The sequence below is a fragment of the Hydractinia symbiolongicarpus genome, chromosome 5, assembly GCF_029227915.1.
Source record: "Hydractinia symbiolongicarpus strain clone_291-10 chromosome 5, HSymV2.1, whole genome shotgun sequence".
Classification (NCBI taxonomy): Eukaryota; Metazoa; Cnidaria; class Hydrozoa; order Anthoathecata; family Hydractiniidae; genus Hydractinia; species Hydractinia symbiolongicarpus.
In genome coordinates, this window is record NC_079879.1 from 25,551,409 (window position 1) to 25,816,223 (window position 264,815).

Genomic DNA, 264,815 nt, shown 5'->3' on the forward strand with positions numbered 1-264,815 from the left:
CATGTCGTATTAATATATATAAACTAACAATCAATCATAAATATTCACAGTTCAATTATTCTTTTGTGTCGAGATAGTCATTAAAGAGAAGTGCGCTATTCACCGTATGGATTAGGAATTAACTGTGACTTGGTTTGTGAGGTTATATGTATAGCGCGTTAAAGGAGTTTGTTTTAATTCGATTGTTCATCTGCGTGTTTACACGCATATGTTTGAATTGGGCGTCCTATTCTATGAAAGTTAAGTTTTAAGCTACCATTTTGAAGTTAGCAAAGTCATTCCAAGAACCATGTTTTTGAAAAGCGTAAGCTCTGCACAAGCCGGACATCGGCATCAGGAAAAAATTCTCACATGGGCGAATCCAAGTGTGGAAAATATAAGTAAGTATTTGCAAGTCAGAGCGTAGTTAGACTGGATGACTGTTCCTGCTTGCCACGTTGGTCGTGCTCATGTATCAACTATTATTTGCAACACTAGAAATACCTGTTTTGGTATCAAACAGTGAACCAGTGAACTAGTAAACTTGAAACTTTTGACATTTCATGTTGTTATCTTGTTTTCTTGAAAGGTATTTGTCTTCTTTTTATATAATTTTTTTTTTATAATTTCTCTGTGAGCGTATTCAAACAATCAATGCTTTGCGCACCACTATTTTCTTTGTTTGCATATGACATGTTTTAAATAGCATTGAGAAAAACTATGAAACTGTTGTGAATCAGACTTGTACGACAATGTTGATTTCTTGTGAAACTCCTTTTATATTTTGTAAGCGTTCATTATTAAAATAACTGAAGTGAGTTGTACTGATGAGTCTTGTGACTTATCTTGGTGTCTGTTGATATCTCCAATAGCACGGCATCCCTTTTGAGCCGAAAATAATGGAGCAGTAAAACGGTTTTTGAGAGTTTTTGTAAGGAGCATCCTGTCTATTGCTAGTGTAACAACGTTTGCGGTCCTCATCTGAGATTCACACCTTTGCTTCTTTGATCGATTTTCATACACTTGTGTTTTCGATTTTCTTAAAATAGTATGCATGCGCATTGACAACTTGCCTTCCAGAAGATGCTAAACGATGTTATAGTTCCCTTGAATTTCGATCCGAGGCTTTTTTCTTTTTTTGATATAAAGGGACGGCGTCCCGTTATAAAAAAGAGACAAAGAGCCCGGGGGTCGAGATTGTGTTCCATCTTTTCATCAAAGTTGAACGACTAACGCGAAGCGCACAATCTTTGAGTAGGCTAGAATATGTTATGATATTCGAAAAATTTTCATGGTCATCAAAATAACACTTCTAACCGCATTTCTAAACTCGTTTCTAGGGCTTCTTCTTCTTTTTGAACTGTTGGTGGCGGTTTAGGTTCCGTCCTAATGAAAAAACATAACAAGTGCTGGGAGGGACGATTATTCTCAAAAATTACTCTTTTCTTAGCCAAGAAGATTGATTTGATCCATTGTATCCTACGTACATTCATAAAATAATATGCACCCTAAATGCAAAAGGGTCTTCGTCTCATGAATGCTTTATATGCATTACATAATAAATTTTATATTACATGCCGCGCAAATGTCAAAGACGCATGTCTTCTTGTTTGACTTAATTTCAACTAATTTGTATTGAATTAACAAATATATATTACTCTAAAACTTATTCTCATTTAATTTCTATTAAGGTGTGATATTAACAAGCTTTTTTCTTTTGAAATAATTATCATCTCCCGCATAATTTAAATTAAACAATTATTATGAATTAGAAGACATGATCATATATATTATCTTGCAATAAATTGTTTCGCTTTAAAAATCATTTGGCGAGTATATAAAATTACAATGATTTATGCTCGGTTTATATGATAAACTAGTTATCGCACTTGCTATCAAAAAATATCGTCGTATTTTTTTCGTTTTTTAGTTCTCGTATATTTTACTCGCCTATGGCTCGTGCGTGAAATATTTTAACGAGAACATATAAAAACGATTTCCGATATTTTACTCGGCATTGTCCGATAACTACTACTTATAGATAGTTGGAAAAGTCTTATGATGGTAATACCCGAGTGGAAACCTTATCCCTATAAGCTTTCTTGCCTTCTTGTTAAATAAACTTTCATTACTACAAGAGCGAACATTAGATGGTAAATTATTAAAAATAATACCCTGATCTTGGAAAGTGTTTTTTCCACTATAGTCATATTGGCATACTTCCCAAGCACGTATCCGGTGGTACAATTTTGCACTTTTTGTAGTCTGTTTTGTAGATATTTCGGAATCTGGACGTAAACAACACTATAATGTTAAATGTAGCTATGTCAACGTAAATATTTACCTTGAGAGAATAAGCTAATTATTTACCTGGTGGTTTAAACACTTACCTTGGCTTTCAGTTCATGATAAGCATATTGAATGCACCTAGGTACCTTTCCACATGAAATGTGTGTGCAAGTTCTTTATAGCATTGTCTGGCTTATTTGCACGCATTCTTAAATTGAATATTTTTAGTCCAAAAGTTTAAAATTTAATAATTTGAAGAAGAAAATTCCAGACAAAAAGTCAACTGTTAAGTTAAGTAACAAGTAAGAAATTTATCGTAATTTATATAATAAGATACTTGAAAGAGTTTAGGAAACCTATTAAAAACAGGGTGTACATTATTTTTATCCAAAGATTCCTTCCCACAATCCATTCATTCAGAAAATTTAATGGGAAGTTTATTTAATGCAGTTTTACATATTCACCAGCCTGCAATCGTAGACAAAAATATTGAGACTAAGGCAGTTTTTTACTCATTATCCAAATATGGACAAAACAGTCAAACAGTCAATGCTCTGCAAACGGCAGGCTGCAAAGTCGCTACTTTTGCACACAAGTGGGCCAGGCAGAGAGCGTTGAAAAGTTGCTAGTCACATTCTTTAGCACGCCCGCACACCAAAATAATTCATGTCGGGGAGCACGAAAGCCCCGAAGTTTGTGATTAATGTCCTTGCTGACGTCAGCAACAATTAGCACATTTTAAGAATTTGGTATTTACCAAATAACCTAAGATCCGAAGTATGTCCTAAATTCACTCTGAACATTGACAAGTGAACATTGACAACTTAAAGATGTGTGAATCTAATATAGAATGAGCCTACGCAATTACTTGTGGTGGCGAACTTCGAAATTCGTTGTCTTGTCCCAACATATTGTGACCACGATTGTAGCCTGTACTTTGATTGTGGCTAAAAAATTAAATTTACACAAATTTTTATATATTAAGGTTTCCCCTAATAAATTAGTCACTTAACGAAGTGTACCACGTGAAGGTAAGCCATAGGTCTTCGCAGTTCATCAAAAATAGAAAAGATTTGAATGTCTAACACAACACTTTTATAATATGCATCTTTACACTACTTTTATAGGGTTTAAGGGAATACCAAATACTCAAAATAGTGAAACATTTTTTAAAGGAGAACTAACGATTATCAAAAAGTTGGGTTTAAATTGTTCATTGTTGTGTGAGTAAGAACATTGTAGTTATTTTTTTATATAATTTTGAGCCTTGGTTCTTGAGATATTTAAGGTAAAATGGGTTCTACGGGTCGATGAGGATTTTCCGTTAGCAAAAAATTACTTACGATACACAATTCATTTTGTTGAATTCACTTTACTAAATTTAAAAAAATTGATTGTGTATTGTTTTTTCTTTGTGAAATCCTTAAATCCTCAAAATTGAAATCGACAAAATGGAAAAATTGTCCGCTCTAATTATCTAGATAAATCCGACTGACTTCACCATAGTAGACATTTGATCACGGTTGATTTTCTCATTCTCAAGTGAAATGGTTTCTGTAAATGGGCTTAAAACTTGCTAAGGTGTTTTTAGGCTGGTCTGAGAGTCCATTAGCTATATATTCCATTATTCCATTCCACTTCTTAACCGAGGAAAGGGGAGGGGAGACGGGAGCTAACAACTATTATGCATATGCTGATAAAACGAAAATCATTTGAAAACGGAGAAAACGAAAACAGGACGCCGAGATGGTGTAGTGGTAGCGCATTCATAAGGTAGTCATAAGGTTTCAGGTTCGAGTCCTCCACCGCACTTTAAATGTACTGTTTTCAGCCCTTCCTGATTGAAAGTTAGCAGTATTTTGCGCCCTTCGGATCACCCTCAATTTATATAATAAAGACTGTCTAAAGTATACGAGAAAAAGTTAGTCGACTGACTACTGACGTCTGACCGCAGTGGTTATTTTCGCAAAAAGTATTTCTAATATTCGCAGATAATTAACCCGAAGGAATTCGGTAGCGTCCTGATGAAATCGGCCTTCTGAGAAATTATAACTAGCCTAAATAATTGGCAGTTAAGTAATTTTTCGGTCAATATTTTTGTCGGTGTTGATATTTCACGACAAGGATAGCCGCAAATTTATTACATTTCACCATTTTTGGTGCACCCACCACATGTCGGTGCGGTTGGAGGCCCTAGATTAATCTTAATATCATTTAATAAGACGAGTTTAAGTACAGCCACACTCTTGTTTACTTGCCTGTTTTCAATACCGCGTTGGTGAGTGAAAAAAATCGCCCCGCTTGTGCTTGTTCCAGTTTCTTTTCACTATACCTACTAAATAGTTCTACTTAACCCACATTTAGTCAGTACACATTTCCTTGACACAATCTAAGCCTTGAAAACAACTGCAATGGTATTATACTACGTAAAAGACCAGAAGCACATTTGAAGCATAATTGTTTAAGGTTATGCTAAAAATTTATTAATTTATACATATATTAGTGAGCTTACATAGTCTCTTAGGACACATGACTATTTAGGCGTTCGCGCGTTTTTGTATATCATTTTACATTACATCTTGAGACAGATGAGTTTACTCTCGGATGCGCTAAAAGAGAACCAAATTGAAAGAATTTGCAGAAATGTGGTAATGTTAAGCGTTTTGTATAACATGTTCTGAAGTTAGCGAAACATACTGGTTCGTGTTTAGTGAGTAATTTTTTGTTTAATTTGATTTATTTGCGTGAGTTATTAGTTTGTATACTACTTTTAAGTTTTGTGTATTTGTAGCACTAACACCGAATCTTATATATTAATTCCCTTGCGTGAGTAAAACTGTGAGTCCACGACACGGAAATCACGGGTCACTTTCTTATGACGTGGCTGTACGCTAAAATTTAACTAAAAAGATTAGGGATGTACTTCATAGAAATCGCACATAAGCTGTAAATATATAACCCGCTGTTAATAACGATATAAATATATATACCCTTATGCCAAAAAACTCTATGTTAGCATATATATATAGGTATCGCTACATATGAAACGGTATTAGATATTCACAAAGCATACGCACTGTTAAATGAAGTTCCAAGCATAAAACGGAAATTGTGTTTACGAAAAAGATGGCTGTTCTTTTTGAGTATTCTCTACCCTTTCATTCAAAATAAATCTTTAAAAAAACATTTGAAGAAGAGCATCGTTTTATAAATTAATCATAGCAAGGTTCTGTAAGGTTTTTTCATGTTTTATTTTCAGTTTTTATTATATTATTGTTGCCAGACATGTTTTATAGCTAGCATCATAAAAAGCCAACCACCACCAACAACTAGCTAGCTAGCTAGGAATATATATATATATATATATATGTAGCCATGTTCTTTATACCTAGCTAAGTCTCCAGTTTATATTTAAGTGACTAGCTATTAGCTGCTGTAGCTAGCTAATGCTAGCTTTAAACTAAAGATTCCCAGTATATATATTCCCACAAAACACATCAAACGTTATTAACCCTGAAAATTTTAAACATTTTCCTGGTTTTTTTTGGTTTGCGAAGTTCTTTTTCTCCAAATATTCTGAAAATAAAGTTCAGAAATTACTTATTTTTAAAATGTAAATTTAATTTGCTTCAAATTGTGGTTTTGACATTTTCATGTAAGAATTTGTGGGCAAAAACCTTAATCAGCATCCTAAAAGAACTGACTTTTCTTAATTTAGAATTACTAAACACAACCATTTTCTTACATTTAGTGTAAACTTTTGTGCGTATGGCTTATATTTAATACACCAAAAGAGCTATATACTTTGTTGATTTCAATTTTATACTCTTTGTAAGCTATTTTTTTCTTTTTTTTTGACATTTTGAATTAACTTATTGTTGTAGAAGGCACATAATATACATGCATATAAAAAATGGAATTTTGCAAATTTCTGTTTTACCACTCAATTTTTACATTTTATAAGTTATTAGGAACAGAATGGTATGAAATAGACCAAAATGCCTGATCTTAGTTGTTTTTAATTTACAGGCTGTGTCTGTAAAACTTTAAGGGGAACATTTGGTGGAAGACAATGGCATGACATATACTGATAGAACTGATTTTCGTTGTGTTAGATGTTATATCTGAACCTTTTTGACATTTTATGTTAATTTTGCGAGGAAGGACCATATATATATATATATACAGAAGAAGAATTCAATTTTACACCTTGCAAGCTTTGTTTTTCTATATTTTGTATAAATTCTTACTGGGGAGGACTCCGTGCAATATATCGAAATGACTGATCCTTCTCGATTTAAATTTGATGTGTTCTAAATCGTATATAGTTTTGGAAATTTTGTGTAAGATTTAATGGGTAAGGGCTAGATGCAATATGTCAAAAAAACTTTTTTTGTTGAATCAGAAGCACTCCCTACAACCATTCTTTTTTTTTACAGTTTGTGAAGCTTTTGTGAGGAAAGAGTGTATGCAATATTATCGAAATAACTGATTTTTGTTGCAAACTGTCTTTCTTAGGCATTTTGGATTAAAATATTGTTTTAGAGGGCATATGCAGTAGATATATGTACCGAAATAATTAAATTTTGCAAACTTTGATTTTGTCGTTACCTCTCATTTTTTACATTTTGATTAAACTTTTGTGGGAGACCGTCGGTATGCGAAGGACCAAAATAAGAGATTTTAGTATTATTTAGAATTTGTATTTTGTGTTGCAAAATTGGTGCAAAAATTGACATAAAATAAACTTATATACAGATTGATTGCTGTTGTTAACATGACTCATTATGACTTATATATATATTTTATGAAAATTTGTGACAGAATACTATGTGAGATTTGAAATTTTGTTTACTTTATTGATGGTAAAACAGCATGCAAATTGCTAAAAGGACTTTATTAATTTTAGATTTAAACACCGTTATTTTGTTGGCATTTTGTCTAAAGTTTGGTGAGGAAGGACCGTATGCAATATATCAAATAATTGCATTATAATTTATCCTTGCAAATCCCTTTTTAACACCTTAGATAAAAATTTCTACTTAGGCAAAATTTATTGTTTATTTTTCACATTTTGTGTCAACCTTTGGCAGGGTTTGCAATAAACTAACTGATTTTAACATATACAATGAGAGAGATTTGTGTTTGACATTGATCAGCTTTTTTGTATATATGTGGCGTTTTGAGTGATTTAAATTTTATGGGTGAGATGTATGTTGAAATGCTTTTAAAAACTTTTTTCCGAATAATTTTCGCATTTGTCAGATGGTCAGAGCAGTAATTTTAGTAGATTTAGATTTTAAATGTCACATATACACTGCAGTTGTTGGACACCTTCAATTTTTTTGGTCATTTATGTTGAAATGTAAACTTTATATATTTGCAGAGTTGCTTCGACTGCTCCAATAACTTTATGACTCTATGACTCTAAAATTTACAAGACGTTCTCCTATTTATATATTAAAGATAAGATACTTTAGAATGTTCTAGTATATTCCAGATGTTCTATATTTACTATTAGTAGTTTCTAGTATAGTTATCTTATTTCTGGAATATTCTCCAATGTCCCTTATATTTCTAGATAGTACACAAGGTTCTAGAATGTTCTTGCGGCAAGAGTGCCTATTTTCAACACTCCTCCTCACTCGCAGTCCGTAAGGTTCTTCAATCCGATCATCGTTCGCAACTTATCAAACTGTACTCGTCCGATTCCTTTCGTCATTATATCTGCGATCATATCTCCAATCATCTTGATAAATTCATCAATACGTTTTTGATTGTTTCCGGCCAGTATGATATCATCAACATATACAGCGATTATGAATGTTTCTTCATCTGTTTCAAGCGTGTATATACAAGGATCGTTGTTTGATTGTTTGAAGCCCATACTCTTTAGATGTTTGTCAAGTGCTTCGTTCCAACATCTAGATGATTGCTTCAATCCATAGATACTTTTCTTGAGTTTACAAACCAAGTGTTCCTTTCCTAGAATTTCAAATCCCTCTGGTTGTTTCATATATATGGTTTCGTTAAGTTCACCGTTCAAAAATGCAGTTCCAACGTCGAGTTGATGTAGGAGAAGTTCTTTCTTGACTGCCAATCCAATCAACGTTCGTATTGATTCGAATCTAACTACCGGAGAAGTTGTTTCGTCATAATCTTCTCCATATCTTTGATTGTATCCTTGTGCAACCAATCTTGCTTTGTATCGCTCCACATTCCCATCAGAGTCTTGTTTCTTTTTGTATACCCATTTGCTGCCAACAACTTTTCTGTTTGGAGGTAATTCAGTCAACTCCCATACTTCGTTTTTGTGTAGAGAATCCAATTCGGCTTCCATTGCTTGCATCCACTTGTCTGCATCATGTCCTTTGATTGCTTTAGAAAATGTATTTGGATCTTCTTCTTGAGTGATGTATACCCATTCTCCGTAACGATCAGGAGGCCGTCGTTCTCTTACTTGTCGCTCTTGCTCCTCCTGTATTTGATTATCTGTGTTTTCTTCACGAGGTTGTAATTCGATCTCTACTTTTGGTTCGTCTATGTCACGGTCGTCTTTCAATTCACCACAGATTTCATTGAATGTCACATTTCGGCTGTAAAAGACTCTCTTCTTGTCGTTGTCATATAGACGATATCCCTTGATTCCATCACCGTATCCAAGAAATACACTCTTCTTGGTTTTTGAATCAAGTTTCTTTCTTTCATCTTTTGGTACGTGAGCATACGCATCACATCCGAAAATTCGTAGATTTTCGACATTTGGTTTCTTTCCAGTTAATACTTCAAAGGGTGTCTTCCCTTTAACTGCTGTCGTTGGACATCGGTTACGAAGGTACGTTGCTGTAGCCAAGGCTTCGGCCCAAAATCGTTTTGGTAACTTTGAATCTGCTAACATTGATCTTACAGATTCCATGAGTGTTCTGTTCATCCTCTCTGCAACTCCATTTTGTTGCGGTGTTTTCGGAATTGTCAACTCATGATGAATACCTTCTTTCTTCAAATAGTCTTCGAACTCTTTGGATGTATATTCTCCACCATTGTCAGTTCTAAACGTTTTTATCTGAATTCCAGTCGATTTTTCCACAGTTGCTTTCCATTCTTTAAAATTCTCAAACACTTCACTTTTGTGTTTCATGACATATACCCATACGTATCTTGATTTATCGTCAATGAATGTAACAAAATATTCTGCACCACTAAGTGATTTTGTTTCTATCTTTCCACAAACGTCGCTATGGATTATACCAAGGAGATTTTTCGATCGATCTCCTCCTGTCTTCGGAAACGGTATTTTGCTTTGTTTCCCATCAATGCACGGTTCACAAAATGTCGGTTTCTTTGTTGCATCATAATCAAACCCTTTAACAAGTTTGTCCCTTGCCAATCGTTTAAGATTCTGCACACCGAGATGACCGTATCTTCTATGCCAAATTTCTTCCTTTGTTGTAGCGTTATTATCACATTTCATAACTGTGTGATTCTTCTTATTTCTCAATCCATTACAGTTGAGATGGTAAAGGTTGCCATGCTTTGTTGCTGTACCAATGATTCCGTGTTTCGCATCCACGATGTCACATTTGAAATCTTCAAACTGAAACTTCTTTCCATTTGTTGCAGCTTTTGATACACTAAGTAAATTGTACGAAAGTTGTGGTACAAATAAGACATCAGATAACTTGCATACAACGTTTCTGTTTTCTGAAATGTTCATTTCCAAGGTTACTGTTCCTTTTCCAATTGCTTGTACTGAATATCCATCACCGACAGTGATATCTTGTGGTATTTCAAGTGACGAAATTTCTTCGAACAATTCCTCTTCGTTACACATGTGACATGTTGCGCCTGAATCAACTATCCAGTTACTTTTTCCTTTGACTGCCAAAGTATTTTCAGCAACTAAACTGATGATTTCTTCACTATCATCTTCTTCTTCTTCAGCCGTACACACATTTTGCGGCTTCATTCGATTTTTACCGTACGTCGAAGGAGTCTGTCTCTCGAACTTCTTCGTTAATTCTTTGCAATATCGTTTCACATGACCAATCTTTCCACAGTGATAACATCTGGGTCCCTTTCTTGGCTTTCCATGATTCGATGTCATTGCTTTGACATTCGTTTCCAAAGTGTCCTTATCTTTCCGCTTGCTTTCCTCGTGTAACAATCGTTCAGTTACGACTTCAAGCTTCGGTACTTCAGCACTAGCCTCCAGAGCTGTAACTAGCATATCATACGAGTCTGGTAAGCTTGCTAACAAATGAACAACTTTACTTTCATCATCCAACGGGTCTCCAATAATTGCAAGTTCATCGAAAATTTCTGTCAAAGCTTTAACGTGCTTTTGAACAGATTGCTCATCTTTCAACTTCAAGTCATACAACTTCCTGCGTAGTGTCAATTTATTACTCCATGTCTTCTTTTGGAACTGGTCTGCCAACTTCTTCCAAACCTCAGTAGGATCTTCTGGATCTGGTCCAAGCAGATATAACAGCGTTGGTTCCACCGACAAAACAATCGTTGCTAACGCACGATCTCTACGCAAATTAAATTTCGGAATTTCTCTCTCTTCAGTTGGAGCATTTTCTCTTCCATCAACAATTCCCCAAAGTCCATCTTTGATTAACGCCATTCTACACTGTACCTTCCAGGTAGCATAGTTTGTTCCATTCAATGGTTTTATCAATATTTTGGTGCTTTCCATCGCCATTTGTTCCGTATTCAACTAATCCGGATAATCCGTTTCAGGTTTCCACAATACGATTTTTCGTGCGAACTTTACACCAATCGAAACCAAAATCAAAACAAACTCGTCGGACACACAAGATGGCTTCTTCTTCTTGAATATTATTTCTGTAAATATTCAATCTTCTTGGGCATAGACTGGGCCCATAACCTGTTGAAATGTAAACTTTATATATTTGCAGAGTTGCTTCGACTGCTCCAATAACTTTATGACTCTATGACTCTAAAATTTACAAGACGTTCTCCTATTTATATATTAAAGATAAGATACTTTAGAATGTTCTAGTATATTCCAGATGTTCTATATTTACTATTAGTAGTTTCTAGTATAGTTATCTTATTTCTGGAATATTCTCCAATGTCCCTTATATTTCTAGATAGTACACAAGGTTCTAGAATGTTCTTGCGGCAAGAGTGCCTATTTTCAACAATTTATATAATAATGCAGATGTAAGATGCGCACAGCTGTATTGTTTGTTTTTTGATGGACATATATCTGCTACATGAATTAAATGGAATACAGTGGATTCTTCCACGGGAAACAGCTAGTATACGATTAAAACGCAATCTTGCGTCCTCAAAATCTCAATTCTGCGTCAGTAAGAAAACTACTTAACGATGCGATATTCATTTATCGGTAGTTATAATATGTCATACCTAGACTCGTATTGAAATTAACTTGTTCAACGCATGCTGTATTGCATGACATCAATAAGATCCCTCCATGGCAGATGCTGTGCTCCATAAAGCCCGGAATATTTTTTTGATCATGGCAGCGAAGGTGTTATCCTAAGGAACCTAGGCACAAATATGGCACATCTTTTTATAAAAAGTCATCAATTTAAGGTCTAGATCCGCTACATACAATTCTTGCAATAATAAATTTAGGTTACGTGTTTTTATCGTGTTTTCAATTGGAGCTCAATTTTAATGGTACCCTAATGCATTTGAAAGCAGCAAAATAAGTGTTTCTGATACTTCAAAGAAGTTATTTATACTTCTTAAGAATTTGTCACAAACTGTGGATGCCTGGGTATAAATTTGTCTTTGACCTTCGTTTTAAAAGTAATGCTTATGAAACATCGAGAAATACCCAGTTTTTAAGTATTTAGAATCAAAATTACTTTTATTTTCAAAACATGTTTTTCAGGAACTTTCATGTAATAAGTTGTCAGTTGACCTACAGAAGATTTGTGCAATTTTTTTCATTTCACTGTAACTGTGATGGTTGTGGAAAAAATGTTTATCTGTTCTGTGATCCTATGAAAATAATCATGTTTTTTATTGAGGTCACTTTATGTTTATACATATAGATGTTGTAAAAAGATTATATTATTTTCATTGTATAGTTATTAAGTGGTTTTATAATCACCTGTATCTAATAAGCGTATGTCTCAATTAAAGTTAATTTATACACATCGTATTACATATAAGACGTTAGAAGACGATGTGTATGATATCTTTATAGAATGTCTCAGCAAAGAAGCATAGCAATAATTGGCTGTGGACCATGCGGAATGTCGATGCTATCTGCTTTTCGCCAGGCTGAAATAAACGGTGAAACAATACCTAATATCGTTTGCTTTGAAAAACAAAATGCCATAAGTGGTTTATGGAATTATAACTGGAAGCATGGTTTAGACGAGTTTGGTGAGTATGTCCATAACAGCATGTATCGCACGTTGTGGTCAAACGGGCCAAAAGAGTGCTTGGAAATGGCGGATTATTCATTTAAAGAGCATTTTAAAAAAGAAATACCATCTTATCCTCCAAGAGCTGTGTTGCAAGATTATATACTTGGTAAAGCGAAGAAACACAATATTTCCAAATTTGTCAAATTGAACACTGTCGTCAGATCTGTAAAGGAGAAAGAGGATAAGTTTATGCTGACATACGAGGATTTAGTAAACAAAAATGTTGCAGAGGAAGAATTTGATTACGTCATTGTGGCTACTGGTCATTTCTCAATACCACATATACCAAATTATCCTGGACTTGAGCAATTTCCTTGCAGAATTCTTCATAGTCATGATTTTAGAAATTCAGAAGAGTTTAAAGATCAAACCATTGTTTTTCTTGGCTCCAGTTACTCTGCAGAGGATATTGCTTTGCAGTGTTACAAATATGGAGCCAAAGAATGCATCATATCATATAGAGCCAAACCAATGGGTTTCAAGTGGCCTGAGGGAATAAAAGAAGTTCCACAACTTCAACGAGTTGAGGGGAATACCTTTTACTTCGCCGACGGTAGTTATGCCAGTGCCGATTGTTTGATTATGTGCACAGGATACCAACATTCTTATCCTTTTCTAAGTGAAAATATCAAGTTGTCTGCAACCAATCGCATTTATATTGATAAACTGTACAAGGGAATAATATTTGAGAAAAATCACAAAGTGATATATCTCGGAGCGCAAGATCAGTACTACACTTTCACAATGTTTGATGCTCAAGCTTTGTTTGCACGTGATTATGTACTTGGAAAGATCAAATTACCAAGCAGTCGAGAAATGAGAGCTGACATTGAGAAGTGGATGGACCGTTTCAATGACGTAACTACGCATTTCGAAGAGATAGATTTTCAAGGTGACTATATAAAAGATTTGATGAAGGTCAGTAACATCTTTTTTTTCTTACCTTAATTTTTTTTTTTTTTTTGGTTAGTTACTTTATTTCGATTTCTTTTTTTTTTTCAACTTCATTAAAAAACATGATGTAGTTTTTGGAAAACAGGAGAAGTAAAAAACATGTTTATAGTGTCAGCTACTATGAGTCAGTCTATGAGTCACCACGCGGCGCGTGGCCTAGTGGTTGTGAAGTTCGCCTTACAATCATAAAGTCCGTTGTTCGGTCTACAGTGGAGGCATGTTAAGCAAGTGCCTTTACCACAGCTACGGTTCAAGCCATGCTATGTGAGTGAAATTGGGTAGGCAATGCTTGTGAATACCTAATGTATAATTCAGAACACAGGACTTACATTGATAACAGTGTTTTCAACGTTAAAATGGCTCTATCCTGTATAAATATTCGGAATAATGATAATAAGAAGAACACCACAAGATGAAATTTTATTAATGACTTATTAAAAAATATATGTTTTCTTGTTTAAACCGAAACAGCAAAAAACAGTGCCATGAGTTTTTTTTCTTGGTTTGTGAGTCAGCTAACTTTAACAAAAAATAACACAACAGAACGTGTAAAAGATTCCTTCCAAACATCTTCCGTTGGTTAGAATTGAAGGTTAGAAGCAGAGGAAAAGAGCTAGCTGGATTTAATTGCTACTTTTATTTTTTAGTTCATAGACTATCCCCAACATGATATTGACAAGATGAATGAAATTTTTAAACAATGGAAAAGAGATAAGTACAAGGATATTTTGACATATCGAGATGTCAGTTTCGACTCCGTAATTACTGGCAAGCCCTCGCCTAAAATGAAGATCACTTGGTTAAAAGCAATGGATACTTCTCTTGACTGGTTTGTTAACAAAAGTCACGAATAATTGTCGATGATAAATAAAAGACTTTTAGTAACTGAACGCGTACTTCTCTTTGCGAAAATGTGTCAGACTTTAAATTTAAAAAAATTGCTGGTGATCACGAATTAGATATTAGTTAAATTTTTAGGAGATTTTTTACCAATTCAATTGATAATGTTAGTATATCTTTAGTACATGTACATCACTTGTGAGGAAATACTTTTATTCCAGCGAAAAAACCTACCATTGCGTACTGTGCCCCAAGACCTGCTCGTATTTTTCACGGAAAATATCCAAATTTCGTTGCGATGGTATTTCAGATTGTTTACAATGTTGCACATGAGACAGCAAGGTCAGCCAAAATTATTTTAAAATATGTAAAGGTTAGTTATTGTCTTTTCGCGCGATTCCTGAACAATATTTTGTGTCACTATGTCGGACTTTGTTCTATTTCGAGTAATTCTTATAATTTCTGGGCCAAATTTGCACTTTTTTACAATACTATAATTTCATTAATTAATTGAGAAGCTATTGTAAGCTAACAGCAGACTGACATCTGTGTTTTTATTTCTACCGATGAATTTTTAACTTTTACACAAACTTTAGACGCAAAATAGAAAATTGCGAGTAACAGATTTTGTGTGCTGTTTTTGGTGTTTTTATTTGAACGGATGTTGTGAGAAGGTTCTTTGTTGAACAATCATTCAACAGATGTGTGGTGTAACATATACTGGTACTATAAATCGCTTCACCCGCATGTGCAGACCGGTGTATTTGTACTTAAGCGGTCAAAAGGTCGGTCAAAGCCGTTTCTCTTATTATTAACAATAGTGTTTCGGCTATTCAATATGGCTGCATTCAGTTTTATTCGTACACTCCGAGAGTTAAGTTTTTCCAAAATTTCGCTAAAGCTGTGTATTTTGATATTTATTGAGCCGTAAATCGTCTAAATAACTCGCCAACCAAAATAATTGTCATATTATTCTTGACATCACTGATTTCACTTTGATGTGGTTGGAGGCCCTGTGGGCTATTTGAAATTCATCATTCGGTTGTGTAAATTCACCATTCAGTTGTGATAAGTCGTCATTGAGTCGTCAAAATTCATCATTTGTACATTTCAAATTCGCATATTTTTAAATTCCCAAAATTATCATTCGAGTATTTCAATTTTGCAAATCGAAATTCGCACATTTCGAATCTGAAGTGCAGAGAGCGGAGTATACGAAATGGAGGGTATATTGAGAAGTAGGGACTTACAATGTTGCGTTGATAAATTTAAGGAAGAACAAATGGAAGGTAGAGCACTATGTTAATATTATCGGAAGTGGTAGTAAATCTTGGGGTAAAGGCACTTGGAGTTCGGTATCGTTTAAGAGAGAGTGTCAACGAACTCATGAATTACCGTGTTATAGCGAAGTAATATCGTACTAACTTAAGGTTTGTATCTATAAGCCATAAATGATTCGGCCCTTTGACACTGTATATTCTTCGATGTCTCTTTTTTCGTCCTTTGAGAGCGGTTTTTTTACAATACAGGAATTCAGAAATAAACTTTCACACTTCGCTGTTGAGTTCTTCTGGGAAGTTCGTACTTGTTCATTCGGTGGTAGAGAGTTTTTTCAGAGACATTGGTCAAAACGTCTGAACCGTTCTTCTTCAATATTTTTTCCATTTTTGCCGCCATGTCGTTTTCTAGATGTCTATTTTTCGCGCGGTTTTACTTGTTTAACTCTCTTCTCCGCTCTTTTTTTTTGATGCGCGAATGATAATTTTGAGAATTTAAAATGTGCGAATGATAATCTTGCAAAATTAAAATTTTGCGAGTTTAAAAAGTGCGAATTTAGAATGTGCGAATGATGAATTTTCAAACCTAATGATAAATCTACATAACTGAATAATGAATTTTGACGTCTAAAGTATGACGTTTCATATGAAATGGAGTTAAATAACGAACTGATGGTAAACTAAAAATAAATTTCTTATTGCTTAGCCGGGACAAAAAATTGTCCCGGGACAAAAAATTTTCATAAAAACACAAAGTGATTTTTAGTATAATTATTAATGAGAGCGGGAACCCTCAAATGTCCCGTCCCAGTGTCACCAGAATTTTTAACTCCCCTAAATAACGATAAATAAACTAGTGAATTGTTACCCCCTAGAGTCAACATTTTCTAGGAAATATTTTGAATCCCATATATTTCTTTTTAGATAGAACGGTAGAAAGTCGGTTCAGTTACTAAATTTATATGACAAAATTTTTACCCGACTTTATTACCCGATCAAGAACTTTCCCCGAATTTTTTGCCTTAACTAAAAAAATAGTCAGCAAACGTTTTTTTTTTGCATTTTTGACTTAAATTTGTGCTTTGAACTGAAAATAAAAAATAGAAGGTTTAAAATGATTTGAAAGATCTAGTAGAATTTAACAATCTTCAAAGTTAATCGGCGGGAAGTGACAAAACTTGCTTTAAAAAACATATGACTACAGAATATGAACCAATAGATACCAATTTTTTTCTCGAAATCCTAGCAAAGTTACAAATTAAAAAAATAGGAAAGAATAAAAAGACTGTACCCGTAAGGTAAAGATCAGATGTGTTTTATTTATAAATGCTAAAAAACGTCAAAAATTGATAGAAATAGTAGAAAACGTAACAAAGGCTAAGATCAAAGTGAACAAGAAAACCAGTCGGTTTGAGCACACAATCAATTTTTTATATCAACCAAAATATGGCCATGAAAATCTGTCGATCCAAGAAAAAGAACACGTGCAGAAATATGAAATAGACTTCATAAGATAAACAATTATTAATATACTATAATAAATACAGCATTTTTTCTCATTATAACTCTATGTTATATTAGAAATAAATGAGCAGCAAAAACTTCTGTTCATTCCATGCATTCTTGCATTGGGCATTATGGTTAAATTTTAAAAGGTTTATATTATAAAATAATCAAATAGTTTATAAAACGACAAAAGTTAATTTCTAAATTTATAGCAAAGGTCACACCATCTCAACATCACTGTATAAGAACTACTCAAACCTTATTTTAATGGATTGATAGGTATATATATACCATTTGGGTATGGTACCACAAGAAGGAAATATAAACAACAGATCACCAGATTAGAGAAATCCAGTTAAAGAATTTCAATTTCAGTGCTATAATAAAAAAATAATCTATAAATAAGGAATTTACACTACATGGTCAATTTTTTCCGGTGGGATTGTCACATGGTACATTCTTCGGTTGAGAGAAAACACCCACGTTTCACGGTCAAACTCTCACAAAAGAAGCTTTGATTAAACAAGAACTACAAGTATCTGAATTAAAGTAAAGCTAAACTAGCAAAAACTCACCTAAAACTACACAATATGACAGGTTTGAAGTTAGAAAACAATGAATCTGTGAAAAATTCAGCACCTATGATGAAGAGGTGACTGGGTGAACGGTGTGTTTTCCCTGAAATCATATTGGCTACCGTGAAAAATACGAACTAACTTGGATTAAAAGTATCACGTGACATTTACCGATTAGTGAATGCCTGAGTAAGCGCAAAAAAGAAGATGTAAACCAAAACTTGTTTATAGCTATATACAATTCAAAAATATAGGTATCTATACACATGTATGGTTCCATTACTTCAAAATTTACCTAAATAAATCAGCAGCATTCTCTGGTGTTATTTCAATTTCACATCATACTTCAAATACATCAAGAGACAATCAATACACATCAAGAGACACTTATTACATGTCGCAACATTTTTTTTCTTGTATATAAACGAACGATATGCTGAAGGACTACCTGTTTTTTTGTAAAAATCCTGTGAACTGCACATCACGCCTGGATATCAAAGGGATGCCGAAACAATAGCAATTTGAATAGAATTTTAATGAGCACCAAGATGAGTTCAACCTGTGTCTCTATTTCTACCTCTATGATTAAAACAAGGTTTTGTAAACATTTTTGGTACAGGGAATGTAATACACTTCATTCAACATATAACAGATTTAATTGTGGAAACTGAAAACACAAACATGACTAGAAGCTATAAAGCAGCTAGCTAACTAAATAAACTTTTAGGAAAAAATAGAGTCTAAGAAAATAATATATGGCTATAGAACATACGCAAGAAAGTCAAAAAAAACAAGGCTAGCGAAGTTGTGAAGGTAAAGAAAGCATGATGTTGCTGTCAAACGTGGATCCGTATTTAGCTTTATAACTTGTATAGAGCTTCATGAAAATTCTCTATACTCGAACCATCCAATTTTTGTATCTGTATGTAAATATTCAGATCTGTTTTCCTGTATAGAAAGCACTTTTAAGTTTTCAGTTAGCTAGCTATTCATCCTCTTCTGTAACTCTGTGTAGACAGTAGATCTTGTAGCTATACAGAATAAAGCTATTCTTACAAGCCTTTATAACAGAGAAATATTTTAACTTTTTATCCTGATTGTGGTCAGCTATGATTCTAGACTGTTTTAAATCAGAAGATTTTTCCTCATCTGCCTTCAAATAAAAATTTACAACCAGTATCTATTTTATTTTGCGATAATGACAAACATTCTGGGCAATTTAAACCTAATCCCTTCAGTTTCTTTAAGTTTGAGTAAAGCTACGTTAAAGCGTTCTGCTCAATATTTTAAGCTAGGTTGTCATGCGTTATGATATCAAAGCAAAATAAAAAGAAAAGGAAACGTGTGTATCATCTCGAAGTTGTTCCTTTTGCATTAACCCAAACGTTAGTTAATCAATGTGGTACTTCTAGCACTAATGACGAGACTTCTTCCATTTGTAAAAAGCAAACCTTTAACTTTTAATCTTTTTCGTCAAAGGGATTTCTAAATCAAAACCTATTAAACCTAAACAAGTTTTATCTGCAGAGCATTGGTAGATTCATTCCCTTCAGGTTTTTTTAACGGTATTGGGAAATATAATGTAGGCACTCATATGAGCAACTTATTATAAACTGTACGTACGGTATAATTATTATGCATTTGCTAACTAGCATGTTACAGGCTAGTTATCAGTTCTCCTTGAGTGCCTAATTTTCCCAAAAAACTTTCTTAAACTAACCCAAAGTATTCAGTAATATTATTCTAAGATTTGTTATTATAAACTCTTTTAAACTCCAACCCCTACAAAATATCCTGTAACTTTACAATTTGAAAATTTATACTACATTCTCAACAACTTTCAAGAAAATAACATACAAATTTGTTACTGCTTAACAGGAAATCAAAATTTCCTTCACAAAAAATGATATTTATCAAATCAAATCCGAAAAATTGAATTGTGTTTTACTCTTTTTTGTTTCAACCTTTACATTCAGTTTCTCGTATTTGAAATTTCAAAAGTTGGTATGTTCAAATGTTTGGATTTGTGAAACAAAACATTGACCAATTGGTTTCTATAAAATTGCAACTATATAGACTTTCCATAAAGAAATTAAAATTTAAGAAATCGAACCAAAAAAGCATTATAAACGATTAAATTTGTCGAATTCAATAAGTCGAATTCGACACAGGTTTCGAAGTTGACAAAAATGAATTTGTCATAATGGATCATTAAGCAACCTGGTGTTAATTCAGTTTAATGGTAAAATTGTATTCCTGTTTCTCATTTTCGAAACATTCTTTGTTTTCAGATTAGCTGCTATCATCACATCCACCATCAGTGTTTTCAAAAACCCTTTAACAAGAGAGTAAATTTTGAAGGCCTAAAAACTGAAACATTCGAATGCTAATATGTATTTCTTGCTGAATTATTGAAACAATAAACGACCAGAGATAGCATCAGATTGGTAGCACAGTCGATATGTATTTCTTGCTGAATTAATAAAACATTGAACGACCAGAGATAGCATCGGATTGATAGCACAGTCGGTAGAGTAATCACCTGGCAAGCAAGAGGTCTCACTTGATCCATCATCTTCGCACGACTTGGGGAAATATTACAGGGTTACTTATAACAATTAAACTTGTTTAGAAGTTATTATATTCGAATCGTTTATACACAACAGGGTTTGTATCCTGGTATTTCCAGAATTTTGCAGATCAGTTTTGAAAATATCCAGTTTGATATAACTATTTTTTAGAATACTATGTGTCATTTTTTTCTTTTTTATTTATTTAGTTGTATTGTAACATTACCGGTTAGTTACAAAACAGTGAAACCGCTTTAGTTATCAACGTCTTATTTATCCATATATAGTCAATTTCAAATGTCAAACCGGTCTATTTTAACTACCTTAAGGGAAGAAATTATTTCTGGAAGAAATTTGTGCGGAATTTATCATTGCGGATGAGTGACCCACAAATGGCATATTTTGCGGAATAAATTATTGCGGATGCAAGAAATTTGGTAAATCGAAAGTCGGGTAAAACCTAATTTAGTACCTAAGTGAATGAAAAACATCCGATTTATGGAATATCATCTTTCTATTTTTCATCAAAATATAAAAAAAAGAATACTAAGCTGTAACAAATGTAAGATCAAATATCGTCACTGAAAATATCGAAAATATTTCTACATGGATCGTCAAGCTAAAGGGGCCTTTAGACGTAAAGGAAAGTCATCAGATCGATTCTTTACGCATAAAATATTTCGAAAAATTTGCGCAATTTATTTTTGCGGATTTAAGCAAAACCTGCAGAACTTAATTCCCAAAAAAAGGTTCCGTACAAATTTCTTTCGCAAATAATTTCCATATCCATTTGGTTCCGCGAAATATGCATCCGAAAATGCTGATTTTAAGGGCGTATCTTTTAGAATCTGTTAACTAGCTAAACCTAAAACATAACCACGTTTTTAGAATGATGTGAATACATTTTTATTTTACTGTTTCCAAGAAAATTTGTAACTAAAACTCAATACAGTTTACTAACGCTCAGTGGCACTCCATATTACTCTGATCAGTTCAAAAAGTTAAATTTAGCTTGCTGGTAGTGTGAGATGGCTCACATGAAATTTTAACATACATATGCTTTAGTATATTTAGATATGTGGTATGCAGCTGGGGGCACCATGTTTGTTTACCCTTTTTGAGTTTGGTCAGTGTGGACAGGAAGTCTTGGCCCCAGCTCCTTTTTGTTCTTATCTTCTTTGTTTTGTTTTGTGCTGCCCCTCCCCATTTTAATGTGGTTTAGAAATATGACTAATGTATTGACCTTAAATATAAGAAACTTTGTACAGTATACAAGGTTGGTTTCAATTGTGACACATAGAAGATATACATGTGAGATATACTTATTATCTGTTCGATTTTATTGCACATGTGATAGACCCCACCTAACAGTAGCTAGCTAGCCAAAGTAGCCAGAAACCTGGAGTACAAAAAAAAAGTAACATTGACTTTGGGAGAAAAGGGAATTGGAAATTTCAACATCAAGAGTAATAAAAAGGATGGATTTTTATAGCATTTCCACAAGTATTTTTTTCAGGGTTGTAGGTATAGCTTAGCTGCATGAGTAATCAACAAACCATTTTTCAACATTTGTTGCGTAAAATGATATTTAAAATTTTCAAACTATTGGCTGTTGTGATTATGAAACTGCTGCACTCCCTCTGTCACTACTCTCTCTTAATGACTGTCAATAATTGTACATTTGTATCAAGCATTGTGATGGTTAACCTTAAGGTTACTGTAAAGGAAAAAACTCACTTGATGAGTAGTCTCACAAAAACCCTTATAATTTATCAATACTTTTATATTTTTTCTCATTTTTTTTGTTTCTAAATGCTTGATGAAAGACTTATTTGATGGTGTTATTTTCTTGAGATGTTAATTTTCCAAAGAAAAATATAATGAAATAAACACACACCCTTTTTTTGCACCGTACGTTTTAAAATGGCTTCTTTTTCCGAACGCTGATCGCAGACTTCTTATTTTTGCACCATTACATTCAACAGAAATTAAATTCAAAAAAGTTGCCGGATTTTTTTTTCTAATACCGTCGTTATGAAATTATTTGTAATTATATATAATCACTAGTCGTTAGCCCGTGGAAAATCCACGGGTTCGCCCGTCCTTTTTATACTGCATTGCGTGCTTCTCGCTACTGCGCAGCTAAGCTACCATTTTGCGTGACAGACAGACAGACGTATACGGTTATTATAATACTAGCCGGGAAACCCGGCGTCGAAACGCCGGGTTAAGCCACAAATAAAGGTGTGATCCGGCATTGAACACTCTGTGGAGCGCTTAATAAGAGCCGTAAACTGTCCCACACAATCAGGTGGAGCGCTTTAGTACAGGTATACAGTATGTCGTTAATCTTTTGAAGCGCATACACCATTATAGTGTGCGACTGTAACATATTTTTCAAAAAATAACTTTCCCGCAACGATAACTGATATAAAAACAGAGTTTACAAAGTGTTGTTACTCCATCATAGCAAAAACAATCGTCAATTTTATTTCATTTCGCAGAATAACTTTTGCGCAAGTTAAAAAATTAATCGTGACACTGGGCTGAGCGCTTAGTACAGTTAAACCGTGTTGCACAGCGTATAGGAATAATACCCTTTTGAAAAAAACTTTCTCGCAGACTCTGTTTAAAAAAACACAACAGGGCTGTGCGGTTAGTCCAGGTAAACATTGTTGCACATCCGTACAGGTGTGATTACCGAGAAAGTTTGAAAATGAATTGTCACATTGGGTTGACCCCTTAGTACAGGTAAACCACGTTGTAAATGCGCATGGGCTTAACAGCCTTTACCAAAAACAACAGTCTGTTGTTAACACTGGGCTAACTGCTTAGTATAGTTAAACAGAGTTGAACAGGCGTATAGGCGTAATACCCCTTTCCAAAAATCTTCATTGCAACTTCGGTTTTAATTAAAACACTGGGAACAGCTCATTACCGGTTCAGCTAAAATAATCTGTCAGTCATTTTATTTGCACAAAAAGTTTTCAGGAAAAAATAACTTAGGTAACTGCATTTATAGCATAACACTTATTGTTTAACAATATTGTTGTAGCCAAACTGCATTTTTATACTCTTACTTCTAGCCAAAGATAGGAGCTAGCTAAATGGCTACAGTCTCAACACAAAAATAAATGGTGGAATAAGTAAGGTTCTAGCTAGCTAGCTAGCCTCAATCTTCGTTTCCTAGCCAAAAATCCTAAAACTGGTGCGTTTAAGATCTGTACGTGACTAAAAACATGACAATATATTTATCTTAACATTTTAGAACATACAAAAAACCAATATTACGAAAATAAAAAGCTTATAGAAGACACAAAGGTGAAACAGACTTATAAACAGCACTGAACTGACCTTCTTCTAAAAACTAAAATGGCCATCATGTTTCTTCGTTGGCATGTCTAGGCCGCGAAAGTCTTGATTGGTTTTTCAAAGAATCAGGCGTTTTGATTGGTAAACACGTGCGAGCGGTCAAAACAAAGTCAGTTAAACTGTCAGTAAAACCATCCTATTTGTTTTCGGTGGCTCCTGAGCGGAATCGGCGATAAAGGTCACGGGGGTAAATTATTATTAAAAAAGGCGCTTTTAAATAATGAATTCATTTTAATCACCTAATTTGTTTTTTAAATTAGAAGATTATCAATTAAATTAATTAAATTATGTAGGGAAATAAATTAATTTTTTGGGTTTTAGTTCAATTAATTATAAAGTTTTCTATTAAACAACCCCCTGTTTTCTAAAAATTCGCGGAAAGATCAAAGGAATATCGGTAACCCTTTTGAACAGACAGACAGACGACGGCTATTATTATAGAGATAGACTAGTCGTTAGCCCGTGGAAAAATTCATGGGTTCGCCCGTCCTTTATACTTACCCATTGCAACAAAGTGGATAAAAATATATCGCATTTGATATTCGTGTTTCCGTAACATCATTTTCTAACTCGGCGGCGGGGGCTCCGCGCAGAGACAGACAGACGGAATACGGCTATTATTAAGGAGATTCAAAATTCAAAATAATCCATTTTTTTTTATTTCTGTCGTCGTAATTCGCTAATCAGTAATTTATACACAAAAATGACAAACTTTTTATTAAAATTGCCCTTGATTCCTGCATAGATAAAATGGCTAATAAGACAAAAAAGGAAACATCTAATTTCAGTGCATGGAAAGAAAGCGTGTTAACGGCAGTAAAACAAAAAATTGAACTTCTTAAAAATAAATATCATCCAATGAAAACATATCCTGTCCTTCAAGACCCTGAGGTGTTATCTTACCTTAAAAATCTTCAGCAACACTATGTAATTGTTCCAATAGATAAGGCAGCTAATAACTTTGCATTTATATGCAAAAAATTCTACGTACCACGCCTACTAACTGAAGTAGGGATACATAGGGATACATACAGTGACACATACTCCCACGTTAACGATGCCAAGGAGAGCATCATCAATGAGAATATTAAACAATGCAAAAAAGTCGGTCTTGATGTATGGATGAGCAACGTACACTTCTAGGCTATTTAAATTGATATTTGCTCAATTTGAAAGCTTTCATAAAAAAAGCTATTTTTATTCTCATTTTAATAATTTTTGGGTGGTTCAAAATTCTTTTCCCACTATTGATAAAATTGATAAAATAAATACTCGAGGTCACGCGAAAAACATCCCCACATTTGATTTCAGCACTCTAAATACCAACATACCTCACAAACTTTTAATTCATGTATTATCACAGATAATTGATTTCGTTTTCGACTGTAAAAAGCAAAACAAACTGGGGTTCGCAAATACGTCCGTGTATTGGACAAACAAAGGCGTTAGCAATCAAATTTTTACCAAACAGGGTATAAGGACAATGTTTCATTTTTGATCTCTAAATGTTTCTTTGCCATCGGCAATCTCGTCTTTAAACAAGATATTGGCATCCCCATGGGTATTGACCCCGCCCCCTTTTGGGCCAACCTGTTCTTGTACTTCTATGAAAAACAATTTGTTCAAAAATTAATCTCTGAGAGTTCTCCCAGAGCATATAAATACAACAACACAGTACGATTTATTGATGATCTGCGTACAATAAATAATGTAGAAAATTTCCTAACATGTCACAACACCATTTACCCTCCAGAACTACACCTGAAAGTCGAACATCATTGAACCGAAGCTACATTTCTAGATTTAGATATTGAAATGAAAGACAACATTTTCATATATAAACTCTTCGACAAAAGAGATAAATTTCCATTCCGTATAGTACGCATGCCAGATCGGAAAAGCAATATACCATATCTACCTTTTATGGACCAATCTTTTCTGAATTTTTACGAATTGGCAGATGCTGCTTACTAGTCGAAGACTTAATTTCCCGAGCTTACATACTTTTTAATAGAATGATCAAACAAGGAGGAAATAAAAAAATGATCTCCAAACAAATTATTAAAGTACTGCTACAATAGCGTTTTTAATAAATATAGCAAAAACAGTGAAGAAATAATTGAATTATTATTAACTAAATATAAAGAACATAGTTTTGATACACGAATTTGTGTATATTGTGTTATCACTTTAATATATAAAGTCTTTGGATCCATTCACACACCATAAATATATTAAATATTTCACGGCAGGCCGTGTTTCATAATTCTTCATCTGCTGCTGGCTAGCTCATTTATATAGTTTTTTCAAAATCAAACCCTTTTTACCTGCTGGACAGTTATTCCTCCATCATATTATTTATACTTGCAACATTAATTTATTTTATGTGTTGTCTGTTACAGTTTCTTATTTATTTCAATACGCACTTAATGCTGGACATTCACGCTGCAGGTCAGGCTTGCTATGTCATTTATATTATTATTTATACTTTTATACTATTGTTTATACTAATGACACTATTATGCTGGACATTTTATATTACAAATCGCTTCATAGCTGGTTTTTACAAGTCGAGTTTGAAACTCGACTTGTAAAATTTTAAAAAACTTGTGTTTTTTATGTTTGTTAAATATTACACCATGTTTGTTCATTGTCCCCTATGTCTTCATTCTCGTTCAATGTCTCACTTGTTTTTTTGTTTTCGATTTACATGATTTAACGAGAAAGGTGAATGTGGTTTCTACGAAAATACGACAGCTATTATTGGAAAAGGGTAACGTATCACTTGTAGATGGTTTATTAAGAAAGTATGAAGAGATTGCTAAAGTTATACTAAAAAGTTAGAAGAAAAAGTTCGAAGCAGAGAATTAAAAAAGGAAAGTGTTTTTCAATGAAGTAAGTTAAATATAAAACTTGGTAAGTTCAATGGATATGATCATGGTGTTGATAATTATACATTCAGAGATAATTTTGAAAAGATTTACTCAAGGACAACCCCAAGACGTTTAATGTCAGATTTACTTAAAAATAATTATTTAGAGGATTCCCCATTGTCATTAGTGACTTCAGTCGACGATATCGAAGAGATATGGCAGCGATTACAAAGTGCGTATGGTGACCCCAAGATTATCCTAAATAAAAAGTTGCAGTGTTTGAAAAGTTTTGATTCAATTTGGAAGTACAAAGATTCTGAAAGGATTGTTGACTTACTGAGCAAAGTTATTAATTTAATAAGAGATTTAATGAAATTATGTAAGAAATTTATATAGTAGCAAAGCTGTAAAATGGCGATGCTTTAGATAAGTTATACCGAATTATGGGAGATAAAAAAAGGAAACGTGCGTTATACAGGTGACAGATATACGGATAATTGTGTTTTTTGTGGTGATACTGGCCATGTCGCGACATCTGGACTCAGAGGTATGAAAGTTATCCAGTATTTTACGTGTAAGATATTTGTTGAGATGACGCCAATGCAACGATTTGTGGAATTACGTAAGAAAGGTTTATGTTTCCAATGTTTGTTTCCGGGAGCTTCGATGCACGATGGAAAACACAAAGATGGCAAATGTCAAAGGGATTTTGTATGCCAGCATCCTTACCATTCTAAATATCCAACGAGAAAACACGTGCTAGTCTGTGATGAGCATAAAGATCATACTGAAAATAAGGAATTATTTCAGCAGTATAAAGGACGTTTTATAATAAAGCAGAGAGTCGATTTACCAAGCTTTTCAAAAGATTTAAAGTTATTATTTTATACATCTCACCACTCTAATAAAAAGAATGCTAAAGAAAGTTTAACGCAACAAGAAGAGACTGTAACTGGAAAAGGTTTTTATCAACTTCAAGTTATTAAAATTGATAACAATCAGTATACTGTTTTCTTTGATAGTGGTTGTGGAGATTTTGTTTCGAGAAGATCAGCAATAAACCAACTTGGAACGAAAGCTGTTGTTGAACACTGTGGTCCAATCAATTTAGAAGGAGTTGGCGGAATTGTTACACAGTCAACTCATGGAATTTATACAGTGAAGTTTCCGTTATCTAATGGAAAATCAGCCAATATGATAGGAGTATGTCTAGATCAAATCACTGCTACGTTTCCACACTACCCGTTTGAAGAAGTTGAATCGGAAATAAAACAAGCGCATCGATTGAAATATGGAAGTGACTATCAATCAAGCTACCATAAAGCGTCGGTGGAGAGATCGATTTTATGATAGGTATTAAATATTTACCATCCAAAACCTGTATTTCAATTACCGTCAGGCTTAACCATTTATGAGTCTGTTTTTGAGAGTGCTAATGGCGGATCTGAAGTTATGTGACCCACACAAGGTATTTTCGTCAATTGAAAAACAATTTCGCTCAAGCCAAATTCACCAATCTACATTCCTTTCAAATCAGTTGGATCTGTATCGAAGTGGTTATCAAGTAAACCCGACTTGTCTTTACTTGGATATGAGGTATTCAATTTTGATCTTTATGCGATAATTACACAGTCGAAAATTCCCTCTTTGTATCAAGGCAAGGTAAACTGTTTTTAAAAGCTGAGGAGACTGGAAGTGAGATAACGTATAGGTGTGTTGTGTGGTGTGTATCAAATCTAAATCGAAATTACAATCCTTGGGTCATGTAGAATTCGTGAAGAATTTAACCGATCAGCAACAAAGAATGTTTGAAGAATCAAACGTAAAAAACTACATTCCATGGCGAGCAGTTTGGAAGGGAAGCTCAGTAACAACTCCTTGCAAACTAGTGTTTGATGCATCACAAGTAACTGATTCAGGGTACAGCTTGAACGACTTGCTAGCTAAGGAAACAACATGAATAAGTTACTTCTTAAAAACCAGATCCTTATGTAATTTGTTTTCTTGCTTACATGAAATCTTGAAAATTAATCTTGCAGAATTGTTCAAATTGTTTATTTACAGAAAATAATCTCCATGGAATTCTTCCATGAAGTCGATTTGTGAAAATATAAAACCAAAATTTTGTTTTTGACCTCACAAAAAAAATTATTGTTTTCAATTATTAAAGTTCGACATGACAAGAATTTTGTGGACAAAATTTTACAGAAATTTCTCTTTTTCTAAGCAGTACGCCAGTAACCATTTTGTGATTTTTTCAAGCAACGATTTTTAAATTGTTTTGTGAAGTGTTTCTGTCAAGGAAAAATTTGTTTTTGACCGAGCAAAATCACTGGACAATTCATTTGCCTGAAAAAAATACCAAGATGGGAACCCTCTAAATACAAAACTTAAGAATTACGATATCATCCCTTTTGTCAACCTTATATTTTGGAATTTTAATTAAATTTTTTTACCAAATACAATCTACAATAGAGGCTTAAAATATGACACAAATAAGCAAAAAAATTCGAAAGAAAGTTTAAATATATATATTTACAAATAATTTCAAAACTATGCTCACTTAAAAAAAAATAAACGAGATAAGGCACCCACAAGGTCAACTCAACTACTATTTTAAAACCACTGTTAGTAAGAGCCTGGGTAATGTTATTTTCACAGATGTTATTTAAAAGATAAGGTACACTCAATAACTGGATACACAGGACATATATCAGCAATATCACCAATTTTGGTAAACAGCTTGTTTAGAACAAGTCAACCAGCCAACTAGCTAGCTAATCATATCATTGCTTTTAAAGCTAGCTAATACCTAGCTCATTTAACACCAAGAATAATAAACAAAAGCATTAGAACGGCTCAGTGATGCATGCTATTATCCCATATTATCACCAAATGTTAATAACATTCTGTTTGACAAATTAATTTTGCAAATACTGGAAGTAAACAAACCATATCTGCACTACTTCGCTGCAAACTAAAAGTTTACTCATAACTAATCTCGTTTTCATGATATTTGTTATTTTGGTATGTACATTCCACGGAACGAAAATGGATATGGAAATAGGAAATATGGAAATCCATTGACCGGTTTTATTTTACTTCATGATATGTTTTGTTTTTATCACAAGAAAAAGCTGCAATTTTCCAATGTTATACGATTGGCTATTTTTACAGCGTACTAACTGTCGATTTCATTTTATTGTTTAGAGCCTTGTATTTTATCTTGATTAGCTTATTTTATTTACATAAAATTATTTGTTTTAATACAAGTTGTGTTTTTGATTAATCAGAAGTTGAGTTCTTTAACAAAAAAGCATTTCATCGTGAGTAATTTCTTCCTTTTTTCGCCCAATGGAATATTTTATGTTTGACGATAGGAAATTTAATAAATTTGTAATTTTCATTAAACCAAGCTCATAAAAAATCCTTACATCACTACGTGTTGCCAACATTACAAATGATACTCCAGCTTATTAATCCAAAATAGCCCTTGAAAACATGTTATTACTATACTAATTAAGATTTGGGATACTCGAGTATTTGTTTACCCTATATATAGGTTTTTAAGGTCTACTTCGAATTTTTGAACCTCTTAGGCTAATGACGGAAATCTTAAAGCCGCAGGGCGTCTTGTTGTGTATATCTTCGATTTCTTAGAGTGTATTTTTAGTACATCTAACAAGAGCGCAAGCGTTAAACTGCCATTCATGTACAGTTTTAATGTTTTTAAGTTTTGAATATTAAATGTATGTTTTGCTCTAAGATTTGGAAATAATGACTGTGTGATATAAATCTAGAATGTCTCAGCAAAGGAGCATAGCGATAATTGGCTGTGGACCATGCGGGATGTCGATGCTATCTGCTTTTCGCCAGGCTGAAATAAACGGTGAAACAATACCTCATATCTTTTGCTTTGAAAAACAAAATGCCATAAGTGGTTTATGGAATTATAACTGGAAGCATGGTTTAGACGAGTTTGGTGAGTATGTCCATAACAGCATGTATCGCACGTTGTGGTCAAACGCGCCAAAAGAATGCTTGGGAATGGCGGACTATTCATTTGAAGAGCATTTTAAAAAAGAAATACCATCTTATCCTCCAAGAGCTGTATTGCAAGATTATATACTTGGTAAAGCGAAGAAACACAATATTTCCAAATTTGTCAAATTGAACACTGTCGTCAGATCTGTAAAGGAGAAAGAAGATAAGTTTATGCTGACATACGAGGATTTAGTAAACAGAAATGTTGCAGAGGAAAAATTTGATCACGTCATTGTGGCTACTGGTCATTTCTCAATACCACATATACCAAGTTATCCTGGAGTTGAGCAATTTCCTGGTAGAGTTCTCCATAGTCATGATTTCAGAAATGCAGAAGAGTTTAAAGATCAAACCATTGTTTTGCTTGGGTCCAGTTTCTCTGCAGAGGATATTGCTTTGCAATGTTACAAATATGGAGCTAAAGAATGCATAATATCATACAGAGCAAAACCAATGGGTTTTCAGTGGCCTGAGGGAATAAAAGAAGTTCCACAACTGCAACAAATTAAGGGGAATACCTTTTACTTCGCCGACGGTAGCCATGCCAGTGCCGAATGTTTGATTATGTGCACAGGATACTAACATTCTTATCCTTAAGTGAAAATATCAAGTTGTCTACCACCAATCGCCTTATTTGAGAACAATCACAAAGTGATATATCTCGGAGCGCAAAATCAGTACTACACTTTCCCAATGTTTGATGCTCAAGCTTTGTTTGCACGTGATTATGTGCTTGGAAAGATCAAATTACCAAGCACTCAAGAAATGAGGGCTGACATTCAGGAGTGGATGGCCCGTTTGAATAATTTAACTACGTCTACTGAAGGGATAGATTTTCAGAGTGATTATATTAAAGATTTAGTGAAGGTTAGTAGCGCCAGTTTTTATTCTAAATTTTAAAATATTTTTGTATTGGCTATCTTCACTTCTGTTATATATTTGCTATAAAATTTGGACATCAAAAATGAAATGCTTGCCAATTTTTATTGTTTCTTTGATTGATTTCTTTATTATTTAAGAAAAAATAAAAAACGAGTTTAAAAAATTTAGAATATTTATTAGTTCACCTTTCAACGATCAATAAGATATTAAGTTTTCACGGTTATTAAGAATTAGTATTTTTACTTTTTTATTTTTTATGGGTGTTATTTTTATCTTTATCATTTAGTTCATAGTATATCCCCAGCATGATATTGACAAAGTGAGTGACATTTTCAAAGAATGGGAAAAGGTAAGGGTATTTTGACATATCGAGATGTCAATTTCGACTCCGTAATTACTGGCAAACCCTCGCCTAAAATGAAGATCCCCGGGTTAAAATCAATGGATACTTCTCTTGACTGGTTCGTCAACAAAAGTCACGAATAATTATGGAGGTTAAATAAACAATACGGAAAAGATGAACAGACCTGAATTAAAAAATATGTAATTTACAAATGAGAACTACAGGAAATTAAAAATTAAAGAAAAATTGGTTATTATTTATAGTCAATGTAAATATAGAAACAAGTAACCCTCGCAATTTTAATACTCGGCCCGGGTGGAGTCAGTTATCTTAAAAAGGGAACTGCAAGACAAAATACTACGTCATATTATCTAATCACCCGTTTTTCCAGTATGAAACAACATTCTGTTTGTTGATAAAAATCTGGTCTTGACAAGTTGAGCTTTAGTTAATAGTTAGTTTTTAACAATTAAATAATTGGTTATTTGCTCTTTCCTTAAATATTGAATTTTTCGCCTTAAACACTACATCAATAAATAAGCAAACTGAAACAATTATTTTATGACGGAATTGTATAACAGTGTTTATCTTTCTGTCATCTCTTCTGTTTTCTTTGTTAGTTTTAACATAATTTTTGATGTGCGAAGTAAAAAGAGAATTGTTTTATCTGCAGCAGTCGTTACATCATGATAAACAAATTGTCGTGTAACATTGGAAGCTTTAAATAACGTGGAGAGAGCTTAAGCTGGATTTTCATTCAACAGTAAAACGGAACGGAGCAGACAAGAAAAATACTCAAATTTGATTGGCTATCTGCTAATTATTTTTTTCTTCCGTTTTTGTCCAGAAGAAAAGTTGAAACAATTTTAACTTTTAGTTTAGATCACAACAAAACGGATTGAAACGGACAATTTTACCAACCAATCAGATTTTAGAAATCACAATTGTCCGTTCCGTTCCGATTTGTTTCATTTCGTTTTTGAGTGGAAGACTAAGTTCTTGAAAACGCTTATAACCTTTCATATAATTATAATTGTTTATGCATGTTGTTGTTGTTGTTGTTTTGTTAATAATTCAAAACTTCTGTTAAATCTTTTTATGTATTTCTTATTTCGTTTCCAAAATTTCTTACAATTGTTGTTCCTATTCACTTTCGGCACGTTTTTAAATATAGACCAATGAACGTTTTAGCCTAAAGAACACTTGTGGAAAAATTATTTTATATCCCAAATGGAAATGCTTAAGCACCCATATTGGAAGTTAGAAAAATTTATCGCTCCTCTAGCCTTTACAGTTGTCGCGCAAGATTTAGCTGAACAGGTAAGCTCTTTTTGTCCGAATTTTTTCACTTAGGGGCAAATGTATCGACTGCAGATACCCCTGACTTGCGATGAAATGATTTATAAAATTCTCTCGAGTCTCCAGTAGTGCCCCCCCTCCGCACTGTTAAATTTTTCCAACCAGCACGATTTTATTCCACACCCCCTACCAATAAGAGTCAATTTCTGTGGGACTGTAATAACATTTTAAGGTTCAAAATTTAATAACGGCGCACTTATGGCCAATTTAATAATATTTAAATAAATTAACGGCGGAGTTATGGCCTATTTGATAATATTCAAATATATATATCAGAGAATATTAAGTATATCTGATATTAGATATAAGATGAAAATTTTAAAGTTTCGTTGCAATTTTGTATATAGGTGGATGTACCATGATGGTCACACAAGTTTCTTTTCAATTTTCTGTCAGTATGCAGTGTACTATTGAATGTAAAGGAAAAATATTTGAGTTTTTGCACCATTATGTTTGAACGATTGAAGAAGTTGTTTTCACTGATTGTAAAGGTTTTAATGTTTCGAATAAACCCTAACCCGTGTATTAAAAATGAAACTCCCTTTCACCCTGTTATTCCATATTTCAGAAATTGTCCAACCTCCCCCTTACTATCGGGGATGCGAGAGTACTTAATACACTATTTTTAGGCTTTGAATAGGAGTTTGGCGTCTTCAACAAACGCGGTGGTAGAACTAGCAAGTTTTGGGATAGCATTCAAAATATTACAACTTTTTACTGGCGCTGTTGAAGATTTGAAATATGTTAGTGTTGTCTTGTTGAGATGTCAAAAAGATCGGAAGAAAATCATCTTGTTTTCCATTCTTTTTACTTTCATGTCATTCATTACAATGATTGTTGTCGGTAACTCTTTATGTTAACTAACAGTTTTGTTGCTGTACTACGAATAATTACCAACCTCGATTCTAGAGCTTTTTGTTTCTTTTTACGCTAACAGTTACATTTCTTATATACAAGAACAATTTTTAAAGCCTTCACACTGAAAAATGACTCGCAACCTCGTTCCCGTGGCCTTTTTTGCTTGTTCGATTTAAACGGTCTTTCTCTGTACCGTCTACGATGTTAAATAATGGAGGTGAAGGCCCTGGGAATGAGGTTGACATCACAGTTATCAAGGCAATATTATCTTCTTAAGATGTGATTAGACACCATTCTCGACCCCAGAGCTCTTTGAGATAAACTCGATACTTTCGAGGTTTTAATCTCAAAGAGCTCTGGAGACAAGAATTATTAGACACTAATCAAATCTTTTCGAGATCATATTATCTTCAGAGAGTTGTATCATTCGTATTGACTTCAGTACTTGGTAGAATGTCAAGTTCCCTAAAATTACGTGTACCGATTGTTCTCAACACAGGTCAGCTTGTAAATGAGCTGGCACAGTTTTGATTCGTTTAGGTATTCCGAATTAATATAATCACCCCAAAAAATAATAGGACATTTTTTGAAAATAGATAATCCGAAAAAATTCAGTAGTGACCAAAGTCATGTTATTGTGAGAGGGTCATATCACTTCAGGAAGATAATATTGTCGGAACAAAAGTATTAAACTTAACGCAGATACTCTCTCTTCGAAAAGTGCTGAAAAAACAAAAATAAGTGAGTCAAATTAGTAATGTGAATACGCGTTAGCAAAGCCCTCTGCACTCTCATAATATTAGTAGTTAAAAGTTAATAATTCCTGACTGCAATAAAAAACATGAAGCAGGTTTCTGATTTAGATAACTAGAAGTAACTAAGAATCGTTGTTTTAGGTTTTACGCCTCTCGGTAATGTAATTATAACCGATCTTCATGGTGTTTCTGAAGAAGTGACAAAAACTGCAACTAAAATGATATATATGTTTTCTGTGTACCCTTTCCTTGATGCTCTGGTAAGTTTTGGTATAATTGAAATTTGTCCACACGTTTTTTTCATTCATTAATTCATTCATTCATTCGTCATTCATTCATTCATTCATTCATTCATTCATTCATCCAGCCATCCAGTCATTCATTCATCCATTTATTCATTAATTCATTCAATTATTCATTTATTCTTTTATCCATTCATTCATTCATTCTTTCATTCATCCATTCATTCATTCGTCATTCATTCATTAATCCAGCCATCTAGTTATCCATTCAGCCATTTAACCAGCTCTACCTTTTATTATTTAGGCTTGGATCCACACTGGGATTCTTATTAAACACAAGTACAGTTTTGTATGTGGTATCTCCTCTATCTCTGACGTCACTGTTCAGGTTGAAATTTATCACACGTTTACTCATCCATCTCTGGACTTCCAAATAAACATGTATTTTATTTACTTATTTATTACCAAGGTTGTTACTGTTGTAGCCATTCTCCAAACCAACTTTAATGACGTCATCTATATTCCACTGATAGCTATTTATGCTGGTGTTATTACGAGACTGGCAGTGCTTCTAGTTGCGTATTATAAATATGTTAATCACGTGATACCTGAAGAAGAGCATGATGCTGAGGTTAGTGCAAGTATTTCATGTTGTTCATAGGGATGTCATGCTTGTCTATATCCACTTTGCTTTTATAAGCACAGTTGTGTTTCAAAGCAACGTTTTGTGAGCAACTTGAGTTTGAAGTCATCTAAAAGAACAGTAAGCCAAAACCGAGGCAATGTTTAAAAACAAGAAAAACAGTAGAAGTTTAGAAACACGGATATAAAAAAAAACAATACAGTTCCTAAATCTTGCAGAGTCATACCTTATTATAAGAGTTTCATAAAAAAGTGAATCATTCTGAAGTATGATTTCAATTAGCGCACCAGAATAATTAAGCAAAAAAAATTGTCTTCGCAAGTGAACAGTTAGCATGCAACAAAGAAGCAAATGTTAAGATTACATAAAAGAGAAAATTAAGAAAATTAGGCCACGACTGAAAAGTTTGTGCTGCTTATAAAAAGCGTGTCCTTTGTAGTTGATGAAGTATTTATATTATGTGAATTAAACTAAGAATTTTAGCATTTTTTTATTTGGTTAAAAAGTCCAATTATCCTGTAACAGAAAAAAAATTAGAAAGCTCTTTCTGAATGCAAAGAAAACAAAAATACCTCACCGTTAACGAGTCAACATATAAGTTATGTTATCTTTTACTGTATCAATAGATGTCTCGGTTAACTTTCAAGAATATATTAAACATCTGGACACCACTGATGACATTCCGTTTGTGTCAACGCGTCAGCCGTCCGCTGATTAACCTTTTTGTCGCAAGGGACAGACGTGATGGTTTTACACAACAAAATGGAACACAGGTGATGGATTAAATGTTTTTACCAATAAATGTTCGTGTTCAATTCAGTTGTTTACATGTTGAATATACTTATCCTGAACTTTTATCATAGGCGCTGGCAGTTCTTTCCGTTATCTGGCCACTGTGTCAAATTCCTTATCGTTGGTTGGACGAAGTGAAGGTGTTGGAATCAACTTTTGCTAAGGTGAGTATTAAACATTACCTTAATAAATTCATTCACGTGTTCAATCTTTACAAAAATAGTAACTTTTGTATTACACAGAACATTACAGGCTAAAACTTGCACAAAGCTTTTTGGTTTATTTTTTTCATCCTGATTTTTTAAAATGAAGCAGTTTTTATTTTCGATCAAATCAAGTTAAATTTTATACCGTTATAATATATCCCGCGTCATTCCATCTTTTTAATCGATGAACTGGCAAAATTGCATGAAGTCGGCAGAGTAAAGTACTGACTCTTCAAAATTTTTGAGTACATTTGATTTCTCGTGTTTCGAGAAGTTGCCTTACATGACGCTTTGCACAAATGGTAAAACAAAGAAAAATCTTTTTTCAAGAAATTTTAATGACGTCATATAAACAAAACTGAGGTTACCCGCGCTTTTCGAAAGCTTAATTTGCTCACTATAATATTGACCCGCGTGAAATACGTATAAAGCGCGTATTAGGTGTTTTAATTTCTAGGAAAGGTAAAAAGGAAAAAAGGTGAAGAAGAAATAAATGATTTTTCGACTATGTAAAAATTTAGAATTGTTTTGTTTAGACATCTGAAGAAACCAACGATTCGAAATCAGTAAAAAGAATCAGAAGTTTTGGATTCTTTCAGTTCTTAATATCTTCTTTGGTATGTATCAAACTTTCTTCCTTTTAAGCTTGGTTTCTAGAGTCTTTTTTTTCACTGTCGTCGCACTTATTAATCTGAGAACGAGGTTTACTTAAAAGGGAATGATTCAAAGAAACGATATTGACACACAATGTGGACTTAAAATGCAATATATTTCATGAAGTTAAGATCAAAGATAATAACATAAGACAGTTTATTTTCTACTTTAACTACATTTACAAGAATCTAGTTTAAAAAGAAATAAAAAAATAATCGTGATTAACATCAATATACTAAATAAAAACGCTGACTAATCTAAATCAACTATATAAATCGCGTGTCGTTTTCTATAGTTTCGTGTAAGTGTAGAGAAAGTTCGGGCAACTCGAAGAAGACTTCATGTGAGTCTTGTCACAAAGCTTATTGAAAGATTTGGCTTTATCTTCAGATATTAAAAAACTGAATTCGAGATAAAGGCTGGCAATTATGATTCTTGACTGAATTATTGATCCTGTCAAGTAAAATTTCATCTTCGTCCGTAAAGGACAGAAAGGTGTCGATAAATCGTGGTCTGCGTGTTTAAATTTTTTTTATTAAATTCCTCCACTGACCGTCAAACATTCCAGTACGTAATTTTTCTTACAATTTTTATCTAGATCGCTGTAACAATGTTTTGGATTCCTGGTGCTGCGAATTTTTTTCTTAAAAATATTATAAGTGTCGACGACGAATTTGTTTCTCGTTGTATCGTACCGCTGAAAATACTAGCAATCATCCCCCTACCTGGTAACCTATAGCTGTTTTCAGGTATATCATAAATAATTACCGCTCAAATTTGAATATATATGTTATTTTACACAGTTATCTTTCGCACGTTATCAACTGGTTGGTTACTTCATGTGAAACGCACCTCTGCGTTGTATCCTAGTGTGATTGGTAAACTTGGTTTAACACTTATTATGTTGGTGTTGCTTCCGAGAGCGGGGTAATTACGTAATTTTATTTTATTCCGTACAATACATTATTCATCATTTTGTTTAATGTAAGAGACATTAAAAAAAGCTTCGCATCAAATGTCATGCTCGCTCTCATAGTTCTTTTTAATAAAAAACACGGCCACCTTAAAACAACGCTGTTTACTAAGACCGCATTCCTCCCGTGTTTTTCAGGGAAGAACACTTAAGGACTTCAGTCCAAAAGTTTAAATTTTTTATTGCTCCATGGATTTTTATGTAAAACATTAAAATCGAAAACTGTACCTTATTTTTCATCAGTTTTGTCATCAGTACAGTGTGTTAGTTACAAATTGTTGGTCATTTTCTTTACTTCAGTCTACATGGTGCTGTGATGGGGTCTACTGCACTGGTCACTGCAGCTATGTTGGAAGCAGGGCTGGTTGTTCTAGCTGCAGGCTATGTGAAAATAAAAAGGGTAAGCTATAGAAAATGCTCTCTTTAACTCAAATCCACTCTTTGACGCCTCTACAATAAACGTCCCTTGTATAATAAACACCCTTACACACGACCCGTTGTTATAAACGCGCCCTTAGTATGAAATCAGAAGGGGCGCTACTTGAAAATAGAAATGATATTCCTTCATTTTTGACTTTATTTCCAAAGTAAACGCCAACTAACTAACCTTAACATATGTTGTTTCTTTCTAGCGGAGAAAAGAAAAACAGTGCAAATCAACAGAGTTGACCGAGTAAGCAATAAGTTTTAAAACAATTTCGTTTTTTAATACCCCCGAACAGTAATTAAATTTCTTAATTTTTATCTTAGAGATGAACTTAAAGATGAAAACACGCCCATTATCCAGTACACAAGCGCCTTGTAAAACAAAACGCTTCGACAAGGTCCACGTGATGCTGAAATTGTGACGTATTTTATGTGCACAGCCAGAAAACGCTTCTTCTTTGTTTTCTGCGAGAAGTAAAGAGATTTCTGGAAATCTTTATTTTTTTTTTTTAAACTGGTTATGGAGTAAACAAACCGTAAAAATGAAATAACTGTGCCTTGGAATGGTCAAGATTCAAGACAGTTTGGCCACAGATTTAAAATTTTACAATTTTAGGAGATTTTAAGAGGTTCTGGGGTCAAAATTTAGGAGAAAACACCAAAAACACCATAACTAAGGAGATTTTGAGAAAAGTAAACAGGAACTTTCATTCGAACTGCCCTCACAAACACACTAGTTAAGCTTTTTTAAAAAAAGAGGCAATAAAAACTAACTAATTGAAAAAAGTACATTTTAGGAAATATTAAGAGGAATCAATATTTAAGGTTAAAAATTTAAGAGATTTTATAGGTGGTCCACATTTTTTAGGCTGTTTAGAAGGTTGGCACCCTCCGAAGCTTTTATTTACTATTACAAATGTTTTAAACTAGCTGTACATGGATATACATTATGATTTTTTGGCTGCACGTATTGAAAATGGTATAATTTTTTTCCTGAACAATAAAACATTAAGTCGCTTCAGCGATATTTTTTGGGTCCTCCGATAGATCGTTTTATTTCTTTAAATGCTAAACACATCAAGGTTTGATGTACCATTCAGAATTTTTCACACCAGTTTTAATTTTGTGCATCTTTTCGAGGTGCAATAGGTGGAAGACACGTTAGCCTTAATATGACAATTATTTAGGCAGCAGCTAGAACAATTTAGCAATATAAATTCTTTGTGGAAACTTTAAAAAACTGGTTACAAGTATTATTGTAGTTAGCTTTTTATTATAGTGAATGAAAATAAAATAAAGGAAAAATATTTACATGTCTTTATTAGCTACCAATGAATATAAAGCTATAATAATATTTACACCAAGTAAGCAGCTACCAAAAAATAATATTACTGGTTCTAACAGCGATCTTGTGGTAGGTTTATCAGGAAACAACATTAGCAACAGTACGGACAATGTTTGATGACCATCCAGAAAAAAACATGGCACCATGTTTAAAATAGCTAAAGCGGACGAGATGGAAAGCAAGTACATAGATAAAATTTTTAAATGATCGGGCATGCTAATAAGAGAAAATATATATTTTGGTATGTAGTTTGACATTTTCACGGAAGAGATCAATTCAAATGGGTCACCAACAAACAAGATGTCTTGACCCTTTCCATGTGTTACTCTCACAACGCGAGTTGTGTTTCTTGTTAATGGCTTCAAACATAACATATTCTTTTCATACGCTTTGGTGCAGTCTCGATTTCCCAGACACTTTTGTTTAAGCGACATTGTTGTTCTCGCAGGTAAACAAGCATGTTCAGTAAATTTGGTGATGTAATTACCCGAAGTTCGAATTAAAGAATTTACGTTTTGTAATTTAAATTGTCGTTTTTTTGATATACTCAACAACTTGGAGCGATCATAGTAAAAACAAAATCGATATGAGCTAGTGTGGTTACAACAATCAGGTTCGTTGAAATTTGTAATAAGTGAAGGTAATGAAGTGTTGTGCAATTTGACGTGAAATTCGGAGTTGCAGTATCCGTCCACTGGATTCATTCGAATGGATTGACAACAAGTATACCAATCGTTCAAGTTTTGAATTTTGCAATGGTTTATCGACGTCACGACGTCTCCGACTGGAAGGTTTGCAACGATGGATGAATCCTAAACAAAAATATTGATAAATTATGAGAGACAGCTTTTATGTACATATATCACTCGAGATTTATAATTCTGATCGTGTTGCGGGATACTTTCCTCAGTGACATAAATTTAGGGCCTATTAATAAATTTGGCCAAATTTAAAAAGGTCAAATTTTCTGTTTCCTAGCTTCCACACTGAACTTCATTTTTGGTGAGCTGTCCGAATTTTTTGCTAATTCCAAAATCAAATTGATGAATGGTCCAAATTATATAATGGTCAACAAAAATTGGCTTCAAGTTTAGACCGATAAGGTGTGTCAGGTGTTCTCTATGTACACAAAAGGAGGATTATAGTTTACCTGTGATATCCACGTGACTACAACGCCTTCGTTGAGGGTGTAAAACGGGCGTAACATATACGGAAGGCTGGATGAAAACAACAAAGCAGCAATGGCTAACACGAAGTTGTGCCATACCCCAGCAGTGAAAATACGCAACTTTCGTACAGGAGTAGCAATCTCAAGCTGGTCAGTGTTCAACTCTACAAACGCTCCTGGGTAGACGAAGAGAACAAACAAACCAAAGCTGAGAACTCGCACATTTTCCCTAAATAAAAACATACTGATATGGTACTAATTGTTGTGGGTAGTTAGTCCAGTTTTTGCGGATTATAGCCAGATGCACTAAGTAATCGCGAATTATTCTTAAGGATGTTCCGAAAAAACCAATGATTCGTTTAATTTTTAAATTAAAAAAAATAATTAGTTAAAGTACCTATTTTTACTTAAAAACGAAATAATGAATAACAAGCGCTGAACTCCATGATCGCCTACCTCACAGCAGCGATAGCATGTCCAATCTCATGAAATGCACCAGCCACTATTAACGTGATGACGTAATAAAGGGCTTGGTTCCAGGGTAAATTCATCCCTGGCATCTAAAAACAAGAGATGTGCGAATCAAACACAGTGGGAGTAGCTACCATGATAAGAAGAAAACAGCTACTGAAACGCACCACTGGCTGTAACACTTGCTCTGGTTTTGATTCATTAAGTGACCTAAACAACATCCAACTCAGCAGTATGACGGAAATCACCATGGAAACGCTTCCAAAAATGGCACCGATATTAAACCAGATGAGTAAAAAGTCAGGATTAAGTCGACCAATTTGAACGAACATTCTGTTAAACATTTCTGTTTGCCACCTGATGTGCACTGTGGAAACAGCGAGTCCATTCTCTCTTAAATATTCACCGTAACGTAAGCCATATTTTCTTGATCTCTGATAAACAAAAAAAAACATAGCGCTTAACAATGTGAGCATCACGAAATTAGTAAAGTTGGTGCTGTACCAGTATTTATAGTTTCTGGTGTTAAGGATAGAGTAATCACAGAAAGGCGTACAGAAAACAAAAAAGAATTATGCTTTGTATTTCATATCGCACTGGTCCTAAAAATGATAAAATATGTCCTTAAACTATTTTTAACCTCAAATTTACTTCTGTTAAAATAAATTAGAACATGATTCTGTATTCCTGTTTGCCTCAAGCGACTAACATATTCTTGATTTTGTAACACATTCTATACCTTTAATATAGTATCAACCAAGTAGGCAATTAACCAGAATACAATGATCACAATGAATCCAGATGAGAGAATCTCCATTTTATCAATCCAATGGTTCTAAAAGTGTAATTACACCTTAAATACGTTTGATAACGCATTTTTTTTATTTTTAAAATAAGCTTTATAAGACAACCAGGGTGGGATTTTAGGTTAAAAACAATCAGGAATTAAATTTTGAGGTGATCAATTTTTGCGGGAATTAAATTTTGCAGGAATTAATTATAATTTTCTTACCACTTTCTTGTTTTCGATTTGTTTGATGTGTCGTCATGGTTTTCTTTAATTTCCACAACAAGGAATGCTAAAACAAATCAAAACCATATATCAAAAAATTAATCTTCTTCATCTATATGTTGATTTTTATGTTTGCTTTTAAAAATAAGACATGGGACCGTAAACTGAAAAAACAGTTTGGGTGGCAATAATCTACTGGACATTACAGCGCTTACTTAGAAACCATAATGTTAATTTCATTTTAATGCATATGTCGTTTATTTAAGTAGATTATGGAAAGATGTGTCATACCTTCGTGAGGATAACCATTGGACTTATATTCTTTACATTTTTACTTTCTAAACAAACAGACATTGAGTTTTAGTATAATAGTTTAACAATGGAACAACAAGTCACAAGGTTGTCATTGTTATAAAGTCGAAATTGTAGAAATTGAGATTTTGATGCCTTCTTTAAAGATTTGAAAAGATTGAAGGAATTAGCAAACTTCTGGAAAATACAATGACTAGAAAATACTTTGGGGATCACAAACACCAAGCAAGCATACGTTAAAAATAGTTTTAAATACTCAAAGTTAAGAGGAGATTCCCAGAGAATTAAATTTTCAGAAGATGTGTTAGCTCCCTCTTAAGAATTCTTTTGTGTGGTTTTCTACAATCAGAATACTAAAAGACTTATCTCAAAATAAAGATAGTGTGAATCCAGTTTAAACAATTAGCGTGACATAACTATACAACTGACAATAATTGCAAATAACAAAGTACAATGTGAAGTGATTATTCTATTAATATAAATCTAAACATTTTAGTATACATATTCTACAAAATGTGGTTTCAATTTTTTAAAATATAATAGCTTGTACAAAACGATTATTGTTTTTGTCAAAACAGCAATCAGGAAAGAAGTGTTTGGGAAAAGTGTGAACTTCGTTTTTTTGTTCAAAATTATTTTACAAATATGATTTTTATACTCTCGCTATAACGAACTTAAAAAATAAAGTGTACATCAGGACATCAAATGTTTCTCATATAATTTACTAAGAATTTAAAATACAGATCACATGACCAGCATATCATACAGTTAAAATATACAGCCAAACTTGCCATGGTAAAAATTTCTTTCCAAAAAAAATCACTTGTCTAAAAACGTTGATGCTTTTGTGACGTCAATAAGCACAAACAAAAACGATGTTTCTTTTTCGAAACGTTTTTCCACCCTCAAATTTGACTGTACAGACTGCGAAAATACTGTATATTTTATTTGAAATAATTAGAGAACTCCTACACAGAAAACTTACTCTACTCATTGCAAAGCTATAATAGTTCTTAAATACAAAAATACTTTTAAGAAAGACGGATTAGGTATACATCTACCGTCATCATTTCACATGTTACGATTCTTTTCCTGTCAGAAGTTTGACAAAAACAAGCAGCCCTTTTTTGTTTTTAGAACGAAAAAAACAAAACAAAACAACCTTTCAAAACTATAGCAAAATGCTCGATCATTTTCGAGAGTATTTCTTCCATTACTTTCTTTAAACTGTACAGTTAATACAAAGTCATTTAAATTTCCTCTTAAAACGTGTATATGCTCAGAGTTTCAAAAAATTAATTCTGGCTAATTCTTTTAGCTCCCTACTTTATATGAACAAGTTGAACTAACTCGATTTATAAATATCATGTAACATTTAAATTGCTACAAATTTATATTTCCATTCTTATAAGAACTCATGACGTCGCATCCTCAATCATTCTATTCGACAAGCCATCAGTATTTGAGTTTCCAATTGGTTCAGAATCGACATGCATTGTTTCATCAATATTACTTTCTTGCAAATCGTTTGTAGTTCTTTCATTCTTGCTGTTGTCTGCAAGCGTTTTCTCTGTACTGTTTTCTTGGTTTGATTCTTTTATGTTTTTATGTGTTATATGGTCTGTGATGTTTTCTTGACTCGATTGTTCCATACTTTCTTGTTTCGACTGATCAAAGACATTTTCATGGTTTAATTTTTCTGAGATATAACCTTGGTCCGATTGTTCTGTGATGTTTTCATGGTCACATTGTTCTCTTACATTTTCTTGGTTTGTTTGTTCTCTGACATTTTCATGGTTTAATTGGTCTGGGATGCTCTCTTGTTTTGATTGATTAGTGATGTCTTCATAATTCGACTGTTCTATCATGTTTTCTTGCCTCGATTGTTCTACGATGTTTTTATGATTTAATTGGTCTGTTACATTTTCTTTGTCCAATCGGTCAGTGATGCTTTCTCTGCTTGAGTCTTGCTGAGCTTTACCTGCATTTTCGTTTGTTATAAAATTTACATTATTCTGCAGATGGGCAGCAGTTGGTAGGGTAGTATCACTGGCAGTGTTATCAACCATTGAATGTCCAACACCAGAAAATGCAACAACGTTTGACTTTGTGGACATGGAATGAGATAAAGTACTGAACAAGCTTGATTGTGACTCTGTCTGGACCGTATGCATGGAGACTTTTTTATTTTTAACTTCAGTTTGCTTTTCAGCAAGTATTAACTGTTCTGGAGTTAACTCCTGAACATGCACGTGTGTCTCTCCAAGACACAAAAAGAGTTCATCCGATTGTTCGTGATAAGAAAAAATTTTATTTGGAAAATATGGTAACGATATGTGTTGATTATTCTTGAGAAAACCAAGATCTTTTACAGCTTGCTTATAAAATATGCCATTGGGTTGAAACAAACTGCGCTGAGTACATGCCCAGTCCCATAAATTGACATTTTGTAACAAGCTTGAAAAAAAAGATGAGAACATATCTGGCTCTATGTCTTCATTAGCAGATGTTTCAGTTGAGGTTTCTACAGTTGTTGTTTCGTTCAGAAGGTCCACTTCCATTTTAACACTTTCAGCTGTGTCAACTTTTTGTTCTTTCATCCCATGTACAGTAAGCCTTTCACCTGGTTTCATACTAAATAATGTTGATGACTCAGACGGAATTTGTAACGTTTTAGGTGGGAATCCATATTTAATAATCTGTTCTTGTTTTGGTACATAAAACTTCTCTTCAATAAAACTTTGTAAGTCAGCATACATTGTGTCTTCTCTCAGTGTAAAAACTTCACTTGTTCTTGAATTTGCAAGTGAAATACGAATTTTGGGTACCCTTGGTAAGGCCTTCTTTGTTTCTTGTTGCATACCTGACTTTTCCTCCGGGAGTTTCTTAGTGTGTTCTTCCCCATGCAATAACTGTTTTAAGGGGGATGTACTTGACCTTTTCTGCTTGAGTGACGCACCATGCTCAATTTTTTTCTTCAAAATTTTTTCACTTAAGCTAGTATTTAATTCTTCTTTGTGCAATGTTTTAGATTTTGCTCCGGTCAAAATAATTTTAGTTGGAGTTGGTGGTACTTCTGCTGGTATGGAGGTTTTATTTTTCTCCTCTGACTTTTTTGATAAAGTTACTCTCAATATTTGATCAACAACTTTCTGAACCAAACGTTCACTGCCAAACTCGCCAGGAAAGTGTTTTTGTACAACATTCTGTGCAAGTTCGTATACATTAGAATTAAGAGATTTGTTTGATTCATCTTGGAACCAATACACAAAATCAGACTTTGTTTCGTTATTCCATTCCAGCAAAACAGGTATATTTGTTGGCAAATTATCATATTCTTTGCCATCCCAGTAATGTTTAAATCCACAATTGCATTTACTTTGCTTTGAAGCTGGTGTCAACAGTTGATCACCATTGAAATATACAAGACTGCCATCAGCTTTTAACATGCGCATGCTTCCCTGGCAATGTTTACATCTTAAAGTGTCAACGTTTTGAACAAACATCAGTCTGTCTTTTGCAGCATTATAAGAACAAGTAATATTATTATGATGGGGAAATTTGTACTTGTAGCCATCTTTTAAAGTGCCATGTGTTTTTTTCGCAATTTCATACAATTCTCCGTCTAAAATAACATCAAAATATGGAACTCAATAGTAATGTATAGCAATAATTTAAAGCTGCTCTCAACTCCATAAAACTTGCAAATTGATTTCACCTATTAATTTTTAGACAAATAATTCATCTTTATTACCCTGACCCTTTCTACATTTCAACTTGCATTCTTAATTTGCTATATGCTGAGGTTAGGTGAAGGTTTAAAACATAATTTAGCACACATTTTTATAAACGGGCAAGATCATTTTCTTCAATTCTCAGGTTCATCTCAGAGTGTTACTTCTTTGTTAATGCCAACATTCTGAAAACACTATTTTGCATTTTTTAATGCTGTTTAGGCTTCATCTGCCAAGTAGAGATTCAAGAGCAATGTTAAAAATGGTGTTTAACAATTTTAAAACTAATCTGAAAATTATTTTAGTACTTGTCCGAACATTACTCCTTAATTTTCTATTAGTATGTCAGTTTTTAAAAAAGAAAAAAAAAATGCTCCAGCCCCATAAATATTAAAGAACAGTCTCAATGACAGAAGCTGTGAAAAGTAACCATTGAAGTTATTTTTAAATTTTCTAAACAGGAGCAGCAAGCCCTAAAATTTAACTGGGATTCTACCAATAAACTTTATTAAATCTATTTCATTATTTATATTCTTCGAATTATTTCTCATTATTTCCCTGTTTTTTTTTTCTTTCCTTTTTTTAAAATCAAACAACTTTAAAAGAAAAAAGTTTATATTTTTATATTAGTGTTCTCATTTTTTGATAGGTAACTGCTGAAAATAAGTTAAACAGCATCAAGCAAGGTTTTTAACATACTGCTATATAAAATTGTAATAAAAAGAAATACAGCATAAGTAAAGTTTTAGTAAAATAGCATTTAATGTCCATACTCTTACCCTTTTTTAAAACTTATATTTCACATTTGTAGAAATTCATTAACATTAAAAGTTATTTAAATTACATATATATTTTTTACCTGGTTCAAGCCAAGAAAGTTGACAAGGATTAGCTTCTTCAAAAACAACTTTGCATAACAAACATCTGTACAATCTCTCTTCCTTAACAATACTTCGAGCTGTTTCAGTGACTACCTCTGTAGTGACTTGTATCGCACTATTTGGTTGAATAATATATTGATAGACATCTTGAACTACAATTGGAGCAACACCATTCAATACAGTGAAGTGTTTTTCCATTGCTGTAGCTAGTTTTGTTAAATATTGTTCAGTTAAAGCTTTTCCACCACCAATGATACATGACCCACTATCGAAATCAATATACTGTGTTAAAAGTTCCTGTGGTAAACCCCAAAGTTTTGGTAACATGTAATTCGGTATTTTAGGCAATGGCTTCTCCTTGATCCCAACAAGTGGAACAAAATGATTTCGACCTTTACTACTCCATGCAATTACAATTGGTTTGTGCAGGGTTTTTTCTTTGTTTTGACATTTTTCAACAGGAGTTAATGCTGGGACAAACATGGCAGCATAGTCACCTTTTGATTGCATACCTTCTAAGCTATCAAGAAGAAGAATTGGCCGATGCAATACATTTGCAAGTCCGAATATGTGTATATTTCGTAATCCAAAGACCTCTCCTGTTGCAGGAAGATAATTAGGGTCTGCTTCCCTGATTATACTATCCCAGTCTGAATCTTCAAAGAAATCTGATAGAAGATTTTTGTAATCATCCTTACGCAAAATTAAATGATCCTTTAAATTCTTCATTAACGGATGCCAAAACAGTTCGTGTCCTACTAATGCCCTTGAGACAGCATGTAATAAACAATGTCCATCCCCATCAGCATGAATTGGAACAATCCTTTCCTCATTATCATTCACATTGGAAATTTCTTTTAACGTGTCAGCCAGATACTCAGCAGACACGTCACGTCCGTATCCGGATATAAGCAACTTTTTTTCCTCAATTCGAAATGCATAATCCGCTAAATGTGAACAGTCAAAAGTATCACCTTGCCCCATTGTCTCTAATAACCTAACTTGTTGTGTAGACTTATCTAAACCATACCTAGTTAACAAAGGTGATATTAATTTGCTGCCATAATTAGACAAACCTTTCACTTTAATGGAGTCATTGTTCCTTTTATATGACACAGGTAAAGCCTTAACTAACATGCTTTGAAGCAAATTTTGTATAGCTAATGTTGGATTTGTAACTGGCTTCACATCAATCAGGTTTTTGGGATAGTGATCCTGCGAGCAACCAGTGCATTCAACTAATGACTCCACATCTGATGCAAAATAGAGTTGCTTTCCACAATCTGAATTAGGACAAAAACCAGTTAGAACTTGCATATTTGGTTTTATACCTAAAATATATTTTAAAGTATGGAATTTTATCTTTGAAACATCTCCATACTAGAAAAAATTAAAAGTCAATGTAGTTCTTAAAGTTTTAAAAAGTGTGATATAAAATTTAGGATCACATAGTTATATCAAAACCCTTTACAGACAAAATTTCTCCTATAGAAAATGATTATTTGGAACAATAGACACAGTGAAAAAGGTAAATTCTTGCACATGCTAATCCCAGAAAGAAAAAGAAAGTACTCTATATTATCTTAAGTTATTTAAAACATATAGGTACAAACAAGATTTATAAATGTCACATCATCAAAAATGTTTGCACAATTCATTGGAACTTCTAGTCAGCATTTTTTAACGTAATTGTTAAATATGACATATTGCATTCCAGTTCGTGTTATAAACACCAATTGTTCAGCAGTAGTGACATTGCTAAGTTGTTGGCTAAGTGTTTTAAAATCCTGAAGATGGTGGGGCACTGCCAGGTGGCATTGGTGAGCCACCTTGAAATTGACTGTCAGGTAATGTTGATTGTGACATCCGCTGTTGCATTAACATATTTTGAATCATTTCAGCAGATGGAGCTGCAGACATCCCACCTTGAATCATATTAGACATTAATGCAGATTGCGTTAAACCAGGCATCATGTTTGGAGGTATCATGTTAGAACGTGGCATATTTGCATTTAACATGTTTGGCATAGCCATACCCTGTTGTCCATAAGAGCCCAACATAGCTACCCGAGCATGGTTCATGTTGGTAGTCGTCATCATAGTTGGATTACTGATTTTTTGGCTATTAGTTGCATTGCCTGGACTTTGAATTGAAAGATTTGTGGATGAAATTGCTGCAGGATTTGCATTTGTATTATTACTTTCAGCAGTAGATGATGAGTCGATACTTGATGTAGGAGCACTAGAAGAGGTAGAATTGTTCGTAACAGAGCTACTACTAGTATTGGCTACAGAAGCAGAAAGATTAGCAGTACCATTGCTATTTGAGTTTTGGATGAGATTTTGGAATGCAGTATTTGGAGGTGTTGTGCTATTATTTTTCTGCTGCATCTGTTGCATTTGCTGTTGTTGTTGCAGCATTTGTTGCTGTTGAAGTTTCTGTTGTTGCTGCTGTTGTTGGATTTGCTGTTGCAAGTGCTGAGACTGTGATGTTTGTTGCTGCTGCTGGGAAGGAGTAACTGGTTGTTGTTGTTGTTGTTGCTGCATCACAGTTTGGGGATGTTGCTGAAACTGTTGATTTGTTTGCTGTGGTTGATGAGAGGATTGTGTTGCTGAAGTAACTGCTTGTGAATTCTGAGTTTGGTTTTGTTGTTGAGCTTGCTGCTGATTTAACGTAGAATCAGCAAGTGTGGCTAAAAAGATTAAGTTTCTGTGTAAAAGTTGCTGATACTGAGCACACTCTCTAGCTTTCCCTTGATTTTGATATTCCATAATGGCTTGAATAAGTTGAGTGTTTTCATCCAACATCTTTTGAACAGATGCTTGTGTAATTGGTTCCCTTCTGCCAGCAGCATTTCCAGCAAATGCAGAAGACATATTTACTGTTAATACCTAAAATAAAAAACCTAATAAGATTTTAGAGCAGTTAATGCATACTTAAATATAAAAAAGGACTAAGGTTTGAAAACTAAAATGGGTCTAAGACATTCAACTTTGTTCTCACAATCTTTTCAAATTAAATAAGTTGCATAATTTATGTAATCCAAGTAATCCAATATATTATATATAACACTTGTAATGTTGTAATTTAGCTTAACATGTTTTTGTCATGTTAGCATGGGTCAGACAAAGTATAACAATGACCTTCTTTTAATCGATGTACTAGACTGTTAGATATATAACCTCAAATTCCCTCTTAGCTGATTTGTCTTCATACTATTTTTCTTGGAACTATTAATAAGAGATATATGTATTCAAACTTAATCAATGTAGAGATATGGTTTTATTCAATAATAATTAAAATTTAATAAGCTAACCTGGTGATCTGTGTATTTGTTTGCGATAAAATTTTGTGAGAATCCTAAAAGCTTGTTTCTTAAGATTTGTCTATGTATACATGACAGGATAATTCATGCAGCATGGAAATCTTGTGTAAATCTCATAAATAGTTCGTTTAAACTCTTAAAACAAGCAATTAATTAGGAAAATATAACATAATAGGACATTATTGACAAATAAACACTATTGTTACAAGTTACTCTTGTTTATGATATACAATTATCACGAGATTTAAACATGTTTACCTTCATAGCCTGCCAATGCATTGGCTATTAGGGTGTTGTTGTTCCAAGAAAAATTTAAAGAAATATATGTTGATAGTAGATGACAAACTAAGACATTTAAGAATATTTTTACATTTCATGTACGATGTTTAACTAAACATAATAGTTTAGCTAAACATAAACGTACATGAAATGTAAATATAGTTTTATTCTCTCTTTCGTGCTGTTACCTGAAAGTGTTCCATACTCACCTTTAGTAGTAGCAAATGTTTGCAGTCAAAATGTAACAGTGGGAACTTTAATTATGCCCATTTAGAGCAAAAAATGATAACAACAAACTAAATATAGTAAAGATTTGAAAAATTGGAACCAAATACTTACTTAATAAAAAAAGTCTCTAAATTATAATTGGCTGATTAAAACATTTTCAAGGCATGCTACTAATAATGGCGGCTTAACTTATTCCGTGAAATTAACGAGACAAGAAATTAATGTGAATTAAATTAACAGTCATAATATTAACGCGGTTCAATGAAATTGAATTGGGCAGTTTGGAAATAAAATTTTTCGTTGTTTGGAAAGACAATGTTAAAAATTTAAAAATTTAAAGAAAAGGTGCTTTCAGTTAATTTTCTGTATGATGATTATGCAAAAGCTATTTTAAAAAAGATCGCTAAAAAACACAACACCGTTGAGCTATCGTCCGATGAGAAGGAAATAGGAGAAACTTCGTAAAAAAAATTGTATTATGTTTTTTAGGCTTTTATATATATATATTGTAAAAAAGTTACCAAATTAACAGTATTTTAATTAAAGAGTCATGAAATTAACAGTCTTTAACTTAACACTGCATTTAATTAACAGTCACTAAATTAATGCAAATTTTGAAAAACCGCATTAATTTCATGATTTGTTAATTTCATGGAATAAATTAATTGTATACTAGTTCATAATTTATTGGTTTGAACAGTTTATCACATGAAAACGCTTCTTAACACATGAAAACAACATATATTGTTCACACTGGGTAAAAAGAAATAAAGTTTTGATTATGTAGTTCCCTAAAGCTTAGAAACAGTAATAAAAAACTTTTGTCAGACCCTATACCACTTGTCCCTCAAGATTTATGTGGTTTAAAGTTTGCAGAAATAAAAAAACTGAAACAGTTTCCATACAGTATCAATGATCATAATTCTTAAAGTTTTACTACAATTGTGGACAAAATATAACGAAACAGGGCACTTAATTTTGAATTTAGCTTCCACAAGTGACCACATTAGTTGTTTCATATTAGAGTTATGCATTTCAAACTACCAAAGTTTCACATCTAACTAAGAAGTTAAGACCTCAGGTTATTTGGTTACATACTCTTGAAATATGCTAACTGTTGCTGGCGTCAAATGGACCATTATTCCCAAATTTCGCGAATTTTGTGGGTCACGAATTGCATTATTTTGTTGTACATGCCTGCTAAAGAATGTCACTAGCGAAACTCTCTATAGCTAGCAACCTGACCTAGGAATGCCAAGTTAGCGACTCAAAAAGGTCGCCAATTGACCCTTTTGTCCCTGTTTCAAAAAAGACTAAAAAACTGTTTTTGTTTTATTTGTCCATGATTGTAAATAATATAGCAGCTACAGCTAGAGCCAGCTAAAAGCTAAGTTGGCTACTGATAAGTTTTTCTCCTGCTTTTGCTTTAGAAAAATGCATGATGAAGGATTTAAACAATTAAATGATCTTCACCATCACGACGCTACTTCACTTTCTCTTTTAAGCTACCAAATTTCCAGGGCTAATTTTCCGCTTTGAGTGCGCGATAGACACAAAACCCGAAATGGTTAACCAGAACCCGAAATGAGCTATTGTTACACACGGATTTCACACGAACACGTGTGGGTTGTTGTTTCGTAAAGGTAAGTCGCCCCACACTTTAACACAGGTTTCACCCCGTTAACGTGTGCTCCACATAAAAACAGTTACCCCAAACCTCGCCCCCTCCTTTAAAGTGCGGAGTCATTAAGTAAGCGTGAAGGAGACGAAAGTGTGGAGCGACTGTTTGCGGGTGGAGCAACTGTTTCCTAAAAAACAACAACGATGCTGCGATTCTCTCCCCTCCGCGCATAATCTATCGCTACCATAGGGAAGATATTAAAAAAATCACGAAAACAGGAAAAAATGATGATTATCAAGCAGTTAGTTTGAAATATTATCTTTTGCGTTTTATGATACGGTGTATTTTACTTCTTAGGTCAAAACGACCAGACGCGAGAAGTGTTGGCATGCGAAATCTAGTTCAAAAATGGCTTTCAGTTTTTATGCGTAGGCGCCGCCGATGTGCTTTTGTAATATAATATTTTGCGACAGCCTAGTCGAAACATAAATCTGGAAACGAATTATATCACAATGGTAGCTCAGCCGAGGTAAACAAAGCTAATATTTTTAGCTCTTAGGTGTTAGCCAGGACGCGCATCGGCTAGGTATGAGACAAAGAGTAATTGAAACGAACACTGTATCCTGCATATTGTACTACTTTATAAGGGCGTTTTCTTCTTGTCTGTTACGGCGGAAAAAACACAGATAAAGCAGAGCAAAAGACGTCAATTTTAGGTTGTTTCTTTTGAAAAATTTTTTTTGTTTTTTGAAAATCAGAACATTTTTATCGAGATGTTCGTCACAGTCGTAAAAAAGTTTTACGAGTTCGTTACTTTACCTGTTCCTAAAAACAAAGTGTCCATTGCAAATGCAAGGTGGTGTCCCGTTCGTGAAAGTGAAATAATAAGGAAAAAACAAAAAGCATCTCTTATCTACTTCCAGGAGTTTGATGTTATGTTTACTCAATAGCGTAATTTTGTCATAACGTCGAAGAAAAATGCTAGAAAATTTCGTAGTTAATAGAAGCCGAAGTGTTGACTATTAAGAGAACAAAATAAAATTCACGAAATTAAAGTTTTCTATTTACGTGATAAAATGTAACTATCGACTTAGATATACCAGGAGCCGTTGCCTTTTTTACATTTTTGACCCAGACAAACATTTCGTCCAGCGCCATTATGGAACAATCTTTCAAGGCTGTGTGAAGACACATATAAATAAGTACACGAAACCTTTACCAAAAACTTAGCTAATGTTCTCAAAAATTTGATCTCGCATGGCAAAATTCTTTCTATTTATGGGCATCCGTTAATCTGCAGTAATGTTTAACCTATCAACATTTGGAAACTATTTTTAGACGTGTTTATTCAATTCTCTGTGGAAAAAATATGTGCGAAACTAGATTTCGCGTAATTTATTTTGCAATAAAAAAATAGGAAATGTTTTGGAAAAAAAAGCTTACTGCATAAAAGATTTTATTGAGCTACAGTGTACTTATTAAAAGATCAACTTTTTGGAATTTTGGAATTTCTGGAAATTTGACATGGTTGTACTGAAATCTCAGACCATCCTGGCAAATCCGAAATGGGACCTACAGTTTTGGTTACCATAAGATTACCATAAGCAGTTTTGATAGACGGTAACGTTCTTCCTTATAGGACCATTCTAGTCCTTTGTGTTGTTTTTGTAATTATTTTTTGGGGGGAAATAACCAAAAATATAATTTTTTTTACTAAAACAGATTTTATATCGCAAGATATAACATGTAGCAAAAAGAACTTGAAAAACAGGCGAAAAGTTTTTCTTCTTGATATTACTTTCCACATTAAAGACGAATGGGAAACAAACCAAAATATTGTTAAACATTTAAGTCCTCTTGGAAAACAATGAGCACCAGAAGAATCGAAATTTTTTCACCATTAAAAATCATTTTTCCCTTGCAGTAACCTTGAGGGAAAATTTCGTAAAAAGAAACTTTCAAGGTCGTGCGTCTGATTTTAATGTTTGCCAAGCATCCTGATCAATGTAATGTGTTTAAAAATTTCTTTAGTATTTAAAATGAAAACATTTTGTTTACTTTATTTTTATTCAAAATGACCAACAGTAAGAAAATAAATATAACAAGACTAAAAGTTAAAATGGAGAAAAAATTAAAGCCATTCCATGGGTCTATATTTGAAAAATCGTCGATGGCTACATTTGCGATTTCCTAAGTGATTTCAACACGTTTTACTGGGATAAAATATAAGCCTCAACAATTTCTTCTTTCGTTTCAAAAATTTGATACTAAAAGAATGAGAAAGCGGAGAAAAACAAAGCCATTTAAGAAACTCAAAATTTGAGTAAAATATACAAATACTGCAGCATGATGACCGAACTTGCAAATAAGCTCTTATGTTCATGCATTTCTAGCTGGAAAAAAGTGACTCAATTTGAAAAAAATAGTTTCGCGCCTATTGTGTAAACAAAAATGAAAATATAAACACAAGCAATACCTATATAATGCACGAAAACGACAATTACCTCATAAGTACTAATTTCCGCTCGTATTCATTTTCGCGCAATGACAATATGAAGGTTTTCTGCAAGTGTTAATTTTCGCAAGAGCTTAACTTTCGGAGCAAACAATAAAGAAAAAAATAGGGTTTTATAAAGACAAATGTGTATTTATAACTCCTTTCCGCAATCGGCCGTATAATTACTTTTGCGCATAAATCATGTGCTGAATTCCGTCTATCAACAAACTTCTTTGCCCAAAGGCGCGAAAATTAGTACGCGCTAATAATATAATATGAATAAGGTATAAACATGAAAAAATGTCACATTCTGAAATTTATTTTACATTCTTTGTGTTATCATTTTGTGGCTCATAATTTACCAAGATTTTACCTATTAAATACTTTTCGTTTCTAATCCTCTCGTACAAAGCTTTAAACTGTTTCCCTTGAAAGATAATGATAGCAGCAAGAAGTATAATGCACATCATTACAGGATACACGCGTCGCAAACACAGCAATGAATTGTCTTCAGAGACTCCTAGCCACGGAAGAACGCCCGCAGTGACGACATATGGAATGGTTATCGCCAACATCAACGTGTTAATCACTGGGTAAAATATTGTGCTCATTATAAACGTTAAATCGATGTTTGCAAACCCATTGCGGTAAGCTCTATCTATAGCATTTTGTAACCACCAATTGGGGCCGACCATAATGAGTGCGCACATGATCTTTAAATGGAGCACACCTAACGCCCAATCCTGCCATATGTATATAACCGGGGTTTGGTCGTATGGAACACGTAGAGGAATCACTACAACGAGTTCAAAAATAATACCAAGAAGGAACGGCGTGATACCAAATAAAGCGAGAGTACCTAGTATAACTTTTGAAACTATTGAAAGAAGCCATTTCGCCTTTCTGTATACCGTGCTAAAACCAACTGGATACCATGAAGAGACAGCAACTAATATTCTTAAAGTTAACCAAATCACATAGAAACCAACAGCTGCGGTATATAATTCATGAACGACAGTATCACCAAACACCAATGCAAGAAGGTTTCGTCCAATTATAACTGGCAAGGTGAACGCCATTACTGCAGCCATTATGAATGATACCATGACAATCATAATAAACATGCATACTCTGATTTTAAAGTATTGAGAACGATGGTATGATCGCACTATCGGAGAACCCACCCCTTCAAGTGCATTCTCGAGAGGTAATCCTTTGGGTAAAGGACCTTTTTGCCACCTGCCCATTGCATCCACATACACAATCTGATAAGCATTCACTGTTTTTAAATCAACATCTCCAATAATGTATGAACGCATATCTAGAACCTTTGAAACAACGCGTGTCCAAAGCCGAATAAAATCTTTAAGCCACTTTCGTGCATGGCCTTGTTCAAGAAAAGCAGGCAAAACAACTTGTAATAACAATAACTCAAGCGACATTTCACTGATAGGTGCATCAATATTCAACGAAACGTTGAATGGTATAAATCCTGATGAGAATAACTTTATCAGTTGAACTGGAATCCACACTACCACCAAAACAGTACTTCCAAAGACAATTAAAGACAACGCGAATCTCCTTGCGTGGCGAAACACACTTAACTGAATCATCTCCTTTACAGGATGAAATTGAGGATCGTTAATATTTCTTAAAAACCATAACACACCAGGTCTCAATATTTCTCGCAACAAGATGATAAATGATGCAAAATAAAACACATACAACATCCCAACAAGCCAGTGAAGGAAAGTAGCAGTCACAGGTGCATATTCTAAACTGTCTTTTCTATCCTGAAGAGAAATTGCAAACAGTGGCAGTGAACATATGTCAAGCCACCAGCCACAAACAAGTGGGAAAAAGCCAATTTCTACCACAATTAGTATAGCTACTTTCAGTACGATATAGCACTTTGCAATTGTCTTCCTCAACCTTCTGAATGAGGTAAAACCGAGCAGGTAATGAAGCAAAACCATACTGATAGTAATAACGAAATATCCAATAAGTAACATTACTGCTCCATCTAAAGTATTTCCACTGAGCTTCTTACTTCCAAATAAAATAGTCATAAATAAAAGCCCAATATGATAAGGACAAAATGCAAACACAAGGATGAATGATGTATTTAAGGATATTATCCAGAAAACGTGTTCCAAAAATACGAATGAGCCGTCCAAGCCCAAAAACCTCTCCCACGTTAAATCTTCCATGATGGCATCAGGATTCCATCCACCATCATTGTCGTGATTATTTTCTGCATTGTGTTCAGCAACATCAGGCATATTATCACCAATGTCGTTAGCAACTCCTGCATGATCTTCATCATCAGCTACCAAGTTTTCTTGAGGTGGCCCCTGAGGCTGTTCTGGCCTGTTGCCAAAAAGATTTCGGATTATAGCAATAAAGCGAAATCCTTGTACTTCTGGGTCTTGATCGTTTAGCCAGTTGGGTACACCATGCACCACGACTTGTTCTCTAAGCCATAACAGCATTATAAAACCACCAATAGATACTGAGACCACTAATGCTCCAAACACACAATCCATAAAAATACTTTCAAGTGTCAACATATCATATGGCAATGTCAGTAGTGACTTTACTGAACCAGAAAATAAACATTTGTAAATTCTATAAGCAATCAGAGGTACCACCCCTAACCATAGAATTATGACAAGGGTGTAATGCAACCAATATTGTAATGCTTTCATAATGTTCTTCCAGAAACCATGAAGTATTTCAAGAACTGGAATTGATTTCGGCATGTCAGGTGAGTATACAGCTTTAAAGGTAAATTTATGTGCACATAATTCGCAATATTCTTTTTTACTGTGATCTAACCACTGCATTAAGAGCCATTTTCTGTAAGAATCAGGCAATACTCAATAAGGAAAGGAAGTGAGGTTTCCAAAATTACTAGATTTTTACTTATGTTAAAGATACTATGGTTTTAGGAATTTTTTGAAAATTTTGTTCGATTTCGGTTATCGGTTAAGATTTTATGGCCCCTTAAATATTTGCTATTTTTGGGCCTTTTTGGGCCATTTTTAAGGAATTTCTGGGTTCCATGTTTGAAATTATATAAATTATAAAATTAGTTAGCAGTCACTTTGATTTCATATGGATTCTGTTGTAGTCCATAAGTTCTATGGATCGTGTACCAGTTTTGCAGAATTTTTTACCTAAACTGTTTTTTTCGAAAGTTTGAAGGTCATTGATGGAAACCACATACGATTTCAATGCTTAGTTTAATGTTTTCTCTGTACAAAAGTAAGCACTTTACCCAATGCCATTCAGATTCCCACATTGCTGTATAAGGTGTAACCAAATTTGGGCCTCAAAAGCAGGGAAAATTGGTCAATTTTTAGGAAAAAAGGTCCGAGAGGTGGTTTTGAGCTATAATTTTTAGCTAAATGTGAAAAAAATTCTGCAAAACTGGTACACGATCCATAGAACTTATGGACTACAACAGAATCCATATGAAATCAAAGTGACTGCTAACTAATTTTATAATTTATATAATTTCAAACATAGAACCCAGAAATTCCTTAAAAATGGCCCAAAAAGGCCCAAAAATAGCAAATATTTAATGGGCCATAAAATCTTAACCGATAACCGAAATCGAACAAAATTTTCAAAAAATATCTAAAACCATAGTAACTTTAACATAAGTAAAAATCTAGTAATTTTGGAAACCTTACTTCCTCTGAGTGCCTGACTGTTACAGAAAATGGCTCTTAAGCAGTCCTGATGTATAAACTTTATACTCCCAGTACATATGCAAGGGTAATGCAATGGGTTGTTTGGGGTTGCTTCCATCCTGCAAACTCTGCATACGTCTGATTCATCATGATGTAGATATTCGTGTTCTGTTAAAGAAATATCTTCTTCTGGCGAGTTATCTTGCATTTGTGCATTTTCTTGTGCAAGAACATCCATTATTCTAATAAATCTATTTTAGTTGGGCAACCTAGAAAAAATACAAACATGTACTTATTAAGTTTTGTTAATGTCATTCAAGGTTAACGTTATGTTTGTAAAAAGTAGTTAATTAAATAAACTGTTGGAGCTGGTTATTGAATTTTACTACCAGATTTTATAATGACAAAATTTTAAAAAGGCAAAATTGCTTTATCCCTAAAAAGGACCTGTTAAAAATGTAAAAATCAACAGATTCATTTGAGATTAAACTTTAGGCAGAAGTGACAATTAAACTGATAAAACACTATAATTAGCGAACAGGCATTTGGGCAATCATAAATTGAACTGAAAAAACCTTCTTTTTTCTCTGCCTTTGTATAACATCTGTATTACGCGAACATCTTAATTATGTGATTTCAATTTTATCACCAACATTCTCTTTTTACTGGCAACTCTGGATGACTTGATGTGAAATCCTGAGACTTACATCTAGGGTCTACCATATTACCAATTTCATCAGCAACAAAACTTGTGCACTTTGCAAAACAGACAGCTAGGTGCAGCTCATTGTTGAGAAAATTTACGGGCCGTGGGGAATGACAATTTAATCTGTTGTTATCGTTATCATTAAAATTGGTAATGTCTGCTCTTAAACAAGAAAGATATAGCTAGCTAGCTATATTAACCTTATATTCCTTAAAATCTATAAATTACCACAAAGATTCAATTTGGCTATGTGGTCCTTCTTTTCTTGACTGTCAGAATGCGTGCACATATACGGAACATTGTAAACATTCGTAACTCATCTAATGGCTAACATTTATTTCCTTTTGCTTTATTATATAATGTATAATGTTAATAATAAGGGGAATATTAAAAAAACTAAAAAAATCTGTCCCCTTCTTACCCCCTCCCTAGACTAAAACAGAACCTACAGTCAGGGATAACCGCAAATTTAGGCTATCACGCCAAATTAAGATAGTAGCTTAGTTAGGAGATTTTCCATAGACTAGTTAGGAGATCATCTCCTATTTAGGAGATGTGTTTTCTTCTTTTCTGATTATCTCGAAAACCACGTCTGGTCGCGCCAACTTCTTTCGGAGTTTTGTTGCTCATTACATCATCATGTTGAAAATATGCACGCGGGAAATTTAGCCTTTTTTCAGGAGCAACCGTGGCCGTAACACAAAGAAGCCGTAACACAGCGCATGATGCGTTCTTAATCAAAACAAACTAAACGCTAAATCTTCTGACAGCGCAAATAATAAAGAAAAATATATTTGGACCATCAAAAGGGGGTTCTATAGAATGTTTGTAGCTAATAAAATCATTGTGATTATGCAACAGAACAGCAATAGGCAGCAAAAACCATGTTGATAGCCTAATTAGGAGAGATAAATCGCCTAAATAGGCTATCGCAGACTAATTAGACTAATATAGCCTAATTTGCGGTTATCCCTGACTGACCTGGCTAGCTAGCCAGCTGGGCTAGCTAAAATATTTTAGCTGGAAACAAAGTTGAAAATGCGTGAATGTGACATAGAAATAGCCCATGCAATCATTTGTGGTAACAAACTTTAAGCTGTTTTGTCTTTAATATATACTTCTAACAAAAAGAGAAATTTATTTCCATATTTTTACCTGAAAAAGAGAAACCTGGTCAATTATCCAGCGGACATCTTGATTTGTTTTTAACACCGGGTGTGAATATGACGTAAAATGTAAAATGTATCACCAAGTTAGCCGCTGATCAAAAAACACGAGAAAGACTAACCTCTTTCCCAGGCTTCTTTTCTCCTTCTTTTATCAGACAACTGTTGCGTTTTTATCCTTCCAAAGGGCGGGATTCTGTTGCATTGTGAGGAATTTCCGACCCTCTAGCCGCTCTTCTTTCCAACCAACCCACCTATAAAAAATTTACTTTTTACTGAGAAACAACCAGCAACAACAATGTCAATGTGGTGAAATATCATACACTTTCAAGCATTTCCAATCCTTTTCTACTTGTGTTTCAAAAAAAAACATTTTGCCTTTATTATGAACTTCACCGCTTCAACGGTTTCAAGAGTCAATGTACGAGGACGAGGGGATTTTGAGGATATTTTATGAAAATAATAATTTTCACATTCTATGTTATTTTCATCATTTTAAAACTAAAAGACAGCGTGGCTTATATTGTGTGTTCTTGTATTTGCAAACACGATTTAGCGTATCTGCTTATATATACAATTTGCAGTGATGGTTTTGTTTGTTGAGATTTCTTTGTGGACTAACCAGATTTAAGTCTTTCCTTTTTAACTTCTTTTAACAACTTAGTGTGAAACAGCATAAGATTTTTCGTCTGTTTCTTTTGATTTTGTTTACAAAAAGCAGGTTATCAAAAAGAAGTACTCGACTCAAGAGGGTTCAAGTTCGACTTGATGACACTACTTGTCATTTTATAGCTTGTTCTATCGCATTAGTATTAAGGTTAGATTTCTCATTTAAACTGTCTTACATACAAATCTTTCTGGTTTCAATGTTGTCGAATTGGCGCACACAATGCCCAATCTCAATAGTAAGGAATTTACAATTCTACCAAGATCTTTCGGGTAAAAATGACAGAAAAGGCAACCTGTTCTTAGGGTTTGTTAGGTTATTTTGTTTTGGGACGGAACCTTCTGCTACAATAGAAAAAATTAACAGGCCTTGGGTACGAGGTTGAGAAGGATGCATAAGAAAGTTTACCGATAAATATCCGGTTAACAGAATTGATTTAGCTCATTCTTGACCCCAAAGCTCTTTGAGATAAACTCTCAAAGAGCTCTGGGGACGGGAATAGATTTAGCTCGCAATATATGCTGTGATGTGACTCTCTTGATAAATTCTATCTGTCCCAGACTTAAGGTGGCTCACCAATAAAAAATTTTTCTTCTTTAAATCATACAATTTGTTATATATTTGTGTTTTCTAATGAATATTGAATAAAATAAAAGCAAAAACAGGTGTTTCGTGACGAGAATCTTGCTAAATCTGCCATTTTCTAAAAAAATCTTCAAATCACCATATTTTTAAAACTACACTAAATTAAAGCTTCATTTTTGGCCAAATGACTCATACATACATTATGCAGGTCCTGTACTAAAATGGTTATGTAAGTCAAACCGGATTTTGAAATTTTTATTTTTTTAAGTCCAAAAGTTGAATTTTGGGGGGTAGGCTAAAAAATTTGTAACTAAAATCAGAGTAGCACTGTAAATATAATCCTTTTTTGGTTGTATTTTAGTACAGGACCTAGATCATGGAGTATTGAAAAAGTCCTGAAAATTTGAAGTAAAAAGCTCAAGGCATTCAAAAGTTATCTTCGTTCAAATTTAGTAAAGTATGCAAAAATGTACAAATGCGATAATAAGCAAAATAAATAAAAATGTCCAAAATACATCAAAAGTTGCCAGATTTATAAGATTCCCCTCCTTCAAGTTTTTTCTCTTTGTCCACCCAACCTTTTCCAATAGCTCTCAATTTTCTTCTTCTATTTTTAACCTTTAAAGTGTCTTTTCTAGCCATATTCGACAAGCGGGCTTTATCCTTACGAGATGACGACAAAATGGTTTTAGCGCCAATTTCAAGATTCAAAAAATTCAAGACTCTTTTAACACCAGCTGTTCCCTCATTAAAATGCAATACGGCAGAATTGACTCCCATTTCGAAAGAAGATTTATGTAAGAATATATTTTTGGGACACCTTGACCAAATTACATTATTAAGACTCTCATTAGCGTTCTGTGTCTTTCCATGGGTACACCTTTTTAAAATTTTATCATCGCTTAATTCCTCAAAGTCTTTCCTTACAATATTGTATATCCAAATTGGCAAGTTTACTTTTGGTCTGTAGGAATTGTCAACTGATGCTCTTTCTGACTTTTTCCACTTACACCAGCTATTAGGACCAGTTGGGCAAAGTATGTGACGACGAGTTGTGTCAGGGAAATCAGTACAATGGTACAAAACTGCTCGAATGTTTTTTTTCATTTGGTACACTTTTTCTTTATCATTTAACGACTTTAAAGCTGTTGTTTGACGTATGGCCATACCAAAATAATTTTGCATGGCATTAACTGCAACTTCAGTTAGTTTGCCATGGCCTGTCAGCTTCATCCCATTATGTTTTTCCTTGCGTCGGTTGCGTAGTCTGGTTCCAATACGTTTTTGTATATGACCAACACACTCTAGTTTCTCGGGTTCTATGCCTTATGCTTCATATGGTTTGCTAGCAACAACATTACCATACGACGAAGAGTCACCATCTCCCAAATAATATTTATAAATTAGATCGTTTTTTTTCAACAGAGCGGTTGAAAATCTTTACTGCCCCAGAACCTTCCATTGCACCTGATGATGTTGTATGGTTTAAGGAGCAAATGTGGTTGGCTTTCCATGCCTGATAACCAGGCTTACTTTCATTCTTATGCCACATTTATATCGCCAAACAAATATCGCCTCTGCAATATTTGCTGAAAACTTCAAAATCTAAAAACTTTCCTTCGCTGATTGTAGCAACTACATCTTTTCTTCTGACACTTAGACCGGCGCTGGAAACGACTGACTGGACTAGTTGAATGGAACCTACTAAAGTTAAGTGTTCACTAATCGATTTTCACAACTATTTTTATTACTATCGCCGGAAAATTCACGACGAAAAGTATATTGGAGAGAAACCTCGATGTCATCATGGCCTGTATGTAGCGTTTCTTGATGAGGATGAAACGCATACGCGACGGCGCAAAAAATGATATAGTTATATCTTCGCATAGGCCGTCTTGGATATCAAAAAAGCAAAAAATACCATGGGAACGAAGTTGCCATACAGATGACAGACATTAAAAAAAAGAGCAGGGGGTTGTACAACCCCTCGCCGTTGGCACCTCGCGTAGAGACTTTTATCTACATTGGCTTGGCATGGTAGTTGGAAGCGCTAAATGCTCAAAAAATAAACGAGCAGAAGCGTGTGATGTGATGTGTTGATTTGAAGGAAAACTACCTCTCAAATCCTGCCAGCGCTGGTTTACGTTTAGATTTACGTGATATTTTACCCAGTATGCACAACTCTTCTTTTTTTCATCTGTGTGATTTGTAATAAAAAAGGATTTTTTTTGCTATCAAGCTAGCTAGCTAACCCATTCTTGCGTTTTTTTCTCTTATATTGACGACCAGGCTAGCTAGCTGCTTTGCATGCAAATGTCACTTAGATAAAAAGCTTCTGATCACTGAAAATTGCAGCATAGGACGACTTAGTTATGTAGGCTCTATCTCCTTAAAGTTTGACATAAGAAATAATGAGAGTAGCAAAATAATTCTTTTTACAGCTAAAGAATTTGGATATTTTGCAAAATACCCTACTTATTTTGCTCATACCAGCAGAATAAATGGGGATATTTATTATGCCAGCACTAACTTCTGGCAGACTAAACTAGGGTATTTCTTGTGCCATTGGGTAGCTAGCTAACTACTGGCAGAAATACTTCAGAGAATTATTCTGCTAATAGTATAGGACTTTTTTTGGTGACTGGTAACTTTAGCAGAATATTTGAGGTATTTATACAGCAGTATATTAAGATTTACTCTGCCAGCAGTATAAATAGGGTCATTTATTCTGACTGCAATATAATGAGGGCTATTCATTTTGACAGCAGTATGCCAAAATACTTGGGCCTAAGTATTTTGCCATTGTATGTGGGGGCATAAGTTTATAATTGGAGGCATTTATTCTGCCTACAGTACCACTGCTGGCAATGTATTAGGGTCATTTGTTCTTCTGGTAGTAAGTACTGACAGTATATATAGGAATACCTTTCTCTGACAGTTTCTACCGGCAAAATAAATAGGGATCAACTACCAGCAGAATAAATCAAACTGGTAAAATGAAAATGATATTTCTGGAAAATAAATGAAAGCAGTTAATTTTAAATATGCTTGTTTCAAGTTCCACCACAGTAAATTTTGAGCTATTTCATATGAATTAAATTTAAGCTTTAAATTTGTGATTATGCTAAGAGAGGAAAAAAAAATCAAAATTATTAAAATGGTGCATTTAGGTCACAAATAGGCATAACAGCTGGACAATATTTTGCCTAATATATAACTTGAGTATGAGTCAAAATTGTGCAATATGTGTTTTAGTTTGCCCTGCAAAACTGCATGAACTCAGGATTTCTGGTGCTAGATTTTCCCTAAATATAGCATATAACTGTGATGTTCTAACTCCACGGTCAGCCTTTTCTTATTAATTTTGTTTGTGACAGCGAAAGATTGCCAGCATATAGTAGGTATTGAATGCCAAATTTGATAAGAAGTTGAACATTGCACCACACCTATAGGTGCACAGTTAAAATTTTACTTAAAAATATCTTTTGAAGGTAACAAAACAACAGAAAAAATGCTGACATTTTTTGTATATTTTAATGCAAATAACCAACATGACTTGTACTTGTTTCATTGTAAACAAACATGCAAAAAAAAACCTTAGGCTAAAGACAAATTTTAAAGAAAGTTGCTTTGCTCTTGTTGGCTGCATACATGATAAATTATATAAATATAGTCTTTCTTCCAAAAGAAACATAAAATGGATTACAAAGAAGAGCAAACTGGAGAGTTTGAAGCATTAGAAGCTATTTTCTCAGAGGAACTTACAGGTAATACTATGTATATACTTTTAGTAGTGGATGCTGTATTATAATGTGCAGAAGATAGTGACCTCTCATTTTGTTTTCATTCTACATTCTCATGTTCTGAATGAAATCTTTCCACCCACATTTTACATAATGCCAACTTTCATTAGTACTATTTCCGGAAAATTACAATAATCTGTCTATAAATGTTATTGTCATTTTTGTTGTCAGAATTTATCTATGTTGCAATCACTGTATGGTCTTGTGCATTGAAGGTGCATTAATTTAAGGAGGAGATATTAGTGCACCATTAATATGGCTTCCATTTTTTTCAGTGTTAACCACAGATCCATATTCCTTTAAAGTGGCTATTAGATGTTCAAATGAAGATACGCGAGATGAGCATAAAGTTGTTGGTATAACGGTTTATGCATATAAATAAGTTTTATGTAAAAATTTAGTTCAAGGCGCTTGACATAATTTTTTGTTAAAGATGTTTTATGTACATAAAAATACAATATAGTACAAGATAGTATAGATTTACAAGAATATAATTCTGTTACATGCTCCATAAACTCCTACTTTAATCAGCAAAAACAAGAAAAAGTTTCACCAATTTCCTTGAAGTCTATCCACTAAAATTTCAAATTGGGCAAAATTGGAAATATGCATAAATTTATGTGAAAAAATTATTCTATTCACAACAGTTTCTGGAAATGAAACAATGAATGTAAATTCATTTTCAACATTTTTCTTAGCAAAAAATTTGAGCACTTAACAAATTACAATATCAGCAAATCTTTATCTTGCAAAAACTGTCCAATTTCATAGCGTGAAAATTTTTCTAGTGATAATTTCTTAATATGTGGATATCATTGAAGTTAACTTAACGAGTTTAGGACTCTATTACATTTATGTAAGACATAATCTTTGCATCACTTGTGAAGTTAATGTGTAAGACTAATTCCACTGATATAAAATATATAAATCTTTTTTTTTTAGTATTTGCAGATCTAAAGTTTACATATGTAGATGAGTATCCTGATCAAAAGCCTATCATAGAAATTGAGAACACATCAGAAAACTTGACAGAAGACAGAATTAATGCGTTACAGTCTCTGCTCGAAGAACAGGTAATTCCTTCACATCTTTTACAAACGAATTGAATAGATTTCATTGGAAAAAGTCTGGGATAGACAAGAAATTTCAAGTCTATTTTTAGGAATGCCAAGGGGGGGAAACAAGATTGTCAGATGGTATACAGTTAACCGTGGTAATAAACAATGTTGTATGACACTTGACTGGCATTGGGGTTTAGCAAACTGCTGTAAATTTAGCCAAGATCGGCGGTTGGCACTCCTTGGTTGAGGTGCTTCCCTCCGAGTTTCCCATACTATACAGACCAGATGGAAGCTGCTACGTGTAGACCTGAATGTCAAATCAGACCAAATGTTGAATCGGTGCCATAACACTCGGGAAAATCGTTCAGATTCGGCAAAGCACTCAGAAGGAGAGACTAAAACAAAACTTTAATAGACAAGTGAAAACGGAACCCAATTGCTAAGATTCAAGACAGCGTGGCGCTGAGTGTACAAATTTCCTCTAAGAAAAGCGCCAATTTTTTCAATGTGTAAAACTGCCAGATCAAAAACCTTAGTAAATCCAAAATTCCGAATAAAGTATTTCCCCACATTTTTTTTCTGTTGAAATGAACAAAATCTTACAAAAAATTTTTGTATCTCGAAACATTAAAATTCTTGTTTTTTATTTTGTTGAATTTATTCCATTGTATATTTTCTTGTAGTAATTAAGGGGATTTACTAAAATTTAATGTTCCCCTTACGAAAATTCTTCACATAAGATCAAACTAAAGAAACTTGTATTTATTTAGGCAGAGGAGAATATCGGAATGGTGATGATATTTACACTCGTCTCGACAGCACAAGAACAGTTAAATAATATAATTGAGGATATAAAACAAGAAATACAAGATGAAAAAGATCGCGCAAAACTCGAACAACAACGTCTAGATGAAATTAAAGTAAGTATCTTCTTGTTTTATTTATTTCATGAGCAAGCGAGTTGGTAGAACGTGAGGTAGTGATTTAACTCAAAACTTAAGTAATTTAAAAAAATAAGTTCTATACAATGAAAGATCTTTTTTCTCGTATGAATAGTACATTTAAAGAGTGAAAAGTTCATGTGCAAAGCTAAAATCTTGTAAAATTTAAATATTATGGTTAGCAACTTCGAAGCTGAAATCAAAACTTGCCTTTAGTAACTGAGGCTTAGATAAAAATGAAATCGTTGTGCAACCAAAAAATTGTACCATTGGATATTATTAAACATTTGAGAATAGAGCTGGATTTCCCGTTTAGTTTTATTTGTGGAAAACATCTAATTGATTGATAACTTTCTCTTTCTCTCTTCATGCAGTACTAACATGAACCAAAAAGGTCATGAAGCAACGAATAATTAGCAGAAATTATCAAATTGCATTATTATTGCTCTGTTTAAGGTAGCCTTTTTACATGCATGTTGAAAGCTGTTGCGCATGTGCAATTTATACAATCCTGATATGAAAAACTGTATGTACAACAAAATTTCATTGTGGTTTTAATTCTTATTTCGAGTGAATATCATATCGAGTCCATAAAAAGGCTACCTAAGCGCGAATCTCCACAGGGCGATTTTTACGACGATCGTCATCAATATTCGAATTTGATTAGTCGCGATTTTCGTCATGACGAAAAGTTAAATTTGTTTCTACTTTACGTCACAAAAATCGTCGCGAATATCCTCCAGTGGAGATTCGGCTTAGGAATAGTTATTCTGATATTTTTACGCGTATTTGTTTTGCTCTTTCTTTTTTCATATAGTATAAAGGAACGCCGGTAACGTTAGAAAACTTCTTAGCGTGGAAAATAAAATTTGACCAAGAGATGATTGCATGTGGGAAAAGAAAACAGCAAGACGAAAATAAACTTAAAAAATTGACTGGCAAACAATTATTTGAAAGAGACTCCACGTTAAATGAATCTGATATTCAGTTTATAAGTGAAGCTGGTGTCAAAGTCGACGAATCGTTATTTCAAGACCTAGATGATTTGGACTTAGATGAAGACTTCGATGAATAAAAATAATGTCAGAATGAAATATTGCTGTTCTAATTTTTAAATAAGATTTTATACTTAGTTTAGTGTGAGCTCTCCAACACGTTAATTGTACAGCCTTTTGCGGTCTTAAAAAAAAAGATAGATGCGAACTGCGCAACATATTTTTGCGATTGGAAAATGTCGCGGAAAAAATGCGAAACTGATGTATTTATTTGGAAGGCTTTTTTCCGAAAAAGAGTTAGCTTAATTTTGATTTGATTATTTTGCGAAGAAAAATAATCGCAGAAAGAAGTGTATTCAAGAACGTAAAGTATATCACGATATAATATCAAATCCTGAATAAAATGCATTATTTAAACACTATCGTCTTCTACTTTTTTCGCGTAAAAATGTGCGAATTAAAAGCACAAAAGAAATTCCCGATAAAATTTGTTCAGCAAACTTTTCTTCCTTAGGTATGTCAAGTCTTTTTCGTTGGTATCTCCGGAACGTCTCATTTTCCTACTGTCTGATTTGTCTGACGCAAACGAACGTATTAGAGAAAATCCCAATAAAGGTTAAATTCACACACAATGAGCACAAAGCCAGTGTGGTAACATTCTACCCGCTTAAATAATACAATAATTAAATATATTTGTTCGAGTGATTGCGTCCATTCGCCAAAAACTAAGGATTTTCTGATAATGTTCGCGTGAGCAATAAACAATAGAAGTAACCTAGTAGAATAGAAATAGAGAAGTAACGAGCAGTAACTATTCATAAAGGGCGGCCAGTATTCTGACAGTAGGATATCACAGGCGTGCAAGACTGTTTAGTCCCCAGGGGTAGAGAACAGTTTTCTGAAAGAAGACGAAGTCTTTTTTTTCCGTTCAAAGTCGAAATAGTCTAAACATCTGAACGTGATATTTGGTAAAATTTTGTCCAACTAACTTGTATGCTAAATTTTCAAAAGTCATTTAGAACGGTAAGATAAATCTTCAATTCCAGAATCAGATCATCAAAACTAAATGAAAACATATTTTGGAATAAATTAATTTCTTTCATATATTACACTATTTAACATATTTAAAAAAAATGATTAAAAATGAAAGTAACCAAACTCGTTTTTAGGAAAGTATGCTATGTTTTTAGACTTCAAAAATTTCGGGAAAATTATTTAATTAATCAAAATTATAATGTGCCCTGGGAATAAGGTTGATCCTAAGAAGAAACTATTTATAGAAGATTTTAGCATAGACACGCTTTAAAATAAAATTTTTAAATTTTACTAAACTTGAAGAGGTATTAATTCGAAACATTGCATATTAAGATGCACATGAACAAAACAGACATTATATAGATGCATATGTATAGTATATTAAGCGAGTATCATTTCTTCCAAGTCGTCGTCTCCAAAATGGTCAGGCGTCTTTAACGGCGACCTTCTACTTTGATGGACGTGTTTCGTACGATTGTTAGAGTTTTTCCGGTTAAATGTCGGTTGATAAGCCGACACATTATCATTTTCATCTTCATCAGAACTGAAAACAATGTTGTTTTTATTTTTATTATGATTTTTATTTTGTTTCGAGTCCTCTTTAAAGGGATCGTCAAATAAATCAAACGGCGAATTATTGTTGATTTTATGATTTCTAAGACGTGGACTATCAACTCCAGTCGGTGAATACGTCGCATTTAACCCTTCATCATTATACAAATCCCGACGACGAGTTTTTTTGTCGTCCGCAAATATCGAATCGTTCGTCGAAACTTTTTTAACGCTATTCCGTGCGTGACGACGATTTCTACCGGATGGCGACCCTAACGTTAATTCGTCGCTATCTTTTGTATTACGTCGTTTTATAACGGGCGAATTTTCGTCAGAATGCGCAGGTAGCCCTCGATGAAGATTTTGGTCAGTTCGTTTAAATTCCCAGGAATTTTGGCGGTTAGATTTAGTATTGAATATATCATCATCTGTACTTTTACGTCTCACAGCAGGAGGCGCTTGTTTGGTATCTCCGCTAAAATCAAACGGCTCGTGTGACAAAAAGTCGCCTTCGGTTTTGTATCTTTCTTGTGTGGTACTTTCAAGAAAAATTGGCTTCTTTTTCGGCTTCTTATATTCGTTCGGTTCTTCGTAACTATACCCATTCTCCTCTGTGATATTGTCGGGATTTTCACCTCGATCGATAGCCTGCATCCTCGCTAACAGGATTTCTTTTTTCTTTCGTTTTTCTAACATTTCCTGTTTCTTCCTTTTAAAATCTTCGTCTTGTCCATCGCGTTCTTCCAAGGCTTTCTGACGGTGCTCCTGTTCTTTTTCGTTTTGTTTCCTCATATCATCAAGCAGTTTGCGTTCTTGTTCTTCCCTTCTCAATCGCAACTCTTCTTCCCTCGCGGCTTGCTCCTCCCTTTCTTTTCTTTTGCGCTCTTCTTCAATTTTCGCGATACGCCTCTCAAGTTCCCTCTCTGCTTCTTGTCGTCGACGTTCTTCTTCTGCTTTCTCAGACTCCTCTCGCCTCTTCATCTCAGCTAACTTTTGATCGATTTCTTCCAACCGTCTATCTTCACTGTCTCGCTTTGAGTTAGTATAAAAAAAGTCTTCGTCCTGCATTTCTTCTATCTCGTCTTCCTCGTATTTCTTTTTAAGCTCGCCAACTAGCGTTTCAACGGCCTTTGTTTCCGGCATTGGTGCATTTTTAACTTCATTTTCTTGTGTCGGAGAAGCGGCTGGACTATTTTCTTGTCTTGGAGAAGCAACTGGACTATCTTTTTCAGCATCGAAAGAAACCATTTTAGTTCGTGGGCTAGCACTCCCCCTGTTACGTTTTTCAGTGGAAGCCTTTTTTACAGATTCGGCGTACACGCTACCTTGTTCTTCTTGATGTCTTCTGATGGCTGCAGGGACAGAATCATCGGGACCAAACAAAGTATGTTCACTATCCTTACTGCCGCGCCGTTGAAGCCGCTGCGAATAAATGTTTGTAATTTCTAACGCTTTCTCCTTATCCTTAAAAATAACATTTAAACGGATCAGGAAAATCTAGCCATCGTACTTAACAGGAGTTAAAAAAGGGCTTGTAAAAAATAATTAGAAAATCACCTTTAAGCGGCGTAACAAATCTTTTTGTTCTTGTTCCAGTCTTTTCATTTCATCAACAGCTTTCTTGTATTTTTCATTCTTCTCCTTTAACTCTCTCGCTCGAACCTTTTCATGCAACTGGACAGCGCGAGTGAGTTCCTACAGTAAAACACACGTCAAAACAAGTTCACAGAGCAAGCATGCAAACCTTACTTATTAGAGGAAACAATTTGCAAAACAACTTTTTAAGTAACTCTATTTTTCATTCCGGCTTGAGTTGATAAAAATAAAAGTTAAATTTAACAAATTGTTAGCTTGACACTTTCATGTTAGTTATTAGAACTCACGAAAGGTGTAATACATCATATTAATACCAAAGATACAGGTCTTTTTGAAATTTAATATTTTAGAAATTAGGACACTGAACGTGATGAGATGTCTGAAAACAATAATTTTTGTTCTATGGACAAAAGGAAACAACGAGGGGATAAAATTAAACTGGATTATTATATGATTATACAAACTTTGGATTTAATAACAGGCTCTTTTAAAATAGCAAATACAATAATGATATTGGTTACAGTGATTCACGCCAAATAAAACGACAGGAGAAAGAGGGAGAGATAATGTACTTCATTGCATAGGGTATTAGGAGCAGTATGAAACTGTTTCAGAAAATTTCAGCTAGGGCTCAGAAAAGTGAACTAGGAATGAAAGTATGTGTGTAACTAGACAGGATGAAAATTTGGAAAGTTAAGCATGGGGTCATTAAAAAAATTCACAAAATTATGCGGAGCCCAACTCAGACTTTAACCTGGACATTCTAACAATCAATCAATTTTATAAAACTTTCAGAATGAAAAGTATTTTAAGGAAATTGTTAATAAGGTCTTTAAATCATCCTTCTGATTAATTTCGGAATTCGGGATGATATTCAGATGAGGAGACAGCCTTTATAAAATTCATAATTCATAATTTTTTTTATTGTTTTTACTTTTCTTAATAAAAAGAAAAGTGTCTAATTTCGGAGGCCGTGTTAATACAGAAATTGGGTTGTTTGTAAAAAAACATGTAGTTTTAAACATTACCGCTATTTTCTTGTTCTTTTCTTCCATGGCTGTCTCCATTTCTTCTAATTTCTTGCTAAGTGTATTTCTCTCGGCTAGATTTTTTTCCTTCGCCATTTTTTCATACTTTCTTAATTTCTCTTTTGTTTTGTACAATTCATCTTCTCGCTTTTTTAAATCTTGCTTAGCTTTGTCTCCAACTTCCTTCTGTTTTCTGAACTTTTCTTGCATCATAAACATCTCGCTGCTATGTTTCTTTAAAAGCGATGGCAGCTCAGCTTCAGCGTTATCAAGTTTGCGAATCTCTCGATCTTGAAGTCGTGCGGCTCTTTTTAAGTCTCGATTTTCGATAGTTAAAGTTTCGATTTGGTGCTGCAGATCGTGTATGATGTTATGCAGTGCCTTCGATTTGTTTCGATTTGCAGACAACACTCTGTTGACCACAACGCCGCGATCTTCGTTACTGCGAGTTCTACCAGAATTACCACGACCCCTCCCTTGACCTGTAGTTAAAAAAACTGAATTGATAATCATGCGTTATAGTTTCAGAAACTTTCTTCTTGAAATATTTTCTTCTGATATATTAAAAGACGCTGAGATACTCAGCGAGCTAGAAACAATTTTTTTTTATCTGACACACATATAGCAGCACAGAGATCACCAGTATATAATTGTTTCTCTCATCACTCAAAACCATCAAAATCAGATCTCTCAGCATCTTCTTTCAAATCAGTCTGAATCACAACGCTTGTGTCTAGTTTGATTTGTGAATTTTAGGTCTAATACTGACAGATGAAAGAGAATACATCAGTTTCAAACATCCTAGAGAGTTTAGTTTGTTATGACAACTCCACACCACAATCGTTAAAAGTGACCACATCGGGAAAGGACACATAACGTAGATCAAAAATAGGCCACTATTTTGTAACATTTTCACTTGAAGTTAAATAGAATCTGAAATATCTTACTTGGATGGATTTTATTTTATCATGATTTGGTTGTAACCACAATTTAGACACACTTTTTACATTGTTTTGTGATTGTAACTGCTTGCTATGCCTAATTTTTATTGTACACTTTTTCATAATGGTATATATATGTACACTATAGGGTAAAAACTGCATTTTCATAACAAAAGGACACATCTCCAATCATTTGTATTGATGTTTTGAGCTACATTTTTAAAAAACTATAGACAGAAAAAGTTAAATATATAGAACTTAGAGAATGTGACACGTATCCCTTTGTTACTAATTAAATGTTTAAGCTAATGTTATTAATTGTGATCTTCTATTTTTGGGGTTAAACTATATGTTTAATGACACTACACGACTGAAAAACATTTACAGGCTTAGAAATTTATGCAAACCTATGCTGCTTTCATTTTATAACGTTCATAGAAAGTGGAAAACATTTTCTTTACAAACCTTTTCTTGGAGGCTGTGAGACAGTTCTTCTTTGTGCTTGAATTTGATTCAAGTTATTTGTTTTTTTTACAGGTTTATTACTATTATTCTTTTTTGATGTGTTATTTGTTTTCGGGGGCGGTGGTACAGGGTCCTTATCATCATCTGTATCTTCATACTCATCACAAGAGCTTTCATAAGAATCTTTATTCAAATATCTTGAACTGCTCCTTCCTGAGGGACTGTTATAGCTTGAACTTGAATGATCAAGTTTGTCATCACTAGTTCTTTTCGAGTTTTTGTTTTTATTTTGTTTATTAGGTTTGCTTACGTGGTTGGAATCATCTTTATGTCGTGGTGTTGGTTCATCATCAGAAAATTCACTATCATAATTATATTTATCACGTTCATTTGAAGTTTTCTTTGGATCATCGTCATCATCACTATGAGAACTCTCATACAAGTTGTCATTTTTGCCAGCAAAATCAAACTGCGAATCAGACATCATTGGGTTTGTTTATTTCACTATAAGCAGATTTTATATGGTTAGTTGTGTTTTAGTTGAACTTCTCAAATACATCTTAATATAAAACATGAAACCGTTTCCCACTATCAAACATTGTAAACTGTTTTGTTACTAAATACAAAATTGACTTTTTTGTTACTAAGGTGATGATAAAATTTTGTTGAATAATTTATTATCTTTAAATGATGTTTAATATATATTTGTATTTCGGATATAAATATTTCAATAAAGATTTATACACCAACTTTAAGTAATTTTTGTTGAAAAACACAGTCAGTTTTAATTAATGCACATTATAAGAAAGATGTATAGAAAAAATAATTAATTTATATAGCATATTAAATAATTTGATTACAAAGGAAACATATATCACTTCATTTTTTTCAGCATAAAGGTTCAAACACACTATCATTTTTGAAATCACTGTTATTGCACAGTTATTGAGCATGAATAATGATAAATAAAAATTTACTTAATGTTTTTTAGATAGATAGATGTGCATATTTTACATGGCTAGCCTCACAAATATCGAGGGATATACCCTGTCTATTATTTCCAGGAGGGGCCATGGCGTAGATGGAGAGTCCTAGAGTATTTAATGCTCATTTTGAGCTACGCAGACCCAATTAGAGCCCGCGCTCTATTAGACAACTCCCGGCAACATCCAACGGCCCACACAGTGTGCCATCTTCCCAATTTCCCTCACATGGCTTGGTTAACCCGGGGCTATGGTAACATTCACTCGCCCATGTTGAATCACCGTCAAGAGGAATCGAACCCCGGTCTCCCGCACAGAGTACGAGAGCTATAACCACTAATCTACGGCGCCACGAACCAATGATTTACCAATGATTATTAAAAAGGAGAAGTTAAACTTTTTATAAATTTTCATTTTGATACTTATTGGTAGTACAAGATTTTTTTTGTCACTATTTTGAGCAAGGACTACCATTTTTATTAAACGTTAATTGATAACTAATCAGTAACAATGACTGTTAAACAGACAAGATAGATATTGATGGTATAGTTTTGCCTTAAAATAGCTACCATATTTCAAAATTAAACAACAAACTGTCAAACAACATGATAGCTAACAATGATTGCAAAAAAATAGTGCAATTGAGCCTCAACACCCGTACATAGTGATTTGCCAATTCCCAGATTTCCTTGGCTTTGCTCAAACTTAAGCTATTACATTTAATCTACTGCTGTTTTTAATTGATAGATACAATTTATTTTAAACACAAAATCAATGGCAAACAACCAGAAAAGGTCTGTAGGTAGGTAGGTAGGTAGGTAGGTAGGTAGGTAGGTAGGTAGGTAGGTAGCTAATGCTAATTTTGAGCTACGCAGACCCAGTTAGGGCCCACGCTCTACTTGACAACTCCCGGCAACATCCATTGCCCACACAGTGTGCCATCTCCCCAATTTCCCTTACATGGCTTGGGTTAACCCCGGGGTTATGGTAACATTCACTCGCCTATGTTGAATCGCCATCAAGAGGAATCGAACCCTGGTCTCCCGCACAGAGTATGAGAGCTATAACTACTAATCTACGGCACCACAATAACCACTAATCAACGGCGCCACATGCTAAAAATCAGGCTTCTGTACCAGTAAACTTTTATTTACTTAAAGTTGAAAAGTAACTAGAATACTTTACAGTGACATATACTCCCCCCTCTCCAGGTATTTTTCAAAAAATATACGAATGAAGATTATTAAGTGTTGAAACTGTGTGACTTTTTGTACCTCAGGAATTGTATTGTCAAAAATAAATTTTTAATAATTTTTGTAATGCCCCTGATTGCAACAAAAAAAATTTGGGGTCATATATATTGGTCCAAAGAATTTTTTTTTAATTATTTATTTATCCTCTTATGTGCATGCAAATTATTATGTCTATAGCTCTTTCGGTTTAGAAGAAAGATAATTTATGGACAACTGATACCAAATAAGTTGTTTTAAATTTATTAGAAAACCCTACTCATACCGTATTGCGTGTTCATTTATCAAACTGCCCGACTTTTTCATACTTAGAGACAGTTTCAGGTAAAAAAAGAATATGAACTCAAAATGCCACTGAACCCTTTGGTTTGTCATGACTGTTTAGAAACTAAAATTTTGTTGATTTTGTAGAGGCATTGGTTTATCCTTTATGTTGTCTGTTACATGCAAAATCTAAAAAACAAAAGATATTTCAAAGTAATTGCTTAAATTTCCAATTCTTTTTGTATCTCTTTACAATTTTGGAACTAACATATCAAAATGAAACAACAAAAAATATTTGCTGAAGCTGCTGTAAACGGCATCCGGGTATTTGTATACAACGATGAAGATACAGATGACGACACTGATGATAAAAATGATCTGATTGATCTAAATGCAAATCAAAATGAAGGTACCCCAGTTTTTAATTAATTTGCCTTATTTATGCTTATTGTTTCAGAAAATAAAAATAGAAATAAAAGTAATACTGCATTATCAATATTTGCAATCTGCAGGCATTCTCTAAACCTCTGGCACAGCTTGTATATCTGCTTTACTGCAGCTTTTTTAATTGTACTTTTAAACTTCCAAATCCAGATGAAGTTCACAATGAGTCTTACTTAAAGCAATGTATCATAACAGAGGGCACTGATGGTAAAAACAGTGAAAACTATAGCGATGATGAAGATGAAGAACCCAATCCTTATCTGCGTTATCCAAATTAAATTCTTGTTAATCAAAGAAAATTTTATTTCATAAATTCTGCCTTTGATGAATCAATTTAACAACCAGTGCATCATCATCATCATTCTTGGCTTAACGTCCGTTTTCCATGCTAGCATGGGTTGGACGGGGTATATTAATGACCCTCTTCCAATCTGATCTAGACTGTGCTAGATCTAAACTCACTTTTTAACTCAATTTTCTTTGAACATGATATTTCTAGTAACTGTCCAAGAAATATTGCATAACTTCTTTTTCTAGGACACAAAATTTAAAAAGAAAACACTTTGAGGCTCAAGAAATGTCAGGTGTTATCAAAACAACAGAAAGATAACTACTCCTTGTAATTATTTTAAAGGAAACTACAGTCAGTTAGATATAATCCTAGTAGAGCAAAAATGTGATAATTTCTTAACAAATCTAAAACAGGACATTTCCCTAATTGGAAATGAGTGTGATTATGACATTTCAATAATTTTTGTTTGTTAAGAATTTATCGGTATATATAAATATTTTTTTAATTGTGTCCTAAAAATCTTTTTAGTAAAAATTCCATTCCATGAAAACAAAAACATAACCAAAGAAATGATAATTCTTTTTATCAAAATCATGTACCGCAACAAGTGCCTATTTTTTCTGACAAGTTATATAAAAAAACAATAAAAACCAAGGAAGACGTCTTATAGATAAAAGATGTCTTTCTAAAGATGCATTTAAAGGGTTTTTAGTCACTTCTACATCTGTAAAAGGTCTAAAAGACGTCTTTAAAAAGGCACATCATAAAAGAATTTCTTAAAAACATCTAATAGACTTCTTTGGAAAGACGTCTTTTAAAAGATAGATAGATAGATAGATGTGCATATTTTACATGGCTAGCCTCACAAATATCGAGGGATATACCCTGTCTATTATTTCCAGGAGGGGCCATGGCGTAGATGGAGAGTCCTAGAGTATTTAATGCTCATTTTGAGCTACGCAGACCCAATTAGAGCCCGCGCTCTACTAGACAACTCCCGCAACATCCAACGGCCCACACAGTGTGCCATCTTCCCAATTTCCCTCACATGGCTTGGGTTAACCCGGGGCTATGGTAACATTCACTCGCCCATGTTGAATCGCCGTCAAGAGGAATCGAACCCCGGTCTCCCGCACAGAGTACGAGAGCCATAACCACTAATCTACGGCGCCACAAATGCTAAGAGATGCCTAAGAGATCTTTCGAAATGCATTTTAAAAAAAGGCCTCTGTTAGACGCTTAAACAGATGCATTATAGAACAAATCAGTGCTAAAAAGGACGTCTTTTAGAAATGCGGAAGATGTCTAAAAGAGTCTTTTAGAGCTCTTTGTGTGTTTTTTCCAACAATTAAAATTAGTTCTTTCATACCTATTTGTAAAGTAGTTGTTCAGTAATTTAGTAAAGGTTCAACTACATTTTAAATATCTAACATCTTTTTCCACTTCTTAGACAATGTTCCCTAAATCGAAGCTTAAAAACCAACTCATTATTATTGCAGTAAGTGCGCCTTTTGGGCTATGTTGGTCAATCAAAAAGAAAAAGGTTAAGTGGTGCTAAGTCTTTTTATGGTCCTAAAAATAAATTTAATTTTTCTGCTCGGAAAGACTCATATTTGCAAACAACAAGGAAAGGGGGATGAGAACATGAAATGTTTTGGATGGTGGCCCTATTTTCATATCTATTTATCTCAGAGGTGTTTGTCTAGAAATAAATAGCTAGCTTTATCAGATGTTTATTTGTTACTTAGTGGAAGATAACTCTAAAAAAAATCACGAAAAAGTACAACAACAAAATAAAGCCTGTTGACAGTACAAACTCTTGGCTTGTAAACTTTATCGCAGCTGCAGTCACCATATTGTTTTGAAAATAAACTTAACCGTTGCGAGGTAGTAGCATGGGTTCTAATCTTTTATGCTCTCCGTTGCTACAAAAGTTATATATGTTCAAACACTAGCATCGGCAACAAAACAAAACAAAAAATCGATAAAATATATAATTAATATTGAAGACATGATACGACAAAAATAAGAACATATATGTTGTAATAAAACCAGTAAAAATTTAGATTTATCATTAAGTCGAGGTGGAGACGGCACGCCAGCCGCGGGTTTCCAATATTTTGAAATGGCTACTCAGCGATTTTGAGACATGCCATTTCTATGGGAAAACTCTAATAACAAGTGCCAGGTCGGAGGTTCATAAAAAACAATATTTTGGACGAGTTTGCGCGAGTTGTTCCGAATATCTAACAGACTATGGCCCTACGGCTTGAACACCCACGCGGGAATGGAATAAAACACTTTCTTTTTTTTTTCTTTTTTTTCTTAAGAGATAAGATAAAGTTACAACAAAGACTTAACACTTTTACACTTTTTGCAATACCAATTTTGGTTGGATTTCTTAAAAACGCTGTTTGGTATGTTTTCACACATTTCGTGAAACCATTTTTCGCACTTGTCACACTGCGCCATCCTTTCATTTCCAAAAATACCACGACACACGCAATAAAGTTCCAAAACCAAACATTTAAGTTTGCAACGCAATATTCGTTTTGATGATTTTGGAAAGGGTGACATTGATTGCACGTTAATGCACTCCAAAAAGTGCTTTCTCAGGAGTGCATCGTCGTATGTTACCTCTTCCGGATTTTCTCCAAATGCCAGCGAGGTTGCACAAGCGATGGCAAATAAGCCGCAGTCAACACCATTCCGTTGCTGTTGCATTGGAAGGATGTTAACATACAGCTGAGAATCGTGGTGGAAACAGAAGTCAGTAATTTGTTTCAAAGAATGGTTATTCACTGTGCCATTATTTAAACTGTCGTATAACAGGACATTTTCGTTGTTTGATTTCTGCTTGTCCATGTTAGTAGTACAAATCCAGTGAAGCTGACCAGTATGCAAAATTTGGATAAATCTTTGGTCAGGCTTCACTGATTTAAATTCGCCAGTAGGTCCAACCACTGTGTCCTGAAGTCCACCAATTTCGGGAAACTGTTTTTGAAGCAAACGCTGCGCAGTTTCGATCGATTCATCGGTTAGCATATGGTTGTTGATAATTTTGTCCATTTCACGCGAAGTCAACAATTGTTTTTTACTCGGTAACTGGCCCGAGACAACGTCTGTTTTTCCTGTTTTCTCGGGTGAGATCAAATTAATGACAGGTGGAGATTGAGGCGGAGTTACAGTATTACAATCTATTACATTGTCGATAAACTCCTCTACAATAATCGCGTCCTGTTTCGGCTTGTTTGCTGGCAAATTGATGATATTGCTTACATCAGCTTCTGCTTTTTTAAAATTATCCTTTCCGACACCTACACGTCCAACGTAGCGTTCTTTTTTGCGAGGTAATGGAATTTTATCAAACTTTCGCCCAGAATTTGGCTTGACCACTCTCACTTCCAGACCATAATCCTGGGGAGCTTCATCTTTCATCCCTAGCACGAGATCTTTCAGAGAAATCTCTAAGTCTTCCAGTGCATCAAAATCATTAACTAAGAATGTCAACGATCTTATTTGTGACAATAACTCGCGACATGAGGCTGCTTTGCTTTTCTTAGGGTACACGCGCTTTTCAATTTTGTGGAATTCCATATCCTCACATGTTAGCGTTTCACCACTAGGGTGACGTTGTTCTTCTTCCACTGCACCCACATACAAAGCAGAATCTGTATTGAAGTATGGCGATGACTTGTACTGTTCGGGGAAGTCATTCCAGCCTTTTCCATATACACTCATCACGGCAAACATATGTTTACATGGCAAGAACTTTTTTTTCCACTCAAAACATCCGCAACTTGGCCATTCATCTTCACTTCCAAACGATACTATATACACCTCTCCCTTCTCTGAACTTTTTACAGAATATAGATTCTTAATTTTCTGCAGCCACTCAGTTTTTATGCTTTTGCATAAATCAAGTTTCTCAACGCAATGCTTGACAAATTTAGGCGGCCTGTCGTGAATCCATTTCGGTAGCAGGGTGTTATATTTTCTGTATTTACTGTTGAAGCGTGTGTTTTTTTCAACATATCTAGAAAAAGATCATTATTTTAATCTAATTAAGAGTATTTTTCATCATGGATACTTCATTGAATACAATTACCTCCTGTATTTCTCGGGAAAGAACTGTTCAACCAAAACCGTTACCATCCCACTTAATGAATTGTCTTTGTACTGATTCAAAAATTCATGCTTTAGGTCTTTGTTTTGTCTCTCTACGCCGTTGTTTGTATTGACAACCACTTCCAACAAGTTTTTCCGAAATGCATAAACCCAACGCTGTATAAAAAATTAAAAATTATGAAAAATATAGAAAATATAGAAAAAAAGATAAAAGAAATTATGGTAGTTACGCACTTTGTGACAAGGCAACCAAGTAGTGGAAATCCATCTTCGGAATTTGTTACTGTTCTCAGCAAGCCAGATACTGCTTTCTTTTAACAATTCGACATGATGTTTGTACATTTGTTCGGATTCTGAGCTAGCGATATTTCTCAGCAATGTCAGTGCATCTGATTTCTGTGATCTCAGACCGTTAGCAGTTGCGGATAGCCATCTGTCCCATGCTTGCTCACGATGGAAGTCACACAGCAACACGATAACACCTAAAAATGTTACGTTGTCATTACTACAGTCGATTTAACATGACAAACAGAAATAGAAGAGATATTGAAACCTGAAAAAGTTTGCTCAGCTGAAATGATCTCCTCCTCACAATTGTCAACCATGAATATCTTTGGTTCGACAGATTTATTCCAATTTTTAAACATCATCAGCGCTTCTGTTATAGATTTTGTAGTTTCATCTTGAACTACAAATGAGCCAACCACTTGGTAATCTACGTTTGTCTTGACAGCGATGAAGAAAAGAGGCAACGAGTACTTTGTGGTCTTATACGTAGCATCAAGAAGACAGACACGATCTCCGTACATTTCGTAGAGTCTTCTTTGATTCGAGGTTTGATGGACGAATAATAGTCTGCTAGATGTTGTTGATAAATTGGATGCTTTTACTTCTTCTTTATTGTCTTTGTTATGATTTTGCTGTGTGTTTTCAAGTATTTCACCATAACCTCTAAAAAAGAAGTTGTCGGTAGGTGCTTGCTTTTTCCATTGTTCTATTTTCAATGCTAAGTTTTCTTGATCGATTTTTGATAAACGTAACTTTGTTGTGCTTATGTACATGTGGTTTGTGATGTCACGTCGTGTGGGAAAAAATCTTCTGTTTGTTGGTGAAGGAAGCATTTTATCACAAAACAACTCATTTTGAACATATATCTTTATGTGTCTTTCCATCTCTTTTACTTGCCTTACTCCTTGACCAACGAGTGCGTGAATTTTCGTTGTTATTCTTGAATCGACTTGTTGACTGATACCACCGCGCTAAAACGATTTCAAGTTTAATATTATTGCAATAGCGTCCTTGGTGTATTTTATACGTTACACTATATTATATTGACAATACCTCTCCTTGCAAATGGTCTGCGTGACAATCTAATATTTTTATCCAAATTTTTCTGTTGGTCTTCACTTGGGATTTATTAGCTGCCCAGTCATTTTTCAACTTTTTGGCGCAGTTTTTCTTCTTCCATTCAGTAAACTTGTCTATCTAAATAAACAATAAAATAATATTAGAACGGTGTTATCCTATATCCAATAAAATAATATTAGAACGGTGTTATCCTATAGCATTTACGGGTAATTTTGAATGGAAAAATATTATTTCACCTTGTAATCTGGAAAGGAAATAATATCTCGAAGGATAATTTTCGCTGGACAATCCATTTTTTTGGATACTTGTGCTAAGAAGCGCGAGGCTCCGATTGAATGATCATTCTTATTCTATAAATAAGAATAGTGTACTTGTTAATTCGATTTCTGTCATCGTGATACCAACAGAGAGAATTTTTTTAAATAAATATTCTGGAAATAAATATTTTACAAATTGTGTGTCCAAGAAACAAGTTATAAAAGCTGACCTGTAACTTATTTTCTTTTCTTTTTTTCTTGTGAGAAGCATTCCTATCAGTACCATGGGCGCAATCAAGGCTTTTTGTTCCAACAACTATAAACGGTACCCCTTCGAACATTATTTGAGAGATGGCAGATTTTTTGTCTTCAAACAAAATACACTTTCCTTTTAATTCAATTTCTAAAAATTTATTTGGATAACTTATTTCCACACTTAAATTAAAATTTAATTTAAATCACATTTTATGTAGCTATATTCTATTAAATATTTAGTCAAAACTTACTGTCTTCACCGAAAGCTACATCCTTAAAGTAGTTAGAATACGATGTTCCGGTTTCTATTTCATGTTGCTGAATTATTTCTTTAGCTTCTCGTAAGGAGTCTACACATTCTGTCCAACTTTCTAAAGAAGTAAAGTTTCATTGCTTAGGAGAAATGTCTTACGACGGTATAACATACACGTTTTTGTAAAGACAATGAAATGATGTTAAAACTTCATTAATTTGTGACCAAATCGTAGCTATTGCAAACAAGTAAAAATTGTTAGTAAAATAATACGTTTTCTTTGCACTTTTTCTACAATCTCTGGGGGTTTTTCCACTTCCATATCAGATTTACTTTCATGTTTTTGCTCCACTATTCTTTCTATAAAACAAAAGGATTGTTATTTTAAGCATTATTTTAACAAAAGGATTATTGCAATTAAAACATCATGAATAATTAATTTATTTTATAGATTTACCAAGTTTCCTTTTTCGAGATTGCGCATGATTTTTTTGTATTTTTAAAATTTCATCTCTATAATAAATAAATAAAATGCGCACTATAACTACTGTAGAAGAAATTTAATAATGTATAAATACAAAAATAAAAAATATATTTCTTTACATCGCATCAGATTTAAAGAACGAATCATCTTCTTCGTCACTTGAAAATAGTCCTTTTCCATCATATTCTACAACACGAGTATATCAAAATTGATTTTTTTTCACGATAAACAGAAATAAAAATGAAATAAAAAAACAGTGAATTCACCTATTTTAAAATCGCTTGAATCAATCTTTGCTTGGTCTTTTTCCATGATAATAGATCATAGATTAAAAATTATAACGCAAGTAATTTTGAAGAAACCAATGCGTTCGAGAAAACCAAGAGAAACCGAACCTCGTGCGCAGTTTTTTCGCGCGTCTCATGAATCATCGAGACAAGAATGGCCTCCGTATGTCAGCTACTCGAATTTCTAAAGTTAGTCGCCGAGCAAAATAGGACCTCCGACCTGGCACTTGTTATTAGAGTTTTCCATTTCTATGCGCCAGTGAATCTGTGAATCTGTTGTATTTTTGTGTTGGCAGCAGCTCCATTACCTAGAGATAGATATGTATAATTTACATGGCTATCCTCACAAATATTGTAGGATATACCTTGCCTATTATGTCCCGGAGGGGCCATGGCTTAGATGGAAAGTATTAAATGCTCATTTTCACCTCTGTAGACCCAATTATTAGGGTCGGCAGTCTACCACACCAAACAAAACAATCATCCTGTAGCATCCAGCAGGCTACGCAGTGTGCCATCTCCCCAATTTCCCTCACGTAGCTTGAGTTAACCCAGGGATATGGTAACATTGACTCGCCCATATTGAATCAATAAACTCTAAGTTGTGACACTGTTTCTGACCCAACTACTAACATGGAACTCCGAACCAACTTTTAGATGTCAGACTGGCCTGTCCTAACAAGACAGGTTGGTGCATTTGCAGTTGGGATGGCCCATTTATTCAGCCTAACAAATTTATGTAACTCGTCTTAACTGTGTCATCAGATGGAAGAACAGACCCAACTGTACATAAGAAGTCTTGAATTTTGAAATGGTGTGTCATAATATAGGGCAGGCCCAACTATTGACAAAGGACACTTGTGCTTCTGAAAGATGGGACAGGTCTAACCATTATCAAGCAACTCTCATGCTTTTAAAAAACTGTCATAAGATGGGACAGTCCTACAGACAGGCAAGTCTAGGGACTCCCAGACTAAAGTTAAACCTTGTAAGATGGGCTGGACCCAAGAACTGACACACTGTTTTGAATTTAAAAATATTGAAGACAAGCCAGGCTCAACTGTGGACAAGTTCAGTGTCTATAAGGAGAGAACTAAAGAGGGTAAAATTTCTGGAGGAATAGAATAAATCATGAATTCTCAAAATATAATCTATTACAAATAGAGCTAAATTTGTGATCAATACAAATAATATCCATGTCCTAAATTTTTCTGTCTTAAAAGTTGAAAAATCGCAGACATAAATTGATAAACAGGGATTAGTAGCTCAGTCGATTGAGCGTTTGACTCATATCCATGTGGTTGTTTGTTTTGATCCCCACGTAGGATGTTGTCTAGTTGGGCGGAAAAATTTTAGAAGGTTTTTGTAGCTCAAATGGGAGCTATATACACTCTAGAACTGCCTTCTTGGTTCTTAGAAAAATTTAAATTGCTCGAAATTGGTAAGACTGATTACATAAAATATAAAACTGCATTTTTAACGCTATGTTGCGAGTTGATCCTAGCCCGTCAATTAACAGGGCAGTGTGTCAAAAGATGGACCAAAAAATAGAATGTCTCATCTATATTTATATGATTTAGGTTGGGTCACCAAGCACTACTAAAAGTATGGTGTCACCTATGAATATATTTTACTAGCTCACCATCCTCTAAGGGTAATGTCGGTACTCAAGCTGTCAATCAAGCAGGAGTTTTATATATCCTATATTTGAAGTTATATTACATTGATAATGTGATTTTTTTTTTATTTTGTGTGGCTGCTGAATAATGCTCTGTAATTGACTTTATTCTCAATGTTCTGTCAGGTGTTTGTTTACAGCATACTGTCATGTTTAAACTTTACTAAAGAATCCCTATTTCTGATATCCGCATGCTAGGACCTTTGTTACGAAGATATCATTGATAATATCTTCGATGAAATCAAGATATCATCGAAGATATCAAATTACCTTTAAAAGTTGTCTTTGTATCTATCTTTGTTTGACTTTATTTGTCTAGCTAAATTGTAAGTGTTTTGTATATATAAAAATTCTGTTGCATTTGTACCATGGAACTGAAAAAATATGATGAAAAATTCTCAAAGAATTATGTAGATACATTGTCTAATTAGCCAATGATAATCTATCTAGGCAAATTTTTTTAGTTTCTGCCATTTTAAAAAATCCTTGCTAATTTATTAGACTAATTTACGTCATTAGTTAGCTCTAAACTGTTTTCTTGTGCCAGGGTCCGAATTAGAAAAGTAAAGTCGGTTCACAAAAATTTTGGCGCTCTGTAATGAAGTAAACCACCAGCTAGATGTGGCCTGGGAATGCCTTAGATCAATTACCATTTTTCTATTGCCGTTCTTCGTTCTTAAGTTTTAAAAATGCGATCTAAATAAGCTTTTCTATCTTTGTTCTTAAGTTCTTAAAGTGCAATCTAAAACAGCATTTTTATCGCCGCTTTTCGTTCTTAAGTTTTTAAAATTCGATTTAAAAAGGCTTTTTTATCACCATTCTTCGTTCTTAAACTTTTAAAATGCGATATGAAAAAGCATTTCTATCGCCACTCAAAAATGTTTGATTCGCAATTTTATCATTTTCTTCATAAATTCGCAAAAATGGCATTTTGATATAATGTATACTTATTGTGAACAAAGTTACTTTTTGACAAGTATTCTTTTTAAGGAAAAGACAGGGCAGTGACTTTGTGACTTATTTCAAAATATTCATAACATTAATAAGAAAACTTTAAAATGAATATGAAATTCGAAAAGAAACGGGAAGGTTTGGATTTGGTTTTCATACATAGGTTGTTAAACACACCTGAAAAGAATTTATTTATTCCAAGCATTTTTACTCTTACTATTATGATATTTTTTAGAAATATAAATTATGTTTAACATGCAAATCGATCCTGAAAAGATTGTAGAGTTTTCTATCCAGGTATTACTTTCATTCTAAATTTAGTTTTCTATAAAACATTGAAGTTACAACAGCCATGCACTGTAGGAGTATATTTAATTGAATCTCTTTCTGTGTTATATTCTATAGGGCGGCACGCCTTACTATCGGGTTCGATGGCATGATGCATGGGTAGAGGAAGAATCTCTTTCACACACGTGGCAACATTTGATTGATAACTTTTGGAAGATTCAATCAGAACAACACAGCACTACAAAGTATGCGCAAAACACAAACAAATTATTGCCCAACTTTTCCAGTCTTTTGTCTAATAGTTGCATCACACAAGATGATAACCAACATTCCATGAATAGTAATCTTACTGAGTTAAGAAGTACTACTGTTCATCCAACAACTGCAACCACACTCTCTTTCAATAGCAGTTTCCATTACCCACAGGATAGCAGTCATCACGAGCAAAATAATGGACTTATTCAGTTTAACAATGACAGTCGCAACTTAACTCAGCACATATCTGGGAATGAGCAGTTCACAAAAACACCCCCTGCGATACTTGGTAACAACGATGTTTTTCGTCATCAGTCGAGTATTGAATACACACAACCGTTTCCACTTTCTGTACCAGACTTTACTCTCATGCCTGAGCGAACTGCACAAATGAAAGGTATCTCGTTTTCCTGCATCTTTTAATGTTTTATTCTCACAAATTCAACTAATTTCTTTTACTGGGTTTTGCTATACTTCTGCAAAATCTGCCGTTTGGATTAAATTAATTAAGCATTAAATTGGTTAGTTATTCAACCACTTATAAAAAAAGACAACTGTTTAGATAAAACAATATAACAATCCTGTTCAATCATTGAACAAGAACAAGCACAAAGAGAATCGCAACGAACAAAAAAGTATTTTAATTCTAAAGTTTTACTCGAAACGAAAATCTTCTTGTAGATTTGTCTCCAGAGGGTTACCCGTGGTATGTCTGAATATTTTGAAATTTGTATCTATTTGCAGATTCGTTGAAGGAGAAAGTTACCCAAAAATCACATTGTGTGAAGAAAGTAGCCAGCAAAGCACGTGTTGTTCGTAAAATTAAACCAACTTTACAAGCTGACGTGAGTAGCTGTAGCGATAATGTTATATGTAGCGACTGCGGGAGAGACTTTTCTCGTACTGTGAAGCCAAAGAAGAGATTACGTGAACATGTCCGCCGAATGCATTTAAAGAACGGAAAGTTCAAATGCTTGCAATGCCCAAAAACGTTTGTATGTCAGCAAGGCTTAAGAGATCACGAACCAGTTCATAGTAAGGAGCGGAAACATAGCTGCTCCTATTGCAACGAAACTTTCTTGAGGCTATCTCATTTATATATCCATTTACGAACACACGAAGAAGAGAAGAATTTTCGTTGCGAAGCTTGTTTTGGCACGTTTAACGTACAATCTGAACTTAAAGATCATTGTGACAGCAAACACAGCAGTGTTTCGGCTAACGTGAAGTGCGGAGTTTGTAAACAAAACCTTTACTCAGCGCAGTCCGTTTACTCACATAGCTTAAGACACTCCGGTACTCGCAATTTTAAATGCGACGTTTGCGGCTCGACATTTAAACGTAAACAAATATTAGACCAACATAAAAAACGGCACGAAACTAACGTGACGTCACAATCTTTTCAGTGCGACGTTTGCAAGAAGGAACTCACTACTAAGTCGTCTTTACGGGAGCATATGTTCTTAGTACATAAAAAGTCTTTGGAAGAAACTGATCACAAGTGTGAAGTGTGTGGGAAATGTTTTCGTAACTGGGCCAATTATCGACGTCACGTTCAGCTGCATCCAAAGCTGTTGGATAATTCCACTATCGCGCTGGCACAGGAAAAAGATGTTCTAAACACACTTGGTGCGAACAATTTAAGTTCGCATCGCTTCAAATGCAACATTTGTTCCCAAGAATTCGATACGACGAAGTTGATGCTAGAACATTTGAAAGAACATCAAGCAACTCCTAACACGGAAGTCGCAACTGGCGCAGGGAGTGTTGAAGGCCTGGCTTGTTCTGTTTGTTTAAAAGCTTTCACTAACCGGAAGTATCTCAGGAGCCATATGCAAATTCATAAATCCATTGAACTGAAGTGTGACGTATGTGGTATGTTGTTTAAAAGAAAAGACACGTTACGCATGCACAAGAAGAGACATATAGAGAGAAACGAAACAGCAAGCACTCTTACAAGCAAATCAGGTGAAATGTACAACGTCCGTAGAGAGTTAAGGGATAAAATCGGTAAAGCTGATCAAGATGGGCGTGTCTCTTGTCCATATTGTAAAAAGGTATTCAACACACGCAAGTTGCTGTTGGCGCATATTGTACTGCATGGCGATGTTTTTCATTCGTGTGATATATGCGGTAAAAGTTACAAACAGAAAAGCTGCTTAAATAAACATCGGAAAACCCATGTGAACAAAGCGACGAAAGCTAGTCGAGTAACGAAACAGAGGAACGTAGTAAATCATATAACCAAACTTAACCAATCGCGTTTAACTCGAAAAAAGCGAGACGAAGTTGTCGAGGAATCTTCAAACTTTGTAGGCGAAGCTAGATTAACACAAGTTTCTGACGAACATTTAAAAAATTCAGACCAACAAGGAGTTGTTAAGGAAGACAACGTGTCAAGTGAAATCAACCTTACAACTGACAAAAGTGAGTCTCACGAGGAGGATAACTCCATGTTTTTTTGTATAACGTGTGACAAAGTATTTCCCACGAAAAAACAATTGAAAAGTCATCAACTATCTCATAGCGATACTATACACAATTGCACAGTATGTGGAAAAACTTATCTCCGCCGAAACTTCTTGAGTAAACATATGATAAAAGTTCACGGTAGCCAAAAATTGGACAGCCAAGTAAGTGCAAGTGTGACGGAGGATTGTAATAACGAACTGGTTACAAATGCAGTAAAAATTATCATAGAAACACAATGCTCAAAATCATAAGAAGATCGTAAAGTATGCTTTAAATTTTTGGCTTCCAGAAATTTTTGCGAATTTTGCAAAGTTGTCATTTATGCAAGGAAATTAAGCTTATGCGAAAAAAAGCTTTATCTGTAATCAGTTTTTAATTTTATAATGAAAGCAATAACAATTTTCTTGTTTTTAAAGATTTTTTGATAATTTAATTGTCTTTATATTAAAGTTTAATGATTTGCAAAAATAAATTCTCGTTTAATCTTTTAAATTATTTACCATAATTATTATATGTTATAGCTTTGCTAGACGTCTCTAATAAAAAACGCTTATGTCAGCAAAAATAACTTTAATAACAAGCCGTAGATTCCACCGCCACCTCTTCTTTAATTTGGGGAACAGTCTGGACAGTTGAATTTCTGTGAAACAAAAAATTTGAGTTTCAAAGTTATTTTGGTGAAAACAAAGAAACCGGTAATTTTTCGTTTTTGAGAAACCGTTATATATCATTTCTCTTATCAAGTGACTAAGCACCAAGTCTAAAAAGTAAAGAGAATAATTTGCGTCCAGACGGTTTAATAACTCGCGATATTATTTTGATAAGAACTGAGATTTCTATCACAACCTAAGCAATTGTATTGCAACTGGCCAGTGCAAAAATTCGAAAAAGTTCAGTAATCAAGGCTGCAATTCAGATAGTATAACAAGCAATTTGCAAAGCAGTAGAAACAACTTCAAGGCAAAAATTGTTGGCTGTAGAAATAACTGCGGAATAGGACCTAAAGAATTGGGCAAAATGTGGAGTAAAAAAAATGGGAGTGCAAATTTCCTAATTTCCAAAAAAAATTTGGAACTTAGGGAGATAAAAGAATGCGAAATAGTAACCCCAAATAAATGAATATTTCGTTTATATCAAATTGCAAAAAATTGCGAATTCCCGTCCTTTTTTTAAAAAATAAAATTTACATATTACGAGGCAAATTCGCAAACATTAAGGCTGCATTCTTTTCTTCCGAAATCAGATTTCTTTTTTCTCTTAAAGGTAAAGTATCTGTGATTTTTCCCCAACGTAACATTTAGGTTCGAAAATGTTAAGCATGCGCCGAGACTTTAACCATTACGATTAGCAACTTCTCGGCAACTTCAAGGTGAAAATTAGAATTTTCTTCGTGTAACAAAAAACAATGTAAAGTAAAACTAAAATGTTTAATTCTTTGTTTATTACCCTTTTCTTCCAAAATCTATATTATAATGCCCGTATACGTCTGTCCGCCTGTCTGTCTGTCACGCAAAATGGTAGCTTAGCTGTGACGGGTGAACCCGTGGATTTTTCCACGGGCTAACGACTAGTCTATATTATACCCGTATACGTCTGTCTGTCTGTCACGCAAAATGGTAGCTTAGCTGTGCGATAGCGAGAAGCACGCAATGCGGTAAAAAGGTCGGGCGAACCCGTGGATTTTCTACGGGCTAACGACTAGTTTATATGTATTTATGTATATTTATTTGTAAAAACCATTTGATATATACGTTTGTTAGTCACTTTATTTTGTTCTTTTTGTGTTTAAACTCGTCATTTTTTATCTTCTTACCATAACAGAATATTTTTTCTTGACCAAATTTTGCGAATACTTTGCCAAACTGACAGTCTATAATTATAATAGTTTGCAAAATTTAGCACAAAAAACATAATTAATGCTAGCCACGATAATGACGCCAAGCTGTGTTAATGACAAAATACTTCTTTGCTATACCTTAAGAAAAGATGAAGGATCATAAATAGCACATATTTTGTTGAAATGAACCTTAAGAGTACTTTTAACCCCGCTCCTCTGATTGTTAACGCTTTTCATGCCACAGGCGGCGCAAAAATGCCTCACCTGAAATACTTTCGTCGTTAACATTAGAATCGTTAACCCAATGACTCGGATTCTTTCTACAGCTAGTTTTTTATCATTTTGGAATAAACGGACCAAAAAAATTTGAAAAAGCAGGTTCATGCTACGCCCATTTTTAAAAACTCCATCTAGTATTTTTTAATATATTAGTAATTTTCTACATTAAAGTTTTTATGCAATGTCCATATGTTAGAAATACTGCAAAAAAGCTTACGAAAATGTCTTTTATATCTAAAGTACCTTTTTAACCAAAATATTCAATATATGAACGCTATGTTTTATTGCTGGTGTATCAATATGTTCAGACTTTTTGCAAATTGGCATCCCAATAAGTTAGTGGATTATAATTATGGCTAAAATGTTACTCAAAGTATCAGAATAATACTTAATAAGGCATGATGCTCAATTGTCATGCGAGTCTCTATTTATCACCTATACTTCTATCTACTGACTACCCAACCTTGTCCCCAGGGTTTTTTGCCTTCATAATATAAGAGTAGACGGCGAAAAATTTCGCTGTCCTCTCTCAAATCTAAAAGACAAAAAACCTCGGGACGAGGGTGCTGAATACTAAACCCGGTTATAATGGACATAAAATACCGCGAAAATTAATTTCCCCCAAAATAGAACTCTTTTAATTCACAAAAACCAATTCTGCGAAAATTAGGTAGAGGTTTTTCTCATTTCTTTATTTACACTTCATTAATGTCACTTTTTTGAGGTTACTGGAGATATTGACACGGGTTGTTACGAATTTCTTGTATACCGACCAACTAAAATGTGGAACACTATCACCTTTTTGATTTTCAATAAGAGTTATAATTTTGTGAATATTTTCCTCCAGAAAGTCTTTATTTAAACAAATTTAAAGAAATTTGTATAAAAATCTATTTCTATTTAGTGTATTCTAATCTTTATTAAATGTCACCTCTGTGTTAATCTACACAAAGTGTAGAAAAAAACTTTTGTTTGGACCCCAGGTAAAAGAAAAAGTGTTTGAGATGACCTTTAATTATTCTCTATGTCCTGTCTGCTAACATCAAAAAGAAGAAACCGCGACTGTCTAAGACAAAATAATTCACAATAATAAAGCGAAAGTGAATTTATCATTCAAATGAACGCTCGTTGAAAATGAGTGAAGTTGTTATCAAAATTAAAATAAATGACGCCTTAAAAAATTTGTTTGCATACCATAAGACGAGTGTCACAAATGTCATTCTTTGAATATCTCATTTTGTAAATTAAAATTTGCCGCCTCTAAGTTTAAAAAACAACTGATAATGCATCATTTTATAACCACGCCTATCGTGACTAGACCTCCAACTCTCTGTAACATAACCCTTAATTCATCCTCTTCCTCAGCCTGATGTCAAAGCCCCTAGCGCTTACTTTGACGGCAAACAAGTCGCCAGCATCAATGTCCAAAAGGTGAAAACGCCTGAGGACAAGGTTGCTTTAATTAGCTAACGTTTTTTAATCATGAGTAGGCAAAAAATTTAACTTAATTATTATCATAAAAGTTTGTTTCTACATATAACGGAAAAGTTGCCTATGGGAAAAGTATAACCCCCCGCAGTAATGTCGACCCTCTGATTTTTATAAATAGAATTCGTACTTTGCACAAATCAAACAAACAAATAGTCACAGCACCACATTATTGTTACGTCTGTAGAACGCTTCTTCGCAGGTGTAGATGTATAATTAACATAATTCCGAAAGTTTGTGTACAGAGCATTCTGATGTGAGAATTAAATTTTGACATACTACTTCACCAAGACCTTTGATAAGGTACATGCATGCTGGTGGCTTTTTGGTGATCAAAGTTTTTCTCTCTCTATTGAAGCCTATTGAAAAACATTTCTAACGATGCATATGGAATCTTACTCAAATCTTTACAAGCAGCTTATTCTTTCATCAAATGAAGCCGAATTGCATAAAAACTGCTTTGTTCTGCAATCAGTTTGTCGAAAATAAATGTTTAATCAGAATTCTTTTTATAAACTTTTGTTTATGTACTTAAGCAGATGTATTTTTTTATAACACACGAAAAATGAAATTTTGTTGCTGAGAGATGTCGAGAGTTATTAGCATATCAATCAAACGAAAAGTAAAAAAACCACACACAGTATACTAGACTCGCAGAACCTAACTTCAAACCCCAACCCACAAAATCACTCCAGCAATGGAGGGTGAACATGGGATTAAAGTTGGTTGAAACAAAGATGATATTCACTTTGTTTATATTTGGCAAAGTCCAAATAAGGACGCAAATTGTGTAATACTTATTTATATGCAAGAATCAATGTGCTCTTTCTTACTATATCAACAATTTACTATAGTGTTTATGTCAAAACAAACACATTGGCTTCCTGACGTAATCTCAGTTGTTATTTCAAGAGCCGTTTTAGATCCTTAAGCTCCCAGCAAAACGTCGGCGCTCAATGTACTCAATTTCCATTACATTAAAGATGTCTGCGTTTCCTGAATTTTTATTGGTTGTAAAAAAATGTCCTGCCAAATACAAGCGTTGTGGCATTAAAAACATTTAATGCGCATGTCTGGACGATAAACGTTGGAAGCTTTGCCAAAGCCAGATTATGAGAAGCAGTCAGAAGTCCTTCCTAGAACATTAAATTCTGATAGCTAATAAAAATGTTTATTTTAGCTTATTGGAAGGGTTCTTGTTTGGCTTTGCACTAGAAATGTCGTTTCAGTAACAAGTACAAAAGCTGTAGTACGTCATACTTATTTAGGCAAAAAAAATAAATTCTGTAGGATTTGCTAGGAGAAAAATAATTAAGCCAACTAAATATAAGTTTGTCATCTCTATGGCAACGATGTGTATGGTAGGAAACAGATTGCAAGTTTTAGAGTCATCATTAGCATGTGTAAGCGATGTGGCTGATACATCCGCCTCTTTTTCACAATCCAATCATAAAAACTCATTTTTCTAAAAAACTTTATTCACACATGTTAAAATATATCTTACTAATTATAAATAACAAAAAGAGAAACACAAAAACAATACTTTGAACATCAGATGCAATCAGGATGTGACACCTTTCGCCATGTTTAAAACTGTGAAGCAGAAAACAGTGTTACAATACTTTTTTTCAGTTGAAACACAAAATCGAACCTCCTCTTCAACACTTTTGATATTCATTTAAGCTTCAAGTGGTGGGAAATATGAAGGATGAGCTGAATCACAGTAAGTTTCCAAAAACAGTAAAACTTTTAACTTGCGCATAACGTAACACAAAATTAATTTTTGACGACAAACTTTCAATTGGTTGCGGACAAAAACAAAACAAAATATGTTCATTTTAAGCTCAAGTACGAGTTCTTAGCCAGTTATTAAAAAGAAAATACTTAAGGTGTTCAACAACATGAAAATAGCACTATAGCACTGCTATCTATAGGACGGGATTTTAAAAATCTAATAAAAAATTAACGTATAAAACAGGTTATTTTAGGCTATAGCCTTTGATCATCATTTGAGCGATGCGAACGAGTTGAAATACTTTTTGGAGAACCTGGCTGGTTGCCATGACTACTCCTTGGCAATGTCCCGTTGTTATATTGTGATGAATGCTGCGAAACAGAGCGCTGGTCAGATGAACTCCTTGAATAATTTTTTGAGGGTGGAGGGTTTGAAATTTCATCCCGCGTATTGTAAGCTGGTATATAATTATGATTGGTGGGATCGTATTGGCTGTTCACATCTGAATCAAAGTTCGAGATGGGAGTAACTGTATAACCCCTAGATACACTGTCAATTTTAGCGTGTGAAATAGGTACATTGTGCGCCTGCATGAAGCCGGTTGATGTTTGTTGTGTTGGAAAGAAAAATCTGGTTGGAGGTGGCATATACACATGCTGTTGTTGATTCATGTGGTTACTGCTACCGTGAAGCGTCGTGACTGCTGTTGACGGTACCCCAGACGGTGGATTGATACCATCACTTGACGACCGGCGATTTTGGCGTTGTTGTTGATGCGACTGCTGCTTGTAGAGTTTCTTTCTTTCTTCTGGATCATCGCGTCCCGTTTTTTTCGCGTAAAATCTTCTCCAAGAATTTAGAGTTTTTGAAGTCCATATCCACACTCCGCTAGTCACACCTACGACCAGTAACATAAAGTAACGCAGGAAGAAAAGTTCAGGTTTGGGTAAGATATCATCTGTGCAATTTCGGTTGGTTAAACACACAAATATATTTTCTGTTTTCTCCTCCATTTTTTTTAAGCGGTTATACTCGTGTAGAAAACAGCCAACAACAACCGAAGCTGGCACAGAATACAAGACCGAAAATACTCCAATACGCAACACTAACCGCTCGAATTTATTCGTATTTCTCTCCCTGCGAAGCTCTTTCCGTATTTTCACCAACGCCACAAATCCCATGCACAAAAATAAAGTTCCAATCAATAAATAAATCAGCAGAGGAAGTGCGACAAAAAGTAGTAAGTCTTTACTGTTGGAGTTGCCGATGTAACACAGTCCAGACAGTTTGTCGGCGTCAACTTTTCTGGTTACCAAGGCAACAATGGTTTGAATAGTCGGTACCGTCCAGGATATGGCATGAAAAAGCGACGAATATTTCTCAATAGCTTCATGACCCCACTTTAAAGCCGACGATAAAAACCATGTCAGAGATAAAATTACCCACCAAAGCGCAGACGCCATCCCAAAAAAATAAAGAAAGAAAAACACCAACGTACAGGATGTAACAGACATTCCTTCGATGACCACGTGCTTGCCATTCTCAGAGTTTTCACAGATAATGTTTTTGTACCCGCCAAAAGCACGAATTAAATAACCAATCGAGTAGAGGTTATAACAAAACGATAAAAATATGATCGGTCTCTCGGGATATTTGAATCGTTTGTGATCGATTAAAAACGTAGTGACAGTAAGAGCTGTCGAGAGAAAACAAATAATGCCCCATGTTGAGATCCACACTGTGGCAAATTTTACGTCAGCCGACGTGAATGGCTCGTGGTTTTCACATTTTGGTGCGCAATACTCTTTTTTATCTTTCTTGATGTACACTGACTCTGGATCCATACTACATATCGTTCTAAACTTTAGATTTTTACCGCCAAACACTTTCACGAATACATTCCAATTACTTGTCTTTTTCAACGACGACAGCCAATCGATTCCCTTCGGAAATTTTTCAATTATCTGAACCCATGTCGGTTTTGTTGTTAAACTTAAAGCTTTTGTTGTTTTCCTTGATATTTTTGTTGGCTTGGTTGGTTTTGAGTCGGGTGGGCTTCCGCACAACGCATTGTCGTCCATACTTGATAAAAAATCGCATCTTAACACCTCTGGCCATTCGAAACGATATTTTTTCATTAAAGGTTCGCATCCATCTCGAGCCGCTTCACAAACATGTCGGCAGGGATATACCGGCGTCGGAGTGTTGTCGATAGTATGACAAATTGGTAAAAACATGTTACATATAAAAAACTTGAAGTTTTCATAACATTTCACCGAAAATAACGGCGAAAATTCACTAACACGTCGTGTCGCTTCATCCATTTTGTCGACATTCATTTTGACGTTTGGCATTAACGTCATGTTGTAGTTTATATCACTGCATAACTCAACTTCCAATTTTACGCATTTTCCTTCATCGATAAGTAACGATAACACGCTAATGTCACTATAAATTGATACGATAACAACGACGGTTACAAAGTTGGCCAACATGGCGGCGATAAAAGTTGGTTGTACCTTACAGAAAGCTTTTTTATGCGCTCTTTTCAAATCGGAATTGATGAATAATTCGATGAAGGATAATTTGTTTGCTTACGTTAACTAACAGCAGGATATCAACACAACCATACATAAGATATTTCTAAAAAAAACCGACCAAAGAACATGTTAAATATTTACAAAAACAGTAAATGCACATGTTAAATTAATTATATTTTCAACTTCAAGCAAGAAAAAACTTTTCACCGTAAACACTACTTGAAAGTTGCAAATATTATTTCATTAATAATAAAAAAAAATCTATTCGCTTATGTCTTATAGTCTACATTCAAATTTGTAAATAAAAATAGAGTCAAATTAATTGACAACTTTAATGACAATCAGTGACGTCACAACCGCTAGAGCTGAATGACACAAATTTCGTCATGAAGACTCTAAAATTTATAAAATACACGTTCATTTAATAAAAACTTACTTTGAACTTCGTTTTCTGTTTATCACAGACCTACATACACTACTGCTATCGTCGAACCCCTATGTGGATATTACTTTTTTTTCTTTAATAAAGTTTTTCTTTCTTTTATGAACAGAAAAGCATCTGCAAGCTCGATAACAATCGGAAGGAACAATACGTATTGTTATGTTAATTTTAAGGTTGAAGAAAAGTTGTGAATAAAAGGCGAGCATTTTATCGTTGTGTTGTTAAACGTTCAGGCTAATGATTGTTGTGTTTATGAGGGGGTGTCCCAATGTTGATATTTCGAAGCAAGCCACAATTAGAAGTAATTAAAATATTGCACGCGTAAAAAAAAATGTGGCAGTTGGGAAATCAAAAAAATTGGAGAACAATTTGCACATCAAATATCTTTCACATTTTTTAGGATTATCTGTTTTGTTTGTATTGACGGAAATACTTTGTTTGTAATAAAATCAAGTTTTTTAAAAAAAAATTTCCAGAAAAAAAAACATATTCGTGCTAAAGTAAATTTCTTATTATTTCCTTCGCGCCATTTTCCTTTTTGAGAAAGTCATACAAGAGCAGATATCTTTATTTACAACCTCGATCCCAGGACCTCTTGCTGTCGTTCTAATGTCAGAAAATATACAAGATGCTCGGTGAACGAGCATGGTTTATATGAACATGTAAAATGTGATTTTGAGAAGCGAGTCTAATTATACAGGCCCAGTTCTTTTAAAAGACCTTTAGAACATAGAAGTTTTTAACCTAACCAGTTCTCGCTAAATAAATAAATTCGTAAGAAACAAGGATTTCTTACCTTCGAAATATAGCGAACTACTTTTTTGTACTGTAGACACCGTGTTATGAAGCAATTAGTCAAGAAGAAATAACGTACTCAAAGTTCAGTTACAAGCAATTAGCGGAATCTTCTTAACTGTTTTAAAATCCCTTTAATTTTAATTCTTCTTTATCTGTCTATAATTGGAGATGTAATCCCATTTTTATATGTGTTTTTAGAAACAAACAAGACAAATGGATTACAGTCTTATAAAGTTGAGTTACATGACCAATAGTGTAATTGTGTGCCGAAATATAGTGATTTGTAAATCTTTCAGGATAATGCAATCCTAAAATGTGGAAAAATGTTTAACTTGCCGCGAGCTTGGATTATCGGAAACCAGCCGAATATGGTTTCATTCAAAAGTTACAGCTGGCTACGTGAAGTCTACGGCTGCTGAAAAGCATGGTTCCTGCAGGACCTAAATTCAACTTGTACATCCTTAGCATAAATTAGCAATTTGGCAGTCATTTGGAAAGGACGATATCGTTGTGGAGATTTCATGCTCATGTTACACAGATATAAGGACAAAGTGAGGATGCGGTGTACATAAAAAATCGAGGTTTCTTTCTCGACGACCAAGCTGATTACAATCATTTTATTTTGTTAAAAAACAAGAAACAAAAGTTGTATAAAAAAGTTCTGCCTGGTCGTCGTAGCAACTTCTATAATGTTGTCGCCATGAAAATCAAGAAAAAACACCGCCTGATAAATCTTTAATCACTTTCTTATATAGCGAATCAAAATCAAAAAATAACCACCCTAGTTCCCCTGTCCCTAAAAAAAGCTCTACTCGCGTTTTCAAAGCCGGTGACTAATCATTAAAGCCAACTAAAGAGGGGGATGACCAGTTGCAACGAATAAATACAAATCACAATTTCGCTTTATTGTTTTTCAAAAAAATCTAAAAATTTTTTTTTGTTTGTTATGGGTCCACAACCATTTCTCAACATCCTCCACGTATGCACGTACGCCTTTAGCCTTGCACTGATGTAGCAATATCCTATCCTAGTAATCTTGTGGGGCCCCATCAGTATATTAGATTAAAACGATTAAAATTCTTACGAAAATAACATTATTGAAATTAGAAAAAACTATGTAAAGTACATTAATGGCATGTGTGTATCTGACGTTATATTGTTGTTTTTCGTTGCCACAGATTATCTGGTCGGCGCGTTGAATAATTAAACCTCCGACAAACCAAAAGTATGTAAACAAACAGTATAACACGTTAGTTATTACAGGAAATTAACGGATTATAAAATTGACGCGTAATAGAAAATCACTATTAACCCTATTATACCTGAGCTTTTTTGGCCCTTGCAACCCTGGGGGGGGGGGGGGGGCACAAAGTGTCCGCGGGCCATAAATCCTGAACCACTTGTGCTTAAGTGATGAAACTTGGCTCAATTGGAGAATGTCTTAGTACAAACTCAATCCAGGTAAAAAAATAATTTGATGACGTCATAGGGATTAGAAATGACGTCACACATGTGAAAAATGATCATTTTCCCAATTTTTCAGTACGTTTTAATTTCTCGCGTGTTACTAATGATGTCCTTGATTCTTGGTAGATTTGTGGAATGAATACCAGACCAAAATATGTGATTCACATGAAAAAAGTAATTATAATGACGCCATTGGGGTAAAAAATGACGTCATTTCGGCAAAAAAATTTTATTTTAACGATAAAGATAAAAAGACCCGTTCTACCAGAAATATTGATACTCATGTCATTAAACTTGGCATATATGTAGAACAGGACATTTAAAGATAATCGAGGTAAGGAAAACAATATAATGACGTCATGGGGATCCGAAATGACGTCAATTTGCTGGATCGATATTTCCTTCAAATTTGGTCTGCTTTTGTCCCTAGTAACCATATATCACCTTAGCAACACCTTGGTTACCACGTAGTAACCAACATACATGTAATAAATAATTATATACCCAATACAACATCTTATAACATTCTTACATGAATGTCAACGGTTTTCAAAATTCCAAAAAAATTAACCCCGTCCAAAAAAGCAATACCCCCAGCAAAGCACAAATTTTTTTTTTTCATTAGAAGCAATAATAAAATTTTAGCACTTAATCACAAATGTATCTAAAGTTATGCCTAGTCATAAAGAGCAACGTGAAGAAATATCGATAGATGCTTTTGATAGGAAGTTCAGCAAAAATTTCTGCCTAAGATTCGTTGTTAACTAGTAAGCATATTGGAGAGAGAAAAATACTAATCAGGAAATTTTAAATCTTTTATATGTTTAAGAGTTTGCACAGAAGTCTTAGCCTGTGACTTCGTACATGTTCCAAGTTGGACATAACAGACTTTACAGTTTTGCAGATCTTGTTACGAAAAATTAAAAAATAAGACTTCAAATTTTTCTGTCTAAAAGGAAAAGATTTTTTATCTTGCTATTTTTGTGTAAAAAAGAAAACAAAGTTCATCCAAGATTATAGTGGAAATTTTCCTAATGTTGCATGAAAATACAATACATCAAACACAAGACAACGATAAAATTCGAGAAATAACAATTTTTAGGGAGTTTTGAAGTGTGGGAACTCTGTCACGTAGAAGACGAACAACTTGAAAAACTTAAACGTAGTATGAAAAATACAGAACAAAAAGCTCCAAAGTGCAGGTATATAACAAAAATATATTCACTAAAATTATAAAATTACATTTCTATTTTCTCAACACCATATTATGTGCTTTTCGCACAATAGCGCTGTGTCGCTTTGATGTCGTAGCAAATTCAGCAACGCCAGCCTAAACAACAGTACATAATCGAAACTTATTTTCAATATTTATCAGTAAACATTTTAATTGTTAAAGTTAGTATAAAAATCTAAAAAATCCACGAAAAGATAAATTTGGGAAAAATATTGTGCTGATTGCAAAGTAGAAATTATTTAAATCATTGTAAAATTTTCAAAATCGCTTATAAGCCGTTTAGCCCAGCAGTACGGGAAAATAGCGACCGTGGTTGTGACGTCATGGACCGAACGCTGTGAGGTCCATGCAAACAACCGAGGTCACGATCAAAGTTGTGTACGAAAAAAAATTAAATATTTTTTAAACCAAATTTTAAAATCCTGAAATCTGAAATCACAGAAATTTTCATGTAAACATCGCTTGTATTTTAAGGTTGCACTAAAATAAAATTTATTAAAAACACATCAAAATTAACCCTGTTCTTCAACGAGAAAACACTTACAAGAGGCGAATCCACAAACAATTTGTTTTCTTTGGCTAGCAGTTTCTTTCTTCCTTTCTTCTTCGTAACATTTAACGATGAAACATCTTAAACAAAAACAGTTACGAAACATATTCTTTTTTTATTTCTCCACGCAAATGAAAACAAAGAAATAAAAATAATTTTTTAAATTATATTTCTGAAACATAAGTCTGTCTGTAAATCAAAACTGATAAAAATTTATACAAGAATATTTCGCAGGGTGGCCACAGAAATTTTAAAACAGATTCTACGACGAATAAAGCTAAGTCCAAAATTGCTTGACAATATCAAATACCACGTCTTCTAGAATTTGCTATATTTGTGACTACCCTATATTGACGTGACGTCACACTTTTTGCACGGATATTTTTTCACACTTCACGCATAAATATTGAAACATTTATCGCAAAATTCGCATAGTGACGAGTTTAAGCATATTTATTGGATGTTTATGTTTAAATATAAAAAATTACAAATTAAAAAACTACAACTACAAAATAAAAGTAAAATTATGGATGTTCATTATCTTTCTTCGTTATATAAGGTTTGTAACTTTCGTTTAGCATCCACAGTCAATCTTTTAAAGTTGGTCAAGCGCACATTATCATGCAGAATCTGTTTTAGAAGTATTCGATCATGCACGGGATGACCATCTTTTTTGTAAACCTTCCATACTTTGGAATATCCACCTTGCCAACGTTCAAAAGTAAAATGGCTACCGTCAACATCCACAACTTTGCCAATAATTGGCGTCTCGTCCGACTCTTCGCTTCTCAATGCAACAAAGTTACCAACAACGATATTAATCTAAAGAAATTGAATATTATAATAACAATGTGAAATTATTTGCTTATTGAAAGGCGAGTTTCATCTATCAATTCATCGTGTGCGATTTATATCTCTATAACCATATCGGATTTCCGAAACTGCGGCCAGGAATGTTTTAATTAAAAACGAGCCTTACACACTCAAACAACTTATTCGAAATCTAAAACAAACATAACATACACACTTGCTAGGTGCTATTCAAAGCAACTGATCTTAAACAGCCCCTAGCATTGCATTTTTACAAAGACCACAAAACAATAATAAATAACAAGTATAAATCACTAACCTTGTTGTCACAAAATACTTCCTCGTTTTCTTCAACTATCGAATGGAAAGGAGATAACGCCACACTAACAGAACAGACGAATGATTCTTCTTCCGCACTTGGTAACTCGATATCTTGCGGCGCACCTTAAAATAAAGGAAAAGTTTAAATCTATATAATCTTTGATCAAAATCCCAAACTATTCAATCCTTTTTTAAGAACTCGATATATTATAAGGATCTAAACTTTTCCTTTCTTTAAGAAAAGCCGTACGCCCGGCAAAAAAAAAATAATTTACGCGCACTTTACGCGAACATAATATACATTGCGTCCTATTGTCATATTCATGTAGGTAATTGGATTAACAAGGTCTAACTCACCAGAATCACTATGCGTTAAATCAGTGACATTTTTTACACTTTTTACCTAAAAAAAAATAAGTTTCCTATTACCGTATCAGTCAAACAGTTGCAAACCGCAAATCTTTTAAAAGATAATGCAAGGTTTTCACAAACAAAATCTCAAAAACGAAATTCATGGCAATACTCTGACAAGTTCCAATAATTTTTTGATACCATGATTTAATTCATCAACTCGTTTATTTTTTCATTCAACTATTTCTTGGACAGACGATTTGTGTGTATTTTAAAACTACATAGTACGTGTGAACCGAAAAAAAAAAACATTTTTAAAATTTTCTGATTTGCAGGTCAGCTGTAACCCTGTACTGAAAATAAACTCTCATTGTACGTACGTTTAATGTGTCGTCAACCTTTGTCGCCCTAAAAATATACAAATAAAAATAAAATGTGCCATAAGAAAATTATTCACAGGGTTGCCAGTGACTTTGTTGAATGAAATTTTCTGTCCATCTGTTAAATTTGATAACCCTGGCACTGTGAGAAACGCTATGTACAGTTAAAAGAAGCATCAACATCATCACTAAACAATTTATAGTATCAATAACAAAATCAGACATATACCTTCGTGTTGATTTTCTGTATGGAGTTGCCTGCAACAACAACAACAAAACAATAATAAAAATATTCAATACATAAAAAAAATAAACACAAATTTTTTTACAAGATTACAACATTCCTACCGGTATTTTCCTTAACTTTGCTGGCGTAAAGTCCTAAACCAGAAAAACAGTTAATCAATAAAGTACAAAGACAATTTAAAAGAGAAGCTCAGGTTTCAGAACGTATTGGTTAATGACGCCATCTGAAAAACTTACACTCTCTGGTTAATGACGCCATCTGAAAACCTCACACATCTTCTTAATTATTTTTTAAAAGCACACGATCGTATGTTTTTGATCGGCGTTTTAAGCTCTACACAACACAAGCAAAAAGTTTTTTTGTTTGTACATAGAGGGGTCATTGTTTAAACTGAAATATGTTTCCTACTGTTCATTCGCTGAATTCAATTCTTCCATAGACTTGCAGTTGGTTACAAAAAAACGCAGCAACTTCATTTAAAATTAGCTGGGCTTAAAAAATATCTTACTGGATCATCTTGGTCAGAGGGCGTGTTGGGAGAATCTGTAATATTATGTATTTCCAGCAATGGCCTTTTTGCAGGTTTCACTGCTTGTCTTCGCAGTTCATCCAGCGCCGCCCTCTTCTCATCTAACGCCGCCCTCTTCTCGAGTGTTACTTTCTCTAATTCCTTTTCTTTTACAGCCAGCATCTCTTTTAAATTTTTACTTTCTTCAGTGCACAAAACAATTTGTTCATCTTGCAGCGCATGCTCACTTTTATATTTATTCATCTCTTTATCTTTTTGAGTGATTTGATTCTGCAAACATTCTACCTCGCTCTTCAACGTGCTTACTTCTGCAGTTTCACTGGAATCCGCTTTTAAAGAATCAATGATAGCTTGTGATTCTGTTCGTTCTTGTTCCAAGCGATGTATTGTTTTGAAGTGATCTGCGAAAGATACCAATGCAGTTAAAAAACACCCTTATGTCTATTGCAAATAAAATAGGTTTAATCCTCAATAAGGGAGAACGTTTTTCACGAGGTACAACTAGAAAATCGATTTTTATCTGTTACAGAAGTATCTGGAACGTTTTCAAACAAGACAAAAAGCAACTTCTTTTTTTAAGAAATGGGACCAGCGTGAACCAGTTTTCTACCCTGCTCACAAAAATGCCAGATTATAGTGCAATAAAATATTAGAACCACAAACCGGCTTTTTCCTTTTCCGACAACTCCAATTCTCGTTCTAATTTATGCACTTGATTTCGACAGTCTTCTTTTTCTTTTTTTAACTCGTTCAATTCATTTAATTTGTCAATTAATTTGTTGTTTGTGTCTTTTTCTTTTTTCTCTTCTTCTTTCAGTTGTGTCTCTAATTTCTGTACTCGATCATCTAATTTCTGAGTTTGCTCGGCCAACACTGCTTTCAAGCTTTCCTCTAAATCACATTTCTCTTTAAAAAGTTCTTGAAGTTCAGATTTGTCTTTTCTCTCTAAAATAACATGAATTACAAATTGCAAGTATTTGGGAGTTTACGTTGTCTGGTCCGCATACAGTCCACACTCGAACTCTCAGGGGACCGGGAAGAAAGTCCGAGTTATTAAAAGTTGAGTTTCTGAGAGTTGGGTGAAAATTACACTATTCTTAAACATTTATTCAAACATTCAAATCTTTGAAATCGTTCAGTAAGTCGGCACATTTTTCTTACCTGATTCATACTTCATAGTTAACTTGTCGATCTTAGATTGTGCATCGCGCAAGGACTTCTTTAACTCCCAATTCTAAAATTTCAAATAATCAACGCGTTTTAGTAATTTCGACACACGGTAAAAAATGTTAAACGTTTCTATAGTAAAGACATTGATTTTTACGCGAATATTTAAAAAAATACTAAAATAAAAATTTCTAAAAATTCTATCAGAAAATAAGATAAAACAAAATGAAATTTAGTATTGATACAAGTTTATGGTAAGGATTTTGAAAATTACATTTAGTTTCTTTGCAAAAGTTAAGAAAAAGCTATGGCACATTGAAGAAAACATTTTTGAGGAAGGTGTAAAACAGATTTTGTGTTGTTTACTTGGCATTCCAGGTTCTCCAATAATATTTCCTTTTTTTTGGGACTTTTTAAAACTAAAAATAATTTAATAAAATAAATAATTAAATAAAATCACCTCTTCCTGCAAATCATCACTCGTGCTAGTGAGGCGTTCAATTGAAGCTTTATACGAATCGGATATGTCTTCTGTTGCTTTCAATCGTGACTGACGGCGAGCTTCCAGTTCTTTCGTCAGTCTTACAGTTTTTTCCTCTGCGTTCTTTTGCTGATATGACAATTTCTATTAAATAAAGTGGTTGTGCAAAAAAAAAACCAAAAAAAAACCAAATAAATAAATAAAAGAAGATACATCTTACACAAAAAAGTTATTTAGTAATACAGTCTTCCTCACTTTCTGTTTAAAAACAAACTTGAAGTAAACTTGAAGGTAATTGGACAGTTTTCGGGGAGATTTTAATACTAAATCTGAGGTGCAATAAGATTGTAAATTTTTCTAAGATTTTTATTTGTATTTACCCAGGTATTAAAGAGTAAGATACTTTTATAACGTAAGAACACAACAAAGATGTGTTCCACCAGTTTATAGACACGTATGTACTGGAGGTTAGGGTAAAAAAAATAATTTACGACAAAGATGAATATAAATTGGAGATATTCCAAATCAAGTTTTTAAAAAGAAAAACACAAATTGCTTTCATTTTTTAAACTTGTAAAGAGGCGTAGTAACCCTGTAATAGAAAGGCTAACAGAAAAATTCTACCTCAATTATGCTTTCTTTATCGTCACATTTCATTTTTAATTCATTTACTTTATCTTTATAATTCTCCAAGTCAGTATTTTTAATTTGCAAGCTTTCGGTAAGTTCTTTGTTGTTTTGCTGTAGAGTATCTAGCTTGTTTTTTACGCTGTTTAAATCGTTCTCCATACTCGACAATTTCTCTTCATAACTACGCACTTCACCGCGTACGTCACTCTTTTCTCTTTTCAGCTCCGTCAATTGATTTTGCTTTTCTTTAAGCAGAGATTGCTGCTGTTCCATTTTGCTACCGAACACTTCAGTTTGTATTTTCAATTCATTTTTGAGCTCATTCAAAGTCGCCTGAGTTTGCTCCTCCTTCTTCATCCATGTAGTGAGTTCATCCTCTAATGCAAAGCCGTTTTCTTTCTGATTTTCCAACTGAAATTCCAGCTCACTTATAACTGTTTTATATTTAGAACATTCATCTTGTACGTCATTCACTTTTTGTTTCAACAAATCCCTTTCAGCAATCAGCTCATTCATTCCTGTTTTTTTCTCATACGCACATAATTTAGTCTCTAGCTGTTGTATACGATTAACTTTTGTTACAACCAAATTAGTTTTCTTCTCTAAAGCCTTGCTTGTCTCGTCTAAAAGTTTTTCCAGCTTTTTAATTGTGTTTGTTTGATTCAGTTTTGTTGCCGGTGAGAATGGACTCCTCGCAGGCGAGTTGTGTTTCTTAATAGGCGTGGTAAACTGCTTCAAAGCATCCACACTTTTATTTTCAACAGGATGTTTCAATTCCGCAGCAGCTTCGTAACATTGTAGCTGCTTCTCCAGCCTAATGACTTTCTCGCTGTACTCTTTAACTTTCCCCTCAGCAGTTTCAACGTTTTCTTTTAATTGCACAACCTCATTAACTGGTTCTTCCTTGCAAACAACATCTGTTTCTTCTTTGTAAATATTTGGTAATGAAAGCTGCTCTTTCAGCGATTTGACTTGCCCATTCAACTGTTCAATGATGCTTTCGTTTTCATTTAAGACAACTTGATGCTCTTTATATAATGCTTCGTATTTTTCGAGTTTGATCGACAACTCATCATTTTCAAATTGAATCGTTTTGCAGTTATCTTCACTGATTTTTAACTTAGCACATAATTCTTCGCTTTCAGATTTAAGTTTAGTTAATAAAGCATCACCTTCTTTCAGTTTTGTTGCATTATCTACGTTTTCTTTTGACAATGTTTCGTTCTTTTCTTTTGCTAAGTTGTACCACTCTTCGCTTCTTGATGCCAATTTAACCAATTCGGCATTTTCAGCTAAAAAAAATAAAGCATTCTGTCTAACTCACAACTCTTTGCAGGCTGTTTAATCACGATAAAATATATTAGGGTAATAGATTGGTGAAAACATTTTAGCAGGGAGAAACCAGCTGGTTTTACAGTGATAGTTGTTTGTTGTGAATTTCAATTCAGACAGGGGTCATTCAAAACCATCAAATAATCCAACAGAATTGTATTTCATTATAACAAATGTTTTACACACGCGAAAAAAAATTATTAAAAAAATTTACATTAAATATTTCATAATATGCAGGTTGTTTACCAAAATTTGATTAAGGTGCTATTTATATTATAATACACACAAAATACAGACAAAGATATAAACAACTGGAAGGTATAAAACTTTTTTGAATTGTTAAGAAGTCATTATTGTTTTCACTATGTACGCTATTGTTAAGTATCACGTGGTTTTTCTTGAATAGCAGCCAAAACACGAGGCTATTGCAAATGAGAGAAGCAAGCAAGCTGGGAAGTGACAGATTACATCCCCATAAAAAATAAAAATACGAACAAGGTAATATAACCACAGTAAAACACCAAACACAGTGTGCTTCTCAAAACTCAATTAAAAGAAAAATATCGGTTGCAGGATTGGGTTTGTAACAAAAACGCAAATTTACACCGCCGTTGTTTTAGGTGTTTTAATGCGTAAGCTATATTTACCTTTCTGAACTTCTGTTATTTTTTCTAATTCCTTTATTCTTTTGTCTCTGTTGTCTAGCTTTATTCTTGCTACTTCCAATTCCTTTATCGTCGACTCAAGAAGTTGCTGGAGTTCCTCAATCGATTTCTCCTGAACAAAAAAAATATTGTACGATATAGCAATATTATGGGCACTGCAGTAATTTTTCGCACTCAACTAATAAACTTAACTCAAAAGACTTTTTTGTTAAGATATTCGTTCTGCGAAAATAATCACCTGTTCATTGGATTGTTCATCCTCTTCTAAAGCTTCTCGCAACTTATCAATCTCATCATCTTTATCTTGCAGTTTCTGCTGCATATTCCTCATGTTATCATTTTGCAAATTTAAAGTCTCCTTTGCTTCGTCCAGATCACTTTTCAAATCTTCAATTAATTTAGAGTGGTTTTCTGGAGTATTTGACTTCTTTAGGAAATTACGTTCCGATTCCAACTCAGCCACTCTTGCTTGAAGGGTTAAGATCGCTTCGTCCCTTTCCTGCAATTTAAATCAATACTACCGTTTTAAATTACTTCAAGCAACAGACGTATAGAAGAAAAAGGTTTTAGTAGGACATTCTAAAAGTTGCATCCATATAACAAACACCAAAAATTGTATCTAAAACCTATACATTTTCACATCGCTTTATTGGTTATTAAGTCAACTAGCAAATACTGCGTTAAATCATAAACTTTCGTGGTCACAAATTTTCGCAAATTTTTATTAATTTTTGGAAAAATTGATCACGAATTCCGAAACGACTTATTCGCAAAAGATTTTTCTGGAAAACGTAAATAATAATAAAAATAGGGCCCTATCTGGTTTAAAGTTGACGCTTGAGTTTTTTATATTCCTTCATTTGCGAAAGATAATGCCTAGTCCACGAAACTAAAATTTAAAGATTTCGTGATAGTTTATGGTCTTCTAAAGTACCTTCACTTTGCTTTTCTCTGCATGCAGTAAAACGCTAGACACATATGATTCATCATAACTTTCTTCAGTTTTCTTTCTTTTCCTCTGTCTGTTTACAGTTTTAGTAAGCAAATCAAGACGTTTTTCCATAGTTTCTTCCAAGTTTTGCTTTTGTTCCATCATCTGAGCGCTGAAAAATATGCAAGACTTTTAATAAATTCGTGTAACAAACAGATTAAGTCAACTTTAAGCATTAGGAACGTAGTTTAATAACGTACTTATGTGAACTTTCAATTTCAACAATAAGTTCATTCATTTCCATACTGACTTCCTTACGAATAGTTTTCTCTAACTGGGCTTTATCTCGTCGTTCGGCTTTTACTTTTTCACGAAGCTCTGCAACAATCGTCGTTAGTTCCTAAATATTTTTATAAGTACAGAAGAATTACATGTGTGGATATAAATTTAAGTACCAATCTACCAAATGTTTGCACCCAACTCTCCAATGTCGACGCACCCTTAAAACGTATCATTTGTCCACTTTACTTTTGCATTATGGCATGAAAACCTTCCAAGCACTTTTAATTTTTGCGAATTTAAATGGGAACTAATTAGAGACACACAAAAATGAACAAAAGTTTTAAAATATACCTCATAGGAGAACGCTGTTGGATCTTCCAAGGTTCGTTTTTTACTAGCAGTTGCTGGAGTAATGATACACAACGGTGGTCTTTTATAACTGGGTGTTGCAGGAACTTTTGGTAAAGGAGGTGCTTTCCATAATTCTGTGGCACGTTCTGCTTTCATTTTGATCTGATAAACAATGTACAATAAAAAAAATAATTCCTAGCCCGTCTAACTTTGTGCACATATTTTTTGCACACTATTTGTGCAATGTTAACTTTTGCCCAACAAAACAAAATTTTATAGATACAATTTTATTAAGAATTATTAAGCTTATTTAAAAAAATGTTTGTGTTTTTTTAAAAAAATGCGAAATTAGACAATATTTTCATACATTCCCAAAAAAATTTAAACTAGATTTCTAACTTTCACTAACCCTACAAATAAGCTAACTCTTCAGTAACAAAAATGGGACTGGGTGCCAAAAAGCAATATTTTCATGGCAATACTTATTGAATAATTTCTAAATGATTTGCACTCTCTTAACACTAGATGTTTTACAAAGATATTAACAATATTGTTGCTTAGCCTCAGTAAATCCTTCTGTTTTTTTTGTGTTGTGTAACCTAATTAACACCACTATATACTGCCTAAGCTTGTCTTTTGTTGCATTCCTAGGTAAACATGAGGACATCTCATCTGATCCATATGGCTCACAATGCAGCGTTAAATTCTTTAATTTGCTTCTCAAATAAGCGTGACATAAGCCTGATTTCATTGACTTATAAAAAAACCATGTATTTTGTCAATGAGCTTCTTTTTTAAAAATATAGTGGTGCTTTCTTATAGTAAATATGGTATTTTAATTCATTTTGAAGCAAACCTTTACGAATTTGCACACACTATCATTTTTTGGCATATCCACGTTTTATTTTTGTTAAAATCAATATTTACCTGTTTTGCAATAGCAGAGAATTTCATCACATGATATGTCTCATCAAATAACGAAGCACATTGGCTTACATTCACAATCATTGAGGCTTTCCCTTTCCCAAGAAAAAAACTTTGAAACAGTCGAGTCAATTTGCTTTCCCGAAAAGGGACAATAGTTGGATGATTGCTAAAGAAAAACGCTTGCAAAATAAAAAGAAACAATACAAGAGGTTATATATACATACAGGCTGTGTAACAGTTGTCTTATACTACATTGTTAACAATCAAACACTTACGGATGAAGTTGGTTATAACGCAAGGTGCTGATACATTTTCCAAGTGTCATAATAGAGGTGTTGATATTACTGGCTTCTTTGAGCTGCTCTCCATCAGCCTTGGTTTTACAATATCTCTCTGAACCGGCAAGATCCACAATTGAGAGTCTGCATTAAACAGATTTAAATAATGGAATAGTAAAAAATAGATACAGAAAAGTTATTTCTGAAGAGTTTTTCCCCCTTTTTGCAACTTTTCAGGAGTAAATTTCCATTTCTAGATCTTTCATGTTTCCTAAAATAGTGACGTCTCCTTTATTTTTTTTAAAATAATACCTGCTTATTCTGGCTACGTGAGGCTCATCAACATCCACAATCTTTAACAATTTAATTGTAAAAATGCAGTGACTAAAAACAAAAAAATGATAAAAACATTAGGATAACCAGGAAACTATAGAAGGAAAATATTTCGGTAGATTCACGACGGTTTCGAAGTAGAATTATAAAGTCAGTTCACTAGACACTCTTTGTAGCTGGGCGCATTGTAAGTCACTTATCATCGATGCCTTATCAATAGTTATTTTGTTATTTTCGCTGTAAAATGATTCGCTAAGACGACATTTCTATTAATTCTAGGGTATATTTTAGGAAAATAAGCATGAACTGAACAGTAGATTTTTTAGACCAATGTAAATAGGACTTATTGACTAATTTTTTTCACTTACCTTCTACTTGACATCTGGTTCAATTTTGTGGCAGCCATGTGCCTGTTTCTCTGTCCCAGACGTAATACCTGAAAGCAAAATGAAAGGGTTGTCTGGAATTTTTTCTTTTATGCCATAATGTTTTTTATAGAAAATGATAATTCCAAAAAGTAACAAGTAAACATTTTATGTTAATCAACTTGCAAATTTTTAGAATAAAATCTAACTAATGCGTTTCTTTGATAGAAATGAAAACAAGAAGCAATTCGTTCAAGGCACTTTGAAGGAAGAATGAGTGTCAAATGTTTGAATTGCTAAGTGTTGAGTTTCTGTTACCTTGTATGCTTCATCTGATGAAGTAACAAAAACTTCAGTTAAACCTAAAAAAAATGACAAAGATTGGTTGTCACTCTTGTGGCATAGTTAATTGTTTATTAATTAGCACACTAAATTGATAACAAACCTTTTACATATGGTTTTCCCATTTTATCATCGCCCAGCTTTAACGTTGCACGTTTCTTTCCTTTGCCAATCGGAGTAAGATCAAGTAAGTCGTACATTAGTTCATTATAAATCTCCATGAAAGAAACCCACATCCCAAATTTAACATTTCCTTGCTGTTCAACATTAATAGTAGTTGAATCTGCTATGCGTTGTTTAATTTCTTCTACTATATCTGCAGCTAAGAAAAGAAAGCAAAAACGTTGCTAATTAATTCCAATTAATAGACATTAAAGATTCCCAGTACTTGATATTCATAATAAAGGGAAAAATTGATATTATATAACTTAAAACCATTCAACTTATATAATAATTATTAGCCAGTTCCATTTAAGGATACAGTAAACCCTGTTGATACACTCATATCTCCAAGTCATAAAAAATTTACTTTTTTGAAAGTGTATTAATATAAGGAATTTCCAAGAAGAAAAAAAATCTGAACTGCATTATTTTTTTCCACCGAATAATCTATATTATAATACCCGTATACGCCTGTCTGTCATACAAAACCACTAGTAGCAAGACACACACAATGTGGTATAAAAAGAAGGGGAGAACCGGTTGATTTTTCAACAGGCCACTGAGTATAAAGGGGATTTATAAAAGATTTATAAAGGTGTGAACAAAAATCCTAAATGTGCAAGATCCTTGTTTCATTGATTTATTAATTGTAATTGTAATTTTTATCTTAGAACAAAACATTTTACAGAAAAAAGATTTCTCAATAACATTTTTGAAAAAATGTATATGAAAGAGTTACGTAGGGTAATGAGTAAAGGGTGCAGTGCCCTCATATTTTTCCATGGATTTCGTAATTTTCAGTAACCTAACGGGTATTGGCCTGAATTTGTATTGTAAACTTTTAAAATATAAGAGTAGCAAAATTTGTCACATTAAATGTCATTTGACATGGCTCAGAAAGACTTAGAGGATAAATATTTTTTTCCGGAAATTAGGACAAAACACAAAAAAGAAGTTATGAAATTTAAAGTAGAACACATGGGAACCTAGTCCTCATACATTGTTAAAGTTAACACTGAAGCATTACATAATTTATAAAGATTAAGCACATCTCCATTCAAATTGAAACAAATTATAAGCATTTACAAAATTGTTTGAACTCCATGATCCTCATATTTTAAACAAAATTTACATCACTTTTAATATCATTTACAGGCTTTTTCATAAAACAAAGGTGAAAAGAAGGTTTGAAATGATTGTTTTTAATTTTAACCTGTAAACATAAAAATGATATGAAGTCAGTGGACTAAAAATTTGAAACAATTATTTTTAAAAAAAACTTTTATATTCATAGAGATTGTTTCAAAAACAATTTAATGAATTGAAACAAGACAATCCATAAGTGTATTAATCACAATAAGTCTTTGATTATATTCTAAAGATATAATACCCACCATCTATATGATTTAGACTTGCAGACTTTTGAATTATGGATATATCTTGCAATGTGCAATTACTGGAAGCATTAGATACATTTGTTTTTGTTGTGCTGTTCAAAAGTTTGAAAACAGACAGGTCAATGTTCTAAAATAATAAAAGAATGTCAAAAAAAATTGTAAACAAAACAATTTTTAAACCAATCCAATGAAAAATAAAGCACATATTTCCTTTATAAAACTGACATTAAATTTTATCTGTTGTATAAAAGTTAACATTTTTAGGGTAATAAATACAAACTTAGGGGCTGTACTTATCAGGTAAGTTGGCTCAGTTAACCAGGCTGATAGTATTTTGTTCATCTAAGGCCTGGGCAAAGCAGGCTAGTTCGCTTTTCATACACGGGCTTTTTTATAAGGTTTTCTGAACCAGGATAAAAGCTAAACAAGGAAGCAGCAGGGCCAGCTTGTCTCCCTCTGAACAGACACTCAAAATAACCAGAACAAGAAAGAAAATGTCTGGAATTTGAGTCGAAAATGTCAGAAATTTAAGTCAAAAATGCTAGAAATGCGAGGTAAATAACTAGTGGAGAGAGAAGATGCATTTGGGATATTTCAAAACTTCCTGAGGTTCCTGGTGGAGTAGACAGCAGTAAAAATGAAAAACATACCTCCTTGTCATTAGCATGAAATATGGCATTGCGGATGTTATCTTCTCTGTTTTCCTCCTGTTCACTTAAACGTATAATATCATGGCAGTGTTTAGGTTTTAAATTTGCACGAGTGTAAAGCTTCTTAGATACACTATTAAATATTACATCCAATGCCCTTGGCAAAATGCCACCATCTTTTGGTGACCCTTGTATAGTGTATGTCTAAAATAAAGTGAATGAAGTGAATGAAAATTTACGCATTATTTCTTTTATCAACGAGGTCCTGCGAAGGGGGTCCTAGCATATTTAAAGTTTCTGTTTAAGCTACGAAAGCTGTGCAAGCACAACAATCACACAACTAATTGATTCATACTTTTAATAGTCTCTAAATAACTTGACAAAGGTTTGCACCCTTGGCCTTCTGAACAGGAAGCTAATGAAAAATATTTTAGAAGTGAAATACGATTCAGTTCCTTGGTGGTGCATAAAATATAGTTAAACTTTCTTTCTCTTATAACAAAGTACCAAATTGAATTTTAATAATGCCAAAAAGGATAAAAAAATGCTTTTTTCTAGGCTTTTGGCTTGGTCACTCTCCCAAATTAGTAATGACCTGCTATGATGATTGCATGCCAATATTATGTTAAGGTGTGCAAAAAAGCATAATAGGCCACAATTATCTAATCTTTTCTCCCTCTCCGTTTATGTATAGAATTTTCAGAGTGGAAATTCTGTTGAATATTGACGTGAGCTTCTTCCGAAATTTCAGTTTGAATTAAAAGCATGACCTTGCAGTGTCATTGTTATTTTGATTGGCTTTACTTTCTGAAAATGTCAGTAATTCCCGTCAACCCTAAGTACTTACCAACATAATTGCTGAAGTATTTCTAAATTAGATAAGCTTGCGTTGTCAATTATTTGCTAACGGTAAAATTGTACAAAACATAATAACAACGAAATAACAACGGAAAATAAATTATATTTCATAGAGCAAAGCTGCATTGTCTTCTACTGCAATGAATGAAACATTGTAACTATTAAAAGCTCAAAGCCAAAATTCATTTGACAAATACTTGCTTTAACATAATTAATACAGTTTATAACCATTGGGTTAAATTAAATAATTAGAAAATTAAAATTTATTCAAATAAACGTTGTTTATTTTGTTATTGAAAGTTAATAATATTTATTTTTGCATTTGAACTATGTTTTATTTATTACGAATGAAATTAGCAAGTTTGCCGACATGTTTTTTGTAAGTTCAGAAAAATTTTGTGGGCTTGAGTATCAAAATTGCCACTGTGTCCTAATGAAAACCGAAATTGCACTTTTTCTAGCACACCACACAAGATAGCACCTTAAATAATTCAGCCGTTTTTAAGGAGGTGTGTGCATGTGGCTGCACTTCATTCCTGACCAGGCCTGGGGCTTTTAGTTCTCTTTTAGAAATTCAGGCACTAATATTATTTTACCTTTCCAGAGTTAGTTACTCCATATGTAAACACTAAGCCATTCTGACCATCTAAAATGTCTTTGACAAATGGTAACATAGTTTCGTCAAAAAATTCCTTTTGTTGTGTATTGTCTTGAAAAACGTGTGTAAATGAAAACTCATAGCTTTGGTTAGACAAGCCACGAGTACTTGATTTGAAAGAGAATGAGTCTGTTGGAGCATGAAGCTCGACTGATTCATAGTTTTTCGACTTGATGCAACCTATAAATCACAAAACAATTATATAATTAACAAGAAACCTTGATGGTTTGAAACACTCGTCGTTTCTGTATATGTGCATGTTAATGAGTATTCTATTACTTATATTTTGCGAAATAGTGACAAAATTTGCTAAATGGACATATAGCTTTACGGCCGTAGTTCAGCGGGCGCGGGTTCAACTACCAAGTGAAAAGTTTTGTTCATCGGACGGACGATCATATATATTGCGCAATATCCTCAGATTGCTCAGAGCGCGCGTTCAAATACCCATGAACCGGCTTCGCAGCTGTGCGGTTCGTTAAGCACGGTCTCACATCTCCGTAACACGTGACTATCCACACATAACTGTCTCACACTACGTTTCCCCGAGGCGACTATCCATACATCACCGCTGTCTTCGTGCTACACTTTCCTAAGGCTGAGAACGTTTCAATGCGTTGTTTTCACGACACATCGTGATCGAGATTTTCGAAAGAAAAATGATTTCAGAAATTTCAAAACAAAATGCGCATACCCGAAACTTTCTCACACCAATGTGTCATGGATTAGGCAATAGAAATAATTAAGCGAGTAACTTATTGCATCAACCAATCACAAGACTTGAAAACTTATCCGCGTAGAAAGATTTACCCATGGTTTCACAAATCGATTATAAATTTCATGATTAGTACGCAAATAATTTTGAGTCATAAATATTGTTTCGAATAATGCATTAATACATAAAAAATTAATACAAACATTGTTCCGCTGACGTTTTCACGAAGTAGCAACCTGCTCCACAAGATTGTTCTATAACATTCTGCATGTCAATCGTATATGTCCCAGCATAGAACGTAATGCGTTTTCTTTCTATTATAAGATTAGGCAAGTCTGCATGTGAGTCGTATATGTCCCAGCATAAACATGATCAAGGATAGCACCAGCTAGATGAGTAGGTCCTGGTACAATTTGTGTATAATCATTCATGATATCTGCTAATTCTGGCTGGTCAGCTTGGGCATTTATATTGAAATCTTCAAGTATAACATGTATGTCAGAACTTGCAATTTTCCTTGACAGCATGTTGTAAAATGTCTGCAGATGACTGTTAACTTTTCTGTAAATAACCATGACATTAAGAACATCAAATGAAAAGGACGGTTTGCGAAGTGAAACAGAACTGACCCCAGGATTATCATGAACATTATGAACCAATATATGCTTTCGAAAACACAATGAACTGTTTCTGAATTCATTTGTCCATGAGCTAAGAAGTAATGTTCATCACCCAAAAGAGCTGACGTAATACTCAGGAAACTTATAGCAATTTGAAAACGATCAATATTGATGTTGGTAACTCATAACATGCCAAGGGTCTGTTGAAATTTGACTGCTTAAAATTAGCATCACCATGTTCTAAGATGTTATCTAAATCAAATGACTAAATCAAATGATATTCAAAAAGAAATTCTTTTGAGTTGGGACCAACATATAGCTAGAAGAGCATTGCACATACACTGAATACCAGCAGTTTCACCAAACTTTTTGTCGCCTTGATTAAATGACCCATTAACTGATTTAATATGGTAAGCCGGACCTGGATTAGATTCAATATCCCCGCACAAAAATAATAGAAGTTTGTGCAAGAAAGAAGATATCGTAAAAACATGGCAGAAAAACATAATTAGCTAGTTACATGAAATAAAATAATACACTAAGGCAATGGATTGATGAATAATATTCAGCACGACGTACCTTGGTACTTAAAGCAGCTTCCCCAGGTATTGAAAGTCTTCTCGATCTAGCAGTTTTAAATTTCAGTGATTGAAGGTAGACTTTGCAGAACAACAACACACTAGGCACACTTTGTACAACAACAGTAGGTCTAGCAAGATAGCAGATTGCAATAAAGCAAGATAAATATTCCAGCGATACTTTATTTATATTCCGCTACTATTTTTTAAAAGAACTTAGTAGAAATGTGAAAACACAGCTAAGAGTGCCTTGATTCTCAGCGGGCAGTGCGCATGCTTTACTTCAGCGGTAGCAATGCATAAACGACTGGTCTGTTGTTTGCAAAATACGGGTTAAGACACGCACAACGTGATAAGAAGTGGGAAATAGGGTCGCGGAAAAAAAGAAAAATTATGGTGCGGGGGAGCAGGTAAGTTACGATATTCGGTCAGATCGCATGTCACTTTTGGTCGCACAAGCCGAAACCAATACACTCCTGTCCTCCAGGACGAGTGTAATAAAGGATAAAATAACAAAGAAAAAAATTAAACAAAATTATTAAAAATTACCTTGATTTTCTTTAGCACTTATCTCTTTGGCAGTAAAAGGCCTAATTCTTAAAAATACTTTCATAGGCTCCTTTCTTTGACGTATGTTAGGTATTTCTTTTTCGCCATTTGTGCTTTCACCTTCATCATCAGAAGCTAATAAATATACAAAAATAAATAAAACAAATTATATAACAAAAAAACAAAAACAATGTTCTTATTATTGACCTCAATCAATATGGAATCAAAAGTTTTATTTGTAGTACAAAGAATTGTTTTCAAAAACTAGTTGCGCAAATGAGGAATTTAAAGAAGATTTCAACGGTTAAAAAATTGCCTTAAGAGAATTAATTTTTTCGAGAATTAATTTTCGTGAGGTTGACATGTCCTAATACTTTGCAAGTATTAAATTTGGTGATGATGACATGTTTCCAATTTATTCGGGGTTTGAGACATAAATTTAAGGTTTAGATTTACATATAAATTATATGTATATATTAGGTAAATAAAACAAAAAATATATATATAAAGTTTTAAAAAAAGAAAAAAGAAATTAAATTCTACAGGAAATTTTTTTTCAAAGAATCCATTCTTAAATGCTATTAAATTTTACGTTTTTTAAAAAGCAATTCAAAATTCAAAATCAGGCCCACTAGTGGCATAAGCCTAATTTTCACGCCTGCTGTTTCGTTGTGCCTACTTTTGTCACAAACTAATATGGTGAAAAACAACTGTTTAAGCCTGGTTCCTACTGGTCACATAAACATAAATATTGGCACAAGCATGAGAAAATACCTGTGTTAACATTGGCTACATAAGCATAAAAACTATTAATGTAAATGACACAAGATATCAAACTTCTTGATATTCTGATGTCAGGATTTCAGCATATTTTTTTGCAGGGGGAACCAAAAAAACATAAACATAATCATTTTTTTCACAAAACCTTTAAGAACTTTAGCTAATGGTTAAATGATTGGAACTGTATATTCGTACGCACTTTAATATGACACAAAGTGCGTATTAATAGTGCGTAGCGCTATTCATACGTAGAAAAAAGGAAAAAGAATCCTAACCCTAACCCTAAAGCACTTTACGTACGAATAGCAGATGAACATATACATACGCAAAAATGGGCAAAAGTGCGTACGAATATACACTACGTAAATGATTTTACATGCATCCGTGTGTGTATATCTATGAAAATTGCCATGAAATATTTAACTTAAAATAAAAAAATATTTAACCAATTTTTAAAAAATGTTCTGACTAATGCATTTCTTTTCTTAATACTATATGTTTTTTACTTTTTTCATGCCATAACAATGCTTAAAAAAAAAAAAATGTCCTCTCTCTCGTCTTCTGCTAAATGTTATGTTTATGTTAGATGGGACAGTATTATGCTTATGCTTATTTTTTAAGGCATATATAGCTATATTTATGTATTCATGTACTACTCATGCATGTCTTTTATGCTTATGCTTAGGTCACAGTCTGAAACAGGCTTTAGAATTTACATAATTCTTATATATCAGGAAAACAAATGAAAAATTATGGGTTAGATAAACACTTTAAACCAGAAAATTAAGGGTATAATTTCACACGTATGGGATAAGAGGCTAGGGTAAGGTGTTAGGTAACTTACTAAAGTCGGAAATGTGCTAATAAGCGTTATGCGTATGATAAAAAAACATTTAAAATATTCTTGGCTTGTCCTACGCTACGAGAAATCATTCACGTTATTAAAAGATAGGGGATTGAAGGAGTAATGGAACGATTGTGACCCCCAAATTTCGTGGCCAGATGTTTTAAACTTCTCTACTGGCCATTAGGTGAGCTTAAAAAAGAAAGGGAATGAAGAAAGGGAGAAAGAGAGAGGGATCATTAGGCTGTTGGCCAGTGATGGTTGTGAGGGTTTTTAAAGGTAAAACAGACTAAAAAATGTTGAAACGAGACAAATACTATGGGTTGGCAACGTACCGGAAAATAACTTTTTCGCCAAAGTATCCATGACTGCGACCTACCATTGATTTAGATGTTAGAGCAGTAAACTTTTCCCACCAAAATATTGCTGTTTTTAAACTAAATTTAAACGGACGCAATATTGAAGATTTTGGCGCTTTTGTGCTGGCCGCATTTGCGTATAATAAAGAAAATTTATACAACATCTAATTTGTTTAGGTAAGTGCGGCAGACCTTCGCGGTCGTTGCGAAGTTCACATTGACATGCGGTCCAGTTTATATATTTTACATCGACCGTGTTGTCGATGTTATCGTCTGCATTATCAAAATAGAGAGGAATGCCTCGCTTTGTTGATATTCGACTCTGCTGCTCGTCGGCGAATATCACAAGCTCGACTGAATTATTACGGATATTCAATTTTACCTTATTTGCTTAATTTGTTCAGTGATCACTGCTGCTGTCTTTTTTTTCCTAATCTGCTTGGAGGTGCCGAAGGATATGCGCCCGGAGTTCGTCTAAAGGACGGGAAAATAAAACACAAATTGCGAAAAATAATTTGTTAGCCAAAATATTTTTACAGATGCACCTTTCGAAACAGACGCGTTGGTTAAAAAAAACAACAATTATCTTCATCCCCAAGGTTTCTTGCCTAGAGCCATTGTCAAGAGGCGGCTGCCAAGTGTATTATAAAGGCTTGATGCCCTGGGAATGAAGGTGGACAATATTACCAATACCGTTTGCGTAAATATTACGTCAAAATAAATCGGTACTAGAAATACAAGAAATCAAAAAACAATTTGGGAACAAGAGAATATCAAGTTTGCACACGAGTATTTTTCGATAAAAATCGTCACTTTTGTTTTCTTCAGTACTTTTCTATGTACACGGTAAAAAAAACACTTAAAAAACACCAGAGTTTGTTTTTACGTGAGTATTCTAATACACAGGTAAAATCTTCGTCATTCTACATGCATTCTGCAACCTGTCAAGAATTACGTAGAAATTGATAATAGGTTTGTATAAAAATTAAAGAAAAATAACCGTAAGCAAGAGGAAAATGTACCAAAACATTGACGTTTTTGTCGTCTCATTAAAAAGGTAAACAAGTCTCATAAAAAGCAAAAAATAAATACAAATATATATAACCTATAATCTATAAAATATGGTTTAAAAATCACTTGATAAGCGGCTCATTTAAAAAGTTTTTAAAGTTGCTGACAACAAATTTTGACGCTTCCAAACTAATACTTTTATCAAAGAAAATTGGACCACGGCCTTCCATCGTAGCCAGAAAAGATTTGTGTAGCTTCTTCGCGATCGGCACAAAATGCTAGAAGAGTAAACAGAAATTATAGAAACAATACATTAGTGAGATTGTGGTACTGGTAAGATAGCACATTAGCTTTCTAAGTGTTGCAGTCGTGTGGGACTTTAACCTACGATCTCTCGCTTGCTGGGCGACTAACATGTTGTACAAGAGGCGAGGATACTACCTCCTTGCCACATACTACAAAAATGTGCAAATACCAACAAAATATTAGGATAGAAATTCAGTAAGGTAGTCAAGAGAGAACTCGTGGACTTCCACTGTCTTTGTAACACTTTTGACTATTATCAACTATATGATTTTATGGCTGTGCAGAACGAACAACCAGTTTTCCAAATCAAAAATCAGCTATTGGACCACACTTCTCTATAGTATGTGGCAATGCTTAGAATAAAGACCTTTGTGTTTTATATCGTGTAAATCCAAAAAAGAAATTTCAAAGCAAATCAGATAAATTCATCGCACAAAGATTCATTGTACATCGAAAATCAAGGGTTGTGTAGTCGCCATGCCCAGCATCACGGGTATGTAGAAACGCTAATGAAGGGGAAGAAAAAGCAACCGTTAGCATGGAATCCCTAAGTACATTAAAACTTCCTGTTACTTATTTGCTGTTTTTAGTTCTTCAATTTTGTTTTCTATGTCTTTTGTGTTCTAAAGTTTTTAAAATCTGTGCGTAAATTTTCATGCCAGTTCTTTAGCTGTGACTTTTTTTACTTTCTGTTTATCTACAATTTTTTATTGTTGAACTGAGTTTTGAATAGATGTTTAATTAAACGTTCACTTTGGAAAAAGAAACAGACCGGAACAGACAATTTTAGTAGCCAGCCAGATCAAAAAATCACAATTTCGTGACCCCGCCACCTTTCGTTCTTGAACTCGGCTTTCCTAACTTTAATGTCTTACCTCTTTTTGAATAATCCCTTTCTTCATAAAAGCTGTCAGTTCGGCACATATCGTCTTTCTGATGTATTTTTCTGCTTCCACTTCATTTTCAGTGTCTGGATAATCCTTAATTAGAACGTTTCTTTTTGTAGGAACATTAACAATAACAGGTAAATCAGTTACACTTGCGCTTTCTTCTGTCATATCAAATGGTTTCGGTGTCGGACATATCGTCATTGTCATGTTACTGAAGCATGCCACGTCATACAAGGGAGCATCTGGTACAGCAATTGTTCGCTTCTTTTTAACCGGCGGTGCCAGCGAAGGGGGGTGATCGTTGCTAGGTAGGGATTGATGCGATGTCCATCGATAAACACTGGCGTGAGAAACAACGATTCGCTAAAAAAACAATAAATGCATGCAAGATGTGAATCTATATTATGCTCAACACCCAATTCCCTCTTCACTGGATTATTCTTATTTTACAGAAAAAATTAAAAAATTAGTTTGAAAAACAATGATTTGAGCAAGAGGCTCTTCCTATTTTTTGTCAAAATTTGAGGTTCGTGCTCTATCAAATTGCTTTTATAAAACAAAACGGTTAAAGGACCAACCAACGAACCTGTTCACTTTTTTCAATAATTTCCAACGGTGGAGTTAATTCAGCAGCAAAAGCAATCAGGTCCTGATAAGTTCTCTCTTTACTTGCTTTAAACTCGACTAAATCCTGATCATGCGAAGGTACCACGGTAAATTCAAACGGGCTGAATGAATCCATCATGTCGATGCTCTTAGCGAGTAGCTCTTCGTAGGCGGGATCCATGCGAAGGTCTTTAAAATGTTGCTCGACAAGCAACCGGATTTCTACACGGCTCAAGTCAGTTGACAATAAAATTTGGTACGGCCGATCTTTGTCGTAGGTGTGTCCATAAGCCTTAATAGCTATGCCTTTGTGAAACATTTCGAGTGCTTCAGGATTATGATCGTTTAACGCTAAACAATTCACGTAAGCTTTCACTGTCCGTCTGTGGACATCGAGTTTTAACTTGTTTATCTCGCTAGACACTTTGAGTGCTTCTTCTGGTAAGTTTAATTCGCAGAAGCTAGTACACACCTCGTTTATGAGCTTTGTCTTTACAGGAATCGACATGGTTGCATGCACATTTAAAAATGTATCCCAAGCTTCGACTGCCATTCGAATTTGCAGCAAACCTTCGATTAAACGGCCCGCGCGGTTATTTCGCTCAGAAAGTTCGTTTTCGTCAAGTTCCCCACTCTCTGGAACTCCGTACTGACAATGTTTTAAAACATGATATCCACTGTCAATTTTGTTGTTACGGATACAAACATCAGAGCATAAATTCGCGATCGAACATACACTCATGTCTTCGTTAGTTTCCATCATGGTTCCAAACTGCCCACCGCTGTGCGAATATGATATCAAATGTTCATGACAGGTATGCAGTATTGTGTATGCTTCGGAAAAACTCTCTCGATTGTGTAAGTACCTAATTACACGAACTGCAAGACGGCCTGATGCCAAAGATACATCTTCGGGTAGCTCAATATCATTTCCTGCGTTGGTATATGTTTGCATAAGCAATCTAATAAATATATTAAACTTATATCCAGGTCGTTCATTGTTAGTTAGACCGAGAAATAAACCATTTAAAACGATGTTGTTATTTGCTGCATCCATTGACACCGCTTCCATATATAACTCCTTGAACTTGGAGCTATCTTCGCCATTTTCCTGGAATGAAAAAGAAAAAATGATAACTACAATGATCCCCGAAAATAATTTCTGTAATACTAAAGAAATGTAATAAGCAATTAAAATATTTTCAATGAAAATACAGAGTATTTAAGAATTAAGGATAAGAATTAAAAAAATTTTTAGCGTTATGAAAGTGTAGGAACAAAAGAAATCTGTTTTAATTAAAGATAACGTCCCCCTCACATTAAGTTCAGCGGATATTCTCAATAGTTCGCGATGCGCTGTTGCTAGAACTTGCTCTTGATTGAACACACTACTATTAGAATCTAAAAAGAAAAATTAGAAAAAAATCACTGGATTGAGAAATACACAATCAGTTTAAATGTAAGAAATCAAGATTTGATTAGCTAAATGTACTGTTCTTGTGGAACTCAATTAACTTCGTATTAATTCAACAGGATACCTGCGCTAGATCTGTCGTCATCACAAGATTTTTGAAACGTCTCAGAAAATTGAAACTTGCTAAATAATAGAAAATAGCATTGTAAACAAACTGATGATAATACACATTACTGACGTTTCATAGGACGTATGCAAGATGAGAACAGGCTAGCACCTTCGCAAGTAAGAAGTGTTCACTTTTTTTCCACAAACACATTGGTGTTCAGGTCGCGGATATATCTCGCGCATTTTGGTGTACACAAATATAGAAGCCTCCGTGTTTGCGGTCCATTCTTCTAGTATAAGTACAACCCGTCGCAATTCCTTCTGAGACAACATATAACTTCGATCTAAACACTAAAAGAAGGAAAGCGTCCATATAGAACCCAGGGGTAAGAAAATGACCATGTACAGAGTTAATTTTTGTGACGAGTGTCGATACAAACCTTTTTTACTAAATCTAAAATGTCGGGAAATCTTCTTTTTGCAATTAAAAGATTTAAAACTTGACTGATTCTTCTTTCTTCAGGCTGAAATAAGTACATAAATAAATTCTAGTTAGTTATGTACGAAAGCATCTACAGATTTTAATAACAATAAGCAAAACAATATAAACCGGTACCGGGATCTTCGTTGAAAGAAGACATAACACCATTTTGTGATGAACTTTGTCTGGTCCAGTTTCAAGGGCGTCTGCAAGAGTTGAAGCAAACCAGTCTGGTATGGTTAAATCAGCCGGTACAATACCCTGTTCTGTTATCTCATTATAACGAGTCACAAATAGATCGTATTTCTTGTTAGCACATACCATGTTCAATACACGAAGTATGCTCTGGAATAAAAAGCATTCTTTCAACGTTGCTTGATTTTTTTAAAAAATGAATATTCTCATTTTTAATAGAAAAAGCATTTGTTACCTCCTCCGTTAGTTGAATCGAAGCCTTGCGCATCAAAAGATAAATCTTCTCTACTACATCAAAACATTGTCCACCATTTTTGCAGAGACTGACCACTGCTTCATTAAATGACTAAACACAAATAATTTTGTAGAAATAGATAAATTCCCCTTGAAGATATTCAACAATTTGATCAAGATTGAGTAACACTTTAGTATGTGATTATACAGTGTAATCATCTATTCGCACATGGTTTCAAGCTCCTGCAAAAACTCGAAAAATAACAAAACGTTCTCCTTAAAATTGTAGAAATACAATCAAGGTGTGTTCAGAATTCAAACTTTTAAAGAAAATTCATACTTGATAAGACAAATAGGCTCAAAACAGACAAGGGATATTAGCCATTTTAATAATCACAGAATATTTAAAAGTTTCGTTTGCCTGGATACCTTGGGATTAGCACGTCTAAACTTAACTCTAACCTGAGTTCAGCCTCACATTTTTTACGAGTGTCTTGCGTACTAAATTGTGCACAAAACTCCCCATTGATATACTTCAGGGAAAGTTAAAAAAAATCTTACTTGAGAGGAAGATGAGCAAAGAGATAATGGCATTCTTTCCAGAAGTGAAATCGCTGCAACAACATTTGTATTCGTTTGTATGGAAAGCAAAAGTTTCTCTAAAGTGATCACTGGCACAACATTGAAGTCAACCCATGCATTCAGCAGTTCAGTCAGTTGGCCAATGTTACAACATGGTGTGAACAATCTAAAGAAGAAAGGTCGAGTTATCCACAATTAAATTGTAAGAGGGGTTGTTCACAATTAAGTTGTATGAAGGTGAGTTGTTCACAAAGAAGTTCTTGCTTACTTCAAAAACGTTTTTCTTGCATCGTTGGATAGCACCAAACTTCCATCAATTAATTTCTAGTAGAGAAAGTAACAAGCTACTGCGAGAAAGACAAGTTATGCAAATATAGAAAAGCCAAAAATTTGTGCAAAAAATTTCCTAATTCTATGAGATTTTGGGGGGCTAGGACTTAGGTTGTTAAGGTTAGAGAGTTGTTGGTGCTCAAGCTGCTTACTGTGTGCTAATATGTTACTTCTTGTCAGAGGAATGGGAATGGATGTGAGGCCTGAAGGTTCTTAAAATTTTCTAACATCGAAGTAGTTAGTTATAAAGATCTTTCTCACCTTACATATACATGTTAATGTTTCAGCTTTTATTTTTGGACTTAACACAGATATCTCGATTTCAACGAAAAATTTATCCAACAATCTATTAAAAATATTTTAGAATTAATTTTTTATAGGTTCGGCTGGAACTTTAAATACAGCATCAACTTAATAACACTACCTTTCCGAATTAACAAAATAGTTTTTGACATAATCCCATATCTTCAAAACACTAAAAGACAATATAATTTTATTATTAGCAGGAAAGATTCGCATTTTATTACAAATATCTTTAAGAGAATTTCTATGCTTAATTCATTCTATTTTTCTTTACAGAAAAGTTTGTAATCTTTGAGATCAAATTAGACATCACTGAAATAAAATTTAAGCATAGAAACTTCTTTTACTCACAATCCTCTCTTGTCTGTACATAAGAATAATAATTTTTCCATATCGTTGCTATCAATTCTGTTACGATCAAAAGTTGTTAGCAGTTCTTGCAACACATCAACAGCACTACAAACAAATTAAAGAAATCTCAAACTCCATTTCTATTTACTATTACATCTACAAAAATTATTCTTTGACTACAAAATTTATTCATTACGATTGTTACCTTGGATAGTCTCCTAGTTCATAATGGGACTGTTATCAATAAGTGTCCTCCATAGGTAGTTTTAGTAAATTTAAAGCTCCCATTTGAGCTGCAGGAGCCATGCAAGCACAGTACTTAGTTAACTAGACAACAGCCTAAATCATCAACCCCCTTCTTATGTTGAACAATGCACAAAAAGAACCAATTCACACTTAAATATTATCTAGCTTGACTCAGCGGGAAGTTAAGACTGGCACTGATGATCTGTATATAATTTCTTTTACTTGTAATCTTAATTCCCACCTCATAAAATAGATGTAAGACTTCTTACTTATTTATACGTCCAACATTTGCCAGTACTTGTGCGTGAACAAACAAATCTTCCCATTTTAGTTTTAGCATTGCACGTTTCATCTCCACCAGTTGTGTTGCAATCTGAAAAAAGGAGCAACTTCAAGGTTGTATGGTGAAATCCATTACATATTGTGCAATAATATGAAACAAAACAAAAAAGTTAATATTGTTTTTGAGGTTTCTTACCATGTAAGCATGTAAAAGAAGCTATTACTAATAGTGTCAATTTTTATAGGCAACTAAAAAAAACGTTTCCAAACTTACCTCAGCATTATCATGATTGGTGTTTTCTTTTATGCACAATAAGGTATGTTCGATTCCATGCCGAAATTTACTTTCATCTATCTTTTGGTAAGACGGTGAATTGCCTGACGTACGGTCCCTGATCTGTTGAATAATCAACCATGCTCGATCTAACAATAAAAAAATATAGATATAACTAGGTAAACATAAACAAACAAACAAATAGAAATAACAGGGAGCGTTAATAATCTCACCGATGTTCGTAAGGTACTGCAGCTCTTCAAGCAGTTCTAAATAGTAAGTATAGAGGTAACCGGTAGGATTAAAGATTTCTGATTCAGCAGTCAGAGTTTAACTGAGAGTGAAAAAATATTGTGACCCTATTATCCTAAAATGTATTGTCCTGTTTGACCTACCAAATTTGAATGGATTTTAGAATTAATTTTATCTTTGTTTAATTTTAAAAAATTGAAAAATTTAATGAAATCATGTTTAAAACTAGCACTTAAAAAGGAAAAACGACAAATACAATTCAAAGAAGATTTAATGAACTGGAAATTTTAAAGACTAAGCTAAGCTGATTCATACCATTTGCATTTCTGTTATTAAACTGGTGAAGAGGTGTAACTGAAGGCCTAAAAATACAAAGAGGGCAAAACAACATGTTAAATGCAACACATTTATTTTAGATCAAGTAGACATAGCTATCTTAGTTTCACCGCACTAACAGAGGGTTCATGCAGGGAAGCAAAGAATAAAAAAGTAAAAACTGGGAGAAAAAATGAATGTTCATAAAAATTGCTTGGAAAGTCTTAAAATTTGAATAAAACACTTCACAACTGATATAAACACCCACCCACAGAATAATGACATTATTTTATGCTAAAATGCTGGTAAAAATGCACAAAAAATCGCTGCATATAATCTGGACAACAGGTGAAAATATGAGGAGCAGTGGACCCATGGATTCCTTCACAGGTTTAGGATATACCAATGCAAGAGATATATACATACTACAGGAAAATTTCAGTGAATTTTCTGCAGGCTAACAACTATATATTTAATAACATAGGTCATTAATGCACCACAATAACTGTGTATCTTTTAAAAAATTGTAACTTATACCTCAATCCACCATTGCTTTCCGACACCTTTCTTCCTTTATTCTGTTCTGCTGCATGAGTCTGATGTGAATTGTTCTACAAATAATTAGTACAGTTGACTTAATTGTTTAATTTTTAGTCATTTTTCGACTAAAAATTATAGACATTTTTTATGTAACACACCAATATACTAAATTAATAATTTATATAATATATAATTATATACCACTACTGAGAAAGGTTTGACTCCAGCATTAACACCTCGTTTCATGTGATTATAACTGCACTTCTTTTTACTACAACGACCAAGCTGCCAATACTCAAAGCAATAACCTTTAGGACAATCAAATGGTGCAGAGATGTGTTTAGTTGGACTTCCTGCTCCCTTATTTTTGGCTTCATGGTCACTATGTCTGTATTGGTCATTTTGCTTATACGCAAGCTTCTAAAGGGGTAATAAATTATTAAGTCAATACATTAACAAAACACAAAACAATTTATTTAGTTAGTGACCTAATACCTTTATTCCCTTGGGGGAACTGAACAGAAATAATTGTGTGTTTATTAGTTAAGAAACTTTTTAAAAGCCTTATTATAACTTTGAACAACTACAATCATCAATGGTTTCTGTTATTAACATCTAAACTCATGAATCCAAAAAATTACAGGTCCACGATAATCACAATTTCAGGTCAATTCAGGTGGGACACCACTATGTCAGGTTAGGAAAGGATGAACAAAAATATGTATTCCTTCTGTACTTTTGTAACTGATACTGGAGTTTATCTCCACAACTGCTAAAACAGTGACTTCTTGAAAATGCCCACATTTGTCCCATGGCCAGTCATAACATAAAATAGGCAGATTAAGGTTACTGTAAAGGAAAAAACTCACTTGATGAGTAGTCTCAGAAAAACCCTTATAATTTATCAATACTTTTACATTTTTTTAAATTTTTTTTTGTTTCTGAATGCTTGATGAAAAACTTTTTTGATGGTGTTATTTTCGTGAGATGTTAATTTTCCAAAAAGAAAATATAATGAATTAAACACACACCATTTTTTTTTTCACCGTACGTTTTAAAATCTCTTCTTTTTCCAAAAGCGTGGTCGCAGACGTCTCGTTTTTGCACTATTACATCCAGCATAAATTAAATTTAAAAAGGTTCCCTGTTTTTTTTTTGTAACAAAAAAATGCTTATTTTTTTCTTTCTGTCGTCATAATTCGCTAATCAGTAATTTATACAAAAAAATCCAGGAACCTTTTGTGCATAAATTTTTCAGCTTTCCATTACCGAAAATTTCAATGAGCCAATTGGAAGCTTTCGGAAAAAGACGAGATATTTGTTTTTAAAGATTTTTGTAGGTGTTTTGAAAATGTGTGAACTGAGTATGCAGAAAGATGATGAAAGTGTGAACTTTTTCTTTATGCTGAATATTCGTGCACGCATTCAGAATTATTAACAGACAGAAGTCAGGGTTACAAGAGAAAGCTTATATGCATACTCCTTAACTTTGATTTTTTTTAATGATTTTTTATATGACAACATTTATATATATATATATATATATATATCGATGGTGAAAGTAAACTATGTAAAAATATTATTATGCATATATTTATACGGTAGTTTCATATCATGTATAATGTTTACAAAAAATATGCGTGACTCATTTTGCACATATTTTCTCGAAGGTGTGAAGGATATAACACCTCTGAAAAGGCTCTTTCCAGAAAAAAGGGATGTTCCAAATATTTTCATGGAATATTAAATATGTCATTCGACATATGGAATATTAAATATGTCATGAATTTTTTGCAAAAAACCTAAAAAAAAAAATTGTTTCCTTTACAGTAACCTTAATCTAGAATACTTTTACTATAATTCCCGTACCAGTCTGTCTGTCACGCAAAATGATACCGCAAGTAGCAAGATGCATGCAATGTGATACAAAAAAGAGAGGTGAACCCGTGGATCTTTCCATAGACCAATGACTAGTAATATTTATATTATCCACAATAGCAGAAAGAACCTTGATAAAAGCTGTGAAAGATTTTTCATAATAATTTATCTTATTTAGAACCGTAATAAAAATTATTTCCGAGGTTGCTAAGTAATATAGCTTAATTAATGAATAGACCTGAATGCTAAAAACATTTAAACACATTGACAAACTTCCCGTCTTCATTCAACAAATTTAATTACCCAGGCACACTGAACATAGGTATTTGTAAAGGAAACTATAAAGAACTATAAAGGAAACTATACTATGAATGACTGGTTACACTTTTTAAATAGGATATATTTTACTTGATTTGAACATGGGTATAGAACAGTTCCTTCAGTTACACAACTTTTTTTCACACAGAAACAAGGTTTGATAAGCAAAAACAAACTTACATTAGCATTTGAGTTTTTGCGTTCGTGTTTCATCTGACATGGCTTAGGATTATTGCAAACTCCCAAATACCAAAACGATTGACAAATTCCAGCAGGGACGGTATTATCACGCTTCCGATTATAATCATTTCTAACATTTAACTTAGGAATTTTATCTATGCACATCGGTTTAACAAAAGCTTGTCGCTGCCCAATATGTGTGTTATTTTTATAATTTCTTTGTCTCGTTTGATTAAGCAAGGGGATTGATGCGATGATGGGATTCACTGGAGGGGTTGGCAATATAAAAGATTGATTTATTATTTTAAGCAACTCTAAATTAGCGATGGGTTGGGTTAACAGACTTGGTATTTTATCTCTGGGAAGAGGCGCTTTAAATTGATCAGAATATCTATCCTTCCAGTTATTAACTTTACTGTATGGCTCGGTAAGATCTTCATTTTTTCTAAAATTAAAATAATATAAATTGTTTATAGACACTATCATTCACAACTTCTAACTATTCTTGTAGTTCATACAAGCATGTTTACCTTTTTAAGCCAGTTGACAGATTTTCTGGAGGTTTTGTGGAACTAAATGTAATTATATGGAATAAAAAAATGATTTGCTGTTAAATAATGTGATAGTAAAGTCTTCATCATTTAAAACATGCAGTCATTTTACCTAGTATTGACTTGGGTGTTTGTAGTTTTAGCATCAGTAGACTGAATATCGTCTTCATTAAACTCGTCATCAAATGCTGCAAGTGACACCAAATCAAAGTTACAACTAGTATCTATATCCCCATTAAACATGCTGTTATTATTTTGGTCGTTTTTATCAATTGGTTCAAAATCATTGCTTGTAGTTATAGGTTCAAAAGTGTTGTTTATATTTATTGGTTGAAAACTATCGTTCCTTTCTATTGGATCGTAACTATTGTTTGAATTTATTGGCTCAAAATCATTATTTGTATTTATTGGGTGAAAATCACTTGTTTGTTTAAAATCATCATTCACTCCCTGGTTGCTCTTATCACCATATAATAATGCATCTTCATTGATGTTATGGCTGGTTACAGAAATGTCATCTGTCTCACCAAGTAGTTGCGCTTCTGTGGAAAGGTCACAAGAAAAAGTATCAAATTCATTTGTAGCAATTTCATTTGGTGCGTTTGGAGTATCAGTTTCTTTGATATCACTGACAATGTCTGGGACAAAAGAGCTTTCAATCTCAGCCGTTGGAGTAGTATTTCCAAAAACATTATTGTTTTCAAGTGTAGTGTTTTTTCGTTTATTTAAGAAACATCGTAGATCTAAATTTGGAAGTGGTTCGATGGCAACCTTGCATGATGGACTAAAACCAAAATTAAAAGTTAAAGAGCATTTTTATTGTAGAAATACAAATATATTTCAGTAGAACTACAATGCGAAAAGAGTAATTTATTAAACAAAACATAGTCTTTACTAAAGATAATAATAACATATTATCAGCCTAACTTTATCAAGAAAAAAATAGCAAAAAAACAATTTTAAGGATGTTGTATAAAATCTGGCTAAAATTTTGGCTTCATACAATCAGTCCTTATTTGCTTCTTCATAAATAACATGTAACTAAAATACTTTTAGTGTTTTTTTAATTATGAATTAAAAAATAATTGATCCTTTAAAAAATTACTGAAATTAGGTAAGTTTAACCTTGTGATTTAACAGGGGTGCACATGGTGAAATGCAGAAATATAATTAGCCGCAGTAAATTTATCCTTGTGATTTAACAGGGGTGCACTTTGTGAAATGCAGAAATACAATTAGCTGCAGTATGACTTTATTGCACAATGAACAAGAGTTCATAACTATACTTACAGTTCTTTCTTCACTTTAACAGACATTTTTGCTAAAATCAAAGAAGTATAATACAATGCTAAAAAATATAGCTATACTAAAGTAGAATTTGACATACATAACAAGATGGGGCAAATGCTTGCTTTTACATACATGCACATGATAATACAAATTCATAACATTTCAGAAACTAGGTGTTAATACTAACATTATTTTGAAATTCCTTTGAGATGCTTGTATTGTGATGTAAGGATGAAATTGATTGTGCAATATTGACAAATTTTAATGATTTCTATAAACTGTCATTAAAGGAAATAGAATAAGTTGCATGAATATTTGAACATGTTCTGATCTTTAGTTTTCAATAGAACGTTCAGGATAATGTTTTCTATATCTTCCAGTTTTAACAATAAAATAGGTACCTCAAAAAAAATTGCCCATCAATAAGAAAATCACACCCAAGCAATAATTTAAACTGGGCGAGCAATCTGAATAAATAGAATAAGTTTATAAACGCATATTTGGGGGAGAAATTAATGGTTCAGCTAGTTTCTCATTTGTCGAAGAGAGTCTTTGCGTGAGCAAGAGCAATTGCTCTCCCCTTATTGATAGGCCTGAATAATGCGTCTTTTAAGAGCATCAACAACAAATTTCTCATAGCAAGGGCGAGTGTTTAAAATCAACAGATTTTCCTGTTATTTGTCATAACAAAGCAGGTCTTTCCTGTTTACTATCAGAAAACTTAGAGCAGAACCTATGGAAAGTCTTGTTTTGACGAACCGCTCATTAGAAGTTAAGAAGTCTCTGTAATTTTTCATCTAAACTTTTCACTGATTTTAATCGTTAAGGTTAGAATTTGCAGAAACCACACAAGCGCTGCAAAAGCACTGAAACTTAACCCAAACTGAGTAAGGGGGCAGTAACCCTTTTTTAGCTTTCCAAATAAATAGCTGAATTATTTACTCAGTGTATAAAACATACGATTTTTTTACTATTTCCTAAAAATATAGGTCTTTAATATATATCATAATAAAATGATTTTAACTAACAACAAAATTGCTGAGTCAGCAGAAATTTCTATTTAAAATGTATCATAAACAAGAAAAAATCGGCTTCTACGAGCTCCAACTTTTTACAATCTGGTTATTTTTCATCAGCTTCAAATGAAACTTTGGTAACCCTATTGAAAGGGTGTGCAGAGTTTTTTTGTTCATTTATATTTGTTTAACAATAGCCTTTTGTTGTTTCCAAAAGATTCTTTTTTAGCATCCCCTGCTGCATTGAATGCTGGTAAAAGAAAAATATTGCGAATAAAAAGATTTCCGCACACCATATCATGGCTGCATGGTTCACCAAGCATGTCTGAAAATCTTAAAGAAAATGAAAACACTATCGAAAGTTTAAGCTAGTGCAGTATAGCATAATGAAGATTGTCTTAAATATCTACATAGCCACCTTTGTTGTTATTTACGTTTCTCTTTGATAATTACGTCATTTCTTTCTGTACATTTTAGCAAGCGCGTAGACAGTAAACTATATTCGGCAGAACTAATTAATTATACATGATTTTAATTTAAAGAGAAATTGTTAAAGCTGGATATTTTTGGTGAAAGACAATAGTATTTTAGCTATAAAAACGTGACAAGTGTGTTATACCAGAAAAAATATGTATAATAGTCTGAAAATAACCTTTCGTAACTAATTATGTAAAAAAGGGTTACTGCCACCTTGAAATACACCCATAACTTCAGGTGTTTAGGATGTGTATATGCAGGGTGCAGGATGTTTATATATACACAAGCTCAGTTTATATCCAACAAAAACTTGTATGTTGTAGCATTGTGGAAATATATCTTACTTTCTTACTGTTTATTTTTGCCTCTTCCACTTTGCACACGTGGGAAGGAAAACATTTTTTGTATAAACAATTATCCTTTTGAAAAGCGATCATTAAAAAAATAGTGTGTTTCAGCATAAAAATAAAATTTACCAGTAATATTTAGTTAAAACGGTTCCATCATAATAAAATTAATATCAACACCAATTTCTTTGATTGCGATTGAAACAACGTGCGCAAACCTAGCCTGCCATTTTTACACGGCCGTCGTAACTTTGGTTTGCAGCTTTTTACAGCCTGGTTTTTACACACACATGCAATTCTTGCTGCAATAACGTCAATATATATATTAGAAGGTAATAGTACTCTTATGCTCATAGTTTATCTTTGTATCTGTATTAATTGGTTAATTTCACCATTATATTTATTTCTGGAAATAACAGTGATTATTGGGTCGTAAATTGAAACCAGTTTATTTTTGGGAGAGACTCATACCGTAATGATCCAAACAAGCGCCCAGGGCTTTTTTGCATTAGCGCTTAATCGAGGGGGCGCTTAATCGCGGGAGGATCATTTCGGCATTTGAGTTGGTCCTATACCTGAAATGTAAAAAAATGGGATTTACTGCATTGTGTGCTTTTATTTTTTGACTGAATGTACTATTACATGTATAAAATACAATAAAAAGTTAAAAAATAATTTTTTAAGGGTGAATATATATAGTCAATATATACTAAGTTTTATGCCAAATAACAAGAGGAAAAGACGTTGCTAAGGCTGTATCCAAGGAGAATTTTTGATTTTTGAAAACTACTACTAATTTTTGATAACGAAATTGAGCAATTTCCGGGTTTTTTCATAAAAACGAACTATGCCACTGTTTTCTACGCATACCAAAATGTATAAAAACGATAAAATTAAAAAAAATGATTCTTTTGTGATTTTCAGGTATAGGACCACCTTGAGCAACCGAAACACGGAGTCTAAAAAAAATGAACGACTTACATATTTTTGACTATGAAAACCCCGTTGTGTTTAAATATGGTTTAAAGGCTAAATTTAGGCCTCTGTCAAAAATCCAAATTATTTTCCTATTTGTTTCACTTTAAAAATTTTCCGTGAAACGGAACAGACAGAAGGATCAGATAAGCTTCTGAGATAAATTGATTACATCACGTGAGTGGAAACTTTTCGGTTTTTTTTCGGAAAGTAGAACTTTTTCTTTGCAATCTTTGCGGAAACAACAGGTAGAAAATTAGAGCTTGATTATATGAGGCGAGTTGGCTCAGTGTTGGCTCGCATGATAAAATTAAACAGCTCAGCATAATGGCAGATGAGATCACTACCAAAAAATATTTGACATTATATGAAGATCTGAACATCATAAGCTCTCTGGTGAATCTTGAGGTTCCTTGTGTGCTGCACGTTCGGAAAACTTCTAGCCCCTTTGATGGTAGTGGGGCACACGCTTAACCACGCAGGGTTGTCCAAGAAGAAGAAGGAAATACCGAGGCAGAGAAAAATGGGGAATTGCCAATCAAAAATACCTAACTGATTTCGCAAAATGTTGGTTGTCAAGGAGCAGATGTGAAAAGGTAAGCATTTTAGGGAACCTTTTCTTCTTGAAATAAAGAGCGATGGTACACAACAGGGAGTAGATTCGCCACAAGTTAGCGAAACTGATGAAGAAGGAGGAACTGCAACAGAACTGAGGCTCTACAGAGTCATCGCGTGATACCTCTACTGTGCACATCAACAGTCTAACAATATGACTCCGGCGTATCTCATTGCTGGAAATGCTTCCGTTGTAGTCGCGAAAGGTGTTTGTTGATATATCCGCTGGGGCTAGTTTAGCGCCTGTCAAACCGATTGAGGGCAGTCAGCAGGCTGCACGCTCCGAGCCAGGAGTGAGTTTATCATGACATAGAAGGGAAAAACGTTTCTATATTTATTTTATAATAAACATGAGTTCTAAAGAGTATCAGCAGCTTTACTATAGTCACCCCTCTGGGAATGACAAAAGTACTAGGCGTCAGCAAATCTAGTGTTAAAATGGGCTTTAAAGATGGGATAATGCCTGCTGGTTGGGCAATATTCTTTAGCGACTATGCAATCAAACAAGATTGGTATAATTGTACGCTGATGCCTAAATAAATATGGCATTTTTAACAACCGCTATATTACAGAATAAAGTTTACTAGCAATGGCGAGAGGTACCTTAATATCGGGACAGGCATTTCCTATCGGGAATAACCTGATTGACATGACCATGTCAAGTGATCACGGCGAGGTTGAAAGAGAAATACATGATATTACTGTCAAACAACCACAAGCAGCTTAGGCACAATGAGTGCAAGATCGACAGGGTAAAATTGACTGGTATAATCATTAAAGAGAACTAAAAAAAACAGGTAGGATCCTCAATAAATTCGATGATGGCGTGCGACAATACTATATAGCTACAGAGAACAAGACTCCAAGTTCACAGAGAACAAGGCTCCTCTAAAGATCACCCTAGTGAAGATCAGAAGAACGATGAACTCACGTTTATCTTAGGATTTTTGGTTCTTTTAGGATACGCTGCGTACAAGTATATTTTGAGTATGCATAAGACACTGTTTTCTCATATTATAAAGACATGCAAAAATCCAAGTCGCACACTGCGCTATACCATATCTGAGCAAGAACCAAAGCAACTGAGTGGCACATACTACCAGTATGAACATCTATAGACTGGGTGAAAAATCATCAAATTACTAGCTGCAGGCAGTAAAATGCCACGAAAGAATATCTCCTTAGTTGGCCTATTTTCGCATACTTGATGCCCAAAAATGATTGAGTGCTCTTATTCAAGATAACCAAGCCTAAGGAAATGCACTAATTTGACTTGTATATGCCGCACAATACGCTGTAAGGAAACACCCATAAGTATATACTAACAGGTATCGACCCTTGAAAAAGACGAAGGCTGCAGACGTCGCAGAAATGATCACAAGATTTCTTTTTACATTCCTGGCAAACACAAAAAACAACTGCTTTTTTGGTAAACATTGGTATTTCGCACTGCCTGAGATCTGTTTCGCACTGGCTGAAATCTTCAAGATCCGTCGTGAATAATGTACAAGTTTGAGTAATACAAGTAAAGTTTACAACGAGAACGTCGACGTGAGATCATTGCACAAAAAACGATTACTTTTATTGTAATCGCCTCCTACTTCAGGATAAAAACCACCGTACTCTGTAATAGCCAAACTAGAGGTTCTTATGTTTTTCTCGGTTGGGGAAACCTTTGAGATTGCTGCTCAATGACGACGTAAGCAATTACTAACATAGTTCCCTATTTAACAATGTTTAGACAGAATAATAGATATTGAATTATTGTTGATTGTTGCTTCATTCTTTATCTGCAAGGTTTATTTTGGGAGATGTTTTATGCTTTTGAATTGATTAGCTGGCTTCTTGCTTTGAGGTCAACATAATATATAAAAGAGAGAAAACAATTGTTAAGTGCGTCTTATTATTAAAGTTAACGATAACAGCTTGTCGCGAGAGAGAAAGAACTGTATTGAACTGTTGAAAATATATTAAACGCGCTTCTAACAGCGCATACGCGTAATTTACACACTGATTGCAGTGAAGAATCTCAAAAGAAACTTTGTTTCCCTAAATCCTTGAAATCAGGAAACATCGCATCTACAAAGCAGTACCCTAAGGGTCCAATGTGATAACCGATCTGAGTTCAAGTCAGATGACATAAAACTTCCAGAAGGTAAAAGTTGGCAGATAAACCGAGCAACAACCAAGTACCACGATACAGCGTTCGTACAGTCGTCCTTGCAGAGAGATTCCTCAATCTAAAGGACTCAGAGGGGTTACTCGCCGACAAGGATAGTACAACATGGGTGAATTACTTATACTCTGCTGTGAACAACACCAAGATGATCAAGTTCGACAAAGTTCCGCTTGCGAAGAGTGAAGAGTAACAGTACAGGTTCTGAGCGTAGCTTTGTTTGAAACGAGTCCCCTAAGATCACGTCAAAGCGTGGTTTTCATGTCTTTGTGTATCGTTGCAATATGAGAAATTCCCACTTATCTTTCTAGATTAGCCCGTTTCATCGTACAAAATATTAATGGTTTCAGCAGAGAAGCAGACTGCGCTAGTAGGGATATCGCTTCTTCCTGGCTGACGATGTATGGGTGGGCACACGGCTTTGCCCAATCACAATCACGATCACCATCACTACCGCTACTACGCCTAAAATTAGTCACATTGTCAGCCTGGTAACGTTAGTCTTTGGCACATCTTCTCACAGACGGCGTATTACTCTTCTGTTATGCAGGTTTAATTGGTAGAGTCGAACATGACTATCACCACTTCGCTTAAACAACTTGACGTGAAGAACATAACTTGTCCGGCGCACTCCACAGGAGTACAGTCTTGTAGATTCCTTGTGCTTTTAGGATCAACGAACGGAAGTAGGAAGCCTTTCAAACTCATGCACGGTGTCAATGTATCTTCTTTCGTCATGGCGAACCTACTATACCTCGATATCATGGTTCACCCTATTAAATTCCAATGCAATGTTGTTGACCCTATAGGTAACGTCAGCGGTGTACTACAAACTGCCAGTTTATCGAGTAGCCCTAGTTCCCTCTAGGGATGCAGAAGGTATTCCCATAGGACGCGACCACCTTTTTCTTCTCGTCTGAACCAGTCAGATCACTAGCTTTAAATTGCAGGCCTCGGATCGTTCAGTCGTTAGGGTTAATCCTCTTAAGTATCAGATTGTTCTCAAGCTTAAACTTGGGGAGTCAGAGGTTCCTGTATGTGGCTTAGGATGTTATAAATGCTCGGCGCCTTGTTACCGTTAAGTGTAATCCGCAGATTCTTTACAAGAGCCAATATTGATCACAATGGTACGCTTGGTGTTAGTGCCTGTTAGCTCAATGTTGAAAAGCGCGTGGATGTGGCAGAAAAGATGACGTAATTCTGATCCATGTTGGGGACGACTACGTATAAATCTTCACTCTTGTTAATGGTAGACGGGATGTGAATCACTCTAACCTTTTGTCTCATACCTTTAAGCATCATCACAGTCTTGAACTCCTCATACCGAGATAGGATTTTTCCAAATATGTTGTTGTTTATGTTTGTTATAGGGGGGAATCCAGTTAATCCTCGCTCAGCAACAATTCATTTTTAAAATCCTTATACTGACAGTCCAAAACATGTACCTGAGGGTAGTAGTTTTTACCTTGCACATACACGATGAAATAGCCAGGATGGCACTGGCTTGCCAGGGCTCGTCGTAGGGTACTGGCATACCATGGAATTTGGTTGTGATTCTGTTCTTGTAGCATTTGAGTTTAGCGTTCACGTAACGGTCCTTTTTCAATTTCTCAGATATCAAGCCTACTATCAAACCACCTCCTAAGCATACTACACCTCCTACACCACATACACATCCTAATCATAGTATACAGGCTATACCATATACACCCCCCAGTCATGCCATACCACCCACGCCTCCTGATTACACTACATCGCCTGAACAACCCCCACAAAACCAACATGAAGATACCAAGACTGATTGATCACGACGGGGGTAAGCGTCATCATAGCCTACATCTGGCTCAAGTAACCTATTTTCTCTTTCCAACATATAGCACGACAAACCATGGCCATGTGCTTGGCTGCATATTCGACAACTGTTGCCGCTACCCTGAGATAGAAGGATACAACCGTACCGATGATACCAGGCAATGCAGCACCAGCCTCACCCGCCAGATACTTGAGAAACTTTCCAATCCTTTCAAGCTGCTTTTCTACAAACCCTTTTCCACCACCCGCCGCGGCATTTCCTCATGCAGCAGATGCTGCAGTATAACCTCCTGTGACGAATAGCACGATAGTGGAAACCAATAGGCCAATTGCCGACACGATACTAGCTATAGTTATACCCTGTTCCCTGAACAAAACCTTAAGCTTCTCCAGCAAAGGCATGTCATCTCCGGCAATTTTCATCAACTCAGCCTTGATATTCTTCAGATGCTTAAAAATTTCAGAGGAAAGTAGACCATGTCTACCCATTGCGACCTTCCTATCCGTCTTCAATTTATCAATATCCTTCTCAAGATTGGTGATTTCTCTATCCCTTTGCCCCCCCCAGCCTTCTGCTTCTTGAGTTGTTTCAACTTGGCTTCCTTTGTTCTGATATCACTATCATATAAAATAATCTTACCCTTCAATTCTTTAATGTTATTTTGTAAGGTTTTAATTTCGAGCTTTATCTTTCTCATATCAACATCCTCGATGGCAGCGTCGTCGATAAACAAAGTATCGACAAGACCCTGCACATCATATGCAAAATTTTGAATACTGTCTATTGTTTTCATCTGGATTGTTTCACTCTCCTCCTTCTCTTTACCCTCCTCATCTTCACCCTTATTCAACACAAGGACATCAACTTCATTCGCGAGGTTCTGGGCCCTTGCTTTACCCCCTTTGTTGGGCGTGGTGATATACTCTTTAAAGCCCATATCCCGCACGAAATCTGTTCCAAATTTCTTAAAATGGTACTGGCAGCTAGTAAACCCACACCCCTACTCTTTAATATAAAACCACTAATATCTACACTCATATAGAAAAGACGTTTCCCTTCCAAATGAAAATCATTATAGGGGATCACATGGACGGTCCCCACACTCGTACAGATCGTCGACCCTCATTTGTACCAGCGTCCTGCCCGTATCAATACCCGTAGTCGTGGTGTCTCCATGCTGTTGTTGTCCCAACGTTGATGGGAGTTGCTGCGTTGATGGAAGTTTCTGTGCAGTATCTTTATGTTCATCCCCACCACCCTTATCATCCCTATCAAGATTATCAGCCATTTATTTAGAAGAATTCTTATATATATATAATAAACATGAGTGCATTCGGAGACAAAATCAACCCCTATGCGGAGACGAAGCAGCTCTTTGGTATTAAAGGACGGCAACAGAGGATTCAGATAAGCCATATTCCCTCAACCATCAATCAAAACGAATACCTCTATGTTGATATCCCAAACATGTCCCAGAATGATGTTATCTTTCCCGGTAGTCTCAAGCTTTTATTTGATCTTACACTGACGGGGACTTATACAAAGCGTGCGATCGTGTCGAATATAGGCAAAAGTCTGGTGAAGAATCTACGCATTACTTTGAACGGCAACGAGGTACAGAATATTGGCGACTACAATACCCTGGCAGTGGATATCGAAATTTGATCGTGACAATACCCTCTTTTAGAGGGTATTAATCCTAATGAAGGAACTATCAGGGCCTTACAGGTCAATGCTAGTGACCACGTTGGGACCGATGAGGAAAAGGCCATTGTTGCGGCGTATGGCAACACTTTCTGCGTCCCCTTGGGCAAGATGTTTGAACTGACGAGGGACATACCCTTTTATCCAGCGGGCTTATATGACAGATTGCAGTTTGTTCTATATTTCGTACCTCATAGCGACGTCATCAAAGATGCAGGGACAGCAGCCTAAGGAAGCACGGCAGCTAAGGGAGCTGATGCTATGTACAAGATCACCAACATCAAGCTGGAGTTTGACAAGATTACCCATGAAGGTCTCGTGAGTGCCATGATGTCAGGATATGCAAGATTGGCCCTGCCCTACGAACGCATACTCCGTAGCAAGGTTGTCACCATGAAAAAGGTAGATACCTCATACAATCTCCAAATCGACACCCCCGCGAAAATTCTCAAGGGTGTTTTGCTACTCTTTGTAGATCCCGAAGGGAAGTGAAGCCATATGCTGGTGTAAACGGGGTCTTTTACAGATCTTTGAAGACCAGCGCGTCACCGTTAAGGGCGAGCCTAATGAACTGTATAGCCATGTCATGCTTCCCAAAAACCACCTCGAGCAAGTCGCGAATCTTTTCGGTAGCCATGACTAGAATGTGACCATTGGCCAATTCTTCAACGAAAGGTACGCCCTTTCGTTCGACTTCCGAGCAAGCCCGGACAATACCCTATATGGCTATGGCAACGTCTAAGTGTTGGCATCACGTTGTACATTACTGAAAAGGCCGACAGAACTGGGGATTTTAGGTGCTACGTGTACCTTATGCAGGACGCGCAGTTGAATATACTTGATGGTAGGTTTCACTCAGTGGAGTATTAGTGACCACCAAAAATCGAGGCCCAGTTTTCTGAGGGGATGACATGGGGCAACCATGGAGAGTGGCACATTGATCACAAGGTACCGCTCAGTTATCGAAAACATACTCCACTGATTGCCGAGGTGGAGAAAAGGCTGTATTACACCAATTCCCAACCTATGTGGGCAGGTGAGAACATTGCAAAAGGCAACCGTTTCGTCTCAGAATAAAATGGCTACTCTTATGATCATAGTGAGAGGGGCGCTAATCAACGCCCTAGCATTTTCCAGCACCAACTTTCTATTTAGAAAGCTCTCGGGACACGGCGAGGCGGAGAGGAAAAGACACGACGAAGCTATGGAAAAGCTCAATGCAGCTCAGGCCCAGTGGATACGTGATAGGCGAGACAAGTTGGACTGTTTTAACGAACAGCGGGAAATGCAACTAAAGGCTGGTAACAGCCTTCGTTAATTGGATGACGATATGTACCAATACTACATTGCTTCAGACAAAAAGGCCCTGCAATTGAAAGATTTTTACGTACTCTCCAAAAAACAAGAAGATGGTGAACTCACGTTCATCCTTGGCTCCCTATCCCTGCTAGGCTTTGTTGCTTACAAGTATCTGTAAGAACGTTTTCTGACATATAATAAACATGTCAGAAAAATCACCACATGTTGTTACAGAAGAGGAGGCGGAAAATCTAAGCCAAATTTACTATACTAGTCGTTAGCCCATGGGAAATCCACGGGTTCGCCCGTTTTATACCGCATTGCGTGCTTCTCGCTATTGCGAAGCTAAGCTACCTTTTTGCGTGACAGACAGACGTATACGGGTATTACAATATAGATGCCAGAACATCTCTGGACTGGGCGAAAAGCTATTAGATTACTCGCTGCAGGACCCGGTATATTCAAAAAGAAGGCCAGTCACTGGCTGAGTAGGCAACTCTTGTGGCTACAACACATCAAGGGCCCTAAAAAGATCGATTATCCTCATTTTACCGTTACGAGGCCTAACGAGATGCATCAGTTTGATCTACTGTACATGTCTCATCATCGTTTGTGTGGTAATACATATAAGTATATTCTCACGGGGATTGACGTTGCCTCGAGATACAAGGTGGCCAGACCCCTGAGAACGAAAAAAGCCAGCGAGGTCGCGGAGATTATCAAGGATATCTACAAAGCGGGACCTTTACTATACCCTAAAATCATCTAATGTGACAATGGTTTTGAGTTCAAGTCAGATGTAACGAAGCTGCTAGAAGGCAAAGGTGTGGATATTGAACGGGCCACTACCAAGTATCATCATACGTTCACGACCTTCGTAGAGTAGTACAACAAGGTACTTGCTGAAAGACTCTTCAAGCCTCAGAATGCGCAAGAGCTTGTCTCTAGGGAGCCTAGTACCATTTGGTTCAAGCACCTGTACACTATCCTGAAAAATCTCAATAATACCAAGACTGCCATGATTTAGATGAAACCTAACAAGGCGGTCAAGCTCGAGGATGTACCGCTTGTGAAACGTCAGCAATATCCCGAGGAAAGACCCCTACCTGAGGATGGGTTGTATTTGTATTTGCTACAACCCGGGGAAGAACATTGGGACTCGAAAAGACGCGCCACTGACGCTTTCTGGAGTAGGAAAATGTATAGGTTGGATCGTATCGTAGCAGGTAGCAGCGTTTTATGCTACCCAAAGGACGGTCCCGAAAGGAGCTTCGTTTTGGAGGAACTCATGCAGATACCAGAGGATGTTCAGGTGACTCCGGAACATGTGAAGGATTGGTAAAGAGTAATTTCAGAAGCACCCCTAAAGGTCTATCTTCCAACTCCTTACTCGGATCTCTTACATACAGCAAAGGAGGCTCGGTATAGAACGGGTACCCATAAACAATGCCTTTGATGACATCAGGTTCATTTTGAAGATCAATATCAACCAATCGTCTATCCGGTATAGGAAAATTGAGGATATTGCCTATTGTTTCTATGTCAGCCAAATCCGATAGCTTCAAGTCCCTATCCTTGATAACCTCGTAACAAAGTGTGCCATAGTTGTTCTTTTTAGCCGCAACGATGTAGAGCCCTAGGGTTTGAATATCGGCCTCGAGATCCTCGTCGATTGCGCTCCTTGCGAGTGTTGCCAATGCCTTCCTACTTGACCATACCCTGTTTAAAAGCTCTAGGTTGCTAGGATATTCAAAGCCTTCATAGTATTCTCCATTTCGATACCTAAAATTTTCTAGGCAGGTAGGGCAATAGCCAGTCACCCACCCTGCCTTTATGCAGCATCGCAGGACAGGTACGCGGAAATCGTAATCCTTTGTAAATCGCTGTTTTTGCGCATATGGTTCCATCTTTTGATATTTCGATAGCTTTTAACATACTGGTCAAAATTGATATCACATAGGGTGGGGTTGGAAACCTTACCAAGGGGGCCATGGGTAGTGAAAATTGTGTTTGGTTGGGTGTACGCAGATCTAGGTACACCCTCAGGACCGGTTCCGCAAGCTCTAGGAGACGTTCATGCGTGTAATGTTCACCAAGCCTAAAATGTCTCACACGCTCCGGGTTTACCTCGATATATCCACGTTCTCGAAGCCAGTTGTAGTGTACAATAGCATTTGGGGTCTCTGCTAGTACGACAATCTCCCCCCTGGGGTAGTCAACAAGCTTATTCCGAATCTTTTGCGCTACATACCCCTGTTGACCAGAAATGGCAAGGTATTGGAATGAATAGTCGTTGTTCTTCTGGGTAATTACCATACTGCTATCCTTTCCAGGATCTTCGAGGTGGGGCACGGCACGTTCCTGTAGATCCTCCATTTCATCCCTCAACACCACGAGCTGTTTGTCTCTATCGTCTAAGTCATCCTCAAGGAGCGCCATGTCAATATCCTTATCCTCAAGAGCTTGACGTTGCTCCTGGAGTTCATCCTGTAATTTCTCAACACCTTTTTGAGCTAACCATTTGATTGGTTTTACTGCCTTGGGTTTCCTAGAACGGTGTGTAATTTCAAGGACCCCGTCCAACGTGACAAATACACCATGTCGTTTTTCCTCCTCCTGGCATACCTGAACAAGTGTAGTCGCCGACTACACTTGGCATACCCGCTATTTCTCCTCTTGATATTGTCATATGGCGATCAAGACCATTTGGAATACACAGGAATCTCTCGAGATCAGCACATTTGAACAGGGGCTGATTTTGTTTATCAAACAAGATCTCAATCGATCCTGCCGGTATTGCCTTGAATAAGGCAAACTGTGAAGACATTTTCTATATACCAATGCTTGGCCAGAAGTTTTCACCGTGGTCACTCAGAATTTTTCAAGTCCTAGGGTGCTCCAATCTCTAGGCATGCAGGCATGCATGCTTGGATTTGTTTAGATCATCCTTGATCCTTCGTCTCTTCGTCTATCATTTCAATATCCGAGCGTTCATTAGGGTACCACAAATACAGGGCCTTCTTCTGCCTCCTCAGATTCTTGGGGAGAGATGTATATGACTGCGTTAAGAGCCATAAACTATGTTTTCTGTGCCTACCACTGACGGCAAGCTCAAGTAGGGGTCTGTCTCCGTTTGTCGAGGTGTTCGTTAGCAATGCAGTCGTCAACTATGAAGAGACTCTCCTCACCGGCCAACAATGGGGACAACTTTGTTATCCATTCAAAAAGAAGATCTACCTCGTGTTCGATAACATGGTCCTTGCATTTGGTGTGCCGCTTCCCCTTCGCCTTAGCCAGGCAACTTATACAACTCTTCGTTCAACTATAACCCCTAATCTTAAACTTGTCAAGTGTTAGGACGCATTTGCATCCCTTACAACGTTTGGCTTCCATTTACTATCCAGATAGTCGCCTTGTGCATTGCCTTAGCAACATCGGCAAGCGTCGGCTGCCTGCCAGTTTCTATATATTTAAACGGTACCTTGTGGTGTATGTGAATGAATTCGTAGTCTTCCCATGTTATACCCTCATGTAGGGGCTGATTGCCGGGGCTTACGTGCCGCCCTTTTGACATTTTCTTCTTATCGAGGCACCAGATGCATGTCCTTGTTAATTGACCATTTCGTTTGATCTTGAAATTGTTCAAAGAAAGATAGTGTTTGCATCTCTAACACTCGGTTCCCTCCATATTGATTTCTATTTGCCTCTACGACAAATAGTAACTTTAACATGCGCTCATTTTGGGGGTATCAGTGATTTTTTGTACCAGTCCTGTTTGATCGCGTATTCGTCGAATAGAATCGCTGCCGTCATATAGCCGGCGAGCTTCAGGCTGTCCTCCAGACTGTCCCAAAGCCTTCTTTGCACCCATAGCTATCAGGATTGTATAGGATACCAGCCTGACTGATTCCCATAAGGAGTCAATAACCATGGTTTCCTTCGGGCTAATGTTGCTGTCCATGTGAGCCTTGCTTGTTGCCATTTATTAAGTATCATTTTTTTGAAAATTCAATGCATCTTTAATATTTCGATATTTGGTTGAGTTTTACCATGTTTGCCCTGCTGAGGCTCTGGCGTGAGGTTTTAAGATTCATTTTTACCTCCGCCAAACCTGTACCATATGCCAACTCCTATTGCCAATATGGCCAGCGTACCGACTCCATAGATCTGAACCGGCTGTACGGAACTGGTCCCAGAAGAGGTTTTGACTGCAGGCTTTACAGTATCCTCTTTTTGCTTCATTTCTTCCTTTCTTCTCTTCATCAGTGCTGCCTATTTGTGTCCTTGGGCCACACGCCCCGGGTGTTTTGCTGGTTTCGTGATGACTCTCTCTTCTTGTTTTTGTTCTTCTTCGCTCATGTATATTATAGCACCGTCAGAGGCTCTTCTTCGCTAGTCCCCGCATCCTCCTTTTTCTTAGACATATATTGGGCGGTATGCCGTCCCACCAGGAGTTGGGGAAGGCATCTGCCGATGGTGCAGTACACCAGAATACCGAGATCTGTCATGAAATCCTTAATGATGGGGTCCTCTTCGATATCCTTGCACAATTCGTCAACACTGTCAATATCTACAATATTCCCAATCAGGTTCGCATAGAGGCTGATCACATGGGTAGTCAACGCCTCGGCAGTCTTCTCACCTTTCTCTTGAAGCTCACGTTGTACGTACTCAGTGTGCACATTGTCGATAGCCTCATCTGGAGCCTTGTCGACAAACCCTTGTGTGCATTTTTGGGGTAGGAGATGACCCTTGCCTTTCCTCGGGGCTTCCTTAAGGACCTGGCGTTTATCGATGGGTTTCTCTATCTGCTCATATTCCGCAGAGGCATTGTCGAACACTCTTGTGATATCAGACATCTTTATTAGAAGTCGTTTATAACGAAAAAGAACATAAGCGGTCATAGCATATGGTAGAAATATAGCAATATACAAACACACCTCTATTTTATTCCCCTGCATGCAGCAGGCGGTAATGGCCCCTGGCAAGCGTTGTAATTTGTTCAGGCTGTACAAGCCTTTTCTCGTCCGCCCTGTTAAGAGCTAACTTCGATACCTCTTGGGTATATACCTGGTGGTTCTTGCTTTGAATCAAGACCTGACTCTTGTAGATACCGACGCCCTCTTCCCGACACCGTCGATAGTCGTCGAATGTGATGGACTTTTTGGTCACGCATATCTTTACGCCCTTGGCTTTGCGATCACCACCTCTTTCGTGAGGCTCTTGTAGGCATAGAGCTTGGCCATAAGTGTGATAAACTCGGTCATGATCTTGCTATCCAATTCGTCTTTTATCAAGGCAACGACCTTTTTGTTCCTACCCACTGGGAGAGGCCTATCATCGTCCTTACTATATTCCGATGTATCGAAACGTGTCTCGACATCCTGCGCGATATCGCACTTAAAGTCCTCTGTTCGAATATGGTAAGCTGTCCGTGTCCATGTAACAGAGCCGCAGTTTGGAACCATATTTGGGCCGCATATAGTCGTGGTGAAACTCGTACATGACCACCTTTGACAGGTCCAGGATGGCCTGGCCTATATACACCGGCTTGTTCATTTTGACCTCCGTTTTACCCATTTCAACGCCTAGGACGTGCTTACTGAGCCGGCTTCCACCCTTGAAATTTGGCTTCATCACGAGTTTCGTGGACCATCGTGGACCGTCGTGCGTTCTGGTAGGAATGGCAGCTCAATATATTTGTCGTGCAGCCTCTCCGGATATTTTTTAATTTGCCTTTATGATGACTCAACCTCTGAATAGTACTGATCTCCCATGTACTTGTTATTAGCCTTGACATACCGGTGTACGGCCTGGGTTATACCTCTTTGGATACCCATCTCGAACATCAGGAGCATATCGGGGTCTGTGAGGAGCTCTAACCTGATTCCGGTATACTTGAGTGCTGCCTTCCAGGTCAGGCCGGGTGCACTGTAAAAGTGCGCAGGTTCAAGCGTATAATTTGTCAACTATACCTCCCGAAACGTTTCAAATACGTCGGCCAATAGCAGGACGTCTGTAGCGAGGCATCGTGGTAGTCGCCCATGGTGACTACATCACCCTCTGGGTAATAACATTCCATATCTTTTTGCGTATGCACATTCATTGTTGCTGATCCCCTTCATATTCAGCTTGCTGTAGAATCCCTCCTTAGGTGGTAGCTCCGGCTCTTCGAATTTTTGCCAATCATCCATATATTCGTATGGATAAAAACCTTTTCTGCGCATGAGTTGAAACTTGTCATCATTGTTGAATAACCAGCCGAGATGTTTGCACTGTTCATCGGCAAGATTACCGGCCAATTTGTCTAATGATGATGGCATTAATCGGCAAGAGTCGATGAACCTGATTTCTATGGTCTTATACGTCTCGCCATGGCCATATCCGAGACCTGCAAGCGGTACCTTGATTTTAACATTAAAACTGATGTATTTCTCAGTATTTTCAGCGATGCACCAAATGTCCTGGGTGTCATACTTTTCACCAAATTCTCCAATGAAGAGATGTGCGTCGTACCCGAAGAGATTATGGAAGATGACGGGAATATGACCAGGTATTTTGTATTTAAGGTTGCACCGGTTTGCGCTGCACCTCTATACAGCCCCGTATAATGGCAATGGTTTTGAACCTTGTGGCTATTCTCGCAGTCGTCAAAGGGTTTCATGCAGATTTGGCATTTCGATGTGCACCACCACGATGGTACGTGCTTACTCAGCTTTTTGGTTTTTGTACCCCTTGTATCTTCCACCGGGATTACCAGACTCTCACAATCTGCATATATGGCAAAGAGTACCTTGAATTGTTAATGACCATCTCTTTAGTATAGCCATTTCTCGGCCTCTGTTGGCATTGTGATTTCAACAGCCTCGTGGTCTTTGCAATAGTCATGGTGTTTGTCCCTCGATTCAACTGTGGGAAAGGCCTGTAGGAAGTTCAGCCAGAAGTGCATCGCATTCCTATTTTTCGATGTCTCTTTCCCCAATAGTCGCAATAGGCTTTTGACGGCCGTATAGTGGGCCTTTTTATCATCCGTGATAAGCAGCTGGTTCACCTGTTTCATACGTCCGCTGTGCTCTGATCACCTCAGAATATTGATCTTCTTTCCCGTTATGTATATTCACCGCAATGTTCTTATTATTCCTCTCTAACTTGTATACGCTCTTGATGCTTGTCGGAAACTCTATACCCTTCCAATTATAGAGGTCTACGTATGGTCTCAGCTTAGTAATTCTTTGTGGATCTTTTTCAATCTCTTCATGGTGTAGGGATGCGATGACGCCCCATTTAAAACACTCCTCATCTTCATTTTTTGGGTTAATGATGGCCTTTTCTGAGGCTATCCATTTGGGTAGCTCCATATACGATTAACTCCTTGTTAACCGCAACTTATGGAAGTCTACATCAAGGTATAGGATTCGACTAATCGTAAAGCCACTTTGGGGTAGCGCTGGTTGCTCCACGTGGGTCTTGATTTGTGCAAACATCATGTCCAGCACGTCGTCTACATCGCTACCCTGGAAGACTGAGGCCATATTACTATTGAAGGCCTTCTTTACCTCAATTTACTTGTCGTTGGCCTCCTCCGGGTTTGTTTTCTTCTTCCACATGATCCATAGGGACAACTGTATCTCTGCTGAGCCCATATTCTCTACCTGGTCCTCAATCAATGTTTTTACGTTAGTTTGCACCATCCCCATATACCCGTCTACGTTGGTTCTCCCTATACCTGGAATGCGGAAACTTCGAAATGTCTCGTGGAGGGCACGCTTATGTTCCTGGGGGGTATAGTCTTGCCCCGGCCAATCATATAGATTTTTGATATCCTCTAGATAGTCTTTTTCAGCTTCTTTTTCTACCTCGTCATGAAGCGTAGGTTTCGTGTTGGCCGTCCTATTATAGAGGCCTATCACATTACGCTTGAAAGCTGCATGGTTCTCTTGACCCCCTCCTTTATAGGCTTGGGAACGGCGTCCACAAGCCAGCTGTACCACCCTTTCATCTTATCCCCGACAATCGAACGATGTTTAGACAGTTCCTGTTGTTCAAAGAGATCCATCTCGGATGGGGGCAATACCCAATTATGCTATTCCCTGATTTTGCCCCCGATAGTTGGACGGGCCTTTGCCATCTCCTGTCTCTCAAAAATGACCATATCCTCTGGAGCCTGTAATACCCGGTTAAACCACGACCTTTTGCAATATCTTGTAATTGTTTTACGGTGTATGTATTCATTTCTTTATTGTAAGAGTTTTCCTTTGTCAGATGATTTTATTTTTTCTCAACTAACGCGTCTTGACTGCGCATGCGTTGATTATTAGCATCCTATAGAGGGAATCCCCCCTACTATGTGCGCTAGAATTTTTGACTCATTTGCAGTATTGATGACGTCAGCACTCTCTAGGGACTCAACACTACCTATTAGGGATTTACCCTTGAATTCCATAGCTAAGCACCGCATGGTACTGGATTTGTTGTGGTTGGCTGTGACGTGTGTGCGTGAAGGAACATTTCTCTATCTCTTGGTTTTACCAGGATGATGTTCAACAGACAACATGAACCCGAGCATGTCTGTCGAACCTATAGGTACGTCAAAATTCCAGGTTGCTGCCAAGGTTGCTTTCTTTGTAATGCCATTATCTTCGACTTCTTATCATTCAAAGGCAGTGGTGCAGTTGGGGGCAGACAAGTCGTAGTCGACGGTAGACGTCTGTGTTGTACCTACCGTCGTAGTTTCCCTTGGTGAAATGCTTTTAGTAGGTTTAGAGAGCCTCATAAGCTCCATTAACTCGGTGTAGATGACTACTGTTTGATTTTTTGCAACACGGAGTCTGCAGAACCCGTGTTTAGGTACAAAGCTCGTGACCTTTCCGTTGACTTCCTTATTGGTATACGCCGCTATATCCTCGGTCCCGTACAACCCGTTTAAGAATCTTGGCGGTTAGCATATTTGTCCGAATGAGGATTAATCCTCTACTGCTTTATTGTTTACCTTTTAACAAAATTTTAACCCAACTTGCACGAATGTGTGTTTTTCCATGCTTTTGTTTTGTCCTCCGGAAAAAAACGATCCCATTTGTGAAATGTTTACACGAAGCAAGTTGCGATGTGTTCATACATGAAGTTCTAAGTATAGTTTTATTTCCTCGGACTAACCTTCTTAAAACATTTTTTATTTGTATTGCCTTACGGTGTACTGTTTGCTGTGAGGCCGGGCTTGAAAAAGGTTAAAAAAAGAGAAAATTCTGAAATAGTTAATAGTTATGGTTCAAACCGTCTGTGACCCGAGAGGTGAGGTTAAAATTCCAAATGCTCGATTTTTTATATTTCATAGCAGCATTCATTATCTACTAGCTAGCTAGTTAATGAATGTTGCGACTTACCAGCTCGCTAGCTAGCTATAACTAGCTGAGTTGTTGACTTTTTGAGTTTAAAAGCTGCTCTTAAGCTGCTAGCTAGAAGTTACTTTTGCTAGCTAGCTATCTATGACTAGCTAGATATCTTAACTAGAAAAGGTCACTAGTGTCTGATTTAACAAAGACAGAGGAAGACATAGCTGCATCAGGTTAATTATTTTTATTAAATTAAGATTCCTCTAGTCAATCAAATTTAAATGCATTTTGATTGCCTTGGCTTCTCCTCAGTAAAAACACACATATTATATAATGGAGAATATTGTATTATGAAATAACTTGTAACATACATTATTTGCATGGAATGCAATTTGTAAATTTATGGAATGGATTAGGATGCCAAGTAGGAAAGGTCACTAATGCAAGACCCAGAGAACTGCCAGTCAATAGAGCACTTTTCCCCGATTTGGAGACTCTCTCCTGATCTGGAGAAATCTCCTGACCAGGAGACTGCACAAAAAGATTTTGTGCAGTTTCTCCTGATCGGGAGACTACAGACTTTGCAGAAGTCTCCCGATTAAGAGACTGATACACTGATCAGGAGATTATTTTTCATGAGGCTCTTCTTTTTAGTTTTGTGCGCGCACTCCGGATTTTGTGCAGTTTAAAAGTTGGTTACATGAAATCATAATAAAATTTTGCACTGATTCACCACAGTTTATACTAAAAACTTTCACGCAGTATCTTTTAATAGAGAAGACTGCAAAACAAATATGGCCAACATTGAGTGAAATTTTTTTTATGCATTCGCTTTCACTTTTACAAGCTCTGCGATGCTAGCTAGGGAGTTTTCTAATGTTGTTGTCACTGTATCTAAAAAAAACAAAGAAGATATCATATCGAAAATGTATGGTTCTACAACTTCTCAACCTTGCCCTCAGCGTTTCTGGAACTTCAATTTAAATCAGCGTCGTAAACGAGGTTGACAACTTCCAGATCGATCCATCCCGATCGAGATTACCAGTATCAGCGCAGTCTCCCGATCAGGAGATTTCTCCCAATCAGGAGAGAGTCTCCCGATCAGGAGAGAGTCTCCAAATCAGGAAAAAGTGCCCTATAATCTTAACATAGAAGTTCCAGTAATCTTAACATAAAAATCACAGAAAAATGCTTGCCCAACGCTGGTAATTACCTATTATTTATTTATTTACCTTACGCATGAAGGATGTTTTATTTCTCTTTACATTTTCATTCATTAAGGTACACTTTCACTATAAACAGATAATCACATGGAGCATATTTGTACACAATAAACACGTGTAATCAAATCTCATAACCTAAAGGTGCACATGTTGGTCCATGTATTGGCTCAGTGTGTGTTGATAGTAACTCATAATAATATTAAGTATTATGCACAGGCATCTTTCCAAATCTTTGTCTAACGGCCTGACATGCCTATCTGTTCAAAGGCAAATGTGGAAATAGAAATGAACTACTGCACCCACCACTGGTCAAAAACCTTACAACTCCTGTAGCAAAAATGGTTTTTAAGGAAACCATGTTGCTAAAGCCAGTGCAGCCACATTTTTCGCTCGGGCGAAATTATCAATGGACGAATGGGAGCTTGATCATCTGCCTGCAGTGCTCGGCCTTTTGAATGCTGCTCTCCCTCACAACTTTTATATCCAGTGAGAAATTTGAGTAATTGAAGATACTGCTCATTAGCAGAATATTTAAGGCCACAACTACTGTCAGTCAACAATTTTTTTGTTATGCAGCTAAATGAATATTTAGCTCATGTTCATTGTGGTGACTATATAAATTTCATTAGTTTTAGTGATTGCTAGCACTTTTAAACAATAGCTTGTATGTTACATTACAGACTATTGTTATGGTCTGTGCACGATGATAACAATAGATAGAAATTAAATTTATATGTGAAGAAAAGATATGCAAGAGATGTGCATATTTTACACAGCTCGCCTCACAAATATTGAGGATTTGTGTCGAGGGATATACCCTATCTATTATTTCCAGAAGGGGCCATGGCTTAGATGGGGAGTACTAGAGTATTCAATGCTCATTTTGAGCAGACAACTTGTGCAGCATGCAGCGGCCCACACAGTGTGCAATCTCATGGCTTAGGTTAACTCAGGACTATGGTAATATTGACCCTACCATATAGAATTGCCACCAAGGGGAATCAAACTCCTGGTCTTACACACAAAGTGCAAGAGTTATAACCACTAAGCTACATCACCACAAGAAACATGTAAACAAGTTGTTAACCCAAAGTCTCAAAGTCTGGGTTGAACACATTAATACAGGGTAAAATGTGTCACACATCCAGGTATCCAGTCAACAGTAAATCGATTGGAGCTGGAAAAGTTTGTGTGTCAGAGATACTGTATTGTTTAGTACCAGAATTTATACCATCTTTAATTATAGGGGTAAATTTATGGACATAATCTGTCTTGTTAATAATAGAGTCTTTCAAGTCACCAAAATATTGGCATTAGGATGAAAAACAGAACATATATATATATATAACATGTATATGTAGATACCATGTCTTCTAACAGTAGTAAACATTCAATCAACTAAAAATAAAAATTTCAATTATATGAAAATTTTCGAACCAATCAAAACATTTGTTCTTCTCTAAAGGATCTAAACATTGTTGTTTGTCTGATGGAGTGGTTGTGCTTGTTGTAAGATTAAACAAGGAATTGTTAAAATTACCATCAGAAATAATTAAAGAAGTTGTAGCAGCATCAAATGAAATTGTTTTTTTAAAAGATTTTTTAAGAGAGTTGATGGATGATTCATTTTATTTTATTCTTGTTTTAAAGATGTAAGACATTTAGAAATGTTGAGTTTTCTCAGCTGTTTGTAGCTTTTGAGGGAGTCTATATTTTTGTGGCCACTATGTCACGCAACACAACCTCTCGAAGGTAATAATTCCATATTTTGTATTTATAGCTTTCAAATTTCATAAAAGTTTGATTAATGTTTTTGTTCATATTTTAGCTTCCCACTCAAAAAATAGTGCCTGGTCAAGTGATTTATATAGGTCAATGAAAACATTGTTTTATAAAGAAAACATATAAAGAAGGTACTTAAGTCTGTAGTATAACAATCTTTCCGTTCTTTCTATTTGTCTTTAATTTTCTAAATTTTTTTAGTGGTTAAGTCAATTTGTTGGCAAAAAATAATTATTTGCACATGCTGATGTTACTAAACTGCTCAATTAACACAAATTAAATGAAATTAAATATTTATTATTATTATTATTATTATTATTATTATTATTATTATTATTATTATTATTATTATTATTATTATTATTATTATTATTATTATTATTATTATTATTATTATTATTATTATTATTATTATTATTATTATTATTATCTTATATATTAATTCCCTTGCGTGACTAAAACTGTGAGTCCACGACACGGAAATCACGGGTTACTTTCTTATGACGTGGTTGTACGCTAAAATTTAACTAAAAAAATTAGGGATGTACTTCATAGAAATCGCACATAAGGTGTAAATATATAACCCGCTGCTAATAACGATATAAATATATATACCCTTATGCCAAAAAATCTATATGAGCATATATATATATATAGGTATCGCTACATATCAAACGGTATTAGATATTCACAAAGCATACGGACTGTTAAATGAAGTTCCTAGCATAAAACGGAAATTGTGTTTACGAAAAAGATGGCTGTTCTTTTTACTATTCTCTACTCTTTCATTCAAAATAAATCTTTAAAAAAACATTTGAAGAAGAGCATGGTTTTATAAATTAATCATAGCAAGGTTCTGTAAGGTTTTTTCATGTTTTATTTTCAGTTTTGATTATATTATTGTTGCCAGACAAGTTTTATAGCTAGCATCATAAAAAGCCAACCACCACCAACAACTAGCTAGCTAGCTAGGAATATATATATATATATGTAGCCATGTTCTTTATACCTAGCTAAGTCTCCAGTTTATATTTAAGTGACTAGCTATTAGCTGCTGTAGCTAGCTAATGCTAGCTTTAAACTAAAGATTCCCAGTATATATATTCCCACAAAACACATCAAACGTTATTAACCCTGAAAATTTTAAACATTTTCCTGGGTTTTTTTTGGTTTGCGAAGTTCTTTTCCTCCAAAATAAAGTTCAGAAATTACTTATTTTTAAAATGTAAATTTAATTTGTTTCAAATTGTGGGCAAAAACCTTAATCAGCATGCTAAAAGAACTGACTTTTCTTAATTTAGAATTACTAAACACAACCATTTTCTTACAATTAGTGTAAACTTTTGTGCGTATGGCTTATATTTAATACACCAAAAGAGCTACTTTGTTGATTTCAATTTTATACTCTTTGTAAGCTATTTTTTTCTTCTTTTTGACATTTCTGTTTTACCACTCAATTTTTACATTTTATAAGTTATTTGGAACAGAATGGTATGAAATAGACCAAAATACCTGATCTTAGTTGTTTTTAATTTACAGGCTGTGTCTGTGAAACTTTAAGGGGAACATTTGGTGGAAGACAATGGCATGACATATACTGATAGAACTGATTTTTGTTGTGTTAGATGTTATATTGAACCTTTTTGACATTTTATGTTAATTTTGCGAGGAAGGACCATATATATATACACAGAAGAGAATTCAATTTTACACCTTGCAAGCTTTGTTTTTCTATATTTTGTATAAATTCTTACTGGGGAGGACTCCGTGCAATATATCGAAATGACTGATCCTTCTCGATTTAAATTTGATGTGTTCTAAATCGTATATATATAGTTTTGGAAATTTTGTGTAAGATTTAATGGGTAAGGGCTAGATGCAATATGTCAAAAAAACTTTTTTTGTTGAATCAGAAGCACTCCCTACAACCATTCTTTTTTTTACAGTTTGTGAAGCTTTTGTGAGGAAAGAGTGTATGCAATATTATCGAAATAACTGATTTTTGTTGCAAACTGTTTTTCTTTGGCATTTTGGATTAAAATATTGTTTTAGAGGGCATATGCAGTAGATATATGTACTGAAATAGTTAAATTTTGCAAACTTTGATTTTGTCGTTACCTCTCATTTTTTACATTTTGATTAAACTTTTGTGGGAGACCGTCGGTATGCGAAGGACCAAAATAAGAGATTTTAGTATTATTTAGAATTTGTATTTTGTGTTGCAAAATTGGTGCAAAAATTGACATAAAATGAACTTATATACAGATTGATTGCTGTTGTTTAACATGACTCATTATGACTTATATATATATTTTATGAAAATTTGTGACAGAATACTATGTGAGATTTGAAATTTTGTTTACTTTATTGATGGTAAAACAGCATGCAAATTGCTAAAAGGACTTTATTAATTTTAGGTTTAAACACCGTTATTTTGTTGGCATTTTGTCTAAAGTTTGGTGAGGAGGGACTGTATGCAATATATCAAATGTTTTATTGCATTATAATTTGTCCTTGCAAATCCCTTTTTTTACACCTTAGATAAAAAATTCTGTCAGAGGCACAATTTATTGTTTATTTTTCACATTGTGTGTCAACCTTTGGCAGGGTTTGCAATAAACTAACTGATTTTACCATATACAATGAGAGAGATTTGTGTTTGACATAGATCAGCTTTTTTGTATATATGTGGCGTTTTAAGTGATTTAAATTTTATGGGTGAGATGTATGTTGAAATGCTTTTGGAAACTTCTTTCCGAATAATTTTCGCATTTGTCAGATGGTCAGAGCAAGTAATTTTAGTAGATTTAGATTTTAAATGTCACATAAATACTGCAGTTGTTGAAAACCTTTAATTTTTTTGGTCATTTATATAATAATGCAGATGTAAGATGCGCACTGCTGTATTGTTTGTTTTTTGATGGACATATATCTGCTACATAAATTAAATGGAATACAGTGGATTCTTCCACGGGAAACAGCTAGTTATTATTATTATTATTATTATTATTATTATTATTATTATTATTAGGATGTTCCTATTTGAAAACAGGATAGCCTGACATCCTATGTATAACGACAACCGGCAGGCGTTGGATCAATTATATTATTGTTGTTGCGCGAAATTTATATTATTGAGATTAGATCCAATAAAAAAAATTATTATTTTATTCCAAACAATATTGATTTCCTCTAACTTAAAAATAGTGATAATAATTGATTCAATAATTATTATTGGTAATACGTTGATCCAATTATTATTTCCAACCGCGGAAACAAATTGCCGTTTGACGATATCGGATAGCCTGCCATCTCTAATTTTTTTCACATATGGCAAGAGAAAATGTTTACTGTATTGGGTATCAGCAGTTTTGCGCCGGAATCGTGGAAAAGTCTTTTGCAAGTCAATAGACAGGGAAAGTCTTTGTTAGCCCCTTGATTATTGTTTTCTTGCGCTTTAGGTCTATGAAACCTATGTTTTTATAAAATTACCGATCAATTATATCTTGTGTATTTTTTAATGCAACGATGCGTTTCCTTTTTATTAGGACGCTGACCCACCCCTGTGTAAAAACCCGCATGAATTTGCCCTTCACATATATATCCCTGCATTTTATGCTTGCTTGTCCGCCTGTCATCATGAACAAAGAAATTACTGATCGGATAGTCTAAAATAACGCAGTGGTGCAACCGTTTCTAACACAGATAGACAACGTATATTATTGTTATAGAGAGGATTTCGGTTTGGCGATTAATGATTTTCCATTTTACTAAGGCCCAGTATAAACGACTTATTTTCAAGTTAAGGAGAGAAAATGTTCCCAAGTACTACAGGAACGAGAAACCGTTCGAAATATTCTGTTCAATTATGAAGACTTCAATTGACAAGATACTTATCCTATTTGGTATGGAAAGTCGCCGCGCCGGAATTATTTACATCAGTAACTGCTGCCTGAGGAGGAGAGGATGAAATTACTTTTTGGAGTAGAAAAAACCTGTACGAACATACTTTGGAGAACAAAAAAAAATCATTTTGCTGGCCACAGCACTGACATAATTATTAGTGTACAATGACGAAATTTACATTTTCACCGGAGGAGATTAATATAAAAGAGTAAATCATTGGGAATTTTTAACCATGGGCTTCTTAGCTTTGCTGGATGTGAGCAAGCTGTTACTGTTTGTAGTTGCTAGCATTACATTTTCTTATCGATAATCGACATTCGTTGTTGGAATTTTATTTCACAGTTTTCATCAAAAAGGTGAAGAGCTAAATTATATTAAAAGTGAAGAAGTTTTAAAACGATGTTAAAATAGCGGAAGGTATAACTAAACATTGAAATTTTAGGGAAATTCCTTTGAATCAATAAGATTGACGCAGTATCAAGTATCAAATAGCATTATCAAAAACAAACTATAAGCATAAATAAACTATAAAGCTATATGTATTATGAAATTCACCCTTTTTTTCTTTGTAGATTTTTCTCTCGTAATTTATTCGAGTGCGCAACTGAACGAAGGTGTACTTCTCGAACAACCCACATGATTCTAGATGAGTCCTCACTCTGTTTTCATCTAAGCTTCCACCTTTAATTAGTTCTTTTCCATGCATTAAAATTAATTTTAAATCATGTTTCGGAAACAGTGATTTTCGCTTCATGGCACACGGTGGTGTTTTTCGGTACGCAACTTGTCATAAACCTGTCTAGGTGACGCAGTTAGAGTTGGTACAGCTGCGCATTTTTGTTTTACCTCCGACGAACTCACATCATTATTGACAGGAAACACCTCTTTCAGCTCTTTAATCTCTTGTTCTGACCACACTTTTCTTTTGCTTTCTTGTCTAGCTGCTTCGTTTGACTTGTCAGCTTGGAAAAGTTCTTTAACTGCTGTTGACCCAACCAAGGAAGACTTCTCCATATTTCTTAGGAAATAGTGTTCCTCTGCTGTCCTCATGCTGTGTGTCATCAACGTGGCGGCATCTTTTAAATTACAGCTTTCCGATTCTCTTAATGCTGTGCTAACAGACTTCCGAATTATATTTGCTGAAAGATTTTTTGGAGGACATTTATCATTAAAATTACCAACTCTGTCCCACTGAGGATGAAGACGTTTACTAATGTCCTCAGGTGACACTTTCTTTCCTGACCAACTCAAAAATACATACTCGCATTTTGGTGAAGTTTGTGGTCTGGCAAATTTCACGTATGTTGTCAAGAAATCAAATTCTTCTTCATTAAGGATAATTTTAGCTGGGCCATAGGTGTCAAGTGTTTTATGGTCCCAAACATTTATTACACATTTTCCATCAAGCTTCGCTGCCCTATAATATTCATTCATTGTGAGGTTGGCCGTCACACCAGATCAATCACAGCATATAAATAATCTCTTCGGCGCAATACTCCGTCTGAGTTAGATTATATCCTATGTCTTCCTTTAAAAGTTTTAGTATGGCTTCACCCTTTTTTGCTCCCTTGTTACTGTTAAGGTATCTTCCTACTTGCTCCTGATCAATGAGCATTTCTCGGTCGTCTGTCATCTGCTCAAATTTTACCAATTTCTCTTGCACTTTAAAAATTTTTCTCCACTACCGCAATTTTGAAATAAACGTTGTAATGTCTTGATGACTGCTGTTCATTACTTCTTTTTCCTCAGCGATAAAAATTTGCAAAAGTCTATTAGACTATATAAATACTTTTTGATACTGGTTGTTTTTTTCCGTTTCTTGACAGTGCTTTGTAATGTATTTATCCCGAAAATCATTACCTCCATTTCTAAAAACGACGCTTAGGTCATCCTTTACTTCCATAACACGAAATATACGTCGTATTTCAATCGCAGTCAGGTAAACTGCCCTACGTTTTCTCTGTCTATCAGGGCCGATCCTATAACATATGAAGTCTGTAACCAAAGTTTTCACGTTACTAGCAAGGTTATATATTACAGATTCGTTCTTTTCATCAACAGGCTCAAATTCACTTTCCTCACTTTCACTTTCCTTACCAAAAGAACTAGATTCGTTTGTGGTGTTGCATGCAGTGTTTTCAACAACGATCATTATTCACTGGAATCTGAACAGATTGCACGAAACATTCCTCTACGTCATTTTCGTTCGCCTTTTGTTGTAACTGTTTAATAGGTGCAGTTGAAGTTGATACAGTGCTTTCCAATGTTCTATTTAAAAATACTTTGCCTTGTATAAAAGGGGCGTCTACCTTGGGTGCCTGTTTCAGCAAATGATAATATAAAGGACCTTTTGGGATATTGTGTTGTTTCATGACGTGATCAGGTAGGTTTGTCCTCACCATCATGCAATTTTTAACAAAACACATTCTCTTGCGATGATAGTTCGGAGTTTTTTTATCAATTTTACTTAATTTTTCGTTGCCTGTTATTGGTGTGCTACTAAAAAACTGACTAGAGGCTGGTGCAGCACTTTCCCAGCTCCACTTATGCTTTTGCCTTAAATGTCTTGTGATGTAAGTCTGTTCAACATCACACACAGGGCATTTAAACTTTCGATTGGTCCTTCTTCACTACCTGTTTTATTCTGTTCTCTCTTTTTTCTTCTTTTGACCCAAGCAGCAGCTCAATATTGTTATGAGTATAAGATTTACTTGAATCGTCATAAACCTTGGTATTACAAAAAACGATTTGAGAATTCTTCTTAGTGGTATCTTCGTTAGAGTTTCTAGCCTGCAATTTTCCTTTCTTTGAATCAGTAACTGCAAAGTCGACCTAGATATTGATGACATTATTATTTTAAGACTTGTCAAGCACCCATACCAACGTCTTTAATAAGCGACTATAGGAAAGGCGCAATCTTCAATAAGCGTCATAATTTTCTGAGTACACATTTTTTTCGCTCCTGACCATTATGATTCGATTGGATTGACTTACAAGTGAATTTTTGGTTACCGTAATGCTTCGAATATATTGTCCTCTTCCCTCGAATAGACGCTCTCCTTTTCAGTCATTTTTCAAATAAACGCCCCCTCTACTAGACACCCCCTCTAACATAAGCCCCTCCCTCATAAGGGGGCGTTTACTCGAGACGATAGTAAAAGTATATGAAAAAATCAATAACTGTTATCGTTTTGGTATTTTATTTGAAATGAAATTTTATTGGTTCTATTCTAATATAAAAATTTCATAAATACAACTAAATACAATCTCTCATATTTGATACATCGGTAAAATAAGGAAATTTTCTATAAATAACAGCTGCTGCATCCCGTTTCAATATGGAACCAAAGCGTGTGAGAGAATGGAAAAATGATATTAAGCAAATTAACTTAACAAAATTGAACAAGCTAGGTCTTGAAGGTGGAGGGAGAAAATGCGTAGATGAAAATTGGACGCAGTAGCCGCTTTTTGTTTTTTTTAATTTTTCTTGAACTTCTAAACTGAGCTTCAAAGGCTTTAAATAATTAGAACTTTTCCGCCATGGTAAATACTTTCCTTTATCACCGTAATCGTATCGAAGCTCTTCGTTTACGTCGACATCTTTACTTGCGACTAAGCATATCTGTGGCATTTCACCATCATGCTTTATTACCATTCGACAGTTCGAAAAACATTGCGGTGAGTCGTTGACGTATCTTGCCATGCAGTTAGAATTTGTCGCATTGACGCAAAGTTTATTATTTTTGTCAGAGAAATAAAAAAGGTATCTGGATGAAATATTTTCTCCGTACTCTTTTGCGAGATCATCTGCTTCCGTCGCACTAACTAAACTTCCTTTGTAGCTGAGCAAAGCATCTCCGTTTTTGAACCACTTTGTTGCAAAGACACCATAGCCTGATAAAAAGAATTAAAAAATTAGTAAACAGCTTCTATACCAGATCAATAGATATAATCTTGCGTATCATAATTCCTCAATTTTGTAGATATTTGCTAAAAATAATAAACTTAATCGACTGCCTGAGGTTGATCCGTCACCAGTCGGTTAGGGCGCAATATTTTCCTCGATATCATTCCGATTTTTTCGTATGGTGTGAAATTTTCGTGCCATTTTATCTATTGTTTTCGCGGTCAAAACAACGGTACTCTTTGGATTAGAGAAGTCATTTTCACTCACTCAGCATGAATGTTTGAGATAAATATTTCCATCAGTTGCTACCTAGGGACGATTTCTCGTCGATGATGATTAGTTGTTATCGGCGAAAGTAACACAGTTGGGCAAGTTCACGCGTGTCGGTTGCTATTGATTGACATATTAACTCATTCTATTTAAACAAAGGCGGTCGCATATAGTTACTAGTACCGTGACACCGTATTAGTAACTATATTGATACTTTTGATATTTATATTTAGCGCCATAATTGAGCCTTTTATTAGAGCGCGATTTTGTTAAAAAAATTAAAAATTTATGCGCCTTTTTAATAAGATATAGCGTTTATTTGGTGCATTGTTTGCTTGGCTGAAAATTAAAAAAAATCCACAAAATCCTTAACGTCCTTGGCGTGAATAAGAGATAAAAAAATAAGGCTTAATTATAGAACTCCAACGACGAAAATCATTGTTATATCAAAACATTCGAAACAGATACACGGGTCTTTTAAAGAATGGGCGTGGCATACCACCGACTGGAAAGTTTTTAAACTTTTTTGGGTCGGCTACTAATTGTTACTAAGTTAAAGTATGTCCGAAGGTCATTTCCCCCTCCTTTCCCTCTTCCCATCTCCTGTCTGACCTGAATAATGTTAAAGAAAAAATCAAATATTAAATACTCACCGATTACTGTGTCGATTTGATGCAAAGTAAATCCGTGGCCATCTTCAAGGGCTTCCTCCCAATCGCGTACCAAAAATCGATTATCCTGCATGAACATGAATTATTATGTTTTTTACTTTTCCATATAAAGCCTAGAACATTTTCAACATACCTTCGGTATTTTATATTCCTTTTATTTTCAAGGTTACCTCTGTGTAATTTTACAGACTTTAAAAACTGGATGATGACACAATGGTTACTTAGATGTATATAATTTTATTACCTTTTTCCACTTAGGAGGTTTTGAGGTAAACAACCAAAGATCATATTAAAATACCTTGTGTATCAATGTAATGTGCAGTAAAAGTATATAATAGTAACTCTTGGAGCAACATATATTGCGGGAGTAAATTCCTACACACGGGTGAGAACGCAGTGACTTTGGGTTGGTAATTATTTGCATAATTAGAATGTAAGATATTATAACTTACACGGTTTCTGAGTGTATATGCTTTCTTTTCAGTATCCATTGTGTTCGTTTACAAAGTCAAGGTGATAAAAGAAGAAGATGCAGAGTAATTATTTGGGTTGACAGGCTAATCCGTTGAACTTTCCAGAGCCTGAGATTTTTTCGCGGATTGTTGTTATATCTCGGCAAACTCGTACCCAGACTGATAAACTTTAATCTTAATAATAAAATCGGATAGTCTGACATCTTCACGCACATTGCTCTTTTGACTCGACAAACTCGTACCCAGACTGATAAACTTTAATCTTATTAATAAAATCGGATAGCTTGGCATCTTCACGCAAATTGCTCTTTTGACTCGACAAATTCGTACCCAGACTGATAAACTTTTAATCTTAATAATAAAATCGGATAGCCTGGCATCTTCACGCAAATTGCTCTTTTGACTCGACAAACTCGTACCCAAACTGATAAACTTTTAATCTTAATAATAAAATCGGATAGTCTGACATCTTCACGCACATTGCTCTTTTGACTCGACAAACTCGTACCCAGACTGATAAACTTTTAATCTTAATAATAAAATCGGATAGTCTGACATCTTCACGCACATTGCTCTTTTGACTCGACAAACTCGTACCCAGACTGATAAACTTTAATCTTATTAATAAAATCGGATAGCTTGGCATCTTCACGCAAATTGCTCTTTTGACTCGACAAATTCGTACCCAGACTGATAAACTTTTAATCTTATTAATAAAATCGGATAGCCTTGGCATCTTCACGCAAATTGCTCTTTTGACTCGATAAACTCGTACCCAAACTGATAAACTTTTAATCTTAATAATAAAATCGGATAGTCTGACATCTTCACGCACATTCCTCATTTGACTCGACAAACTCGTACCCAGACTGATAAACTTTAATCTTATTAATAAAATCGGATAGCTTGGCATCTTCACGCAAATTGCTCTTTTGACTCGACAAATTCGTACCCAGACTGATAAACTTTTAATCTTAATAATAAAATCGGATAGCCTTGGCATCTTCACGCAAATTGCTCTTTTGACTCGACAAACTCGTACCCAAACTGATAAACTTTAATCTTATTAATAAAATCGGATAGCTTGGCATCTTCACGCAAATTGCTCTTTTGACTCGACAAATTCGTACCCAGACTGATAAACTTTTAATCTTAATAATAAAATCGGATAGCCTGGCATCTTCACGCAAATTGCTCTTTTGACTCCACAAACTCGTACCCAGACTGATAAACTTTTAATCTTAATAATAAAATCGGATAGCCTGGCATCTTCACGCAAATTGCTCTTTTGACTCGACAAACTCGTACCCAGACTGATAAACTTTAATCTTATTAATAAAATCGGATAGCTTGGCATCTTCACGCAAATTGCTCTTTTGACTCGACAAATTCGTACCCAGACTGATAAACTTTTAATCTTAATAATAAAATCGGATAGCCTTGGCATCTTCACGCAAATTGCTCTTTTGACTCGACAAACTCGTACCCAAACTGATAAACTTTTAATCTTAATAATAAAATCGGATAGTCTGACATCTTCACGCACATTGCTCATTTGACTCGACAAACTCGTACCCAGACTGATAAACTTTTAATCTTAATAATAAAATCGGATAGTCTGACATCTTCACGCACATTGCTCTTTTGACTCGACAAACTCGTACCCAGACTGATAAACTTTAATCTTATTAATAAAATCGGATAGCCTGGCATCTTCACGCAAATTGCTCTTTTGACTCGACAAATTCGTACCCAGACTGATAAACTATTAATCTTAATAATAAAATCGGATAGCCTGGCATCTTCACGCAAATTGCTCTTTTGACTCGACAAACACGTACCCAGACTGATAAAGTTTTAATCTTAATAATAAAATCGGATAGTCTGACATCTTCACGCACATTGCTCTTTTGACTCGACAAACTCGTACCCAGACTGATGAACTTTTAATCTTAATAATAAAATCGGATAGTCTGACATCTTCACGCACATTGCTCTTTTGACTCGACAAACTCGTACCCAGACTGATAAACTTTTAATCTTAATAATAAAATCGGATAGCCTGGCATCTTCACGCAAATTGCTCTTTTGACTCCACAAACTCGTACCCAGACTGATAAACTTTTAATCTTAATAATAAAATCGGATAGTCTGACATCTTCACGCACATTGCTCTTTTGACTCGACAAACTCGTACCCAGACTGATAAACTTTTAATCTTAATAATAAAATCGGATAGTCTGACATCTTCCCGCACATTGCTCTTTTGACTCGACAAACTCGTACCCAGACTGATAAACTTTTAATTTTAATAATAAAATCGGATAGTCTGACATCTTCACGCACATTGTTCTTTTGACTCGACAAACTCGTACCCAGACTGATAAACTTTTAATCTTAATAATAAAATCGGATAGCCTGGCATCTACACGCACATTGTTCTTTTGACTCGACAAATTCGTACCCAGACTGATAAACTTTTAATCTTAATAATAAAATCGAATAGCTTGACATCTTTTGCCACATTAATCTTATATCTCCACATCAGATTCACTAAGATTAAAATTCGGGCAATGGCTTTAATGTCCCACTATAAAGTATAATTTATAATTCCCCCGGTACAGGTTAAAAGCCTCACAGACTTTCTGTGCTCTCAGGCTATGCATCTTACAAATAAATGCACACGTAGACACACAAAGACACAAAATACTTCTTACTCAAAAATACTGTGCTTTCACTTTACTTCTAAAACGTTGATGATGGTAATGTACTTTCAAAATATCAATAATATTTAATTTTACGCCAATATCGTGATCACTGTTTGCCTTTTATAAACATCCCCCAATATCAATTACAATTTTTCACTACGCTGTCGTTGGGTCATCTAAAGTATCTGGTCAAGTTTTATTGTTTTTCATCATATAGTAGTTTTAACATTTAATCCTTTTATTGTATATATCGATCGTTATTTATGAGTATATAAAGTTTGTAATTATAAATTTGTAACTTGGTTTGGTGGTCATTTTTACCTATTAGATATTATCCTATCGAAATGGTCTCCAGTCTATTAGGACAAATAAATAAATGAATATTTACTTACTTACTTAATTCAGGATAGTCTGGTATTTACACTAAATTCCCTTTTAATCTTAATACTAAAATCGGATAGCCTGACATATTTTTTAATATTTCTCTCATAACTCAACAAACTCGGTACACAGACCTACAATGTTTTATTATTTCTAACAGATTTGTGTTTCCATTATCAAAAAGTGAAGAAGAGCCCTGGGGAGGAGGTTGACATTTTGTGTTGTGATTAGCAGTATGATTTTACTAATTTTGCGTTAACGCGGCGAGTTGCCGTAATTGATCACCGCGGTTAAAATAGAAAATAAAATATGATAATGCTATGGCCGCGAATTTTGCAAACTAGAGACTTTTGATTTCGATGATTGAATTTGTTTCATCTACAAATATTGAGAAAATATTATAGTTGTTTATATCTAGGTCTCAATATTTTGTATAGCTACATTATATGTTATTTAACTATTATATGTTTCGCTACTGCGGTTATCATTTTGCGTGACAAACAGACGTATACAGCTATTATAAAGAAGCAGGGGAGCTTTAAACGCCGGGATCAGCCACAAGTAGCTGTGTGACACTTCGTGGAACGCCCAGTAAAGTACTTAATAAGACCCGCAGAGTTGAGCGCTTCAGTATAGGAATGAAGTAAAGCACACACAAAATTATGGTGTTTTATTCTCCCACAATTTTAGCTGAAATAAAAACACAGTTTACAACCCGTTGGTACACCGTCATGGAAAAAACAGTTGACCAACCTTTTATATTTTTCAGAATATACTCAAAGCTGAGCAGTTAGGTAAAAAAAGAGGTAAAAAATGCCGCGCATAAAATTTATCGCAACTTCGGTTAAATAGAAACACAGGAAATAGCCTGTCGTTAACAATGGGATGAGCGCTTGGTACAGGTATACTGTCTCGAACATGCTATATGCAAAATATATACCATTTTCCAAAAAATTATATCCTAACAGCCCGTCGTTGCTCCGTCTAGCTAAAAAATCACTCAGCAATTTTTCTTTGTGGAATATATTTTCATGACTGTTATAAAAGTTGTAGTTACTTAACGTGGCTACGTGCCTCAGCTTTTCACATGCCTACATGCCTTAATTTTTGTGTGATAATTCTTTTTGTTGGATACTCCTCGTTGTTGCTAAAGAATCCAGTAGTAGGCGTTGTTAGTCTACTCTGAGTCAATGGAAAATCACGTGTTTTTTGTTGTTGTTGATACTTCAATGGGACCTTCACAATCTTTTTAAAAGCCTTGAACAGCAAAATTTCAACGCCTTAATTTTAAAAGGATTCATCTTTCGCAAAAATTATTTCCCTTAATTTCCCAATTATTTCGAATCGTGAAGGTTTATTAATGAAATCCCAATTACCGCAGAAGCACTAGGGCACGTAAGTACATAAAGTACGTTGCGAAAATAAGGCGCGTAGACACATAAAGCACGTAACCACGAGGGCACGTAAGGCACGTAATTTAGCAGACCCTGTACATGGCTAGAGAACGAGATGATATACAATCCCGATCGATATTAATACTTTTTTTCCGGTCCTTTTAGTCATCGCAATCTCTTGTAGGCAAAATTATGTTATACATCTGGAACTCCGTTATCTCAAATTTTCGTTTTGTGGAACTATTTTTCCGGTCCTTTCAGCTCACAGGACGTATATTTATAACAGTATTTTTTACTGATATACTCATCCTGTATATAAATTCAGAAATAAAAATAATAATAATAATAATCATTTTATTACGAACTGGATATAGCCTAGAGAAAGCAGAGTAATACTTTAAGCTTTTTTGGAAAGAAGTAAGTTTAGTAACAATCACATACTACTATCAATATATATATATATATATATTTCTTTTTTCTGTTCCTCGTTTTCGGCTAAACGAGTATTTTATCTCGAACTTCAGAAGGTCTTCGACGCTCGATAACTCGACTATCCTTTATCTCAAACTTTCGACGTCCTAAACTTTTTTATCAGTTCCCTGAGAGTTTGGGTCGACCGTATTTATTTTAACACGTGGTATTAAGAAGAAAAAAAGTACAAAAGGAGATCGACAAACCTGACACCACCACTTTCAAACCAAAATGGCCTTCGTTACATGTTTTCGTTTTTTTCTTTTTCTTTTGATTCTACCTTAATTCTGTAAACAAAATCCGCAAAAATCGCGTTCTGCGGAAATTTTCCGAAATAAAGCTGCGGCGCATCTTTTTCGAACAAAATACGACTATTATTAAAGAGACTAGTCGTTAGCCCGTGGAAAAATCCACATGTCCGTCCGTCCTTTAAATTTACCAATCCCGACACATTGGATAAAATTTATCGCATTTGATATTCGTGTTTCCGTAGCACGATTTTCTAACTCAGCGGAGCGTTTGAGCAGAGACAGACAAATTACGGCTAGACTAGTCAGTCCTCAACACAATGTTTTCGTGTGGACAGACAGACCCTTATTAAGATAGGGAGCATAGACTTACAGCCTTTGATCTGAAAAGTAATAGTCACCATGAATTGAATTGTAGTCTGTAATAAAAGGCATTAAACATATTCGTAACATGTCGGGATCACCATTTAACCTAAAAATATGCTGACAAGCTTAACTGATCTGAAAGTTTTTTAGAAATTATGCACTGGCACTAAACAAATAATTTTGTTACATTAGTTGTATATATTCTGTTTGTACTCAAATTATTCATTTTTGATTTTTACGAATTAGAGCCCCGGAATCTCAATCATTACGATATGATCACCACGCTTTAACTGATGGAATTTTTTGTCCGTATTTTATATACATGTTGACCATTTCAGTTAAGTGCAAAGAAGTTATTTCATATTAAAAGAAATTCCGTAATGCTACATCTGGTGTGCGTCACCGAGTAACATAGTTTCATTTTTGTCAGGCAACCCAAAATTCTCTGTTTACACGTCCTTGCCACGCCAAAAAATTGCATTACATTGCGTTGTAAAAACATAAATAAAAGTGCCAATTTTCCGAAATTTTAAAGACGTACAAACTGTCTAACAAACTAAAGTTTTACACAAAAATCTTCAAATATAGCTACTGAAATTCACAAAACTAAAAAGCATTAAAGAAATCAAAAATCTACTGTTTCTTAGACTGTTTTGGTTTCGCCATCATTATTTTTCACTCGCTAGAAGTCGTAGTTTTTTCTTGACGTCACGTGGTTTATGCTTACCGAACACGGCGTCCTTTTAAGAAAAATTTAGGTTAGGCAGAGAAATCTTATAATTTTTACAACCCTGGGTTTTGGGTTGTGAAACGGTCCCGACTCTGGTACAGACCTGTTCAACTGGTCTGTACCAGAGTGATGCTCGTATCACCGTCTGAATGTTAGAAAAAATACAGATGCCCTGCTTGATTTTTTCACAAACTCGTAGCCAGACCGATAACATGTTAATCTTAGTAATAAAGGTGGATAGCGTAACATCTTTTCACGCATTGATTCTATATCTCTGCAGAAGAGTCGTGCCCAGACATTATGAATTCTATTTTAAATAACTCCTTTGGTGCATTACTCTTATAACTTGACAAACTCGTACCCAGACCGACGACATTTTAATCCTAGTAATAAATTCGGATAGCCTGACATTTTTTCGCACATTGCTTATATATCTCAGTAAACTCGTACCCCAACCGACATAATTCAATTTTAAGTAATAAATTCGGATAGCCTGACATCTTTTCGCATATTACTCTTATAACTCGACAAACTCGTACCCAGACCGACGATATTTTAATCCTAGTAATAAATTCGGATAGCCTGACATTTTTTCGCACATTGCTTATATATCTCAGTAAACTCGTACCCCAACCGACATAATTCAATTTTAAGTAATAAATTCGGATAGCCTGACATCTTTTCGCATATTAATCTTACAACTCGACACACTCGTACCCAGACCGATAACATTTTCAACTCACCAATAAATTCGGATAGCCCGCTATGTTTTTGCACATTGCTTTTATAACTCAGCAAACTCGTACCCTGACTGTTTTGCTAATATAATTGAAAACTAGTACCCAGGCTGACATTGTTTCAATCTCTGTAATAAAACGCCAGTTCCGTGTGTCTGTCTGTCATTTTTGCAAAGTGGATTATTATATTCACTACTTTCTTTGATAAAGTCTATAAAACATCACCTATAAATTTGTTCTGTAAAGTACTAAACTTTGATGTTAACATAATGTTGACGTCAAAGGAAAGTATATTAATTAATGAAGCAATTACATTCCACCTAAAACTTTAAGGCCAAATAACTTGGAAATTTTTCACCGCGTGGGTAACTAAGGACCACCTTGGAGCAATTTGGGTAAGTTTCCCAAGCCTGGGTCCCCAATCCGTTTCGGAAGAGACGGGTCGATGACGTCATCAGAAAATATACAAATTTCTTAAAATAATTTTTTGCATATTTGTTCGTTTTTGCTGAGGTCAGCAAAATGTTTAAACCCTCATATCTCCTTAAGTGTTTGTCCAAAACAAATGATCCTATACATTATTTAAATCAGCTATTCAAGCTCTACACCATAAAGGCAACAAGTAAACAAATTTCCAAGAAAAAACATTTTGTCTCTTGACAGATCCTAGCTGACGTCATCAAAATTTAAATAACGGTCCCATTTTCGTTATCCTGTCTAAGTGGATTTTTCCACAGGCTTTATCGACTAGTTCAAATACTAATTTTAGACCTTCTTGTTTTTTAATGATGTTGGAAGACCTGCAAAATTTTGTATATAGTCTGTATATTATATTACAGAGGCCTGTATATTATTATACAGACCACTGCTTTTAACAAACAATAAAAAGTTCTATCGGGAGTGTGATATAAAGATAAATAATCATTCCGTTACAGTGATAAAAGTTCAATAAACTATAAAAATATTGTAAGAGTTTTTTCTTTATTCTCTTCTTCTTTTGCAGATATGACTTTCTCGTAAAACAGCATTAAGTTTTTCTAAAATATAAAATCATCTATCAAAATCTGGACAAAACTAAACACTATGCAGTGACGCACTTTGTATGTTTCATGGTGTCATATAAAAGAGTTTTGATAAATTAGCGTGTTGTAATATATTTATACGTTATACATACCTTGAACCTATAAATTAGATCCATTTCTTTAAATTTATAAATTACATCGGTATACTTGTGCTGTCATTAGAGAGCTTCAATTTACACTAAGGTGCCACCATTTACCTGGATACATAAACATGTGCTAAAAAATCACATTGAAATGTGATTAAACATTGTTTTTAACTACTCCACAAAGCAGTTTGTGTACACTCTTACACAGGTGCAGTAGGTGAAAAAAAAGTTACTCCATACCTGAAATATCGATAATCCCCAGATTGCACATATTCTTGCCTTTTTCATTTCAGTGCTTCCCATCAGGTAATATTATGAACTCTAAAGTGAAATTGTTTAGAAATATGAGAGGTTTAAAAAAATTTTTAACCATGCTTTCACAGAAAATTGCCCACAATTAAGGACACTATCAATCCAATTTAACAATTTAATTTTCAAATTGTCAGTTTTCTTAATCATTGCTTAGTGTGATATATACAACTACCTTTTTGCTCATTAAAAGAAAACATGCATCCAATTTTTAGATAAACAGTGTTGATGAGAAAATTTGAAAAATTAGATTGATCGTGTAATACTCCGAAGTTTTGTGAAGAAACACTGCTACACATACAATAATAGGAAAGATACGCATAAAGAATTTCAGAAATTACTTATACACACTTTTTTGTAATAAATCATTTTTTAAGAATATATATATATATATATATATATATAAGCAATTTATAAGTATTTGTAAGTTCTTGTTAGATTATCTAGGTAGAATTTTCCAGACACTTTTCAAATATTTGCAATAATTTTTTTACAATGCACTACAAGAATATGTTAAAAAAATAATTCGAAATAAGAAAATTCTAGCAGTTTTCCAAGTGAAAGGACAAAAAAATTTCAAACTTAAACAATTACTAATAAAACCTTAACAAAACACCCTGCTTTTCTACCAGTAGAAGAAATAGTACTAGCAGATCCTATATTATGCGTAATCAAAGCTTATCAAGGTCTATAATTACTGGACAAACTTTCCATAATTTATAAACAGACACAAAATGATAATATTTTAACAATATCTACAAAGTTTCTGTTACTGTTTTACTGTCACAGTATATACAAATTGTTTTGACAAAGTAAAACATTTTATCACTTAAATTACAACTGAGTTAAAACTTTTATCCCAAAGTAAAAGAAATTAAGAATGTAGTAAAAAAATTGACAAGAAGAATTCTCAAAAAAATTAAGAATATTTTGCCTATGCTTAGTTTAAATATATCTGGAACTTCATCGCAAACTGCGTTTTGACAAGCTTTAGAATAATCTCTTTTTCACAATTAAACGATATAGGTCATATATGTGATTGAGCATCCTGAGACTCATTTCCTAAACATGAATATATATCAAAAATATAACTTCAGCAAACAGACAAATAGTGAACTATTTTTCTTATGTGGTGCTTTAGGAGCATTGTAACAGAATTAGTGTAACAGAATTAGTTTAGAAATTTAGGCATATTTAAAGAGGCAGACAAGATAACTGGCACATGATAGTCAAAGCCCTGAATAACATATTATCGTAATTATATTTATTGTGAATCATATAGCTATAGTTTCAAAAGTATGAAATGATTTAAGATAATGCTTAGCTAGCTATCTAGATTCGTGGATGTGCAGGTTAGAATTTTCTAATTTTTCCAGATCAGTCATGAAAAAGAACAGCTAGCTAAAGCTACAGAGCACACCTTTCGACTTGCTAACCTTGTTTAATAAAGTTAAATTTCTCTAAAGCACAGGGCTGTGCTATCTAGCTACAGACAAGAGGGTCATTATTAGCTATATATTTATTTTTTAAACAATTGTCAAGTTATCACAACACCAGGCACCTATAAAGTTACACACTCAAACTAACATAGCAATAAGTCTTGTATTTTTAACTTCAATGTAGCTAGCTATATATATTTAATAGTACCATAACAACAACTCAATATGTATGTTTAGATAATCACGTAATTAGGACTAATACAGCTATTAGTTTAGAAAAACTTTAGTCTCCGTATAACCTATATGATTAGCTAGCTAATCATATAGGTTATACTTAGCTTATTAAACAAGCATCCTCTTACAGAGATGGTCCGCCAGACTGTCAACCATTATTAAACACAAGTGGAAATGTTAACGGCGGCCGACAAGGATGGCAGGCTATCCTATGAAGATGGCAGGCTATCCTATGAAGATGGCAGGCTATCCTATGAGATGGCAGGCTATCCTACGAGATGGCAGGCTATCCTATGAAGATGGCAGGCTATCCGAAAAAGATGTCAGGCTATCCTAAATCCAATTAGGAACATCCTTATTATTATTATTATTATTATTATTATTATTATTATTATTATTATTATTATTATTATTATTATTATTATTATTATTATTATTATTATTATTATTATTATTATTATTATTATTATTATTATTATTATTATTATTATTATTATATTATTATTATTATTATTATTATTATTATTATTATTATTATTATTATTATTATTATTATTATTATTAGATATGGCTCACAATCCAATTAAGTCTTCCGAGCTTCACCACAAATTGTCAGCATGAGTACAAGTATTTCCTTTCAAACTCACTGTTGCAGTACTATTTAAAGATTGCTGGATTGTTTCTACATTACCGACCCTTTTAATGTTTCAGAAACATTAAGATATCATTGTCAAGAAGTATCAACTACTCGCAATTTATAGATGTTTAGATGTTTTGTATTTTTTCAGGAAGGTTACGGCTGTGGTTTACTTAATGCTACATTTGCCCAACTTTGACAGTAGGTACACCGACCTTGGGACAACACCTGCAAAAATATTTTAAGTGATAATGGATGATTAATTGCCAGATTTTATTTTATCCTGCTATTGAATTTGTCAGCGTCCTAATATCACTGGAAGATTTGAAGGATTAATTTTTAAACAGTTTAGTCTAAACAGGTATAATGAAGAAATACATGTAAAATTTACATAAATGAAGTTCTGAAATCCCCACTAAACCCCAGAATAGGTTTTTGAAGATAAGCCACCAGATTTTTACTTAGGATTTTTAAAAAGGTACAAAATATTATCTCTGCTTGCAAAACTGCTTTATACCTTGAAATCTGGCATTGGTTTAACCCTTAACATCTATATGTACCTTGTCTAGGTCACTAGAGTTGGTGGTTAACCACTTCTCTCCCTTACAATCAGGTAATCGGTATTTTATAACCTGGAAGAATTTCCACCATAAATAAATATATAAAAAATATATAAATAAAGTCATAAAGGGAACCTGAGGTATAAAATGGATATTGGACTTATATTATAGAGCTTAAAAAGTTGGTTAACAAGTCCTTTTAACTTTTTTTTGATTGGCAATTTATCAATGTATTTATTCCAAACTTTAATTAAATTTTAAGAAATAGTAGTGTTATCTTGTTTGACATGAGATTATCTTTTTGACAGATTTACTGATGAATAGATTCATTAAATATTAAAGTCATTTGATACTGTTCTTTCATGATACAAAATGTGTACAAATGTTGAAATCTGAGTTGATACTCTGTGTGTTAAATGTGAGAATGTTTTCAATTATTCATCCCTGTAGTAATGGTTGCAAGTAAATCTTTCGTTATCAATTTGCAGCATAAAAATTTTAAAGCAGTGAAATAGTTTTTTTTTTGCTCCAAACATAACCTGAAAAGTAATTTAGTTATATGTATGTTTACTTGATTTATTTATTTGCTGTAGTTTTTTCTTATTATGACTATGTAAAAATTCTTCGCAGTATGCTTTATTGTGTGTATTTGCTTCTGTTAGTTGTGTGGATTACTACTTATGGGAAAGTATGTTTTCAATGAACGAACAATGTGATCAACTTTAAAGTTATGGTCTTCTTTTAAGAGTCCTTGAACTGATGAATGATTAAAAACAAGTTAAAACATAACTGTATGTCCAGTATTAGTAATTTAAAAATGATCAAGAAAAGTACAGAAAGAGAACAGGCTTTCAAAAAACAATATGGTAATTTATTGATTTTAAAACAGAAACGCTGTATAAATGTGACACATGGTAGTAACAGACTTGTAACTTAAGTCGAATTAATTTTTTTCCCTTGTTTTATGATTAGCCTCATTCTTGTGTTTAGTAAGATCAGCATATCTTTAATATTGTGGACACTTTGGACAAATGACAACATGTTTTTGAGTAGAACAATACGCCTTAATTAGATTCCACCCTCAACAATTAGTTTCCATGTGAAATAAGAGAAATTATTTTCTGTGAAGGATTCATTACTACAAGCTAAAAAAGTTGAAGCATGTTAGTCTATTCTATTGAGAGTTGTATTGTATTGTAATAAGAGATCTTTTTGCTACATTCCATCAATTTTTTTGGTAAAGACATAATACTTACTTCAAAAAAATTAAATATACACTTTTTTGTGTTTGTGTGGACAATGATGAATAGATTATGTAAATGCTGACATTCTGTTTTTCCCTTCTGACCGTCATTTTATTTTTACCTTTGTTCTTGATGCAGTTTTGGAATATATTGGCATCAATCATATTTATTGTTTTTTTGTATTATGAATGATGTCATCAGAAATTATTTAGACAAAGGACCACAATATAAGTTTTTTTGTTTGACAGCAGAAATATATATTTTTTAAAGATTTAAACTTATCTACTGTTTTTATTTTCATTGTTTTTTTTGCATTTTCCATTGTTTGATTTCAAAGTCTTTCGTTATTAATTTTTTTTAAATTTTTTTCCACGTGATTAAACATTGTGATTATTATAGTGATGTGTTAAAATAACAAGATGATACAACATCACTTCATAAGGTTTGTCACTAGTTGAGGACATGAAGACAAAAGAAGAGGTAGCAAGAACTTACGATAAAGATGGCTACAAACTTCGAGCTGGTTGCCTCTGTTATAAAGATGAAAGTGAGAAAGAGGTTTGTGTGCGCGTTTGTTATGTGCTTATATGTTTGTACATATCATTGTATGTCAGAAGAGATTGATACAATGTTGTTTTTTGTTAGATTTTATTAGTCACGAGTTCTCGTTATCATGACCGTTGGGTGGTTCCAGCAGGTGGAATTGATCCAGGTGAAACCCCGTGTGATGCAGCTGTTAGGGAGGTATTTGAAGAGGTAGGTTTTTAGTGAAGTATTTCTTGTCGTTGTTGTTGTTTGTTGCTGTGTGTTGTGATTGTTTGTTGTTGTTGTCTTTGTGTAAAAGCAATAAGAATGTTCATTTATTTTGTTTTGTTAATTTAACTAAAATCAATACACATTTTTAGGCTGGTGTGAAGGGCAGTGTGGGTGCCTTTCTGGGCATCTTTCAGGTTTGTTGATTTTTTTTGTTTGCTTGATACTTAAAATCGTTCAATATTTTCTTTAAAGTTTTTTTAAATATTTCAGAACGATAAAAGAAAAAGTCGGACATATGTGTATTCAATGGTTGTGAAGGATATGTTGAAACCAATTGGTAAAATATTTTTATTACACACTTGATAAATTTGTTTACAAACTGGATTTTCAGGTTAACAAAAAATTGACAAAAATGTCGCGTGCTTTGTGTGGCAAGAAGGGTTTTGCAATACATTTTTTGATATCATTTATCACGTGTAATACAATCCTATCACGTGTTATATAAATGTAAACTTCAAACTGTTTCCACCAATCACAAGGTTGTATTAAGAATATTCACGTCGCTAGAACATGAAATTGAATGTTTATTTTTCGTGCTTGTTATTTATATTTCTCTATTATGTCATGTCTTCAGTTAGCCGATAAGAATGGTTGTTAAACTTCACCTAGAAAACCTGAACTATTTGTATTCCTTTAACTTCTACTTAGTTTTGTCCACATTTAGAGTGCAAAGAAAGAAAGTGGTTTATCGTGAAAGATGCATTATTTATGTTAAATCACCGCCCCGTTCAACAGACCTACATAACAACCGCTATTGACAAGAAAGTATCCAACACTGTCTTGACATCCTCACAGAAGAAAGTTCTTGGAAATCTTCTGGGGTAAAAAATATTCGCAATCAAAACTTTTCTATTCAACAGGGTAAAAATCGCCATTTAAAGGTGGTTTACGTTAAACAGTCTGTCGTCGTTAAAGTTTTATTCAAAATAACTGACTTAAAGATATATGTCGACTTATTGTTTATCAAAATATACCATGCGGTGTACTTATGACAAAATAATTATTACCCATTAAGTTATTATATAATAAAATCGGGAAATAACCCTGTTTAATTATGCCATAGCGCATTTGTTTAGCTGAATGTTTCTAAGGTTAGGTCTTGGTGGTGTGTTTTTATTTTTACTTAGTAATTAAGAACGCCATCTTGAGTTTTGATTTGGTTAACTTTTCATTGCGTGGCCGAGACAAACGCGAGTCGTGCTTTCTGAGTTGCGTTGTTTCTCGTTTTCTTAAAACAATTGTTAATGTGATAAAAACGATAATGTATATAGATTTACTTAAATTTACTTTTGTATTTATTTATAGTAAACGAAATTGCAGCAAATAGTCTGTTGCTTCTTTCATATTTTGAAGTACTTTTTTTTTGTAGTTTGCATTACAAGAATTTCTTGTCTAGAAACTCTTAACAATGGCTAAACTTTGTAAAAAACCCGTCTTGTTTAAAATAGTTATGGTGGAACTTTCCTTTAGCTGACATTCCCTAAAGACGATCACACTTTACTGGCGTAACCATTACAGCTAAGATTTATGCTTTGCATTTTTTGTTTCTAATTTTACTTATTTCTATTTTTTTATAATCTTTCAAAATAGTTCTCTTTTTTTCATCCAATGGATTTTGCCTTGATACTCAAGCAATAAGTAATTTCCATCCGTATCAGCCAAGCTTGTAAAGCATAGAAGAATTTTAGGTCGAACCTCTTCGAGGCGAACATGACTATTGTGATCATATCTCGTAATATGGTTTCGGCTGCGGCAGAAAATAAAATTATAAAATCATGTACTACTTTTAACTTTGCGTACGAAATATTAGCTCGTTTGATAAATCTTTCAGGGAGTTATTTAAATCTGGTCCGATATTTTTGATTACTGCCAGCAAAGGCGGAATACATCAAACGAAACTTGATGTATTCTCCATCTGTGAAACCAAAATTGATGACACCATCACTGACAATGACGTTAAAATTGATGGCTATGTTTGTTATAGGAATGATCGGAATAGACGAGGTGGAGGTGTTCTAATTTTTGTTAATGAAAACTTGGATAGCCACCTTTTGAAACACCTTTACTTCGAAAATGTTGAATCACTATGGGTGAAAGTGTGCCTGAAAAAAACTAAACCTATTTACGTGTGTGGGGTTTACAGGCCACCTGGAGGTAGTGATTAGCAGAGTACCGAAAACCTGTGTACTTATTTTAAACAGTGTTTTAACAAGTTTTTATCTTGGGAGATTTTAACTGTAACATGCTTTCAAAATATGCTCTTTCCTCCAAAATAAAGGAATTATGCTCCACTCTTTTCCTAAAACAACATATAACGGAGCCAACTCGTGTTACTGAAAATAGTAGCACTCTTATAGACTTATAGACTAACAGTTCTTGTATTTCTAAAACTGGTGTCATGGATTTAGGCATCAGTGATCACAATTTAGTTTATGTGATCAGAAAATTCAAAAGGCCAAAATTTGAACCTAAAACATGCAAGGTTCGTAGCTACAAGAACTTCAGTGAAGAAGCTTTTCTGAAGGACCTCAGGAATTTAGACTGGTCATATTTTAATAATTATGATGACCTTGATGAAGCATGTGAGAAACTGAATAAAAATGTTAAAACAGTGGCTGACAAACATGCCCCTTTCAAAACACATAGATTTTCTGGCCGTGTTGAGGCATGGGTCACTGATGAATTAATAATAGCCATCAAAGAAAGAGACTTCTTGAAACGGAAAGCATCAAAAACAAAATCCATCATAGACTGGGAAGCTTTCAAACAAAAAAGGAACCAGGTAATAGGTCTCAAAAATCGACTTAAAAACGAGTACTATAATGACGTTTTGCAGGACTTTCAAAAACGGCCAAAACAACTTTGGAAAACCCTAAAATAACTGGTTCCTGATAAGTCAGGCAATACTACCTCGATAAAACGAGTAGTCCAAAACGATGGTACAGAAACTTCTCACCCAAAAGAAATTTCCAACACATTCAATTCATTTTTTGTCAGTGTTGGTGCCAAACTAGCCTCTAAATTTTCTTCTGACACTACTAATGTTAATCCACCTGTTAGCGGACACGATTTTCGGTGGGCTCGTATTGAGACCAAAAGTGTCAAAAAAATAATTAGTTCACTAAAACTTAATAAAGCTACAGGCTTGGACGGAATTGGTTCACGACTGCTAAAAGCAGGTTCGTCAGTTTTAAGTATTTATTTATCAAGTCTTTTCAACAAATCTTTATTTACTGGTTATGTACCTAAATGTTGGAGACTAAAAGGGTCTCGCCTATTTTTTAAAGTGGCAATAAAACAGATCCTACTAATTATCGGCCTATCTCCATTTTGCCAATTCCTATGAAAATTTTTGAAAAGTTAGTGCATGAGCAAATGTCTCATTTTATTTCTCTTTTCCACAGAAACTGCAGTAGTCAATGTCTCTGATTTTATTCTTACTGAGCTCGACCAACATAACTTTGTTTGTGCTGTGCTCATTGACCTTAAAAAAGCTTTTGACACTGTTGATCATAAAATTTTGTTAAAAAAACTATGGTGTTTTGGCATCAGAGATGCTGCCTTTGACTGGTTCGAGTCCTACTTAACGGGCCGAATGCAGCTGACTCTTGTAAACGACACAGGATCAGATCTGCTTCATGAAGACGCTTTTGGGGTGCCGCAGGGATCTGTGTTGAGGCCCCTGCTCTTTCTTTTGTATATTGATGACTTAAAATCTGTCATCAATTCAAACTACCACCATCTATATGCAGATGATACAATAATTATTTCGTCTCATAAAAACTTGGATACCCTTGTCTCCCAGGTTGAGTTAGAACTTTCGCAAGTCGACCTCTGGCTGAATAATAACAAAATGACTATTAATACGGACAAAACTGAAACAATCTTTTTCGGCAACCACAGCCAGTTAAAAAAAGTTGAGAACAAAACTATCAACTATATGGGTATTCCTTTGAAGAGGAGCGAAAAAGTTAAATATCTTGGGGTAACATTTGATCAAAAAATGCAATGGGAAAAGCACATTAATGACATAAATAGAAAAATACTAATTAAATATTCTAAACTTAGAACCATTGCATCCTGTTGAACACCTCACACAAAAAACCTTCTAATTAATGCACTTGTCATGTCATATTTCAACTACTGCTCCTCGGCATGGGCTTGTGCCACCCAAGGTAGATTGGGAAAACTAGAAAAACGATTAAAATGTGTCCGTACCTTTCTTGGGAAAGAGAGGGAATATTCAATGAATAATTTACTCATCAAAAACGATGCCATATTAGTTTTCAAAGCCATGAATCACATTGCTCCTGATTACATGCGCTCAAAATTCCTTTTGACAAAAAACTGTCATAATCATCAAACAAGAGGAGCTTCAAAAAACAGGTTCACACTTCCCTTGGTCAACACGGAATTTGGCAAAAAAGCCTTCCCATTTAGAGCTGCAAAAGTGTGGAATAATCTTCCAGACCAAGTGACCTGTGATGGAAGTCTGCTTTCGTTTAAGACTTCCATCTCTAATGTATTTGGCAAATTCTAATGGAGATCACTTTTTAACTTTTTAATTTTTGTTTTTTATTCTTTTTCTTTTCAATTTTCACAGATTATAAATGTTACTATGTTTGATTGAGCTGAGGCAGTCTAAGGTTTATCATTTTTTGTTTCTTTTTTGTTCTAGTGGCCCCCAGTGGAAACAATCCACTAACTATAGGTTTTTGTGATTTTCTGGGCTAGCCACTTTAAATATTTATTATTATTATTATTATTTATCTTTAAAAATCGCCTGAGGAGATAGATAGATTGATAGATAGATAGATAGATAGAGACAGGGCAGCTAGGCTGGACGCCGCTACATTATTGTGTCCTTGCTAAAGCCTCAAAAAATTTCTATTTTCCTGCAAGCCAATGAAGATGCTTCATTTTAATCTTTGCCAATTTGATAACCAATCTGAACAGTTTGTGTACTCTTCATGGCCAGAACATTTTGTGTACGGCCATGAAGAATTGGGTCTTTTTAACACCTGTTAATTTTGTTAAATTTAGTAAGGCTGTTTGTCTTGATGCAGAAATCAAGACATTTGGTCTAGAAATCTGTTTGCTGTCTTAGGTGTCAAAAGTGACGAAGAGACCTGGGGACAGGTGATGTTCAAATTTTAAGCTATAAGCTTAAATAACATACGCATGTAGCGCTGTTTGGCTTGGGAGTTTCTTTCTCGAAAATTATTTTAAAATCTCTAATCAAGGCTAAAGCGATTGTTTCAAGCAAAGAAATGTCGACAGCTTGGGTCGAAAACGGAAATCACTTCTTCCAATCTGCTTGTGCCACACACTACACATTGCCATCATGTCAATAATAATGTTTCATGTTGTGTTACTTCCTTACCGTATTTATTGAGCATACCATATTTTGTATCAAATGTAGTTTGCTAATCTCTCCACAAGGATATTAAACAAACCCCTCGCACACGAAAGCTTAGACACAAACGAATGTGTCAAGCAAATCCTACCTAGTTTGAATCCGTCAGAGTAAACACAAAATAATTTCCCAAAGCAAATTTCCGGAATATGGAATCACAGTCCCGATATTTACTTGTACACGCATCTAAGTAAGTGATTACGTAGTGAATCAAAGTTATTTTCAGTCTATTTCAACGCACAAAGGCATTGTTAAGACTTAGAGACAATTTTAAAGAAACAATTAAATCTCACAGCCCAGGGATTCTATTTCTATTGCCGGCAATTCAATATGGGTAAGTGAATGTTACCATAGCCTCGGATTAACTTACGCCGTGTGCAGGAAATTGGGGAGTTATCACACCTTGTGGGTTGTTAGATGTTGCAGGAAATTGGCTGGTAGAGCGCAGATCCTAATCGGGTTTGTGCAGCCCTCGAGACCCTCCTGGAAAAAAATCCAGTGTATATTCCTTGAGGCTTGACCATGTAAATTATGCACATCTGTAGTAAACAAATAACATCACACAGGAATTCATCTATACAGAAGTAACTAATCAAAAAGTGCTGACTGCAGAAGATTTGTTTCTGACCCAGCATAGTTTTTCTTACAACTATTCCATTGGTCTCCCGGCTAAATCAAATGCAGCTATTTAAAAAAACTCTATACAACAAACTTTTTACAGAGCTCCAAGATACAAAACTGGTGCTATGCCATAACCAAAAATTATATGTATTTTTAAAGATATATATAAACTACCTGCAACATAGATGCAGGCTTTTTATGAAAAATACTTACAAGACCACATTTTTTTAGCATATCTGGCTAATGCAAGACTTATAAAATTATGTACAAAGCTTATTTTATGATTAAAGTGGTTGCAATACTTCCTACTGCCTTAGATGTAGCTAATGGCTGCTTCAATCATCGCAATGTATCTTTTTTACTGCTCAAAAAGCAGAAACATGGTGAAACATTACCAAAGAGCAATGAAAGTTTGTTCTTAGAAACATTTTCTAGCTTTTGTAGTTTTGAGGGTTTTTTTGTATTTAATGAATGATCACAAGTAACTACACAAGTTTTGGTTCTTGTGAACTACACAAGTATGTAGATACTAAAAGTAGCAGCAGTAACCAACAGTAACCAGCAGTATTTCGAAGTAACCACCAGAGAACCACCAGCATTATTAAGTAACCACCAGAGAACCAGCTGTTTTTTTAAGTAACCACAAGAGAACCAGCAGTTATTATTAATTTACTCCAGATAAGGCAGCAACATCGGCGCAAAGGTGTTGTGATTTTTATGCACAACACTTTATGACCTTAAAACTACAAAATGTGATAAATAAAAGGGCACCTAGTTACCAAGGCTTTTTTCTGATACTTTATGCTCTTGGTAACCAGCTACTTTTAAGTTGTTTTTGCTAGGTTCAGTAAATGAATTTCGCGAAGATTAATTTTCGAAAATATGAATAAAATTCACAGAATTTGCGATAATTAACCAACTAAGTTATTTATTTCGCCTAAAGGCAATAATGGAAACAAGAAGAACAGAACGAAAATAGTGTTTTCGGGATTAAAGTTCATTCTTTAAAATAAAATGTAACACGTTTCAAGGAAAAAACGTTCATATAGAAAGCTTATTTTTTTTACTTAAACAGAAACCATGTGAAAAAAACCCGTATATTTTCTGCTGGAAGCCACGATGTTTCTCCACAACATTTATTAATTTATTCGAACTTTACTTTGTCTACCAAAAGAAAAAATGTCTCGTTTTGGACTCTCCTCCGTAAAGTGTTTTATTAGGTTTACAACACACAAATTGCAAATGAAAATCCTTTGGTTAAATACATAATCTGATTAGGCAGAATAATTTTTTAGGGAGCATTGAAAAATAAACTTAATGTGTGTGATGTGTGTAATCGCTGCGAAAAATAAACTTAAATTTGATATGGATTCCTCAACAGTGGAAAAATGGCAGTAGAGGCATCTCTCACACTCGATGACTTCAAATTGTGCAGTTTATTAATTCATTCAATTCATTTGAACTTTAACGTCTACCACAAGAAAACAATGTCTCCTTTTGGACTCTCATCCGTATAGTGTTTTTCCTTATATTTGGTTTACAATTAAGATATTAGTTTGTTATTTATAATATATATTTTTTTTGTTAATTCCTGCGTGTGGTTTTAAAAGACTTGTGTCTCAACTGTTTCATAAAGCCCGAGTCACACCAGACATAAACATTTCAGAAAAATAAGTCATGAACTGTTGTGTACATTATAAAATGTTTCAGTTTTCTTGTGGCCACTTAAAAAATTGCTGGTTCTCCGTTGGTTAATTCAAAATACAGGTGGTTCTCTGATGGTTACTTCAAAATACTGCTGGTTAATGCTGGCTCCCACTTTTATTAAAAGTGACACAAGTAATCTTTGTCTTCACATGCTGTTTGGATAAACTATCTTTATTATAATTGACACATATACAGTACTGTGAAAAGGTTTGTTAACATCATGTTCGTGTAACAAGCGTGGTGCACACGAACCACGATAAAATCGTGGTCTTTATGTATAACAAACATTCAAACATTCTATCGTGGCCACCACGCTAATATTATTATCCCACGATTATTTTCGCGAGCTCCACGATTTTTATATCTAGTATAATTTAATTTTTTTTCTTTTCAAAAAAGTCTATCATTAAAGTTAATTTGTTTGTTTCAGGTTTTATCAAGCTAAAAAAGCATATTCGTAGTTTTTGCTTGGTGTATAATTTTTTGTCATGTACGCAATTGCATTTTTACGAAATGTCATTTGTCTAGAAAAGTTAAATTTGTCTGCGCCGATAGAAATGCTTTTTTAGATTGCATTTTAAAAGTTTAAAAACGAAAAACGGGATAGAAATGTTTTTTTAGATTGCATTTTAAAAGTTTAGAAACGAAAAACAGCGATAGAAATGTTTTTTTAGATCGAATTTTAAAAGTTTATAAAGGAAAAGCGGGCGATAGAAATGTTTTTTAAGATCGCATTTTAAAAGTTTAAAAACAAAAAGCGGCAATAGAAATGTTTTTTAAGATCGCATTTTAAAAGTTTAAAAACGAAAAGCGACGATAGAAATGTTTTTTAAGATCGCATTTTAAAAGTTTAAAAACGAATAGTGGCGATAGAAATGTTTTTTAAGATCGCATTTTGATTCACGAACGATTAAAATCTATTATATGACAAGCTTTATGACAACGAATTAAAACAACAAGTGTTAATTTATTTTTTTGCTCTTGGGTTTTGATTTAATTGATAAACTAATACGGTCTTTGTTGTTTTACAATAGAAGTTATCTATCGTGGACACCACAGTGTAATGTTTAATTTTTGTTCGTGTAGTCCACAAAACATGATCGTGAGGTCCACGATTGTTAAAAAAATACACATCATGGGCTATCGCGGTTCGTGCGTAACATGAAATAAACACGAACCACGATGTTAACAAACCTTTTCACAGTACTATAGTGTAGTGTAGGTTTTATCAGCAGCTTAATTATTTGGGACAAGATCACATCAAACTTACTGCCACAATCAAATCCTACTTACTGCCGCCAGTATTTAGGAAGAAGTCATTATCTACAGACAACCGATCGTTTGCTGAAATTAACCAGCTTGTTATTACATGATTTGTATGATGTAAACAACAAGTAAAAAAGAAGGAAAGGAAAAAGTGAACATACGCAAAACAAAAAGTCCCACTCATCTTGTTTTTTTATTATTACTTGACCTCCCTGTTAGGGTGAAGATAATATTGGGAGGAGATATTTATCTTCAGATGTACAACCTTTTTTAATTTTGTAGGAAAACATTCTACTTGAGATAATGAAGCAAAAGGTAAAGCAAAGAAATTCCTTCAAAAAAGGTGACCAATGTGTTCAAAATCCAGATACAAGAAAATTCCGAAATCAAGTAAAGAAGAACGTTTTTACTCACAAAAAATCACAAACTGGTAAGTTCAAATTGTTTTTCTTTTATTGAGATAAATGTTAACAATGTATTTATTGATACACACTAAATTTAAATATTAGCATCTGACTTTTTCCATCGACGGTGGATTTCAATCTAAAATATATAAAGAGAAGTAGTGACAGCTGATACTAACAAAGAACAACAATCAGATTACACTTGATACCTACTGTAACAAACTGACATATCCCTTACACCTTAGTTTGTTTTAGCTAAGTTGAGTACATTTTCATTAAACTTGTGAAACACTATTCAAGTCACATCCTATGTTAAAGTTGTGTATTACTACACAACAACGGCAAATTTTTAGATTCCCATGGCTGGGGTCCATTTGTTATATACTCTTTCTTTAACAAGTGCAGTAACTGCAATTGTTGCACCTGTTTTCCCATTTTGTGTAGTTTCAGTGCAAAAAAGAATGTTAACTCTAGCTAAACTGTTTTAGAGCAGAGTGAATAGTGCACTTGTTTCATCAGAAAGATTTGTAACTTACATTTGACAGTCAAAACTCTATTCCATCAATTGCACGTGATTTTCTATTTCTTTAGTTCAAACCAAGCACCATTATGAAAAAATAATTAATTATCGAGGTTTCTCAACAACAAACACTAATTATTCATAAAATGTAAACAAAAAGGATAGCCTGCAAAAGTAAACAAAAAAACAAAAGTAAAGTTGCATATATGTCGCATAATTAAAATCAACAGCACGTTTGAGTTTTTCATTTCTTTGGTAAAACGAGTGCAACTGGTGCAACAAATGAAAAGATATGCTTTTCTGTCACCAAGCGAATAGACCTAAGCTTTTTATTTTGCTGAGAAAAAATATTGATATATATATAATTTCAGTCAATGGTAACGGGTACAAAGGCTCCAAAGTTTGCGGTTCACTGGTTAAATTGTTAAATAGTCCCTGGTTTTTGTAAGCCTCAAATTTTACGTAATTGAGACAATTTTGAATTGAGCATGTGGACATATAAGTTGCATTATTTAAGATGCACTTTTCTTTAAGCTAGAACTTTTTTTTCTTTGTAAACCTGTTTTAAGTTATGCTGCTGCTCAAATAAAGGCTATGGATGTTATTTATAAATTTATGATAATTACACTTGCTGTTTCTGTTGTAGGTTTAACCTTGGCTGCGTTGGAAAAGCATAATGAAAAAGTAGAGGATGAGTTAGATATTGGTGATTTGGCAATTAGTGAAAAAACTGGAACATCAGTACAGTCTAAAGCTTTTTCTATCAGTGGATTAACAGATTGTTCCAACATGACTTTTAGCAAAGTAATGGATCATTGGAATTCAGGAAATATTATTGATCAAGAGGTTAGTAAATTGTATAACAATTATCTAAACTTCACACAGGTTTGCAAAAATATATTAAATAATTAATTGTCTTCATTAGTAGTCAGTAAAACATGCATATTATAAGAGAATATTGTATTATAAATTATAAAAAAAGTGTAAAAGTTTGCACTACTTGTTATTACTATTACAAAGCATATTCCACCTTGTAGTAGTTCAAGGTTGTTTTGTCAGAAAATTTAAGATGTTAGGGATTAAATTATGTGCACCGATAAATGTCTATACAATGAACATCATTATTTTGTTTTAACATGTCTTTTAGAAATGTGCAATTCTTGCTGCTGTTACAGAGGTAAGTTTTAATGTATTTGTTGCCTTGTGTGTAAATGCATTCTTTTTATTAGAATACTCATTCCTAATTGATAGAGGGCTACCCTGACTGTTAGCTCTTATTTTATTGGAGAGTATTAAATGAGTGCCTTTCTCAAACATGTCTTTTTCATATTTTCAATAAAGAGTGCTGATTCTATAAAAAGGTGGTCACTCTGTGTGGAGACAACAGTTTTCAGACAAATTAAAATTTCTTAATTTGAAGTTTTCTTATTTTGTTTTCTTTCTTTAGAAAAAAGCTTTTAGTAATCTTATTTATTGTAATGAAGCAAATGGAATAAATTAATAGTGTGGAGATGTATATATATATATATCATTATGTAGTGTGTATAGGTTGAACTTTTAGGATTTAAACTTTCTTTATAGGTTATCCGTTCAAAGGGTGGTTCAGAAACTGAATCAGAGTATTTTGCTGCTCTAGTAAGGACTAACTTTTTCTGCCTTTAGCTTACAACAAATGTCATTTAAGGAAATGAATTTGCTTTGGAGAAAATAACCATCTAAATATAATTAAAACAGTTGAAATTTAGAGAAATAATCTCATATTGAAGAAGAACTACTTTGTTCATCACTAACATACTGCCTGGCAGGATTTGATCTGCGGTCCCCAGAACTTAGAGCCACAGACAAACCCACTACACTATGTGCAGCAAAATGTTAGTGATACACTCAGATAGTTTATCCAGATGGTGTGTTCATAGGTGAATTCAAAAAATCTTGATTAATTGTTTTATTTATATTATATTTTTGTTTCAAATTTTGTGTTTCTGTAATGCAGAAAAAATTACCAGCTGTTATATTCAAATAAAAAACACAAATGTAAAGTCCAAAAATGAAATTTACCATTATTTTCAGTTATCAGAAAAATATTAAAACACTTTGTAAATTTTACTGTCTATTTGTGCTATATTATATGTAAAGCCATTGAGTAGATCAACACCAACAGGTAAGTATATATAAAACTTCTTAATAAACCTTTCCAATGTTTAAATGATCAGATTGCCTTCTAAAAATTTTCGTTACTTAATTGATGTAACATTATCACTATTCTAGACAAACATTGTTGTTTTTTAAAAAAATTTGCAAACTGTTTTTAATAGATGACTGTTCTTGAAGCAAGTAAAGACAATGAAAATTCCATCGTAGCCATTTTGTATCTCCTGAATCTAGTTATCAAAAGGTAGTTGCTTATTATCTTGCAAACTCCTACTTAACGTAGAAGTTGATGTCAGTTATTTCCATCCTTGTTTGACTTCGTTTTTTCTACTCCCATGATAATTGGCTTTTTGTCATAGTTTTTTAAGTTTTTTTTACTTATAGCTTCTTCTATTTTAGAATTCCAACTACTTTACTGAAAGCTAGATTCTCTGAAGTGTCAAAGTTGTTGTTGCAAGTGTTAGAAAAGTATTCTGTTGATGGGAAAACATCACTTGTGGCTTGTGTATGTATAACAAATAATTTGTTGTGCTTCTTACATTAACTTATTTATCTCATCATTGAAATAAGAATAAGATAATATGGTACTGAATATTTTTGTTGTTGTTGTTATTGCTTCTTTGTAACTTTGTTGGAAAACTTGTTTCTCTGTTTTTCCAGGCCACTTTTAATGTCCACTTATTTTAGGCCCCAATATCCATTTATTTTAGGCCCTGGACTGTTTAACAACTACTTTGTCAGCACAAGAGTCAGCTGTGTGGATGGAATCTTCAACTCAGCATTGTTTTCAAATCATGTTAAGGTTCACAACTCATTCTAAACCTAAGGTAGGCTTTGTCATATTTCCAGCAATCCCTGTTTTTTAGGCATCAAGATTGAAGCTATAAAAATCTTGATTTAGATTCGCAAGCTGGCTCACAATTCAGTGAAGAACATAACAAAGATCAATCTGATAAACCATCAAAATCATCCAATTGGAACAGCTATCACAAAATTTTGTGTTCATATATTAGCACAACATACATCAGGTTTTCAAAATGTTTTTTCTCTTCTCTGTAAATTGACTTCGGTCATCAACTTTACTCATGTGCAATTCTAAAAACCTTAGTTGCTACTATTCTGTTTTGATTTTTAGAAAATGCAGCAATTTCTCACCACGTTTTAAATTTGTTGAAACTGTGCATTCAGTACTTGGGAGCAGAGGTATTTGATTCATTTATTTTTAAATTTTAATTAAGGGTAAGTTAACCCTGTTTTTGTTGTCTTGCTTAACCCTAATCCCTTAATTAAAACTGCATGTAAACAAATACTTTGTTCCTTGTGCTTATCATTCATATTTCATACAGTTTAAAATTCTTTTTAGAGTTTAAAAGAAATTTGTGAAGCCATATTACGTATGCTAACAATTAATAACCCAGTAAGTATTTTCAGACTATAACATATATAATTAGCACTGTACACCAATCCTTTGTGAAACATATAACATGCAAGAAGTTGTGCGCTCCAAATTGCGAGTTCTGTGTTACTGCCAATAAGGATTAATACAATGAATGGAATGAAACTATATATGCTTTTGAATATTTTATATTTTATTTTTGTATGAAGCTTGTCAACTATGAGCAAACAGCAGTAATTGTCAAAATCATTCCATGTGTATAGAAGCTTACTAATGTCTACTGGTAAATAAGAAAATCATTAGTACAATATTATTTAAATAATAAGATCGCATAATATTTTCTGTTAGCATGCCCAGTTTTTTTCTACACAATTGTGTAATACAAGCTTTACCAAGCTTGACTTCTTTTTTTTTTGTAACCTGTTTTCTCGAAACTTTATTCACAGAGCGTATTAACACAATGGTTAGTTTCTGTTTAAAACCACACAAAAATTTTTAAGTCACAGTGAGCATGATAGTCTTAAATATTATTTGTTTTCATGGTTTAAATGAAGTTCCATTTTTAAAAAATAAAAAATTAATTTTCTTTTAGATTATAAAAACAAATTCCATGCAAACACTGCATGCTTTGTGCACTGCTAACCCGCCTGAAGAAAACTTTTCTGCGGAGTTAAATGCTAAGCTAATATCTGTAAGTGTGAGAAGATCTTCCTTGATTTATAAATGTATTTTTATTCTATGCTAGACAAGACTGATGGTGCAGTTCTTTTTAAGGGAGAGGTTTAAGATAGCACGTAGTACACCCCCATACACATACAAAACGATAGATACCACATGCAAAACGTTTAGGGAGTTAACCAATGTAGCAGGCCTAAAACACTTGATATGGCTGTACTTGTGTTAAAATCTTAATAAAAGAATCCGGTGTTATATTAGTTTAGTTTTTTGTAGGTAACTGCATATGCAATATATATGTATATACATATTTTTTTTGTTAGGCTTTGTATGATTTCCAACCCAGCATCAATGATCCACACGTTACTAATGCTTGGCTTGCACTCATGTTGGCTGCACATTCAAATCTGTCATTGTAAGAAAATAAATTATTTTACTGCATGTTATACTTTGATAATCTTGTATTAATACTGATTTTTATTTGACTAGAATAAATGAGAAATCATGCTTGAAGCTTTTACCAAGATTTTATGGCACTGCAATGACCTACTTTACGTCTGATCACCGTGAAGTAACAAAAGCAGCCGCTGACATCATGAAGGTATGCAATAACAAAGTTATACAAGAACAGACGTAGGATGTGTTTTTTTGTTAATTTTTAATTTTTCTTTACTCAGGAAACAAGTGAAAAATGCTTAGAACCAATAATGGACACTATTGAAGAAGACATCAAAATAAAAGATTCGTCATTCTGCAAAATATTCAAATTAATAGAATCTGGTCTGCGTTATAAGTACCAACCAGTGTGGGATATAGTGCTGCAGTCGTTACAGTATTTATATTCAAAATTTGGAAAACAGTGTGCCTCTGTTATGATTAACAGTGTAACCAGTCTAATAGACCTGCATGCTAGCCCTGCATTTCCTTTCATGTCTAGTTTAAATAGAGCTATAGGAGCTGCTTTCAAGACTTTTGGACCTCAGATGATTTTAAACGAGAGACCATTAAAACTTGTGAGACAAGAGTAAGTAGATTATTTGTGTATTTTTCGTGTATCAAACATGAATGAAACTTTTTATCTATTCTGAGCATATTTCAGCGACCAATGCGACTTCCCACTTGCTTGGCTGCTTCCTGTTATGAAGGATTGTATCCAAAACACACAGCTGGCTTTCTTTATCTCCTACTTTCTTCCTATGGCGGCTACATTGAGAGGCAAAGGTCTGTTTTGTTTTTGTCGTAGTTTCTGTGCTATCATGAAACCTAGATGATTGTAGTATGACTTTTGGTTTCAGCATTAAAGTGTAGAGAGTCGAAGCAAGACTTAGAAGCTAAAGTGTATGAAACGCTAGTTACTCAGGTAGGTACCAAGACGCGGTTTATACCAATCAAATACGAACTTATCACTCACCTTCACATGGATTTGACATTTATTTTGCTGGTGTAAACAAGTAAAAATTGGCAAGATAATAGGAAACACGGTTAGAGAAATATTACAGGCATATTGATGAAAAAGCTTATTTTTATTATTATTAAAGATTCAAATTCCTTTTTACATAAAAACGACAGACAAAAGTGAAATATATGGATGATATAAGAATTTCACATGATTACTATGTCTCACCAAAATAACATGCCTGAAGATTTTTCTGTGAAGACATATGAGTTAGAAATTTCATAAACTTTCTTTTATGGGTTAATAAGGATGAAAAAAATGGTGTGCTCTGTTAAGACACACATTTTTTATACACAACGATCAAACACAGTTAAAATAGTTGTGCTTTTTTATGTTTTGAATGTTCTGCTTTTTTAGATTTGGGCTTTATTACCTGGATTTTGCACCAATCCCACCGATTTGAAAGAGGTAAATGGATGATTGAACAAACGATTTGTTGTTGTTGTTATTGTTAAGTTTCTTGTCTCTGGTCATGATATGTTTGTACTATAATGAATATGAATATATATATATTTTTTTAGTCTTTTAAAAGTATTGCGAAAATCTTGGGAACGGCATTGATGGAAAGAAATGATCTGCGACCTCTGGTATTGCAAGCCTTAAGAACATTAATTAACAGGACGCTTGATGGTGAGTTATGCTCGCACGAACTTACGTATCTAATGTAATAAACGATTTGCTTTTAAAAGTAAATTTTTTTAATTGCGAGTTCTAAATTTGAAATGCGAAACTTACACTTGTGTTTTGTTTTTCAGAAGAGGAGTTAACAGTTATTGGAAAGTTTGCAAAGAATTACATGCCTATTCTATTTAATTTGTACACCTCCAACGATGAGAACTGTAAAGCCATATCACTGTCCATTCTTGAAACAATCAAAGCATTTCTTGTTGTTGCAGAATCCACAGTAAGTGTGCAAATAATTTTTATTGATTAAAACATCACAACTAAATAAAGATAAATTACATTATTCACATTAGTTTTTTTGCGTATTAATTTATGCGCAGTAAGAAAAATGATTTTGCGAAAAATAATTTTTGCGCAGTACATACGTACGTAATTCGCGCGCGTGATAATTTTTCGCATAAGTTCGAACTTTTGCACTAATAGAAGATACTAAAATTTAGGACTAAAAAATAATATGGATGCGTTTCTCTTATGTAAACTATAGAATCGTGATATATCATAAGGAATTTTTGCGCACTAACTAACTTTCTTGCGTGAACTTACAAAAGTTGATACACGTTAAAATAAGTACAAGATACCTCGTGCTGCTCACCTTCTCGATGTTTTTAGGTCTGCAGCTTCTTTTCACTTGTACTGTAGCTTTTTTACCTCCTGTAATAGGATTTTATATAGCCGATCTCAAAGTGAGATTATTCAGTACTTGTGTTAAGTCAACTTTGCTACGCAAAATGGTGCCTGCTGTTGATGGTTAGTACTTGGTGTCTGTTTACACATTACAAAAATGTAGTCCACTTATATGAATTGTATCTTTCGGTTTAGCTTGTACAAACATTCGTAAAGAAGATATTTGAAAAACTTAAAGAAGAAGACTCTGCAGAGAAAAGGTTTCATTTTATTTGCAGGTTGTAAACACACCTGAGGCATTGTTAGGTGATTTCCAACACCAACCTTTTCTTTGTTGTGCGTGTATAGGCATCTTTTGATGGATTTAGCAGTATGTATGGTGAAGTACTCAACAGAGGAACAAGTACGAGGTTTATACCAGCTTGTCACTGGTCACGTGCAGGTAAGCTTGAAGTTTATTGGTTGAGAAAAGGTCTTAATACTATATAAAATAATTTTTATTTTTTTGTTCGAAAAGGACAAGGATAAAAGCATGCAAAAGAAGGCTTATCGTATACTGGAAGAAATCTGCTCCAGTAATTCTGAAAGTTGTAAAAATTTGGTGGAAGAAAAATTTGACGAGTTAAAGTCAGTGTTGGTGGATTCGTTATCAAGTGCAGTTCCGTCTTCAAAAGCTGTGAGTTTTTAAAAAATGACGAGGAATATTCTCTGTATGTGTTTCAGCTATAACTGAAGTGTTATTTGACTTTTTAGCCACGTCTTGGTTGCATTTCTTCTCTTGTGAAGAAGTTATCAAATGAGAATAAAGATTTCTTACAAGTAATTATACCTGAGGTAAAACCATTGTATATTTTTTGAGCTGTTTGTTTATTTGTTATTCTGTTGATTTCAAACGAACCCGGATGGGTGCCTGTCGTAACTGATAAAACTTTTATTTCTATTTACAGGTCATTTTATGCACCAAAGAAATTGGTGTTAAAGCCAAAACAGCTGCTTTTGATTTGTTGGTTGATATTGGATCATCATATGTTTTTTTGAGTACTCTACCCAAAGAAGGTAGGTAAAGACAGCTTTTATCACCTCACTCTGCTCCTGCTCAAATTGGTGTACCAACAATTTAAGCAGAGCGCATAATATATTTTCTTCGAATAACTGATTTTTTTTTCAATGTTTAGAGTGTATTGAGCAGTATTTCCATTTCGTTATGGCTGGCTTGGCTGGCTCCCCTCACATGATCAGTGCAACGCTACTGGCTTTCACGAAACTTGTTTTTGAATACAGATGTAAGTATTTCCGCTACGTTTTGTCATGTAACGAATGTAAAGAATGGCGGTTTAATGTTAGTATTCGATATATGATGCAAGGATGGGGATGTGTTGTTACTTTGAAGCTTGTGTGTACTAGCTACTTTTCTTATATATTTTAGATTGCATATCAGCGAAGCTAGTCGCTACATTGCTCGATGCTGCTATAACATTATTGAAATCAAAAACAAGAGAGGTCATCAAATCCTGTTTACTTTTCATCAGGGTGAGTATGATGATTAATTTTGTCGGAACAGACTTGATGCTGTTTTGTAATTTAGTAATGTAGTTTATCTTGTTTGTTTGTTTTTTAGGCCGTTGTCAAAATCCTAGATGCAAATGAACTATCTGGACACTTAGAGAGCTTGGTAAATCCTTATTTTGTTTAGACAGCTTGGATATATTTTTACTAACTACAGAATACTTTGATAATGTGTTTTTAGATCAAGAACTTGTTTGTGTGGAACACGCAGAATAGCAGTGCTTACAGACAACAAATCAGACGAATCCTCGAAAAACTCGACAAAAAATGCGGGTAAATAAATTTATTATTGTGTGGCCGTTGTTGGTTTTGTTGTTGTTGTTGTCGTCTTTTTTGTTGTTGTCGTCTTCCTTGTTGTTATTGTTGTCGTTGTCGTTGTTGTTGTTGTCGTTAGAATATTGTTGTTAAAATCGTTGTCGTTGTTGACGGTGTCACGTTGTTGTAGTTCTAGTTGTCGTTGTTGACGTTGTCACGTTGTTATTTCGTTGTCGTTGTTATTGTTTTCGTTGTTGTTGTCGTTGTCGTTATTGTGGTTGTTATTTCGTTGTCGTTGTTATTATTTTCGTTGTTGTTGTCGTTATCGTTATTGTGGTTAGCATCGTTGTCGTTGTTGTTGTTGTTGTTATTGGTATTAGCATCGTTGTCGTTGTTTTCGTTGTTACGTCGTCTTCGTTATTGTTGATTTTGTGGTTGATGTTGTTGTCGTTTGTATTCTGGGTTTGTTGCGTTCTTCTGTCACGCATATATGTATTTTATCTGTCAAGTTATCATCTGGTGAAGTCTCTTGTTCCAAACGAGCACAAACGATTTATCGTTCAAATTCACAAAACAATTGAAAGAACAAAAAGACAAAGAGAGGCATATCGGAACTCTGTAAGTTCATCATTTCATCTTTTTTTTTGAAAATTGTAATCCTTCTCGCCACCATTTTATATTACGTTCATGTTTTGTTTGTATTGTTTGTTTGTTTTTCTTGCTTCCTTCCAATCTAAGTAGTTTTTCTAAATTTTTAGCAAGTAGAATTGTAGAGATACAGTTTAGGGATACTGTAAGATCTTTGAGTATGATTGTATAGTCGCGAAATTCCCTGAGAGGTCTGTATTAACATTAGAAAAATAACTCTGAAGAGTCTGAGGACGAAACTACAAAAGAAACCACGTGGGATGATGTACTTGCAGATTCAGACGAAGAAGAAAACGAAGACAAGAAGAAAATAAAACAACAAGAAAAAAAACAGAAGAAATCTAAGGTAAGAAAAGTTCACAAAAGATTCTCTCAAAATTTTCACAAAGATTCTCTTACGATATAAACCTTATTTTTTATCAGCATGCTAAAACATGGATTGTGGAGAACGAAGAAGGGGTTGACTTACTTGATCCGACAGTTGCTAAAAATATTGTTGGTAAGTACACTGAAAGAGACGTCATATTTCTCAGCGCAGCACGATTTCGAAGTTTGATTATCATGCTATTCTCTTTTATAATCATTATCTCCGTAAATAAATGTAAATCTGGCGTCTTCTCCGTTAAAATTGATTTGCAACTTTGTATGACTGACAATTTACATGAACCATTCTTTTTTTCAGCAACAAAACCAAAGCATAAAAAGATGATCAAACATGATTTTTCATTCTCTTCGGATGGTAAAATCGTCGTCAAAGATGAAGAAGAGGAAATCGAGAACAATGGTGAAGCAGCATTAGATGTTGGAGAAAAAGATATTTTAGGAGGTTTGTGGGATTTGATATATCCTCCACGCGGTTTATTTGTACTGCGCAGATAAGGACTCACAAACATGTAGTTACAGACCATTGAACTTTTTTGCTTCTTAACGAGGTTAATTTACGCAGTGAAATCTTTCTTGGTTTTTTTGTTAAGATTATTTTTGTGAGAAAGATATTAAGTAAATTACAGAAAACACAATTGTGTATGATATCCAAAACTATATGTCAAAGAAAAGTTATTTTATTCCTCATTTTCTCGAATTTCGCAAATACAGTATTATAAAATTTTTCGGGAGATTAATTTTTGCTTTCCTATTGTCATTATTTTCCGCTAGTTGTTGTACGTGACTTTCCCCTAGTTGTTGTACGCGACTTTCCGCTAGTTGTTGTGCAAATTTATAACAACCTTTTTTTAGGATATGACAAGACACCAAAGCAGATGAAACTGGGTAAAAGAAAGCGTATGGAAGATATGCCAGAAGACGAGAACGTGTTTCAAAAGTACGAACATGGTGGAGTTGGTATTCATCGACATCGAGATACAGATGATTCTGGTAAAAAGAAGTTAGGAGCAGATTACAAAGCTAAGGTTTGTTTCTTCAGCACGGTTTATAAACGGTCGGATAATTCATTTTATCGTTCTATGAATTTATTTTGAGATATAACTTTTTGTTCACGACGTAAATATTAAAGAAATTGGGTAAAACAAAAATTTATATTATTATTAAAATTGAACCATATGTTCATCTTATTGTCAGAAGAATATTTAATGTGAAAGTAACATCTCGTCGTTCATTACTATTGTTGAACAACTTGAAGTACCCAAATTTGATCATCCACACATAGTCGCCATCATGGATTGATAAACAGACTCTATGTCTTTGCGAGAGAAAAAAATGAAGATGATTTCTGAGATTGACAAGCAGAATTTTATATTTTTCTTTAATCTATTTTAATTGTAGAAAGCTGGAGGTGATATGAAGCTGAAAGGGAAGCCTGACCCGTACGCTTATATTCCACTCGATCGACAAAAGTTAAATAAAAGGTAATTAATGAAGTTTTGAATTTTTTTTTCTAATGAAAACAAAGTAATTTTATAATGACTGGTTAAATACTCCAACTTTTCTTTAAAGAGGCCGCGTTTACATGAAACTCGAAGTGAAGTAGCTAGAACCGGTTTAAGTTTACATTTCTTCAGCTGAAGTAATACTCACTTCAAATGAATTTCGGTCATAATAAAATTTCCACTAGGTGCGAGATCTTTACCTGGACAAATTACACCCTTTACGCCGAAATTAGACATGAGTAAAACATGTAAACAGTCGCACTTTTAACTGCAGTGTGGGAATTTTATTTTCGCCCTAATTTCACTCCCGTCATATAAACAGCCTCAAGATTGATATTTTTTTATTTACAGAAAAAAGGCGAAACTTTCTGGTCAATTTCATGGAATGGTTAAGGCGACCAGGAAAGGAGCTGCAGCTGCTAATAAATACAAAAAGAAAAGAAAGTGAAAGTATTTTGTAAACGTTGTTTTTACTTGAAATATTTTTTACATACAAGAGTTGTCATTTAATACATAACTAGAATTATAATTTAGAATGCTAGCTGTAACTACGTGTTTCAGTGTACAGTGTACATTTGCCTGGAATTTGCGATATTAATTTTATTACATCAAGTAAAAAAAAAAAATTTCAAAAAAATTAAATTTCAGGACAGTTACTTCGCGAGAATTAAAAATTACTTCGCGAGAATTAAAAAGCAAAATAGGAATTTAGTTACATTTTTTCTGTATTAAAAGTGTCCGCTATTTTTTTTTTCTTTTTTTCTTTTTTTTTTTTTTTAAGAAAAAAGGTTTCGCAACAAAAAATTTAAAAATGGCAGTCATTTGCAAAATTTTCCATATTTTCGGCGAAAATTAGCTTCCTCGAAATTTTGCGAAAATTCACAAAACCGATTTTTCTTTCGATTATATATAAACGATATAAAAATTTGACAAGTGTGTTTTATCGTATAAGAAGTAACAAATGAAGCAGAAACCCGACCTACGCTTTTTACAAACATTGTGTTAGAACAAAAGTAGACTTTCTGCCTCATCACACTTACTAATAATCTAGAATTGTCATACACTATCTTTTTCCATAATTGTATCACTGTGAGACGAGAGCTCTTGTAAAATTTTTGCATCTGAACATTTTAATTGTAGCCGGAAATTTTTGCAGTTTAAGCCTTCTTTAGATTTTTCACAGGGATAATTTCGCGGATTAGCCTATATTTATGATTATCTAACACTCAAATTTATGACTGTTGTGTGAGAATTCTAGATTTAATAATCCTACGTGCCTTACCCCTTTTAAATTTTTAAAATACATAGTATTTTTAACTAAGAACCCCACCTCTAAACTAAGCAGGCTGTGGTTGGCAGTCAACTATAATTGCATTTGTCATTGTGATCCTCGAGCTTGTTAGTTGGTTGCGCTGTACCTAATTTTTTACCGGCAGTTTTGGCATCTTAAACTCTACCCTGCTCCTCGGATCGTGTTTCTCAGCAATGAACATAATTTTTTTCTTTCGAAAGCCACTTTGGTGCTGATACATGTTGCTTTTGAGAAGTTCAACTGGGAGGGATAGATGTGAGCCCTAAAAGCTGCTAAATTGGCTTGTTTATTAAAAATTAAACTTCTAAACTTTCATGTCTCATTTTATTTACAAAGTTCGTATATTCGGTTGCTTAACCATAATCTAACAAAGTTAAAAATTCTACAAAACCATCCTTCTTTAAAATATATTATTTGTCATCATTAAAAATAATAAAAAATTATTTCCAACCATACCACGATTTTACAAAGTCTCTTCGCTTCTACTAGTTTTAAGGTCAAATCCTGCTTTCTAGACTCTGTACGACTTCTGTTATATGTAGGTAAATTTTTAAATGTTTTAATTCTATCCCCTGCCATAACACTTAGGCGGCGTTTAAATGAATTTCAGTTCGCGCTAATTAAATCACCTTGGTCTCTGTTGAGAAGCGTTGTATTGTCTACATGATGCGAGTAAAAACCTAACGTAAACACACCGAAATAAGTGCTACTGCACATACGCAGTTATTACTTGGTTGGTGTAAGAGACGTCTACGGTCTAAAATTTTACTTCAATTAAGACGAAGGAAACTTTCAACTCCACCTTAAAATTAAAAAAATATATACCATAATATTGATCTTTGATGTATAAATATATCTGAAAATAAATAGATGACACAATAAAGGCACTCTAAAATTTATACATAAAAATATTACAAAAATATACACATAATATATTACTATATAGTGAAATCTCATAAGGAAAATTTGTTCAATAAGAAAAGTTAGAGATAAATGAAAAAATAACAAATGACAAAAGAAACAAAGGCGATGTTCTATGAAGACATTAAGATAGAGACAGCCCACTGCATATTTCTTTAACTTTATTTACATAAAAAAACAACATAACTTTCATCCAAATCTTTTATTTATCAGCACACAACAACATCCGCCATTATTTTTGGAGGTGGGCTTTCAACCCTAGGTCTTTCTTTCTCCATTTTTTTCAAAATGGTAGCAGTGCCAGCATTTCGTGGTAACCGTGGGTTTACAACATTTTTTACCGTTCTCTTAATAACATCCGATTTCGGATCACAGGCATACTCAATCTTGGGAAACATCATTACATGTGTGGTTGTCGGAAGTGGAGCTGTAATACGGTTCAAAACTGAAGCATCTTTTAATGGTTTGCCTAAAAAAAATTAAAATCGTTATTTACTGGTAAAATAATAATGAAAAGGATAGAGAGATTTCCTGAAGCTAGCAATCTGCGCAATTCTGGGCCAAAAGATATATTCGCGAAACTCAACACCTGTGCCAGTTTGCTTTGCTAAATAATAATTTTGGGCCTTTTTGATAGAAATTGGAATGATAAACAAAAAAGTATATAATGACTGACATCAAAATTTTATATTTTGTAATCTTGATACAATTTTAGGCCAAAATCACTCCAAAAATTAATAATGCATTGTTTTCTACATGATTTGGCACACATTACAAAAATAAACCTGCTAAATATATTGGTGCATTAAAAATATCGTTTTAAGGCGAAAAATTGTCTTCGTGTTAACAAAAATTTGGCATAGTATGGAAAAAAATAGTAAGGATAATAATCAAGATGTTGATTTTGTGTCGCGTATACCATTAATACCATTTTAGACCAAATAGGAAAAAATTTCATGTTTTCACTCAACTAGTGGAATGATTTGCGACCAACAATCCGAGTTAATATTCTCTAATTTTCAAATTTTGCTATTTTTCTCTAAAGATACAGCAACGCATTAATTCTCTTGAAATTTTGTTTTCATAGAAGTTAACGGTTTCTGGTTTTCATTTTTACAGTATTCAGATTGAAGAAGAATAAACAAGAGGTATTTAGAAAATGAACCTCTTAACTATTTACCTTTTTCAGATTGTTCAAACTCTTTCAACGATTTTGCTGTCAATCGATTACCAGATTTCTTACCCTCTTCTAAGACCTCTAACTGACCACGTTTAAATTGATCTAAGTTCTTTTTCTCAGACATACGAGCGCTTTTATCAAACCGAGATGTCGACTTTCCACAAGTACTGCTTTTTTGTAAATTTTGACTTTTGCGAGCAATGTTAAAATGCACGCTTGTTACTTTTGAAAGGCTTGGTTTAGATTCTCTGTTTGTGTTCTGCTCTAAACCTAAGAAAAATATAATAAATACGTACAAAATATTGAATAAGAATTTCTTGCGTTCGTTTTCCTCTAAAGCTAACAAACAGATTATAAACAGGAAAAAAAGAAATGACGAATTTCAATTTGCAGACAAAAATATTCTACATAAACAGACTTACTGCATTCAAATAACTGACTTGTTTTGCGGTTGTTGTTGTTGTTGTTGTTGGATGAAGGCACCGCTATATGTAAGAATGCATATCTTATTAGCAATACATCCTGCGTAAAATTTGGTCTTTCAAATTATTCACAATAAGGAGATATTAACAAAATAACGTATACTTTTTGCGAGCAAAAAAAAAAAACAAAAAAAAAACGCTGAATTTAGTCCTACTAAATCAAGTAATAATGGTTAGCTCGCTTTTATTCAATTATATATGTAAAAAGTAATTTCTCTAGTTTCCTTTGTGACAAATATGTTTAAAAGTTATCTACCTGCGAAAGTAATATTCGGAACATAAAAACAAACTTTTTTCCTCCTCTTTACTTACCATCCAAAGTAAATATCGACTTGAAGGATTTTCTTGCCACTGAAATGTCCGAAGTATTGTCACCAAGAGGTTTGTCTTTTAATAAATCTAACTTGTTTGATTCTGGAACGTCTTGTAGAGATATTCCTTCCTTCTTCATTCTTGCTTCCAACGACTTCAATTCAGTTTGAGCAATATATTTCGAGTAAGCGAACGAAGTGGTCAAGTGATCATTCTCTGCGTCGGCGTTCGATTCAATCGTCTTCGTCATGTAACTGAAATAGATATAGTATTTCAATCTGTTTTATTGGTCGAGATCTGACGTAATTCTAAACATTTCTATTGATTTCGCTGTACCTTCAAATGAGTTTATTCGGTGTCCAAATCACACTAACTACACATTAAAAGAAGCTACAATCTTTTAATTTTAAAAAAAATAAGCACAACTCTTTGACTGATAGCCTTGTGGTAGAGCGCTTGCTTACGGCGATAAAGCCCCTGGGTTCAATCTCCGGCTGAGTCATACTAGAGACTATAAAAGTGTGAATCGATCCTTTCTCCTTAGCGTTAGGAATGAGAACAAGATTGACATCTCAGGAAGTTGTCTAGTAGAGCTATTGCTGTGTTTGCACGCCGTCCGTAGCAGAAATTAGAGTTTAAAATGCACACGAACCCCTTTCGTTGATCGCAATACCAAAAGGAGCTAAGGACGCTACAATGAGTAGACAATTGTATTGAGGAATGTGTCTCTAAGGAAAAGCATAGAATATTTAATAATAATTATAATAATAATAACCCACCTAATCAAATCAGCAGGTTTTGATCTTTCTTTCGGTATATATTCTCGCTTCTTCTTCTTTTCATTTATCAACTTCGACAATCTTCTTCGCTCGATTAGCATTTTCTTTCTTGTGATGTCATCAGCATGCTGTTTTTGTAAATGTTGTAATGATTGAGCTGGACTTACTCCATCGTCTAATTGCGAGCGAAAGATGCTATACTCCTTCCAAAAATTATACAACAGCCTAAACACAGTCGCCTAAAAACATAATTAAAGTTTGATTGTATATACTTGCAAAAATATGAAAAAAGCATCCTGAAAAAAAAATATATATGTAATAATAATAACTTTATTACCTGGGCTTCGCGAAACAAGTAGGGGCCACGCTGGGGCGGTCTTCCGCAAGCCTTGTCGTACAACCTCTCCGCTATTTCAATTGGTATGTCAACTTGTAACTCAGGTGGGAGGGATGATTTTATAAAAACATCAATGATAGTTTGTATTTTTCGTTTGATAAGCTTCCCTTCCACATGGTTGTGGCACAGCTCCTGAAAAAATCATAACTATTAAGTATCAGTGCTTGCAACTACAACTGTCGCGACACGACAAAAAAATGCCTTTGCTTTCCTTTTCATCCCTTCCCTTTCTTGCTTGCCATTTTTTTTTCATTTCCCATCTAGCGCTACATCCAATTTAAAAAAAAATCGTCTAACTTACCTTATATTTTTGCACTTCCAACCAAAAGTTTAAATTGTTTTCCATCATGTCACCATGGATACTGATAAATCTTCGAAAAACTTCACGTTCACCAGGATCAGATAAAGCTTTGCGAAGCGCTGCTACATCACGACCTCCTGCGTTCCAACGGCTATTCAACAACTGAAAAAATAACAAATTTTTATTAAGAAGTACAAATTATGAAAAAAGGGATTTTTAGACAAATGGCCCAACACTCATCAATGGTGAAAGAAAAAAATGCTTTGATAAACCCCCAAGCCCCTAAACTACCGCCCAGGAGTTTAATTGATGCATTAAATTGTACACAGTTAATTAAGGAGAACTACACTCACTCTCCATGCTTGTTCACTGCGTTGTAATTTTTTCTTCATAACTAAATCTTCAACAAGTTCAGCGACACAACTTTTCTTTTTCTTTCTTTCTTTATACTCCTTCGTTTCTTTGTACAACTTCATCCATCTTCGTTCAACACGACCGCGCGCGTATTTTTGAGTTTCAAGAATAACTGGACTACTTGGACGGGAAGGGAGAACCTTTACACCACCTGCGAGCTCTAAAATCTAAAATAAAATAAAAAGTTCATATCACCCCCTAACAGTATCTGCTATAGTACCTGCAAGGTAGAAGGTACAAGAACTGTCACAGTTTCACAGTTTCATACAGATTTTACACCCCACTCATCATTCTCTTTTGCACTTTTTATTAATCAGAACCAGGAAAAGTATTATTCAGGGAGAAAAGATCATGCTTAATTTCATTCAAAATATTCAGCGATAGCTTGTTTCGTCTCGAGCGAGCGTATTCTTGCTAAAGGTTATGGCATACTGAATTTTTAGTGATCTTCAAAACTGTATTTTTTAAGTACTCGAGTCGATTTCAAGATAAATAATTTTTAAAAGGATAATTTTACCTGTTTAATAGCTTCTTTTGAAGCTGGTGAATTGCTACCGAAAAAATAACTTTTGTTCAACCACTTCTCGCGAATTTCGATACATAATCTATCTCGTTCTTCTTGTTCTTTGGCGGTAGTCGGTTGTGGTAAGCGTCTGAACAACTCCATGTCCGTCCACGCTGTTAAATCAACGATACCTTAAAAACAGAAAAATAAAAAAATCCATTATTTCAATAAATAAGTAATTACTTTAGCAAACAACAAAATGTCGGACAAAAGTGACAAAATGATGTATTAGAAGACTCATTTAAAGTCATTAAAAAAACGTAAACAGGAATTTTCAAAAATGAACGAAAGTGACAAATTTTTCTCTAGGTGGCGAATAAAATGTTAACACGTCACCTTGTCTGTGCCTGGATTCCAAAAAAGATTGAAAATATTCGAGCTCGGTTTTATTTTTTAGCAGGCTTTCAAAGTCAACACCATCTTGAGAGGTAGGAAATGGAGTGTCGACTTCATCAGGGGATATTTTGTCCTCCTCCTCATCACAACTTGTGACACTGGCATCAACAAGTTCGTCTGACGTCGAGTTATCCTCGTAACGCCATTTTTTATTTACTTCGATGTACTTTAACTCCTCTTCTGGTTTCAACTTAAATATTAAAAAATATAACTTAATTATCCACATAACATATAGGCTAGTCTCTATATTCATACCCGTATTTTGTCTGTGCCTATATTGATACCCGTATTTTGGCTGTCTGTTCAAAATATAGCTTTTATTCCCGTGATTTTTCCGTAAACTTTTAGAAACCAGGGGGCTATCAAATCGAGAATTTACAAATTTGAATTACAATCCACCCTATAACATAGTAATGACACCCATCCAAGCAAATTTCATTACTTCTTGGTAACAGGAGGGCAGGGATGTGCGAAATAGCGATGCAGGAAATACGTACGACGGGCGAAAATTTGAGGACCAGCGAACCTCTGGATTTTTTCACGGGCTAACGATAAGTTGGTTTTCACGCTTTAGGACACTCTTTCTTTTACTAGTTAGACCTGATAATGACTTAAACTAACAATCATCCATTTACAACCTTCCTTTTATGCTCATTAATAATATTTACCTGCCTATAGTTTAGCCTCTCTTTGATGCTTAACTGTAAGCACGGTTGAATAAGGATATCTAGCGCTCGTTGCTCAACACAATCAAACAAATCTTCGTATGGCGGATCCAACTGTTGAAATATCTTTGTTTGAACATCCACAGAACACTGCAAATCATGTTCGCTTTTTGATGTCACATACACCGTGTAAATATACTGAACAGAAAAATTAATTTACTTTGCAACGAAGGGGGCAGTTAAAAGGGTCTTGGGAAACTTTCATTGTCAATGAGATTTTTTTAGATAATGCTCTAAAGAAATATTTTCAATGAATCAATCGCTTTTATTATTAAATCTGGAAGTTATTCCGTTGTTTATTAAAAACATTACTAAAGAAGGGCTTTTGTTACAAATTTAAACTGACAAATTGAAATTTGAAAGAAATATCGTCGCAAATAACCCTGAAAATCTGAAAAAGGGAGTTGCAAGTTAATCAGAAATTGAAAAGAAGAATCAGTGTGGAAAAATTCACTTACATTAGCTTTTCTTTTCACACAGAGAGGAGTAAAAACATCTGCAAAAAAGTGCTCAGTATACTCCTGCAACGCATGCCAAAACATATAACAGTCAAGCCAAAGCTAAAACAAACATAAACATTTTTTAAGAAATATTATTTCACATTCTCATAAAACCTTCTTAAACATGCGCATACTTTCACATTTTGCTGTTCCAGATATTTCAGGAAATAATTGCCAGTGTGTTTCTCATGTAACAAAACATCTACAAGAAAATCCATTTTTTTATCGTATTCTGTACTTCCGTTTAGATCTTCGTCCTCTTTAAAATTTGGTGTGCTAAACAAAGCATATATATAGTTAAGTCAAAGCGGTTTTACATTGTGAAATTTATTTTAACGTTTGCCGTTATACGGATCAAATGGGACAGCATTACAGCGATAAAAATACGGCGTCATTAAACATTGGTACAATGCAACAAGCTATTAAAGAAATATGACATTAATTAAGCTTTGTAGATCAGTATTTTGACTATCTTATACCAGCTGCAGAAGTAAGAATGTTAGTCACGTTATTTCCTTGCCGCAAAAAAAACAACAAATGATGGCACTTGCAACGGCATTGCTAAACGTCGTTAACTTTCATGGCTGAATTATTGACATAAAGGTTGTCATTGCTACAACTGCAGAATGTTTTTTAAAGACAAAAAAAACAAGCAGAAATTAATTGATTGAGTAAAAGATACATACCTTTTTATATTCGATGCAGTCGAACTAAATGTTGGAATAGGTTGTATATAAAGACGAAAATTACTCTTGTGGTCATAATTTGAAGCATCATTATGAAAATACTTCGGCACGGGTGGTTTGAATCCGAAACCTCCGTCATGAAAACTTGATACAAGCTATGAAACATAAAAACAATTTCTCATCTGTTTTAACAACGTACCAAACAAAAAAGAATTACACTATTTACTTGTAACTGCTCGCTACCAGCGTTTGTTTGATTGGTTGATTTTGCTGACATCAGACGAGGGTAAGCAGATTTTACGCGCAGCATCTTTCTTGTGATACCGCTATCCAATCTTTCCACTTGATCTGTACAGAATATTCCAGAATCCGAATCAGTAAAGGAACCATTTAAACTGATCTAAATGTGAATCAAGATTCTGATGAAACCGTGTTTATAGACACACCTCATATTCACCGTGTTTTCAGAATAAAGAAAATAGTGTCCAGTGATAGCAAGCACGAAATTTCCATGAATTACAACCACAACACAAGCCTAAAATGTATTTTTAACTGTACCTTGCTTTCAGTTTTCAAGTGATTTACGCATGACATCGGTCTTTGAGCAAGCCTGTCACGTGACTCACGTCGCATTCGTTCATGATAACACAACTCATTATAATATTTCTTCTTTTCTTGATATTGATGATATGTGAAGCGTGGACACCTGTAACAAGATTTGGCCGAATGTTACACATCGTATGTGTACTGTACGTATGCACACTATACCTATACTATATGTATGCATACTGTACCTATACTATATGCATGCATACTGTACCTTACTATATGTATGCACACTGGACCTATACTATATGTATGCAATGTACCTATACTATATGTATGCATACTGTACCTATACTATATGTATGCACACTGTACCTATACTATATGTATGCATATGTACCTATACTATATGTATGCATACTGAACCTGTACTATATGTATGCATATGTACCTATACTATATGCATGCATACTGTACCTTACTATATGTATGCACACTAAACCTATACTATATGTATGCAATGTACCTATACTATATGTATGCATACTGTACCTATACTATATGTATGCACACTGTACCTATACTATATGTATGCATATGTACCTATACTATATGTATGCATACTGAACCTGTACTATATGTATGCATACTGTACCTATACTATATGTATGCATACTGTACCTATACTATATGTATGCATATGTACCTATACTATATGTATGCATACTGTACCTATACTATATGTATGCATACTGTACCTACTATATGTATGCATACTGTACCTGTACTATATGTATGCATATGTACCTATACTATATGTATGCATACTGAACCTGTACTATATGTATGCATACTGTACCTATACTATATGTATGCATACTGTACCTATACTATATGTATGCATATGTACCTATACTATATGTATGCATACTGTACCTATACTATATGTATGCATACTGTACCTGTACTATATGTATGCACACTATACCTATACTATATGTATGCATATGTACCTATACTATATGTATGCATATAGTACCTGTACTATATGTATGCATACTGTAGCTATACTATATTAGCGACTTTTCTTAGTTACTTTTGCACACTACATAAAGAAAATCTGAAAGATGAATATTGAAATTTTGCAGCATACATTTACTTTCCATGCTTAGGTTAGATTATTGTGCGTAGTTGCTCACGCTATTCAAAAGATTACATTGTATTTTAGTGGCACGTGACCTTGTGGTTACGGAGTTCGTTTCGTAATCACAAGGTCCGTGGTTCGGTTCACTAGGCATGTTTAGGAAGTGTCTTACCACAGCTAAGGGTTAACCCATGCCATGTGAAGGAAATTGGGTAGGTTATAGCGGTATGTATTTAATGTATACATTTAGAACACATGACCCATATCAATAACAGTGTTTCCAACACTGAAGTGGCTATACCTTGCATAAATATTCGGGATAATAATATTTGTATTTCACTTAATCCTAGGGCATTAATTTTCATAAAATTATTTCAAAATTATCACATTACTCAAAACATTATTCTCATATGATGATAGCAACTACATAATCAAGAATAAGATGGTAACAGTACTTACCAGTATTTCAAAAGTGGATCAACAATTTTTTTTCTTATGAAAATCAACCTCTCCATACTAATCTCTGTAACATCAGTAAGTCCCCAACTTTTTCGAATCGCAGTAGGGACTTCATAAGGTGCTCCAGAACGTATAAATCGATCTTTCAAATTTCTCAACATTCTTTAACATGCAAAATATTGTTATCAGTTCGTATAAATTTTATAAGGCAGGTCACAAGGTCATGAACATGGTCTTTTGACAGGGTCTGACAATCCTGAATTTTTTTTGACCAGCAACAGTAACGATACATTAAAACTGTGAAAATACTTAAACAAAACACCAAAAGCATTTAAGTGTATACAAAGCCTACCCTAGACATTTTTACAAAAATACTTTCTTTTTCTTTTCATACCTTGCGATTTTTTCCTTTTTGTCATATTACATATTTTTCGGAATCCTAAACCTTTGAACAGGTTGCCTGCTACAATATTTTTCATTCTTCAAGCTCTTTCATACATAATTAGCTGGGTTTTTTCAAATTTAGCTGTAATTTTTTGTCACATTTCAGAATTCTTAAGCACACTAGCTAAGGAAAACCTTAAGCACAATCAGGACGAAAGTTAAAAAGCTAAAAAAGTGGAATTGCCAAACATTTATTGCATGGGAAAGGGAGTATTAACAAGATTCAATTTTCAGGTTCAGGACACAATCTGTCAATTTATACAAGACAAATAGCAGATACCTTTCTCTCTCTACTTGATCTAAATGTCTTGCTCTTTCAACATCTAACCAAAGCAACAAATTCTTTTCGCCAGGTGTTCCAAATAAAAATTCTTTAAACGCATCCAAGCCTTGCTTACATGATAAATTCAGAGGAAAACACAAGGGATATTTAAAAATACTTGCAGATAATTCATCAGATATCTTTTTTTCTAAGAAGAATGAGCAAATGTAAAATGTCGGTACTGTCAGAAATCAAATTATTAGAATCTTCATAGTAAATCACAAACAATGTTAAGAAGACAAGTGACTAACCATATTGAGTGTTGTGACGCTGATCTACAGCCAGCAATATTTCAGTGATATGTGCATCATCACAATCACTCAACACTTCACCCTGTTGTTCTGTCATACAAGATTTTACATCTTCCACTGATCTCCTATAAGTTAATTTATTCATAAAGTACTCAATCTTTTCTGCACTAAAGCCTCGGTTAGTTTCATATATCAAAGGATTTAGATTGTCGTCAGGAAAAAAAAAGCAGTTGTCATTAATTTGAACGGAAATGTCACAGCTGGCAATGTTGGATGGTGTTGCTTCAACTACTATTTCATTATTGTCAAGTCTAATGCCACTAGAAGATTCAAGCGGCTTATTGTCTTCATCGAATTGTCCACCATAATGTTCATTATACACTCCATTATACTCTCCATCCTCTTCTTCATCATATTCGGAATCTTTTTCTTCATCTACTTCTTCGACAAAACCTAAATCTGAATGTTGCCTGGCGAAATGTGGTTTAATACAGTATTTCTTTTTCCAGCTATCTATTGTCTCATCTACATACTTCCTCACGTCAGGTTTTATTTGTCTAACATTTTCGATTTTACTATTACCATCTTGGTTGCATTCTTCAACTTTCTTACCATCAAATACTTCGGATTCATTTTGTGTTATCCCTTCACTTAGTGAGTTTACATACAACTTCTGTTGCCACTTGGGTAAATTACTGATATCTTTACCATCTACATATGATGGTATTGTTAGTGACGCAGTCTCATCAGTAGTAGAGTTTGTATCAGCACACGATATAGCTGATCTCTCTGATGGGCTTGAACAATAGCTAAGTCCATCTTCACAAGCTGTGTATCCATCGCTTAGCAGCTTGTTTAAAAAAGCAACCTAAACGAAAAGGTAGAACAAATAATGACTACAAATTGTAGCTTTAAAACTGTAAAATAAAAATTTAAATAAAATAAAAAGAAATTGAAGTTAAAATAAACTGCTTACTTGTGACTCTGATAATAACTTTGAAAGCTTAAAATCAGCATATATTTCACTTTTTAAAAACAATGGGAAACGATTTTTTTTAACCCAATCCAAACCTTGCTGTTTGTCAAGAAACTAAAAAAAGGAACGTTAGAAGGGTTATTATGTCAGTACATGTAAAGATTTGGTAGTTTCTAGAGCATAGCCTGTAAGTATTGTATTTTGGCATGTTTTTGTATGGTGTAGCAGTGTAGCAATCAGAATCTCATTGCTATTACTTGCAAACATCGAAATCATTGATGTAGAGGGCAATCCTTTGTTGCTTGTGTAGAAACACGTTGTAAATGTAAAGCAATAATTTGTCTTATAACTTATTTCATTATCAGGATTGTTGCAGCAAGTTTGAGGTTAAAAAAGATTTGTAAACAATTATCAATGTAACTTGTGGGTAATGTAATGTGGGTAATGGGTAATATCAATGTAAATTATGCTAGTCTGTCAAATAAACTGCTGATATTTAAAACAACAAGCTGTTCACCATTTAACACAATGGGAAAATTCTACCTTCACATAGTAGCTTATTCTACTTCTGTTTTCATCTGTGTCACTCTTCGAAATGCTTTTTAACGAAGCTACCTGTTTTCCATCATTATCATTGACAAGAATATTTTTGAATTCTTCAAAACAACTACTAAATACGTTGTAAGTGAGACGTTGTGAAAAAGCCTGAAATAAAACGAGGTAAAATATATTTTCACATGTAGAGGGAATAAAGTCATTCACAAATCGAGGTTACGGTTTCACTTACTGGGAGAGATAGGAAATTGTTGAAATATTGTACGAAAACCAGATCCTCTGACAAAAAATACTCCTAAATTATATTAGAAAAATGTTAGTAATAAATTATATAATAAGTAATCAAGTATCTGGAGTACTCATTTAAAATATTTGTTTTCTATTTTCCTTCTTAATTTCTAGAATTCTTTAATATCAACATTATTAAGAAATGGTAAAAAAAAATAGAAAACAAGAAATTTTAGATAGAAACTCTCCACTAACTAGTCATCACTATTTTAAAAGACAAATATAAACCTTTTCTATGGAATTTCAGAGAGTGAATTAAAAAAACCTGCTTTTGAATTACTGGTGTCCTTTTTTTAAACTACAAAATGTTAAAAAATTGGCGTTCAACTAAGCCACAGGGAGTTTAAGAGCAGTGTAATATTAAATCTTATTGGGGAAGGCATACAAGACAAGGTGTTAAATCAGCTATCTATGATAATACTCGCTGTCTGTCTGTATGTCAAAGTATACCAAGATTCTTCTCAAAGAAAACAGAAGGTTTTGCTATTGACAACACTATTATAATCAAATGTATTCTCATAGCAATAACCTCAGTCCAAATAAGTTTTAATACTTTATGCTAACAGGTGGGCAAGAAAAACAGAATTTTGTGACAAATACTCTGCAACCAGGGCTGTGAGTTGTCTGCTATGGCAGATGTGTAGGAAAGATGCATTAAAAATGTGCTAAGTCACAGTTTCTGCAATGTCTGCATTGTGGAACAATTAATGCGATAGCCCACAAAAGATCCAGGAATAGACAAAATAAGACATGCCGATTGCAGCAAGAATTATTACAGTTTGAAGTTTCAGACCTAACCAAGTAATCTAAGATCCTAAGTCCTAAGTTTGTTGTAAATATTGACAAGTGAACTTTGACAAGTTCAAAGTGTGCAAGTATTATATTGACACGCCCTAAATCATTCCTTGTGGGTAAGATCTTTGAAATTAAGCCTTTATTCCAATAATATTTGAAATAAGATTGTAGTTAATGGTACTGACACAGGTCGAAAATAAAGAAAAATCATTGTACAAAAAACATACCAAACTATCTTCTGTTACTTCCACATCTAAAGTAAAAGGGTTAAAAAGATTATAAAATAAAGATAAGATAAATTAAAAATATACAATTATTGCAAAATTTCTCACCCAATGCTAAATTTTTGGTTTCATTTTGCTTCATATTTTGATCTAGTTCTGAACATTTTCCAATATGACACACTTTTCTCGCAATTTGATAATAAATTACATAGTCTAAATTATATAGTCACAATTACATCTTCCATCAATACTTTCTTGTATGCAAGTTCTCCTTTAACATGTTACAGTACTTGTAACTCGTGTTGGCGAAATTTTGCTGACATGGTTTTTGAATTGAACAAAACACGTTGGTAAACTTACTACTTCAGTCAGTAATTTATGTTTCCACACATTATATAGCATTAAAAGCGCTCTCATTTCACATATCATTTTGCTCTCAATGTAGTTTTAATTTTAGGGAAATGTTTCCTCTTGCTCGTGAAATGTGAATTTTTATCTTTAGCTACCGAAGTTACAATTTTTTTATTGGAAAGAAGCATTATTTATCTTAATAAACTATAAAATAATATCCAATTTAAAAACATTAGTTTAAAAGTATAATTAAATATTACAAGTTCAGTGCAGAAAAAACAGCATTTAATTAAATAAATTTCAGTGTTTTCCTTGATGAATTAATTTAACCACAAATGGTTACAAATTGTTTTCAATGTTTTTTTTATTTTTTTGTTTTCATGTGTGATCGCAAAAGCCATAAGAACTTCTTATGTGCGATTTTACTGCATCAAATAATTGCTGACATGAGCTCGTAAACTTTAAAAGTATGCCGAGTGTCAATAAGAATTGCGAAGGCTGCAGTACATGTTATGGAATCTTACACACCTACTAATCCTTCATGTAATTGTATGGCTGTCAAAAAAGCTAAAAACTTCTGAAAAGAAAAACTAAAAAACTTCTGAAAAGAAAAACGGAACAAGAGATTTATGGTTTGTGATAGAGCTGTTGATGTATTTGATGAACAGACTTGAAATCATTTAAAACTTTAACGGAGCAATTATGATGGAGTAGATAAAAAACCTTGATGAAACAAGGAGGAATATTCTATAAAACCAACATGTTACGTCCTTTTTTATTTTAAAATAAGATGGCATATAATTTTTACCTGCGTCCTATACTACTTTAAATAACAGTTCTTAAAAAAGTAAAAAAAAAATAAAAATAACTATGGATATCAATGATCGAATTAAGGGATCACTAACGGTGATGTGTAAGTACATGTTAAAATTCTTTCAAAATACAATCCCATGATGATTGTTTTCTCAGTTAACATGAATAAGCCAACAATCATCTTCTAAGATAAAGATATTAATTTATTCCCTGGATATGTTATCCATTGTCTATACAAAGGATAGAAACTTCCCAATGTCACAAAGATTGACCTTCGGCCATTCAGACAAGATAAACAAGAGTTTGAATAAAAAAAAATAATTGATCAAATTTAAATACCAAATTTAAAATAAAAAAGTTCAAATATTAAGTATAAAAATAGAAAGCAATCCTTAATAACTAAACAGTAACGTGCATATAAAACTTGCATCGTAAACATGATAATTTCTTTAAAAAATATGTATATACAAACATAATCAAGAATAAAATATGATGTCAAAGAGTTACCTGTTAAATCAGCTAACCATCAGCTGAATTAGACTGGGAGTAAAATTTAATAAAAAATTAACTTTTGCTGGAATACGATTAAATCATGAAAGTTTAAGAAGTCATTTTTAACTTTGGTTACAGTGATTTCTATGTGAATTCTTTCATATTCATTTAGAATTATTTAAAACAACGTTATCAGTTCCTCTCCCCTCAATTTTAAGTAAAATATTCTAACGATTAGTGTCAGGGAGCTTGGTTTATAATTATTTTTGTGTTCATATTAATTTAAAATAAAACACACACAAAAATTCTTGCTTTTATATCAATGTTGGCCTAACAAAATATCAGTGATGTTAACACTAAGGTAAATTAAACTGCCAAAATTATCATCACAACTTAAATAAATTAATAACAAAATTCTCCATTACTTCCTGAAAGAATGATTCGATGTAAAAACAGTGCTTATAACACAGTAACAATGTCATAACAGTACCAATATTGCCAATTTAATTCTAATAATATTTTTTTTTGTTTTTTTTGAACTTCACATATTATTTTAAACTTTTAAATATTGTTTATAAAGTCTACAGCTCTTTATTATTTATCCAAGATTGACATGGCTGCAAGCACAATACAACAAAGTGTTGTTCAGCCACAACATTGTCATCAGGAGATTAAATTTATTGTGGTATCACCAAAAAAGTGTGATACCAATAAATAAATAGAAATCTGCTCTGCCTAATTCCAATTCTAATTTATAAATTCTTGCTTGCATTGTAAGAGGGTTAAAAACGTTTTTTAGCTGAAGCAAAAAAAGACAAAAAAATAACAAATCAAATCTATAGCATTTTTTAAGCTTATTGTTAGGTTATCTCATCACCTTATCTACAAGTAAATCAGAAAATTTAGCTTTATGAAAAAAAACCCTGCAATATATACATATTTACCTCTTAAAGAAATTAACTATAAAACATATAGTACAACAGCTTAAGTAACCCGTACAATTTAACTGTGTAAATATAATAAACTAAATGTGTCAATATTTCGTAAGGCAGATTGATACTATAAAAATATTGGTTGTAAAAATAAAAAAGATTTAAAGAATATTATTTCATGCTATCTATATTTTCCCCCAAATAAAATATTGTTAACAATTGCATTTCTTTTTACTATTTTTTTATGAAGCATTATCAACTATGGTTATCATTAAGTTCTTCTGTGGCCATACATAAAAACGTGGTAACGCCACCTAAAAAAATTAACTCTATTCTCTATAAACAATTACTTAAATTGTAGGATCAAAGAAAGATGAAAATTTAACCCTATTATACCTGGGGGGCACAAAGTGCCCGCAGCCTTTTTGACTAGGCATAACTTTGAATACACATGTGATTAAGTGCTAAAATTTTGTGACTATTCGAAAAACCGTTGACATTCATGTAAGAATGTTTTAAAATGTCGTATTGGGTATATAAATATTTATTACATGTATGTTTGTTACTAAGTAGTAACCAAGGTGTTGCTAAGGTGATATATGGTTACTAGGGACAAAAGGCAGACCAGATTTGAATTAAATATCGATCCAGCAAATTGACATCATTTCAGATCCCAATGTTGTCATTATATTGTCTTACTTCCCTTGATTATCTTAAAATGCCCTGTTCTACATATCTGCAAAGTTTAATGACATGAGCATTCATATTTCTGGTAGAATGGGTCTTTTTATCTTTATCGTTAAAATAAGATAGTTTCTTGACAAAATGATGTCATTTTTTATTTCAATTACGTAATTAAAAATACTGTTTTCATGTGAAACACATATTTTGGTATTCATTCCACAAATCTATCAAGAATTAAGGCCGTATCATTAGTAACAAGCGAGAAATCATAACGTACTGAAACATTGGGAAAATGACCATTTATCATATGTGTGACGTCATTTCTAATCCCTATGACGTCATCAAATTATTTTTTTAACCTGGATTGAGTTTGTACTGAGACATTTTCCAAGGCATGTTTCATCACTTAAGTACAAGTGGTTCAGCAGGGTTACAAGCACCAAAAAAGCTCAGGTATAATAGGGTTAAAGAGAATAAAAATAAAAATGCTTTCATAAAATTACGCACCTCATCAGGTTGTTGAAGATCATCAAAATCATGTGCTAAAGTTTCCAAAAAATCATCTGGTATTAAAACCTATAAAAGAACAGAAACAATCTTCAAAAACAAGCTTTAACTGATATATCCAATGTGAACAGCACCAAAGTAAAAAATTTGGGGGACAATGGGGACAATGCTGGTAAAATTGCGATATGCGACAGACATTTTAATATACAACATATCTGGTAGGTAACAAAAATATTTCGTTTTCACAATGATCTGAATTTAAAATTTCATTGATTTACCTTTAGTTGTTAAAAAAAGATTATTTTTCCATAAGCTGTGGTACAAAGTCTTAAAAATTAAAAACATAAAACAAATGACATGCTTACTTGTAACCATGACCGGAGAGCAGCGTAAGGATATTTCTCATCCACACTTGTACCAGTGATATCGGTAGAGACAAAAGTTATAGCACTGTCTGAAGACGCGCTTTTAAATGTGAAGTGTCTTCCATGAGCTAACCTCCCTCTGCAAAAGAAATCATAATATTTTCCAACATCTGTGAGTGGCTAAAATATCAACAAATTTAGTTAGCTTACCTGATAGCCAAAGGAAGCATTGCAGCCGCTTCAAGATTGAATCTCAACTGTAGGCCTTCAACGATGGGTCTGGCTCGAAGAAGGTCACTGACGGAGCTGTAATTTGACATGCGACTTGCAGAGTTCATGTCCTCATGCTCTGCTACTTCACTACGATAACTGTAAAAAAGGAAAAAATAGTTTAAAAGATAAAAGATAATATATAACATTAGACTTCCCAGTTGACCACACCACAAACATCACCGACTTCTTAAAAAATTAACAGGTTAGAATAGAAATGCTTACTTGGCTAAAGAACTTCGAATTCTCACAGACAAGCTTGAACTTGAGGGGTCGCTGTGACAGTTAATAGCTTTTGATGCAGAGCTTCGGATAGTTTCTTTACTGCATTCACCCCACCAACATTTCGCACTTACCCCACTAAGATTGGACCCATCTTGATCTATACCAATCTCAACTAACTCCTAACATTAAAAGCAAAGAAAGTATTGTAATGGAGGAGCATATGGTTATGTGTTTATCTTACATATTACATACCCTGAAATTTGTATTCATTTGAAATATGCTCTTGCTTCGCTTTACATCTGTTACCAGCCATTGCCCACCAGCACTAAGGAAAATTTTAAATTCTTTACCTACATCATTTAATTTATTTATTTTGAGGAAATATTAGCCTAAACATTTGTTTTACTAAAAATAATAAAGAATGTGTATTTAGAAGCAAAGAAGAATTACTAACACTGGTATTTGTCTTAACAAATTCAAAACAGCAGGACCATTCCACTGTTGAGCAGCTTGGAGTTCTTCTGTGCAAACACCAACAATCTTATTAGAAAAAATGTGTTATTTAATCTGTATGATAGCAGAAAACATTCAACCCATGGAAAAAAATTTCAAGTTCACCTGTACAAAGTTTACGAAACCAAATGGGGTGATAGTCTGTGATAACTGAGGGTCTTCTGTGATTAACATTTGTTGGATGAAACTGTTTTGTAAATCAAGTGGTACATGCCAAGATACATGATCACCACCACATAACACAGCATCTAAAAAAATCATTAACAAATAGCCCACTGTATCTAATATTTCCTTACACACATTCTTCAAAAAGGTTAGCAATGTTTTCATGAGAAACTAATGTAGAGTAATAGCTAAAGAATAATAGATTTTCTACAACACAATGATGTTTTTAAACTGTATTTAGAAATTTATATACTGTTTGTTTGAGGCTAAAAATAACTTGGTAAAAGGTGGAAAAAACTAATGTCATCTTCCATGTGGGTAACTAGAAAGCACATGGAAGCAAAATGGGTTCAAAATCGAACCAATTTTCTAAAGCTGGGTCAACATGCCTATTTTAAAGCAGACATGTTAATGGAAAACGATGAAATGAAATGAAATTATTCGCAAAGACGTGACTGAGAATACCATAGAAAAGCATACATACACAAAACGAAAGTTTTTTTTTTCAGATGGTCATTTCTTTTCGTAAAGGAAATATAATTTATTTTTAAAAGTTATAATCAAGAGGATGATAAAAACATTCACTCTTAACTCTTATTCAATTTAAGGTGTGAAAAACCGATCAGAAAAAAAGTTAGTTATTTGGATAAAGTCAATATTTCCCTTTGAAAAATAAATAAATAGTTTCACCACTGGAAAGATCGTCGTTTCTTTACTATAAATGGCTAATAAAAAAAATCCATTTTTTGATGCAGTAAAGGTATACCGTGACCTTAATTGTTAAAAAAACATAATATTTACCCTTGTTTTCTTAAAGAGTTAGTTGAAATCTAACCTGTTGTGAAATTATTATAAAAATCATTTACATTCGCAGTTCCCTTTTTAATCAAATATACACACCTGACTGAAAAACATATTTAGCAAGGTTTTGCATGAGTTCTGCTGGCCACGTTGGAGGTACATGTTCGTCTGGTGCTCTCCTCAAACGAAAAGTCAATTCAAACCCATATCCACTGGGCCCATCATCTCGTGTCACACTGTACATTATAAAGATAATAAATTAAGTATGTTAGTATTAACTGAGAATTTTTAATTAGGTTTTAAATTTAGATGACAAACTTTTAATGTTAGTTCAATGTAATGTGTGTGTACATTACATTAATTTATCACCTGTGAACACGCCCATCTCCATGTAAATCTGAAAGTCCACAGCTGATGTAGTGCCAGTGTGGTGGAATGCCTTTTCTTGGATCACCATCATTAGCAAACATGCTAACATAATCTAAAGGATCTGGACCATTTAACCTGATAGAAGATGTGAAGAATATTAACTGCTGATACTAGCTTAAAGTTATTAATAAGAAGATAAAAACTAACAACACATGGTTAAGTATATAAACACATACAAAATCCTGCAAGTCAAGTGAAATCCACTAGATATTAGTTAGGAATATACTGAATCTCACTAAAGGATTTAAAAAAACATAACAATCGCATACCAATATTTCACCAAAGCTGTAACTTGCAATGGATTATGTTGATTGGGGTAAATTCTTCTAAGTTCTGAATATATGCAGTGTAAGCCAGGTGGTGTCACAGACGCAGGATGACTCATACTTATAAATTGAGATTTTTATCACTATATATACAAAAAGGGCATTTTTTAACTGGATTGTGTTGTGCAGAATAATTAAACATGAAATTTATGATTTCGAGATAGTAAGAATAGATAAATTTTGAGTCATGGAGTTGGGTAGTTAGGCAGTTGCCGAGGAAAGAGCTGAAGAGTTGCTAAATTTCAGGCTATTGAAGTTGCAAGTTAAATTTGCTCTCTTCTGTAGAGCCTATTACTTTTTCATACCTTTTTAACTTAGGTGAGATTGTGTCAGAAAGGGATTGATAATAATTACAGGTTTAATGATGGCACTTTTAACCAAGATTTTTGTTTTTTTAAAAAAAAAAGTTTAAAAGTTTAAAAGTTTAAAAAAGAATAAGCAGCGTTATGAATTGTACAACCTGCATGCTTTGATTGTTCGACAACGTTCTATGTTTTTTAAAAAACAAGAATTGTCAATCAAACTATGGCAATAATTATATTAGAGTTATTGTGTAATTGTGACCATATGGCAAATTAAAATATGACTGCAAATAGAAATAAAAAAAAGTAAAAATGATGTCATAAATTATATAAACAACGGCAATAAGTTATGTTAGCCATTGTGGAGGAAAACCATATATTTATTTTCCATAATAACTAACATCAAAATAGTTTATTTAAGTAAGTAAGAGTTTATTTGCTGAGAACATAACTAATTACAAAAACAAAATGTTCTATAGGAAAAGGAACTTAAACTAGACAAATTGCTAAAACTTTAAACAAGCTGGACCATCACACTAGTTAAATAACTAAATCTAAGGAGATGGCCACCATTATATGTTTAGAATTTTCCATTATAAATAAATAAATATAAATTTTTTGTTTGTTTTCTTTAAGAAAATTAACTACACACTGTAACTAGGATTTTTTTATCTGTTTAGAGTATTATCATAAGTTAGTTAGGAATATTAATGAGGAGGGAATTTTTGCAGAGTGATTTTATTTTAGATCTTGATAGTGAAGAAATGTCTTGTCTAAGGAAAAGAGATTGAAAGAAGTTCCAGGCTAGTATATATTGATATAAAGTAGAATTGGTACCAAAGAAAAAGTTCTAACAAGGGGTTTGTCTAAAAGTTTAATAGAAGATCCTCTGGTATTGTAAGTATCTGGGCGAAACGCTAGACTGAAAAGACTATTTATGTCAAGTGGAGAGGTTTTGTTCAAGATTTGGTGAACTAGAGTTACATTAAAGATTTTGGTGGTATCAAAAATATCAAGAAGGTTAAGTTGCTTTAGTAGAGGTTTGGAGGGTTGATTAAGGTCGGCAAAGGTCATGAGCCTGACCGCTATTTTTTAAAGTTTAAAGATTCGATCAGTATGGATGTTATGGGTTAGACATCAAACTTGGGAGGAATAAGAAGCGTGAGAAAAAAATAAAGAGGAGTAGATAGATAGAGAGGAGTATCTTTAAGGGAACATAATGACGGAGTTTAGAAATTGCTTCATTACTTCTGGAAAGTTTGGTAGATAAGATTTTTATATGAAATGACCAATTAAAGTGAGAGTCGATAATAACCCCAAGACACTTAACACAAGTGGAAAAGGATATTTTTTTGCCATTTAGTTTAAGTCTAACATCATAGCTGATTGATTTATTGGGATGCCTGAAAAGAATAACATCGGTTTTGGCAATGTTAAGTGCAATTTTATTTACATTTAACCAATGCCATAGAAATGTTAGATCAATATTTACCCTTTTCTTAATGGTTTTCATACTGGGACTAGAGCATAATAGACTGGTGTCATCTGCAAAGTGAAAAACATCACCATAGTAAATTCCGTTTAGGAGGTCATTAATATAAATCATATAATATAAATGATATAAATCATTATGTACTAAGAACAAGCTAGTATAAAGTAACAAAATAACGTTAGAAAAGAATTAAAAGCGAAAAAAAATACTCATATGCATAAGAACACGCCAATATTGTCACTAAAGGTCTTCCCATGTGCATTTTCACAACATGCCTACAATTATTAATTTATAGATCTATGATACAAAAAAAATACAACACAACTATACAATTTTAAAAAATGTGCTCACTTAAAATTTTGATGCTAGGCTTTTAGACTTGGTGGACTTGAATAAGTGGGCCGAAATAGGTTCGGATTTCAAGCCATGGCACTAATTATTATAAATAATGATGATTAAGAAATAGGATATTTAGGATATTTATATGTTCTATTCAGTAGCGTTTTAGTGGTTTTTTAATTCAAAATTTATATATAAAAACTTACTACAATATTTTTAAAGGGAAGCCAAGGTATAAAATAATGCTGAACTAAGATTATAGAGCTTAAAAAGTTGGTTAACAAGCCTTTGTAAATTTTTTAAAAAGCTCTTTTTGTTCTGAAGATATTCGCAATTAAAAAATTTTAGATTTAATTATGTTGCATAAATTATGATGTCATATTTAAGCAATAGCAATTTTTGACATTTTCTGTCATCAGTAATTTTAGACGGAGAGTTACTTCTTTTCTTGACTAGCAGTCTTGTCAATTGAGGTAAAAACTTGAGCTTAGATCTAACTGTGGAGATCATTTTGGAAGAGAGTTATTAATATGTCCTGTCCAACACATGGTAGCATAGAAAACGGGCATTAACCCAAGAATGATGATGACAATAATGCTTATTAGTTTAGCTATTTTTGTATATCAATATTATACTTCTGTAAAACAACACATTGTCAATATTGTCATTACATTATGACATTTTTACAAAGTGGATAGTAGTTAGGCTTAACTCATCTTATGACAAAGTTTTGGAAATTGTGATAGTCCCTTATTAGTTGTGCCTGTTCCATCTTATGACCTTTGCCTATAATAGTTAAGATAAGATCTTGACCGTTTAGAAAGGAATAATATGAGAATGGTTAGGTGGATGTGTAATGCCAGTCTGAGAGACAGAAAGAGTTCAGATGAGCTAAGAAGCAGGCTAAGTCTCTGTAGAATTAAAGATGTTATCCAGATAAGAAGATTGAATTGGCTGGGGCACTTGGAAAGAATGGAGGAGGATAATTGGGTAAGAAAGTGTAGAGACTTGATAGTTCCTGGGGCAAAGCCCAGAGGCAGACCGAGAAAGACTTGGCAGGAGGTTATATGGACAGACTTGATAGAGAGGAAGTTGAGTTTAGATCTAACACAGTCTAGATCAGATTGGAAGAGGGTCATTAATATACCCCGTCCAACCCATGCTAGCATGGAAAACGGACGTTAAGCCGAGAATGATGATGATGATGATGTCCAATCTTATGACAAGTTTTTGATAGTGCAAGAGTCATTTTCAGAAACTTTGCCTATCTTATCTTGAGGCAATTATGTACAATTGTCCGAGGTTGGATGAAGGCTGTAAAGCACTGACCTGTCTTTTGACAGGCTGTCCTGTCTAGACGATCAATCCCTCTCACACACTGAAGGTCATGTTACCTAGCTAGAACTAAGCTAGTTATTTTGTTATTTTATTTTTTGATGTGATCAAACAATCAAAAAAGATTTTTTAATAAAAATCACACAAAATAAATTTCTGTGAGCATTTTATTCTCCCCTAAATTCATAATTTTATCAGAGTATTTGAATTTTAAAAAATTAGCTAGCTAGCTCGTCGTAGCTTATCTAGCTAAATTCTAACAAAAATTTACCAGCTATAATTTTTAATGTTTTAAGAAACTAACACCAAAAGATGAACACGTTTTAAGAACGTGAAAAACAAGAGAAAACATAGCTAGATCATCCATCCATAATGTAGCATTTTATCCTGGCACCTATGGAAAACTTTGTTTGTTGATTTGATAATATTGCATGTTTACAGAAATAGGGACCACAAAAACCTGCATATTGCAGCAATAAATTGACAATCCTCTTTTGTTTTTGTCGTTTGTTCTGTATTTTAAATACGGTCTGCAATTTAAATGATACGGGAAATAAATATTAAACATGGCGGAGATAGTAGCGCAGTCGTCAGGAGATCCACAAAAGACAATCGATGATGTTGTTAACAATGTTAAATCCGAAGGCCTTTTTGACCAGTTTAGAAAAGAGTGCTTGGAGGAGTTTGAAAATATGGTACTGCTGTTTCACTGAATATTATTGCCAGCTACAGTAAGGCATGCACCCAGAGGGGGAGGAGTGATGGTGGCTGCTTACTACTAAAGCTTTCCGTTTACCTGTTTTTAGGAAACATATCACCAGTTGAAGCAGAGAGTAGAAAATCATGTTACCTCCTTCTTATCCAAACATAAGTACCATGATGGCCTACAAAAGAACTTGTTAAGAAATAACCTCAGAACTCACATTAGCAAGTATAAACTTTCTTTGTGTTACTGTTTGTGTTTGTGTTTATAACTAAGTGAACAATATCTAGCTAGCTAGCCAGCTACCCGGTAACTGGTAAAAAAAACAGGAATAAACATTCCTCACCACTATTTTAAAGTAATCAACTAGAGAACTGACCAAATCTTTTACTAGCACCAGAAGTAAACATGGTAGCTAGAGAGTAACCAGCCAGGAGGTATCCGTTAAGATGAACCACTTGTAATTTCCCAAAGTTTTAATTGTAATAATTCAATGACCAAAAAAAAACTGTATCAGTCTGAAATGCTTCAAACTTGTATGCTTTAATTATTATTGTTATTATTATTACATGTTGAAGTGTTATACCTAATGTTGTGATTTTATGTACATACAGGCAAAAAATATAAACAACAAACCGCAGTGATCAGTAAAGTCAAGTTAAAAAAACAACTTACACTGAAATACACAAAAAAATGAAAAGGCATTTTCATTTTATCTAGTAAATTGGTATCTAATTACTGCATATTTAAAGATGATGCTTGCTGTCTGGTGGTTTTCTGTTGATCACATCAGAATAGTCATGGTTACTGCTATTTCCAGTTACTATCTTTAACTACAGTAGCTAAAATCTATAAGAAACAATAACATTTAGTTCTGTGTATTTTGAGCAGTTATTTTATTTGTTTTAATTTATGCTTTGTTTATAGGTCCGATATTCTTCTCAATAGTATCCAGCAACTGGTTGATGAAGTGTTGAGTTTGAAAGGCCACAGTTTTTGCCTAAAAATTGATAAGGAAGTTGATAAATATTTGAATAAAGATGAATCTATTGTTAAAACTAGTCAAGATTGTTCATCTAAAACTGAAGAAAAGGAAGAATGTACAGAAGAGGTTCCCATCCAAGACGTGGGAGCCAGTAAAGAAAAAGGAAATAGAGATATCATGACGGAAGTCACTGAAATTGAAGAAGTTGAAATGGAAATAAATGATAACCCAAGTAATATTGAGTCTGAAGAGCATAATCCTTCAAATAGTAATCCAGAAATATTTGAAGTATCACTAGAATCAAAAAAAGATTCAATGGCCGCTGAAAGTCAGAAGTTAGATAATCCTGATAAAAATATCGAAAATAAAGACGAAAATAAAAAGACCCTTGATGAATTAAACGCAACTACAAAAAATACTGAAGAAAATTCCGACATTACCCATGTGATTTCAGAGGAAGAACCAAGTCATGACATACAAGACGTTGAACAAAAAATTGTTTGTGGTATAACTAAGAGCAACAAAAGTACAGATATTGATGAAAATGTTGACGCGAAGAATGGTGACGGTAGTGCCGTCGGCAAAGTTATGGATTGCGAAGAAAACGAAAAAGATGAACTTGCTGATATGAACTTAACCAAACAATTTAAAGAAAATAAAGTTATTGAAACAACAAATGAAATTAATGAATTTACAGGCCATATACCGCCTCTTATAACTGAACCGATATCTGATGACTCAGCAAGTAACCATAGTTCATTCACTGAAGAAACAAAAGCATTAGGCGAAGTAGAGCAGAGAAGAAAGTCGAATCGAGTACGCAGCCTACCCCTAAAACTTCGACAAAATGAAAGTAAGACTGCGTCAGATGATAATGATTCAATTTCTAGTAATGACACGGAAGTAAAAACTACTAATGAAAGCTCGTCAACACAACGCCATGGAAGACATAAACGCAAGCGTTCCCAACACCCAGATGACAGCCGCGATTCGTACGATGCGCTTGAGAAACGATCATCTAGGGGGAAGCCACTTCCTGATTCAGATAAGCACAAGAAAGCAAAAAAGCGAGATCGTTCTGTGGGAGAGATTGAAGAGGCTTCGCGTAGTGGGGGCAGAAAAACTAAAAAAAAGGATTTGTCATCTGATCATCCAGATTCCGTAAGCCAAAGGGAAGACATAGTCGCGTCACCGGTTAATACTCCTGATGACAATGCGAACAAAAGGACGAGAAGGCCAATTAAACAACGGCGATGTTACTCGCCTTCTTGAGTTTTACATTCATATAAAGTTTGAAGAAACCGTCAAAGATTAAGAACGTCTTGTTACACTTCTAGCTGAATTGGAGCAGATATTTCGGCGGGATTGATTGATTTAGTATCGAAAGTTTTTGCGGTTTTATAAATATAAATCATTTCCTGGAATTTATTTTCGGCTCGATAACAAGTCATTTTTAAAAGAAAGTAAAAAACAAGTTAAGCTTTTTTGTTCAGTCAACAAAAATTTATCGATGCTTACCCGCAATTAGTGAGGAGATGAAGTAATGGAATAAATTGTCACGAGAATTAAATTTCACTAATTTTTGTGCTTTTCAAGAAAGCTTTAATTACCACTCCCGTTAACGAAAATGTGTCTTTGTTAATTCTGTCATTCCTCATTCGTATAAATTATTCGGAAATTCAATTTCTCAAGGCTTACTAAGATAATAAGTCCTTGTGTTTACGTAAAATCACAAAGTTCACCTCCAACACTTTATTTCTATATCTTAATTACAGAAATAATTTTGATAAAATTAAGCCTTATTTTCATGTTATAATTTCTTAACTGTCCCCCCTCCCCGCCAAAGTCAATGTTACTGAAGAACTTTTTGGGGGGAGGGGGCTTAAAATGAAATTCCCAATATAGTTTTTTTCAGGGTTTGTGTGAATTTTATTTATTTTTTTAAATTCCCCTTCGTTAACAATGTATTTTTTAAGAAAAAACAGACACCGTTTTAGAGCTTAGGATGCCCAGAACACTAATGTTTTAGTTTTGTCTCAACATTCAAAAATGCTTGTAAGGTACAAGCCTAAAACGTAGAGGTGTGAGCGAAATTTATCTTTTTTGTCAAGTTAACAGTTTCAATTTTTTATTTAAAATAAATACTCTATGAATTTTAAGCTTTCCAATGATAGAAATATGAAAAATGTGACAAAAATACGGATTTGGTATTTAATGGTACACAATGTTGGGTATCGTTGACTAGCTCAATTCACTCTTTCTAATACATACGAATTAATTTTATTGACACCCTAGTCCTCAGTAGTTACTCTCGACTTTTCAAATCATATAAAACGTTGCACTGTTTTTTCGCATGTATTTAAGTTTGGCGCAAGCAAAATTATAACCTTTAAATTCTCTTTCTTATGAATATGTAAAGGATTTAATTTTCTCAAATTTCAGGACTTTTTGTCAATTAAGCGAAAGTTAGTTCCCGCGAAATTTTATTGGAAAACTCGATTATTTGTGAACATTAATTAAAACGAACTTTAGATTTTTCTTTCTTTTTGAAAAACGATTTACACTAATTTCATCTTCAACAGTCTAAATTTTAATGTATCCTATCGTAATTCTGCAATTTAATGCGGCCAAAAAATAATAATTTTAGGCAAAAATTTTATCGCAATTAGAGGGAAAAAATAACTATTTATTTATTTATTAATTTATTTTTATTATTTATGCAATTTTTTGTCTTGTTTTTGCCACTCAAACTTCTCAATCTCTTTATGATGCATTTAAAAAAATAGTTTTTCATTGCAAATTTTAGAAGGTAAACTAGGCTGGTAACTATGAATTACCTTGCTTAACGTCCACTAAGTATCTTCTCGGTCCATTTACTTTGATATTTTAAAATAGAGGATGTTAGTTTAAATAAGAACTTACGTGTCCAACCGTTTTTTTATCATTTTTAACTGCAATGGTGTATTCGTCTTAACGAGCGCTGCAGGTCTTGTCCGGGACAAAATTAACTTTGCTCCAACTTCAGCATTCCATTGAGCTTAATTTTTTTTAACAAAGACCTGTTGAGATTCTTTTCCACCCACGCACTAAATAAGAGAAAAACCAAAAAATTAACAATATTAACTGTAAAAAATTCCTATTAAGCAAAAGTAATTCTCGCGAAATATTATGACTTCCCAGCTTTGCAAAAATTAAAATTTATTCTTAAACAAATTCTCGTGGAAATTAATTCCCTAAATGTAATTGTTTTGAAACCGAATTCCCGATCTGATATTCTTATAAAAAGTATTCTTGTAAAAGAAAAATCGTATACTTTAAAGGAGAATTGAGGTCAAGAAACAACATAAGTTTAAAATGAGAGTTTTATCTTCCCCGAATGTATTGGTGCACATAAAAATTCTTAGATATCTACTTATAGCCCTACATAAGCAGTTTTTCAAAGTCACGTGATTAAAAATGTGACGTCACTAGTGCAAGACTAGACTAGTTTCAAAGCCGCATGTTTAAACATTCATTTAGTGGTGGCGACTCCTTTGATGATACTTGCGAAGATAGCTCTGGTAGTTCCGTTGGTAGTAATAAAGATTATTTGTGTGGATATGTTGCAAATCCCGAATATAGCATAGAAGAACTGAAGAAAAGAAATTTTTCTTCTAGCAGTGACAATAGCGACGATAAAGACGTGTTTAACTCAAGTAGGACAGAAAATTGGAATTTGTGCCAATTTACGTTCTGTGCGATTATGCCGACATTTATAGAATGAAAAAAATACTGCATAGAACATAAAACTTTACTTGGTGATAAACTTGATTCTGGATGCATAATAAAACATCGCAACTTTGACACATTATGCCTCAATATATCCGTTCTGGAAACTTCTTTCATCAGAAACCGTCGACATAAAAATAAATTCCCCGTAGTAAAAAAAATGAATTCAAGCTTAATTGAAATGGTCGGATTTTTTTTTCGAAATTAGGAGTACTCTTGTACTCTTTCAATACAGCTAAGTCTCTCTAATTCGAATCTCTATATTTCGAATATTTCTATATTTCGAACGAGTGATCAGTCACCGCGAATTTTTCTTAAGAGTATAAAAATTTGAACAATTTCAAAATCTCAATTCTAAACTTTTTATAATTGGAACAGTTTTTAGTCTCTTCAGCACGATTCTCTCCCTAATTCGAATTTAAAAAAAAGCACTTAGTGATGCTACTTGTATTGCCGAAAGAGATCGTCTCTCCAATGTAAAGCAATCAAATATTTAACAATTTTTCAATTAAAGTTTCTTTTTTGTGTAAACTATAAAAATAAAGATTGAATGTAACTTGAATTATGTTTTCTTGATTTTAACAGAAATTTATCTCTGATATTCAAATTTTCACTATCTGAAGCTAAAAGTTCGAATTAGAGACTTTCTGTAATTCGAATCTCTCTATAATTCGAACAAAAATTTTTCCCCGTGGCAATTCGAATTAGAAAACACAGTCAACTGTAAACACATTTGACTTTGTGTTTTGTGCGCTTTAACCTCTCTCGCACTTGTGATATTATCACTAAATGACTTTGTAACCTCTATCTCTCAAAAATTGATATTGTATAACTTTTAGGGAACTTTTTTATTTTAATGGTATGAATAAAATTATAAAAAAAAATCAAAAAAGTCAATTTTGACCTCAATTCTCCTAAGTGAATAAACTTTCATGAATAAAAATAATTAGCGATAAATAACTTTCGCAAATGATCATTTCAATGATAGGCATAGGTGTTGTTGTTATATGTTCAGAGGTGTAAAAACATGTAAAGTTACCATAAAATGAAACAAAAAAAAACAACAGGATTTTGAATCGATTCAGTTTTTACCCATTATTACACGAAACCTAGGATGAAAGTGATGTATAATGATTTATTTTTTTACTTAACAGAAGGAATTTCAGAATATAAATAAAAGTTCATGAGTATTAGCTTTCGCGATTAGCCTATTTCAATACATTTTCAAAGAAAAAAATTCGTGATTTAGCCTTTTTTAAAAGATATTTCGCGCGGCCTATATTTCGCAAATTCGGCTAAAATTCGCGAAATTTCTCATGCGTAACTGTCTTAATTTAAATTAGTCTATTTCAACAATGCTACAGGAAATAACCTTTGCAATTGGGCCTTTTTAAAATTATTTACGGTGTCAAACTCGCTGAGTTTCTTTCGTAAACGTTTTGTGTTTTGTGTCCGTGGTAATCTTCATAAATCAAGAAAAAATTTCGCATTATATACGAATTGAAAAAATATCTAAAAAAATTAAACTGAAGTTCTTAATAATTTTTTTGTGATTATATCCATAAAAATTTAAACAAAGAATTTGCAATTCACGTTTAATCTTTAATCTTTTTCCCATCCTCTTTGTTGTTGCCAACAAGCACCAGGCTTCTTTATTTCAAGGAATTTGGTGCAAGACTTGTTTTCCTTTTTTCTTTTAACGGTGTATTTTCTTTAATTTTTGGAATTGCGCAAAATCATAAAAAACGTAAACCTCATACAAACAATAATTTACTAAAATTTTTAGGTCTGAGATATAGGAAAAAAGGAGAAATTATAAAATTTATGCTTCTATAAATTTTATAAAAATATGGAATAAAATAGAGTAGATCATACAGAATAAAGAATAAAGTACAACTATTGTATTCAGGATATAAAACGGTAAAAAAACAAGTTACAATTTGTTTATTTTTCACAGTAAACTAATGAATTTATATAACAAAGGGAATGATTGCTTTTCTTTTACGCGGGTACTCTTTGAATTCTCTTCTGTAATTTTTATGCTTTTTAATTGCCCAAAGAACCATCTGAAAACAACCAGCAAATGTAAATACACCAGACATTACTGTCTGGGTAAGAACAGTAAACCAAAACCATGAACCAATTTCATATGTGTAGTTCGGGCATGAAACTAGATTCAACAACCATGTAAAGGGGTTTGACGTTGGCATGGGAATTTTTCTTTCCTTTGTTCCTTCAGGTCTTAAATTTCGCAGGGCAACATGAATGGAATAATTACCAAGTTGGCAAAAAATAAAACCAGCTAGGCTGGCATAAACTTGCAAATCACCAAAAGATGCTGGGGTGTATAAGGGATGGTTGATAAAATAGGCAATGAAACATGTAAAACCCCAATAGTAAATAGAATTCTTGAAAAGATTCATTATGGGCATTGTACCATTGGAAAATCGGTGAATAAAATGTGTTTCTGCAAGCCTTTTACCATAATGAAAAACATAGCATGCACACGCAATATGAACATATGGGTGGATTGCCTTCGCATTAGCTCCAGAGCCATAAATAAAGCTTGGCCGTGCATAAAACAGAGGATACAGGAAAAAAGGTCCAGCATATTCTGTGAGAAATACTGTTTTCCAACCAATTTGTGGACCCAAGTCTTTAAAGTAAAGCCTTGCAGTGTTGTCAAACTCCAATGACCGCAGTGTTGCATCATTGCTTAGAATTTTTCCACGGGGCTCTTTTCTGTATGCTTGTCTTGAGGGATAAAGCTTTGGCTTAACTTTTTCATAGGCTATCTTAATTTCTTCAATTGTGGTATAAATCGAGGCATCTTCTAAGGTGTGTAATACTTCTTTTGTGCGAGCACTTATGATTTCCACCTAAACAAAAAATGGCAAACCATAATCCTAACATTACGGTTACTGCAACGCATCGTCTTACAGTATTTAATTTCAATCTTACCTTCATCTTTCGATTTTCTGCGCTGTGCACCTTGTTGGTTCGAGCCTGCAGGCAACACAGAAAGGGCCTGTAATTTGCTGACATCAACAAAATATATAAATCCGTTTCTCACTCTCTAAATTTTGAGCATCGTTAAATTCTCACTTTATTGCTTAGTAAAAGCGCTCATTATTTTAGTTTGCGGACGAAACTAATATGGCATCGTCAAAGTGTAGATCGTAATAAGCTTCTTTATGATTATGTTACACTTTCATGTAATCACTCCTTTTTCCCTCAATACTATTTAGAATTTCCATAATTTACCACGCCATGCATTCTTTGCTTTTCAATTAAAAAGCATATCTAGCTACCTTTTGACTGATTTGCTGGCAACTAAAGAAGCAGTTGGCAGCAGAGAACAGATTATTCAAACCTAAAAGATTTAAAAATAGAGACATCACTTTTCAGAATCTGACATTTTTTCTTATTCGTCTAGCTAATATGGGCATTAAGTATTACCTGGAACTTACTTAGATTAATACAATTTATCTAGAGCAGCTTACCTATGCTAGCTAAATATATTTCATATCCTTAGGTAAAGATAGATGTGCATATTTTACATGGCTAGCCCCACAAATATCGAGGGATATAACCTGTCTATTATTTCCAGGAGGGGCCATGGCATAGATGGAGAGTCCTAGAGTATTTAATGCTCATTTTGAGCTACACAGGACCAATTAGGGCCCGCACTCTACTATACAACTCCTGGCAACATACAACGGCCCACACAGTGTGCCATCTCTCCAATTTCTCTCACATGGCTTGGGTTAACCCGGGGCTATGGTAACATTCACTCACCATGTCAAATCGCCGTCAAGAGGAATCGTACGCACCGTACGAGAGCTATAACCACTAATCTACGGCGCCACAAACTGCAGTGAAGAGGCTTTTCTGAAGGACCTCAGGAATTTAGACTGTTCATATTTTAATATGGTACGATGACCTTGATGAAGCATGTGGGAAACTAAATAAAAATGTAAAAACAGTGGCTGATAAAAATGCCCCTTTTAAAACACATAGATTTTCTGGTCTGTTGAGGCATGGGTCACTGATGAATTAATAATAGCCATCAAAGAAAGGGACTTCTTAAAACGAAAAGCATCAAAAACAAAATCCATCATAGACTGGGATGCTTTCAAACAAGAAAGGAACCAGGTAATAGGTCTCAAAAATTTGACTTAAAAACGAGTACTATAATATATGAGTAATATATGAGTACTATAATATATATACGAGTACTATAATATATATCATAGTATATGATATGTTGGGCAGTGAAGGGGGTGTTGGTAGAAGTGTTACTTGCAGGATAGGTTCTGCTTGGAAAAAGTTCAGAGAGTTACTTCCTTTGTTGACTAGCAGAGTCCTGTCAATTGAGGTAAAAGGTAGGTTGTATGAGGCCTGTGTAAGAAGTGTTATGTTGTACGGTAGTTAGACATGGGCAGTGAAGCAGGAAGATCTTGACCGTTTAGATAGGAATGATACAAGAATGGTTAGGTGGATGTGTAACGCCAGTCTGAGAGACAGAAAGAGTTCAGATGAGCTAAGAAGCAGGCTAAGTCTCCGTAGAATTAAAGATGTTATCCAGATAAGAAGATTGAATTGGCTGGGGCACTTGGAAAAAATGGAGGATGATAATTGGGTAAGAAAGTGTAGAGACTTGATAGTTCCTGGGGCAAAGCCCAGAGGCAGACCGATAAAGACTTGGCAGGAGGTTATAAGGACAGACTTGATACAGAGGAAGTTGAGTTTAGATCTAACACAGTCTAGATCAGATTGGAAGAGGGTCATTAATAAACCCTGTCCAACCCATGCTAGCATGGAAAACGGACGTTAAGCCGAGAATGATGATGATGATGATAATGACGTTTTGCAGCACTTTCAAAAACGGCCAAAACAGTCTTGAAAAACCCTTAAAAAAACTGGTTCCTGATAAGTCAGGCAATACTACCTCGATAAAACAAGTAGTCCAAAATGATGGTACAGAAACTTCTCACCTAAATGAAATTTCCAACACATTCAATTCATTTTTTGTCAGTGTTGGTGAACTAGCCTCAAAATTTTCTTCTGACACTACTACTAATAATTTTTGGTAGGCTCCTATTGAGAACAAAAGTGTGCCGAAAAAACAATAGTTCACTAAAACTTAATAAAGCTATAGGCTTGGACGGAATTGGTCAGTTTTTAGTATTTTTTATCAAGTCTTCAACAAATCTTTATTTACTGGTTATGTACCTAAATGTTGGAAGACTAAAAGGGTCTCGCTGAATTGAACCCTGGTCTCCCGCACAAAGTATGAGAGTGATAACCACTAAACTACGGTGCAGTTTTGAAGAAACTGCAGTAGTCAATGTCTCTGATTTTATTCTTACTGAGCTCCACCAAAAAAACTTTGTTTGTGCTGTGCTTATTGACTTACTACTACTAATAATTTTTGGTAGGCTCCTATTGAGAACAAAAGTGTGCCGAAAAAACAATAGTTCACTAAAACTTAATAAAGCTATAGGCTTGGACGGAATTGGTCAGTTTTTAGTATTTTTTATCAAGTCTTCAACAAATCTTTATTTACTGGTTATGTACCTAAATGTTGGAAGACTAAAAGGGTCTCGCTGAATTGAACCCTGGTCTCCCGCACAAAGTATGAGAGTGATAACCACTAAACTACGGTGCAGTTTTGAAGAAACTGCAGTAGTCAATGTCTCTGATTTTATTCTTACTGAGCTCCACCAAAAAAACTTTGTTTGTGCTGTGCTTATTGACCTTATAAAAGCTTTTGACACTGTTGATCATAATTTTTTTTAAAAAAAACTATATGGTGTTTTGGCATCAGAGATGCTGCCTTTGACTGGTTCGAGTCCTACTTAACAGGCTGAATGCAGCTGACTCTTGTAAACAACACAGGATCAGATCTGCTTCATGAAGACGCTTTGGGGTGCCGCAGGGATCTGTGTTGGGGCCCCTGCTCTTTCTTTTGTATATTGATGACTTAAAATCTGTCATCAATTCAAACTACCACCATCTATATGCAGATGATAAAATAATTACTTCATCCCATGAAAACTTGGATACCCTTCTTGAAACTGAAACAATCTTTTCGGCAACCACAGCCAGTTAAAAAAAGTTGAGAACAAAACTATCAACTATATGGGCATTCCTTTGAAAAGGAACGAAAAAATTAAATATTTTGGAGTAACATTTGATCAAAAATTGCAATGGGAAGAGCACATTGATAGCATCAATAGAAAAGTACTAATTAAATATTCTAATATTAGAACCATTGCATCCTGTTTAACCCCTCACACAAAAAACCTTTTAGTTAATGCACTTGTCATGCCATATTTCAACTACTGCTCCTCTGCATGGGTTTGTGCCACCCAAGGTAGATTGGGGAAACTAGAAAAACAATTAAAATGTATCCATACCTTTCTTAGGAAAGAGAGGGTATATTCACTGAATAATTTACTCATTAAAAACAATGCTATATTTTTTTTCCAAGTCATGAATAACATTGCTCCTGATTACATGCACTCAAAATTCCTTTTGGCAAAAAAATGTCATAATCATCAAACAAGAGGAGCTTCGAAAAACAGGTTCACACTTCCCTTAGTCAACACGGAATTTGGCAAAAAAGCCTTCCCATTTAGAGCTGCAGAAGTGTGAAATAATCTTTCAGACCAAGTGACCTGTAATGGAAGTCTGCTTTCGTTTAAGACTTCCATCTCTAATGTATTTAGCAAATTCTATTGGAGATCACTTTTTAACTTTTTAATTACTGTTTTTTATTCTTCTTTTTTTTTTAATTTTCACAGATTATAAATTTTCAGGAACGAGATTTTTAAACGTAAAACGATTCTCAATAAAATGTGTTTTTTTAACCTTTTATAAAATTTTATTTCCAAGGCTGAATAACCGACCTACTAACTGAACTACTAGACTAATAAGAAAGACTAGAAAGAACAAAATAAGAACAAACTAAAGAGGGCTTAAAAACTAAATGGCCAGGACCTGTTAAGATTCGACTGGCTTCTAAAAAAAGCTCCTATAAAAATTCAAATTTTAACTCTGTTGTCCAAACCATAGTGCACAGACTTTGGTAGTATTATATACCCATCCCATATTTGGTATTGTAGTCTTCTGGAGTTTATAACTTCAGAATCAGACAGTATAGGATAAGAGCTTGACATCTCAAGAATGTAGAAAAGCAGAAGTATTATGCAAAAAGTCATTTAAATTACTCGATTTCAAGATTTTTTGATTTGCTAAGGTTTCTTCTGCCAAGGTTTTTTTCTTTGACCGAATTTAGTGTAACTTTTAAGCCCTTTATTTAGATTTATTATTTAAAAACAGATTTTAGAAAGTAAAAATGGCTGCAAATGAATTGGATGACTGGTCTACAAAGGAAAAGTTTGTACTGGCATGCTGTGTGACAAGAAGCGGAGATCAAAACTGGTAATTAAGTTAATTGATTAACATAGTATATTTTTTATTCGAGCAAGCGACTCTCTCAGTCTTAACTTCCTTATCTCTAATAGCTGAAATAATGTTGCAAAAATGAGATATATAAGTTTATTTTGATCTTGTGTTGTAAAAATATTTCTTATATATCGTCAAAACAAAGTTTAAATTTTAAATTTAAATTTTAAATTAAAACATAATATTTTTTTGTTACTGATTATCTTCCTTTTATTGTGATGAAACAAAGTCACTTTTCTGCTTTAAAAAATATAAGCCATAAAAAAAGTTACGATTGCTACAACACAAGCTAGTCGTTGACGTCATTTAAAAGATAATGCTGAAAGACTCTTCGCAAAACTACACAAAGAAATAACACAAACTGTGCCAAGGTCGAATTTCTCAAATTTTTTTTTGTGCACACTCTACTTTACTTATAAGAAATTAATAATTATTATTATTATTTAAACAGTTGTATATTTTAATTTGCCATTGTAAATATTTTATACTAAACCCACTTTTGTATTCTAGGGTATCTGTAAGTCGTACAATGCGATTGATTCTTGAGGCATGTGAAGAAGAAAAGAAAAGACCTGCTGATTGGTTTTCCCAAAAGGTAATTTAGTCCTAGATGATGTATAATCCCTTAGCTGCAGATATTTAGGTGAAATATTCATGCATGTTCTTAAAGTAAATAAGATGCTCCAATCTTGGACAAACACATATGGACAATTTTATTGTATTTTATAGTAATTTTCGAAAGTATCTAATAGTATAACACATTATGTTATTCTGCTTATTATAATTATAATTATAATTAATGCAATTCTTTCATATTAATTTTCACATTAAAATATCTCTGATAGGAAGAGTAAAATTCATGATTTAAGTTTACTGCTCTCTTTATTTTGTGTATAAAGTAGAAATCCAGATTAATATGAAGACATATGCTATCATTTACTTTTTAATTTAATACAACTAAAATTCATATTACATTTTTCTCTTTAGAATTTTGCAATCAAGTATAATGAATTGTTAAACACTGCCTCAGTAGCCAAGTAAGGGCTTTTTCTTCTTTCGGTGAAAATCACTCACCAGTCACCTTGTGTAGTGCGTTTCCTCCAGTTCTGGAGCTTGTTGGTTCAATTCATGGCTGATTTTTGCCAGAGACTAAAAGTGTGAATTGTCCTTTCTGCTTAACATTCAGCATGAGAATGGGATTGATATTTGAGGTGGTTGTGTAGCTGAGCAGCAGTTGTGTTTGTATGCCTTATGTATAGCTCAAATGGAAGCATTAAATGCGCTAGGACCCCTTTACATTTCCTTTGATAACAATATCATTAGGAATTAAAGAGGCTACCCTGAGTAAATAATATTAATAATAATTATAATAATGGGAATGAAATGGGAGTGAAATAAAGGTTTAAACCATTTTGTTTTTGTTAAGACGAAAAGTTAGAGGTGCATCGTCAGAATCGGGAAATGTTGGTGAGTTCATATTAACTATTTTCTTTATGTGCCAAAGTTATGTTCAGCATGTTTACTTGTTATTTAATATTTTATTTAATGAGCGTATCATAATGGTGGCTGTCCGTACAGACGTGTTTTCTGTGTTAAATTTTTTGTTGCTGTTGTTTTTGGCATTAGTCAACAATGTTTCCTGTAATAGTTGTGGGAAAACTATCAGAGGAAATCAAACATCAGAGAAATGTTATACGTGTAAAAATTTATCTCACTTGAAATGTTTAAATGATAAATTTGTTTGTGATGAAGAGAGATTTTTCTGTGTTGACTGTACTCCTGCTGATCCTAAATATATCATAAATTCACTTGATCCTGAAATTTCTGGATTTATTGGTAAGAAAGGATTTAAAATCATGCACCAAAATATTAATTGGATCGAAGAAAAGTTACATCACATAAAATCATTCTTGTTAGATACCAAAAACTCTGTTCATATTATCAGTTTCTCCGAAACTCACACAAACAACACTGTTACAGATGCACAATTAAAGATTCCGGGGTACACACTCGAACGAAAAGACCGTGTAATTGTTGAAGGCCATGGAGGAGTTTCACTCTATATTCGGGACGATCTGAACTACAACAGGAGAGATGATTTAGAAATTGAAGGAATTGAATTTCTATGGATTGAATTCTTCCCCAAAAAATCGAAACCGTTGCTCATTTCTTCATGCTACCGACCCCCTGATAACTCAAAATACCTCGACAGAAACTTTGTTGAAAAATTTAACAATATTTTGGATGCGATTACAGCAGAGAACAAAGAAACGATTATGTGCGGGGACTTTAACTGCAATTATAAGGTCCCCGGAGACCATTGCGACTTGAGAGATCTTGTAAAACTGCACGGTTTCAGTCAGTTAATAAAGTCATACACGCGAATAACAAAGAACAGTAAAACACTTATCGATTTGTTCTATACGACAAACAAAATAGTAATTACCAATACATTGGTGCACACAAATTCTGTAAGTGATCATGGTTTAATTGGCATCAATAGAAAAATGAACTGTAAACGCTATCAACCAAAAAGAATAACGGCGCGTGATTACTCTCGATACAACAAAGAAGACTTACAGAACGAACTTCGTAACATACCTTGGGAAAACTGTTTAGCTGTCAATTTCAACAAAGGCTGGGATTTATTCAAAAATTACGTCACATCTACCATCAACAAACATTCACCACTGAAGGAGAAAAATGTTCGGGGGAAAGCCTAGTCCCTGGTTGACACGAGAAATACGTCAGTTGATGCACATAAGAGATTATCAACTACGCCGCTTTAAACAAACTAGCCTTGATGCTCATTGGGACAATTATAAGAAACTCAGAAATACTGTAACAAAAAAGATACGTGCTGCAAAAGCAAACCACATCAGAAATGTATTTAAGCAATCCACTGACAAACCTAGCGACTTCTGGAAGCAAATCAAAAACTGCTATCCTACTAAGGGTACATGTGCTCCAAGTAAATTTTTCAAAATCAATGGGGAAAATGTATCGAATCCCAAATGTATATCAAATTTTTACGAAAGTCGGATCCAAATTAATGAACTGTAAAACCATTAATTACACATAGAAAATGTTTGACCATCGGGACCCCCTGAAGGATATAAACCGAACTAATGCAACATTTAAGTTTAAAGAATTAACAGTCCGAGAAACATTAAAAATCTTAGAATCGACAAATGCATCGAAAGCGGCAGGTCTGGACACATCACCTGCAAGAATTGTAAAGGATATTGCTCCCGTAATTGCAGCACCACTTACGTTCTTAATAAATGCAAGCTTGTTATCTGGCACCTTTCCAACATCAGAGAAAACTGCAAAAATTAACCCTGTGTTTAAAAATGGAGATCGCAGTAATATTGATAATTACCGTCCAATCTCTGTGCTCAACATCCTGTCGAAGACCATCGAAAGAGTTGTTTATAACCAACTAGCTGACTACCTGGAGGAAAACTTCTTCCTGAGCAAACACCAGTATGGCTTCCGCCGGAAAAGATCGACTAGTGATGCAGTTACCAAACTTACAAATAACATCCGCTAAAACATGGACAAAGGCAAAGTAACAGGTGCCCTGTTTATGGACCTGAGAAAAGCATTTGACACTGTTAACCACAGTTGTTTACTTTACAAACTTCCTTACTATGGCATACTTGGTAAAGAGGTTGATTGGATATCTAGCTACTTGTTTCACCGAAGCCAAATCGTTAACGTTGATGGAGTACTTTCTGAGAAGGAGTTTGTTACCCATGGTGTACCCCAAGGTTCGATATTGGGACCTCTGCTATTTGTCCTTCTTATAAACGACCTTCCGATCCAGCTAAATTACTGCAACGTATTAATGTATGCTGATGACACAGTGATTTATTTTTCACACAAATCGCTAACTGAGATCGAAAAATGTATAAACTCAGATGCTGAAAAAGTGTTCAGATGGATGCAAGATAACTGTCTTATCCTAAACCCAAAAAAAGGAAAAACAGAATTTGTAACATTTACTTCTCGATCACGTAACACCCAGATCAATATGACAATCAATAACAATGAAATCCACCAGCCTGCGTTCTACGAATATCTTGGTGTAATCATGGATAGCCATCTAAACTTGAGCTCTCACCTTCAACGAATGTACAGGCGGGTTAGTTCAAGGCTCAAAATGCTCAAGAAAGTAAGACATAACATTTCACCAATTGTTGCTGAGAAGATATTCACGTCAATGATTCAACCTCTAATTTTCTACTGCTACCCTGTTTATGGTGGCATGAACGATACATGGCGATTGAAATTCGAATCGTTATTTCTGAAAGCAAAATTCATTGTCAAAAATCGTAAAAAATGGCCAACTTTCACAATACGACTGAAAAGAAAAATTGTTATTGACGTCTTCAAATCATTACATTTCGAAACTGATGGGAAATATGTTATGATCAACCACTCGATAAACACTCGAGGAAAGAACTGTTCACTTCGGCTCCCATCAATTAAATCTGAAACTGGGAGGAAATTATCATATTATCAGGGAGCAGCTATTTTTAACTTCCTACCTGTTAGTATTAGGAAAGAAACTAATTTTAATTTATTTAAAAAACTAATAAACAATTATGATTTTTAAACTTTTCTGGTTCATCCACGATGTGGGAGGGAACGGTTGACGCCATCGACACAAACAATACAATTTCCACGTCCTCTCACTGCCAAATGTATGGATTGTGTGATGACGTCATCCGTCGTTTCTTACATCGTGTTTCTTGATATACCTGAAAATTTTTCGCACAAAGTCTTTCACAATATTTTTAATTTTCTCATATATGGTTCTCAATGTTTATTCTCTTAAATTTTTCAATATCCGCGAATTTTTATTTCTCTCCGTTTAATCTTACTTCGAAAATTTTATATTTTGTTATTTTTGTTTTACACAGGTCTCTCATTGATAACAGTAACATTTACATATATCTTGTATATATTATACTGACGTAGATAAACCTGTATAAAGATGAATAATAATAATAATAATAATAATAATTGCAAACTAGAAACTCCTGCTGAACAAATCCTACGGAAATTAACCTTTGAAAGAATTGAGGAATTGGATCGTGTTATAAAAGCTGAAAGAGAAAGATATAAGTAAGTGATCTGTAATTTGTAGGGAGGGTGTGGAATTAAAATTAGCAGAATGGGCAAATTTTATGGAATTTTTAACATTGGAGAGTGGGGTAATGAAAACAGCAATTTTCTATAGTAGCCTTGTTTGTCCATCATTTTCACACATAGCCTTTATTTTTGTTAAAAATATAGAGCAAATTGGAAAGGTTTTGTTTACATTTTAGAAAATTGAAAAGTGATATTCATAAAATTCAAAGTGGAAAGCTTGATGATGAACTTCCTAGGATATTGCAAGCAATGCAAAGGTATGAAATTTTTAAATTTTGTTTCATTAACTAATTTTAGTACATAATTTTTAACAGGTTATAATACTGCTTTTTATGTAAGTCCGTCCAGAGTTCCTTTTTTACTAGAAATTATTTTATTATTTTTGATCAAGAATTCATAGAGCACAGAACAATTTTCAGGACAATGTTTAATTATAGTTAAGGTATGCTAAGTGTGTTCTTCTAAAAAACGATACAATGCTATTCTGGGATGGATAATTGATCATTTTTATATGAAAAAGCTTACCAGATATGACTTTTCTGAATTGAGCTTCAATATTATGCTTAATGTTTGGCTTTTTAGTAAATCTGAACCTGGATATGCTTAAAATCGTTCACCTTTAAAAAAAAATATACTTTAAAAATTTGGTATAACTATCTTACTTTTTTTCAATAGTGATGAAAATGTGCAGTTAGAACAACTAATTAAGGAAGATCCTCCACTTGAAGAACTAAGTGTAAAAACTACATTACAAGCAGCGAGTGGTAATTTATGTTTATTTTTGTTTGTCTGATGTTGCTACATTATTTGTTGCTGTCCTTACCCTGCTTCAAATTTTCTTTATTTTAGCTGTTTCTTCATCTCCAGCATCACAGAACACACCGTCTAGACCTCAAAGAGCAGCAAAAGAAACTGAAAAGTAGGTTGCTTTGATGTTGTATTTTATTTTTTAGTGGTATTATACGTATTTCAGGAGTATTTTTAAACTAAGTGGCATTATTTTTGGCATGATATTTAGGTGATATTTAGGTTTTCGTGGTCACATTTTGATGGTTCTGTAAATTCCTAAATTTTTGCATTTTACTAATCTAATAAGATATATCTATGAATGTGTGTATTAACGTATGTACGAAACATCATGGGGGTGAAATCTTAATTCATAAAGCTCTGCTTTTTTCATATGCTTTGTTATATTTTGGCTTTAGTATGTCAATAATACAGGTTGCTGTTGATCTATTAACACTTTGAACAATGTGTATTAAAAAAACTAAACTTCTTATTTTCAGATTTAAAAGTTACATTGAGCAACGACAAAAACACAATGCTAAATACCACCATAATCCTACCACTACTTCAACATCAACTGCTGTAACATCAACTGTAGTATCATCGTCAGTTTCCTCAAATATTACGACTTCTGCTGATGTTTCCTTATATGCAACCACTGTTGGCCCTAGTCCTGCACAAGTTCAAAATATGACAGTAAAACATGATTCCATGGGAAGTATTGTTCAACCTCGTGGGTTGTTAATTACTAAACCTGAGCAACAACAACAAAATGTGAATGTATCTGTTCCTTCAACACCAGTACGGACAGCTGCTGCAGAAGCTAAAGAGAAGTCATTTCTTTCCAACCTTCTATCATCACCAGCCTCGGAAATTAAAGCTCAGGCACAACATATAAATAACACTTTAAAGGTAGGTTTTTTGTTGTCCAAATATATTCATTGGTAAGCTTTTTGGTACAAATATATGATTAACAGGGAATTTGTTTATGTTACATTTTCTTTACACGTTATTTCTTGAGGCAATATTGGTTTTTGTTCTTGACTCGATACATTTGAGCATTCGATTTAATGTCTTGTGGTTGAATCTGATTTCACCATTTATCAAATATAAAAAAATTATTTCTATTTTTTTTAGGAACCTATTAAAAGTAAGTAAATAATATTAATATTTTTTGTTACTGGTTTAACTCTTTGGAATATTAAATATCCACTTAGCTCACTTGGTAAATCTATGTATTATATACCTGCTGTTAATTTGTGGTCTGTTTAGACCCTCACCATGTCACAAAAGAGTCATATGAAGCGTATAAAAAAGCACAACCTGCGGATACAAAGGGACCTGGAACTGCACCTATGCTCTCAAAGTTGTTGGAAGCAAATAATGCACCTCCATCTGTAACGGTACCTAGCAATAATGTTAAGCTGCCAACGCCTCAGGTAAATTTTTATCGCTAAAATTTTACCTAGTAAAAATAAAACTTACTTTCTGGTTGTTAATATTTTTTGTTGACCTAATTTTTTGTTGATGTTATTTACTAAACACCATAGCTTTAAATTAGGTGTGGTATCACTTATATTTTGTGTACTTTATTTTTTTCCATGCAGGCTGCAGCAAAATCAGTTTCGGCAAAAGGTACATTAAACGAACCTATAAAAACAGCTCCATCCAAATCTGAACAAATAACACCAGTCACGTTGCAAACGTCAGTACCACCATTAAAAACAAACACACCAAGGTCGGTAACGAAAAAAAATGAATCTGAGGTTAAGCAAACAGACTCTAAGGTCTCTCCTAGTTTGGCTGCAGATGTTAAAAGTGAAGTAAAGCCTTCACCAGAAACCAAAGTTACCCCCACGCCTAAAATTGCCCCTCTAAACGAACCCATAAACAGCAAATCATCAAAAAGAAAATTGTCTGAAACAAAATCCGAAGAGAAAAAAGAACTTGCTAAAACAGAATTAGTTGAAAAAGAACTGATTAAAAAGGAGCCAATTAAAAAAGAGCCGGTTAAAAAAGAGCCAGTTAAAAAGGAATCAGTTAAAAAAGAACCGATAAAAGAGGAACCTCAGGAAGAAGCTCCACCAATCTCCAAAACAGAAGAGGTAAAACCGGATGCAGGAGCAGAAACCAATGTTAAAACACAAGAAGTGGTTAAAAAGGGTCGAACTCCAAGTAAAACTGGTAAATCTTTAATAATTCTTGGGTTTGTTTTTGATTTGTTTCACTATTGTTTGACGTAAACGTTCTCTTGTCTTTGTAGAACCTTTGACAATCGAAGTGAATGAATCAGCAAAAAAAAAGGTCAGTACAACTGCGCTATCATGTTTTCATTCACACAACATTATACTTAAAGCAACCCTGAAAATTTTAAAATAGAACTGTTATTTTTATGCTTTATCTTAAAAAGTAGTGATTTTTTAGAATTGATTTAATTTTCTTTGTTTTTTTAAAAAATAATAAGTCGTGTCTATTCCCCCTGTAAGGACAAAAAAATTCCATGTTATTAGTGACAACAAAAATTCAATTTGCAAATACATCAAATACATGCATCCTCGGAATCTATTATTACAATATAGAATAATACTGATACCTAAAATTCTTCCAAATCAAATATGCGTTTAAATGCTGATCCAAAACCAGTATAAAAATTACAGTCATTGAGTAACAGTATCATATATTGTAAAACTTTCAGAACGATACCGTATCAGTGGATAGCACTCCAGAAGAACCACCTCCAAAAAAGAGAGTAGTTGAACAAATAGCTGTATCTGATCACTTAGAGTTACCCCTAGCAACCTCGCCCAAAAACAAAAAGAAAAAAGGTGATTTGTTTTAATTTTGTAGTATTTAACACTAACTACACTTTTTGGAAAGCAGTGGAACTGCTCTTGCTAAAAATCCATTTAAGTATGTGAAACATTTGACTGTACTAAATAGTTAAAAAATTCTTAGTGTGCCAACATTTTTTATGTTTTAGGTCGAGCTGGACGTGGAAGAAAAAAAACTTTATCAGGTTCACTGAAGGTTGACATTGTGGTAGGTGCCATAAAGTGATAGCGCACTTAAATATGACCTAGCCATGCTTTGTCTATTTTTAAATCATTTTTAATTTACATAAGGTGTGTGAAATATCTTTTCAGTGTATATTTTCTTTCCTTGTAACGATATAAATCTTTTTAAAATTTTGTTAGAGTGAAGAAGATTTAGAGCGAAGCGAAGAAGCGGAGCCTGATGTATCAGCTGACTTGAAGGACAGTGAACTAGACACTACGGATGATTCAATTGATCGGAAAGTTAAAACACCATTAACACCCTCCATTCCATCACCAGCAAGTCCAGCTCTTAGCACGGGAAGGTATAGCAAACTGTATTGTTTAGTCCTTGAGATGTCTATAATATCTCTTATCCATGCGATGATGAGAAAATTGTGTTAATTTTATCACAAGTAACATTTTTTTTAGTTGCAACTACAAATTTTTTGATTTAGCAACTGTGATCCAGAAACAGCACAACAACAAAGAGCATGGCGGAAGAGTATCATGCTAGTATGGAAGGCTGCGGCTAGCCATAAGTACGTATGTTTTTCTGGATGAATGGTATTATGCATCTGTAGGTTCTGCAAATAAGTTTGGGAGGTTTTTCTTAACAAAAACTTCTGAGAAAACTGTAACAATCAAGAAACCATTTGATAGCTAAATATTGTATTTTGTCAGTTCATAAAGTTATTTGAAGAAATATTTTATTTGATCGTTTACTTGATGCAATCTGTCTAATTCGGAACTCCTTAATTCGAAAACCTTCATAATTCGATCGTTTACCAGATACAAATTCTCTAATTCGAATTTGCGTAATTCGAAAACATCTTTAATTTATTTAATTACAAAATCACTGTGAAATTTAAGAAACTCTCTTCTTAATCTCTGCAATTGGATTACATTTATAATTTATACTTTTATTTTCTTTTTGTAAAATTCAAATCAAAAAGATTGTACTGTATGTTTTATATTTTCTGCGGAATTTTTAAAAAGAATGCTTATGTCTTTATGTCGCGTCTCAAAGGTTTGAGACATTAGCTTGATGGCACTAATATAAAGAAATTGTAGACCTGAACAGCTTTTCTCCAACCTGTTTAGTAAAACTGTCGAATGCTACTCTGTTTTGTTTTCCACCTGAAACACAGTTGCGTTTTATATACCGTGCTGATTTTAGATACGCTAATGTTTTTCTGCATCCAGTCACAGATGAAGAGGCTCCTGGTTATTCGTCCATTATTTTCAGGTATATGCCACGTGATCATGTCACTTGATTATTTTAATCGAAGGTCGTGTCTCTAATTTGTCTTTATTATGTTTTTAAAAAATTATTTTTTAGACCGATGGATTTGTCGTTGATCAAGAAAAATATTGAAACTGGCGTAAGTATTGCGTTCCTTTTTGTTCTCTAAATAAAGAAAAGAGAAAGGAAACTGAATCAGGACGATTTAAACATCTTAGAAAGTTTTAGATGTCAAATATACAGGAATGATGTAGGGTAAAAGGGTGAAAAGGCGTTTAAAATAGTGAATATACTGGGAAAGTGTTCTGGAAGTCGCCAAAATAAAGAAAACCGTAAGCCAGCTTGTTTTTCATCGTAATCGAATAATACACTGTTTTCGCCGTTAATACATGATTTTGAAGTTGAAAAAACTAAAAAAGAAATAAATGTTAAATGGGGTGATGATCAGAATTAGCCGAAGGGTGGAGAGGAAAAATTATTTATTAACTCTTGTTACTATGGTGATTTTGGTCCTGTTTAGGTCATCCATACGACGACAGAATTTCAGCGTGATATTATGTTGATGTTTCAAAACGCTCTCATGTATAACCGAAAAGAACACGACGTGTAAGTATGCAATTACTTCAGTTCTCCTCCCTATATGATAAAGTGAAAAAAATCTCAAAGTTAACCCTGGGGGTGGGGAGCGCAAAGTGCCCGCGGGTCATAAATCCTGACCACTTATGCTTAAGTGATGCAAGTTGGCACAGTTGTAGAACGTCTTAGTACAAACTCATTCCAGACTCTTTATTCAAAAAAGGCAGGAAATTCCAGGAAATTGAATTTTTTCACCCACATTTTTTTTCTTAAATCTGTAATAAAATTACGGAAAAGTCACCAAATTTCAACAATGCTATCCAAAACAAATTACATTTGCTGCGAGCACTTTGTGCCCTTCCCACCAAAGTATCATAGGGTTAATAACTTTTTTTGTAAGAGAACGAAAAGTCTGTCATCTGTCTCTATTGCCTAACCTCTATGTAATTCGACCTTGTCCGAAGGTTTATTTCGAAATAGATTTTATGCGTGCTCTGGATGTCTTAAATTCCTGTTTGTTTTGAAAAGTGTTCTGTTAAGTGATTTAGCTTTTGGCGATGGAACAGTTTTTCAAGGAGCTCTTTATGAACACATTCAACTCAAGTATGTTTGTGAGGCTAAGCACTCTCAAACTTTCTCTTCATGACTTATTACTAAATTGATTTCTTGGCTAAGTGGGAGCCATAAATATTTTTTCCGCTCTTCCTGTTTACACTTCCCTTTTCTACATTCCACGTCCTGGCCACACCTTCCATTAAATAAATTAATTTTTTGTTTTAGGTACCGTATGGCACAGGAAATGCGTGATGACGTCATGGAACAAATCCAGGTCAGAAAATTTCAAATTTTAGTGTTGTTTAGCAATCTGCCCCCACCCAACCACCCACCCACCCTCCTTTTGTTATAAAAATGATTCTGCTCTCACATTCAGAAAATTTTAACCTTTGCGAGCACATATAATCTAAGCCTCGTGTTGGTTATAAACTTGTTTCTTATAAGAAAAAAAACGTATCTCGTAAACAAACAAATAATTGAATGAGTGACAGATACTTAGTACTATCATGATGAATAATTTGATTTCAAAATGACGATATAAACAACAGCAAATCTAGCAATTAGTAGGATTGACGATGACGTAAATGCTGGTTGTAGATTTCATCTGTTGACAACAACACGGCATTAAATTTGTTAGTTTTTTGCATGAGCACGCCTTGCTACGGGATGTGATCACTGGTTCAAACACTTCATTGAAGCACTTTGTTTGTTTGTAAATGCTATTAGTCATACGGTGTAATCGCATTCACGCGATTGCTTTTGATAAACAACCGAGTAAATGGCGCCATACAAAAGTTTTAATTCAGTATTTTTTCCTTTTTTTCATTGTTTGTCAGATTATCACATTTTTCGGATTAATTAATACTTTTATATTTCAAAAAGGTGTTTTTTACAACAGTTCTACAATTAAAAACACTTCGAATAATCCAAACTGCAGGTTACACCGTTGCTGTTGTGCGGTAACGCTAGAGAATGCCACTAGCAAATTTTAAATATATACTGTTCTCCTGGAGTACGTGCGCGCGCCATTTGACCATTTTGACATGTTAAATAAAAATATTAAAGCGCAAGCCAGGTACAGCTGTAACTTCTGTATCTAAGAATTGTATAGACTTTAAGAACCTATCATGTTTTATCCTCTAATAAATGTCACCACGAGGGCGTAATGAAAGTGCAATAATTATTTCAGCTTTTAACCAAACCTGAATCGAGAGATGCAAAACAAAAATAGAATGTCACTGAAGTATTACTGTTAGTTTGGCGGCAATCAGCAGAACAAAGCTGTCAGACCAAAATAATTTAAGTGATAAGGGGTTATTTTTTTAAAAATAAATATGTACATAACTGTGTTGTTGTTTTTTTTGTTTTTTTGTTTGTTTTTTTGTTTGTTTTTTCTGGTGTGCCGTGTAACTCAAATACATCTGATATAACTGTTAGACTGAATACTTGATTGCGTCGAGGGCGTCGAGTACCACTTTATGTACTTTCGAGTTATGCTAGACTCCCTGCTGCAATATATTTCATCTGCTTTACAATATTTATTTATTTTTTTAATTGTTGTTGTTATTTGTTTTAGTCCTTCATCTCAACGCAGTTGATGGTGCAAACCACTGAACGCGATTCAAAATTTTTACGTGGGAAAATCGACGGTAATTGTTTCGCTTCTACCCTTTTTTTTCACGAACTTAAGAGCGTTTTAACTGCAATACTTGCACTTTTGTGGTATTGTAAGATGATACAAACGCAGGTAAACAAATAAACACTTCCATTGAGTAGTATAAGCACCAACCACTACACTCTGCACAAACCACCGCACAGAACGCAAACCGTTTTTTTTCTTTTAGTTTTCCTGTTCTCTTTGTCTGTTTATTATAATCCGTTCAAGCTGCAAATATCCATAGGAAAGTAGAGAATGTCCTTTTTTTTCATAATCACAAAATCGTGATAACGTGCGGGCAAATATCGGGTGCTTAATACGGTTCTCCTTTGTGGATGCTTTTCTATGCTTATCCAAGTAAATGCCGTTTGGAAATCAGAGAGTGTCGTAGCATGTTATTTGTCCTGACTTTATAGGCATAGTGATTAGCTTATAAGAAAAATTTTTCTTTCGCACTGATTGAGTTCCACATGTAAATAATTTGCTTTTAATTATTTATAGCCCCTGGCCACACGCGGCAATCATCGAAATCTGGCTTTACGTTTCTTTCATTGTAAGATCTACTGCACATTGTGTGTCCGCTGATTGTCACAAAATGACGAGGGTTCTTCCTTATATAAACAAATGATCTGTGCATGGCGCATCCAACCAAAGAGAAAGACAATGCAACAATACATAGTAATTTAAGACTGATTAATTAAGAAAGAAAAAAATATGATAATGAAATTTTGTGTTTTTTTTACAGTGATATTTGAAGTACCCGTCGAAAAGGTTTGACTTGCGTTGCTGTCTGTCCTTTCATCTAAATGTTTTTAATATCTCGCATTTTGCGTGTTTTATTCGGTGAAAGAAAATTGTTTAATTCATTTTTCACTTTAAACCTTAGAATACGAACCTGTATTTGAAATACCTTTTTTTGGCCAAAAAAATATTAACTGGCAAAGGGAAACACCTAAATGGTTCATCTTTAGATAGGCTAACTCAATCTCTTTGTAGAGCACTTGTCATAACCTAGTCCTCAAAAGTTATTGGTTTTAAACTGTGAGGCTCATCTTCGTGATTCGTCGTCTAATTTTTAATGGTGGTTAGAAAGCTGTAAGGGGAAATCAGAAATCATTTCCTAACCACAAGCTACCCAATTCATCAACTCACTCTCCAGTCTGTCAAATCAGTGAAATCTAAACAAAGCTAATTACTGCACTTTGCTCTCTTACGTTTTTTTTTGTTCCGACAACGAGCTGAAGGTTAATTTTAAATGGTGTGGTTGTGCTCCGATCACTGTCTTGTATGTGGAATTGATTGTTGATTACTGTTGTTGTGATTGTCCACTTGTCAATCTATTTACAAACTGTTGAAAGTTTTGACAGTAATGCGGAAACATTACCTCAACTTCTCTTCTTCTGTTTCTATAAGGTTACACAGGATGTACCGAAACGTGTTCTTTTTCAACGCATGACGTTCCTTATTAATTAGATATAGTCTTTATCTCGCTTATAATAATGTGTGACCATTTCCTTAAGATCGTGAATGTGTCAGCTTGACTACAAGAATCAAAGGTGCTTGGTAGGTTCATGTTTTGTTTTAGCTCCTGCGCACGCGTATGAGACAGCTGTTTGGTAACTAATTGCTTCATTGCACTAAGATTGAAGTTAAAAACGAACGTGTCGTTTTATGAGATATTACAGCTTGTTACTCTAGTCTCGATTTCTTCATGCTGATTTACATATATCTAGACTTGCTTACACCAACACAAAAACTCGCTTGCACAAGCGCAAAGAACAGGTTCTCTCGATGCTTGTAATTTAGCATGCGAACTGCCTTCACAAACAAATTACGATACAACAACAGCCAAGAAATGATTAAAATCACTGACCGTTAAATTGTTTTTTCTTTTGTTGGAAATATAACGCGCCGGAAATTATTCATTTTAAAGGCGAGGGAGATGCCCGAAATAGAAGTGGTGCTTCGCGAGTTGTTTTTATGTGTGTTAATGTGAGTAAATAAGAGGTTTAAAATGTTTGCGAGAAATATCTTGAATATCTAGCATTGGTGGCGGGGAATATCCTTCCGACTAATAACATGCTAAAATTTGCTAACAACTTGCACAATATGGCTTCTTCTTTCAGATTCAAACATCACAACAGGAAATGCCCAAATCTTAGTGAGTCTAATGAATGGACATGTTTTTCTTTAATCGCGCAACTGCAGTAAATTACACGTACATACAAGCTATTCTAATTGTGCAAACAATTTTTGAAAATTAAAATTAACATCGAAATTATTCTGGAAAATAGCCCTAATGTTTTTTACAAAAACGTGACAGCTTACGTGGAAAAAAACGTGACACCTTACGTGGAAAAAAACGTGACACCTTACGTGGAAAAAAACGTGACACCTTACGTGGAAAAAAACGTGACACCTTACGTGACCAACTGCATCTTGATTCAGATTGTCAGGCGCCTGTAATTAAAGTGGAACACTAAGAAGTTATTATCAGTACCATTGTTAACACAAACCAATTGCAACAAACCTATGAAAGGGCGTGCATGTTTACCTTCAGGTACGTGATGTGTTCGTTAATTATATCTAAATATAGAGGAACTGGATTCTTGTTAAGGAATTGAGGAACTGACGGCAACATGGAATAATAGATGTTCTTTCATTTCTCTTCTTATCTTAACTATTTTTAGCTTTTCTGCTTAATTTAAAATCGCTTTTCCGCATTGACATGTTGACATTACAAGAATTTACGAGCGTACCTACAAAAGTAAAGGTAATAATTGTAGACAAGTCGTGCGGTTACTGAAAATATGCTGACGAAATGTAAATTTTGTTTTCTGATTTCTTAAATGTGATTAGTTCACATAGTGACACAGGGAGCTCATTGCGCCACTCCAAGGTTCGTAATTCACAGAAAAATTGTTTGAAACCCATAAAAAATATTTCAGGGAAGGTAGCGGGTTCTTGTTCTGACAGGTCGAATTTGTGTTTTATTGATAGGCTCACCTTTCATTAATTAAGCTGTTTAAATGAGGAAAAATATTCTTAGAAATGTAATCTCGGATCATGGGAATGTGAACAAACATCTATTTGTGGGAATAACTTTTAGAGGAAGAACACGTTTTTTTATGAGAACACTTGAATTTTAACTAGATGTGCTTATTTTCAAAAGTAAAAATATGTAGTCTCGGATGATAATAAATCTTTAGAATCAAAAGAAGTATCTTGGATGATGTTGAAGTATGTTATTGTAGAAACATACATATATTCTAGACTCATGTCTTATCCTATTTGACTAATTTATAGGCTGAGAAAAATACGCATGGACAAATACGGAATATCCAAAAATCAAAATTTCTGGGGGTCATTTTATACGCAGGGGTGAAAAGCATAAGATCCGATCATTTTTCTACGCAAGACATCATCCAAATTTTAAATTTTGCTATTCAATGGTTATACTAGCTGGTTACTTTGAAAAATTTTCGTGATTTTGAGTTCAGTGATTTCAAAAATTTTAATTTTCCGCCCAAATTATGTTACCCCTTTTTTAAAAAAAACGATAAATTATCCGACTTTTACACTTAAATTCGAAGAAAATAAATTGAAAAAGGAATGTAAAAAAACTGAAGCAAGTACAAGGGCTTTCGTCACCAATTTGTTTGATCATCCATACTAAAGAAATAGTCATCTTTATTATAATGTCTGTTATTTGTTTCAGAGCCAAAGCTGTGAGAGGGATAAGGACTAGTCTTATGTAACCCAAATACATCAATACACAGGGCGTCATGTATCTTTGTGTAAACGAGGTTTGGTCAGAACCGTTAATCTCTGTTTGGGGAACATTCTATATATTTGTCATTTTATAGAGAGGAAAAAGTTACAGTTATAAATATTTGTCCAAGAGGTTGTTCGTTCAAGTTTGAACCGATAAATAGTTTAGGCGATTTTGTTTTATTAATATTATTATTTATAAGCCAGTGCAAAATTTTGCATATTATTTTATAGGCTTAGTAATTTTAGTTTTTTACAAGAAAATAAATAATCATGAAAATGCAAAATTGTGTTGTAACGTCGCTAATTCGCTTCGCTATGTCGCTAAAACAACACTCGACCCATATTTTCGCACGGCTCCAACTTTTTATAAGCGCTAAAATTCGTCGCCACTTCAAAAGCTACTGTTCCACTTCACCTGGAATTGTTTCATGTGTTACGATAAAGAAAGTGTTGAACGATTGATTTGTTTCGTCAACACATTTTACTTGTTGATATTGGCCCGACTTCAAAACGAGATGTTGTGGAAATATCGAGCGTGGGTTAAAGAAATAATAAAAGCGAGTAGTTTATTTTTAAACAGAGCATATAAATTGCCCTTGGACATTCGAAGTAGCTATAGTTAATGTAAAATGATACAGTTTCTTTCTCCCAAGACGTTCCTGAGAGCTCTTTGTATTGAAATGTATCTGTGCCAGAGTGGTGAGTTATAATTGCTCTTCATCTCAAAGCACGCATTAAGAGCGTTGAAGTTTTGGGATGATTTTCAACCACTGAACACGTGTCATTGTTGGTTTAATGTCAATATCACTTATTGACGATGGGCCAAAAAGTTGACAATAGTGTTCTTTGTCTTATTTTCATATAAGAAGGGTTTGTCACGGAACATCTAACAGATGAGAGGCATTAGCAAGGTATGAAGTACTTATTTCTTAGTCTATATCTTTGTTGGATGTATCAATTGAGAAGAGTTAAGGGAACAAAATTAATCCGGAATATACTTTTCGTTAATTGAAGCAAGTTTAGGCAGACAAATTAAAAATTCGTGTTGAGGAAATGTAGCAGCTTAAAGTGACGGGGAAATGATTTATATCCAACCATTTCGCTTTTTATAATGTTACGAGAAATTTTTAATAGAAAAAACATTTTTCCCTATCGGCGTCTAACAGGATTGATGAGTTACATATACTATATGATACTAGTTCGGTAAGTTCTATTTTATTTTGAAAATCTGCTTTTTATATAACTATTAGATTTTTTTTTCTTTTTTATCTTTTTGTACCTTTAGGGAAGAAATAAAAAAGAAAAAATGCAGGATTAATTTTTGCAAGTTTGTCTCGTATTCGCAAACTTGAGTTTCGCATTCTTAAAATAGTACGAACCTTCGTACGAACTAACCTTTATAATTATCCTATAAATTTAGCATTAGATTTTTTTAAGAATATTGTCAATGCAATTTTTAATTCTGCGTTCTACGCATTTCTTGATCTCCTATTTGCAAATTTAAATTCCGCAATTGTTTTTTTTACGTCAACATAATTATTTTTTAGCTTTATTTTACTTCTACCTTACAACTCAATATAATAAACCGGATAATGTCGAATCAAAATTCTACTGAAGGACATAGGATTTAGGATGGACCCAAAAATGTTCAGGATTGAAATATAAGGTAAAAAAACTGTGTCACTTCGTTCCAGCAATGTGGTTGGTGCAGTGACCAGCAGTGACCAGCAATCAACGGTAGTTAACAGGCATTATATCAGGTTAAACGGATGCCTAAAAGTCGTTAGGAAGGAAGAGGGAAACTCCAGGAAAAGTTTTATTTTTAATAACCATACCTGGATGTTATCCTTCCTGAGTACCATAAAATTAAAAACTTTTAAAATTAATCATTTGAAGATATGACAGCTTTATGTGCCCACTTAAACTTTCATTTTACTCTCCCGCTCACATGATGATACTACACCATTGAAATGTTTTTCATTTTTTTAAGGCGTACAATCAGGTTTTCGTCATCCATGTATTTAAGTCGTGATATGATTTTAACGTCAAATCTTTCTCGTCATTCAATATCATTGCATCATTGGTTTAAATAATTTTAATTAGTATTGCACAGTCTTTAACAAGCACTGCTTCAAATATAATTTTGCATCATAACGGCTTGATAAAAACGGTTTATTGGAACGCACCACAAAAGAAGCCGACCTGTTACAATCATTCTTTTTTTAGGAATAATAAAATCTAACATACTTCCTCCCTTGCCATTTTTTAATAAATCCATTTTGCTAAGAGTGTACTTTTTTATTAAACTTGATGTTGAAAAATTTGTAGACCTTAGACCTCTCAGAACTTCAGATATTGTAACTAAAAAAAAATTGGATTTTGTTGCAATTGCGGTCTCTATTTAAATTATGCAAAAGCTAGTATGTGTGTACTCGTTGTTAAAAATAAAGTAGAAAAATTTTAAAAACATATTGTTATCGCGTTTTGTCTACAACACAACACTGTTAAGTTTGATATTTAATCTACGCCAGAATTTAGAATGGTTACAAGAAAAGAAGGAGAAGGGGGTCATGTTTCTACAAACGGTAAACCGAAAACCAATTTTCCTCCAAAAAAATCATACCAGGATTAAAATCGTTATCAAAAGACAAAAACAGGCAGGGTTAAATCTCTGATCTTCTATATAAAAAGAATTCTAAATTTAGCCCTACTTATGCTAAATTAACTTAACTGTAAAGTCTTATCAGTCACGCTTGACGTCATATCAGATTAAATTCATTAACACATAATATATATCCCATTCGCTTATCTATTCACTAAAAAAAACAACCACGATAGTGCTTTTAAAGTATTACATTTATTTATACTTAAGCATGGCTTACTAATCTCTTCATTGTTACGTTCAAGTGTTTCTGAATTGATTTCATTGACGTCTCTTAATCTAGATCAAATTTTCTGTATATATTTGAACCGAAGTAAGTTTTTCCGCTGTTGGAATGATGCTTGTGATGTTAAGTACAGGATACAACGTGTACATTTACTTCTTTTTTTTCCAAATTGTCATTCATCATAACGTCTGCTTGAAACCCTTAATGTAAGTACCTCCATTTTGTTTGTTTAGAGCTTTTTATTTTTTTTAGATTTATTTTTTGAATGACGTTTCTAATTTGTTTGTTTTTGCTCTTGCGTGTTTGTTTTTGTACACACTCAAAAACACAATGAAAGCCATACATATGACTCGTTACCAATGAAACCGTTCGGCCGGTCACGTGGTTGTGGAAAGTGGAAGCCACCACGTGTTTCTTCTTGGGTAAAAGGTGTCGTTCCGCACCACAACTAAAAGGGCAATAGAAAAAGCTTCTTAACCCTCATTTAGTAGCTTTAGGCAACGCTTGTTAATTTTTTTGTTATATTTGAAAACAAACTACAAAAATGAGCAGCAAAAGTCATCAGGAAAGGTTAATAAATCCGATGTATACCTGTTTCTGTAGGCTTAATGGGTATTAACATATTGATTCTCAAATTCATCAGAAAATTAAGCATATACTTTAAATTTAAAACACAATAATTATTAGGTGTGAATAACCCTATTTATACTTGATGTGTAGGGTGGATGCGTTGTAACCCACTATCCATAATCTTATTTTGAGAGTTGGATCTAGATGGATAGGTAATATTACAAAAGGTATTATCATCGGAAGTATTTAGCAAACAAAATTCACGCACCATCCAATTCAATCGACTCACAATAGTGAGCGGTAAAAATAATACCTCCCCGCCCTCTCCCCTCACAAGAATATTTGATACTAAAAAAGACCATTATAAAAAGGGGTTAATAGCTGAAGGAAAAGGATTCAGCTCAAGAGATAAATATACTAATGCTTCAAAATGTTTCATAGCACAACATATTGTAGGTTAATTTTCTGCTCCAGGTACCACCCAAAAAATTGTGATATATCGCTACGCAAGACCTCCCCTCTACAATAACACAAGTGGTTAAAATAGACATCTAAAAGAGAAATCTTTTTTGGATGCATAATTTAGAATCACTACAGAAGCAGACAGAAATAAAACAGATGCAACTGAAATTCTTTGTTTCGCACCAGAGCCACTATTTCACAGATTGGACTTAGGTTGGAAAAATCAGCAGCGAAATTCAAACAGTTCTCTAAATATTCTCTGCTAAGTTAGTTGCACAAAAACAAATGATTGACTTCATTTGATTTCTCTCCTTGCAACTTAGTAAGCGAGGTGCTTGTCTTAACTGTTCAAAATTAATTCTTTTTCTGGCAGCGACACTCAAACTGGGAAGTTGTCACTTGCAATTCAATTCTACAAGCGGTGTTGTAAACGACACACAAAAACTGACAAGGGTCATTAAAGATTTCGAAAAGTTGCATTGCCAATAAAAACATTAGGTATTTTTTTCCTGAACGGATTTCTTCGTAATAAGATATCAACATTCTTTAACTTTAAATCATTTCTCTTATATCCCCTCCATCTCACACCAGATGTGAAATGTATTTGATTGTAGTGTAAGTAAATGGCGGTGTTTTTTAAAAGATGAAAATCGAAAGGTAATTTTATCATTTTTTTTTATATATATGATGTTTGCGAGTTTGACTTCCCACTCTGGGAGTCATTTACTAATCTGGGATATAATATGGAACATAGCTTCATGCATCTTTAGTGGGTATTATTTAAGAATCTCGTCATTTATTTATCACAGTAGACTTTTTTTATCTCGAATGTGCAAGAAAACAGAAAATTTCTTTAAGAAAGCAAGATAGAAAGTGTAAAGTACACACGGAAAAAGAGTCATTTAAGAAAATAGTTTTGCCGAAAAAAACATTCGGTATTTAAGGAAGCGAAAACATTGGTTGTAAATACTTCTTAAAATGTTCTAGAATTTTCAGGATAAAGAGAGTGTACTGTATTTTTGATACTTTAGCAATATTGGTCGTGATGAATTGTGTATATTTTGAGCAAAGTGACGCCCAAGTTGGAATCAATACCGCACATGTTCTTTATAACGCCGCTACATTAAAATTGCCGCCAATAAGGCGGGCGTTGTAAGATCAAAGGTTATATGCGACGGTGCATTGTTTCTTGAAATATAAACCTCTTGAAATATTGTAAAATATAAAGTGTGTAAGCCTGAAAGAGAAAGTGAACGAAACATAAGCAGAGAATCTTAAATTATTGTTAAAAAGCCAGTCTCCTACCCAATCTTTCAGAAAATTTGGTAGAATTGTGTTTTGTTGTGTGATGACATTTAACTTAAAAAAACTATAAAGAGTATTTCCGCAATAACCAAACACCGTGAATGAAAGAAACACCGGAAAACGAGATCATAATAGCCATTGTTATTATGACATCACACTGTCAAAGGAATAAGCCCAATACTTTATTCGTTTTCCATACAAAAAAGCAGTTCGTTCTCTACGTATACACATATTTCATACTTTCTACATCTCCCTAAAAATACATGAAATAACGGTTTCTCATTGTTCATTTATTTTTATTGTGGTATACAACTTCAATTCTTCCCGATGGTTGACATTTTTCCATAACTGTCAACAGAAACAAAAGCAAAAAGTTTGTTATTTTTTTATAAAAGGAGTTGTTATTTTTTATAACATTATGTGGCAAGGCCTTTCCTTATCTTGTAACTCTCTTCATGGGTGTTAGCAAACATCACAGAGTACTAGATTGCGCTAAAGCAAAAAATGCGGCCGAATGAAAACGAGATATTGGTATGAGAAATGTGAGTTTGACAGTTTGGACTTCCTTTTTTCTTTTTAAGTTTTTAAAAAATAATATCCAGGCTCAATTTTTTTGAAATATTGCTTGGAACTAACTATTCACTAAAAATTATGTAATTAACGAATTAATAGAAAATCTTTTGTTGGAACTGAGCTGATGTTACCCTGGCAACTATGTTGCATATGTGAGAATGTTTATGGTGCTGTTTATAAAGCATTTTGATTGGCTAAAACGCACGCCGATTACTTCTGATATGATCCTACATGACTCAGCCCTGGGTACGTGCATATTTTAAATATCCTGCTACGACCACTCATTCTTCACTTCCCAATCGTTAAACAAATTTACGTATATACAAGCCAGAGTAAATATAATGAAAAAAATACACGTGAGATAGGATTGACATATAATAGCATTAGAGGGCTTGAAACATGAATTGTTGATTTTCTTACGGATTAATTTGAATTGTTACCACATTTTCTATTTCTTGCTTTCATTAAAGTTTCAACAACTTTTTTCTCACGCTGTTCTGTGTACAGGTGGATTAGTAATGTACTCTAAATGCTTCTCTTGCTCATTCCAAACCTCTCAATGTTGTCACGCAAAAATAAAGATTGTTCAATAGGTATTTGAGTCATATTCTTTGGTGAGTATTTAAATAAGAGAACTTAAGGAGAGGTATATGGTTAGATCTCAAAAGACGTGGACTTTTGTTTTGATGTAAGTGACAATGATATTGTTGTTGTAAATATGTTCTGGCATTTTATGCAATGCATAAATAAATTTTACAGTACATTACAATTTTTTTACAACTTAAAACCTAAGTATGTTACGGAATGATAATTTAGGAATTATGCACATCGACTGCGGTTATTCCACATATTAGCCCTAAACTTTTATACATAAAACAAGGGGAATATGCATGATTTTCAATTGATCATGGTCATATATTTCGAAACAATGGATTCTGCGAAAATCTCAATTCTTTTTCTTCTGCGTTTGTTGTTTTTTTGCGGGGAAAGGAGTAAAATAAAAGCATTGCTATTTCTTCTATTTGTATTCATTTTCTTGGCCTTGTTCCTATAAAAATTTTGTTATAAAAAAATATGTATATAAAAGAAATAATATGCTTAAAATTGTATAAAATAGGGAGACTCCCATTTCATTGGCCTGATTTTTCCTGTGACTCACCTCAACCAAAAATAATTTTTTCACCATTGCGCAACATTTGGTCGAGCGTTATAATTTTTTGTTGGAAATGTGCCTTCCTCCGATTGACAGAACATTAACCATGCCCCTCCGGTTTGGCGAAAATAATAAACAAAAAAATTCACATATGTCAAAACTTAATCCCATCCGGAATATTTGGCTATTGTTCCCAGGGTCCACTTCATCACAGGGTTTTAGTGATTTATTTAGTTAAAAATGGGTAAAAAAGGTTTTAGTTAAAAGATCCTTTAAACAACCAGATTCAGAAAAATTGATAAGTCAACAAAATTGTAAAGAACGAGGTTGTCGCTCGCTATATTTTTGAATATCATTTTTCCGATTTTGTCTAAAGATTTAGATGGTTTTCAAAATAACGAATATATATTTATATTTATCTTCTCATATTTTTTATGTCAACATGTAAGAGCCCAATATATATCCTTTGACATTACAAAAAATGTCAAAATGTCTGATTGCATGCGAAAAAACACATAATAAAAAAATAAAACTATTAAATATGCTTTCTAAGTTGTTTGATTGTATGAACCTGGATTTGTGAATCACGAAGAAAAAACGTATTTCTGTTTCCATTTTGTTTATAAAAAAATCGAGAGAAGTTAAGACGCAGGAGAAGACTTCAACGTGCGGCTTTAATGTTGTTTTAGCGAGTTATATTTAGTTTGTAGTACAAAGAGTCGAACCCTGTGGCAAGCAAGCAAGCATTTTTCATTGGTTACACAAACAAACAGAACAAACAATAGGCGAATTAAAAGGGGGGAATGTTTTGCATCGGAAGCTCTCTTTAATGGACCATTTTTCGCTTTTTTCTGCATTTTTTGAACTGTGCTTGACATATTAAGTGGTGAAGGAAAAGAGTTGAACATTTAAAAGTGAGTGTTGTAAAGGAATATGTAGTAGTATCTTTATTATTGTTGTTACTTCTTTGATTCTGTTGGTTAAATCTAAATTCACGTGTAAAATTTATATGGTCTGTATATGTCTTTTATTAATCTTAAGGAGAATAAAAAAGAAACAACTTTA

At 34.0% G+C, this 264,815-nt stretch overlaps 21 protein-coding genes and 2 long non-coding RNA genes across 29 annotated transcripts; 10 read left to right on the top strand and 13 right to left on the bottom strand.

Annotated features, from left to right (window-relative positions):
* Window positions 1-4,852: 4,852 nt before the first annotated feature.
* Window positions 4,853-15,050, top strand: LOC130645645 (flavin-containing monooxygenase 3-like). 2 transcript variants are annotated; one of them, XM_057451698.1, is made up of 3 exons: window positions 4,853-4,978; window positions 12,479-13,622; window positions 14,306-15,050. In XM_057451698.1, exons 2-3 carry the CDS (start codon window positions 12,480-12,482, stop codon window positions 14,510-14,512), a joined length of 1,350 nt encoding a protein of 449 aa, XP_057307681.1. In that variant the 5' UTR covers window positions 4,853-4,978; window position 12,479; the 3' UTR covers window positions 14,513-15,050. The 2 variants fall into 2 exon arrangements, with proteins under 2 accessions (XP_057307681.1, XP_057307680.1); XM_057451697.1 differs by lacking the exon at window positions 4,853-4,978 and having other exon boundaries at window positions 11,549-13,622.
* Window positions 15,051-17,072: 2,022 nt separating this feature from the next.
* Window positions 17,073-18,437, bottom strand: LOC130646304 (uncharacterized). The gene is made up of 3 exons (XR_008982776.1): window positions 18,305-18,437; window positions 17,857-17,920; window positions 17,073-17,658 (listed from the first exon to the last, which is right to left on the bottom strand). It is a non-coding gene; the product is annotated as an uncharacterized LOC130646304 (long non-coding RNA).
* Window positions 18,438-30,168: 11,731 nt separating this feature from the next.
* On the top strand, window positions 30,169-31,433 carry LOC130646302 (uncharacterized). Its single transcript, XM_057452476.1, has one exon. It carries the CDS (start codon window positions 30,473-30,475, stop codon window positions 31,295-31,297), a length of 825 nt encoding a protein of 274 aa, XP_057308459.1. The 5' UTR covers window positions 30,169-30,472; the 3' UTR covers window positions 31,298-31,433.
* Window positions 31,434-32,918: 1,485 nt separating this feature from the next.
* Window positions 32,919-39,355, top strand: LOC130645648 (progressive ankylosis protein homolog). The gene is made up of 13 exons (XM_057451703.1): window positions 32,919-33,260; window positions 33,929-34,142; window positions 35,054-35,172; window positions 35,459-35,542; window positions 35,624-35,785; window positions 36,424-36,570; window positions 36,661-36,753; window positions 37,332-37,412; window positions 38,048-38,177; window positions 38,253-38,376; window positions 38,723-38,822; window positions 39,055-39,095; window positions 39,173-39,355. Exons 1-13 carry the CDS (start codon window positions 33,171-33,173, stop codon window positions 39,225-39,227), a joined length of 1,440 nt encoding a protein of 479 aa, XP_057307686.1. The 5' UTR covers window positions 32,919-33,170; the 3' UTR covers window positions 39,228-39,355.
* Window positions 39,356-40,099: 744 nt separating this feature from the next.
* On the bottom strand, window positions 40,100-43,506 carry LOC130645647 (membrane-bound transcription factor site-2 protease-like). 2 transcript variants are annotated; one of them, XM_057451701.1, is made up of 7 exons: window positions 43,136-43,506; window positions 42,845-42,911; window positions 42,572-42,667; window positions 42,000-42,266; window positions 41,818-41,921; window positions 41,344-41,590; window positions 40,100-41,005 (listed from the first exon to the last, which is right to left on the bottom strand). In XM_057451701.1, exons 3-7 carry the CDS (start codon window positions 42,647-42,649, stop codon window positions 40,157-40,159), a joined length of 1,545 nt encoding a protein of 514 aa, XP_057307684.1. In that variant the 5' UTR covers window positions 42,650-42,667; window positions 42,845-42,911; window positions 43,136-43,506; the 3' UTR covers window positions 40,100-40,156. The 2 variants fall into 2 exon arrangements, with proteins under 2 accessions (XP_057307684.1, XP_057307685.1); XM_057451702.1 differs by lacking the exon at window positions 43,136-43,506 and adding an exon at window positions 43,060-43,083.
* A 251-nt stretch (window positions 43,507-43,757) lies between these two features.
* LOC130645646 (deubiquitinating protein VCPIP1-like) lies at window positions 43,758-49,233 on the bottom strand. The gene is made up of 2 exons (XM_057451699.1): window positions 47,750-49,233; window positions 43,758-46,781 (listed from the first exon to the last, which is right to left on the bottom strand). Exons 1-2 carry the CDS (start codon window positions 49,086-49,088, stop codon window positions 44,572-44,574), a joined length of 3,549 nt encoding a protein of 1,182 aa, XP_057307682.1. The 5' UTR covers window positions 49,089-49,233; the 3' UTR covers window positions 43,758-44,571.
* A 110-nt stretch (window positions 49,234-49,343) lies between these two features.
* LOC130645649 (nuclear transcription factor Y subunit beta-like) lies at window positions 49,344-51,704 on the bottom strand. 2 transcript variants are annotated; one of them, XM_057451704.1, is made up of 2 exons: window positions 51,089-51,704; window positions 49,344-50,663 (listed from the first exon to the last, which is right to left on the bottom strand). In XM_057451704.1, the coding sequence occupies exon 2, from the start codon at window positions 50,646-50,648 to the stop codon at window positions 49,551-49,553; it is 1,098 nt and encodes a 365-aa protein (XP_057307687.1). In that variant the 5' UTR covers window positions 50,649-50,663; window positions 51,089-51,704; the 3' UTR covers window positions 49,344-49,550. The 2 variants fall into 2 exon arrangements, with proteins under 2 accessions (XP_057307687.1, XP_057307688.1); XM_057451705.1 differs by having other exon boundaries at window positions 49,344-50,677.
* Window positions 51,705-55,273: 3,569 nt separating this feature from the next.
* Window positions 55,274-61,382, bottom strand: LOC130645650 (E3 ubiquitin-protein ligase MARCHF6-like). The gene is made up of 2 exons (XM_057451706.1): window positions 61,282-61,382; window positions 55,274-59,689 (listed from the first exon to the last, which is right to left on the bottom strand). Exon 2 carries the CDS (start codon window positions 58,566-58,568, stop codon window positions 56,040-56,042), a length of 2,529 nt encoding a protein of 842 aa, XP_057307689.1. The 5' UTR covers window positions 58,569-59,689; window positions 61,282-61,382; the 3' UTR covers window positions 55,274-56,039.
* A 4,743-nt stretch (window positions 61,383-66,125) lies between these two features.
* On the top strand, window positions 66,126-69,757 carry LOC130645654 (RWD domain-containing protein 1-like). Its single transcript, XM_057451709.1, has 5 exons — window positions 66,126-66,311; window positions 66,623-66,703; window positions 67,290-67,420; window positions 68,179-68,328; window positions 69,167-69,757. The coding sequence occupies exons 1-5, from the start codon at window positions 66,242-66,244 to the stop codon at window positions 69,422-69,424; spliced, it is 690 nt and encodes a 229-aa protein (XP_057307692.1). The 5' UTR covers window positions 66,126-66,241; the 3' UTR covers window positions 69,425-69,757.
* Window positions 69,758-70,569: 812 nt separating this feature from the next.
* LOC130645651 (trichohyalin-like) lies at window positions 70,570-75,726 on the bottom strand. The gene is made up of 4 exons (XM_057451707.1): window positions 74,962-75,726; window positions 73,556-74,037; window positions 72,489-72,626; window positions 70,570-72,395 (listed from the first exon to the last, which is right to left on the bottom strand). The coding sequence occupies exons 1-4, from the start codon at window positions 75,446-75,448 to the stop codon at window positions 70,761-70,763; spliced, it is 2,742 nt and encodes a 913-aa protein (XP_057307690.1). The 5' UTR covers window positions 75,449-75,726; the 3' UTR covers window positions 70,570-70,760.
* Window positions 75,727-87,746: 12,020 nt separating this feature from the next.
* Window positions 87,747-91,362, top strand: LOC130645652 (zinc finger protein 616-like). Its single transcript, XM_057451708.1, has 3 exons — window positions 87,747-88,152; window positions 88,261-88,795; window positions 89,143-91,362. The coding sequence occupies exons 1-3, from the start codon at window positions 88,102-88,104 to the stop codon at window positions 91,119-91,121; spliced, it is 2,565 nt and encodes an 854-aa protein (XP_057307691.1). The 5' UTR covers window positions 87,747-88,101; the 3' UTR covers window positions 91,122-91,362.
* A 4,572-nt stretch (window positions 91,363-95,934) lies between these two features.
* On the bottom strand, window positions 95,935-100,057 carry LOC130645657 (frizzled-10-B-like). Of its 2 annotated transcripts, none has more exons than XM_057451716.1 (2): window positions 99,988-100,057; window positions 95,935-98,852 (listed from the first exon to the last, which is right to left on the bottom strand). In XM_057451716.1, exon 2 carries the CDS (start codon window positions 98,702-98,704, stop codon window positions 96,464-96,466), a length of 2,241 nt encoding a protein of 746 aa, XP_057307699.1. In that variant the 5' UTR covers window positions 98,705-98,852; window positions 99,988-100,057; the 3' UTR covers window positions 95,935-96,463. The 2 variants fall into 2 exon arrangements, with proteins under 2 accessions (XP_057307699.1, XP_057307698.1); XM_057451715.1 differs by lacking the exon at window positions 99,988-100,057 and adding an exon at window positions 99,186-99,338.
* Window positions 100,058-102,653: 2,596 nt separating this feature from the next.
* LOC130645655 (kinesin-like protein KIF20B) lies at window positions 102,654-122,262 on the bottom strand. 2 transcript variants are annotated; one of them, XM_057451711.1, is made up of 27 exons: window positions 122,109-122,262; window positions 120,150-120,284; window positions 117,626-117,867; window positions 116,172-116,375; window positions 115,519-115,648; window positions 114,066-114,284; window positions 113,939-113,982; window positions 113,624-113,691; window positions 113,235-113,306; window positions 112,920-113,066; window positions 112,645-112,810; window positions 111,718-111,879; window positions 111,345-111,484; window positions 111,088-111,256; window positions 110,392-110,652; window positions 110,136-110,265; window positions 108,151-109,448; window positions 107,506-107,670; window positions 107,040-107,112; window positions 106,542-106,823; window positions 105,858-106,279; window positions 105,451-105,483; window positions 105,332-105,360; window positions 105,103-105,130; window positions 104,729-104,774; window positions 103,235-103,320; window positions 102,654-102,786 (listed from the first exon to the last, which is right to left on the bottom strand). In XM_057451711.1, exons 1-27 carry the CDS (start codon window positions 122,137-122,139, stop codon window positions 102,703-102,705), a joined length of 4,866 nt encoding a protein of 1,621 aa, XP_057307694.1. In that variant the 5' UTR covers window positions 122,140-122,262; the 3' UTR covers window positions 102,654-102,702. The 2 variants fall into 2 exon arrangements, with proteins under 2 accessions (XP_057307694.1, XP_057307693.1); XM_057451710.1 differs by lacking the exons at window positions 102,654-102,786; window positions 103,235-103,320 and adding exons at window positions 103,387-104,062; window positions 104,370-104,494.
* Window positions 122,263-122,633: 371 nt separating this feature from the next.
* Window positions 122,634-137,180, bottom strand: LOC130645656 (uncharacterized). Of its 2 annotated transcripts, none has more exons than XM_057451713.1 (25): window positions 137,039-137,180; window positions 135,070-135,100; window positions 133,892-134,563; window positions 133,759-133,800; window positions 133,229-133,673; window positions 131,054-131,272; window positions 130,850-130,923; window positions 130,313-130,359; window positions 129,979-130,014; window positions 129,746-129,894; window positions 129,459-129,562; window positions 128,944-129,048; window positions 128,714-128,764; window positions 128,551-128,635; window positions 128,228-128,283; window positions 127,939-128,125; window positions 127,379-127,489; window positions 127,084-127,293; window positions 126,908-126,991; window positions 126,637-126,818; window positions 126,484-126,542; window positions 126,264-126,346; window positions 124,926-126,056; window positions 124,325-124,702; window positions 122,634-123,421 (listed from the first exon to the last, which is right to left on the bottom strand). In XM_057451713.1, exons 2-25 carry the CDS (start codon window positions 135,093-135,095, stop codon window positions 123,266-123,268), a joined length of 4,692 nt encoding a protein of 1,563 aa, XP_057307696.1. In that variant the 5' UTR covers window positions 135,096-135,100; window positions 137,039-137,180; the 3' UTR covers window positions 122,634-123,265. The 2 variants fall into 2 exon arrangements, with proteins under 2 accessions (XP_057307696.1, XP_057307697.1); XM_057451714.1 differs by lacking the exon at window positions 137,039-137,180 and adding an exon at window positions 135,257-135,517.
* Window positions 137,181-174,984: 37,804 nt separating this feature from the next.
* On the bottom strand, window positions 174,985-177,687 carry LOC130645664 (uncharacterized). The gene is made up of 3 exons (XR_008982720.1): window positions 175,496-177,687; window positions 175,262-175,385; window positions 174,985-175,124 (listed from the first exon to the last, which is right to left on the bottom strand). It is a non-coding gene; the product is annotated as an uncharacterized LOC130645664 (long non-coding RNA).
* Window positions 177,688-180,057: 2,370 nt separating this feature from the next.
* On the top strand, window positions 180,058-181,837 carry LOC130645663 (diphosphoinositol polyphosphate phosphohydrolase 1-like). The gene is made up of 5 exons (XM_057451721.1): window positions 180,058-180,236; window positions 180,324-180,434; window positions 180,584-180,628; window positions 180,705-180,771; window positions 181,159-181,837. The coding sequence occupies exons 1-5, from the start codon at window positions 180,141-180,143 to the stop codon at window positions 181,317-181,319; spliced, it is 480 nt and encodes a 159-aa protein (XP_057307704.1). The 5' UTR covers window positions 180,058-180,140; the 3' UTR covers window positions 181,320-181,837.
* A 7,483-nt stretch (window positions 181,838-189,320) lies between these two features.
* LOC130645659 (RRP12-like protein) lies at window positions 189,321-202,265 on the top strand. Its single transcript, XM_057451718.1, has 35 exons — window positions 189,321-189,934; window positions 191,075-191,274; window positions 191,576-191,605; window positions 192,010-192,063; window positions 192,744-192,823; window positions 192,979-193,084; window positions 193,290-193,406; window positions 193,481-193,607; window positions 193,715-193,782; window positions 193,943-193,996; window positions 194,568-194,666; window positions 194,974-195,065; window positions 195,140-195,251; window positions 195,328-195,674; window positions 195,750-195,871; window positions 195,946-196,010; window positions 196,464-196,514; window positions 196,628-196,736; window positions 196,862-197,010; window positions 197,610-197,674; window positions 197,763-197,856; window positions 197,932-198,090; window positions 198,168-198,248; window positions 198,362-198,470; window positions 198,590-198,697; window positions 198,841-198,944; window positions 199,033-199,086; window positions 199,162-199,253; window positions 199,745-199,853; window positions 200,092-200,229; window positions 200,307-200,382; window positions 200,566-200,709; window positions 201,120-201,292; window positions 201,666-201,748; window positions 202,121-202,265. Exons 1-35 carry the CDS (start codon window positions 189,808-189,810, stop codon window positions 202,215-202,217), a joined length of 3,795 nt encoding a protein of 1,264 aa, XP_057307701.1. The 5' UTR covers window positions 189,321-189,807; the 3' UTR covers window positions 202,218-202,265.
* Window positions 202,266-203,387: 1,122 nt separating this feature from the next.
* On the bottom strand, window positions 203,388-217,688 carry LOC130645658 (regulator of G-protein signaling 22-like). Its single transcript, XM_057451717.1, has 24 exons — window positions 216,852-217,688; window positions 216,747-216,772; window positions 215,669-215,731; window positions 215,425-215,586; window positions 214,882-214,995; window positions 213,906-214,773; window positions 213,613-213,802; window positions 212,889-213,050; window positions 211,298-211,445; window positions 210,966-211,139; window positions 210,740-210,894; window positions 210,188-210,329; window positions 210,012-210,113; window positions 209,497-209,691; window positions 208,769-209,018; window positions 208,385-208,563; window positions 207,807-208,034; window positions 207,454-207,615; window positions 207,093-207,284; window positions 206,756-206,994; window positions 205,977-206,230; window positions 205,605-205,667; window positions 205,183-205,452; window positions 203,388-204,471 (listed from the first exon to the last, which is right to left on the bottom strand). Exons 1-24 carry the CDS (start codon window positions 216,883-216,885, stop codon window positions 204,212-204,214), a joined length of 4,632 nt encoding a protein of 1,543 aa, XP_057307700.1. The 5' UTR covers window positions 216,886-217,688; the 3' UTR covers window positions 203,388-204,211.
* Window positions 217,689-219,500: 1,812 nt separating this feature from the next.
* Window positions 219,501-223,727, bottom strand: LOC130645662 (suppressor of fused homolog). Its single transcript, XM_057451720.1, has 11 exons — window positions 223,560-223,727; window positions 223,231-223,365; window positions 222,961-223,097; window positions 222,001-222,143; window positions 221,837-221,922; window positions 221,635-221,707; window positions 221,383-221,561; window positions 221,098-221,256; window positions 220,888-221,026; window positions 220,523-220,591; window positions 219,501-219,645 (listed from the first exon to the last, which is right to left on the bottom strand). Exons 1-11 carry the CDS (start codon window positions 223,673-223,675, stop codon window positions 219,574-219,576), a joined length of 1,308 nt encoding a protein of 435 aa, XP_057307703.1. The 5' UTR covers window positions 223,676-223,727; the 3' UTR covers window positions 219,501-219,573.
* A 3,892-nt stretch (window positions 223,728-227,619) lies between these two features.
* On the top strand, window positions 227,620-230,691 carry LOC130645660 (biorientation of chromosomes in cell division protein 1-like 1). Its single transcript, XM_057451719.1, has 3 exons — window positions 227,620-227,779; window positions 227,891-228,015; window positions 228,715-230,691. Exons 1-3 carry the CDS (start codon window positions 227,651-227,653, stop codon window positions 230,042-230,044), a joined length of 1,584 nt encoding a protein of 527 aa, XP_057307702.1. The 5' UTR covers window positions 227,620-227,650; the 3' UTR covers window positions 230,045-230,691.
* A 3,728-nt stretch (window positions 230,692-234,419) lies between these two features.
* Window positions 234,420-235,631, bottom strand: LOC130645667 (probable very-long-chain enoyl-CoA reductase art-1). The gene is made up of 2 exons (XM_057451725.1): window positions 235,502-235,631; window positions 234,420-235,419 (listed from the first exon to the last, which is right to left on the bottom strand). The coding sequence occupies exons 1-2, from the start codon at window positions 235,583-235,585 to the stop codon at window positions 234,511-234,513; spliced, it is 993 nt and encodes a 330-aa protein (XP_057307708.1). The 5' UTR covers window positions 235,586-235,631; the 3' UTR covers window positions 234,420-234,510.
* A 4,213-nt stretch (window positions 235,632-239,844) lies between these two features.
* Window positions 239,845-247,204, top strand: LOC130645666 (bromodomain-containing protein 8-like). The gene is made up of 10 exons (XM_057451724.1): window positions 239,845-239,989; window positions 240,524-240,608; window positions 241,001-241,050; window positions 241,440-241,480; window positions 245,056-245,146; window positions 245,350-245,430; window positions 245,849-245,937; window positions 246,023-246,092; window positions 246,460-246,871; window positions 247,097-247,204. The coding sequence occupies exons 1-10, from the start codon at window positions 239,904-239,906 to the stop codon at window positions 247,115-247,117; spliced, it is 1,026 nt and encodes a 341-aa protein (XP_057307707.1). The 5' UTR covers window positions 239,845-239,903; the 3' UTR covers window positions 247,118-247,204.
* A 58-nt stretch (window positions 247,205-247,262) lies between these two features.
* LOC130645665 (bromodomain-containing protein 8-like) lies at window positions 247,263-253,751 on the top strand. Its single transcript, XM_057451723.1, has 13 exons — window positions 247,263-247,398; window positions 247,567-248,143; window positions 248,223-248,263; window positions 248,655-248,784; window positions 248,940-248,998; window positions 249,154-249,317; window positions 249,450-249,533; window positions 250,172-250,240; window positions 250,334-250,376; window positions 250,758-250,843; window positions 251,594-251,642; window positions 252,945-253,017; window positions 253,527-253,751. Exons 1-13 carry the CDS (start codon window positions 247,315-247,317, stop codon window positions 253,580-253,582), a joined length of 1,515 nt encoding a protein of 504 aa, XP_057307706.1. The 5' UTR covers window positions 247,263-247,314; the 3' UTR covers window positions 253,583-253,751.
* Window positions 253,752-264,815: the final 11,064 nt, after the last annotated feature.

Bases quoted from the DNA above. Each gene is read 5' to 3' on its own strand.
- LOC130645645 (XM_057451698.1), top strand. From the start codon at position 12,480: ATGTCTCAGCAAAGAAGCATAGCAATAATTGGCTGTGGACCATGCGGA. The intron at 13,623-14,305 runs GTCAGTAACATC...TTTATTTTTTAG, and splicing joins ATATAAAAGATTTGATGAAG to TTCATAGACTATCCCCAACA.
- LOC130646302 (XM_057452476.1), top strand. From the start codon at position 30,473: ATGTCTCAGCAAAGGAGCATAGCGATAATTGGCTGTGGACCATGCGGG.
- LOC130645648 (XM_057451703.1), top strand. From the start codon at position 33,171: ATGGAAATGCTTAAGCACCCATATTGGAAGTTAGAAAAATTTATCGCT. The intron at 35,173-35,458 runs GTAAGTTTTGGT...TTTATTATTTAG, and splicing joins ACCCTTTCCTTGATGCTCTG to GCTTGGATCCACACTGGGAT. The intron at 38,178-38,252 runs GTAACCTATAGC...TATTTTACACAG, and splicing joins AGCAATCATCCCCCTACCTG to TTATCTTTCGCACGTTATCA.
- LOC130645647 (XM_057451701.1), bottom strand. From the start codon at position 42,649: ATGGAGATTCTCTCATCTGGATTCATTGTGATCATTGTATTCTGGTTA. The intron at 41,591-41,817 runs GTAGGCGATCAT...GTTTTTATTTAG, and splicing joins CATGCTATCGCTGCTGTGAG to GGAAAATGTGCGAGTTCTCA. The intron at 41,006-41,343 runs GTAAACTATAAT...ATTTTTGTTTAG, and splicing joins TAGTCACGTGGATATCACAG to GATTCATCCATCGTTGCAAA.
- LOC130645646 (XM_057451699.1), bottom strand. From the start codon at position 49,088: ATGCAAGTTCTAACTGGTTTTTGTCCTAATTCAGATTGTGGAAAGCAA. The intron at 46,782-47,749 runs GTAAAAAATATA...ATGTTATTTTAG, and splicing joins ACTTTCTTGGCTTGAACCAG to ACGGAGAATTGTATGAAATT.
- LOC130645649 (XM_057451704.1), bottom strand. From the start codon at position 50,648: ATGTCTTCTGCATTTGCTGGAAATGCTGCTGGCAGAAGGGAACCAATT.
- LOC130645650 (XM_057451706.1), bottom strand. From the start codon at position 58,568: ATGCAGTGGTTAGATCACAGTAAAAAAGAATATTGCGAATTATGTGCA.
- LOC130645654 (XM_057451709.1), top strand. From the start codon at position 66,242: ATGGATTACAAAGAAGAGCAAACTGGAGAGTTTGAAGCATTAGAAGCT. The intron at 66,704-67,289 runs GTATAACGGTTT...TTTTTTTTTTAG, and splicing joins AGATGAGCATAAAGTTGTTG to TATTTGCAGATCTAAAGTTT. The intron at 68,329-69,166 runs GTAAGTATCTTC...TTTTTCATATAG, and splicing joins AACGTCTAGATGAAATTAAA to TATAAAGGAACGCCGGTAAC.
- LOC130645651 (XM_057451707.1), bottom strand. From the start codon at position 75,448: ATGATGTCTGATTCGCAGTTTGATTTTGCTGGCAAAAATGACAACTTG. The intron at 74,038-74,961 runs GTTTGTAAAGAA...TTTTAACTACAG, and splicing joins CTCACAGCCTCCAAGAAAAG to GTCAAGGGAGGGGTCGTGGT. The intron at 72,396-72,488 runs GTGATTTTCTAA...GTTATTTTTAAG, and splicing joins ATTTGTTACGCCGCTTAAAG to GATAAGGAGAAAGCGTTAGA.
- LOC130645652 (XM_057451708.1), top strand. From the start codon at position 88,102: ATGTTTAACATGCAAATCGATCCTGAAAAGATTGTAGAGTTTTCTATC. The intron at 88,153-88,260 runs GTATTACTTTCA...TATATTCTATAG, and splicing joins TTGTAGAGTTTTCTATCCAG to GGCGGCACGCCTTACTATCG. The intron at 88,796-89,142 runs GTATCTCGTTTT...ATCTATTTGCAG, and splicing joins GCGAACTGCACAAATGAAAG to ATTCGTTGAAGGAGAAAGTT.
- LOC130645657 (XM_057451716.1), bottom strand. From the start codon at position 98,704: ATGTTGGCCAACTTTGTAACCGTCGTTGTTATCGTATCAATTTATAGT.
- LOC130645655 (XM_057451710.1), bottom strand. From the start codon at position 122,139: ATGGATACTTTGGCGAAAAAGTTATTTTCCG. The intron at 109,449-110,135 runs GTAAATATAGCT...TATTTTTTTTAG, and splicing joins AATAACAGAAGTTCAGAAAG to CTGAAAATGCCGAATTGGTT. The intron at 105,484-105,857 runs GTAAGATATTTT...TTTCTGGTTTAG, and splicing joins CCTCTGACCAAGATGATCCA to GACTTTACGCCAGCAAAGTT.
- LOC130645656 (XM_057451713.1), bottom strand. From the start codon at position 135,095: ATGTCTGTTAAAGTGAAGAAAGAACT. The intron at 127,490-127,938 runs GTAAGATTTTTT...ATTTGTGTTTAG, and splicing joins TTTGCTCATCTTCCTCTCAA to TCATTTAATGAAGCAGTGGT. The intron at 126,347-126,483 runs GTATCCTGTTGA...TTTTCTTTTTAG, and splicing joins TGACGACAGATCTAGCGCAG to ATTCTAATAGTAGTGTGTTC.
- LOC130645663 (XM_057451721.1), top strand. From the start codon at position 180,141: ATGAAGACAAAAGAAGAGGTAGCAAGAACTTACGATAAAGATGGCTAC. The intron at 180,435-180,583 runs GTAGGTTTTTAG...ACACATTTTTAG, and splicing joins TTAGGGAGGTATTTGAAGAG to GCTGGTGTGAAGGGCAGTGT. The intron at 180,629-180,704 runs GTTTGTTGATTT...TAAATATTTCAG, and splicing joins CCTTTCTGGGCATCTTTCAG to AACGATAAAAGAAAAAGTCG.
- LOC130645659 (XM_057451718.1), top strand. From the start codon at position 189,808: ATGAAGCAAAAGGTAAAGCAAAGAAATTCCTTCAAAAAAGGTGACCAA. The intron at 196,515-196,627 runs GTAAATGGATGA...ATATTTTTTTAG, and splicing joins ATCCCACCGATTTGAAAGAG to TCTTTTAAAAGTATTGCGAA. The intron at 198,249-198,361 runs GTAAAACCATTG...TTCTATTTACAG, and splicing joins TACAAGTAATTATACCTGAG to GTCATTTTATGCACCAAAGA.
- LOC130645658 (XM_057451717.1), bottom strand. From the start codon at position 216,885: ATGAAGCAAAATGAAACCAAAAATTTAGCATTGG. The intron at 209,692-210,011 runs GTAAGTGAATTT...TTTTCTGTTCAG, and splicing joins GTGTGAAAAGAAAAGCTAAT to TATATTTACACGGTGTATGT. The intron at 207,616-207,806 runs GTGAGTGTAGTT...TTATTTTTTCAG, and splicing joins GCAGTGAACAAGCATGGAGA to TTGTTGAATAGCCGTTGGAA.
- LOC130645662 (XM_057451720.1), bottom strand. From the start codon at position 223,675: ATGAGTCATCCTGCGTCTGTGACACCACCTGGCTTACACTGCATATAT. The intron at 221,708-221,836 runs GTTAGTAATTCT...AATTTTCCTTAG, and splicing joins TTGTTAAGACAAATACCAGT to TGCTGGTGGGCAATGGCTGG. The intron at 221,257-221,382 runs GTAAGCATTTCT...CCTTTTTTACAG, and splicing joins ATTCGAAGTTCTTTAGCCAA to TTATCGTAGTGAAGTAGCAG.
- LOC130645660 (XM_057451719.1), top strand. From the start codon at position 227,651: ATGGCGGAGATAGTAGCGCAGTCGTCAGGAGATCCACAAAAGACAATC. The intron at 227,780-227,890 runs GTACTGCTGTTT...ACCTGTTTTTAG, and splicing joins TGGAGGAGTTTGAAAATATG to GAAACATATCACCAGTTGAA. The intron at 228,016-228,714 runs GTATAAACTTTC...CTTTGTTTATAG, and splicing joins CTCAGAACTCACATTAGCAA to GTCCGATATTCTTCTCAATA.
- LOC130645667 (XM_057451725.1), bottom strand. From the start codon at position 235,585: ATGTCAGCAAATTACAGGCCCTTTCTGTGTTGCCTGCAGGCTCGAACC. The intron at 235,420-235,501 runs GTAAGATTGAAA...TTTTTTGTTTAG, and splicing joins CAGAAAATCGAAAGATGAAG to GTGGAAATCATAAGTGCTCG.
- LOC130645666 (XM_057451724.1), top strand. From the start codon at position 239,904: ATGGCTGCAAATGAATTGGATGACTGGTCTACAAAGGAAAAGTTTGTA. The intron at 239,990-240,523 runs GTAATTAAGTTA...TTTGTATTCTAG, and splicing joins AGAAGCGGAGATCAAAACTG to GGTATCTGTAAGTCGTACAA. The intron at 245,147-245,349 runs GTAAGTGATCTG...TTTACATTTTAG, and splicing joins GCTGAAAGAGAAAGATATAA to AAAATTGAAAAGTGATATTC.
- LOC130645665 (XM_057451723.1), top strand. From the start codon at position 247,315: ATGCTCTCAAAGTTGTTGGAAGCAAATAATGCACCTCCATCTGTAACG. The intron at 248,999-249,153 runs GTAGGTGCCATA...AAATTTTGTTAG, and splicing joins CACTGAAGGTTGACATTGTG to AGTGAAGAAGATTTAGAGCG. The intron at 250,844-251,593 runs GTAAGTATGCAA...TTTTTGTTTTAG, and splicing joins AACCGAAAAGAACACGACGT to GTACCGTATGGCACAGGAAA.